This window comes from Leiobunum rupestre, chromosome 11, assembly GCF_980474605.1.
Source record: "Leiobunum rupestre chromosome 11, qqLeiRupe1.1.hap1, whole genome shotgun sequence".
Taxonomy (NCBI): Eukaryota; Metazoa; Arthropoda; class Arachnida; order Opiliones; family Sclerosomatidae; genus Leiobunum; species Leiobunum rupestre.
The window spans coordinates 13,491,696-13,780,053 of record NC_143394.1 but is presented as its reverse complement, the minus strand read 5'-3'; the positions used below and the strand labels follow the sequence as shown (position 1 = coordinate 13,780,053).

Sequence of the window (288,358 nt, the reverse complement as noted above, 5' to 3'; positions counted from 1 at the left end):
CGTTTTTTTACGATTTAAACTTTCTTTCTTTAGGGAAAAATGGTAAATCACGTGTAGCTCGGGTGGTAAGGGTGATTAAGTTATGCATTTTTTTTACGGTGATACGTGACATAGTACTTCTTAAAACCTGATATGGAACCCCATCGATATATTTTTTCTTTACGTTTTTTTACGATTTAAACTTTCTTTCTTTAGGGAAAAATGGTAAATCACGTGTAGCTCGGGTTGTAAGGGTGGTAAAGTTATGCATTTTTTTACGGTGATACGTGACATAGTACTTCTTAAAACCTGATATGGAACCCCATCGATATATTTTTTCTTTACGTTTTCTTACGATTTAAACTTTCTTTCTTTAGGGAAAAATGGTAAATCACGTGTAGCTCGGGTGGTAAGGGTGGTAAAGTTATGCATTTTTTTACGGTGATACGTGATATAGTACTTCTTAAAACCTGATATGGAACCCCATCGATATATTTTTTCTTTACGTTTTTTTACAATTTAAACTTTCTTTTTTAGGGAAAAATGGTAAATCACGTGTAGCTCGGGTGGTAAGGGTGGTAAAGTTATGCATTGTTTTACGGTGATACGTGACATAGTACTTCTTAAAACCTGATATGGAACCCCATCGATATATTTTTTCTTTACGTTTTTTTACGATTTAAACTTTCTTTCTTTAGGGAAAAATGGTAAATCACGTGTAGCTCGGGTGGTAAGGGTGGTAAAGTTATGAATTTTTTTATACGTGTCATAGTACTTCCTAAACGTCTTTAAATGTTTTTATTATTTACAAATGAAAGAACTTTATATTTTTATCAAATATGTAGCAGATAGCTGTTTGATTGGCGGTAGATCAGATCATTTATTATATTCAGAAAACGCTAAAAGATATCATCTATGAAAATCAATAAAAATTATAATTTCATCTGATCTGATCAGTTAAGATTAGTTGAGATTAACAACTTTTCACTACTGCGTTATCTGTATAAAATAAGAATATGATAAGCAAATACCAGATATTCTTTAAGAGTTAAAATTCTGAAACACATCTGTTACATACTGATGGCTCCTTTGGGGGTTTGCTTTCGCATTAAATAGACGGTAAAATAAATGGGGGTGTTTTTTTAACCGTCACTGCCCCTTAAAAACTGAACACTAGCGAAGGAGGGAACACTGGATTGGTTGGTATTTGAGTACAACTAAAATAAATGCTTTGACTACTAAAATTAATCGAAATCTGGGGGCTCACTAGTCAATTTGACTAGTGAAAAATTTACCTAAAATATTCATAAATAATGGCGAATATGGACTTATCATAAATTCATCATTCATCAAACCCATTTTTTAATAAAAAAATCACATCATGTAACTCAAGTGTTAATAAATTGCTATTTTAAATCGGACTGGTAAAGTAAAATGTTGGCTGTCCTTCTAATTTTTATACCTCCATTTTTACCCCCACTAGTCAGTGACTATTAAAATAAATTAAGATAGGAGGCTCACTAGTCAGGCTAGCTACTATAAGAAATATCCTTATGTATAACCCTGGTAACAAATAATTAAATCATGATTATTCGTCGAGCACGTGGCGCCATCTAAATAAACTGACCGTTATATTTCGGAAATAAAAGATTGGCAAAATGGTTGTTTAACTGTGAATTTACCTATAACTAGGATTTTTTTAAATTAAAATACCATTCATTAATTGAGATAAATCATAATAGACGTGGAAAACGGTAGAAATGACTTCAGTAACAATTAAAGTCGCGAAGCGGTGAGACTGGCAGCCACGCTGTCACGAAACGTTCCCCTTTTTATCTACCCCCATTTCAAAAACCTTCCGAGGCCGAAAAGCCGTTATAATTTATTTTACCCGGGTGCAGTCGGAATACTTCCGCCACGGGTGTCCCCACCCCTGTCCCCACGTATCCCCCCGTTGGCGTGGCCGTTACACATATCTCGCCCTGATTAATCAGATGGACGAGAGGACTGAACTGTCCCTCACGTTACAATCGAATAAAAAAATATTTTATCGTCTATTGTTTACTTAGTAAAATTAAGAAATAGATAATCGAATTTCAATAATCATCCCCCATCTATACAGGGTGTTACGGGTAAGAGTACCGAAACTTTCTATAGGCATTTTTTGGGTCTCTATGAGTAAAAAATATCTAATAAACATGGGTCCTAAAGGGCTTCGTTTCAGAGATATGGGCTCCCAAAAAAACTACCCCAAAAAACCAGACACAGCCTTAAATCTGGCAAACAATATTCTTCCTTGGACCAAATTGCTTTCATTAAACTATCAATTGTTTTTTATCAGTGAGGCGAGAAACTTTAATAACAAGTGGCAAAAGTTCATTAATGTCCTTTTAGACGGAAAATGAATTTGAAGACAAATCCATTTTAATTTAGTGAAACGATTTTAATTATTAAATTTTAAGATACATAAAAATTCTAAAGGAATGGTTTTAAAATTGTCTAATTCGTTCTGTAGCTAATATGGCACATTGGTCCAGGAACGCTAATTGCACGGACGGGCTCAAGAAAAATGGGTTAGAAGCTCAAAGATTCAGCCAGCAGTAGATTCCTAAAAGACTGGTGTCAGATCGACTGGCATTTGAGTCTGTAGTTAAGACGGGTAAGAGAAATACAAGACATCAAATGAACGTCCTGGATACGTCCCGATCAAGCTGAAATTTAAATCAGACATTTGCTCGTTCCTTAACCTCCGAGCTACGTCAATATCTCTATATCCATCCGGTTTTCGGGAAATCATACGGACAAAAATACCGGCTAACTGTCCATAGGACGCCGGAGGGTTGATGTTGGTTATACGAGGATAGTTGAAGCTTGTACGTGTTGTAGGTGGAATGGGTGGAAATGGTGTTTATGTAGAATTAACTTTAAACCTAAAAGTGTAAATAATCCATAAATCGTTGAGATTAATGATAACGCTAGCTTAACCTTATTCGGAAGTGATACGCAGAAACTAGTTACAAATAATTATTGTCTTTGAATAAATTGTAAAACATCACAATAACTGCTCAAAATGCCCACCTTGGCCTGCTATTCAAAAATGACAACGCCGTACAAATTATTGACGAATCTTTTTGAAGATTTTAGGCTTTTTCCGAATAGTCTCACATGATTCACATCCATCAATAATGCGGTGACGAAGGTCATTAATGTCACGGACATCTGTTTTATAAACAAGGTCCTTCAGATATCCCCAAAAAAAATCGCAAGGGTTTAAATCGGGCCACGAAATAGTTCCTCCTCGTCCTATCCACCTTAAGGGAAATGTTGCATCGAGGTGATATCGCACTGCGCGGCTGAAATGTGGTGGCGCTCCATCGTGCAAGAACCACATTCGCACTCTAGTTGCCAATAGCTCTGGTAACGATTCTTGAAAAAATCGTAGATATGACTCTCCATTTAACCTAGGTGGAAGAAAATATTGTCCAACTAGATAGTCTCCGACAATGCCGCACCAAACGTTGAGGCTAAAGTGCTCTTGGTGTGGGTTATTTTGGCTCCATTGATGATTATTAAGCAAATTGACTATGCTATTCCGGGAAAAATTGGCCTCATCGGCTGTTAGGATCAGGGCCGGCGGATAATGTGGGTATGGTGGGTAGAAGTACCCACCCGGGAAATTCCGGGTGGGTATTTTACCCACCCGGAATTGATGTCATCAAAGTCTGTACTGTGGGGATAGAGCCACGGCCATTGTCACAGAATAGCTATGTTTCCACTCTCCTCGAAAAGGTTTTACAAAGAATAATAGAGCCATGCCGCCTACAAAATAATTTGCACAATTTTCCCGGGACTACGTATTTTTCCTATCCCCTCCTTGATGAAGTTAGTACCGGCCACAATTAAAAATTCGTCCCTGAGAGAAGAACCGCTTTCCCGGTTTTTCCCCACTTTCTTCTTCGCCCGATTGTACGAGTGAGTCCGAGTAACGTTGTGCAGTGAAAATTCAGTTCCTGGTAAGTGGTCAGTGACACTTTTCAGTATAAAAACTGCAGAAGTAAATTTTGTAAAATAGGTTATTAAATATTAGTTTTTAATTCTAATGAGACAAGCATGAATAGTAAAACGCAGTCTTCGCAAAAGGGCAAATCACAACTTAAGCATAGACTTTTGACAAGTTTTTTCATTTCCTTCGCGTCAATCCCCTTTCTATTTCTGAAAATACGGTAAAGACTGACTTATATCGGGAAGTGATGCGGAAGTTAAATACAACACTATCTTTATCTCATGCTTTAAATATCGGTGCTGTTGAAAACTATGCACGCGGAACTGCCCCGATTGAAATAGATTGAAGTAAATCATCAAAATCAAAATTTAAAAATACATAAAATGACAAAAGCTTAATTTTCATAAGTGTATTTAAACGTTAATGTTTGTCGTCATTAGTATCTTTGTATCAAACATTTATATAAAATAGTTATTAGGTGTTACATTTCTACCTCGCGTTGTGAAGTAGGATTGATAATTGCATACACTATAACTTTTAGAAGGTAAACCATAGTAAATGTATATTACATATATGATATTGAGTTGATTATTCGGTTAGTAGTGGGCTCTAATGTAAGTGTTCAAATAATAAATAACTGATTCTCCCTAAACTGCTTATTTGACACCAAAGCCATAAAGTCTCCATTTATTTTTTAAATAATTGTAATTTAAATAATCGGTGCCTAGTTTCAACATCTTCTACCACAAGTTGGGGTAGGAAAAGTACCCACAGTTGTCAGTACTACGTTTTACGTGGTCTCTACCTTTCTATATAATTGAGTTTAAATATTAGTACCCAGATCCTTTAAACATCGTTACACGTAGCCATATGACTTTTAATAGCTACATGAAATCACCCGTCGAAATATTTGGAAAAATTGGTGAATCAGTTCATTTCCGAAAATGCAAAGCGCAGTACAGTTTTGGCATTGCGCAATTAATACTATGTAATAATAAATTTGAATAATACTAAACTTTTGTAGTTTTTACCTCTATCAATTTCTCTTAATTAGTATTATATAGGCCTATCTTTATATGTAGGATAACCCAATAACCCCCCCCCCCCCTTCGTCTGACTACCCACCCGAGATTAACACGATCCGCCGGCCCTGGTTAGGATAATGCTTGCGAACCGTGGGTCATTCAGTACTCTGTCCCCAAACCACTGACATAATTTGATATGTCTAGGTTAGTCGGCGTCGTTCCAGTATTGGACTTTTTGAAGATGGAAAGGGTGAAAACGATGACCACGTAGAATTCTCCAGACCATAACATGATTGACATCATCGAAAATTGTAAGTAAATAAACATTTTAACAGAAAAATGTTAAAAAATCATAACTAAAAAGTAGTTATAAATCGAGGTAGTTACTTGTTCTTCCATGTCAAGTGGAATGTTCGGCACTCTCTCTCTCTCGAGACGATTGCAGTTGCCCGCTCTCTCGTAGGCGCCTGTCTACAGCTTCAAAAGTTCGCCTATTCGGTACCCTTCTTAGTAAGTAGTGTTCTTGGTACAACCTCCAGGCCACATCAACTCTTCCTTCGGCTCGTCCGTACATCAAGTGCATATCCGCGTATTCAGCGTTAGAAAAATGTGCCATCAATTTCGCAATTGTGGTTACAAAGTAAAGAAGTTTCCCAAATAACCAGATATTCTGAACTGATTTATTTGAAAAAAGTTCAAAATACAAAGTTTAAACATTGTTTTTTTTTATGATTGGCATGTAACCTGGAGAGTTATACAAATAATATTTCGACTGGTATTACCAAATTGACGAACGATTGAATCTTTGAACTTCTAACCCAATAAGCGTTCTTGAACGAGCCATATTAACCAGAGAACGAATTAGACAAACTTAAAAGCATTCTTTTAGAAATCTTAGGACATTTGTATCTTTAATTTTGATTATTAAAATCGTTCGTAACGACCAAATGTTTTTTTTTTATTTGGAACCGTGTCAATAAAATTAAAATGGCTTTGTCTTCAAACTCATTTTACTTCTAAAAGGACATTAATGAACTTTTGCCACTTGTTATTAAAGTTTCTCGCCTCACGGATAAAAACAATTGATAGTTGAATGAAAACAATTTGGTTCAAGGAAGAATATTGTTTGCCAGATTTAAGGCTGTGTCCGGATTTATGGTGTAGTTTTTTGGCAGCCCATATCTCTGAAAAGAAGCACTTTAGGGCCCATGTTTATTAGACATTGTTTACTGATAGAGACCCATAGAATGCATATAAAAAGTGTCGGTACTCTTATACGTAACACCCTGTATAGGCTTTAAAAATAACTAATAGGATTACACTCGCCACAACAAAGGGAAGCCTAAGCTGACGTCATAGGTCACCGATGTAACACGGAGGTATGACGTCAAAGTAACATATTACTAAAACTCGCTCATTACGCAATGCTCGAAATTAAGTTACTACATTTGCCAACTAGGAGCAACAACACAAGGAGAACGCAACTAGCCTTTAAATACGCTAACGCCGTGTTGTGTACAAATTTCATTGGACGAACCTTTACGCTGAACGTTTTACGGGCAGGGGGGAAGGACAATTTCCGAATTTTCCCCTTCCGACGGCAGCAGGCGCTAAAGCGTCTAACCAATGAAAATTGTACACAAGAGAATCCACGACTTTTGACGGATTGCGTTCTCCTTGTGTGGGGTGCTGCGTTTGTTGCTCCTATATTTGTGAATAAATTCTTTGTATTTTACCATATTATAAAATTCGTAAGAACTATACAAAAACCCCAACTGTAAAACTAAATGACCTAAATCAGCGCAAATATTTATCAAGTTGAGTTTGTTAATGTTTTCTGAAATTACCGGACGTTTTTATTAATAATCAAGACTGCTTAATCAATTGACTGCTTTTATTGATTACTTTCTTTTTACAAAAGATAATTGCGGTAACAATGACAATTCGCACTTTTAGAGAGCTCAATTTGATTTCAAAACGCATCAATCGGAATGCGAGGACTCTAACGTGTCCGAAATGGCTGAAATCGGCACCACGACACTGGCAAGAAATAGTTCTTGGGTGGCGCACTTGTGGCGCTGAAGTGCCACGCTCGCAGCATGAGCTTTGGTTTCACGGCGCAGTTTTCCTAAATTCTGTCACTATGATTCATTTAAATCAAGGATTACTACTGCGTATTGTTCCATACCAGAGTGACTGAGAAAAATCATATCACCTCGGGCAGGAATCGAACCTACGACCTTTGGGTTACCGTCCCAACGCCACTACCATTGGACTACCGAGGCCACGAATAATCAGGCCTCGGACATCCAATTTAAGAATGACTCGATCTGGTTCACATTATTCCTGCGTAATAACGTAAATAAATTATCTCTGTCACTATGGTTAACCAAAGCCTCTGTTGTTGCCATTTAAAAAGATTTTTTAATAATTTCTTGCACAAAGAAAATGACGTAACTTGTCATTACAAAGTAGAGGCTGAATATCAGGGATTTAGTGACAGGCACGGTTTTGAAGAGGACGATTTGGTTGATGGACTTCCCTGAAGTTATCTTTTTTATCATAAACAGGTGCTTAGCTGTGTTTTCCGGAGTGTTTAGTAGGTCCTGGCTTATTTTTCGTTGAATGGCAGCTGTCATTAGGGTTTGGGAACATCCCATATTTGCCAGCGAAAAGGACACTACTATCGAGATGGACAGACTAGTGGACAAATAACTGGCATAGAAAATGGATACCGAGTACATTTCTATGCTTCGAGAAAAACAAATTGTAGAATGGAAGAATAATAACGTTATTGATAAACATACCGTTTTTGGTGAAGTTCACTATGCTTGGTAGATTGACGAGGAAAGATGACATCCAATCCACCAACCAAAGGCAATAAAACCAACTAAATAAGGTGTTGAAGTTGCGAATCACCGATAAGAGTTCGGTGTGTGTAACAATCACTTCAGATCCAATTTCGCCACTGGACGTCTCAAGTACTTTCGCAAAGCGATTTAAGGCTTCGGCAAGATCACACGCTAAATCAGCCACAAAAACTTGTACAAATACTACGAGCAATGAACAGAATGTGTAAAACGTTGCGTGCACAATGAGAATGGTTATGCCTACGCAAAAATACTTTTGGAAATACTCGATATTGAATGTAACGAGTTTTATTGCTAAAGATGTATTTTGATAATAGCAAGCGCCTTCAATTATGATATTGACAATTGTTATAATTATTACTAGAATTAACAGATGGCGTGATCGTTTCTGTCTTTCTATAGATTGTAGGGCTTTTAACGGATGATTTAACATTACAGTATTTTCGTAGCAGTTAAGGATTTCGTCGTTTCTGAAAAAGCATGTGACAACCGTGTACGTGGCAATGACACAACGAAATAAATAAGCAGAATTATACAGAGCGTCGGAGAGTTTCCCAGTGTCAATGGCGTATTTGATGGAGAAGGATTGAACGTGAATCATTACAGTGACTGTTATTACAGTAAGTAAAATGGTTTTGATTGTGGTTTTCTTTTTACTCTGAATATCCTTCAACAACCCAATGGCTTTAACTACTTTAAAGGTCAGATTCTCCATTTCCACTGTTTCTTCTGGGTGTCGTGATAGCTCCATTTGAAATTTATTTAGTACTCAATACGTTAGTGGAAGAATTTAAACGCAATCCTTGAGCTTTGTTATTGTTATATTTTCGACGTAAAACCGCGCCTTGTGAAAAATGCCAACTGTAACCTTTAACTACTTGTACCTAATAACAGGCTTATTTTGCGTGTTTTCAGAGAAATTCAATTCCTAACAATACAATAGACTGATAAATATTATAACCCAGTTTATTTAAGTATTTATTGAATAAAAAGTAAAATAAGTATGTTTAAATTTGGCTCGATAGCTGCATACTCAAATGAAAATATTCCTACTAAAATAACAGTATTTTTTTGATGGACGTCAAAACAAACGCAATATTTATATTAATAATGATTATGATATATCGTGAATTTATCCATTTTAAAAGTAAATATAGAATTGTTGATTGTCTGGCTGGTACCACCAAACGAATTTTAGACCAATGATACCGTCCAACAAGAATTTGAAGAGACCTTTATTTCTATACAAAAAATGAAAAAATACGAGAATAGGTAGAATAGTCCATTATGAAAAGGGACAAAAAAGTTAAACCCTAAACAAATTTGAAGAAGTTAAAATACTTAAAATAACCAATAGGTGCTCGCGTAAACTTAACTTAACTTTATTTCTATACTAAGAGCAAACAATTAACAGCCAAATTAAAAAAAAACTATCCTAAACGCCAAATAAAATCAAATAAAATGTTAAAAAACATTTAACATTGGTGATTTGTAGATACCCGACCTCAGAGACTCCAGATCATACCTACATATGGTTGACTTTACCTCGCCCTAAAAATGCAATCCAAGTCCTAACAAGACATTTCAAAAAGTAATCACCTATATTACCGCTGAGGAGAAAATGTTCGACAGCACGCACTGCTAATCAACAGTCCGTCCAAAATATATGTCATGTCTTACATCCGTAGAAATCGGTTTATAATATTGACATGTAACGTGAGAAAATCTGAATTTTTTTAACAAAAATACGTTTTTTAAACACGTCGGATGGGTGCCTTAAAAGATCTTTAAAATGTCTTATCTGTCTTCACAACAATAATGAAAACATTTCATTATGCGGATTCATTCACCAGCGAGTCACTCCCAGAGGGCCCCACGCATACAAACGATTACCACGCCAAATGCCAAACTTGCGGAATTCTGCTTTCTTAGATAGAAAGTCTTTGAAATTAACTCAACTGTCGAGTCACAAAACACCAAGTTACAGGCAAGACAACAACGTTTCTATTATTTTATCGATATACTACTAAACGTGTACCATTATATATCTGTTTCTTTGTGAGGAGTGTAAATTAGTTTTACATTTTTAAATTGGTGTGTGCTCGAAACAGAACGCGTAAAACCTTAACCGTATTTTTTGTAATTAAGTAAAGTCAGTGGATTAATGTCAATTTATCCGTTAAAAATATCTAATCTTAGTAAGAGGTGTCATGTATGGGACATTTCAAATATTGGAGACCTAAAATTAACCTAGATACCTTACCTAAGGTTATATTTGTCGTTAAAACGCAAAAAATGACTACTATATACAATAACTATATTTTAAATCGTCATCTATTGTTGAAATCAATTAATATTTCCAAATAAAATCTAGGTATCGAAGCATAAGCAAAAACCCTTCTTCTCCAAATTGCATCTTGCACCATTGCTCCTTCCGGGAAAATCGCGAAAAGTTTCTACCCAAATACGAATAACGTGCGTAAAAATAACCAGCCAAGGTTATCATTGACACGTGTTTTATTGCGCTCTGTGCTTTTACGCTTTCTTTTGTATTTTTAGTGCTTCCCAAATTGTTAATATTCCGGTTCCGGATAGTACCCATTTTCGGTTTCTGTTTCCCGATCGGCCTGATATCTTCGGTTTTGCGACCGTTTTTCGGCACCCCTAAGGGTCGATTTTTCGCCTTTTTAGGCCCGTTTTATTATTGAGGTTTTAATTTCACGCGCGCGTGTATAATTATACTTTCAAATCTCGTGTCGCGGTCCGTTGTTTTACCTCGCCTTCGCTCACGTGCACTGTTAGGAAAAATCGCACAAAGGTGGGGCAAATTTGCACAATATCTGCCCAGTGTGCACAAATTGAAAATCGGTATGGCAAGTTTGAGCGCAACCTACCAACTCCGCAGAAATCCATTTTTGACTTGACAAATCTGCACACTCGGTTTGAAATTTGCACAACTAATTATACGCCGTGCCAAATTTGCTCGCTTCTATCCAAATTTGTCCTATAAATATACCAAAGTTATTGGCAATTGACCAAAGTTGCACTACATATTCGAAATGGCAAATATGCCCGTTCCCAACCAGATTTGCCCATGTAAACGACCAAAGTTGCACACCATATTGGTCATGGCCAATTTGGACGTTCACAACCAAATTTGCCCAATAACAAAAACAACGTCTCGATTTCCGTCGTGCGAACGTTTGTATCTCATTTATTAACTACGTTTTTAAATGGAAATTGTTAATTTTTTATCTTAAATATTAAACGGTTAGTTATTTAATGAAATCGCCAAATTTATGAGAAGAAAATACAGTAAATTCCGGTAATGATTTTGTTAAAAGTTTCATTATATTATAATTTTATTAGTAATGTGTAAAACGGTTATGGTTGATGGATAAACAAGAACTGCAAATAGTTAATTTCACTTTTCCACTTACTACTCAGTCTTGCCTCGCCGCTAACATTTCAACAATTTGCCAGTTTCAATAGTCGCACCGCCATCTATCGTTAAAGTAGATAATTTATCGAGGACCACAGATGACTAGTACGGACAATTTTCAATTATTTTGAAGCGTGGTTGGCCCAGATGGTGATTTGCGCGAGACAAGACTTAAACACGTGCCAACTTTTATTTCGCTGCTCAGTTATGTTGATCTTGATTATTGAAACTCGCTTATTATCGGTATTTTGGTAAGGAAACGGAGGATTTTCAGCCGTTTTCATAAAAGGTGGGCTGGTAGCACTGCATATTATTTTGCAAGGCAACGAGATGGCGTTAGAACTTTCCCTTTGGTCAGCTCAAGTTAATATTGCGTTAGCCTACTGAATTTATTTAGCTCAGTAGGTCCCCTTGAAAAAAAAATAAAAAATTCTGAGCTCACGCTGTTCTCTTTCACAGTAAGTAGTTGCTCGCGCTCTTCTCTTTTTTTCCTCAGAGACTTAAACTCGCGCTCGCGCTCTTTTCTTTTACTCTCAGAGGCCACGGCCAACTTAGATCCACTGCTACTCGCACTAGAAGGCCGCCCAGCTTTATTTTCCTCCCATGTTAACGACCGTATGAGGAAAAGCCGATTTACGCGGGAAAATTCCGCTTGGCACGCTAGGAACCGGGACAACCCTTCTAATGTTATCCTAAGGGGAAAATTTTTCGAAACAGTCCCACTTTTAGGAACCTTTTCCCTTATCTTTGCAATATTGTTCAACGCTGAGATTTTAATATGATTTGAAGTAAGGTTTTAGCCTTATATTAAGACTATGTTTGTAATTTTCCGATCTTTGGTTCGCGTACAATCTTCTTTTAAAATCGACTAAAATTTTAAGGCGAGGAATTGACTCCGTATCGAAAATAAGCCTCGGCGTCCTCTTGCGCGGCGCGAGTTTAAAAAATGTAAAGCTAAGAACACAAAATGAAATATCTCAGATTATCTGATAATACAACTTGGGTTCTATTTTTTACTTTAGTTAATATTTTATTACTTAAATTTTTACGTTTTATTATTATTTAACTGATCAAAACATTATTTCAAATTGTTAAAGTTTGCTGTCTCTGATACAACCTAAGCTAATACAGTGTTTTGTATTAATTTGTGATTTTAACAATCAACAACACACTGAGAAATTGGATAAAACCATTATAAATCGCTTAGTTCCTCCTCTTCTGGACCATTTGATACACAATATTTCTCAAAAATTTTAAAAAGTTAAACACCTACAATACAAACCAGTTAGTCGAAAAGTTTTGAAACTTTAAATTTTATCTAAAACACTTTTATATTTCACGTTAAATTTGTTACAAGAAATTAGATTCAATTTGTAAAACTATGAAATTTAATATAAGACAAGTTTTTAAAATTTAATACAGAGTTTGAAATACTTACTAGTGGAATTTATGTTTAGTTTTCAATCAGGCGCGCAAGATGACACTGAGGCTTATTTTCGATACGGAGTTAATTCCTCGCCTTAAAATTTTGGTCGATTTTAAAAGAAAATTGTACGCGAACCAAAGATCGGAAAATTACAAAAATAGTCTTAAAATAAAGCTAAAACCTTACTTCAAATCATATTAAAATCTCAGCGTTGAACAATATTGCAAAGATAAGGGAAAAGGTTCTTAAAAGTGGGACTGTTTCGAAAAATTTTCCCCGTAGGATAACATTAGAAGGGTTGTCCCGGTTCCTAGCGTGCCAAGCGGAATTTTCCCGCGTAAATCGGCTTTTCCTCATACGGTCGTTAACATTGGAGGAAAATAAAGCTGGGGGGCCTTCTAGTGCGAGTAGCAGTGGATCTAAGTTGGCCGTGGCCTCTGAGAGTAAAAGAAAACTTATTTGATATAAGTTTGAGCTCGCGCTCTAAAATTCCCGCAGACTCTTTCAAGAGAAGAGCTCGGCCATCTCTGCTTTCTCCCTCATCTTGAAACTCCGGGTCTTGGCGACGTTATTATAATATTCAATAGTGTTAAATTTTGTAAGATTTCTGTCGTGACTTACGTTTCTAGCACTATTCGAGAGAATAGTAACAATAGTTTTTAAAATTATTGTACTCGTCGAGTGTCTATATTTTCCCGACGCTAAAGGAAATTAGACACTTCAGTCACTTGGCAAATTTTATTTTATAGTTAGCAAAATTAACTTACCTCCCCCCCTAAACTTGGTCTCTTTGGTACGCCCCTCATCAATTCTATCACAATTACCAGTGGCGTACCTAGGGTGGGGCGGAGGGGGCGGTCCGCCCCGGGCTGCATTTTCTAGGGGGCGGCATTTTTCATTCAAGAAAAAACATTGGTGTTTTTAGTAATGGCGTTTAGACGATTTAACCTTTTCTCGTATTGAGACCGTTGTTACTAGCTTTTTGTTCATTTGGACAAAATGAATGCGAATTCTTATTATTTTTCTACTTTTGCTGTAAAGCAGAACACATGAACATTTTGGAAATTGGAAGGGGCGACCAATCGACCATATTCCTATTTACGCCAAGCGGTGGAAAGGGGGAAGCTCATCGGGGGACAATGGAGTTTTTGTGCGGGCCTAATAGGTTCAGTGGGCTCTGACCGATTATTGAGTAGTCTCTGATCGTAGATTGTTAAAATGGCGGCGTAGTTACACTCGGCATTTGTTTTCACAGTTTTTTCGACTGCTTCCATTATACGAATGTTTGTCGTACGTTAAAGATAAGTTATATATTTTATTCTTTTATACTTGCACTTTACTTGGAAAAGATTATAGAGTAAAATTCGATTTCTATCGTTTTCCCCCCCGTGATTTTTCCCCTAAGCCTTTGCATATAATGCATGAAATAGAATTATTAAAGCCACTATAAAACCCTTTTCGTTTTATTCAAAATCGCACATCAAGTTTTTTTTTAAACTAAGCTGTTTTGGGCTTAAGATCTTTGAAATATTTAAATCTTAAGATATTTTGCTGAATAGTTAAAGTATGCTGTGTAACAAAATTATTAAATTTATTTCAGTTTCTAAGTGATGATGATGTTAGGATGAAATGGGCAAAAGCTGTTAAAAAACAGTCTTATGATATAAAGAACTACGAAATAGTTTGTTTGATACATTTTGAAGAAAACTCGTGTTTGAGATCATTTGGTGTTGGAAAGATACACATTCTGAAACACTATGCTGCGCTACCGATATTTCCCTGGTCAACTGAAAATACTGAAACTGCGCAACATTCAGACCACGCTTATTCTCTGACAGCCGAACACTACAGCAAAGCTTTGAAAGAACATTCTTATGTTTATACTAGCATGACCGATAAGTATATTTTACAAACAGGCAGTAATGATGATCAGGAAACATTTCTATCAAGGACTTGGAAAATCCCACCCCACAAGCTGAAGAACCAATTATTGATTCCCAATATGCCATTAAGTAGTATTGGATCTGACTATAGTACTATATCACTGGCAACTTAAAGTACCAAATTGTTTTTCAAACTGAGGCAAAAAGGGGAAATTGACTTAAAATAAATTTCTATGCAGCGATAAAACAATTACATTTTATACTGGATTTCCATCCTATGAAAAATTTTGTGCTTTCTACCAATTTTTGTTGCCCGAGGCAGTCTCCGTATCATACATTGGCCAGGAGGGTAAAACTAAAGAAGTGCTTGATGATAACTCCTATGGAGGAATTTTTCATTGTAATAGTGCACATCTGTAAAGTTATTAAAGTAAATATACATTTGGAAAACTAAATATTTTATTTTGCTTCATTTTGTACATAGTATCACAATATTTGAAAATAGAAAAACAATCGAAACTTAAATTCTGATTTCTCAAAATTTTTTAAATATCTCTCTACCACATTAGCTTTTTAATAAAATATGTATTGTGCAAAACACCAGTTGTTGTATGGCTACATTATCACGCTTCTGCTTATTTCATTCTAACATCTTCATCAGTTGGAAACTGAAAGAAATAATGATTTTGTGGACTGTTCCCTGGTGTCGCTATGACATCCTACCACACAGCATACTTTAACCATTCTGCAACATTGCAAAATACCTTAGACTTAAATATTAAAAGATCTTAAGCCAAAAACAGTTTAAAAAAATCTAAGTTTGCAATTTTTAATAAGACAAAAAGGGTTTTATAATAATAGTAGTCCTATTATTAATCCAAGCTTAAATAACCCTATAGTTCATGCAATATTTGCCTAGGCTTAAGGAAAATACCTTTGGGGGAAAACGATAGAAATCGAATTTCACCCTAGAATCTTATTCCAAGTAAAGTGCAAGTATAAAAGAATAAAATAAATAACTTATCTTTATCGTACGACAAAAATTTGTAATGAAAACAGTCGAAAAAACTGTCAAAACAAATGTCGAGTGTAACTACGCCGCCATTTTAACAATCTACGATCAGAGACTACTCAATAATCGGTCAGAGCCCTCTGAACCTATTAGGCCCGCACAAAAACTCCATTGTCCCCCGATGAGCTTCCCCCTTTTCACCGCTTGGCGTAAATAGGAATATGGTCGATTCGTGATCCGCCCTGGGCGTCAAAGGGTCTAGGTACGCCACTGACAATTACCCTTGATAAAAACCTAAGTATAACTCGATTTCTTCGTCATGGTAAGTGTAAAGTTCTTATACACGCACTTCCTTAGGAATCTGGGTTATTTTCCATTTCCAAACGTGAATTTCGCGGTAATAACAACGCGTAAAAATAATTACAACTATAGTACGGTATTTACTCTGGCACTAATCGGGATTCTGTGAAAAAATACTTTAAGCTGGTAACACTGCTTCGATATCAATAGCTCGGCGTATAACAGTCACGTCGAAAATTAATGAGACACTTATTTTAGATTTTGAAGTTTCACAAAATTGTGCTATTGCTAAATGATTGACGATTTAATAGGTAAATATAACATTTATTTAATTTCAAATTCGGAAAATAATATACAATTTTGGACGCGCCAAAATAATTTTGTTTAAAATTAAGTTGAGCCTTGGACATCATCAGAAGAAAATAGGGGGAAGTACGCTTCTAGTCAGCTTTAGCAAGGCGTCACTTTTCACGAATTTTCGCGCCATAACGGTTTGCCGGGAAATCGCGGATGAATACATCGTTTAAAAAAACAATTTTTCTTAAATCGAACAATTGTAACATATTTTCCTTTTCATTTTCTGCTAAATGAGCTAAGGTGTCTTTGCTTTCGACGTTTATCGCCGTGTTGAAATAAAACCAAAGTGGAACTACTTTTTCAGTTTGGTTTATTTTGCGTTAAAAGGCGTTTTCGTGGGTCACACGACGACTTCTACGGCTCAAAGCTACAGATACGTACTTCCCCTATTTTCTTCTGACATCATTCAATGAATCAATCTAGTGGGCGTCGGACTCTGAGGTAGGAAAACAAAATCGTCTCTGCCAAAGTCTACTTCACGGCCCTATTTCGTCGTATTAATTTTCATAAGGCAAGTATTTATTTCAAAGTAATCAGTGAATTGATATTAAACTCTAGCTTCGAATTATGTTCTTTTATTTATAAAAAAAAAACCCAAGCTTAGTGCTGCTGCTGCATACTATCTGAGCCAATGGAAATACTGCTTAAGTAGAACTCATGAAGATGAATTTTATTCAGTTGACAATACTACCAGAATTAAATGAACTAAAGTAATCAGTCCCCATATCGCGACCGAAATGGTTCTAGATGACGCTGCGGTGCTGAAGTTTTCTCGCCACTGCTTGGGTGTGTAGCGTCTGCTAGAGTCGAAAATACGTAAATCTGGAAGTCTGCTGTTCTGTATTGTATTCTAATACTAAAAAAAGTAACGCCAAAGGGGAATAACAACTTTTCATAATTTTCCTCGTCGGTTTTAAAACTTTGATTGTCAGTAACGTCTGCTTATACGCCACCTCTTACTGTTTTCGCTTGTCGCTAAAAGAGGGCGTACCCATAGTTTTCGGTCGCGAATATTCCCCACGCTTAGGGCGTTTTCCTTATGCACTCAATCTAAAAAAACCTTTTTTTGTGTATCGCGTATCCCACTAATTTCTTTGGAAATGTATAATTGAAACAAGCTGAGACGGGTAATGCATGTTTTTTTAAATGGCAACTAAGTGATTGTGCCTCTTAAAAAAAGGGCTATTTGAAAATGTAGTCGCTATTTCGCAGTATCGTGCGACTTAAAAGTGCGTGCTTATTCCAAATTAACCCATACCTCCATAGTGGTTTCTCTTAAGGAAATAATGCCACTGGACATAACCTAATAAATGAAGATAAATACGTAACGAAAATACCTCCCATTTTTCATGCTCATTTCAATAAACTTGTTTAATTTACTTCTGGTACTATGGTTACATGCAAAAAATTAGGCATGTAGCTTTTAATTCAATTTTTTTCGGTAGAAAAAGACGTTTTCGTCAGTTCTACGCCGATATTAAAGAGTTGTACGGTGTCATTTATTTAGTTATATAATAAATTATAATGTTTTTGGGGTTGAACTGTCATGTTTGAATCCTTTTGCGCACCCGCTATAGGGTAGAGGTAAGTTGGGTCTAGCTCGATGACAAGAATAATGAATCTCTCAATTCCTATGAAGCTTGGTATAACTAAAATGTCTGTCTTCTAATTGTAGTTTTGAAAGTAAATGCTGGTTTGCTCTTACTGCCGTGCCTATTTGGGGAGTCTCTGGACTGGTAGTTAACCACAGAAGTACGACTAACCGTCGTTTATTGTTGCAAATCTAATTTTTCTTTATTTAGAAGCCAAAATGCTCTACTCCAATAATTGTATTTTCGAATGAGGACGTTTTCGCCGGTCATGTCCACCTTGAAATTGAAAGAGTATATTTCGCCGTAAAAACTGTTGCGAACGCCGTCACTTCATTATTTGTTACATTTAATTGCTTTCAAATTAAATATCGTTCCAAAATGCAGGAAACCTTGGAATATATTCAAAAACGTATTTTCAAAATTGATGTGGTAAAAGTTAGAAGCGGTGTCACAAGTTTTGTCAATCAATTGTGTTAAATAATTGAAATAATTTCAGTAAATAGATCTTCTTTTGCAAGCATTGCGTTTCTGGTTTTTTTCCCAAATGAGGCTGTTGTCCAATAATTATGGAGTTTATCCGTGCAAATCTGATCGGATTGCCGTGCAGCTTTGAGCGGTTTTCTGTGCACCCATGGTCAGAATTCCGACGAGATGTGAACAGGTTTCCGTGCACCCATTTATATATATACCCATTTGGTATATATATATATATATATATATATATATATATATATATATATATATATATATATATATATATATATATATATATATATCAGATCAGATCAGATCACGATAGAAAATATTTTTTGCAGGTTGCAGGTTGGACAGGTGAAAAGAGTGGCAGATACAGGTTGGGAAGATCATATTATCGCAGATTTGCAGGTTTACCTGCCAGCCTGCCATATATATGAAAGGTCAGCTTTACCGCAACATAAAAGAGCTAGGAAAACGAGTATGCAATATGTATAATATGCTGTGACGAACTGGTGCCTGTCCTCGCTAAAATAACCGCGGGGAGAATTGAAATGTGTAGCTTTACTCTCTCCACGCCAGTTCCAGGCTCCGGCTTCTAACTCTCTCCATGCGGTGGCGCGCCTCGACTTAATATCAATTTTCGAAAGTAGGTTTGGTTTTAGTTTCTTTAGCATTTACCTCAATAAAATATTTATTAATACTTCTCTACATTTGTCTTTATTAGTATTTCTGCAGGTGATTTGCAGGTTACCTGCGCAGGTTGCAGTTTGAACAGGTGAAATAGCCTGCAGGTGCAGGTTGGGTAGATCATTGGTTTTAGGAAAAATTGCAGGTTGCAGGTGGTACAGGTTAGAAACTTGGCAGGTGCAGGTTGGACAGGTCGTCGCAAATTGCTGCCGGTCCCACCTTTGCTTCGCCAGCAGCGTTGGCCCAAAACAACGAGATAACTCTCTGAAGTAAAGGGAAAGACTGTTGGGGACAAAGCCTACATTTGCGGATGCAAATGTAGGCTTTACAAAACTTACTGAGCTTTGAAATATCTGTTCACAGTATAACATTGAACTTGCGGTATTAACTGAAATCTGGTTAACTAACGATGTTTTGGACTGTTAATTATCGCTGGTCAGTTCAAATATTTACCGTGGCGATCGTTGTTCACCATTGCACAGAGGTGATGTCGCTCTTTATGTGTCAAATCGCATACGCTGTCATGTACTTGAGTTTTAGCCAAAATCTATAACTAACATTTGGCCCTCGATTCTTGGTTTGGAGTTCCTTACTGCATCATGTGTGACTGCGTCTCAGTCATTTTTAATCCGCGTCGTTTACCGCTCGCCAACCTACGTTAACCATGTTCAGACTCTGGATCTAATCACTACCATGACCAATTACAGCGTCTCTAATGGTATTAATTTACTCATCCTCGGAGACCTAAACTATCCTCATAGTGACTGGTTGACTCTTAGTCCTTTACCTGGTGCGTTCCCTCCAGCCCGCACTTTTGTCGATACTCTATCTTCACTACATTTACATCAAATAGTTAAAGCAAGTGTCGGCTCTAGGTGAAGTAGCTCTTTTTTCAACAGATGTCGCTAGCATCGAAATCAAAACAAGATGCTGAAGCTACATTTTGGCCCAAAAGGCGGGACATAAAAGTATGCTTCGCGTTGATTGGCTCGTTTGAAAATTTGTCAATTACTTCAATTATAGTAATTGTTTACATTATATTTAATATGGGATATATAATTTAGGTTAAAGTTCACTAAATAGAGTAAAAGTGGTCTAATGGCTCTCTGACGACGTTATTGTTTCGCTATTTTGAATTTTAGCTTCCGTTCACATTAAGAGATGGCTCCACGCTCTCCACGAAAGTAATTTTTTTCGAAGATTCGGATAGATTCATGGCCAATTCTAATAACAGGGGTCTTTTCATAATACGGGTGGCAATGATAGAGCCGACAGTTGCTTTAAGACTCCGTCTCGGAATCGTGTGGATTCTGCCTCGAATATACTTGACATAATTATGACAACTGATCCTGACCTCGCACATGATCCTCTACATCTTTCACCTCTCGGGAAAAGTGACCATAGTGTTATTCTCTTTAGAACTGCTGTTCCGCTGGACTTCGACAAATCTGTAGAAATATTTTTAAAGGTGATTATGATACCTTCAATGTTTTTAAACGATGCACAATGGACCTAAAATTTTACAATAATATTGATGACTTATGGACAAACTTTATGGCGGTTTTGAATAAAGGTTCACATTTACCTCACGTTTCCCGTATTGATGTCCGATTCTCTAAATCCAGTATCTATAAATCTAAATGTTGGACTACTATATGAAGGAACGAGAGCCTTGTTACAGTAGATAATTATCCCCAGATGAAACACCATTTATTCGAAAGTGGTTCATTTTCACTTATTTCATTAAAAACGTGTCTGGGAAACCGTCGATTTTAGGAAGATATGAAATTTATCCTGTTTTGAAATAAGAATTTGAAAAAACTTAATCGTTAATGTCTAATAATCCTCTACTCTTCTTTCGTGTTCAGTTTCCATGTTTTGAGTTTTGACTAGGAGACGAAGTAAATGAGATTTGTATCTGCTCCTCAACGCTGTATTTAAAAGCAATAGGAAGTTTGTTAATTAATTATCTTATTATAGATTCACCAACCAAATGAACAGCTTTCGGATCATGGTTTTCTTCAATATTATGACTGGTTTCAGTTTTGAGATTGCTCCTTTCTTCTATCGTGACTTTTTTCAATGGCCAATTGTAGAATGAACTTCAGTATTCTAGTTCACATGGAATGAGATAGGTTGTAAAGTCCAGTACCACTTGCTATGAAAATAGTTTCAACTAAATCAATAGCACTTTTGATGTACGCATATCTGTGCCATCTAATGTGAAAATCTCATCGATAAAAATTAACTTTTCAGTAACGATGCGTTTATGTGTAAACAAAGTTAACATGAGGTTAACTAGGATTAACGTTTTAAAATTGAAATTTCAGAAAATAATGTATTAAAATCGATGTGTCTATGCAGTTATGGCCAAATAACTGGAAATTGCTCCTAAAGTAAAAATAGCACCCTCCTAAGAATTAGTACCCTTAATATGGCCACTTTATCCTACACAACTACGCAATTAAATTTAATATCAAATAAATAGTTATTTAAATATTAATTATTTAATTTAACTCTGTGATTAATCACATTTACCCCCAAAATGTGGGTCAAGTGTGATATGGGGTGGGGTAATTGTGATCACGTGAAATGCTTGACCAATCGCAATGAAATTACATACAGGGGTTAAATATGGTGTCCCAATAAAGCTATATTTTTTTCGTAACTCTAAAATAGTATCTTTTTAAACTTAAGTAGCCAGATGCCTAAAAGGCTAGCTAAAACTTAATCTTTCCTTTTTTTAGTAAATTTACATCAGGAAAATTATAAAAAGTTGTCTTATAAACCATAAATTATTTAACCAAAATTTAAGATTGATTAACTGATCACACCTATCCGACACTGCAAATTTAGAAAGAGTTTTTTCAGATAAAATTTTAAAAACTTCAAATTATTAGCGAAAATACAACATTTTCCCTGCAGGTAAAAACATAAGCAGACTACAAAATACCAAAATATGAATCCGGTTTGCCAGTTAGGAAATAAGTTACAGAACTTATATTTTGGGCATTACGTTTTTTCAACTAAAAGTGTTGCAAATTAGATTTAATTTATATTAATGTTGAAAATATACAAAATGTGTATAATTAAGTATATTTCAATATCCATTCATAAAATATTTTATAATAATATTTGGGGAAATAATAGGGGGTGATCACACTTACTCCCTGATCACACTTACCCCCCGATCACACTTACCTCCATTGGATTTACAAAGCTCCTTTAACAGACCCATCATAGAAAACTCGTTATAAGAAATTGAGACATCAAAGCGTTAAAAGAGACTAATTGTCTTATCATTGAAATATTAGACCTATTGAAAGAATATGTCCTGATTTGAAAGTCAATGGATAAATTGGAGGCGGATTTGACTCCAGCTTGTGGCACTGGTTGAAAACTCGGAACTAATCCTTCCGCATTGAGTTTGCAAGTTTCCTCCCCAAAGGGTTAAAGGGGTTTTCCCCCGAGTTGTTCAGTGTTCACTTTCTATAAAAACTAGTAAAGGTTAACGGGGATCTTTTGGCTAGTATGGAATGAAGGGCTTGCCACTACCTTCCTAGACATTTTAACTCGGCCATCTGTTTAAAGGCATTAAAAGTCGCTAGTTGACTTGAACCGAAGGTGGTGCTCAATTAAAAGAGACAAAAAATTAATCTCTAAACCAATTTAAATATATTAAAAAACTAACGATTTACTCGTACCAATAGGTCTTCGAGCACAAATTAAAGAAGCGAAATTCGGACCAAATAGATTTCCGAATCAAAAAACAAATTAAAAATTAAATAATGGTTTAGTTTTTTTGCGCCTCGTCGTTATGGACATTTCTACCTTTTCGCGTGTTTTACCATTTTTTGCATTGCAGGTGGTTGTTATTAACTAACAATGCTGGGATAGATCATTTTAGTGTTTCTTTTTGGTATTCTAGAAAATAAATAAGCGTTTTTCACTTTTCAAAACGTTTTTGGGGATAGAGGCATGAGATTTTTTAAGGAGGTAACTAAAATATTTCACGTGACACGTAAAGGCCAATAAAAGTTTTGTATAGATTTTATTAAACCAATAGAATGCCTGTTTTATATAATTTTGTTAATTATATTTTGGTCCAATTACCGTAAAAGACCTCTAGTCCAATCACGATGAGTGAAGAAATTGTCTAGTCGAACCGACAAGCAAAATAAAGCTTTGACATGTCTAAAATTGATTTTGTCATGTATAAAATTGATTTTACATGTATAAAATTGATTTTGCCATGTATAAAATTGTTTTGCCATGTATAAAATTGATTTTGACATGTATAAAATTGATTTTGACATGTATAAAATTGATTTTGACATGTAAAAAATTGATTTTGACATGTATAAAATTGATTTTGACATGTATAAAATTGATTTTTACATGTATAAAATTGATTTTGACATGAATAAAATTGATTTTGACATGTATAAAATTGATTTTGACATGAATAAAATTGATTTTGACATGAATAAAATTGATTTTGACATCTATAAAATTGATTTTGACATGTATAAAATTGATTTTGACATGTATAAAATTGATTTTGACATGTATAAAATTGATTTTGACATGTATAAAATTGATTTTGACATGTATAAAATTGATTTTGACATGTATAAAATTGATTTTGACATGAATAAAATTGATTTTGACATGTATAAAATTGATTTTGAATTAATAGCCAATGAATGGTAACGGAAAAGCACTAGTTAAACACTTTTGGCATGTCCAAAAAGTGTTGCTTGTGACACTTAAAATTGGCGTTCCATAGGCGCGGATAGTAAAACTCTAAGAAAGTCCATCAACGGCATATGTACATTATTATTACACGATTATTTACAGATTTATTTTGCACACGCCGCGCCGTTAGGATTTCCTAGACTTGATAGTTTTAATATCTCATATCTCAGATATACATTTTAAATTTATAGCTAAAGCTATAACCAGTTTAAAAGCCCCATAGCCCATGAAAAACTAAAATTTATGGCGAAAACCGCATCAAAAAATATTGAGTGGTTAATTTTTAAAAAAATAAAGATATTTCGGGAAATCGAAAAGCGCGCGTCCGCCGCGACACCTGGTGAGAAGTCGGTGAGACAGAAAAACAATGCAAAAGCGCGCGCTGCTGAAGACGCAAAAAATTTGTTTTGCACGCGCGGCGCGTTCTAGTTATAAAAGGCCTACATGTAAGCCTAAATTCCGCGATTTTAAAAGTTAGGATAGTTCGCAAATCGCTCATACGGGGTTAGGGGCGCTGGCGGCAGCCCCTAAGATAGCGGCGAAAATTCAAACCCAAACATCTGGCGTTATTTTTCGTTTCAACCTTTTGGGCCAAAAGCTATTTTTTCAAGACAAAAAAGGTGCGTGTTAGTATATTGACCGTCTTGTTAATCTTTTGATACGGAAATAAGGCCTATGACACAGTTTCTCATAGGGTTTAACCACTTCCTAAATGTCTGCAAACCTATCAAAGGACACTTCGACTGACATTTTGAGTTTAGGTACACCGGGCTATAAATTCTGACACACTGACATTGTGAGTTCCGGTGTGGGCTGGTAACTGGGCTTCGGCCCGGGCTAACGGAGAGGGGCCAGGCAAACTGGCCGTCTCGGCGGATTGAGTGGCTTGCTGTGGGGCTGCGGGCCTCCGTATGAGGGCACGGCGGCCCCATCTCCCGGCCTTTTGGAGTTCCGCCGGGATATCCGGTGCCAGCTGTGCCGGGTTATGCGGGCTGCCGTGTGCCCGCCGTTCCCCTTTAGGAGCTCTTTCCAAAGGGCGCGGCTCTCTACCTTCCTAGGTAGGGTGTCGGCCGGCGTTGCCAGAGCATCCGCTTTTATTCCCACTGCTGTGTGCGAAGTGGGGGCTGGTAGACCCATTGCTGCACCTTCTGCTGGGTTGAGTGGCTTGCGTCGAGGGTGCGACCCATGCTGGTTTTGTCACCTGTCCGGGCTTTCGGACGCTAGCGTAGGGCATTATTATGATGGACCTCCAGTGGTGTGGTTTCAATCTTACCGGTACACCGGGCTATAAATCTGATGCATGACATTGTGAGTTGTACTATATATCGCCATAGGTAATAATTGGCACGATTGCATTTCGAGCGCTTAAGGTAATGAAAATAAATTAGTGTACTTTGTTTGTATTTTCTCTCTTTTTTTCGTCTTTAGCTTATTTCCTACCCATTCGAAATTCTATCGCGCCCCTTCGATGGTTTTTCCCTGCTTCGTGGGTGCGTGCTAACGGCAGCCAACTTCCAGGGGCTAGTAGGCCAAACTTTGAAGCCCTCTAGCGCTCTTTAAACTCATCGCAAAGAATCGCGCCCAAAACAAACATACAGCTCATCCCCTACAACCACCAGAAATTGAATCACCCTGTATAATAGGTTCACTGTCTTAATTCTAGGGATGTTGTATATAGCCGTTTAAAGTTGCCTAATTGGTTATTATTTGTTTTGCATGGTTGAGAAATTGTTTCGTTGAGAGTTTATTGAGACTTATAGATATTCCTACATGTAAATGGTAACTCTTTTTATAGAAACTTCTCATTTTGGCAAAAAGCCCTAATTTCGTTTTCCTACATTTAGGTTTCTTAAGCTAATAGTGGTTTTGAAAGTAACTGCTTTCCTTAGCATTGTTTTCATTAGGTCAATAACCACTACTGTCGTATATAGTACTTAATAGATATATTACAGTTTCTAGTTAATACAATACACTAGTTTTAGTCGCGTGGTTTGATCGAAAGCCTGATTTTATTTCGTATAGATCATTATTTATCTCATAGATGTCGTATAAAAGACCATTGGTAAATCATGGTAAAACTGAAATGCGTCTATAATTCGCCATATTGATACGATCATCCTTGTTATAACCCGGTACAGCTGCTTTCACTCTCTTCTAATCAGTGGGGAAGTTTTCAGTGATAAAGGATATATGTTGATAATTTTAGTTAAGGTTGGCGATATTATTCCAGTTAGGGATCGTAAAATCTTTGGATAAATATTACATCTTGTGAGGCTTTTAAGGTATTTGACTACAAAATATTCCCAAACTGGTTGGGAATTTTTATCTTAAGGTTTCACTGGCTATTCTATAAGTGGTTATGATGTTTCCATTTGATTCAGTTATATTTATGTTTTACCATTGATTCTAAAATTGATATTTTTTTAAGTAATTTCTTTTTCGTCATTTGGTTCCTGTACATTTTAAATGTGTAATTTTTCCACTCTTTTAGGTTGTACAACTTAAACTCTGTCTTATTGAGAAACTCCATCGTTTCGGAGATTCAATGGACTATCCAAGAACTGCGAAAGTAAAGTCCATTGGGAATAATCAATCGAAAACCAAATCGGAGCAATCAATAAAGTAAGGACAATACGACCTATTCTTCTTTCCGTCTTAACAGACATTACCCGATTTCCGAGGATCTTTCAAAACAACCTACAGAACGAAAGGATTTTATTTAATGGCTGAGGCACTGCGAATTTTCAACACCGACCGTCGCCGAGCTGGACAAGTATCGGTTGCACCTAGCATGGTAATCGATTTCTTAAAAACATTCTTCTCTTTGGGTACGGTTTTGCCTGCCTTTGTCATTTCCTTCTTTCTCTAGTATTTTCAACAAAACACGGAAATTTTGGTCCTGTTAAAAATTCAAAAGAGATAAAATAGCAATTTTTAGAGAAGCCAGATGGCAAAAAACATGATAAATATTTTAAATTGGAAATTGGTTCCATTATTTTGAATTCTATAATAGACACCGTTTTTCCCAAATTTGATATATCTTCAAGTAGTACCAAGAATTTTCAACGTAGGCAGGCGTTTACTGGCTGGCGGAGCCCTTGGTGCCCAAATAATAAGCAATTTCAACCATCGAAACGTTTCTCTGAAATAAAAATTATCTAAAATCTACTACTATAAACATGGCGATCTCGACTTGGTGAAATGGGATCTTTAAAATCGGTCACCCTACTCTGTGTTAACTTAATCAAGCCTAGCTGATTATTATTATTATTTTCATTTTTAAGCGGTTTGGGGACGCTATTAATATATAACGTATAAGTATAACACTCAGAATCTTTAGCTTTTAATTGGCTTTTAAAAAAATTTTATTTTCTTTCAGCCATGGCGAAAATTAAACACCATAGACTACGCAAAACTTACCTTGAAGTTTTTGTGGGAAATTTTGCAAACTGTCAAAAAACCACAGGGATTGGTATAAAATTTTAGCTTCCACCTAGTTTAACTGTACTTTTGTCCAAGTAGTGTTATTTTACGTCGTGCACTTCACTTCATTCAAAAATAAGCAAGCTGAGCAAAATGCTGCAGATAGCTCTGCTTTAATAGGACGAGGAAAGTTTTCGTTCGTCTAACTATTAGTTTTATAATAAATAAGTAATTTGGATATGCAATATTAATAAAAAGTATGAAGCTTCAATGAACAGTTACACTGACCGGAAAAATAACTTTAGTCTTTAATAGACAAAAATAAATCAATAAGGAAATGTCTAGTATATGGTGAATGGAGGTCTAGTTGAAAGTTACAGTGGGCATTTAATATTTATTTGTTTATGCAATATGTATTAAACAATATCGAGCTGAAACCTAACTATTTTTTTCTAGATAATAACTTAATCAATAACAAGTCTCATAATGTGTTTTTATAATACTCACAGGAAAGTAGATAAAAGTTACGGTTGGTATTTTTCCCAAGAAGAAAATAACTCATGTAAAGGTTTTAGGTCGCGAATCGATTTTTCGTTGCAAAATAAATAAGTAAAATTTTTAAAAATATTATGTTTCGATACTTCTACTAACGCATTTTGTAGACAGTCAAATTTGAAATGAATACATTACGGAAAATCGAAAAAACATTTTAAATTGGGAGTCTGACCTATGAAGTAATTGAAGCCACAGGGGTTGTTGCGGGATATTCAAAGAGTAAAGAGAAAATCAGATTAAAAAATATTTTGCTTATATAATAGTGACTGTCGTTTTAACGTTTATCATACACCATCACAAACACCATCGAGACTGGAAAATTCTTCAAATGTTATATTTTGTTTCGTTATCGCTGTGTAAACAACCGTCAAATGCGAATGCAGAAACAACGATTTTGCAACATGTTACGCCGATACTCGTATTTTAATCTTAAATCATTCGTTGAAGGCACGACAAGCTAAAAAAAGCCAGCAATGATCACGTTTTTTGTTGATTCTGGTGGTAATTATAATAACGCCACCTTCTGTCAAGATTCATCTTCAGTAACACAAATTATAACATTAACATCGAAGTATTGCGAAATTACACGTGTCTACGAATAACCATAATTATTACGTACTTAAATTTATATATTAGTAAAAATATTTGTAAAAAAAATCTTTTGAAACACTAGTTTCGGCACAACATTGCGCCTTTGTCACACCTAGACAGTTTTTACTTACACGTGATTTATTCTCTATTTACAAATATTTCTGTCTGATTTAGCGTGTGATCTGGCAAAGGGCTTAAGTATTTGAGACGTCCAGTTGGAACTAAAAAGACTTCTAATCACACGGAACCTATCGTAAATTCAGCGCCTTATATAGTTGATTTTACGTCCTATGGTTGGCATAGTTAACTACAGCAATAACGAGAGTATGCTTAACAATAACTTAATTATTACTGATGGATCAATTCAGTAAACGAAGACAGTCCGATTATCTTCGAGAACTCAGAACCGCGCATCGAGTAAATATCACGAAGAAATCAACATTAAACCTAGTGATATGTGACATCGTCATGGTTTCTGATGACCATCAGGGTAGACAAATGTGTGAAACCGGCAGAGTTCAAGAAATATTTATTGGTAAAGATGATCAAGTACGATCTTGCGCATTCAAAATAGCGTCAGGAGTGTTACTTCTACGACCTCTTTTATTTACTTTGTCCACTTGAAATTAGTAACATGTTCATGGTGCAGAGAATGAAATGATTTACTATTTTTTTCAGTTTATGAAATTTACTAAATGGTCTTTGTAAATCTATTTATTTGAAGCGGGTTTAAGGATTACTTAACCCTATGATAAAGTATATATAAAATATTTTTCATAATGTTTTGTTGACGAACAACATCGCCTTTAAAGAAAAGTTGTAAAACAATATTAATTAAAATCATTATAGTTTTGTTAACTTCGCTTATAAAGCTAAGCAACGAAGTAAAAATATTTGACCGCATCTGATCTGTATATATCAGGCTATCTAATTCACAAGCGCTTTTTAAACCATAAATGTTTTTGTCTTAGTTGAATCAAATAGTAGAAATCAATTATTGACCTAACGAACGTGCTCACCGACTTTAAAGGTCAAAAGACAGCGAAACACTTATTTTGGTAATGTAATTGTACCAACAGATTCTTTATTGAAATTTATAACAGAAATAAATCAGGTTCTTGACACAAGTTTTAATTTGCTATCTTTCGTGACAAACGTAAGGGAATTGCAACGATTCATCAAGCGGTTAGTTGATAATGATTCTGAAACTGTCTTAGATACATTTCTTTATTGAGTTTTGCATACAAAGTGCCTTACAAAAACAAAATATAGACAACGATTCTACATTAAATCACAGAAAAAAATTGATCTGTAACTTTTTTCTTAATATTTATACATTGGATATTTATATTGCATAATTTATCCCCTCCAAATTTGAATTTATTTTACCAGAAGTCTACATCTGGTCTCTAGGCCTTGGTTTTTTAGGCTGATCTCCATAAAAGTCTTTAATTAATGAAACAAATTACATTCAATATTGGAATTTTAAAAACTATTAATTATTTTATAAACAAAATTCAACATCCTAAAATGATAGGAAACAATTTCCAGACGTTCAATGTTATGAAAAGTTACGATAAGCGACATCGAGTATAGGTATACTGAACTTCTCTTCAATTACCGTATGGTTCAAAAACTGTGTACGAAATTTTAATAATAACGGGAATAGGAAGACACGTCTCTCTATACTCTCTGGTTATATGAATTAAAAGACGAAGTTTCGAATCGTACAGGCTTTTACATTAAAAACGGTCGTCACACCGCCATATTAACCCCAGAAGCATTCAGTATTATCAAATTGGTTACCAAAAATCCAACAAAAGCCACCCGCGGTAAGTTAATTCCTGCCTTCCCTCAGACCTCTGCTCAACGTTTATTCAGGAGATGAAGTTCCAATTGCAAATGGTGGCACTGACACTTTCGAGCTTGTCCATTAGGGCGCAGCGGGTTTCTTCGGCCAGGAAGGTCAATCCAAGGACAGCCGCCGAAGACACGAATAAATTAAAAGTGGCGTAAATAGGACTGAAGGCTTCTAAAGGACCTTACATGAAGTACAGAATACCGTTGAAAAACGAGACCAGGGCCTCAAAGTACCACACAAACAGCAACGGCGAGAACAACATTCTGGTTCACCTGAATCGTACGCTGGGTACTTTTGAACGTGTCATGAAGTTCCTTGATAACGGCGTACGTGAGCAGCGGCACTCTGCCGATATCTTCTCGGAAGGACTTCAATCTGGTTCTGGTCGTCAAAACGAAGATGTCAAATAGAAGCCACAGCGCTACCATGTAACCACCGAAGCATGTGTCAACGAAATTGGCCCCATTAATTCGGCTTGGCCGATATAGCGACGAAGTTCAACATGGAGAAGGCGAAGTAGCACACATCCATAATCAGCCAAAATTTCAAGCATAAAATGATAAAATTCCACCATCTCGACTGAGGTACGTTCAAGATGTTGCTGATCAAGGGATACTCGTTAGTCATGGCTTGTTATATTCTCAGCAATCTGGCAACAACGGACATCGGCGAGAAATTACCCGGAGGGATCAAGCTTTCTAGTCCTATCTAAACAAACACAAATCTGAAACATCAATCTAAAATGTAACAAGCAATTTCAAGGGGTGTCGATTCAACACACTACAAAATAGCCAGATAAAAATGGCTATCAACAATGAATAACAAAGTATTTTGAGGTTCATCAAGAAGCAAGAAGTTACACACTTCGTAGACATGGATTTAGAATTATTTATTAAAATATAAGAGTTTACAATGTAATTGATTGAAATGCTACGATATGGCGACCTCGGTGACGAATGAGCCAATAAAGGCAATTAATCGTTACTCTATGGCCAAAACTTATATATAACATCATATATAGCTATAAAATGTACTACGCTCTTGAATTACAAGTATCGTAAGTGTAAGACACTATAAGACAGGTCACCAAAAAACCCGATGAATGACCAACAGGAAGAAGCCGGTAGCCGTTAGTCCATTTCGGTTCCTTTCGAGGTGCTTGTAGAACAGGAACAATTCCAAGTTAAAGTACGGAAATTTGGGTTTGAAAGCCTTGTCCTTCTAACCGCAATTCACGTCTTTAAAAATACAAAGATATTGGAGTGTGAATTTTAGAGTTTACCGGGCTTACTGGAATCCCAATACGGCAACAGTTCAAGGTGGCGTAGACTGAACTAAATGCACCCAGAGAGCCTTCCACGAAGTAGAGTATGTCGTTGAATGCCGAGACCAGACCGTCAAAGTAACAGAGAAACAGCAAGGGAGTGAATAAGTGGTCCACGCTCTGAATCGATCGTTGTATGGAGTCGAAAGCATCGTGTAGTTCATTGACGATGGCTACAGTCAAGAACGGGACAGAGTTGATCTTGTTCTTGAAGTTAGTGACGGCGTTACTCAACGTCAGTGAGAATAGCACCAACAAGAGCCACACGAAGGTCGCGTTGTAAAAGAAGCGGACAACTCGGAACTCAATGAGAGCCTCAAAAAGGTTCAAGGAAAAGAGGAACGTGGCGGCGAAGAGGACGGGTCGAAACCAAACCCAGCAGGACGGCGGAGGTGTTGGCCAAAAAGTAAGACAGGTAGCCAAGGTAATTCCAGCCTAGGGACTCGGATGGTCCTATCTGCACCTCCGACTTCGGTCCGGTGTGGGCTGGTAACTGGGCTTCGGCCCTGAAGAATTTTTAATGGTTGATATCTCGAAATGCCTAGTTCTTTTGATTCTATTTTGCTTGGGAGAGCTTTTATTTTAATTTTTTACACGCAGCTAACGGACTGAAACATTAACTGGGTTCTTATAATTTTAATTGAAGATTGAATTATCTAGTTAAGCTTATGATTTTGAATAAATTATCACAAGGTTATTTTAGACTAAATATTTTATTGATTGCTGCTTTAGCAGCCAAGACGCTGAGTTTGGCCTTTCTCTGACAAGGTTTGTTTTTAATCTGCCCCAACTTCTCTGTCTCCTTGCCGAAGAAAGCTCGGTTTTTTCGGTCGGACCCACTATCCTGCTCATTGTTCAGGTGGGGAGGACCAATAATCCCCTAGCGTCTTTTAGGCGACTATTAGACGTGCATTACTCTGGAAATTTTCCCTTTTTTCGGGCGAGGAGATAGAGAGTTGAAGGGTTTTCCCAGAACTGACCAAGTTATAATAGGTCGGAAAGTTTTTGGGTTTTTCTTTTCTTTTGAAGCAATGTCCCTTAAAAAAGGGCATTTTACAACGGTTTTTACATTTTGTCAAATTTCGAGTTTTAAATTATTTTATACAATTTTAGAAGTTATTTACTTTACGTTTAAGATTTTAGTTAGAATTAAATTTGAATTAAATATATTTTGAAGTTTTTAGGATTAATTTCTTAACAGGCCCAGGCTAACGGAGAGGGGCCGGGCAAACTGTCTCGGCGGATTGCGTTGCCTGCTGTGGGGCTGCGGGCCATCGTATGAGGGCACGGCGGACCGATCTCCCGGCCTTTTGGGGTTCCACCGGGATTTGGTGACAGCTGTGCCGGGTTATGCGGTTAGCCGTGTGCCCGCCGTTCCCCTTTAGGCGCTCTTTCCAAAGGGCCTGGCTCTCTACCTTTCTAGGTAGGGTGTCGGCTGGCGTTGCCAGAGCATCCGCTCTTATTCCCACTGCTGTGTGCGAAGTGGCGCATTGGTCGGCCCATTGCTGCACCTTCTGCTGGGTTGAGCGGCTTGCGTCAAACGGTGCGACCATCAGTAGTAGGGTTCTACTCCCCATGCTGGTTTTGTCACCTGTCCGGGCGTGTGGACGCTGGCGTAGGGAATTTGATGATGGACCTCCGGTGGTGTGGTTTCAATCTTACCGGTACACCGGGCTATAAATCTGATGCATGTCCAGCCTAGGGACTCGGAGATAACCAATACGGCGATCTCAACCTAGTCGATGAGTTTCTCTAATATTTAATAGTTTAATTAGGCTATATGATTTAAAAGACGACGTTTTGAATCGTACCGGCTTTTACTCGCCTTTGGTTATTTGAGCATTACTCTATCCCAGCGTTTAACAACGGAGAAAATCGTTGCTATAATAATGCTACTTTTGGCTTAGTAGCAATTCATAGCATTTCAAAGCAGCGCATACTTCATAATAAAAGCCAAGATAGCTAAACTATGTTCTAACATTATTCGTTTTAAAATCTTATTCGTTTTGGTTTACTATATCATATGACAATAAATAATCGAATTTGCTTTACCGTGTCTAGAATTTGAAGATCTTAGTACTTCAAGCTACTCATTTTAAAAAAGCTAAGTAAAGATAGCATTTAAGCCCTTCAAATTTAATCCAGCATAACAAAGTTAAGCATTTCTATCATTCTCGTTTCTAAGATGACGGTCATTTCATTTTTTAAAACGACGAGTTACAGTTTAGCACCCAAGGCATTTTCGTTTCCCATAGCTTATTATCTTTTTTAACAGCAGAGTACAGTTTCGCAAATCCGGTCTGTCTTTTTTTACCAGCATATAATAGTTTAGCATTTTATGTCATATCTTTTTATAATAGTATAGCATAATTAAGCAATTTAGCATTTTAAATTAGCAAAACATTTTAAACCTTAATCTATCTCTGGATTTTTTCGTTAAAGCAAGTGTCGGCTCTATCATTGCCACCTCTATTATGATAAAGCCTTTGTTATTAGATATATGAATTTATCTGATTCTTCGTAAAAACTAAAAACGACTTTACTGGAGAGCGGGGTGCCGAAGAAGCTAAAATTCCAAATATCGAAACAATAACGTCGTCAGAGAACCATTCTAGACTACTGATACTCTACTTAGTGGACTTTAATCTAAATTATATATCCCATATAAATTATATTGTTTAAATTAATATAATTTAAGGTATTGTGAAATTTACAAACGAATTATGGTCAAAATGTTGCTTAAGCATCTTGTTTTGATTTTAACGCTCGCGAAATCTGTTAAAAAAAGAGCTACTTCATGTGGAGCCGGCACTTGCTTTAAAAGAACATGGAAGTCTTTCGTGAGGTTCAAGCGTCAAAAATGTAAATGACGCATCAATCGAAAGGAAAAACAATTTAGGCTACTTGGGGTCATGTATGCCCGCAGGGAGGGGGGACAAACAGAGCAAATGCCTTCCCCCAGTTTATCAGCTATAAATGCAGTAATAAAAGTATGAAGTTCCTTTCCCCTATTGACTAGATATGAAGATTGCCCCCCTTCGAAAACTTTCTGCGGCGGCCCTGCCTGGGATTCATGTTTTGAGTATAACAATAGTATATCGGCGAATGTTCTATCCAAAATACTAAAAATCGAACTCATCAATCATCACAGTGACAAGTAATTACAAAGGGCGTTGATTCAACACAATACAAAATACCCAGAGAAAAAAAGGCGGGCAGTCATAAATTAAATAATATTTTTAAGTTTATAACATATTTAATTTCAAAAAAGCAAATTTACAGATAATATTAAGTAAAAACATTGTGTCTATATACTTTAAAACACATCAGACTTCAAATTTCGTAAAAATCTTATTATTGTTATAATTTAATACACGAATTAATTAATCTGAGGCTAATTGTGATTCAAATGGATCAATCAGAATAATCTCGATCGGTACTAAATGGACCTAATTGCTAGAAAATTTTAAAAATGATAGCAATTCGCATAAATCCTACGAAGTTAATGCACCCTTCGTAAACAAGGACTTCAAATATCATCCGAAAACAAAGTAAATTAAGAAAGAAGAGTTGTTACATTAAAAGAGTTCAAAGTGTAATTGACTACATTCAAATAAAATTTATATGGGAAAGTGACTAAACTGGGAATTATTATTTTTTTTTGCGCGTACTAGATCTAAGTATAATACCTTTCTAACAAAACACAAAACACATCCTTTTATTTTATGGCATTCTTTTTAAAAGGTGATATTAAAATCGAAAAAATAGAATTTTTGAGGGCTTGCATTTTTAAGGTATTAAAAAATGACTTAAGGGTTGTTTAAAAATCACCTTAAAATATACAATATATCCTTAATATTGTTACTGAAAATGACTTTCAACAATTCATATATGGGATATAAAGCTTAAACGTACATAAAAGTTCTTAACCGTTGTGTTACGAGTGCCGGAAGTGTAGCGCACAATAAGATAGGTCACCAAGAATCCGATGAAGGTTGATCAGGAAGGGTAATGGACCAATTGCGCAGTTCCCATTAGCGCAGTTCCCATTTCCGCAAATGCAATTTCGCGGTTTTCCATTTGCGCAGTTTTCATTTGTGCAGTATCCCATTTCCGCAGTTTTCCATTAGCGCGTTTTTCCGTAAGCGCATTTTTCCACTTGCGCAGATATTTTCCATTTGCGCGGTTTATCATTTGCGCAGGTTTATCATTTGCGCGGTTTATCATTTGCGCAGGTTTTCATTTGCGCAGGTTTGTCATTTGTGCAGGTTTTCCACTAGCGCAGATTTTCCATTTGCGCGGTTTCCCAATGGGGCTGTTTTCCATTTGCGCAGGTTTTTCTATTCCGCGGCTTCTCACGACCTGAATATTCTATATTAAGCAATTTTCCTGGAAATAAGATTTTTTTCAGGTAGTTTATTTTTAACGTAAGCTTGTTTACCATCCAACTGTGCTGCTGGCGTATTTTTAATTACCGGTTGCGCTGTCCATACCAATAATTTAAAGTTGTTTGAAGTTGACATATCGGTTGTTGAATTATTTTGTTGGGAATAAATCTTCGGTCGACAAGCGAATCATAGTTTCTCAACCTTTAGGCTAAAATAGAATGTAATATCTGTAACACTGAGGACAGTATATTGGCTGCTATTTAAATTTAGTGCATTCCACCAAAAATGCACCTTTTTAATTGCACTGCATGTTTCCTAGGTGTCAGAAGAATATGTTTTAACGGTTAGGTTAGCCGGGCGCGCCGCAGGCGCGTAGGCACCGTTTTCATATAGGAGGTGTTCTAACGAAATATCTTGGTATTGGCCTCTCACATAGGACGTAACTGTCCTATGACAGTGGCCATTCCTACGAAATACAGGACGCTTACTGTCCTATATTGGAGGCCATTTCAACGAAATAGTTTTTATATAGAGGTAGTTATATCAAGGCTAGCGCGCGAAGCGCGCAACGGTTAGGTGAGCTGGGCGCGCCGCAGGCGCGTAGGCACCGTTTTCATATAGGTGTTCTACTACAGAGGACGTATATTGTCCTACGACAGAAGCCATTTTAAAAGTGGTGTTAGCAGCATTTTTATCTGAAATTGAAACATTTTTTAATTCCTGTTTATCATTTTTTATTGTATCGTTTTTATTGTGCCGCCTACAATTGTTTAAGAGGTATGGCCATCACTAAAATCGTCCAACTACAAAGCAGCGTTGTAGATGACAATAGTGTACGTCAGGAGACAACCAACAAAAGATAAAAAGATGCTTTTTCGAATTTCGAAGAACCCTGCTGCGGTAACCGAGCTGGTCGGCGAAGTTAAGTCTTAAACAGGAAGAGCCCGTAAGAAAACTCCGTAGTGACGTAGTGGACTTGCAAGAAGCGTCGTCCAAGATGTTGCTCAAGGCCCGCACAGATGAAAGGACGTGAGCATCGGACAGAGTAAGAGCCAAAGAGAGGCAGGCGGGTTGCGAGTGAAGCAAGAAGATGAAGCAACCTATAGTGTTGGAGATGCCACTCCTCGTTATGACGTAGACAATCCCTTCGCAGGACGTCACCAAAGATTCGGAGTACCAAGATAAAAAGGGAACGGAGAACAGCACTTCCATTTTCAAATTTAGCCGTTGCACTGTTCGAAAACTCGTGAAAGGGAACCACAACCGGCGCCGTCAGTCGTTCCGTTTCTGAACATTGACGAAGACAAAATTTCAGATTCCTTTAACGGTGAAACTATCCTACGATAGTCTAGGAGATAGTGATAATATGTCTATCAATAATAAGTCCTCGGGACCGCTCCAAGTGCTTTCAAATTCTCAAAAATAATAAAGCTTTGGTTGTAAAGCACTTATAGGTAAAGTGATTTCGCTAAAGGTGGGGTGGCAGAGTGGTTAGCACTTTCACCTGGTTGCAAAACAAGTTGGGTTCGATCCCAGCTTGTGGCACTGGGTAAAAGCTCCGAACAACTCCTTCTGCATTGAGTTTATTATTTGATAATTGTTGAAGTTTTATAACAGCAGCGCTTCGCAGTGATGAACAAGAACTCGAGTAAACGATAAACTCGTTTTAATTTATTTAAATAATAAGAACAAGTTACATGATTGATAGCTGGTTAATTAGTGACACTCTGATACGCAATGACTAAAAATTAATTGAAATATCCGCAACGCAGCAATAAAAATATTAAATTTTGCAAAAAAATATCAATTTTGTTCCTTATTTTAATATCATTTTCTCGCAAATGTATTAAAAATCTTCGTTTGATACACGTGCGGAAATGTCATTGTCACTCGTCCCGAGTCTAGCCAGTACTTAAAATATGCGTTATTGCTAACCAAAAATTTCGCGCTCGCGATTTCATCTGGTTGTGTTATAACCCGTTCCTCCCCTTAGACTTTCTATATCTACGTGCTTAATTGAAGCCTTGGTCAAACTTTGACAGGAATAGCCAGCCCCAACGCTAGAGTGGGTTTTGGAAATATCAATTCCACATTTGCTTTCTATAATTATTTCCAAAAACCAGGTAACTCGGGAAAAATTCGGTTTGTCTAAAAATTAATATAAATTACGGTATTCGCTAACTCATTTCCAAAACCAGGTAACTTGGAAAATTTCGTTTTGTCTAAAATTGATTTAAATAAACGCGTTCGCTACCTTATTTAGAAATAAAATTCCTCTTGGGTTTATTAAGTACAAGATGATTGAAAATAGGTTCAAATCTAAATTTTATTTTATTATTTAAAATATATTTCATTCATCGGGGAATTTTGTGATATTTAAATGTCCGTAACATATGTTTTGCCTAGAAAGTATAAGAAACGCCACAATGCAAACTTACAAACTAAACGTACAGTGCTTTTATAGCTTAAGATTTATTTTCAAACCATCCCTACGGAATTTGTGTAATATTTTCAGGTATCATGTAACACAATGTAATTATTGTTTTAATCTAAAATTACTCGAGACTCGAGAAAATAGGAAGTTTGTCAAAACCTAACACAAAAGTTATTGTAATTTAATTTTGCCATTAAAAAATTAACTCGAGGTAATTGCATTTCAATATTTTTTCTTCATCCTAGCCATTTTACTTGTATTTACCCATAAAACCAAATATATTCGATTATAGCTACCCAAACTATCTTATATTTACCTATAACCCATTTACGTGTATTTACCCATATTATATTTACATATTTGGGTACTAGGGGGTCCACAAAAATGGGCATTCGATATCTCTGGAATTTCATCCCGTGTGGGTTCCCGCGAAACGTCGAATTCCCAAGGCATTTAAGATAATTACCAATGCGGCGTCGTTTAATTCATAACGCCAGTGCAGCCCCACAGTTATTAGAGAAAGGGGGTTTACATCAATCGATTGGAAATATTGTACTCTCGCGTTTGAAATATACATCTGGGTAATAGGGGTTCTACAACAAAAAAACCTCTCGCAACTAGGGCCAATAGAGGGCGAATAACCCAGAATTTACGTGCTATCTCGATGGGGAACTAATATTTCGGCTGGTCCGATTTCCGGAACAACCAGATCAAGGATTTGATTACAACTTTATTACAAATTGAAGAATGGCGATATTAAGAAAACATCACCATGCCCACGAGTGTGTCAGAATTTATAGCCTGGTTAACCTAGTAACAGAGACCATACCACCGGATGTTTATCATCATAGCGCCCTACGCCAGCGTCTACAAGCCCGGACAAGTGACAAATCCAGCATGGGTAGTAGTTACCTACTCCTGATGGTCCCACCTTTGACGCAAGCCACTCAGCCCAGGAGAAGGTGCAGCAATGGGCGGACCAATTCCCACTTCGCACACAGCAGTGGGATTATGAGTGGATGCTGTAGCAATTCCAGCCAACCCCCTCCCTACGCAGGTAAGGACTCAAACCCTTTGGAGAGAGCTCCTAAAGGGGAACGACTGGCATACAGCAGCCTAAGTAACCCGGCACAGCTCGCACCGGAGATCCCGGTGGGACCCCAAAAGGCCGGGAAATAGGACCGCCGTGCCCTCATACGGAGGCCCGCCGCCCCACAGCAGGCTACCCAATCCGCCGAGGCGGCCAGTTTGCCCCAACCCTCTCCGTTAGCCTGAGCCGAAGCTCAGTTTTCAGCCCAAACCTGACCGAAGTCGGAGGTGGAGATAGGACCATTTGATCAGAGCTAACATCTATCAGTGCGCCACCCCCTTATGGGTTACAAGAGCCAGACCCCGACTCCCCGGTAAAGCCACCCCCCTCCTACGCATTGTAACTCGGCCACCTGAACTAAAGACTTCAAAAGTCGGTTGATGACTTAGGCCTAAGGTGGTGCCTTGGGTATATTAGCCTGGCTGATTATTATTATTATTGCACCCATTTAGGGCCCCATGTACCAGAGTGCAAATGATATTCTTATTACGTTACTAAAGGTAACATAACAAAAAAAATATTTTTGTAGCAAACTAACGAAATGTAAGTCGATCCCACGCTGTCATGGAGAGTGGGAAAGTAGTGTGCGCAAACTGCTAACGTGGCGCCGTCTCCAGATTCCTTTCTGAACTGCCTTACCACGATTCCGCTAAGTACGTCTCCACTAATCCGTCTTATAATTAGCGAAGCTATCCTGCCGCTAGAAACGGGCGTCTACTAAATGGAGGTTTAGCAAAGAACCTTGAGATGGAGATCGAGTAACTACATCATTTCGCCTGCTTTAAATGTAAACGCGTTAAAAAGAACAAATCTACAAGAAAAAACTTTTATTTAAACTTATTAACATTAAAACTCAAACAATCTCCTTGAATTTAAAAACAATATCTGAAAGAGTTTATAAATGGAAAATACGTCTATGAATACGTCCACCAAATGAGCCGTTTTGAAGGCAATTTATAAGATTATGAAATGTTCTTTGAAAAGTTAATTACCTGGAAATAGATACAAGTAATTAAAACGAACAATGACTTTCGTTAGTTTTTTTCTTCGTGAGGGAACTCGATCTTGATCGGGGGGTCTAGGTTACTTGGGACAGCCTCGTTTTTGTCCCCAGTTGGGCGACAATCCAACTCTTCTCTCTTTAAGACTGACGAAATGGGAAATTGGTCGATGAAGTCATAGAAAGGCTCTCGTTTGACGCTGCTGCCATCGATGTTGAGGCATTCAAAGCCGAAAACCCTTTCTCTCTCGATGATTGCGGTGTCCGCGTCCGGTTCGTCTAATTCCGCTTTCAGGGTTAGGATGCACTGGGGCTTTTCAGTGAAAGACTCAGTCTGTTCCTTCGTCAAACGTCGTAGTTGCACCAAACAAGACCTAAGTCCCGTATGTCGACCAAAGGAGTCTAATTGACGTGGTTGTGCCTGGCGCGCTGGTTTTTGGTGGTGAGTGTTCAAAGCACCAATTTGGTTTCCAGAAGGACCATGAACTCGAAGGTGACCTTGGAGTTTTATATTGGTAGCGAAGTTTCGGCCACAACTTGGGCATTTGTGGGCCTTTTCCTCTTTAAAGTGACGTGCTCTTTCGTGGCGAGTCAAACAACCGTTCGTTGCACACGCGTACCTACACTGTTCGCACTGAAATGGTTTTTCGCCGGAGTGATATCTTCTATGGCGAATCAAAGCACTCTTATGTGCAGATGCATACGTACACTGGTCGCACTGAAATGGTTTTTCGCCGGAGTGTATTCTTCTGTGGATAATCAAATTATCCTTACGTGCAGATGCATACGTACACTGGTCGCACTGAAATGGTTTTTCGCCGGAGTGAGATCTTCTATGGCAAATCAAAGCATTCTTCTGTGCAGATGCATACGTACACTGGTCGCACTGAAATGGTTTTTCGCCGGAGTGTATTCTTCTGTGGATAATAAAATTATCCTTACGTGCAGATGCATACGTACACTGGTCGCACTGAAATGGTTTTTCGCCGGAGTGAATTCTTCCGTGTCTAATAAAATGACTCTTGCGGCTCGTTGCGTAAACGCATTCTGGGCACTTGAATTTATTTACTTCTCGGCTATTCATTTTGCCAAAATCACGCTTTACAAGTTTGGGTCGAAGTTTCTTTTAGAATAATAAATTTGTCTGGCAAATACGACTAGAAAGCCCTGTATTGTTTGTTATCGATTTTATAACTTCTAGAAAAGCCTTAAATAGAGCAAAATTTTAATAAGAAGGAATAATAAAGCATTTCATTATACACAGATTAAGAGTAAGTCGTCAATGAAAACATTTATATTTGACTCACACGAGCCAATATTTTTAATAATCAATGTTGGCTAACAAGAGTTAGAAACCGCATAGACGTAAAGGACATGGGCGGATTAACATGGGAAAATTCCCCATAACGATTTGGGCCGGGAGGAGTGGCTCACTCCTGTAATCCCAAGCGTCTGGGAGGCAAAGTTTGTGGAAGGCCGTGTGAGGACGACCACCAATCCCCCAACGAGTGGTCGGGATACTTCCGCCACGGGTGTCCCCACCCCTGTCCCCACGTATCCCCCCGTTGGCGTGGGCGTTACACATATCTGGTGTCTAAGGCCTAGGGTCGACACCGATGTGTGTGTATCTCAAAAAAAACAAGGCTCGTTATCATAGAGATAGAAAAGAAATAGAGGGAAGATTACTGCGTTAAGGCACCCCTGTTTGTGACCGGGAAAATTCATCCCCCCCACGCATGTATGAAAGCGGAGATGGGCAGAATTTGCAGCGCCATCTATCCTCCTTTGTTTGCATAAAATGACAATGATTTTCAAAAAGGCATAATGTATTTCATTTCACCGCGCGTCGATGGCGCCACGTAATCTGCCCATCTCATGGCTGCCTACATTGGCGAAAAGGGGGTCAGCACTCGCGGTCAACTTCGTCAGGTACAATCAGCGATGCCAGACGTACGATAATTATCGTACACGTACGCGAATTCCGTTTCAGGTACGATGTACGATGTAAAATGTATTATCGTACGCGAAAGTACGATAATTTTGTCTATATTTTCCAAATTATTTTTACGCTGTTACAACACCACATATGATAAAATTAGGAGTAGAAAAGGCTTGGGCATATAATCGTGTTTCTTCTGCCGTTGCCGTTATTTTCTACGCGCGCAGTGAAGGATGGAGCCTGGAGGGGAAAATTCCATATGTCTATCGCGAACTCTTTCCCCATCTAGAAGCCGAATGCCGAAGAACTCCCAGAATACCTAGCGCTTTAGCTGACCCCTATGAAACGGTAATGTACGGATATTTCCGAAACGGGGCGCCACTTACACGCGCCTACCGGATACCAAAGGCTTATGGGTAATGTTTTGGCTTACACATCGCCCCACCAAATTCCCCAACTTCCGTGCTTGGATCTTTATCCGGACTATTTTATTTGAGCAACGGTAAGTTAATCATATATAACGTCATAGAAGCCGTTTAAGAAGTAAAACATTTATTTATATAATTAAACCAATAAGATAAACGGTATATTATTAGTTATTTTAACAATAACATTAAAATATACATTTACAATGCAAATCTCGACGAGGCTACGCCTAGAACGTTAGGCCGGCTTTAGTGTTCGCTAGGCCACGTGCAAGTTACCCTATAGAGGTAGAAAGTTTTATTTTTTGTGTGATAAAATACACTGTATTTTATCACACCAAAAATAAAACATTCGTGTAATGTTTTTAACCATGAAATTAATTATTCAATTGAAATGTCTAAAAGCGTGTAACTTCCCTTTGTCGGTTTCTATTGACATTTTAAGCTATGAATATTTTTTACACGATCCGATTAGTTGGGCGAATGAAAAATTTAAAAATGTCACCCCAAAAATTTCGCACCTACTAATTTTCAATTTTTTTTCGTATAATTCCACTGGTCGTGAGTTTGAAACTTTCATACAAATCTGGTCTAGATGGAATCGAAACTCCAGTTCTATTATCTAATATTCGAGAGGGAACCTCTTCTAAATATTTTCCGTAATTTTTACTTGGCATGAGGTCGTCAGAGAACGTAGCGATTACTTTTTCTTAATGAAAAAAAATACAGTCATGATGGTCCTGTATGGGCAAACCTATGGAGTGGCGTCAACGTGGCCAGCCTCTTTGAGCACTTAGAGCACCAATCGAAACTCCTGGTAGTGCCTTTCCTTTTAACAATGTTGAACGTCGACCACATATTATAGGTTAATTTAAAGCCCACTTCACACTATAAACTTAATTTGGACACTTTCGAATAGGCCAAGCTTAAAGGGCTCCACTGGCGTTTGTATTTCGTCAGTTTCCCGCGAATTACGGACATAGGGAAAGCTTTCTGGGTGAATTTTTCAAACACCGGTCAGTGGGTGCCTGCACCAGTGTGAGAAATAAGGCACTATCACAGGCCAATCGCCCTGGTGACCACTTTATTAATTCAAAGTTTTTTCCCTTCAAGATTTTAGTTCATTATAAAAATTCTATATTAATCCCTAAAATTGTTTGGTCTTTGCTTCTATGCTGTGTGCTTGGCCTTATGTCAATTGTGTGTATGCATGGTTGACTAGGGGAGTCTGTCTACTCTACATTATAGAAGAAGCGAATGTAGCAGTAAGCAAAAAGAAATATAAACAGTCTCTCTCTCAGTAGGCTTGTTCGGGTCGGGTCTATAGCACATATTGTCAAGAATAGGTAATTTGACCATAAATTATGAAAGCCTGATTTTGCAAGGTTAAAAGTGGTAACTGGCCACAGGTCCAGTTTTAAAAAAATCGATATTTCTCACCCTGGCCTGCACGATTTTACTACGCATACGCCCTCTTTTAGCTACAGTAAGAGCTAGCGTATAAGCAGACGTTACTGACAATCAAAGTTTTAAAACTTTCGCGGAAATATATGAAAATATATTTTTATCCGTTGAAATAACTTACTTTATTATTACAATACAATAAAGAAAAGCATTCACTACCCGATTTACGCATTTTCCATTCTAGCAGACGCTACACACCCAAGAAGTGATATGAAACCTTCAGCGCCACCTAGAACCGTTTCGGTTGCGAGCTACGCCATATACCTAGTGTACGATAATTTATCATTATGTACGATATTTTTACAAAGTTCGTACGATAATTCATTTTGAGGCTTCTGGCAACGCTGGGTACAATAGGGCCTCTATTTCTTTTCTATCTCTATGCTCGTGATGGCTGGCAAATCAAAATAGTGAGACCGAGGGTTAGCTAAATTTTTTTTTAAATATAATAACTTTCACAATACACATCTTTTAGATTGATCCCAACAAATTGGAAATATTAATCTGGCTTACCTTTATTAAAATAAATTGATATACTTTGTATTAGTAGGGGTATTATTTTAGAATTATAAGTAATTCTCTTTGAAAGCTAACGTGCGTATCTCTTTGTTTTCGGTGAAGTTGTTTTTACTAGATAAATTTTACCGATAAGGTAGAAGTCGCGACGTATCAAAGAAGTGTCATCAAAGTGTAACACGTAACTAAAAGTCCAAATTATTTTGCTAATGATATTTTTAATTTTTTTTTACTTCATTTGGCCTTTTGTAAACATAGAACCACGAATAAACTGCTGGATTTTCGTCTAGTCAGAGGATTAGTTGTTTTAAAGGATAGTAAACTAGCATTGCAACCGTCAGCACGGGCCATTATTATTTTTTAATACAAAAATTCATAAACTTAAAACTTAAGCAAGGAAATGTATAGCTCTAAATTTTTATTATAATATATATATATATATATTTTTTAATATCTCATCCGTCAATGAATACATTGATAATAAAAGTTAAGTCGATGTCGTTAGAAAAATATCTGGGCACATGGCTAGGTAATTAAGCCCTTCTTGGCCACGAAGGTATTTTACGTAAAACAGGGTACACGACGTATCGATTTTCTGTTTAGACGAATCTATTGAAATCAATTTTACGGTTATATAATCTTAATGCTACTCGCATCTGCAATCTCAAAATAACTTCTGTAACAACACTGAATTCGACCCCAAATAAAGGCAGTGAGATTATAAATTTTTCCATGATTGCTATTTTTCCTCAATTTTATTTCGTTTCTTTTTCACTGTCGGGGCTCGCCGACACTGACAACCGTTTTCAAAAGATAGTTTTAAATTTTGTAAAGACCCGATTTCGTTGGCCATGTGACCGTGACTTTAAACTTTAGTGCTTTGCGGTTTTAACCGTTGTTGTAGAATCGCCCAATAACTATTTCTTCGTGTATCCTGCTTGATCACAAAATATAGCAAACGAATGATTTATCGCTAATAACATGTCCAACTTCGATCACGTTTCAAATGTAAATTAGCGTGAGTAAAATAGTTACATATTATCCTGCTAGAGCCGCCACTTAGAGACGAAAAATATCAACAACTTAGCACTAACGGTGTTTTCATAAACTTTGCAAGTAAAAGCTTTAGAATATTGAACATTTGGTTTACCTTGTACCGTATACCAAAGATAGAAAAACACTCGGAACTATGGCCAACAGAGCGCAAATTACACAGATTTTACCTGCTACCTCGACGTGGCACTAATATTTCGGGTGGTCCGACTTGCGGATCAAGGATTTGATTACAACTCTATTAGTAATTGAAGAAAGAGGATATTAAACATCACCATGGACAAGAGTGCAATGATATACTTATTACGTTATTTATGGTAGCATATAATTAATTTATTTTTGTGGAAAAGTACCGAAATGTAAGTCAATACCACGTGGTCATGGAGCAAACAAGTGCGTACAAGCTGCTAACGTGGTTCCATCTCTAGATTCCTTGCTGAACTCGCTCTAGAAAACAGTGGGGTAAACCGCCTTACCACAATTAAGCTACGTCTCCACTAATCCGTCTATTAATAAGAGAAGCTATCCTGCGTCTGCTAAATATAGGCGTTGCAAAGAATCTGGAGATGGATGTCGATTAACTACATAATTTCGTTTTCTTTAAATGTAAACGCTTTATAAAGAACAAATCTACAGGAAAAACCTTTATTTGGACATGAAAAACTCAAACAATCTCCTTCAATTTAACAAGATGTCACGGACATTTAACTACACACAATCCCCCGATGTATTAATATGTTTTAAATGTGAAATTTAAATTTGAATAATTTTTATAAAAAAATTATATATAAAAACAGTTACAGTAACCAGTACTCTGACACAGAGTTCAAAATAAAGTCGTTTTTTTTCTCATTAAAAATATGTTAAGAATATTAATTTTTTTATTTATTAACAACAGGATTAGAAAGAAACATTAATTTTAAAACTTGGGCAAATTAAGACTTTTACACTGAAGTGTCGAAAATAGCCAGAATTCCTGAGCCTTCAGTTACACAAATATTTTCTTTGGGATCCAAATCATTCAATCTGATAACAGCGAAGATAATATATTTAGGGCGGAGTCAATATCGTCTATTTTGTGTTTGAAATTATGGTGGAAGTAACTGAAAGAAAAATATTAATGGTTGAAAAGTCCAGTATCAGATTCCAATGTCTGAAGTAATTATTGAAGTAATAAACCTATGGACATATTTTGCATATATAACAAAATTAATATATATGACGTACTGTTTTATTACAAAACTTGGTTAAGATATATCATCACTTACCACATAAAGGACGACGATACAAGGATAACTATGAGTCTACGAGATGGTATTGTTCGTATTTTTAGTGGGTACTTATACAGGTAATTTTTAACCGAAAATTTAGCGTGCCACAGTTTATCGTATGGGCCCCCGTTTTGGAGTTAGTAAATAACTCAAGGAAGGGTGACTCCTATTTAATAACTAAAATTTCAAAACTTCAACCATTTTTTTACACATAAATTATTTATATTCACCGAAATTGTGGACCACACGACAAAATGTAATATAACATTTTAGGTACGGAATGACTCATAACAGCAATTGTACCACCATGTTAGGAACGCTCTCTATATTAAACTTAAAATTTTTCCAGGTCATAACGAAGACGAATTGGCTATTTTTGTAAGTCTGTTACTGTGGATTATGTCATTGGGTTTATAACATCGTTATCATTTTGTTTATAACAGTTGTTGCTTTTTGTATCCTATTCGTGGTTTTAATCTTCCGTTAGAGTATAATTTAATATTCCCTGAAGTCCTGTTAGTTCAACTTAGTTGAAATTCTTACCATATCGTGTAATATACTGTTATTTATTACAGGCTCTCGTAGTTCATATTTACTACCATGAGCCTGCACATAGAGTTTTTCGAGCACCCTTATTGCAAAAGAGCATTGTCTTCAGTTTTTCCTTTGTGCAGTGTACTTTATTATCAGTAAAAAATGTTCATAAAATATAAATTGTCAGTACCTCAATTAAACTAAATTTTCCCACTCCAAGAACAATAAAATTAAAATCGTTGATTAAATTTAACGAACATAATTTGGTATACAGTTTTTTAAATAATAGATTATCAGTCTAACCAGCAAAGTGATTTAAACGATAAATTATCTGTATAGTCATAGATTAAATACGATTAAATGATTTGTTCATAGTTAATTATTTTTTAAATTAAAATCGCCCTTTCACTTAAAACTACTTTTAACTCGATAAGTATATTAAGTTGGCAGTTGAGTTAGTATCAATAGAAACCCATCTATTGTTATTCCAAGAACTACATCTATTGTTATTCCAAGAACTAAAATTTTATTAAAAGCAACCATTTTAACGGCAACTAAAAGGACCAGTAAAAACCTAAGTACCAGACTCGGCTCAAACAGCGCCATGACACACTATATAGGACAACTATCGAAGGATCTAGTTCTTAAAGAGCCCACTCTTGGCGCTGGCATACCTCGCAGAAAGAATGAGCTACAGTCTAGCGGGGCAGTTTGAGCAGATTCTGCCCTACGTTTTTCAAATAACTCTGTGCTTGCCCTTTAAAAAGAGTGTTTAACTATTTCTTGCACCAGGAACACGACGTAACTAGTTGCCACAAAATAAAGACTGAATATCAGGGATTTAGTGACAGGCACAGTTTTGAAGAGGATGATTTGGTTGATGGACTTTCCTGAAGTTATCTTTTTCATCGTGAACAGGTGTTGAGCTGCGTATTCCGGAGTGCCTCGTAGGACCCCGCAAATTTTTTGCTGAATGGCAGCTGTCATTTTGGATTGGGAACTTCGCACCTTTGCCAACGAAAAGGACACTACTATCGAGATGGACAGATTATTGAACAGATAACTGACGTATACAATGGATAATAAGTACGCTTCTAAGTGTTACGAAAAAAAAATTATACAATTGAAATAAATTTACAATAATGATAAACATACCAGCGTTATTGCTGAAGTTCACTATGCTTGGTAGAGCGACGAGGAAAGATGACATCCAATCCACCAACCAAAGGAAATAAAACCAACTAAATAAGGTGTTGAAGTTGCGAATCACCGATAACAGTTTGGTGTGTTTAGCAATCACTTCAGCTCCAACTTCGCCAATGGCCGTTTGAAGCAGCTTCGCGAACTGATTCAGGGCTTTGGCAAGATCACATGCTAAATCAGCCACAAACATTTGTACAAATATCACGATCAGTGAGCAAAATAAATAAAACACAAGGTGCACAATGAGAAAGGTTTTTCCTAAGAAAGTATACTTTTGAAAAACCTCGATGTTTAATGTGACCAATTTTATTCCTAAAGATGAATTTTGGAAAAAGGACGCGCCCTCAATGGCGATATCGACAATTGACATAATAACTACCAGGATCAAGAGACAACGTGATCGTTTCATTCTTTTTATTGCTTGTTTGGCCTTCAACGGATGATTTAAGACAATATCTTTGTAGCAGTTGACAATGTCGTCGTTTCTGCAGACGCATTTGATGACCGTGTACGCGGCGAGGACACCACGAAACATGAAAGAAGAGTTAAACAGGAAGTCGGAGAGTTTCCAATTGTCAATGGCGTATTTGATGGACAATAACTGAACGTGAACCATTAAAATCACTGTTATTAAAGTAAGCAAAATAGTTTTGAATGTTATTTTATTTTTACTCCTTGTGTCCTTCAACAACCCAATGGCTTTAACTACTTTAAAGGTCAAACTCTCCATTTCAACTGTTATTTCTGGGTGTTGTGTTGGCTCCATTTGAAGTTTCCTTAGTACTTCTCACTTTCGTAAACTATTTCAAAATCACTACTTGAGTTCAGTTTCTGTCTTTCTTCCACACCAAAATTTTCGACGTTAAATCGTTTCTTGGTTTACATTCGTGGTACCACAGTTTCCAACTACAACTATTAACTACTTGTACCTAAGCACAGTTATTTTTCGCATGTTTTCGGAAAAATACAATGCAAGTGGATAATTATCATTACCTAGTTAATGGTTTTCTTGAAATAAAAGCTAAAACAGGTAAGTTGAAGTTGGGCTCGGTAGGTATTATAGCCATATTGCATAGTCAAATAAAAATGTTGCTACTAATATAACAGTAGTTCTTGATGATCAACAGAACCAATGCAATAATTATATTAATAATGTTAATGCTATATCATGAATGTATCCATTATGACATGAGAACATGTTCGACAGCATTCATTGCTTATTAACGGTTTAATATAAAAAATCATTTCCAGACGTATATCTTTGCCAATCAGTTTATAATAAAATTATCTTTGCAAGCTAACGGAAACTAATTTTATTACCTTAAATATATTGTTTAAGGCCACTAAGCCCAGGTTGAGAAACACGTCAACATCAATGGAAAACCAAAATAAGCTAATCTAGTACGTAAATGATTTAATTAATAACGTTGGATGATTTCACTGGATATGCATAATACAGATTATTTCGATAACCAGCGCTTGAATTGCCCAAATGTATCTGAAACACATTTTATCCGTTTTCGGAATAAGAACAATTCTTTAGTCATTGCCCATTGCCCATGAGTTTTCAGTTTTTACTTAAGAAAACGGAGTCATTCATTAGCGAGTCACTCCCAGAACGTATTGAAAGCTAATGCAAAACTTGGGAATACGAGGTCTCCGTTCTTAGATGGAAAGTCCTAAAAATAAACAAAACATGCCAAATTCATTTGCATTCTTAAATCGATACAATACTATACATCTACCAACACTTATCGCTTAAGTGAAGTGAAATAACAATGTAAATTATATTTAGATTTAGAAATTTGCACGCAGACTTAAGCAGAACGCGTAAAACCATGATTATTTATAATCATTTAATCAATAAATCAATTGTCAGTGAAATACACGAAAGCACCTTACTATTTTCTGATGTCTGCTGCCGGGAAGCAATATTATACAATCACAAGCCATAAGAAATTACTTTTATGGACACAAAAAATATGAGACAAAAAAATAATAAAGGGTTACACACGCCGTTTAAACACCAAAGTGATAAATAAGTGAAAAAAATACACAAAAGTTAAAGAAAATAACCTTACCGAAATTATGTAGTATTGGAAATTAAAAACTAGCATAAGACACTAGCATGTTAAATTTAAAATTGAACATATTTTCAACAACATTGTACACAAACTTAATTAACCTACTATCATAACCCAAGAGTAATTTGGTCGATAAAGAGCGTTTTCTCACCCACTTTGTATATTAAAATCAATATATCAATTACCCTGTTGTTTAACATAACTAACGCACTAAGCATTAACAAACAAAGAGTAATTTTAACTAGAAGAAAAAACCAGAACCACGCTTTATTAATCACCCTGTATATTAATGATAATAAATATTTCAGTCTTCTTGTACATTAATTAATACGCTCACTATAATAACCTAAGTGTATATAAGACAAAATATCAACCGACCAGTTCAATAACTCAATCACTTTGCACTAGTTTTTAACAAAAGAATAACTTTACAACAAAAAGATTAATTACAAAACTGTATCAAAAACTCTACTCATTAGGACCAATATTTAAATCACCCTGTACATATAACATATAACAAGCTAAAAGGAATTAAAAAAAAAGCAGCAATTTCTCCACAACCTAGTGCATTAACTACATTCGTTATCTTTATTTGTATACCACCGTACCGTAGTTTAATACATACCGGGGGTGTAGGATAGAAGGGATGATTTGCCAATGAAAGTTTTGAAAATAAAGGTAAAGCGAAAACACAGCCAATGGAACATACCAGCAACGACAACGAGGAAGGAGCACCCCGCCAAACCAAACCCCAACCCAACCCCACGAAAGGACAGGAGAGGCAAAGCGCAAGCGGGACGCCGCCCGAAGTCGCCGGTGAAGTTTATTAAGAACGCAGTAAGTAAAAGAGAGCGCATTAACTACAATCCAAATCACATGGTCATTCATCCAGTTAAAAATCCATTTTATTAAAACTTCAAAAGTATCAAATATAGCAAAGCCAAAACCCTGAATAGCAATACCCAAGATATCATAGCATAGCATAGTCAAACGTTATGTAACATAAGTCAGGATAGCATAACTACCATGATGACTAACAACCTGTATAAAAAACCTGCGGTTCCATAAAAATTGGGTGATAATTAGTTAAGTAAAAACGCAAGAGAGCATCCATAGCCCTGTAGAAGACAACGGACCCAGTTCGCGGATGTTTCCAATGTCGAAGATTAAATATTTGGAGACAGATGACGCTTGCATTCTAAATCTTGAATTGATACGAAATTTAAATATAAAAATAGTGCATACGGGTCGTGGGGTCCCGCGAATTGTGTAGAAACCACACTTCCAATTACAATTTATTAATGCAACCATAAAAATAGTTTGGAAATGATCAGCACTAAATAAAAAATATAATTTTCAACCAATGTAACATGAATTTAGCCGTAGCATAAAAAATTCTAAGCTTCGGTAATTATGTTTCAAAAACCCTATTATTTATTTCGTGGAATTCAGTTTATTTTTAACCAAGGAGTGGTTCCGCATGTGGGGTAGTTCACGAAGTTCGCGCGGGACGCGAGTGGAGTAATTCACTCGGTGTTCGCTTTCTTCGCACCGAAGTCGTCCACTGTTGTCTGCTTAAAGCGATAGCTGCTGCTGTCTTTGCCATTGTATCTCCAAAGTATTTCTAAAGTAAAATGAAGGTCACATGTGACCATCTCTTAATCTTTCCTTAACCCCGCGAATACTTGTTATTTCTTTAACTTTTCTGAATATGGTTTGCCGGCGGATTTATAAATATATCCCACATGTTGAAAGTGTCATGAATGTTTCCCAAATGTTGAAAGGGTCATGAATGTTTTCCAAATTTTTAAAGTGTCATGAATGTTTCCCAAATGTTGAAAGTGTCATGAATGTTTCCCAAATGTTGAAAGTGTCATGAATGTTTCCCAAATGTTGAAAGTGTCATGAATGTTTCCCAAATGTTGAAAGTGTCATGAATGTTTCCCAAATGTTGAAAGTGTCATGAATGTTTCCCAAATGTTGAAAGAGTCATGAATGTTTCCCAAATTTTTAAAGTGTCATGAATGTTTCCCAAATTTTTAAAGTGTCATGAATGTTTCCCAAATGTTGAAAGTGTCGTGAATGTTTCCTAAATGTTGAAAGTGTACCGATGGCACTGTATTCCCCATATGTCTTGAATTTCCAAAATTGGAATTCTGATGCATCCTAATCTCGTTAGAGAATGTCCACGTGTGTGTCCCAGGTGTAAGGGGTGTGACCCCTTCGCCAAATGGGTAATGAAAGTTCAGCCCCTTGCCGACGATTTCTTAATGAGAATAGTGACGCTCCGTTGATGGACAGCAGGCTCGAACAAACCTAAGCTACAGAGCCGGTAACAATAAGCTTTTCCTACGTTTTTGCTTGGAACTCAACTTCTACACGGAGCTGAATGCTTATTACGATTGTGTCAAACGAAATAAACTTTGGTCCTAAGTGGCTTATTCCACGTTGTGCTCGGTCTCCGCCTTAACTTAGTCTCGGACTAACACTCAAAAGCGAATTTGATGAGTGAGTCGAATACGACCTTGTGTTAATTCCAACCTATGTCTAAGCCTCTTTCAGTGCAATTAACCACCCTTATAAAATTAAATAACGAGCCTCTTTCGGTTCAATTAACCTCTCTGAGCAAGAACAATGCCGAGCCTCTTTCGGTTCAATTATTCACCCTAAGAAATATCAATACTGAACCTCTTTCGGATCAATTAACCACCTTTAGCAAGGTCAATATTGAGCAACGTTCGGTTCAATTAACCACAATTGTAGAGATAAATACCGAACCATAAAAACTTGTTAAAGTTAACGGTAATAGTTAGTATAGGGAGCTGTTGGCTCGCGTGGCATGCAGGGCTTGCCACCACCCTCCTTCGCATTGTAACCCGGCCACCTGAATTAATGAGTTGAAAAGTCGCTTGATGACTTAGGCCTAAGGTGGTGCCTGGGGTATTAGCCTAACTGATTATTATTATTATTTTTCTTACCTCTTTCACTTCAATTAACCACTCTTATCAAGATCAATACTGAGCCTCTTTCAGTTCAATTAACCACCCTTAGCTAGATCCATACCGAGCCTCTGTCGGTTCAATTAACTACCCTTAGCAAGATCAATACCGGATATAGTGAGAACAGTTCCTTAAAAGATTTCATTTGAAACTTTGATGCCTTCCATTTCAAGCTTGATAATGTCGTCTACTAAAGGTTGGTTCATTTTATGGTATCCTCCATGTTCATTAAAGGCTCTATTTGAAACAACGACTAAGAAGTAGATGCTTGAGAGTTGGCTGTGATCTTGGAAGGAATGTCCCCTAATATCATATACGTAATACTGAGCTTATGTATTCCTTTCTTAGCTCCTAACCGATTTTCATTTTCAAAAGAGCTCATCTATGTTAAGTAGCATGTAAGAAAATGTCATAAATAACCACTGTGGCGGTGTTTCCTTTTACTGGCGCACTAAACGTGGATAAATTTGGCTAGTGGGCCTTCTGTGCGGGTTTACGATAATATCTATCGGAGGGCGACACGAGAGAGAGAGATAGAGAGATAAATTGCTGTTAACACATAGCGAATGTACGTTTCTAACGTATAGGGAGCTAGTATTATAAACGTATGATGTCAGTAAGTGCACAAAAATTAACAATAAAACAATGCATGCTAAACAGACCTAGTGAATGATGAAGCAACACCCTACCCACACTTATGTCACTACTGTAAAGCCCGCATTGTCCCTAACAGTCTTTCCCTTTACTTCTGAGAGTTATCTCGTTGTTTTTGACCAACGCTGCTGGGGAAGGTAGGGATGACTCATCCTCGCTCGCATCGTCCACCTATGGAATTCTCCGAAAGTGGCGACCTCTGACCCGAAGGGTTAAGAGCGGGGTAAAGTTACCGGTGACGCTTACTATTGCACCACAGTGAGTCCGCAAATATTTCTTGGCGGGCTTTCTTCTCCCCCCTTACAAAAATTTAAACAACTAAAAGACTACCGTTGAGCTACCGTTAATTGACTTTTCTTAAAATCTACAACTTATTCTCAACTATAGACAACCAAGAAAATTGTCTAAGGAAAATCGTTCGACGCGAAACAACTTTTACCCGATTTACTGGTTGTTTGAAAGTTGAGAACAGCAAATAGACAATTTTTTAACTTCATTGAGTTGCTATGCCACTCTACCTAAAAAATGATTTTGACATTTAAACTCGAATCTAGTTGATATAATGCCAGTTGACAATTTATTGGTTGTTTTTAAGTTGAGAACAACAAATAGACAATTTGTTAACTTCATTGAGTTGCTATGCCACTCTACCTAAAAAACCATTTTGACATTTAAACTCTAATCTAGTTGATAAAATGCCAGTTGACAATTTATTGGTTGTTTATAAGTTGAGAACAGCAAATGGACATTTTTTTTACTTATTTAAGTTGTTATGACACTCTACCCCAAAATCCATGTTGACATATAAACTGTAATTTAGTTGATATATTATTGTTATCAGCTAGTTGACAATTTATAGGTTGAGAACAGCAAATAGACAATTTACTAACTTCTTTGAGTTACTATGACAATCTACCCAAAAAACCGTTTTGACATTTAAAGGCTTCTCTAGTTAATATATTATTGTTATCTCTAGTTCATATATTATTCTTATCATCCAGTTGACAACTTTTAGGTTGTTTACAGGAGCTGAGAACAAGGAAACCATATACTTACTTCTAGAAGCTGCTATAACACTCACCAGTGGCGTAGCTAAGAACTCCGAGGCCCCATCAAAGCAATGTTCGGGATTTTATCCGTTATTTAGCATATAATTTGATAAAAAATTACAGAGCCCCTGAAGCTCTGTGGCCCTCCCGTTTGCGGGGGCCTTATTTACGCTACTGACCCTAGTTAGTTAGTAGTTGACGCAATAACTGGTGCCAATTACTAACTCACCTAATAATTTAAAAATTACCTTACTTTTATTAAAAATATTTGAATAAAGTGTATGAAAATGTTTTTCGGGTGGTCGTAGAAATTAATTTATGAGTAGTATTCGTTTTATACTATCGTACAGCTAATCAGCTTCTTTGTCATTTGGCTAAGATCAATGTGTATTATCTTTTCGAATTGCTTCTCTCCAAAAATCAATGGAGTAACATTTTTTTCCCTGGAATCACATACTTGCATGGTTTAATCAGAGCCGTTGTTAGCTTTTCTAAAGTTATTTTAAATGCATGATAAGACTTGCCGAGGTTCCACACAGTTTAAAGGGACCCTTTTGGATATCCATTCTTAGAAGAAGCCTAAATTATTATTATTAATTATCTTATAGCAGCAATTGTAATAAAAAAATATTCTAATAGATATCAATGTTTAAAAAAGCAAGCGGTTTACTATGAAGCATTTTTTTTAAATTAATACCAAATGCTATTTGCTTTGTTATTTCAGACGACGATTATTAAACTCATCTAAAAGAATTATTATTGACATGTGCAATTTGACAACATATAGTCTACTTTCGGTTGGTATTACCCAGTTGAGTTATCTCTTTTTGAAATTTCTTAATGAATTATAATTTTTCCTTGATCTAATCCAAACATTTTACTTGTGGTAGGAACAATCAAATATTCGTTCAAAGAATATCAAAAATATCTCGCAGTAGTTTTAAAATAGCATGTGCTATTCTCATTTATAGGGTACTTCAGTTATTGTTCCGTTTCTTTTATATTCGTCCCCTTTCTCATTGTTTTGACTGTTTGGGCTCACTATCGAGAGTCAACGCGGGACCAATTTGCGGATCTGGTAACTCTAGGCCATTTCGTCTCTATGTTGGACGATTGACCTTTTTGTTCATGGGTCGTAATTTTGGCCATATTGCCGTTATGCTGACATTGGGGGTACCTTTGTTTCCCAGTGGGTTTTCCGGAGGGGTTTTTGGGTTAGGCGGCTCTAGGGTTTTTAGAGTGGCGGTTTAAGTCTTAAACATTAAAACCCGGTCCGGAATGGTTTTGGGAAATGAAGGGGGTACTGGTGCTGGAAACCCAGCCCAGTAGGATATGGCGCAAGTCATGGCTCGTGCTTTGCGCGAGGCCTTGGACAGTTATGCAACCAGCCGGGATGCGGGAGCACGCACTGCCCAAATCCCGAGGGTAAAGTTAAATGTAGAAGCGCCGATCTACATGGGTCCGGCCGACGAGAGGTCTCCGTTGGAGTTCCTGGAGGCTCTCGACCGGTATCAGGCGGTTACGGGGTACAGCGAAGGGGATATCCTCTTGCAGGTACTACCGTCGTGCATGCGGGGACCCGCTGCACTTTGGTGGTCGTTCCAAGGAGTGTTTCCCTCCTTGAACGGTTTTCGTCAGGCATTTCGCCACGAATATTTAGCCACCGATTACGGCAGGCGTATCCAAATTGAGTTGGATACCCGAACTCAAGGTGAGGATGAACCCCTGACGCAGTATATTCACTGTATAGCTGAATACTACCGGCGTATTGGGGGAAACGACACCGAGGCTGATAAGGTAGCTCGAGTGTTACGGCAATGTCACCCGACATACCGTCATCACTTAAGGGGAAAGGCATTCGGCACCCTGAAAGAGTTGTCGCAGGAGGCCAAGATTATTCAATCTGACCTTCTCGCGCAAACCATTTATCGCCCCATATCAAACGCCAATGTCCCGAGCAGGGAAACTGGCGAGTGAGGCCTTCCAATTAAATGGATGTACATCCAGGAAAGGGAGTGAGCCTCGGCAAAATTCTGACGTTTGGAAAGCCGGTAACGAGGGAGAGCTTCCGAATACTCAGAATTGCACTCCCTTGGTCAACCGGTGTGCTGACGGAACATTTGGCGGGAAAAATCCCCCATTGTTACGGTTCCGAGCTTTGGAACATTCGTTTCTAGGCTTGTTAGACTCTGGTTCCTCCGTCTCTCTCTTGGGTGATAATTTTATCCCCATTTTTGAGAAAAAATGTGGAAAATGAGCGAAAATAGCACTACAGTAAGATTTGGCCGTGGCACGTGTCGTGTCGCGGGCAGTATTAGGCTTTCCATAAAGTGGGCCGGCGGCATTCGCCGCCAGCGCTTTTTTGTAGTTCACGGTCTGACCCCCCCCCTGTTATCTTAGGTAGAGATTTTATTGGGGCGGAAAAAAATAGACCTAAGAATGAGCGAGGGAGGGTGGTCAATCGGCCCCCTACCTCAGCGCATCGTTCCCTTCGATTTCGAAGAGGAAGGCGAAAGGGTAAATTATTGTCAGGTAGACAATGAGAGTCCCGGCGCCAGTGGCGTAGCGTGGGCCATTGTCGCCCGGGGCGGAATCATAATTCCAAGGAGGATAGGAAGAGAGGCGAAGTAGAAGGAATAAACGCGCCAAAATCATCCTTGTAAAAAGGGGCAATTTTGCCGCCCTCCTAATGGTGGTGCCCGGGGCGGTCCACCGCTCCGCCCCCCCCTCGCTACGCCACTGCCCGGCGCAGTGGGAACCCCCGCAGCGTTGGAGACGTTAGTTTCAAAGTCTAAGTGCACGGATGGGGAGAGGGAACTTTTGTTAAAAACCATCTCGGATTTCCGAGAAGTGTTTACGAAACGGCCCGGCGAAACTTCTATCATTGAACACGCGATAGAAACGGGCGATGCCAAGCCTATTTTCGTTCACCCCCATCCAGCTAGTAAAAGAAAGCGAGAAGAGATTGACAAGGCGTTTGATGAGTTGTTAGATCTAGATTTGATAGAGCCCAGTGTCTCGCCTTGGGCTGCGCCTATTGTACTAGCGAGCAAGCTGGATGGTACCAAACGGCTTTGCATTAACTTTAAGAGAATAAACGGGGTAACGGAGTCTGACTGTTACCCAATGGCTTCGATCCCAAATATTTTGGCGTATTTGGGAAGCGCGAAGTATTTCACCACGTTTGACCTTTCGAAAGGCTTTTATCAAGTCAACGTTAGGAAGTGTGACAGGCCGAAGACCGCCTTCGTCTGTCATCGGGGGTACTGCAAGCCAAATCCGGATAAATTTAGGGCTATAGAGGATTTCCCTCAGCCCAAGAATGTAACGGAGATGCAGAGATTCCTCGGAATGATTGGGTATTATCGGCAGTTCATCCCGAATATGGCGGGAACTGCCAGGCCGTTGTATAACTTGCTGAAAAACGATGCAAAATGGCATTGGGAGGATTCCCATACAAATGCTATGCCAGAAAAGTAAGCCATCCCGCAGTTAACCCCCGGGTTACTTTCTAGCGTCCCCATTGAAAGGCCTTTTGAATTGGTAACCGCTGATTTAATGGGACCCTACACTCGAAGCGCCAAGGGAAATTAGTACCTACTCGTCATAGTAGATCATTTTACAAAGTGGGCAGAACTCTACCCACTTAGGAAAATGACTACTGAGAAAGTATGGGAGAAAATGTATGAAGTTTTCTGTCGATATGGATTTCCACGACAGGTGATAACTGAAAATGCATCCGTATTTTCTAGTAAAAAGTTCAAAAGGGCCTGTTCGGATTTCGGCATACGCACTAAGACGACGGCCCCTTATCACGCTCAGGCAAATCTGACTGAGCGGATGAATAGAACTATAAAGCCAATGATAATTTCTTATGTCGAACGACATAAGGACTGGGACGCCCATCTCCCAGAATTAGGCTTTGCTTTGCGTTCAGGCGAGAGCAAAGCGACAGGGTATTCACCTGCCGCTTTGAACTTTGAGCACACCCCTGTATTGGGAGTTGATACCAGGAAATACTTCCGGTTATCGAAGCGCAGGCACGTACGCCGAGAGTCTGAAAATTAGGCTCCATGATGCAATCGACCCTTCACGCTTGAATTTACAGGATTCGAAGCTCACGCAAAAACTGCACTACGACAAGCGTCATCGAGCTGTTTTCTACAAACGTGGAGACCTCATATTGCGCAACACTCATCTTCTTTCCGACGCGAGTCGTGGTATCACGGCTTCGTTGGGAGATAAGTTTGAGGGGCCGTTTGTAGTGCAAGAAAGGACCACTCCTTTGACATATCGGCTGGGGGACCCGAACTCCGGTGATTTCATCGGAGTAACGCACGTGTCCCAGTTGAAGACTTTCACCCCGCCGTAGCAAGGAGATGACCCTCCGTGTGACGAAACCGGTAGGGGGGCGGAAACGCCCGACGAGAAGAAGGAAACCCTCTCTCGTCCTAAGAGGAAGAGACGGCGTAGAAGGGGTGAGAGCACTGTAGACCCCCCTAAGCATCGCTACAATCTACGTTAAAAGGCAAACGCCTAGTAACACTTATTGCAGTGAATTTGAGATACCTTGAATTGTACGTAATTTTGGCTGAAGAGTGTTGCGCATTCGCGCCATCTTTTAGCAATTGTAACCAGGAACGGGGAGGTCGTTCTCGATCTCACCGGTCGGGGCGGGGACCAGCCACCTCCACCAGAGGCCTTGCGACTCGAGAGGAGGGCAACCAGCCCAAACCACAAGGCAGACATCCTTAGGAGGACCCTTAAGGCATACCGCCCAAGGATCAAGGGGGCAGGTCACCCACTCCGCAACAGCATCACCGGCGTCCTTTGAGGCGAGGCATACGCCCCCTCAACGGATGTCGAGGACCGTGGCTACTTGGGTGGCACCGATGGACGTTGGCCTGTTGACCCGGTGGCCCAAGCAGCAAATGTAGGCTTTGTCCCTAACAGTATTTCCCTTTACTTCAGAGAGTTATCTCGTTGTTTTGGGCCAACGCTGCTGGGGAAGACCCGGTTCAAGGTCATTGAAATTTTCATTTACATTTGTCCCCCTGCACCCTCTATGTAACCTGCAAATTTAAAATTCTTACTTAAAACACATGTTGAGTAATTAGCTCTGTATCGTTTTTTAGTTAACACCCTAAATATATTTTTTAAATTTCTATATATTTTTTAAGGAGGGGTATACAAAATAATTTATTTTATCGAAAACAAAAAATATTACCCTCACAGTTTTTTTACTGCAACTAAAGCGCGTATAGGGAATGCAGAAAAAAATTAAATTTTGAAAATTAAAAATGAGCTATTTTCAGGGTCAAAGGTCAACTATTTAAAACTTGATTTATTGTGTTTTATCTTATATATACGATGAACTTAAGTGCTTATTTACATTGCGCTCTTCAATTCCTTTAAAATAAGCTCTCTTTCGAATTTTTGGGTTAAGTAGAAGATGAGTTAAAAAATGGTTAATATGACTACACCGTATCTCAGCAACCGCTCAACCAATCTTCCTGCAAATTTCAGAATCAACTTCTACGGCCACAATAACCCAAAATACAAGTTTTTACGAAATTTGGCGATGGTCGGGTGAACAAGTGGGAAAATCTGTCCTGGAATGACCCCGGTAGACCCGAAGAATTTAAGTTACGCCACTAAAATTCACCAAGGGTTTTCCGATGGTACAAACGCACCCCTATAAAAATGCCTTAAAAACGCTCGAAAAACAGGCTTAAATATTGCCCTGTTAATGTTAATTTTGATACCATCAATTTAAAAGTTTCTTGAATAATTTAAATATTCCAAGAATAGCGTAGTTAAAAGTTAATTTCTTGCCTTTACAACACTATTTTTAAAATACATCCTGTTCTAGTTTAGTCTAAATTTGCTTGGTGCTCGTCGTGTATTTCGCCTTACTTACCTCGCTTAGATTTTGTGGTAGACTGTCGCAGATCTATCTGATTTTGCTTAACCGGCCTATCGCCGAGTGAAACATCAGCACCACTAAATGAAAAGATATTTTCGATTATTAATTGTTAAATGTATTTAAAAAAAATCAGGGGGCCCTTAAAATAAATCATTCGAAAGGTGGTTGCGGGACACCGGGGCCCCCAAATTTAATAAAAACCTATCTATATAACAATTTCCGGAAACAATTTTTTTACGCCGTCTCAGAAATGCTGTTTTCCTACCCTAGTCAAGGGCGAAATCTAGCGTTAAAGTTAACGTTTTAAAGTCAATAAATGTTTGCGTAATTAACTAATTTTTATTATCGTATTTTCTATCCCTATTTTAATTTTTTTTTTCATTTCAACCCCCCCCCCCCCTCTAGGCCAGTGGCCCTCAATAAAAATAAACTTAAGGGGGGCCGGGAGACCGTAGGGCCCCCGTTAAAAATATCACTATTTCCAAGTCTGTTTGAAATCAATACCCCTCTAGCCTCTAACGGTGCGTCGCTCGGTGTTCTAGTCATAACTTCAAATGAGGCTTAGAAGCTTAGAGCCTTAGCCCTGAAACCAATAATGATAATAGCAAATTCAAGACTGTAAACATGTTAAAAGTACGTATTTCTGTGAATTTTTATTTTTTATTTTACAAACAAATTAACCAAACTTCCATTTGTTACCTTTTTTTAAAAATCACTTTATTTTTGTACAATTATATAATTACGGTTAAAAAATATATTACAAAGATGTTCTGAGTAAACGCGACTGTTTTTTTAAATCGAAAATTCCATCATCAGTACGACGTCATTGACATCTAGAGAAATGTTACCAAAATGAAATACGTGGACATTCACAATGATGCACTTGATGTACAGACTAGCCGAAGGAAGAGGAGATCTGATGAAGCCAGTATATATTACCAAGAAACCTTAACTAATAGAAGAATACCGAATAGACGAACATTGACCGGCGCTTACGAGAAACTGATCATCTTGATGTTGAAGAACAGGTAATTACTTCAATTTCAAACTACGTTAAATTTTCGGTTTTAAAAAAACGATTTGTCGGGAAATTTCCACGTACTGGCAATTTTGGACGATAAGCCAAGTAGAAGTACTCGTTAAGTTGGAAGGCAGCTGGGCGTAAATCATGTCATCTAGGAGCAACAAAGACAAGAAGAACGCAGTTAGCCATTAAACATGCTAACGCAGTGTGGTGAACGATTTACGGGCGGGGGAAAGACAAATTCTGAATTTTCCCCTTCCGACGGCAGCAGGCGCTATAGCATCTAACCAATGAAAAATGTACCCAAGAAAATGCACGACTTTTGACGGGTTGCGTTATCCTCGTGTGGGGTGCTGTGTTTGTTGCTCCTATGGATGTGATAGACTCATGGTGTGGAGAATTCTACATGCTCATCGTTATCACCGTTACCACCTTCGAAAAGTCCAAGCCTTAAACGAATCCCACTATCCAAGCCGTATCAACTTCTGCCAGTGGTTTGTGTTCCCAAGTCCCATCCTAGCATGCGGTGAGGCCAATTTATCCCGAGATGGTATTCTCAATTTGCACAATAACTACCACTGGAGCCAAAACCCACCCTCACGGAGCTGTTGCCGCATCGCACCAAGAGAAATTGTCTCAACATCTGGTGTGGCATTGTTGAATACAATTTAGTGGGACCCTACTTCCTTCCGCCTAGGCTAAATGGAGAGTAGTACCTAGAATTTCTTCAATGAGCCTTACCAGAGCTACTGGAGGACGTTCCGTTAGCGACTACACAGCACGATGGAGCGCCACCACCTTTTAGCCGTGCCGTAAGAGATCATCTTGATGTGACCTTTCCTTTGAGGTGGGTAGGACGAAGAGGAGCCACTCCATGGCCGGCACGATCTCTCGATTTGAACCAAATGCGATTCTTAACTGTGGGGACATTTCAAAGACTTATTTTACAAAACTTCCGAGATGTCGATGACTTACGATAACGCGTAATTGATGTATGTGAGACTTTTCGTAATACACAACTTTATTGATAGGTCTCTTTACATCCGTTTTGGTTTTCGATTGAGTTTCCTCATGACAGCAACAATTAATCGACTTGACTGTAACAGTTCTTGGAGTACCCTTCTTTCGAATCTCTGAAAAGACCGGGTTCCATGGAAAAATTTAGTTGACCTTCGAAGAGGAGTGAAATTGCTTCTTCATTATTTTAGGGCATTCCATTTTCATCACAACCTCGAAGTCATCTGAGTAACCGTAACGTAGTCTCACTTAATACGTATAGTTCTATTTCGTTTTGTACTTTCGAACGAGATAGCTCTCAATTTTAAGTCTTTCCTTGTCAGTTATTTGTTTGTTTCTGGTAAAATATTTTTCCAAGAACTAACTATCCACGGCGCTTATTGAAATACAGACGTAGCTATAATATGCATTATTTGTGGATTTTTTAACAGCCTCATTCAAGGATTTGTTTTGTTATTTTTAATCATAAATTTCAAAAGCTAAAGATAAGTAGCAATTTTAATTGTTCTAATTGCAAATATTTTAAACAGCCTTTTAAGGGCTCTTAAAATTTCCTTTGCAATAAGGCTATTTGCAGTGGTGGCGTAATGGGTGGGGGCGAGGGGGCGGTCCGCCCAGGGTGCCAGGGTAGCTAGGGTTGCCATTTGCCTTTCAAAAAGTTCGGTAGGGTGGTGGACCATACCTAGGCAGGGGTGGGCGAGGAGGCCAACCCGCCGACGAAACATTGCCGCCCCGGGGATCCAGGCATCTTAAGCCGCCACTGGCTATTTGATGAAGTATATTTCTGATGTTGCCGAAATATTTTAGGCAGCAAAAATATGGGTTTTATTAATATTATTATTATTCGTAGTGTAAATCCTTTGATGTCAGGTTAATTAGTTCCCAGTTGGAATATCTACAAAGTTCTGAAGCGTTTGCTATTTTTAAGATACCGTTACTACCTTAGAAAAAGTTAAGAACACTGAACGTTTTATGAAATCGCTTTTAACGCTGTTGCGGATCGTAACAGCGAACCATAAGCCGAAACGTTACCTAAGAGAAGACCAAAACATGAGCAAACGCTATTAAACTAAAACAAAAACAAAAAGCATAATTAACCAGAAGAGATCCAAAGGTCTACTAATGGAAAACCAAGGTGTAAATGCGTATGACCCTCACTCGGAAAATGCTTCCTTTAAAATTTGCTATTAATGGTCTAGAAGCTCAAAGATTGTACCAGGAGCAGGATCCTCAATGACTAGTGCCAGATCAGTGGTCATTCGAGGTTGAAGATAGATGGCTAAAAGAGAGCTAACAAATGCAACCAGCTGATGCTCGGATAAGAGCATGAGGTGGTAAAGGAACAAGTACTCCAAACTAATTTACCACTTAAAGGCCGAGAACAGAGATTCCATATTTCTCGTGCGCGAATTTAGACCCCCACAAAACTGAGTGACAGCGTCGACAGCTTGACCGACGCCTCTGACTGTTTTTAAATAGAATATATACAATGAACATCACAGTAAGGTAAGCTACAATACATGTAATTGTCCAGGCGGTCACTCAAGCTGTCAGAGATGTTAATCAGCTGTCACTCTTCAAAAAATTAAGTACAGGATAAGAGGGGTGGAAATTCGCTCTGGTCTCGGTCTTTAGGGTGATTCCATGTCAAATCAACACACCCATTTTACTTGCCCTACTCGGATATGGATGAAATTTCGTATAGAGATAGTGCATATGGACAGAAAGAAAAATGCAAAGTTTTATTTAATTAACGCAAACGGTTTTCAAAATATAGCTACGTGAAATTTAAAAAAATTGCCAAAAACGCACCGTTCGTATATTTTCTAGATCCTTTCCAGAAGCACTTATAATTCAGCAAGAGAGTTGCTAATAGTGTCATTTTACTCAGTTTTCTATGCCCTTTTTTATGATATCCAACATGGTTAAAAGTTTCAAAAAATACTTTTTAAATTTTTTTTCAAAATTTTTAAATTTTATTTTCTAAAAAAGTGCATCATGAAATTGTTTTAAAAAAAATCCTGTGAATTAACTGTACTTGTGTTAAGCGATTGTCAAAATTTGAAAGTGGGAGGTTTATGGGTTCATAGTTAAAAAATATTTCAAAAAAGAGTGGTTTTTCAAGAGATTTGCCTTTAATTGTAATAAGAAAAGTAATATTTTGGGTGAGGGGGGGAAACGCCAGTCGATTAGAGGGGGAAAGACACGTGCTTTGAGGGAGAAAAACTGACCTTTGTATCTACAAGGTTTTAGTTTCAGTTTCACTTTCTTCACACTAATTCCCTCTCGCCAGTTGAAGACGGACTTTTATCGGTTTTATCGTAATACCGAGTTAGTATGTGTTGGATAGAATAGTTATTTTGTTTAAAACTAACTTATATGAAAACCAACTTTATAATGGAAAGCAAATTGAAATTTATTAAATTACAGTGTTTTAATCCATTAAATAAATGTAATCACACTATTAGGGACAAAAAGAAACTGAGAAATGTTACATCATGGATGTGTAATTTATTTCCTGAAATGCCTAAAGAAGCTAAAGTTTGTGATTTTTGTCGAAAAAAAATTGGAAGGTCTAAGGATAGTACTAATGCCAATCAGCCTGGACCTTCAATCAACATTAGTGAAGAATCCCGGAGTTCAGATTCGGATAAAGACCCAAGCTTTTCTTTACAATCAAATATTGTAGTTGATAGACTGAATACTTCTCTTTTGGAGCTAGAAGAGTCTCCAATTGTCAAAAAGAAAATTCTATCAAAGCCGTATGCTACGAAGAAATTGAAAAAAATTAACTCGGCAATGAAGCGTAAAATCTTCGTAGCAGCTGAAGATTCATCTGAAAGCGATGCTGAGGATCCAGATAAGTCAATTTTACAAAACCTCAAAGACACATTTTCTAGTTCTACAAGCAGAGCTAAAAAGGTAATGATACTTACCTGTCTACCAAAAAAATGGGGTATTAGGCAAATAATGCGGGAATTTAACGCGCCAAATTATATGGTAAGACAAGCCAAAAAAATTGTAAAAGAAAAGGGTATTTTAGAAAGTCCTAATCCAAAACCTGGTAAAAACCTTTCAAAAGATATTGTTGATACCATTCATTCATTTTATGAAAATGATGAAGTCAGCAGAGCAATGCCCGGTATTAAAGACTGTGTAACAGTAGCTGACTCAAATGGAATTAAAACCAAAATGTCGAAACGACTAATTTTGTGTAATCTCAAGGAGGCTTACGCATTGTTTAAGGCTAAGTTCCAAAATTTTAACATTGGTTTTTCGAAATTTGCTGAACTTAGACCAAAACAATGTATTTTAGCTGGTCAAAGTGGCACACATGCAGTTTGTGTATGCACAATTCACCAGAACGTAAAATTGATGATTGAAAATGCAAAATTAGGAGCTTTGACTAATGGTGAATTAAATACCTATAAACACTGCTTAGCAAAAATGCTGTGCAATCCATCCAATATTGATTGTAACATAGGCGAATGTGGAGAATGCCCTGGGGATGCCCCGATACGAACATTCCTTCAAGAGGCTTTTGAAGAAAACCTAATAGAAAATGTAACTTTTCGTCAATGGATAACGGTTGATCGTTGCAACCTTGAAACTTTTCAGAAATCTCCAGAAGATTTTATAAATCTTTTTTGTGATAAACTGTCTCGCCTAATGAAACATGATTTCATTGCAAAGCAGCAATCAGCATTCATTAGTGACCAAAAAGAGAACTTGAAAGAGTCAGAGTTTGTTGTAAATTTAGATTTTTCTGAAAATTACACAATTGTCGTTCAGGATGAAGCACAAAGTTACCATTGGGCAAGCGGGCACGTGACAATACACCCTTTTGTAGTTTATTACAAAAGTTATGATAAAGTTGAACATTTCAGTTTCGTTGTAATTTCTGACTGCTTAGAACATAACACTGTCTCTGTTTATACTTTCCAAAAGAAACTCATAGAATTCCTGAAAACTAAGTTTCAAACAATGCCAAAAAAGATTTATTATTACTCTGATGGTTCTGCTGCACAGTACAAGAACAAGAAAAATTTCATAAACTTGTGTTATCACAAGCAAGACTTTGGTGTTGAGGCAGAATGGCATTTTTCTGCTACAGCCCATGGAAAAGGTCCATGTGACGGGGTTGGCGGCACAGTCAAGAGGCTAGCCGCTCGAGCAAGCCTACAACGTCCTTATGACAACCAAATAATGACCGCCATCCAACTTTATGATTGGGCCGTAGAAAATGTATCTGGGATAGTTTTTACCTTTTCAACCCAAGAAGATTATATCGAATCTGAAAAATTTTTGAGCGACCGATTGAGGCAGGCAATGACCATTAAAGGGACACAAAGGTACCATGCCTATATACCTATTCCTTCAAGCGTATCAAAGATTTGTGTAAAATATTTTTCTGGAGAAACAACAGGAGTAACACTGTCCATACAGAAATCCCCAGATAAACTCCAAATGTCAGAAGTAAGCGCTTATATAACAGCTGTTTATGACCAAAAATGGTGGCTGGCTTATATTTTGGAGAAGAACGAAGAAGATGATGAAATAAAAGTAACATTTCTACATCCTGCTGGACCTTCACCATCATTTTCATACCCGAGAAAACCAGATGTTTTGTGGATATCATTGAAAGAAGTTCTTTGCAAAGTTGATCCTACTACTCGTACTAGAAGAATTTATGTAATAACACCTGATGAGACAACGAAAACAACTCAGGCCCTAACTAACTTTAAACTAATAACAACTTGAAATAAATTTTAAATAATACGATGAAGTCCATTTGATCAATAATACAGTGTAAAACGGTACTTTACTTCATAAAGGCTAAGTTTTTGAAAAACCACTTTGTTTTAAATTTTTTTTAACTATCAACCAATTAACCTCTCACTTTCAAATTTTGACAATCATTTAACAAAAGCATGCATTATTCACAGGATTTTTTTTTAAAATTGATGATGTAATTTTTTAGAAAATCAAATTTAAAAATTTTGAAAAAAATTTAAAAATGTTTTTTTTTGAAATTTTTAACCATGTTGTATATCATAAAAAAGGGCATAGAAAACCATGTAAAATGACACTATTAGCAACTCTCTTGCTGAATTATAAGTGCTTCTGGAAAGGATCTAGAAAATAAACGAACGGTGCGTTTTTGGCAATTTTTTGAAATTTCACGTAGCTATATTTTGAAAACCATTTGCGATAATTAAATAAAACTTTGCATTTTTCTTTCTGACCATGCAAACTATCTATATACGAAATTTCATCCAAATCTGCGATGTGCAGGTAAAAATTTGAACAAAAGTGTGTTGATTTGACATGGAATGACCCTTTAACCTTTTTTTCAATTTATCTAATAATCTTAACTTAAAGACCGAGACCAGAGTGAATTTCCACCCCTCTTATCCTGTACTTAATTTTTTGACGAGTGACAACTGATTGACATATCTGACAACTTAAGTGACAGCTCTGACAGCTTAAGTGACCGCGTGGACAATTCCATGTATTGTAGTTTACCTCTTTTTTTATGCTCATTGTATATATTCTATTCAAAAACAGTCAGAGCCGTCGGTCAAGCTGTCGACGCTGTCACTCAATTTTGCGGGGGTCTAAATTCGCGCACGAAAAATGGAATCTCTGTTCTCGGCCTTTAAAAGCTAATCACCATTTTTGAAGATGATCAGGGCACAAGTACCAAGCAAGGTGTTAATTACGTAATGGTATGGCGAATTCTACATGGAAATCAATGCCACCCATACCATCTTCAAAAAGTACAAGCTTAAAACGAAGCTCACAAATGGACTTTTATCAGTCGTATAAAAACAGAATAAGCGTTAGCCTCCAATGCATTCTGCAAACACCTGATTTGGCCATTTTTTCCCGTGACGGAATACTTAATTTACACAGCCATAATCAGTTGCTGTGTTTGGTCTCAGCAACAGCAGTTTAACCTTAACGGAAATAATTTATTTGTACCTCTTTCCTATCACCCAGGTTCAATGATGAGGCATACCTACATTTGTAGCGAGATACTTCAAACGAGTTACTCTATGACGTGCCATTAAAATCGAGACGACGTCTGTTGATCTTGCATGACTGAGATCTAGCTCAATTTAATCTTGAAGTTAGAGCTCATTTGGATGCTACGTTAACTTTAAGGTGTATAGGTCGGCACTAAGCGTTGAATGGCCAGCGCGATCTTGAGATTTAAACCCATGCCATTTTTTTTCCTCTGGGGTAATGTGAAGGATTTGGTGTACGAGATGAAGTACGTGACCTTGATGATTTGTGTCAACGCATATCCGTAACATGCCTGGAATTTTTAAACGACTCCTTGAATTATTTTTGCCACGGGTTCACGCCTGTCTGAGAGACTTATCGAGTGGTAGCTGGTTATTAACTTGTTTTATCAGATTTTTCTAGCCGTCTATCTTCAGCCATCGATCTGGCATCCGTCTTTAAGGAAATATGCCATATAAGCTAGAATTATATTTTTGCATTTGCATATTTAAATTTGATAGTTAAAAGCATTCGTGACGAACAAATTTTATTTTTAACTTTATTTAAAACCGAATCAATATTTTAAAATAGCGTATATCCCTTGCCAGATTTATTTTACTTCTAATGACAGTAATTAACTTTTTCCAAGTGTTTAAACGCGTCACTGTTAAAAACAACTGATTATATCATGAAAGCAAATTGGTTCAGGGAAGAATAGAGTTTATCAGTTTTAAAGCTGTGTACTGGTTTTTGGGGTAGTTTTGGGAAGCTTCTATATCACTGAAACGAAGCGCTATAGGACCCATGTTCATTGACATTTTTTACTCAGGTTTTTTTACATACCTATGCGTTACACCGTTCATTTGCAGCTCACAGAAAATGTAAATTTTTAAAATTCTTTGATGGGGCACTTTACGTCGATCGACGTGGTTCAAGCTTTACCGAATTACTTGGCTCACCAGTGGCGCCGGCTGGGATGAAAATTAATAAGTTAAAACAGTCTCTGTAAATCTGTTTTGGAGGGTACCATGGCCTTCTGTGAGACTGTGTCCCCGCCTGGGTGTGCCAGTGTTGCTCTCCTATAGCGTCATCTAATGGCTTCATTTCCAATTCCATGAGTTTTTTTAACGTTAAGGTTGCCTTGCATTATAATATAAATGTAGAATGACTCATTACCAAAACCTTAACGTCCAAGTAGTTTAGCACGTGGTAATTTCGACATTTCAAACTGAAGGACATCTTTTCAATCTAATGTTAGCGTGCGCTGTAGTTGAAAATTACCTTTAAAAGTCTGCTAGGCTTAATCTCTCGCTTCTAAAAACAAGGACAATAAATAAAATATCCCTTTCAGTTAAAACTGCTTATAACTCACCAAGTATATTAAGTAAGCGTTTCTGTTTTGTGTTAATAGAAAGCTACGAAACACATCTAAAGTACAATAGGCGAACATAAAAATTACGAAAACATTTATGGAAATGCTATTCCAAGAACTCCCATTTTATTAAGAGCAAAAAGAGTATTTTCCCAAGTTTAGTTAAGAACGAAAATATCTCACAAGATACAATATTTAAATAACTTTAGTATTTATCGAATAATCAAAATCCGATGAGCATATTCAAAGATATAAGCTTTTATCGAAAGATATCCGGTGACATTTTCAATGGCCCGCCATCTTAGACAGCTGGGCGATCCTGAAAGCTATGAGGGGTTTCAAGTTTAACCAAATGACCCTCAAACTAGAAATCATAAAAATTTCCGGTCATCCGAATTGATACATAAAATTAAGATTTCGGGGTCTGGAACACAGACTACAGCCGTATCAACAGCAACAAAATGACCAGGAAAAAACGACTTATTAAACATTGTTCAAACCGTATCATGACACTATATATAGTCGAAGGTTCGAGTTCTTAAAGAGCCGATTTCTGGCGCGGGCATATCTCGCAGAAAGTATGAGCTCCAGTCTCACGGGGCAGTTAGAGCAGATTATCTCTTACGTTATTAAATTGATTCTGTTGTTGGCTTTTAAAAAGATTGTTTCACTATTTCTTGCACCAAGAACACGACGTAACTAGCTGCTGCAAAGTAAAGTCTGAATATCAGTGATTTAGTGACCGGCAGAGTTTTGAAAAGGACGATTTGGTTGATGGACTTCCCTGAAGTTATCATTTTCATCGTGAACAGGTGTTGTGCTGCGTTTTCCGGAGTGTCTAGTAGGTCCTCGCATATTTTTCGTTGAATGGCAGCTATCATTTTGGTTTGGGAACTTCCCACCTTTGCCAAAGAAAATGATACGACTATCGAGATGTACATATTAGTGCACAGATCACTGGCGTATACAATGAAGAATAAGTACGTTTCTAAGTGTTGAGAAACAAAAACAAATTGTACAATTGAATTATAATTACGATAATGATAAACATACCATCAGCGTTATTGCTGAAGTTCACAATGCTTGGTAGTGCGACGAGGAAAGATGACATCCAATCCACCAACCAAAGGAAATAAAACCAACTAAATAAGGTGTTAAAGTTTCGAACCACCGATAACAGTTGGGTGTGTTTAGCAATCACTTCAGATCCAATTTCGCCACTGGTCGTCTCAAGTACTTTCGCAAAGCGATTCAAGGCTTCGGCAAGATCACACGCTAAATCAGCCACAACCATTTGTACAAATACCACAAGCAGTGAATAGAATGTGTAAAACGTTGCGTGCGCAATGATAATGGTTACGCCTAAGCAAGTATACTTTTGAAAAACCTGGATGTTGAATGTGGTAATTTTTATTGCTAAAGATGCATTTTGATAATAGCCAGCGCTTTCAATGGTGGTATCTACAATTGATATCATTACTACCAGGATCAACAGACAACGTGATCGTTTATTTCTTTTAATAGCTTGATAAGCCTTCAACGGATGATTTAAGATTAATATATCTCCGTAGCAGTTGACAATGTCGTCGTTTCTGCAGACACATTTGACGACCGTGTACGCGGCGATTATGCAACGAAATATGAAAGCAGAGTTAAATAGTATGTCGGAGACTTTGCAAGTGTCAATGGCGTATTTGATGGAGTATGATTGAACGTGAATCATTAAAGTGACTGATATTACAGTAAGCAAAATGGTTTTGAATGTGATTTTCTTTTTACTCCATTTGTCCTTGAACAATCCAAAGGCTTTAACGACTTGAAAAGTCAGACTCTCCATTTCAACTGTTATTTCTGGGTGTCGCGATGGCTCCATTGGAAGTTTACTTGGAATATTTCATAATCAATACTTTAGCTCTGTTTCTGAAGGGCTTGCCGCCACCCTCCTTCGCATTGTAACCCGGCCACCTGAATGAAATGCAATAAAAGTCGCTATATGACTTGGGCCTAAAGTGGTGACTTGTGTATTAGACTAGCTGATTATTACTATTATTAATAGAAGAATTGAAATGCAAAACTTGGGCCATGTATATGTCTTTCTTCCCCACCAAAAAATCAATTTTCGACGTCAAACCGTTTCGTGACTTACATTTGTCCAATCAAAAATGCCAACTGCAAATTTTATCTACTTGTACTTAATTACGGGTTCTTTTTGCATGTTTTCTGGAAACTAAAATACAACTTAATAATACTCATAACCCATTTTATTTATGTATTTCTTGAATGAAAAGGTAAAATAACTAAGTTTGGTTCGGTAGTTATTATATCCACATCACATAGTCAAATGAAAATATTGCTACAAGTTTTTTTTTAAATCGACAAAACAAACGCAATATTTATATTAATAATGATTATGTTATATCCTGAATGTATCCATTTTACTTGTAAATATATAATTTAGATTGTCTGGCTGATATCACTCGAAGATTCTGAGACCTATGACACCATCCAACGTTAATTTGAAAAAATAACAGCCAATTTCTAAATTTATTATCTTACACACAAAATGAAATGATGGAATCATTTAACATCAATTGGTGATTTGGAAATACCCAAAACCCCCTTAACATGCTTATACATGGTTGATTTAACTTAAAAATGGAATCCAAGCCCTATTTAGACAATTCTTCTATTATATTATGCTTCCCTAACCTAATGAGACATGTTCGACAGCAATTATTGATAATCAACGGTTTAATTCAAAATTAATTCCATGAAGTTGATCCTTGCAAATCAGTTGATAATATAATCGTCTTTAAAAATACAATATAAGTAAAAACAAGATAATATTGCGTAAGTAAACGGTTTATTAGGCTGACTAGTTTTGGCACAACTTTGTATCATCTAGGAGCAAAAAACACCATCCAAACCAAACCGCAAATGAATCCGTTAACGCTCACCGTCACACGGTGGTTTTGCCAACCCTTCGAGAAACTGCGAACGCAGAGATTTCGAGAAACTGCGTACGCAATGATTAACCTTTGCACGGAAAATGGGAACGTGTTCGCAGTGCCGACACACAGACAGACAGACACACAGACAGACACGGTGATTGTATAACCCCTCCTAGGGGACTTTGTCACCTCGGAGAGGTAAAAAGAACATATCTTTAGTCATTACCAAAACTTTTCCCGTTTTCAATTGAAAAAACTGATTCATTCATCAGCGAGCTACTCCCAGTTGGCCCTTGGCACAAAAATTATTCGAAGGCTTAAAGGACCCCCACTATTAGTCTAAAAACGTATTAAATGTTAAGAATTTATAAAAATTATCTTGCTTAAAAAAATGGTTATTTATTTTTAAATAAATTTCAAGTTTCAAAATTCCCGGCTCGTTACCGTAGTTGTCCCACCTGTCGCTACTTGCACGAAACCCAAAAACCTTGCACAAACACTCTCCGCTAATGTACACCTACCCTTTACTTTTGAAACTCAGACCCCCTACCCACTGCTATCTGTTAGCGCCATGTCGATTGCAGCCTATCTCCTGTGTTTTCACATGGAGGGAAAAAATACCTTTTTCGGGGAAAACTTACAGATAAAATTTAAACTTTCTTCTAGCCATCTTCACCTTAATGTTTTTATTTTCTGCTACTAATTTCTATTGACGATTCGACTTCTCTCTGTTTAGAGCACGCAGGTCACCTGACCTTTGTGAGTCTGCCTAATTTGACTTAAAGAGTAACCCACGTTTTGGTACGGAAATTTTTGGTAATTACTATTTACAAATAAATTTTAATTATAAGTATTATATAGGCTCAACAAATGAAAAATAAAATAATAATATAGGAACCCTAACTGATGTGTACACAAAACTAATTTTGTATATTTATTCAGTATATTTTATTCACAATAGGGGTTTTAAAACTATTTTAATTTGCTTTGTCAATCGTTTTTATAAAAGTCTGACCTTCCTCAGCAGGTTTATTTTAAATAAATTTAATTGCCCATTCTATATTAGGTTTAAAAATAAACGGGGAAAACGGATTTTGAAATGGGGAAATTATTTTTAACTACTAAAAAAGGGAGATACTGACTACCTCCCTCAATCTAAGATTGTTAGTTTATCACCTAGGCTTAGTTGTTAGTGATATTGTTGCTCCTTGAGTTAATAATTTAATTGTGGTTATTAATTATGGATTATACTACGCGTTGTGCGATTCTCGGTTGTAACAGTAACAGTGACGAACTGGATGTTACTTTCAACCTCTTTAGAAATGCGATGTGTTAGGAAGGTGGGTGTTTTCAAATGCTTTTTTTTCAGATGAAGTTGTGGGAAGCTTTTACAAGGAAGAAAAAGGCCCAATTTTAAAGTTTGACAATTTTCTAAAAGTCAGTGTAAGCCATTTAATAACCGATTGCCATTAACAAATTAGATCGTAACTTTAAAATTTTAATCCAGAAATGTTTCACGTCTTTGATGATTGGTACACCGATAAAGGTATAAACCTCTAATTTAATTAGGAAATAACAAATTTTTTATGAATAGTGTAACGTAAGCTGAAAGGTTCACTATATAGTGTATGTATGTGTCTGTTCGTGTTCCCTCGATAAGGAATGTTTACAGAACGGCGAGCATACACAGACAGACACACAAATACCGATATTGGGAAATTTTCAACTAGGCGAGATGGCAGCAAAACTCTACACTATTCATAGCAAAAAAATTAACTTTCAATCTTGTACGCATTTATTGGAAATTAGGCTTGAACTCTAAATTAAACACTTTTTGGAAGAAGAAAAAATTTTAAATACTAGGAAACTGGGCTAACAGAATCTCTAACCACATTTACTGGTTAGCCGCATCAAGTACCGGTGAAGAAGAATTAATAGCTTTAATGTGAAAGTCAATGCGACTTGCCTTTAATATTCATAAAGGTCATGAAGAATCCTTCTCGAGTAGCGCGCATGGCCTTTTGACCGGAAAGAAACGGAAGTGGATTGAAAAGAATAGTGATGCGTTTAAGGAACTCTAAATACAACATAGAAATTGTTGAGAAACATACGTTAATAATAATAATAATAATAATAATAAGCTAGGCCAATACCCAAGGCACCACCACGTTAGTTTTCTCCATTTGAGCAAACTGCTCAAAACTGCTCAAGTCTCAAGCTTAAAACCCAAAGAGATCGATGAGGTATTAAATAGTTTTTTCAAAAGCTAAGTTTGAAGTAAATTAAAGTTAATAGTACCTTCGGTAAATTTGAAAAGTTGTACTAATATTCAAAAGTTCTATACATCTATAACTGAAATGGAAAGTATTTTAAAGTATATATAGAAAATTTTATGATAGAAATTTTCAACAAGTTAGAAATAGAGCTCGGCGGAGCAGATAAATTATTAGAAGTAGTCATAAAAATTTCGGTTCATTGTTTATTTATGGATATTATTCGTGGTTATAAATCGATTCAATATATAAAAAATAACTTGGAATTTGGATAATTTTCGGTTATAGATAACAAATAAAACGGTTATTTTTTATCCAAACTCCTAGCTCTAGTTAGAAACTATTTGAAGTTATGACGAAGAAAGAAGTTTAAGTACATTTAAATCTGTAGCAAGTTTGGAACTGCAATATCAGAGACTAGCTTTATCGGAAGAAGCCATAGAAAATTTCCAATCTCGTTACTCCAAGCTGAAGGAATAATGATTAAAATAAAATAATCGAAAAACTTTCTCGTGAAGTGGTGATATTGCATAAGTCAATATTAAATGGTGATGCTTTAATGCCAAACTTGGGAATACGAGAAGATCGGCGTTCTTAGATGGAACGTCTTGGAAATTAACTCTACTAGGAATTGTCGAGTCACATAACACCCTTAAGCATAATATTATATTTCTTTCTTTAATCGATACACTAGTATTCGTCTACCAACATTGATCGGTTAAGAAAAGTGTTGTAACAATAGTGAATTGTATTTAGATTTGGAAATTTGCACGCACACTAAAGCGGAACGCGAAAAACCTTGGACACACTAAAGTGTAGTCTAGGAGCTTTCAGCGAAGCCAATCTTGAGGCTGGCGACCTCTATTAGACTAATTTGAAACTGCTTTTAATATTTTTTAAAGATTACTAGCAGTTTCAATTTAGTTCAATAGAGGTCGCCAGCCACTTGAATAGCTTCGCTGAAAATTAATTTGTATTATTATCGTTGTTGACTTTTCTTTAAAAATCAAAAGCCATTGTTTCAATAATTTCAGCAGGTAATTTCTAGAAAAATATGGCAGTGCCGCAGTGGATTAAAAGTTTGTTATTGTCTGTGCCTTTCGGGTGTCCTTCTTTACTGTATCCATAGACAGTAGATATCCTAATGTTTGGTGTTACTAGCAAAATATTTTAATATCTAATTAAACAATATATATTTACTATTATTTGCCTCTTTTTTTGCTTCTGGAAAAAACAGAATAGTTATGTTCTTGGAAAATTAAATTAAACGCTTTTCCTTGTTTCATTGAAAAAAAAAACTATAAAAATACGTGGCGTGCCAACAACTAGCAGACGAAAATATTTTATTAAGTTCAAACTATTTCCACTAGATGTATACATTGTGTTAAGTTCAATGGTTTAACATGGCCAGCCTACCTACCCAGTCTACCTCAAAATTTCCTCTCCATAATTTCCATGCACCTAGCTTAAAAAGTTCGCCAGAATCGCCAAATAAAAATCAGTTGATTAATTTGAAGATCAGCCAATAGCGGAAAACCGGATGTTGAGAGGAAAAAAAAAAATTAAAAAAAAAACGAGAAATCTAAAAATGTATAGCCGAAGCTGCAACCTTCGGCTCTTCCCCTTTCTAGTCTCTATGGTTGTTCCTAGGCGGCATTATGGGGGAAACCAACCATTTTCGGTGTTTAACAAAAGTGATTGACCAGAATATTTAATGTTTAAGGGACAAAATTACAGTGATTAATATATTGGTTACAATATGGGAAGGCCTTCGTTTTTATAACGTTCGTCAGGCGTGGCCAGGCCCAACTCTACCATTAAATTAAATATATGAAAGCTGTCTGCTTGTTCAAAATTCTCTCAGCAGAACAGCTGAAAGTTTCAGCCGAAATACATTGAAATTCATAAGTTGCTATTTCTTTACGTATTAAGTTGACGGATATTAAAGCAGATGGCGCTATATTTCCTAAGCTCGAAGCCTATTTAATTGTAAAGTATTCAATAGATACCAATCCATATGAAAAAGGCCCCTAATAGTATTAGCCCTGGGGCGCCTAAAAGCTAAAGACGGCCCTAATGACTAATGAGATTTTGATGGGCAACGTTTTGAAACTTATTTAAATTAGTTTAGTTTAAAACGTACTATATATTTATTTTCGGCGCGAGTCTAGTGTCACCTTATCGAAGAACTTTGTCTTTGAAAAACCATTTCGACACACTCAAGTGACGACTCAACGAAAAATACCTAGTTTTCAGCTCAAGCGTAAACTGGCGAAGAAAGTTACTAGTAATTATTTAATATATGCCTCCACAACTACATATTATGTTAATTTACATTAGTAAAGATAGGTAAGATTAACCTTATCAATTATATTAGTTCATTACACAAGATATGTACGAAAATTATTAGATTTAAATATTTTTAACTAAGCCTCGTTCATGAAAAAGGATGTTATTTAAAACGTCGCTAACAAAAGCGTGCGTATTAGGGCTGTGTGAGTAGTGGACTAGTGGTTTTGTGCAATCGAGTCGAGTATCGAGTACGAAATTTTTTTCTTAGAGTATTCGAGTCGAGTAATAATGAAGTCGAGTCGAGAAATCGAGTACTTGATTAGCAGGTGGTTTTATTATGATTATACACTAACTTTCTAGGCTGTAAAATATTCCTTTAATTTAAATGAACTACAGTTTCCACAACTTTGTAACCTTATTGTGACTAGTGTGATATAAAAGAAAAGCCTAATTACAGTAATTAATATATTAATAGTAAAATAACAATACAATATACATTTTTTTTAAATTATTAGTGTACCGTGTGTCCGTATATTGTTTAGGAAGTTAATACTTCTGAGTCCTATTGCCGGCCGACATCCGAACTCGTGAAGAGACATCAAAGGGACACTCCTAACCCCTCTTTCGCTGTTTATTTGGCGATCCTCGCAATCGAAATCGCGGTGCAGAGACGTTTTAGCGATACTGGTTAATCGGCGACGCTGTTATTTTTACGAATTTTTTTACCCAAGTCACGGACCAATAGGAGAGCTCGATTTTTTACGCAAAAAGCTATCACGTGGTTATGGTTGGCTTGCATTTGGACGATGAAAGCTTGGCTCTTCTAATTAACAATTTAATCTAATTTTATTATTATGTTTTAGAATTTTTATAGTTAAATACGTTATTTTATTATAATATATATAGCAAATCAGTTTCTGAAGAATGAGAGGTTATCTTTAAAATATTTTTTGTAGCAATAAAATAGTGCATGAAAATTAGTTTCTTCTGATTATATAATTTTCTTATTATTTATTAGATTGGTTGCATTTATTACACAGTTTAATGGTTTTGTTATTTTAAAAACCTATTTTTATAATATGGTTTGTACACCAATAAAATAACGAATGAAAATAAGATTCGTCATAATGAGCTAGAAACTCAAATTTTAATAATTTAAAAGATTCTGATATATCGTGTTATATTATTTATCTTATTAAAGTAGATAAAAAGCGTTTACTTCCTAATTTATTTCCCAAGCTCTTAGCGTACCGCAATCCGCCATTGTTTTTGCGAGATTTTCGGCGGCTAGCGATTGCCGTAGACCTCTCGCAAAATAAACAGTACGCTTTCCTGTTATTTTTGCGATCGAGATGTCTCTGCACACCGTTTTGGGCGCGAAGCTCGCGATTTTCCGAAACCACGCCCCCTTTCTGTTAATTTAGCGAGGGATCGCTATTTTGCGATACTTATAAACGTCTCTGCACCGGGCCCTTAGTCTTTGTCAATAAATATTATTTTTACCCAATTTCACGAAAATATATATTTATAAGCAAGATTTCATCGAAAATTAAAGGAAAAATCCAGGTTGGGTAAAACTTGGGTCTATTTGAAAAATCATGTTTCAATATACTCCAAAATATCAGTCGTAAAATTGTATCTTTTTTTAATGACAAGAAATTAATTTTTAAACGAGCCAAATTTACCCGCCAAGCGAGCTGCCATTTTCTTTCGCCTTCCCTCCGCAGACCGCACGCGGAGCAAGCGCACGCAGGGAACAGAGCGCTGTTACAGCACGAACAGCGCGTGATTAAAGTCCTAAAACGTCACCGCGAAACAAAATGGCAGATCGCTTGGCTGGTAAATTTGGCTCGTTTAAAAATTAATTTATCGTCATTAAAAAAAGATACAATTTTACGACTGATATTTTTGAGTATATTTAAACATGATCTTTCAAATAGACCCAAGTTTTACCCAACCTGGACTTTTCCTCTGAAATTCATTTTCGTTCACAAAAATATCATACTGGATATTTTGTTCAGCATTAATTAAACTGACTATAATATTAGCTGCCATTTTAATTTATAATTACCACCTGTTTTTGACCAAGTGAGAATGCTCGGAGGCATTTTCACTCTTCTCAAGAGAGCTCGTGGGAAGAGATCCCGTCACTTCCTACGAGAAAGACCGTCAACATTTTGAGAAGTGATAAACCTCACTATCAACGTCAGAATTCTTAGAATTTTGACGTAGCTTGAATGACCAAACTTTTTATAAAAAATTTCGTTATTTGTTAATATTGGAATTTTACTTTTAGACTTTTCTAGAAGTGGTTCTGTAAATCTAAAAGAGCCTTTGAACCGATTTTTTGAAGGGTGAAACTGCCGAAATGAGTAGCCGAGGAGAGAAGAAGCACAGGTGCACCGAGTGCCATTACGCCACCAACGATACAAGTAGTTTCATTCGCCACGGTAGAAGACACACCGGCGACAAACCCTTTAAATGTAATCAGTGTAGTTACACATGCGCGCGGAAGGATAATTTGTTGAGGCACCAAAAAGCGCATTCGGGGGAAAAACCTTTTAAATGTAATCAGTGTAGTTACGCATGCGCACGTAAGGGTCATTTGTTGATGCACCAAAAAACGCATTCGGGGGAAAAACCATTTCAATGTAATCAGTGCCGTTTCCAATCCAAATATAAGACCAGTTTAGTTAGGCACGAAAAAGCGCGTCACACTCAGGGAGCGAAGGCGCATAAATTCCAAAGTTTCAACAAGATTTTCGTTTCGAAACAAAACCCGCAAGCTCACCTTCCAATTCACAATATTCCCCGGAACCAAAGTGACTCTTCCACAACTGATAACCGAGAACAAGTACACCAAACACCGTCACAACCACACTTTTTTGACAACATTCGCCGTCAGACTGTAGTTAAATCCTGTTCTGTGCAACTACAACGCATGACGATTGCTCAAATTAAATCTTTGACCGTAAAACCCGAACCTGTTGAAACTGACACGGATACCACTGAGTACCTAAACATTAAGAGATAAATGTATTTCAGCTTCGAATACCAAGAAGAATATATCAACTCTATAAAAAAATAGCCCATTTGGAACTACAGGGACGCAGTACCGATTCCGGCAGTCGTCAAACGAGAAGAGCTGGAATATGGACAATAACGTCACAGTCTGAAAGAACCTAGACCTTCTTATCAAATTCTAGTTCGGTACAAAAAACACACTTGTTAATTTTAGGGCGTAGTTTATTTCATAGCTTTCTTTTTCCCAGCGACTCGTCTAAAATGTCTTGTAACACGGCCTTATCAGTGTATTTTTATAAGCACGGCACATTGTTCGTGTCGTTGGCAAATGCCTTGGAAAAGGCTTCCTTGATATTTTGCCGCTTATAACTGTTTTTATTGCAAAAGTTTGTAATTTAATTTCTAACTAATTAAAGGGTTTTTTTTTAAAGATTTATCCTCGTATAACACAATTTCTGTCAGAGCAGACGAACTTTCGTAATGACACTACCGCCATCTGGAGATGCGTTTCCGAGTCATTATTCAGCAGACGAGTGTTTTGTCTCCCGAGTTTAGCAATTTATTAGCCCGGACCCTCTCCGTTTGCCTGAACAGAATTTCAGTTACCAGCCCACACCTGACCGAATTCGGAGGTGGAGATAGGAGCATCTGCTCGGAGCTAACATCTCAAAGTGCGCCACCACCCTTATGGGTTACAAGAGCCGGACCCCGACTCCCCGGTAAAGCCACCAGTTATTGCACACTCCGGTACCATGACGGCTGCCATTATTTGCCAGTCCGCTCCGAGCGGCACTTTTCATATGAGCCATCCCTGGAAATAGGTAGAGGAGATAAAGACTTAAATTTTGTTTATATCAAGTGCAGCTGCAAACTCTGGAAACACCCCGAGTGGCCAAAGGTCTAGCTAGCCTGCTGTTGAGCCACAATTGTGTAATGGATGTGCACGAGCATTATGGATTTAAACATTTTTTGTTTGCTTAACAGACGCTTTGCTGTTAGAAACAACAAAGCTTAAGTTCATTAAACGAAAATTGAGCAGTTTATGAGCTTCTCGCTTTAACACTTCGTGGCTCTAAGTAATCTGAAAAGGCTAATTAGGGTATTCAATGAAATAATTCTGACGAATAAACTGGGAAAATAATCCATTACGATTAACTATTTCTGGGTTGCCAGATTGGTCTATATTGACGGGAGAAGGGCCAGAAGCGGAAAAATAAAAAAATATCTATTTTAGCCCGTGCTTTACTAGGCTGTGTCCGAAATGAGTCTAAAATTAAGTTCGAGATTTCTATTAGGTAAAATTTGAAAGCGAGGTTATAAGGTGTGATGGTCGACTATAAATAGACTGGTTATTTATATGGTTATATTGAACGATGAAATTAGACATATGTTGGATACATCTATGCATAAATAGATTTTACGTAGTCTCCGTGAATGACTCCCCGAAATTGGCCGCAAAAATGTTAACTAATTTTTTTTACGATGAGGGTTTTGGTTAGGTATAGATTTTTTGCGGTTGTATAACTTTAAGTAGTAACATTGCCATAGTTAAATTCACCTTATTTACCTTTAAAGGCCTAGGTTTTCTTCTGCCTGTTTTCCTTTAAGTTTACTTCCGGCCGCGCAAATATCCTGGTGGTAGGCCAACGTGTTCTGCGGTTGGCCTACCACCAGGATATTTGCGCGGCGGGGAGTAAACTTAAAGGAAAACAGGTAAAAGAAAACCCAGGCCAACTATAAATGGCTGCACCTCTTTCCGATTGTTTCATATACGTTGTCTAAGATATCTATTGGCGCACATGACATAGCTAGAAGGGTACCTGTTAATTCTGAAACACCTACCACGTGGCACATGCTTTCTTTTTACGAGCTATAGCGTGGAACTGGAACATCGGTAGAGCACACGACTTTGAAGGCCCAAGACTCTTGGCTATATTGTAGACAGCAAAATATCTAATGTTCTTGGCCGTACCGAATTTCACCCAAAGCTCGACTGATTGTGAGAGTTAATTGGAAGCATTCACCGCTAAAACAATAACGTCTGTATCCACAATACGAATAAGAATCTGGTAGTGGTCCGTTTTTACCCTTTATTTACCAGAACACTATTGATAAAATCTGTACAGCTTAAATTATATATTATAGGAAAAAGCTCAGCTACGCTGAGAAAAAAGGGCATATATAGGTAAATCTTGGTATTTTAATGCGGCTAAGATGGGAAGGTTGTTGAGAGATACTAGCGGGGGTAATCCTTCGGAGCTTAACTAATTAACTAAAATTAAAGGGTACGCTTAATTTCTAATTGTTTGTCGTTTTAAGTTGGATTAAATAACTTTAGACAACACCGGATTGTCTGCTCAAACTTATGGTTTAACTATTTCTCTAACTGGAGAAATTATCTCTTCTGGAGAGAATTTCAAATCTCAACCTTATGGGTTGCCGCTAAAATTGTAACTGAGGAGAAAATTAACCTTTCCTTTCCTGGTTTTTTGTTCTCAATTTTTAGAACTCTTACTTTTATGGTTTTGCACCGATCGCTTTTCCTCGCCTTTAACGCTAATAGGCTTCAATCGGTGCGCGGGCGCTGTCGTGACAAAGAGATAACACGGCCCTTTCTTTAATTCAACGACAGCTATCCGAAACTTGCGCTTAAGTGCTCATAAATCGCGAGTTTCCGAAGCGTCATAAAAACCCCTTTGACAGGCAATATCCGGGGGGAAAGATGCTTCGCAAGCTCATTTGGTGGGTTATTATAACAAATTGAAATATTTACACTGATAATTAATTTCGAGATATATACAAAGCAATATAGTATTTACAAAACAATAATGTTATTTTACACAGGTATTAGAGAAGATAGTACCAATTAAAAACGCCCTAACTGGCATCGTACCTAATGACATCCTATTAAGTGGCATCGGAAAAATAGACATCGTCCTAAGTGGAATCGTACCTAGTGACCTCGCCCTAAATGGCATAGTACATAGTGACATCGCACTAACAAGGAAACATCCCGAAGTGTAACCGACCGATTTTGTTCAAACTCGGGGGATTGGTAGACCTTCATGTATCATGAAAAATCCTAAAGAGAATTTATTCAATGGGCAACCGTTTTGCCATGGCAAAGAAAAACAGACAATTGTAATAAGGAATTATCACAAAATGTTCAAGATAGGTTTTTCTCACCGGGAATAGTGTAACAATTTCGTAAGCTCATTTGAATTCTAATTTATGCAATCGCTCAATTCTATATACCTTTTTTCTTTTGCATATCCAACTGTTGTATAGTAGACGAATATTTGGCAGTATTTTCTAAGTGAATTATTAACGACTGATTAAGTTCAAATAAATCGCTCTCTGCAGCCAATTGGTATCATCAAACAATCGAAGGAATTAGACGAATATACGGCGCTAGTCCAATGACTACTGCTTTTCATTGTATATCCATTCCATTTATGTCGCAGTACGAAACTTTTATCTGTCTTGATTTTGCGAATAGTATAAAGTAGATGAATATTTGGCAGTATTTGGACAGTGAATTATCGAGAACTGGTCTCCAGCCACTTGATATCAAAGAAGTACGCCACCACTCCGACCAAGAGAATGTTTTTACAATGTATCTTTTATTCTCCAGTCCGTACAGTCGCGTGGGTTAGACAAATATATGCCACTAGTCCAATGACAGCCGCTTTTCATTGTAAATCCAGTAATGTCGCAGTACGAAACCTTTCTCTTTCTTGATTGTTACAGTAGCATAGAGTAGACTAATATTTGGCAGTATTTGTGAAGTGAAATATCGTTGTGTAGTCAAAGAAAGCCAAACGTTTGATCAGCATCTCACAGTCCTACAGACTAGTTGTAAACTTTCAACATAATTTAAGATAATTTAAAACTAATACATTATTAAAAACTGCTATTATAAGAAACTACAATATAGGGGGTAAGGGGGCTCCTATAAAAAATATTTAAAGTAAAAAATTATACGTGAAACATAAGCCTAATACTCTAGTACTTAATTTAGGTCATTAAATTACCAATTTTGATAAATTCTTCCAAAATGATAAATTTTATTTTTTAAAAAGAATAAATGATTGCGAGGTTTGTCTCATGCAAACCGTAATAGTTAGCGTGGCATGAAGGGCTTGTCATCACCTTCCTACGCATTGTAACCCAGCCACCTGGATTAATGGCTTTAAAAGTCGCTTGATGACTTAGGCCTAAGGTAGTGCCTTGGGTATTAGCCTAGCTGATTATCGCTCATATTCCAGTTCATAACTTAAAAAACAGCTCTATCTATAAGACTACAAACTATTGTGAGCTATATATTACTTACACAATTGTGCACACTATTTTTAGAAATTAACTAATACCACCAATGAATTTCATTTAATTTTATGTTAATTCTACTTTACCATCAGCAACTTCTGAATGTCAAGGAAATTTAACTTTTTGATCCAAGTTTTTAGGCCACACGGAAATTCCTCGACCAAGAGTAATTTGAATTACATGCAGCCATTTATGAAATTATAGTTTCTCTAAAAATAAACAATAGACATCAGTCAAATTGTTAAAAAAAAACCTTTTTCTTTGACTTATTTCGCTGTCATTGCAAAGTGTCCACCCTGTTGCAGAACCAGGATTCTTTAGAGCAGCTATGTAATGCCCCGCTGCGCAGTCTTTTCCAATGTGAACTATCGCAGCTTTCTTTTTGAACAAGAAATCATTAATTTTTACTCTATCAGTATTAAACTCTTTAATTGGAGTTTGAATTTTAATTCGTTCAGCCCCTCGGTAAGTAAACCTGGCCAAATTCATAATTAGATATTTACTAGAAGAATACAAAATCGTTCGACGTTCCTTCATTTCATTTTAGCACTGAACGCGAGGGTTTTCAAATAGCGCCCAGTAGTCCAACAATTCATTAAAACTTAATTTTTTTCAGCCAGTACATTAACGATAAAAACATTACCATCTTGAGGTTGCAGATTATAAACTCTCTCATTACGACAATTTGATAAGAAAATTTTCACCTTCAAATTTTTGAAACAGATTCATAAAAAATTCCACTGGATCTTGTTGATCATTTCCATGAAATCGTACGTCAAGCGTACCTCTAACAGTAGAGGTTTTCAAAAGTGAAATATTAGGATCTTCCCTCTGAAGCCGCAGTTGTGGCAATGCAACAGTTGCTGGTCCTGGATAAATAACTTTTTCTCGAATGCTTCTGACAAATTCTGGAATTTGGAAAAGAGCTTGCAAAATGGAAATAGCATAGCAGGAATTATCATTATTCAAAAATCCTTTGATTACCAAAGGTGAATTATCTTTAGGAATATTACCACTTACAGATTGTTTTGGTACTCTAGCCTTGGAAGGACCAGCTTCATTACCGGAACTAGCTTTTACACCCATATCGATTTCCTACGCATTGTAACCCGGCCACCTGAATTAATGGCTTTAAAAGTCGCTTTATGACTTAGGCCTAAGGTAGTGCCTTGGGTATTAGCCTAGCTGATTATTATTATTATTTATTTCATCCCCTGTTTGCTCAAATTGCATTAGCAACACTGTAGAAGTTGTTTTGGTTGTTTTTTTTTTGGAAAAAGGGCAAATCAGGCCTAAATTATTTTCTTAGTCGATTATACTCTAATATCGCTTTGCAATCTGCACATATTTTCGACGCATCAAAATCAAGCAAATGAAGGCCATCCAAAGATGTCACTCTCGAAAGAGCAACGACTAGCAATGTATGCCATCCCACTTTGAAAGACGCTTGGTCCTATATTTATCAAAGCACATTCCAACTCATACCTTGACACTTACGTATAGTAACCCCATAAGCCAAAACCACTGGAAATTGACTTCTTGAAACCTAAATATTGGCCACAATTTCAAACTTGATTGTAACTCTTTCAATTTTTCTTCAGTGGTATGATTATCAAATAAAACCAATAACTGTGAACCAATACCATTTACGTTCTTTTGAAACCTTTTCACAGTACCCATGGCTAAATTTACAAGTCCTTTATCCATATCAAGATTTCTTCTCAGCATAATACGAGCATTTATGCAAAGCAATAGTCTAGATTCTAATCCTGCTGTCACTCATATATTGCTTTCGAGTTTTCCGAGCTGCTCTTTAACTGTTTTTTGCATTTCCTGCTGCCCATGGGCCTTATCCTCACTTAATGTTTCCAAAATAGGATTACCACATAAACATAAAACATAGAAAACTGATTGATTGCGTTGCCTGAACTAATGGCTTTAAAAGTCGCTCGATGACTTAGGCCTAAGGTGGTGCCTTGGGTATTAGCCTAGCTGATTATTATTATTATTATTATTATTATTATTATTATTTTTATTATTGTAACGTTTTATTTACATTTGGGGGGTTTACATGTATTCTAAGTTAGAGAGGAGCATATTTACATATTAGTATCATTTAGATTAAGAGTTTGGCACTTTTAACTTTACAATTTTACTTTTTCTTTTTTTTTTCTTTTTTTTTAACCAGGATCAATTTCTGTTATATTTAAAGTTCTAAGCTCGTGGTAACAATTTTTAAGATTGCACTTTCGTTTCTGTTTTTCAATGTTTACAAAGTTTTTTAATTTTTGCTGAAACCGGTTTTTAAGAGATACTGAGGGATCAGTTAGGGTGTTGTTACACAATGACATGGAGTATATTGTTAATTTTATAATGCTTAAGATTAAATATTTAGTTGACAAATACGGTTCACTTATATCGCATAACAGCCAGTAATTTTTTGTGTTTAACTCAAAAATTGGGTCAAAGGATTTTATAAATAAATTTATGTAACGTAAAAAGACTACAGTAATAGAGGGAAAGTTGGGTCTGTGGCATGACAAAAAGGACAGCGGCGGGGAAAGTCTGGTATAAAATGGCTCGCGATGTCTGGAGTCAGTATTTTTCCGTAAACCAGTCGGTATAGAAGATTGTTTTCCTGGGCGTTAAAAGAATTGGACCAGCCATAAGACCAATTAATTCGGTTTCCAATACTCGCTCGGATCAATCCGATAGTCGTTTCACGTTGCATTCACTCGCCGATTTCCAATCCGAGGAAGATCCGCGCGTCCCATTCATAGGAATAATAAAATTAATAGTACCATAGACATGTGACTAGACAAAGAAACACCGAACTCGAAGCCTGGGAGGCTGTTATTAAAATTTCATCCCCCCAGCGGTATGTAACAACTAGAATATTCACCGTGCTGATTAACCGTAGGGAGCTTCTTTACCCTACGACCTAACAAACAGTGTGAAATCTAATTAATAGTAGTATTCAATCTCAGGGTTATTCTTAGGGGGAATATTTAATATATCCAAAATCTTTTCCATATTATTATTTAATTTGAGTAATTAAATCAAGGTTCATTTATAACATAAACGTTATCGAACTGAAAACCATCCCAAAAAATGCATCCGTAATAGATTCGAACCAAAAGAGGTTAGCGCAACAACGTCAATTTTTCTGACAATCAGCAAAATCCTTTCAACATTATTTATAACCTTTCTTTTCAAATTTAATAGAAATAATATGGCTAGGAAATTAATTTAAACTATAAACGCAAATCCTTTTAAAAAAGATTAATCACAAACCAAGCCGTTTTACCTGTACAAGTGTCTAAAAGTTACTTCTACTTATGGGTACCTCAGCACCAAAATGTCTACTTTTTAAATTAACTTGCGTGAAGGCATCGAGTTTAATCGATTTTAATGTTAAAACGCTAGTTACCTATATATTCCTTTGGGACGATATAATTATTAAAAAAAATGCTTACCCGGTTTCCAAAGTTGTGCCGAAACTAGTCAGCCTAATGAACCATTTACTTACGCAATATTATCGTGTTTTTACTCATATTGTATTTTTAATTCACTAGCGTAAGTTGTTTTTAACTTATTTCATAGTTAATGATCTGACTCGAAACAATCTTTTTCATAGTAACAGATATCTTGCAGTGTTTTACGTTATGTTTGAAGTTCCTTCGTGGTATTGCTGATGAATGGCATCCTTTGCTTTGCTTTGGGACAGTTACAGTAACCTAGCTTTGTCAAAGAAATCGATACTTGATGACACCTAGGAGCAGCATACACAACACCCCACACAAGGAGAACGCAACCCATCAAAAGTCGTAGATTTTCTTGTGTACAGTTTTCATTGGCTAGACGCTTTAGCGCCTGATGCCGTCGGAAGGAAAAATTTCAGAAATTGTCTTCCCCCCCGCCCGTAAAACGTTCAGCGTAAAGGCTCGTCCAATGAAATTCGTACACAACACTGCGTTAGCGGGTTTAAAGGCTAGTTGCGTTCTCCTTGTGTTTGTTGCTCCGAGATGACACTATTATCAAATTGTCTTAATTCTGAGTTGTTACATCCACAATGAATTATGATATCCAATTCTCAGCCAAGGAAATAAAGGCAACTTTGAAATTTCGAACCACTGGTTAGAGCTTTGAGCATTGATTACCAAGTTGATTTCACTTATCACCGTTCCAAGTAGTTTCGCAAAACTGATTCAGCGCTTCACTAATGTCGTACGTTAAATCCACTACCAAATATTTACTAATAAAATGAGCAACAGGCGGAATAAGTACCGACACTTGTGAGTGAAGTGCATAGTGACCGCTGTTAAGTCTCTGAAAGTATACTTAAGGAATGAAACAATGTTGAATAATATTAGTTTCCGAAGCAAATATTTCCATCTATGGTCTCAGATGTTAACGACGTGTACCAGTGAAGAGGAACTTCATTTTTAAAATTCGTCCGATCAGTGATAATTTTTTAAGCGATATGGCTGGTATTGTTGTTTATCGGGTCGCTAGAGACAATCTAATATCCAAAATAATATTTATCCTTCTTTTGTATTGCCTCACTACTATTTCATTACAGATCTCTTTAAAAATCACTAACTAATAGGACTAACTAATCCTGTGTCCGACCACCTTTGAATGAAATGAACACTTCTTTAGCCAAAATTTCCGTCATGAAATAGCTCATACAGCTTGGGCTTTAGAGGATTCCGAGAGGCAAGAATCGGTGCACTTTTAAATCTTATTATAGCCACTGTTGGATGACCAACTAAATAAATTCAATAATACATTTAGAACTAGCAACTAAAATCTGTTTCAATACTATTTTATACTAAGTAGTTCACGGGTGGCTTGGAAAACCATTGAATTGCAGATTTACGGAACATTAAATCAGGGTTCGAAAACAAAAAACCCGAACCAAAAAACCCAGTGGGTTTTTTTGGACCCACCCACCCCAAAAAACCCACTTTAAAAACCCACCCGAGAAAAACCCACTTTGAAATTTCATATTTTAATGAAAAGGCATTTTTTCAAGGTGCAATGACCACTTTAATATATATATTTAGTAATTTACAAAGTTCACCGGCTTGTTAACTTAATAGGTGAGACTTGAGACTTATGACTTCAGATTTCAACCAGTCCTCTGGTTCAGCTTTGCTGCCTTTGCAGTATCTGTACACTTTTACAAGCTTTTCAGCTTTTTCTGACACAAAAAAAGTGAAGCAGTCTACCTAGCAGACGATATCTAGTCCCTACTATATTTTTTAACAGGGCTCGACATAAGACATTTCTAATTTCTCTTGATTTGGGTTTTTTTTGACATATCATGTAATACAAATATGGAAATAGTATACTAAAATAAAAAACCCACCCGAATAAAAAAAACAATACAAAACCCACAGGGTTGGGCTTTTTGGAAAAAACCCGGGTTTTTTCGAACCCTGGAACATTTACCATTGATGAGGTATCGTCCAATCGCTTTTTCGTCTTCATGTACCCCGGTTTATTGCAAAATGATTTTTCACAACTTGTTGTTTTTATATAGTAATTCAAATAAGTAAATAACACGTTATTTGTTGGTTTTTATCTGTCGCATGACAGTATGGATTGTAATAGCTTCGTCCATCCGTCGAAAATAAATGGATTTAAACAAAAATAATGTCCTTTGATATAGAATAAAAATATTGAAGCGTGATTTTTACCAACTGGTTCCTCGCTTTTCCGAGGATTTTAAGCGCGTTTATGTAAAACGACGTCGGCAACCGTAAACGATTTGTTTAAAAGGGTGGCCCTCCCCGACCCCCGTTTTAACAAATCAGCCCACCCCTCTCTTCGATTCTCCTAATTTAAAAAAATCGAATCCAAAAAGCCAAATAATTTATTCATTTTTTCTACTCTCTGTATTCGGATTTCGCGCTGGTTTTTTGGTTTTCGTTTCTTTCGGGTAGTGAAGAGAGGGGGGAATTCACGGGGGAAAGGATAGGGGAAGGAAATCGGAGAAGAAGAGACGAATAAAGATGCGCTCGCCAGAAGAGAAAAAATAAGGAAATCAAAAAAGGAAATTAGATAAATCTTGCCCTTTATCTACAAAATGCATTTATCGGCGCGGCAAAAATAATATTTTGATATCAGATGAAAAGAACGGCGCGGTGCTATCCGGAGGTTGGGACGTCGTATTGACCTTTTTGATTCGACGCGAATTTGTTTAAATGCATCTCGCCTGTTACGTATGTAGATATCGAATCAATGAACGCGCGTATTTTTACAGATATTAGGTTTAAGATAGCGAGTTCTTGTGTATATAAATTAATACTAACCTGTACTAATATTTCAGCTAGTTATTTATTAAAAAGGTAACTTCTAAAGCTACTTTAGTTGGATCATGTAGTAAGATTCCTTAATAATGGTGGAGATACGTTTAAAATAGTATATTTTGATCTTTGCCAAGAGACGAAAAGCGTACTATTATTCAATTTTAAAAAAATACTAAATTATCTACTTTGTTATGATGAAAAGAAACTACACTTTGATCTAAGTGAAACGATGAAGAAGTTTATTATTAAATTTGAAAGAACTGTTTTTAAGAAATCTTCTAGTTTGTTAAGGTGATAAGAAATTACACTTTGATCTTAGTGAAACGACCAAGAAGTTTATTATTAAATTTAAAAAATATTTTAAACGAAGTCTTATATATTGTTTTGATCTTACTCAAAAGACAAAGAAGCTAGGTTATAGAGAAAGCAACAATTTTTAAAGCTGATAAGAAACTATAATTTGATCTTCGTCAAAAGTTTTTTTACCTTTTTCAAAAGTAACTTAGAGAATTACAAAGTTTACGAATAATACTAGCTCATTTCTCTCTCTTGATTTATCGATTATATTTTATTTACAAAATCGTAATTAAAGTATACGCAAATAAAATAATGATCGGAATATTTAATTTTAGTGTGAATTAGGTGATATTTGATATAATATCGGTATTGGCATACCAATTTTCATTTTTTAATTATATCTTTGAATAAAAACGTTATGAATAAGTGGAAAACTAAGAAAAAACAGATAAAATTGTTAAAACTTTTGACTTTGCGGAAGAGGTTATAACCAACACCTAATTTAACATAGTTTTAAATATCGCTATGGGTTAATATCGTTTAAAATATCGACATTATGTAGAATTGTAAGTCGAAAAATTACCATATATTTTTCCTAAAAAATAAAAAAAGTTTTAATTCCATGAATAGCTTAATATTGTTCGCTAATTGGAATTTCACGACATTTTTGCCCCATTTTGTTGAATACAAAAGTAAAACTAAACACTATAGACTAATCTAGAATAAAAACCCTTAAAAAGTATTACATGTTTAAATTTTTTATTTTTCCGATTGAAGGAAATTTTTCTGCAATAAATTTTTTCCGAAAATTAACAACTCTATGGTTATTGTCAGTTATTTGAAGCCCGAGTTTACTTTTATTTTGTAATTTTATATTACATTTAACTATCAGCTGGGCTAAAATCCAAGGCACCAGCTTAGGCTATTTCTACGATATTATCCTTTCTCAATTCTTTACTGAAACTAGTTTCATTTTTAATGAAAAAAATACTGTATAACATGTCTTTAAGACATAAATATTAATCTGCCCATACCACTAATTTTATTCGCTTGAAACATATACTCACTCAGATTGCCATTTTTTCGGAAGAAATTTCTTTTTGAAATTAAGTCCTAAATCTATTACACCGTTTCGAAGGAGTGGTGTGAACCATGCTAAATCTTTTTAAACCGTTTTCTACCCCTATCGTATGAACGTAGCTTTAGTAATTATCTTAATTCGTTATATTTTTACATTACAGGGAACTAAATAAACTTTACCAATAGCGATTTTTACCGATTAATTTAGACTATTTAATATTAATTTTGAAAAGTTACCGATTAATTTCGAATATTTAACTATTCATTTAGAATATTTACCTATTAATTTAGAAAAGTTACCGATTAATTTGAATATTAGCGATTCATTTGGAATATTGGACAATTAATTTGTAATATTATCCTATTCAATTTTAATATATACGGATTAATATGGAACTTTTTTCGATAAATTCGAATATAAATTAATTATTTAATATTAATTAATATTAATTTAGAATATTTACCGATTAATTTGTAATATTTACCGATTAATTTGTAATATTTACAGTTTAATTTGTAATATTTACCGATTACTTTGTAATATTTACTTATTACTGTGTAATATTAACCAATTATGTTATGTTTACCGATAAATTGGGAATATTTACCGATTAATTTGGAATATTTACCGATTAATTTGGAATATTTACCGATAAATTTGGAATATTTATCGATTAATTTTAAATATTTACCGATTAATTTGGAATATTTACCGATTAGTTTGGAATGTGTACCGATTAATTTGAAATATTTACCGATTAATTTGGAATATTTACCGATTAATTTGGAATTTTTACCGATTAATTTGGAATATTTACCGATTAATTTGGAATATTTACCGATTAATTTGGAATATTTACCGATTAGTTTGGAATGTGTACCGATTAATTTTAAATATTTACCGATTAATTTGGAATGTTAACCAATTAATTAGGAATATTTGCTAATTAATTATTAATGTTTACCGATTAATTTGGAATATTTACCGATTAATTTGGAATATTTATCGATTAATTTTAAATATTTACCGATTAATTTGGAATATTTACCGATTAGTTTGGAATGTGTACCGATTAATTTGAAATATTTACCGATTAATTTGGAATATTTACCGATTAATTTCGAATTTTTACCGATTAATTTGGAATATTTACCGATTAATTTGGAATTTTTACCGATTAATTTGGAATATTTACCGATTAATTTGGAATATTTACCGATTAGTTTGGAATGTGTACCGATTAATTTTAAATATTTACCGATTAATTTGGAATATTTACCGATTAATTTGGAATATTTACCGATTGATTTGGATTATTTTATTTTTAATTTGGAATATTTTTTTTAATTTGGAATATTTAATTTTTAATTTGGAATATTTTATTTTTAATTTGGAATATCTAATTTTTAATTTGGAATATCTAATTTTTAATTTGGAATATTTAATTTTTAATTTGGAATATTTCCCAATTATTTTGTAATATTTATCGATACCAGCTCAAAGTATTTATAACCGATTATTGAAAGTGACGTTTCTCGATAGACGGTAAAATTCGGTATCGGTTAAAGCTCAAAATCGGCATCGGTAGAACATCAAAATCGGTATGAATACTCGTTGTTGAATAATGATTGTATATGTAATCATTCATTGATGTTCGGCCAATTTTATATTTGTTCAACTTTTCGGTTAATCTAATTTTTTGCGATGCGGAAAAACGTCTGTGCACGGAGGCAACCCTTGCAGTGCATAGTTGCCAGCCTAGCTACGACAAAAAAGTTCGGTCATTACCGTTGAGAAATGGTACAGGGAATCAGGCCTATAGTTTCGACTAATGGAAGAAAGAAATCGAAATGGGGGGGGCTCCTTTTCTCGACGCTACCCTCCCCCCGACGCGTGATATACTTCGCAGTTGTAAGAATATATATATATATATATATATATATATATATATATATATATATATATATATATATATATATATATATATATATATATATATATATATATATATATATATATATATATATATATATATATATATAGCTTCTTCGATGGAATCGGTGCAAGAAATAAGCGGAGAAAGGACAGGAGGAGATAGCGTAGCCATGGACTAACTATACCAGAATGGACTATATATAACTTAGTTTTATACATCGTAACTTCAGTGGATAAATGTAGTAACTCGATTATGTTAGTTTGTCGAGAATATTGCCAAGTGAATGTTCTCGATGCTATGGGAAATCAATTACTAGGAAAGATTGATAATCTCAATTAATCTAGGATAACACATTAATTATCAAAAGAGTTACGATAATGCCTTTAATTAATCAATATGCAAATTGAAATATTCGACTTAATAAACAATGCAAATAATGCCAAAATATTTTCGATGCAAAGGTATCTAAATTTAAAAAAATAAATTTAATAAATTAATAATTATTTTCATATAAAATTAGTATGTTCAATGTGATATACCTATGTTTATTCTAAAAGTTGTGTGATATTATCTAAAAGTGCATTAAAGTTGCTGATTTAATAAACCTTTCATTTGATTAAAATCTGATTCCACTTTTACATATTTGAATAATTAAAATTACTATTAGTTTAGTAACTACTGGTAATTTGGCATTTATATTCAATAAAATACTTAATTACTAATAATTTGGAATTAATTTTAATTTATTCCTAGTAATATAAGTTTAACATTATTTAAATTAAATTAAATTAAATTACAACTCTTATTTTTCGATTAATCCTAACAACTACTAGTAGTAGATTTCGGTTAATCTTAAATAAAATCATTATTAGTAATCTTAATCAAATTGAGCTACTTCTAGTAATTTAAGTCTAATTAATTACATTAACTTAATACTAGTAATTTGTTACTATTCTTAAACAAAAGGTATCTGAGCAATTTAAATCAAATCTTAAGTACATTAGTTAATTATTACCAATTTGATGATAGTCTTTAAGGTATTTTTAATTAGGTAAAATTATTACTAGTTATCTTACCTTAATTACATAACTCTTATTTAAGTAATTTGGTGTTATTTTCAAAGTAAATTTCTATAAGAAATTTGAGATTAATGTAATTAAATTAAGTTAGTACTAGAAATTTGGTGTCATCTTAGTTAAAATACAAAGGCAATCTTCGTTTTTTACAATTATTTTAGTAAAAATTAGTTTTTAGGGGAATTTATTATTATGTATAATTTCTTTGAATAACATTATTTAAAAATTTATTTACAAATTTAAATTTGGAGTTAAATAGGGTTTATAAATTTTATAAACTTAAAAAATTGATAAGCAAGGTATGGATCCCCGATCTCAGTCGTTTTTACCTTAGGGTCAAACATTAAATTACTTCTACAAATTTACTATCTTAATTTAAGTAAATTACTAATAATATCACTTGAATATTAATTAAAGAGTTATTTGGTATTTTGCTTCACTTTGCTAGTAACTTTAAGTTAAATAAATGAAATGAAATTAATTCTGAATTTGAGTTAAATTGGCGTTGAATTGTTTGTTATTATAAATTTTATAACGTTAACTATAATAATTTAAACCACGATTTTGTTTCATTTCAAATAAAATAATATATTTTAATAGAACAGCCCTTGGGAATCAATATTAATTTTATAATATTAAATAAAATATTTCATATCTTTAAGGTCCATGATAACTTTAAAATAGGTAGTACTAATAGTTAAGTACTTAAAACGAAAAAGTACATGAATTGCCAAATTTAATTAGGGTGGGGTTGAAAGACGAACCAGGCTCAAGCCCAGCTTGGGGCATGGTGTGAAAACTCTGAACAAATCTTTCCTCGTTGAGTTTGCAACTCCACTGGTTAAAGGAGTTTTCTTCCGAGTTATTCGGTTTCCCATTTCCACAAAAACGTGTTGAGGCTTTCCACCGCCATCCTACGCCGAAATTTAAAAGTCGCTAGCTGTCTTCGGCCTATGTTGGTGTCTTAAATTAAATATTAATCTCAATATTTATCTTTTTATCGCAAAAAGCGAGTTACCGTGATTTCGCATTAAGACATGGATATAGAAAGAGAAAAGCAGCGTGTCCAGGGGTTTCGTGGGAAAGCGGAGGGTTGTGTAAGACGTCAGATTTCCTATTTACCAGCAGTAAATCTGCCCCCCAGGCAAGTGTTGAAAATCACAGTCGTTCTCGGTTGTCAGCTCGTTCGTTTCCCGGGGACCGATCACCTTTTTTCGGGGATGGAAGTTCGATCTACGGGCCAGCCGCGCTCATGATTACAGGGTAGGCCTTCCGAAGAGGAATATACACCAAAAAAAGCGTCCAGAGTATCGCCTAGTCTCCAATAATATCCAGAGCGAATTTCTATAGTCTCTCTAACCCCCTAATGGTTTTTTCTAGTCCAGAAGACGCCAATAACACGCTATTAAAGGGTGATCCCAGGGGTGCTATCAAAATTGAAAGATGTTCGACTTCGCGCACTACGATTATAGATTGGGAACTTTTTCAAAATGACTCAATTACCGGACGGTCCCCCGAATCACGGACGGACCCCCAATTCGTCCTTTCTATCTATATAGACTGTTTGCAGATTGTCCTCAATTGGAACGTAGAGCCTACTTGACTTATACTGACAAAGCTTCGAAACCAATTTGAAGTTGACCGCTGACCAGAAAAATGTCGTAGCCTTTGTCAGTGCTCAAAACAATATGGTAGTTTTCTTTCGATAAAGTAGCGTGATTTCTTATTTAAGAGTTAAGACAAGTGTGGTTGCTCTTTATACATTTAACGTCCGTGGTTAAATAAAGTGGTGTAGTAAAGGCGCCAGTTCAAAACGATTTAATATCTACGGTGGGGTTTAATCAGGATTTTACTGTAGATGGTTGGTTCGTTACCGGTTTTTCTTCATCGTGGTCGTCAGTTTTCAGGTTGAGAAAACCGCCACTGTTTGGTTTTGCGCCAATGATATCGGTGGCCCAAACTAAATAAGAAATTTTATAAAAAAGTATTTGTATGATAGACATATAATTATTTTCCTTAATATTATAATATTTACACATAAGTTATGTAATGTATTAAAATACCTATATTAAGTTGCAATTGATGGCGCATCCTTCATTCAGTTACAATTAACGTTTTATTTTTCCTTCTATATAAAATATTAGGAGTAGTTACATTTGTGACGAACTTCATACTGTGACCAGTTTTCTGACCTCTCCATGTAAAAATCCTGTTTTATTCGTCAAAAGCGCCAAAGCATCATTTCAAAAATTCATATCGAGTTTAACGTAGTTCTTCAGCTTTCACATTTCGTTATGGTTGGTTCGACTATCAAGCGTTCCTTTAATTTTTTTTTGAATTTGTATCAAGAATGGTGTCAACTTAATAAAAATTATATTTTTTAGATTACTATTAAGTTAGATATATTTTCTAAAATATTTATTAAAAGGCCGTTAAAGAAATTGATTATATTTTAAATTTTATTTTATTTAAATTGCAATTTCAATTTCCTACATGTACCATTGTCTGTGGCTTCTACGATACGTATGTGGAAATATATTTTTTCAAAAATATCTAGATCAATCCCACAATTAAACAGAAATAGACCTTTTTACATTTGACAAGAGATTAGATGCTTTCCCAGAGGTCAATATTTAAAAACCCGTAATACCACCAGACGGCATCACTTATACTAACTGAAAACGAGGGAAAAATATTATTTTTTTCGTCTTTCAATTTACGCCTAATTTTTCTGAGATAACATCAAAGTTTAAAACAGCTAGAGCAAAAACACGAGAACCACCAATGGTCTAGAGAGTGAGGAGTAAAAACGCGAACAAGTAAAGAGACCAAGAAGTGGGGGAGAAAACTAAGCTTTATTGGGGGAAAATATGCGGTACTTTCGCATCAAAGTTTAAAATAGTGTGATACGCAGTTTTAATTTTTAATAAATAAGTAAGTATTTATACCCTTTCCACCAATAATTTAAAATGGGGAAATTTAGTTGCTAAAGGAATTAAATCAATTTAATGAAGGGCTTCATTCTAAATGTTTGTTTGACTCTAAGCAATTAGTAAATAAGTTTCTATCAATAATTTGCTTTGCAAGTTTAAGGGCAGTTTTTGAGTTGTGAGATAATTGGAAGATTTTGGTTTTTAAACTAAGGCCATCTACTGACAATAATGAAGGTTCTCTACTGAAAGATAAATGTTGGCCATTGTTAGTTTAGATAACATTTATTTAGAGTATCACCACTATTCTCGGTATAAATATTACCTGGCATAGCTAAAGTATTCAACATTTATCATTAATAATCACCCAAAGATCTTCATTAGTTGATCAGTAGAGGGCGTTACACGTCTGCCGTGGTTTCCGTGGTACTATCTAATAAACTCCAGAAAGTTTTCGGTCTGTCTGTCTGTCTGTCTGTCTCACTTTAGGCGTCCACTCTCTTTGCCTCAGAGCGCCCAAACTTTACAAAGAACATGGAACACACTAGTTTCTACGTTCACACTATTAGCCTGTAATCCCCGGGCCCCAATTTTTTTATTTATTTTAATGGCTTTCGTGGAAAACGAATACTAGCTGAGTCTTTCGTTAGGCCCCAATGTATTTTAGCTGATCAAGTTTAAGACATTAAGACTAAGAAACAAACGACATTAAAAGTAAAGTTTTAATTGACACGCGGAAATAAACTAGGCATGATCCTAAAACATTTCTTATATCATCGCTTGTCTTTTAACAACTAACAACAGATTTCAATGTTTACCAATTTCTTAAATTAAAATTGGAGGTCCGTAAACGGGATATTTAATATAATGCAAAAAAGGCTTTTCATTAAGAACAAAGTTTTGAATTAAGAAGAAAAACTCTAAGTGAGAAGTTACAAGAATATTAATTTTAATGTTTTCTAAATATTAATATTTAACTAAAATATTTTTAAAATTCACGTATTTTATTAGCTATATTTCACTAATCCATTTCGAAAAACCTTTTAAAATTCTTAAATTGTTTTGTACTTCATTTCTAATTCAATAACCGTTGGTGGCTTATTCTCGTTAATAATTCATTTCTAAAGCTATATTATTTCATTTTGAAATTTATAAGATTATTAATTGAAATATATTCTTGAACTTTGACGCTCCGATGTCGTACAATTTACCAAAATAAGGGAGCAAATTGAAATCTATAAGTAGGCTGTAATAGGGTGCCATGACCTTAATTTGGGAGAGTGGACATAAATAGCGGTAGTCGCTTACTTTGAGAATAGTTGTGCAAAATGAGCGGTTTATGTCCTACAGCGCGACAGACAGATCAGATAGACAGAGAAGACAGACAGACATATAGACAGAGCAGATAGACAGAGAAGACAGACAGACAGACAGACAGACATACAGACATATAGACAGAGCAGATAGACAGAGAAGACAGACAGACAGACATACAGACAGAGCAGATAGACAGAGAAGACAGACAGACATACAGACAGAGCAGATAGACAGAGAAGACAGACAGACATACAGACATACAGGCAGAGCAGATAGACAGAGAAGACAGACAGACATACAGACAGAGCAGATAGACAGAGAAGACAGACAGAAAACAGAGAGACAGACAAACTGAGCACACAGACAAACAGACAGACAGACCAACAGAGCACACAGACCCACAGACAGAACACACAGACAAACCGAAAAACAAACAGAGCACACAGACAGACAGAGCAGACAGACAGATACACAGACACATAATATTTTGTAAATATACATGGAAATGAGGAAAACTAATTTAAACTAAATACGTTTAATTTGGTAACCATATAATCGCTTTTACATTTTGTAATCGATACACTTGGGATTTATCAATATTGTTTGATCGTAACTTACAATTGTTAGAGTCCTTAATTTTCTTTTCTTATTGTAATAAACTATATTTTCTGAATCTTAAGTTTAGTTTCCACTAGAGACTGTAACGGCGCGTGACTTAGTTTTGGCTCGTATTCGAAGGTTTTTACGCGCACAAATAAATTACATTATTAATTGTGTTAGTGAAAACTAAGCTTTAGCATATCAATTTCTCTGACTTGCGGGTCTTGCGTTGCACTTTAATAGCTTGGCTCCATCTACTTGGCGTTTACTCTCACAACTTAGGACGTACTTAACGCGTTAATTAACGTAGAAAAATCTTTACTTTTTAACGCAAATACGAATAGCAATGGTTTAAATTTGAATTTGAATTTCAAATATTTATGTTTTACTATTTATTACATTTTTGCTTCAAAAAAATTTAATATTTTTTCCACTCTACTTATCTTGCAGTCGCAGGTAATAGTGGTTAGATTTAGAAATTTGAGTAGTAAATATACAAAGACTACAATAAATAATCCCCATTTTTTATTAAAACGAAGGACCTTTTTAAGTATAGAAATGGATTTAACCGCCAAAATTTCAATTAATCATAAAAAAATCGATTAACTGTTTATTTATGGATATTAGTCACGACTATTTTTCGATTTAATATGCAACAAATAAGTTTTTATTCGGATACTTTTTGGATATGGATAAGAAAGAAATGAACGGAAAATTTCCCATCTGAACGCCGAGCCCTAATTAAGTATTCAAATTAAGGATGTATATGCATGAGGTAGGCTGGGAGCACAATTCGTATTAACTTCAAGATAATAGTTGAATGGATAGAAATTTCTAAATTATAATATTTTAGTTTTAAAATACTAGAAATCAGTTGTGCAAAATTAAATTAATAATTCAATAAATAAATCAGTTAAACCATAAAAAGTAGTTTTAAGATTTAATTTTTGATCATTAATTTTCGTGATCTAAATTTTTTCGTGAAACTTTTATTAAACCTCATATCAATGATTAATAAAGTTGATCATAAAAAGCAAAATAGTTTCAATTTGAATTGCATTTTTTTAGTCTTGCCTTTGTAGATCTTGCTTCTCCAAACGGGGTGACTCGTACCTTCGTAGTAAACTAAATACGTACCTACTAGATCTCATACAATTCGTGTATCAAGTTAATAACATTAGCAAGATAGGTAGATGAATACTTTTATCGTGAAATATATATTATATACTTCTGATATAAGACAAATGAAATTTATTTCATATTATCAAGTACTAACTGTTGCACTCGCGCCATCTAGGAAGATAGTAATTAAATTGATGAAACTTTATTGATTTTACCTAGCTTTAATTATATTTACTGTAGGTACATTTACTCGAGTGGACAACGTGTGGTATTATTGAAATAACTTAGAAATAATGAAAAATATTCCGCGAATGACGCTAGTAGCAGAATCCGTGGTACAATGAATCGATATATCGATTAGTTTACAGAACCATAACATTATTATCGATTGAAAAAGGTTTTCGTTTAAGTTACTAGAGGGCGCTTTACGATAAGTTAGTTTGGTTAGCATTAATTTAACTACTTTTTATTTATTTTTTTATCTTTAATGTTGCGTTTAAAATAAATTAAAGTATTTACGTATTTTATATTATAGCAAATTTTTCTGTTTGATATTGATTTTTCAAGCAATTCTAGGATCAATGTCGCTTGTGAGAACATATCGAAGCCTCTGAGAACAAACAAACTAAGCTTTGAATTATAGTAGCAAGATTTACTAATTTCCCCCCCGAGCTCTTCAGTTTCCTCTTCCATAAAAACTTGTTGAGGTTAACGGTAATAGTTAGTGTAGGGAGCCTTTCGCTCACGTGGCATGAAGGGCTTGCCACCACCCTCCTACGCATTGTAGCCTAGCCACCTGAATTAATGGCTTTAAACGTCGCATGATGACTTAGGCCTAAAGTGGTGCCTTGGGTATTAGCCTAGCTGATTATTATTATTATTTTTATTATTTACCTCCTACTGACACGAAAAATGCCAAATTGCAGCTTCACTAAATATTTACTTGCAACTATTATAAGGAGTGCAATTCTTAACGCGAGTTTCAATTAACCCAATGACATTTTTTATTATTTTGTTAAAATATTTATGGTTTAGAGTAGCTTTTTAGTTGATTTAGTTATTCAATTCCCAAATTAATACATAAATAATGAAAGTTTGTGGAAGCTTTTAACCACAGTTATATTTTTAATTTCAATTTTTAATTATTTAAAAATTATGTGTACCACTGTAAGTAGTGCTCATTGCTTAAGTTGATTCACGAAATCCATGTTAAATAACATGACTAAAGTGTTCATAATCATCAAAAGAGCTTCATTAAATAATCAGTACAAGGAGTTAGATGTCCGCCGATATAATATATTCTTAACTCTGTTAGAGGTAAAAAAATAATATGAAAGAAGCAGGAGAAACTACTAGTGTTGTATAGCGCCATCTTGTTGGAGTAAAAATTTGGTCATTGTATTTACTAAAATTGTAAAAAAACTGTGTAACCTAGGAGCAACAAACACAGCACCCCCCACAAGGAGAAAGCAACCCGTCAAAAGTCTTGCGTATATTTTTCATTGGTTAGTCGCTTTAGCGCCTCCGTCGGAAGGGGAAAATTTTGAAATTGTCTTCCCCCCCCGCCCGTAAAACGTTCAGCGTTAAGGTTCGTCCAATGAAATTTGTACACAACTCTGCGTTAGCGTGTTTGAAGGTGAGCTGCGTTCTCCTTGTGTAAGTTTTGTTTGTTGCAACTAGCTGAAACTCCATATACCTCGTAGCAAAACCTTGGTTTTGAACCAAAATATCTCTGTTATTATAGCCAAAGCTTAACTAGTCCTTATGTCTATCACCTTTAAATAAAATGTCTATCAAAATAAAATTAGTTCTGAAAGAAGGATAACAAATCTATTTACCTTTGTGGTTCATAAATAGTCTAGACAGTTTTAATATGAGGAAATTCCCTACCTTTCCGCAACGACAGCTGTCACTTTCGGCAGTAAAATAAAAAGTAGTCTTACCCAACTTGTTAAAATGTTGCTTTTACGTCATAAGACACAGTTTTATTTGTATATTCTTCGCGCGAGCCATTTGCACGAGCACTAGAAAATGCTACATTCCTCTGGCGATTGTAGCGCGTGCTAGACGCTAGTAGACTTGTTAAAGTAAGAGACTGTGACGTAAGAGCCACATTAAAACAAGAAGGCCGCGTTACCGTATAAAAAGAACTATTTCACATCATCGTAAAAGCAGAATTTCTGGTTTAGTTTCGGGCTCTTTAAAGCAACTGTCGGCTCTGTCATTGCCACCTGTATTACGAAAAGACCCCTGTTATTAGAGATGGCCATGAATCTATCCGAATCTCCGAAAAAAAATTATTCGTGGAGAACGTGGAGCCATTTATTAATGGGAACGGAAGCTAAAATTGAAAATAGCGAAACAATAACGTCGTCAGAGAGCCATTATAGAATTATAGAGTATTATATTTAGACCACTTTTACTCTACTTAGTGAACTTCAACGTAAATTATATATCCCATATTAAATATATTGTAAACAATTACAATAATTGAAGTAATTGACAAATTTACAAACGAGCCAATCAACGCGAAGCATACTTTTATGTCCCGCCTTTTGGGTCAAAATGTAGCTTCAGTATTTTGTTTTGATTTCGACGCTAGCGAAATCTGTTGAAAAAAGAGCTACTTCACCTAGAGCCGACACTTGCTTTAAGCAAATAAACAAAATATATCCCTGCGCAACCATTGCCTTTCTGAAGCTTCAAATGCTTTTTGCTGAGAATTTTTGGAAAACGCTTATAGTTTCACATTTTCTACGTCTGTTTTAGAACAAACACAATTTCCCTTTAAGGGGAAAGGTGTCTTAATAAATAAATGAAACATTGTCTAAAAAAATCTTGTTTTAGCACCACACAAATAAAGAAATGGTTAATTAATATCATTTAGAGGTTAAATTTTAGTGAGATTTTTCATCAAGTTTCTAATAAGGTTATAAAAATAACATATTCACAACCGATACACAGAATAATTCATAAAAAAATGTAAACTTAAATAATCGAGAATAGTGATATTTTAAAACCTTGTAAAACCAAACGAAACACTTCGATGTAGCTTGAAAAATGGCTAGAACTTAATTTTGTATTAACTTTTTTAAATATAAAGCAAAATCAAAAAGAACAAATAACAAACCAAAAAATTAATAAAAATTGTTTACATAAAATACGAAATATAATTTATAGTTTCAAAATTTTGTGATTGTCGATGAGTAAATTATATGAGTAGTTAAATTTAAAAACTAGGATATCCAATTAAAAATTAATCTCAGCTTGGCTAATATCCATGGAGGGGGGTGGCCATCCCTTCATGCCACCCGAGTCAACAGCTCCATACTTACTTCTACAATTCACCTCTACAAGTTTATATGGAAGGGGTAATCGAAGAACTCGGTGGAAAACCCCTTTAAGCAGTTGAGAGAGAACTTGCATAATCAACGTGGAAAAAGTGGCTCCGAGTTTTAACCCAGTGCCATAAGCTGGGACGGTGTAGGTACATTTCTTCGAATTTCATTCGTCCGAACCGCCGAAATAACAAATGTTTCAATTGTTCGAATTAGACATCTTGTTTGTTTCATTCGTCCGAATCGGTAGCATCACTTGTCCGAATTCTGTCGCTAAATTAGTATTTCTTATTGCTGTTTTTTTATAATGGCTAATCATTTTATTTTATTATATCCATTTTTCCTTTGGCAAATATAATAAGTGGGAATTGCGTTGAATGTTGTTGATATTTTAGGATAGGTTAGGTTAGGTTAGGTTCACGTTAATGTTACTATTTTCTTATATTAACAATATTTAAAAAAAACCCAACCAATTCCTAATGTTTGAAAAAACGGACATACGATTATTTGAACAAATGAAATTCGCCAGTAAAGTTAACATAAATTGAACGACTAAATCACCAACAAAAGCTGTGATAAATTTTTCGGGCAAATGAAATACGTTTTCGGACATAGGATCCTGTTTTTCGGCATTCGAAAAAATGATCATTCGGACATTTGTACCACTGTTCAGACGAATGAAATTCGAACAAATGTACCCAAATTGCTGGGACTGAACCTAGCTCCTCTAACCACTACACCATCCCATTTTGCGGATAGTGATAATTCTGCGAAAATTTTAAATTTTCCAAAACAAAATCCGAAACAAAAGACCTTGTAAGCTGTTCACTAAATTTCGCGAGGAGAATAATCCACTGTTAAGTTACAAAGAGAAATCCAGAGTCGCTCTTGTCGATAGTAGATTTTATATTAACATATGTTTTTCTTTTTAGCTCCAAGAATGAATTTATTTATATTAAAAAATTATGATTATGTTTAGACGATCCGCGGCCATTATTGACGACTTTCCTCCCGGCCTGAGAAATGGAGGGGGGGGGGGGACAAAACGTGCTTCAAAGACGTCACTTTTAGGGAACCAATGAGGCACTAGTCGTATTTTAATACTATAAATAAATATATTATTTGTAGCACGAATAAAATTGGACCCGAAAAGCACGTTTTTTAATGAAAATTATAACGGGGTTTTTTTCTCGTGAGCTTTCGTGTTAAGTCCATACCTGGGGAGATAAAAAATAAAACTATATGCGTAGAGATTTATGTACTAACGGAAGTAGCAAAACGAACAACAAATATCCTATTTTCATTTTCTTTGATATAAAAATAAAAAAAATACCTATTATGAAATAATACAGAAAATAGGTGTTACGATATATACAGGGTGTCTAATAAATAACGAAAAATTATAAATAACTGATTTTTTAATTTATTTTTTTAATTTAAAATTTACTAGTGTAAAATTTAATAACCTTGAACCATGTCATCAAGGTTATTCAAAAACTATCTCGATTTGACCAATCAGAAGCCGCTAAATTGAAGGTTAATGAATTCAGTGTTTGCAGTGGCGGATTATCCAATAGGCTGAGTAGGCTTAAGCCTACGGTCCCGGAGGATAAATGGGCCCGGTAGGATTTTTCTAGAAGGGCCCTCGAGAATAAATAATCCACAGTTAACGCAAAATATAAAAATATTTAAGCTTTTAGTTGGAAAAAATTGTTGGAAAATTGTCCAAACACAAATTTTTGAAATCGCGTTGCCTACTGATTGTCGGATTTCATTTCAACAACCGTCGCTAAGATCGTCTGTATTATCTTCGTTTTGTAGTAAAGCCGGATACATGAAAACGTTATTTTTTTTGATAATACTACTCTGCTTATTGATTTTATCTATACAGGGTGTTAACTAAAAAATGGACCAGGACGAATATCTCAAAATGTGTTTTTGCTTCGATTTTGAAATCTTAGGTTGTTATAGAGCGCTCAGGGGATCAACCAACTATGAAAATTTCAATGACCTTGAACCATGTCTTCAAGGTCGTTTGCAAATTAACCTGAGAACCGTAAGAGTTACGAAGTTGGTTCCAATTAGAAAGGTGTTCCCCGTCACATTTTATGGCTAACTAGCTTTGACTCGATCTGATTTGCGAAATAGGAAGTTGATAAATGTTAGGCCATAAACAAGAAGGTCGTTAAGTTGATAACGTGTGTAAAACGAGTTTTGGGAGCTGAAATTTTCAAACTATAGACCCTTAACCACAATGAGGTTGTCTTACAAATTTCAGTACTCTAACAAGAGTACTTTTAAAGTTATCAGTTGAACATCGTCTTTAACACGTTATCAACTTAACGACCTTCTTGATTTTGGCCTAACATTGCTCAACTTTCTATTTCGCAAATCAGATCGAGTCAAAGCTAGTTAGCCATAAAATGAGACGGGGAACACTTTTCTAATTGGAACCAACTTTGTAACTCTTACGGTTCTCAGGTTAATTTTCTAACGACCTTGAAGACATGGTTCAAGGTCATTGAAATTTTCATAGTTGGTTGATCCCCTGAGCTATATAACAACCTAAGATTTCAAAATCGTAGCTAAAACACATTTTGAGATATTCGCCCTGGTCCATTTTTTAGTTAACACCCTGTATAGTATAATCAAAGCCTTTATTTTATGTATCCTGTTGTCCTCAAAATTAAATTAAATAATACTTTGCGAGTAGCCACGAAATAATAAAAGACCTGGACAGTACGGATCGGAGTCCGAGTCCGAGTCCATCACCAATGAGGCGGTTATTTTCTTGACCAATTTTGATATATTATAATATTTGATTAATTGAATGACTGATTAACTGTGATAAACTGTGCGCTGTTCATAAAACTTAAGGCAAGTGCCAATTGAGGCTGGATTAGAAATTTTAATTTCTGACTCGAGTTATCTGTGCGACCCAAAGAGCAAGAAAAATAATTTCGCGGCTTCTGAGACGAATTCAGTTAAGGTGTGCTTTGTCAATGGTCAGTTCTTCATCTTGTATCATAAGATTTTTTTAGTTATATATATTTCATAAGAAAGTTTAGTATCGTACAAAGTACAGTCTGTTACCAAAGTCTTCGACAAAAGGAGTTTTTGCATTTACCTTAAATTTTCTCGAAACGTGTAAACGATAGAAAAATGAAACCATAAGCAATTTTAATACTTTTTTTTATTATAATAGTTACGGCGGAAACGCCAAATGTCGTTTTTGACCACTTTTCAAATAATGGAGTTACGCCCCTTTCGGATTCAGAGTAGTTGATTCATATTTCGAAAGTGTCACTACCATTGCTCTACCACCAACGGTTGAGGAGCTATAGCCGGTGGCAATTTTCGATTCCATTTGGGAAAAACTAAAAGACGTCAAATATGACTTGTGGCATTCCCCCGATAATGCAGAGCGTTTCAACAACAATTAATATTGTATATGAAAAGAGACGAGAATGGAGGCAATGAAAGTAGAAAATTGTAATTACTGGTTTAGCGAATGGCTTTTTTACAATATTTTGATAGACACAGTGACTAAAAGTTATAACATTGAAACAATGGCAAGTGTCATACTAATAGAGATTACGTTACTTGTGGTAAAAACGAATTTGGCAGAATCGGTTGAGGGGTTAAAAGGCGGAAACCTTTTGCTACACCAGTGGTTACAGTTTTCTTCACCTACTTTCTAATTTCATTGCTTCCATTCCATTGAAAAGCTCTGCATTATCGGGGGAATGCCACAGGTGATATTTGACGTCTTTTAGTTTTTCCCAAATTGAGTCGAAAATTGCAACCGGCTATAGCTCCTTAACCGTTGGTGGTAGAGCAATGACAGTGACCCTTTCTAAATATGAATTAACCTTCCTAAATCCGAAAATGCCAGTTTCAGGGGCGTAACTCCATTATTTGAAAAGTGGTCAAAAACGTAATCTAGCGTTTCCGCCGTAACTATTATCGCTTTGCAAAATACGACAACTCCACGTGAAAGGAAATAAAAAAGTAATAAAAATTCTTTCCGGTTTAATTTTTCTATCGTTTACACGTTTCGAGAAAATTTAAAATAATTGCAAAAAGTCCCTTTGTCGAAGACTTTTATAACAGACGAATAATATCAAAACCGCCACGGCAAGTTTCCCAAGGTCAAGGGGCCCCTAAACAAAGCTAAGCCTAGGGGCCCAAGTGGTAGTTAATCCGCCACTGAGTGTTTGATAATAAAATAATCTGATTAGTTTTAATATTACTAAACCAAATAAATACTGAATAGTTTACAACGGTTCATTTGTGCCACCGTCGGCTACAATACATGATTGAGTTCGTATAACGACGAAGTTCAAACTGTTGTTCAATATTTCAATTCTCGCAAAACTTAAAGGAAAAGTCCAGGTTGGGTAAAACTTGGGTCTATTTGAAAGATCATGTTTAAATAAACTCAAAAATATCAGTCGTAAAATTGTATATTTTTTTAATGACGTGAAAATAATTTTTAAACGAGCCAAATTTACCAGCCAAGCGAGTTGCCATTTTCTTTCGCGGTGACGTTTTAGGACTTTGATCACGCGCTGTTCGCGCTATAACAGCTCTCTGTTCCCCGCGCGTGCTTGTTCCACGTGCGGTCTGTCTGAGGGAAGGCGAAAGAAAATGGCAGCTCGCTTGGAGGGTAAATTTGGCTCGTTTAAAAATTAATTTATCGTCATTAAAAAAAGATACAATTTTACGACTGATTTTTTTGAGTTTATTTAAACTTGATCTTTCAAACAGACCATAGTTTTACCCAACCTGGACTTTTCCTTTAAATTTCTCGGCTTTTGATTGGTCAAATATAGGTTATATGAACTAAAAGTATGACCAGCAACAATTTCTAATTGGAACCAAATTCGTAAACTCAACGGTTCTCGAGATTGAATGACCTTGATTACATATAGTTCAAGGTCAGTCAATTTTACACTAGTAAATGTCCGCCTGCACGAGGAATGTTCCATAGAAATTTGAAATTTAAAAAAAAAACGTTTTTCAGTTATTTACCATTTTTAGTGGACACCCTGTATAGTCCGTGTTTTTCAACGGTGTCAAGCAATTTTACTTACGGAAAATATTTTACCTCATACGATGATTTTAATCTGCAAAAAATGGTTAGCACTATTATGAAACTACCCATAAATGGTTTAAAATACTTATTCTTTATTCTACTCCTCAAAGGCTTGTACTGAAAGAACAACTTTTTATTAAATCTTTTTCTATTAAAAAGTACAAGCTTTTTTTTTTCGTCATTAAAAAAGTTAGTTTCGGAGCATCGATTTATCTACTAATTATTATATTATTTTTGTTTATAACTATTAACACAGGATACTCCACCTTCAACTTATATTAGAATCTATTACGTTTTATTTTTCTGAACATACTTTGTATTTACTTTGTAATATCTTACATCACGGTAAAGTTTTGTTTATTTTCATTTGCTTGTTCGCGAATACAGTTTTAGCATTTTTTTTTAAATTTTTTTTCGTTTTGCGAAGTATCCAATTTTCTTGCAGCAAACAAAAACCAAGTTTAAACTTTGAAATATTTTTCTTTTCGCACCATATTTTTGTGTTAATTTTTTTTTCTAATGAAGCTAAATAATTTGTTCGAATAACTTAACAAAAAAGATAAATTGTTTTTTCGCGTTTTTTTTATACACATACATAAATTTTTGGCCACGAGCTTTTTCGTTTTTTTAAGAGTTCGAAAAAAGTAAAGTGTTTATGTGGGAGGAATTTCTTTATTATTTGGCAATTGTTTTTTTTGTTTTGTATATCTTGGAATGTTTTATTTTTCTTGGGTAAGTATTGCTTTTTTCCCGCCGTTGTCTCGACTACATTCTATATTATTTACAGTTTTTTTTATATAATAATGTTTTTTTCTTCACTTTTTTTACACAATTAATGATATCGCCACTATTACGATGATATACCCGATAGATATGGAAATAACGTTTGAGGCTAGAATAAAAAAATAAATAAATTAGTGCATTTTTGAGTTTAGAGAAGAATAAAATCACACAATAATTTTCATATCGAAGAAATATAGATAGCTAAGGTGACCTATATTAATATTGTATTTATTAAACTATAGCAACAATCTAAGTACAATATTAACAGAACTTGGAAATATCGTTATTTCACTGTATTCTATGGTTTGATTTTAAAATTTAAACGTTTAAAATATCTACATATCAACAAAAATACATATTTTAAATATGGCTAAAATTATGTCGAAGCCTTTAGAATGATTGTGGAGACTTGTGAGGAATTTTCATAATAACCAGCTAATGGCGGACATGGTGAGGGGAATTGGTGGCGATGACACGAAACAGTCTATACATTTCCAAGGCTAGCTCGAAGCAGACTTCATTAGGCCAGAATTACAAAGCTTAATACTTACTGTCTACCCTTATTAATGTCAAATGTGAAAATGAGATTTTTTTAGGGTATTTAAGAAATTTAATGTAGCTTCCAGGAGCGATTTGGAAACTATTACTTTCGCGTGATGTATTTCCGGTTGATAATTATGCTATAGATGAGAAATACGGCAGATCATTTCCGGAAATAGGTAAACGTTATATTGAAAATTAAATTTCAAATGTAAACGATCTTACTGTAGAGAAATTGGCAAATTTTAATGGAGTTGGCAAAAATTAAATTTCAAATGTAAACGATCTAACTGTAGAGAAATTGGCCAATTTTAGTGGAGTTGGCAAAAATTAAATTTCAAATGTAAACAATCTAACTTTAGCAGAATTGGCAAATTTAAATGGAGTTGGCAAAAATTAAATTTCAAATGTAAACGATCTAACTGTAGAGAAATTGGCCAATTTTAGTGGAGTTGGCAAAAATTAAATTTCAAATGTAAACGATCTAACTTTTGCAGAATTGGCAAATTTTAATGGAGTTGGCAAAAATTAAATTTCAGATGTAAACGATCTAACTGTAGAGAAATTACCAAATTTAAGTGGAGTTGGCAAAAATTAAATTTCAAATGTAAATGATCTTACTGTAGAGAAATTGGCAAATTTTAATGGAGTTGGCAAAAATTAAATTTCATTTGTAAACGATCTAACTGTAGAGAGATTGGCCAATTTTAATGGAGTTGGCAAAAATTAAATTTCAAATGTAAACGACCTTATTGTAGTAGGTCGGAATCGTTCCGCCAGCACCCATTCCTTGACTCGAGTTGGCGAAAATGTAATTACCCCCTAAAAAAGGTCCTAGAACACCCTGGCTAGGGGCTGTTCACAAATTACGTAACGCAGAAAAACAACTTTTTTGACTCCCCCCCTCCCCCTCGTAACAAATGGAAAGACCCCTCTTCTTAAATTACGTCACAAATATCGACCCCCCCCCTTATATTATTATAGTACGTAACAACTAATATGCTGGTAATAAAGTACAATAAGACCAGGTACTACATTTTGTTGTTTGTAATTTACATTTGAAATTACAACTGTATTTTTATGTAAACCAATGAAAATTTAATAATTGCGACTGTTTCTGAAAGTGATGAAAATTTTATTCTACGATATTAAAAATAAGATGTGTTACGTAACATTTTAGTGAACCTTCCCTCCCCCCCCCCCCCAGGTAACAATTCGTAACGCTTGCCAAAACCCCCTCCCCCTACCACGTTACGTAATTTGTGAACAGCCCCCTAGATGGTACGCGTTTTTAATTTTAAAGTCATCTAGAAACATATTAGTTGCTATCCAACTGAAATGACTTCATTCATTCAATTACCTCGTCCTGGTATAAAGAAAGCAAAACATTAGTGGGTCCTAGAACCGCGAATCGGGTTAAGCGTTTTTCGAAAGCTTAGCCAGGTTTTCGTGATCGGAGTGACGAAGGGATCCAGGCAGGGAATGAGTTGTTTAAGCCGCGCGACCCTAAATGTCGTTCGCTCATCATTCTTTTTTCGCGTCCTCTCTCTCCCTGTCGGGGTCATCGAGCGCCGTGTGCCTCCGGCTGCCGATGCTAGTATCTCTCAATTGCGTACGACCAGAGTACACTAACAAATTGTTAAGTGGCTTGTTGGTGGAGAGCTTCCAGGACCTTACCAGAATCGCTTTCGGTGGAGCGTTGAACCGGGTTCACGGTGTCTCCGTGAATATGGATTTGTACGTTCGTTTGTCTTCGGCCTTTGTCTACAAGAAAGCCGGAGAACAAGTTATTAGTGATCAGTGCGATATAAAAACGTTTCGAGAAAGATGAATGACATATCTTAACATCTCGTGCATTTTTATGATAGAAAATAGTACTAGGTTATATTAAGAAAAATAAAAAGACGCTCGGTAACGTAATTAACAGAGAGTTATTTGCTTGCTCTATATTTTTTATCAATTGTAACGTTTTCTATGGAAAAATTTATAATAATATAATACCCAAGGCACCACCTTAGGCCTAAGTCATCAAGCGACTTTTGATGCCATTAATTCAGGTGGCCGGTAACTGGAACGATTTCATTACCAGACGCGGAATTACTGATTAGTCAGTAAATTGTTAAGAGAAACCCGAGGAACTCGATAAAATAAAGTCCTTTAACCCAGGGCCGTCTTAAGACCTTTTGGGGCCAGGGGCTAAATTATTTCTTAAGACCTTTGCGATCCTCAACGGTCAGCCTTTGTATGTCCGTTGTCTAAATTCAACTACACAAAAATCAAACCAAAGCTTTTAATTTCAAAAGTATAACATAGTCCTACTGAAAATAAGATTTTTACTGACAGTGACTCGCTGTTAGGTTTTAGAAATTGTTGGTACCGTATGATGCGCGATGTGGCGATGAGTCAAATTACTTTAGACGTTACTAAAAGATACCTAATGTTAAATGAGTATAAATAATATTTAATTAACTAATCCCTTATCCCTAGAGTAGAGGCGGTATGGATGGCCTTTCCAGGGCCCCCACACTGGCTGGAGGCCCTGGGCTGTAGCCCACTTAGCCCATGCCTTAAGACGGCCCTGCTTTAACCAAAAAGGAGAATCACAATGGAGTTTGATTGAACCCAGCTACTCTGGCGGTGTTGTTCTATTTGATCGAAAAATATGTGATCGACAGTCGATCATTATACGTTGCAATTGATCGAAATCCCATTTGTCATTTGTTTCATAAGATCGAACCTTCAAATGATCGAAATCCCATTTGTCATTTGTTTCATAAGATCGAACCTTCAAATGATCGAAATCCCATTTGATCGAATCCCATTTGTCATTTGTTTCATAAGATCGAACCTTCAAATGAACGAAATCCCATTTGATCGAATCCCATTTGTCATTTGTTTCATAAGATCGAACCTTCAAATGATCGAATACTATTTGATCGAATTCAAAAGTATTTATAGTACCAGTTGGTATGTTTTTATTTTACCGAATGTCAATATGAAGTGCAGAAGGAATAATGATGGAATAATTCATTGCTTTAACTGTATTAAGCCACAAAGATGAAGATATTTTTACTTTATACACTATATGATGGAATTTTTTATGACATCGACGATAACGGCCCGTTGTTTTTGATAAATATAAATAGGTTAGGTTAGGTTAGATTAGGTTAGGTAAGGTAAGGTTAGGTTGATGTACGCGCGCCGTAGGCGCGTAAGCACCGTTGCCTTTTCGATTTACTCCCAAAAACTAGTAGTTTTACCCTACAGTAGCTTTCGATCAAATTTCGTTCGATCAAATGCAATTCGATCAAATGGGACCCGTTTGATAATTTGGGAATCGATCAAATAGACTCAAACCACTCTGGCTGCGAGGCGTGAATGCTAAAAAATTCTGTCTTTTGGGCATTTATTTCATAAACTAGCCATGTATATGGTTCGTGTCCACATCTTGAATTCTACTTAATCTCATTTAAAAATCCACGTAAACTACTTTCTCTTGGAAAGATACCGTTATTTAATTTAATTTAGTTTATCACTCGAAGATCTATTTGGTCCGAGTTTCGCGTCTTTTTTGTTTGCTCGAAGACCTATCGGTACGAACTATTTGTAAGTATTTAAATTTCTTCAAATTTGTTTAGGGTTTAGCTTTTTTATCCCTTTTCTTAATGGACTAATCTACTTTTTCGCTACTTTTATCATCCTCAAGATACCTAAATAACTAAACTTAACCAAACCCCCTTACGTTACCCAACCTACCTCAACCCACTTTACCTAACCTAACCACTAAAATCTAACCTAACCTCCCAACTTCATTTTAACGCAGTTGACTCTTATTTTATAGCTACCATAAAAATACGAACGCTGTTCTCGATTTCGATACAAACCATACCAAAACCAATGACCATTATCTCAAAGCAGATAGGCAAATATGACATTTATAACATCTTTAAATCTTTCATCGTACGGTTCTAATATTTAAATATGTAAATCTGAAATCATACAACTAAGATCATGATTTGGTCCTTTTCCAGACAATTAAACTCTAAATCTTTCCAAATAAGTTTTAATAGCTCCTTGATCTCCTAGTCTGGTTTCTAGAGAGCTTGGCGTCTCCAAATAACGGGGATTATGTCAGTAGCCCCAAGACGAGTCGTCGTTTTCCAAAACTATTTCGAGGGTATATAGGGACGGTTTTTGACGAGATCCTTTAACGTTTCACTTCTGAGGGGAGGCAAAACAAGGCCGCTGGTGTCTGGAGGAGTCGCTTCTGTCGGAGGGATGTTTTCGAAGATGCTTCTCGCGAGTCCAAACGAGTTCGCCAAGCGACGAACCGTTAACTGGCGCCAGATTACGGACCACCCCTCGGACTTTTCCTCTTTTCTCGCGGAGGTCGCGCGCCTTCTGAACTTCCCCGCTCGCGAGATCGAGGCCTTAAGACTTTAAGGTTCCAAGGCCCGGTATTTCCAGACGCGAGCCGCGAGTTTTAAATGAAAATCTATCGAGGTGATTAGGCAGCTGATGTAGCGTATCAAATGTGTTTTTGGCCTACGCGGCGAATTTCGCACCCGCGAACCTCTATTTCGCGGATTCTCCGCCAACTTTAGCCGAGCGAAAGCGTTTAAAATTTCGAATCACGCCTCCGACCTAAGTATGAAAATGTTCCTCGACACCGAATACGGCGCACCGTGTTTGTAAATTCCTTTTGCGGAAAGAGCTCCATTTACCCAAATCTCGGTTTAATTACAACGTGAAAGAGCTTCCGCGGAATCTGGACGTTTTAACGTCTTTCCCCCCGCTATATACTGTTTGACTTCGAAGCTCGAATGTTTTGGAATTTCCTGAGCGAGTTCGCTCGAATTTCAATCTCTTACTTTTATCAGTCTTCTTATTGAATGGGGCGGTTGGATGCCCCTTTGTTTATCGAAAGCGGTGCTTTGAATCGGTGGTTTGCTAATGTCCGATCTAAACGCGCTAGCTTCTGGGATGATCCAATCTAAGCAACGTTCTATGATCTACTTAATGAAAGCTTTGTAACGACCCTTCAGTATTTATTGTATTGTCATCGGTAACATTAACACGGTGGCGAGAGTTGGCGAGAGTTGGCGAAATGTTGGAATAATTAAAGAATATAATTGGTTATAGCCAAGGGGCCAAACTCTTAATAAGTCTGGTGTACATTAAGAAAGATATCAGTTACTTTTTTTCTTAAAATCAAAAATCTAAAAAATTTCCGAAATTATTACTAAATCTGACGAAACTATTGAAATTAAAAAAAATAATCGAAAATAATATTGGAATTTAAAAAATAATCGAAAATAATATTGGACTTTAAAAAATAATCGAAAATAATATTTGAATTTAAAAAATAATCGAAATTAATATTGGAATTTAAAATTAATCGAAATTAATATTGGAATTTAAAAAATAATCGAAATAAATATTGCAAATTAAAAAAAAAATCGAAAATAATATTAAAAATTAAAATTTTTTCGAAAATAATTTTTTAGATTGAAAAATAATCGAAAATAATCTTTTAAATTAAAAAATAATCGAAAATAATCTTTTAAATTAAAAATAATTGAAAATATCCTAGGAAAATAAAAAATAACCAAAAAAAATCTTGGATATTAAAAAAGAATCAAATATAATCTTTCAATTTAAAAGAATCAAAAATAATCTTTCAAATTAAAAAAAATCGAAAATAATCTTTCAAATTAAAAAAATCGAAAATAATCTTGGAAATTAAAAAAATAATTCATAATAATCTTGGAAATTAAAAAAATAATTCATAATAATCGGAAAAATGTTTAATGAAAAATTTTAAAATCCGTGATATTTTCAAAATCATAAAATCATTGTAAATCGAAAAAATCTTAAGAAATCTTAAAATTAAAAAATTGTTAAATTTAATTTGCTTTTCACAAGATTATATGGTAACGGTTCAGTAAACTCAATTTGATGTGATGAATCTTAGCAGATCAGTTCAGATCGTTTAATCAGATGGCTGGGGAGATCAAAATAGAAGATGGACCTGGTCTGACTGACTACCTGAATAACCTGAACCGCTAGCTGTTGCACGCACTATTGACAAGTTATTGACAGCAATTAGCAGACGTTTTAGTTTATTTAATTCTTTTGACTTCATCTACTTCAGAGACACTGAGCCAAATATTTTCATTTGGTTATCAGATTAGCTTGGGTAGCGAATGAATCGAACCAAATCTACCCTTATAACAGAACCAGTCAGTTGAGATCGACGTTCATTTTATAAAAGATATTATATTCCTTAAAGGAGAACTGTCACCACCCTAAAATTGGTTAAAAACCATTTAAATGAACAGAGGACGTCCGAAAATGGTTATACAAAACATTTCATGTTAATATTGCCAGTATTTGATTTATTATAAGCAACCAAATTTCGTGTTTTATCCCCCTCCCCCCGACTCGAGAATCTCAGAACCGCTTGGTTGAACCTACCTGCAGCGCCATCTCGTGAACGAAATATTTTTCCCCCGGTTTTATCGTTTTTCGGTCCGAACTGTGGTCTCCTACCATATTATCCTAGGCTTTTTAACCTAGTTATATTGGTAGATTGAAGTTAATCGTGTTTTTAATATGCCTTACACGCCGCCCTTTGTCAAATTTTTGCCGCTTCATTCTTTTGGCGCTGCACGTAGGTTCAACCGCGATTTCTGAAATTTTTGGAGCCGTTTGATGTAGGTTGCGGGAAAAGTAGCGTAACTTTTTAAATACTTTTCCAATAACTATAAAATTTCAGGGACATAATTATTAATATATTTTATATCTGTCTGTAAAAAAACCTCGTAAATTTTGGTTTTGGTGACTGTTCTCCCCTAAGGTTGGTTTTCGTTTGTCAAACGATGAGCAAAAACAAAATTGTATTAGGACTGGTTTTCACTATAGCATAAACAGCCGAAAAGTATTGTTTTAGACCAAACGTGTATTTTTCGGTCGTAACGCGTTTGCCCTAGTGAAAACCAGCCATTATGCTTACTTTCCATTATCATAATTTCGTCTACTTTCAGTTTCTAACCTTTGAAAAATAAACAAAATTTTGCCCAGATTTGAGTTACTTGTTCAAATAGTTTTAACAAATTGAAAAATCCGTTTCACTAAATTTTTAAAGTCTGCAAATTTATTTCAGACTTAATTGTATACTTATCAAACCGAAATAAGGGACAAAATTGACTTGCGGGGTTTTTGAGTAAATACGAATTAAAGATGGCTGATTTTGTGATAATTTAAGCTATTTTTTATACATTTTTGATAAATATTAAGAATTATATTATTTAAACATTTCGGAACTCAAAACGGTAGAAAGTAATACAAGACTAGCTTTGCCGCTGGGGACGTATTTTAAACGTTTAATATTTAAAAACTAAATAATTCTGGAGAATCTAAATATTTATAAATATTTGATCAATCTGGAATTTAATAAACTGTGGAACGGCGTACCTAAGAAATTAATATTAGTATTGTCCAACCACGTGTTTCGTGTATCCTACCGTACCAAATTCAGTGGACAACCGAATGTGTATATTCCACAAATGTACATCACATATCTTTATCCCTTGAAACCATAACATTATTTTTAAATTTTTATCAAGGGGTCGGACACTGGCCATTGTTTCCGTATTAGATCTTTTATCTTTTTTTAGAGGATTTTTTTACATGTAAGCAGGGGTGTCCAAATTTCCAAATCATTAGAACAAACTTGGTGCAGTACCTAAAACGAGTCCTTGTGTCTCTTCCAGCAAAGAATTGGTACCTGAGACTCCGAAATCTAATTTTGAGCTATTTCTCCAGCTGCCAACATCTGAAAAATAAACAAACAAAAAACAGTTTCTCATTGTTGCGTACAAAATTGGATTTAAAAATGTAATTATTAATCTACTCTAATCAAAATCTAATATTTGTAATCGAATATAATACTTCGTGAAGACAGACGTATTGGAACAGTTCTACGGGGTTTTTTACATACCATGCATGTGCTGTGTGCTATATCACTTTTAATATAAATACATTTTGAGTTTGAGTTTAGGATTTTTATTAATTACACCATCATAGTTAAACTGGGAAAGAAAATGGTGGCCTGGTAAAATAATCTAGGCAAGATATAGTTTCAAAAAATTTAAATGATAATAATCAGCCAGGCTAATACCAAAGGCACCACCTTAGGCCTAATTCATCAAGCGAATTTAATGCCTTTAAACCGGTGGCCGGGTTTAAAAGTGTATTAAAATATTTAGAATTTTAACTCTTTTTATTTTTAGAAATTTTATTAGAACCTGCTAATATTACGAAAAGATATTTAAATATTATTGAAATTTTGTGCAAAAGGGAAATATTTATGGAATAAATTGTTCTAAGTTTAGAAAATGTCTTTTTTAGAATGTCCTCTATAGCGGTAATTTTATTTTCTTATAATTATCTATTTTTTAAATTTATATTTTAGTTTTCTTTTGGGAAAACAAATCACATTAAAAAATAGTCATATATAAGTTCATTAGAATTTATAAGTTTTTCTATTCCCTATTTTCCGCGTGTTAGACGTACGGTTCTGGTGATAGTTTTTGAAAGACGTATATTTTGCCTGGATTGTATTTTTGGTACCAGACGGGGGGGATTTATGGTGCTGGAGGTAACTGGTAAAACGGAATTTCCAAAATCAGCGACCAAACGGATAGAGACAGACAAACATGGTTTTTTGAAACAGTGTTACCCACCACCAATCTTCAAGACGAAAGGATCGTAAGCTAACGTTGGTTTCGGATTTATGGTTGGAGGAGAAAGTTCTGAAATTACATGAAAGAAATGAAAAATAAGAGGGGGCTGCTTCCCCTCGTCGCGTCGCGTTGAGATGACGAGTGACGGCTATCGCGCCTTAAGCCCGAAATTGACGTCGAAATCGATACCGTCATATCCTTCCTGCTCCCCCCCCCCCGAAGTGCAAAGATCACCAATGTAGTTGTCAAAACCGATAAAGCTCAACTTTAGCGAAACGACGCGAATCGGGAGCCCCTCCTAATTGCAATTCGATTCTCGCCTTGTCCAACTATAGATTGGCCACGGTATATCTTAAAGAGGGGAGATGTTGGCGAAGAGATCGGACGAAGCGAGCGTGTCCCGCTAGAAACGCGATCTTTAATGGGCCCAACTAGGAAGTTCGCTTTAAAGGCGAAATGCCTGTACGCTATCTTCCTTGTTGCATTGTTATCCGCGGCGTTCTCTCTTTCGACGTTCGGTATTGTAGTTGTTAATCATGGCTCGGTGGTTTCCTCGTTACAAATCATCGTAACCGTAGTGGCGATAAGGAGTGCGAGCCAGTTCCTGCCGGAGCGTGGTCGTCCTCTTTGGCCGTCGTGTCCTTTTCTCTTATCCGCCTCGCTCTCGCTTCAACTACGACAACGTGCTCCTTTCATTCAAGACTCGACGACAATTCCTTTCGAAAATTTTCTCTTTTATATAACCTAGTCGGTCATTAATTCGACTTACCTAGTTGCCCGTTCGAGCGGCAGATATTTAATCCGGGTTTATTTCGCGGGGACTTCGAACTCTATCGATAGGGACTTTACGACTAAAGGAGGAGACGGGTAAAGAAAAGCGACCGTGGCGCGCCCGTCCTGAACCGCCCCGTTCCGCCCCGTCTTGCCCCGGCGTGCTTAGACTGGGATCTCTTTTGTAACCCAGATTTGTTCCATGACGCGCGATACGAATGAATCCCTTGTTTAAACGAACACGAGCGTGTCCATCAATTTAGGTACTTTTGTTGTTACGAAATGACCCTTGCTCGACAATCTTCTCTCTCTCTCTATCTCTCTCTCTCTCTCTCTCTCGATTCTCTGAGCGTTGTATAAGTATTTTATACTGTTGAGCGGTACTGATCTAAGGTTTTAAAATTAATGGCTTTACTTTTCTTGTTGCTGCACTAAGAAAGATTTGGAGATCGACAAATATAACCTCCCGCTAAGCCTTCTTCGAAGACTAAATTGGATAAAAGTGGAGGCAATTAGATCGACTTTAAGTGCATTTCGCATTTCGATAAAATATCTTCGTCTATAGTTTAATATAACTTATTTTTTCTAACTTTTTTAAAGATAATAGAAACTAAACTAATTTTTATGGCAAAAAAACTGTTTTTTTAACGTAACTAGCTTTTGATAAACCTTATGGCAATAATGCGAAATTCGTTGACTGACCGTAAATATGAAAGTTCACACTCCCTTTAAAGAAACCTTTTTTCTACGAGTACAATTACGATTTCGGAAATAAAAGGTATTCCTTTATTATCTGAAATAATATATTATCTAGTTTTATTTTTCCCTTTAAAAGAATACACAACCATGGTAAGTGAAATTTGGGTTATTTTATAGTCATTCTTTTCATTTAACCTTTGAAGTATACCTGAAATCACTGTTGACCCCTAGAAAAAGAGAGGTATAAATTAGGTTTTTTGCCGAACGTATTACCAGATTAGTGTGGTGACGATAAATACGTGTGTATTCAATAATCAACTTAAATTTTCGATTAAGTAATTTATCATTATTTGGCCAAAGTTAACGTTATTTTACCGTTTAAAGTGTTGATATTTTTAAGAGCATTGTCTGTTCCTTCAAATAGATTTCTTAAGCTCCATAACCAAAACTAACCACTGGCGGAGAGTAATCAGTCCTAACTTAATAAGATTTATATGGTCAATGGTGAAATTGACTATCATTAGAAAATTAGTATATTATGATACTTATGCTGCCATTAATGTGGAAAAAAAATTAAAAGACTGTAATAAATATATTATCTGCCACTAATATACGCTTCGAGTTTACGAAATATAGCGCCATCTGCCGTAATATCCATCAACTAAATAGCAGGCGACTTTTTAATTTTAATTATTTTCTGTTGCCAATAATACGTCTCCACAGGCTAACGATTGGACAGAAAACTATTAATTTATATATAAAATAACTGTGTCTTTGTAAGATTAAATGCAAAGTCCGTAAGTTGAGAGATTTATGTTTATCTGCGCTTGATCTTATTAAATAAGAAAACCTATAACGCCATCTACCGAACATATAATGAAACTAGGTGGAGCATTTATTTCAAGTATATAATGTTATTCGAATTTTTAAGCTGAGCAATGTCTCATGGCTAGGAAGAAATTGCAGTAGATTCCACCTCAAAATGCCAATAAAAAGAGGGTTTACATTTTTCATACCCACCCGTGTGTCGGTGGATTTTTGGGGTAAACCCTTTATTTTGCCTGCAGGGTCCCACCTCTATCACAGAGATAAAATAAAGTAACTCTCAGACTATGTTAATTTACTTTTGCTAGATTAGTGGTTCAAATCCGATGTACCAATTAATTCGGCACCATACGCATCTCACACCTTTCCGCTAAAATCGAGGGGTAAGTCATTCTCGGATGACCAGTACACCGAGTTCGCGTACTTAGTATTGTTAAAGGTACGGATTTTAAAGAGTTCACGAACTCTTATTAGCCCAGTCAGAGGTACGACAGTGTACACCGAGTTCGCGGAGTGAACAACCTCTCGGCTAAAATAGGGATTATATCCCATTGTTGTGGGTTGCGAATGTATGATAATTGTTCACAGGAAGGTGAATGGAATTTTTTGTATTTTTTAATATCGTCTGCTATACTGTTTCCTGCATAAAATGTAAATATTAGTAAGCAGATGACGGGTCAAAGGTTTCCGAAGTTAGAGACGTTACGTATTAGTATAATTTCACCTAATTGAATTTAAAATAGTTGGATATCTCGAACAAATTGTACTCCTAAATGTGTTCCAAAGTTTGATGTTCACTCTGGTTATTTCACTGCCAATAAGTTGAAAACTAGATGGCGTTTAAAAGCTGTACAGTCTAAACGCCCCTTATCTTTTTAAAGGGAGTTTTCTCTGAGCTTAGTGCAAACATGCGAAAGACCTATCACTCCTCGTTATACCTGTGGCTCTGACTGTACGTAATTTGCATGACCAAAAGCTGTACTTAGCAACACAATGAGCTTACTTTGGGGGGTAATCCTATCGTAATATAGCCCAAGTGCAAATTTGCCTGTTTGAAATTGGGGTATCAAAATAAAACATTTCCCTCCCCTCCAAATTATCACCAGCTATTTTCAACAAACATTAATACGCATGCACGCTTAATTAAACTCAACCTAATTTAATGTTTATTGTTATATGCCAGTAAAATTTGAATTTAATTATAGGAATAAACGCCAGTGATTAATAATGGCGGAAAATAAATAATGAATAGTTGGGAAATGATATTCAAAGGGCATTGAAATTTATTGTAGGCTCCAATGCTTCACAATTCGGGTTTTAAAAGTCCACTCTCCGAGCCAATTGAAGTTGAGTTTCTAGGTTGACGATGTCATAAAAGGGCCCGCCACTCTCGCGGGACTACACCCTTCACAGAAACCTTAAATCGCTCCCCCAACATTCGAGTCTGAATGGCCCAAGTATTGTCCGCAAAATCGAAAATTCTCTTCTATCCCTTGTTCGGAATCTCAATTTTATTCGCCTATATAGGGTTTGCCGGAGCGAAATAAGTTTTGGGGAAAAGCTTCGTTTATATTTTAAATATAAACAAGATGGGCCAGACAAAATAAAACTTTGTAATCGACGATCTCTTTTATGAGGAAAATACCTGGTTAAACTAATATTACATTTGGCGCCATCTATTTGGACCCTCTAAACATAATTAAAAATAAAATTAACTATACCTATAGATGGGATGGCTTATTTAAATAACAATTAAGCTTTAACTAAAGATTAAATTAAGAGATCCAAAATCGATTATTTCATTTCAAAACAAAATATTAATATTAATAATAATAATTAGCTAGGCTAATACCCAAGGCACCACCTGAGGCCTAAGTCATCAAGCGACTTTTGAAGCCATTAATTCAGGTAAATGTATTTAAAACTAATGTAAGTTTATTTAAAATTAATGTAAATTTATTGAAAATTAATGTAAATTTATTGAAAATTAATGTAAATTTATGGAAAATAAATGTTAATTTATTGAAAATTAATGTTAATTTATTGAAAATTAATGTTAATTTATTGAAAATTAATGTTAATTTATTGAAAATTAATGTAAATTTATTGAAAATTAATGTAAATTTATTGAAAATTAATGTAACTTTTATTAATTTATATTAAAATATTAAGTCAAAAGCTATATTAAAACTTTATTTAAAAATATATAATTGGAATAAATCAAGAACCATGTTAGTCCTGCCAGCGTACCCTTATCAGCATATAAATTTGTAAGAACAAGTTTAGATTTCAAAGTAAAAAGGTCGGTTTCTCTGTATCTTTATCTCTGAAAATTTTGAGTTTTTATGTAAATTATAAAGGTTTGTGAAAAAAATACGCGGAAGATAAAGTTCTATAAATGTATCGTCGGCTGAGTAAAAAAATATCGATAGCCTGGGCAATAAATCTTCTGATCTTTTCCTTTTTCTGGATACACTTCGCTGTGTTGGTGGGCCGAGGAAATCTCTTTATTTTGCAATTCATCATGGCTTTGTTTACCGGGAGCTCCTTGATCTCGGGTATACGGGGTGGCACCTTTCGGACCCCCTCGTTCACGAATAAATAAAACGATTTCTCGAAGGTATAAAGTGAGATGAAACGGTTATGACGCCTATTCTGTCGTAAATTATTAGTCTAGTGCGGACTCGGAAATATTATACGCTGCTCGATATTGCCCATTTCAATGATAATTAGATTTTTATATTGAATTAAGGATGGGTTAAAATAAACCCTATAGTGACCCCTTGACCTCTAGCCATAATCTGCCGCGAACTTTAAAGGGATATTCAGATTATAGAACTTTCAAAGTAAAATAGGTGTTTCCATAAAATAAAACCATAAAAAATTAAAGTATTTAAAGAGGAATGGTCAAGTTTTAACCAGTTAGATAGCCCTATAGCCCATTAAAAACTAAAATTTATGGCAAAAACCGCATATTGAGTGGTTAATTTTTAATAAAATAAAGAAATTTAGGGAAATCAAAAAGCGCGCGTCCGCCGCGACACCTGTTGAGAAATCGGTGAGATAGAAAAACAACGTAAAAGCGTGCGCTGCTGAAGACGCAAAATATTTGTTTTGCACGCGCGGCTCGTTCCAGTTAAAAGAGACCTAAGCCTAAATTGCGCGATTTTAAAAGTTAGGATAGTTCGCAAATCGCTCATACGGGGTTAGGAGTGCGGGCGGCAGCCCCTAAGATGGCGGCGAAAATTCAAACCGAAACACCTGGCGTTATTTTTCGTTTCAACTTTTTGGGCCAAAAGCTATTTTTTCAAGACAAAAAAGGTACGTCTTAGTATATTGAACGTCTCGTTAATCTTTTGATACGGAAATAAGGCCATATTTAGAAAAGCTTGGCCGTTCCCCTTTAATGTTTTTCTCCGCGTCAAAATTATTAATGTCGATAATAGCAATGTTAGATAGTAAGCAAATAACGGGTAAAAGGTTTCAAAGCTCCCGCGTTAATTTCATTAGTTGAATTTGAAATAGTTGTATATTTCGAACCAATTGTCAACACCAAAATCGGTCACCTACCCGAAAACATGCGCCTGTTGGTCCCCTAAAACGTCTACCAACGTTTTATGTTCACACTTCTTAATTCATTGCCAATTAGCGGGACTAATTGACTTTTGAAGCTATATAGTATGAACGCACCTTGGACAGCAAATGTTAGCCCACTTTTCGAGGGACCAATTTTTTTCATATATCCAACAAATTTTGATTTCAACTAATGCTATTCTGCTTCTAAGAAAAAATGTATCGTGTATACATGCAGTTTGTAACTTTGAGTTGAAATAGCATAGCATTTGCAAATGGCAAGTACCGTTAGTACCTCGGGTGGACATATTTTTAACTATAGCGAACCATCAAAGTTAAATTTACAACCATTTATCTGCAGAGGTATGAATAGAAAAGTGAACACCACTAGTTGGTACAACGGATGTTTACAACTAGTTGGTACAACGGATGTTTACAACTAGTTGGTACAACGGATGTTTACAACTAGTTGGTACAACTGATGTTTACAACTAGTTGGTACAACTGATGTTTACAACTAGTTGGTACAACTGATGTTTACAACTAGTTGGTACAACTGATGTTTACAACTAGTTGGTACAACTGATGTTTACAACTAGTTGGTACAACTGATGTTTACAACTAGTTGGTACAACTGATGTTTACAACTAGTTGGTACAACTGATGTTTACAACTAGTTGATACAACGGTCGTTCACAACTAGTTGATACAACGGTCGGTTGCAACTAGTTGATACAACGGTCGGTTGCAACTAGTTGATACAACGGTCGGTTGCAACTAGTTGATACAACGGACGTTCAAAACTAGTTGGCTGTAATAAAATTTTAAAGTCTGAGCACCTCTTTAAGGGAATATAACCTGCAAAGCAATTTTTATGGAAGACCCCTTTAATTTTACAAATTTCCTTGCACAGTGGCGCCAAACATTTTCAAAGCCAAAGGCAAGCGCGGCCAGAGCTGCAAACGTTGGTGTTCCTCACCAATTACCTAAGGTTATATTGCCTTTAATGTTTATAATGGAAAAAAATGCTCCAACTATTTTAAATGAAATACAAGCAAAAGAAAATATGAGACTTTACACCCTTACGAAAATTGTATCAAAATTGGGCAGATGCAAATTTTACTTCCAAATTTCAATCCAAAATCATGATTATCTTTAACCCATGAATATTTAACTGGTATACCCTAAGTCACCTCCGGCGACGCCTGGGGCGTAACCAATTTAAAGTGACGTAGTCGAAGTACAACTTGACTGTTATTTATAAGCAGTTAGTTATGATTAGGTTTCCTTGTTGCATTATATATAGATTCAGGTATTTATTTAATAATATTAGAATAGTTATTATTATAATAAAATTATTATTATTTAATACTAATAATATTCCAAACACTGACTCAGGTTTTCTTCTTAATTATCATCGAGGCTTAGCTTTGCAGAGAAAGTTTGTATGTTTAATTTGTTAAAAACCTCACAGGCACTCGATAGAATCGCTTTCAAAGGACTGGAGTTACATTAATTTCTTTTGTATTTTGTTCTAGAAATATTTATAACTTCAAATATTAAAAAAAAGGCTCCACCGCCCGTTCTCTCGGAGTATACCGTGGCTAATGATAGAGTTGAATATTCATGGCTTAAATAGATTCCTGCCAAAATGTACTATATTTGATCCCATAACAATGTATGAAATTCCAATTATAGGTGAATTGATTTATTTGATAGAAACCGAATTGTCTTGATTGCAGTGGGATCCAAATTTGGACAGTGGGCCGATTTATTTTCGTATGGGTTTTGGACTTGGTTAGGCAAGCGTGGCGACCTATTTGAGGGTTTTTAACTATTTTGCTTCATTCTTGCCCTACCGATTTACAGAGATTTCATCCAAATTTGTAGCTCTCTGCTTTTTTTAGGCTTTAATAAGGTAACCAAAATTATTATCTACAATTTCTTTCTATAGCTATATTATGTATCAAATTTTAGTATAATTGTTGCTAGTTTGTCCATTAGAATTTCAGCAATTCTATTGCCTTTTTGTCTTTGAGTCACGTGGTCTGAAGGGCATTTATAGCATGTCCACCACACTCGATGCTAGAAGTTATTGCTATTTTGTAGGTACCCTTTATTATTGCCACCTCAAAAAGTTGCAAAAACCCCTCTTTGAGCAGCTTATTCGAGTAATCGGGTACCCGACTATGCAATTTTTTGGTACTCGATAATCGACGAGTATTTTCCAATTACTTATTCGACGTCGAGTTCAAGTATTCGACTAAAAAAATGACGAGTAATCGATTAGGTTCAAGTACTCGCGCAGCCCTAAAAATGTAGCATTTTAATAAATATTTCAAGCTGTGCAACACTGGTTTATTATAACCAAGCATGAACCTACTTTTACGGGAGGGAGACTAGATTGAGATTATTTTCGACGTTGCTTTCAATCCAACTTATGCTCGAAAAGAAAGCTCGTTCTGTTAAAAATATCAAATCAGAGCGGAATCTCGTCGGTTCTCTAATACTGACGTCTTCGGATCTGAAGCACGCTTACTGGTGCATACTCATTATCCCTAATCATAAAGAAATACATTCTAACACAGGATAAGACCGTGTTAAATAAATGTAGTGCATATGCATTTTATAACGCTACTTAGTCATTAAATTCAAGGCGAGTGTCTACGAATCCAGTTAGTCTGACTTATTTGCCTCGGGGATGTGATCTGTTGCATGTGGACTTCATAATGTTCAAAGCGCTAGAACAGAATCTAGTCTCGGCTTTAGAATTAATTTTCACCTTTTACACCCCAAACTAAAAGCGTTGCTTTGGAAGAACATTTCTAAAAGGTAAAGGAAATTTTACCTTTTCTATTTAAATTCCTCTAACTTTCGCAAATTATACCAATTATAGTTATATAAAGCAATAATTTAAATAATGCATCTATTTTGGCCTTTCACTATAGAGTCGTTAAAATGTTAATATTTCCAATTCTTATTACATTTAGTTGTCGTACATTATTTAGATTATTGAGAACGTATAAGTCGACCCGTTTACAGGAGCAAGTACTTAGTTGCAAACTTACAAAGATAAATATTTTAATAGAATTTGATCAAAGATATTTTACTGCTCGAAGTTTCAATTTATCAGTGTCTCTGCTAGTGTTAATTCAATTCAACGTTTTAGTTTAAAAGCGATTTAAATATGATTATTGTTTCATATTTTGAAATTTATGATTAAAAATTTAATTGAATAGTAAATATTAGCTTTAATTAAAGTTGCACGAAATACATTAATAGTTTAATTGAATTTCTGAAGTTCTAAGTGATTAATTGTAATCATTTTCTCTAAGGAAAAAATCCTTACGGCCGATTTTAGACGACGCTTTACAATTGAGAAAATGCTTCCGTTTGAGATAAAATAAGTGTTGAGTAGAAGATCATACTAACGGACCTCGAACATTCTCAGTACCTAATTATGTTATTGATCGTGTATCGTTTAGCCAATGGCGTAAGTGTTTTAGAATTTAAATGAATTTGTTTAAAAGTGACCTAAGTTTAATTCCCTATAGCGAAAGGTTTATTTCTCTTTGATGTTAGTTATAATACATTCACTATTCCTGGTCCTTTTGAAATATGGTAATAATTAATTCCATATCAACAGGCTTAAGACCGTCTTTACTTAGTTTCTATAATCTCAAATCTGAATATATAACTAACGTCGTAAGTACATAATAATAAAGGTTTGTACCAGCTATAAAGACGGATTAGTATTTAAAGGGGAACAGCCAAGATTTTCCAAATATGGCCTTATTTCTGTATCAAGATATTCAATATACTAACACGTACCTTTTTTTGTCTCGAAAAAATAGCTTTTGGCCCAAAAGGCTGAAACGAAAAATAACGCCGGGTGTTTGGGTTTGAATTTTCGCCACCATCTTAGGGGCTGCCGCCAGCGCCCCTAACCCCGTATGAGCGATTTGCGAACTATCCTAACTTTTAAAATCGCGTAATTTAGGCTTAGGTCTCTTATAACTGGAACGCGCCGCGCGTGCAAAACAAATTTTTCGCGTCTTCAGCGGCGCACGCTTTTACGTGGTTTTTCTGTCTCACCGACCTCTCAGCAGGTGTCGCGGCGGACGCGCGCTTTTCGATTTCCCGAAATGTCTTTATTTTATTAAAAATTAACCACTCAATATTTTTTGATGCGGTTTTCGCCATAAATTTTGGTTTGTAATGGGCTATAGGGCTATCTAACTGGTTAAAGCTTGACCGTTCCCCTTTAAGTAAACGTTTCTAGTTTGCATTTAAAATATACAGAAAGAAGTCTTAAAGTCTTGACGAACCTCCTCATTCTCGGAATTCCGGTTATTTCTAGACAAAAAAAAGGTGTTTTCGAAAGCGTAAATTGCGTTCACATAGAGAGTAGGAAGACCGATATTTGGGAAGGTCTGAAACGGCCCAGTTTACTAAAAGTAATATCCTAGGTGAATAAAAAAACGCCGTCTAATAAACAACTAAGTATATACTAGGTATGTGGACATTTATGTAAAACGAGCGATAAATTTCCGGCGAAAATAATTAGGGAAAAAGTGGTCCACTCTTGAAAGCGCCCTTTCCCATTTTTGAACGGCCGTTATTAAGGACGGCGTTAAAGATAATCGTTTAAAAATCTGCAAAAGCGCCGTTGTGGAACGTCGCGAGTTCGGAGTTACCTAGGACGGGTACTTAATCCTAGTTTACAAGCACCGGCAAGTACTACCAAGTTACCGAGAGCGCCCACCTTAGTGTATTTTTTAAGTGCCTAAATGGACTTATTCTGTTATGTTTAAGGTTCAGGATTGAATTAAAGGAAGCGTTTTTGAAAACGGCCGTTTTGAAAGATGACGTACTTTTGCTAATGAGACCATTCGGGTAACGCGGAGAGAAAGAGAGTTCGCGGATACAACGGCGGAGGTCGCTTTCATTTACCCACGGGACTTTAGATACGAACGGCGTTGCGTAAGAGACGGGAGTGATTATTACCGTATAGGCGAATGTAGCCTTCCTTTTCGCCGAGTAAATTTTTGCCGACGCACTTGTACGAGCCGAAATCCTTCTGCGTCAAGTCGGTGATGCGAAGACGCATAATGATCTTGTACGAATCTTCGGTTTCTGTCAGATGAAACTTTTTGCTGTTGAGGAGCAGAGCGCCGTCGCTTCGGATCCAAGACGTCAGCGGTCTCGGCGACGCCTCCAAAATGCATTCCAGAGTGACGTCCGTGTTCAAGGCAGATCCCACCAGTTGATTTGGGACCCGAATTTTCGGTCTAACTGTGACAGGGAGAAAAGGGAAGAAGTCGGAACATTATATAACTTCTATATACCCTCGAAGTTAAGATGGATAGATCCTAAAACGAAGGAAGACTTTTAACGTTTTGCTAGAGTGGTTTCGTTACGACGTCGTTCGACCACCCTCGAGACGTCAAAAATAAATAAGAAGATCAAGCTAAATTTTTGGTGCTATGGTTCCGAATTCCGGGACATCTAGTTGATTCAAATCGAAAGTGTGGATTTCAACATACTTATCTTCGCTTTTCTAAGACGTTACATTTGTCAATCTTTTACAAATATCGCTTGATTTTTCTCTTTGAACGTTGGCCAAGGCTCTAATTAGGATTTTCCGCGGAAAATTTTCTGTTCGGAAATTTTTTGGGAAAATGACCGAGGCTTTTTTTCCGGAAAAGTTTCCGTATTTTTCCAAAAAAAAAGTTTTCATTCCATGATTAGTCTAATATATTATTTGCAAATTTAAATAAAGGGGCATTTTCAACTCATCTTTTCAAATCTAAAAGTAAATTTAAACCTCTAGCCTAGCTTTAAACTGATTACCAATGTAACACTATTAATGTTTTGTAGTATGTTTACTGTTATTAGACATTTCATATCGATAAAATGTTAAAAACATTAAAAACCCTTAAAAAATTATTTATGTTTCAATTTATCATTTTTTCGGAAACTTTTCTGGAAATTTTTCCGCATTTTATTTTTCCGGAAATTAAACAACACTTATTAAAATCATTAAAAGTCAACGAAATTTATGAAGAAAATACCTCAAGCTAGAGCTATACTTACGATATTAATTCATAAAAAATAGTATCGATAAATTTACCATTGAAACATATTCCTAAATAAAATATGCAAGTACCCACACAATCAAATATCTACGTCAGTCTACAGAAAATCTTTCGCCGTATCATGATCCCCACATGAAAAATCATATCATCCCCAATCCCAAAAAATAATAGGTTTCCACTAATACATATTCAAGGCCTTCAAAATCCTGTCTGACCAAGTAAATACATTTTATCAAAGCTACAGAGGTTATAATGATAATTTAATCATATGGACGAAATTTTTAAGTAAAAAGTAGACATTTATTAAACAGTAATATCAATATTTCATACGATAAAAAATAAAAAATGTATACAGTCATCCCATACATAAAAAAAGTTTCTGAAAAAGGCGGTAATATACTAAGCAATTGTAATGTCAAATCTGTTTTAAAACATTGTAATAAAATAATTAAATCATTAGCCTCTATAAAAGAGAAAAGTCCCAGATCTGAAAGTTATGTTGTATATAAAATTACATGTACATGTAAAGGTATTTATATTGGCCAAACAAAACGAAATTTTAAATTCCGCTTAAATGAGGACAAAAATTATGTAAAAACTTATAAAACCTACTCCTCCTAGCCACTCTATACTGTTTGACGCATGTAAAATAATCTGCAAAAAAGACAATTATATAAAACTTAACCAAAGAGAATCATTGGAAATTTTGGACTATTAAAAAACTAAAATTGTGAAAATTATAAACAAGCTTCTTAATCTCACAACTAGTCGTGTGTAATTATTTTTATTAAAATATTTTAAAATCTCATTATGCAATAGTGGTCTTTTCTTTAATTTTTCAATATTAAATTGCATAGGGTTAGTTAAACCATATTTCAAAAACCCACTGAACATAATAATTTATTAAAATATAATATACATAACTTATTATAAAAACGTATTCCTAAATTAATACGCAAATACCTCAAGCTATTCCGGCTTAATGTAATATTTCATTAAAATATAAAATCCATAAATTTGGTGAAACGTATCATGAAAACGTATTCCTAATCAAGTATGCGAATTAGCTTTACCTACTTAAAATAATAATTCATTTAAATAAAGTTCTTCAACCATAATTAGTAGCTTCCAAAAAAACAGATCAAATAAAATTCAAATAAAAAAGCAACTTTTCAATCTTTCTTTTCATGTTCTTAAACTGAAAGCGAAAGGATTATAAGGCTCCCTTTCCTGAGGCTTCAAAACCATTTTCTCCCAAGAAAGAGGAAGCAGGCAAGCCTATTACTAATCTCCACCTCTCTTAATTGTCTCAAGAACCTTCTCTCGATTGAGTCTCAAAAAGCGCTGACATCTTACTCGGTTTGCCGCGATTGCCGCACGAGCGCCCTCTGTTGCCCGCCACTTTAACCATCTTTTAATTCCTTTAAAAGTAGCTTCGTCGGCTGCAATTGCTGGTTTTAAACGAAAGGGGGAAAGAGAGATCGGTAATTATACCAAGAGCGCTATCTTTGCCACCGTTTGTTTGCTCGCCTCTTCGCCTGTTTGCTGCCAGAGCCGACTTAAGCGCGGACTTATCCTCTTCAACCTTTTCGTGAAGGACCATGGAATTTGCCCTAAGCAATATACGGGGATATTTTTTTGGGATCTTTGGAAAGATTTTGCTCGAGGATCTTAAGTCTAAAGCCTGGTTCACACGGGCAGTGTTTTCCTGGTTTTCTATATTTTCTTGTTTTACCGCCTTTTCCCGTGGTTCTGGCGCGCAGGAACACGACTGTACACACGGACCAAATTTGCCGGATTTTATAACAGCGGGCGCTGTCGGGGAACGAGGAAACGCATAACCTTTTTTTGAGGGGCGTTGGGCTCGTCCAGTCAGCGAGCGTTATGCCGTCACGTGGTAGACGCAATAATTCTTAAGCCTACTTTTAAAGACTTTTAAAATCGCTCCTTATATCACGTGACAGCGAAACGCTCGCTGATTAGTCGAACTCAAAGAGATTCAAAAACCGGGAAAATAAAGTAGAGATATTTCAACATTTTTTTCTCCGTTTTCTCGTTTACCGGCAGCGCTGACGGCGGAAAAATCCGGGCAATGTTGTCCGTGTGTACAGTCGTTTTCCCGTGCGCCAGAACACCGGGAGAAGGTGGTAAAACGAGAAAAGAGAGAAAATCAGGAAAACACTGCCCGTGTGAACCAGCCTTTAGACTATGGTGAAAAAGGAGGGATTTTGAAGGTATTATTCGACGCTTTCGCCTGGTTTTTCTACAGATTTATACAAAATTATTCACGTCGCGCTTGAAAGGTTACACGTAAAATATATTTAACGTATTCTATTTAGAATGAAAGGTTAAAAGCTATCTCGATTTAAAAGTAAACAGCCGTTTAAGTTATTTTATTCGAATTCAATTCCAACGGCTCTTACCACGTTAGTATTGTAGTTTTTCTGATCTTTTCAAAGTTGTAACTCATGAAAATGTATGAACGTTAAATTCACAGATTTTTCTGGCGTCTAAGCCTTGGGATTTTGTCGTTAACAATAAGCCTTTGAGATTTATTTGGAGTATAGATGATTTTAAAAGGTTAGATTGTTCAAATTTACATAACTGATTCGTAAATATAAAACTTTTGTCGAAAATAAATGCTTAACTTTGAACGAAATTACGCAAAATGGACTTCAAAATTATCAATCATTGTATGAAGCCTTAAGCCTTGGCTGTGGTTAAAGAGCTTAAGCGAATTATTCAACTCTGTGAAGTTGTTTTGTATTCCGATTACATTGAAGTTATAACCATTTTAAAGAGTTGTTTTCACTGTAGTAGTTTGAAATAACTATTAAAATAAACCTTTGAAGCAAAAATGTATTAATTTATACTGTCGGGAGAGTAACTACTTTGAGACGAAGTCATGAGAGAGGGAGGAATGAAATATGTCATTGCGTGTGTTCCAAGACGTCTGAAGACGAAAGGGTTTAGGGAACGGATGAGATAAAGGGCTTATTAGATTGACTCTTAAGGGTAGGAGCATATTAGTCGACCGTCAGCTGGATTGGGAAAAACGATAAAAATGAGCTCAACATATCCATTCTTTCTTACAAGGAGAGTACCCGAGGTGTTTATTGCCGATTTTGTTCAAAGTCGGCCGTAATGTACACTGAGAGAAAAAAACCCTAGTTTTAACAGGATAATTTTACATGAACCGTCTGTATATCACTTGCACAGAATAATCCTGTGATAATTACTGTTATCCTTTAATTTAACAGAAGATATGAACATGAAACGTGTGTGTACAACTAGTACAGAATAATACTGTACAAATTACACGTATACTTTTTTTTATACAGGAACATAAGTACATAAATGGCCTGTATTCTATAAAAATGGGTTGGTCTTGCAAAATGTACAGAAGGACATTGTAAAAATGTTCAGGAATATTTGCAGCTGTATTTATTACCCACATCGAGAGTGTAAAATTAACAGTTCATTATGTAAAATTTACTTGAATAACAGATATGTACTTAAACGGCTAGCTTCAGTAAGATTAACATTGAAGTTCTTTAAAAACATTGAGCATATCTGACACTGTAGATATACTGGAATCCATTAATTTCAATTTAAAAACTCAAACGTATAATTCATCGGAGAGCCAGTATTTTTGAAAAACTGGTTATTTCAGCACACAGATTTATTAAACAGTTTTATTTATTGTTTCATTGCTGTGGGGGTGCGCCCCGTACGACCACCCTTCATCTACTTAGTTAATAGCATCTGAACCCCGTCAATTTAATTACGCATAATGCATGGTAATTTCTTTGATAATCCTTCACCCTGCAGACCAAGAAGTTATTTAGAAATGTTTTCGATTCCCACATTGCCCAAAATTATATTTTTGGGTGCACTGCCCAAGGCAGGGATTGACTAAACTCTATTTTGAAATCTTTTAATGATAGAGTCATGATATGTTTTGTGGTTATAGTCATCCATTATCGGCCTCAAATGGTTTTAATTAAATTTTAATTAAAACGTCATACAAATTGTAAGAAATAAATAAGAAAGATTAATAAATATAAAAACCGTGAGATATTTTTTACAACCTAAGCTAGTGTTTCTTTCGGAAAAGAGCGTTTTAATATTTAGTCGTTTGTCGAATTGATTTACAGCAATAATTCGGTAAAATACTACTTACGTGATTATTTACTTTGGTTTATAGAGAGGCTAAAGGCTCTGCCAGTGCCCGATTTCTCTTGAACCAGAGAGGCTCACAATTAGATTAGTACCTATCTGGCAAACCTGAAAACCCAGTTGCCTCGTAAAACATGTAAAATTTTGTACCAAAGTCTTCAGACATTATTGTTATTTTTTAAACAAAATCATTTTTACTAGTGAAATAGCTGTGTATCAGTAATTACGTAAACATGTAAATTAAAATCGTGCTATATTTTGAAATATAGTCTCTTTACGTAGGCTACCTTAGCTATATACTAGAAATCAACCTTACGCGTGAAACTTTAAAAAATACTAACCAAAAAGAACTGAACATAAGGCTAATTTCTAAAAACCCAAGAAGAAATTGTGCAAATGTGCATTATTGGGTCTCTCTGAGAGATTTGACCCGTTTAGCCCCGGATTTCAATGAATTGTCTGTGCGCATAACCTTTTAATTATATATATTATTAGAAAATGTGAGATCGGCCCTGCATATTAGCTGGTTTTTCTCTAGCTACCACGTCAAAAATTCAGTTTCATATTCGTAAATTTGACTAAAAGTGTTAGTGTATTTTCTACAATAATGTTTGTTGATTTAATTATTTGCTACTTATCGAATTTACTGAGATGTAAAAAGTAATTTCTACCGACGGATGTGTAAAACCAACTTGAATATGCCAATTAAATTACGTATAAGGTTCACGTACTCCAGACTGTTATTCATGTTGATTTGACAGACTTTATTACTGTGTTATTTACAGCTATTTCATCATGTTAAATTAACATAAAATTACTTGTAAAATTATAATAGGGAATAAGCTGTTATATTTACAGAAACGTCTTGGCATCCCCTGCTTCCAACACTTTCATGTAATTTGAACAGGGCTTTTTTCTCTCCTTGTAGACCTATATGAAATATGAAATTTCCCAAAAGGAGACGTTGCACTACCCATTCGATTTGCTATGGCAACCGAAAATGTTTTTGATCACTTAAAACAATAAAATCTCCATTTAAAAATGCATGGGATTTTCTCGGTTTCACAGGGTCCTAGCTACGAAAATTTTGAAAATTTTTGAAAATCATGAAATGGGTAATTTGGACCACATTTAGGTAAATTTCATCAAGTTTGGGTAAATTGAAACATTTTTAGGGTAAATTTGTAACAAATTTTGGGTAAAATAAGGAAAAAATTTTATTTTGTTTGTAAGTGGTCAAAAACATTTTCGGTTGCCATGGCAAATCGAATGGGTAGTGCAACGTCTCCTTTTGGGAAATTGCATATCTCATATAGGTCTACATTACGCCCGACCTTGAACTAAATCGGCAATAAACACCTCGGGTACTCTCCTTGTTAGTGTAAATAAACACTTTCTCGGACTTAGCAAGTGTATCAACTCCAACGTCTAAGCGGAATTCATAGATTTTTCTGGCTTCTGAAACTCTAGTTTATTTGATTAGTTGGTTAACAATCTTCCGTTTTTGCGCAGCATACAGATAATATTCTTGATTTTTGGTTCAAAGGTCTATTGCAGACGATCTTCTCATAACTCAGATTTTCAGACTAATATTTATTTCTCTACGGAAGAGCTCACGACGACGAAATCTGTGTTTGGACACTAGTGCATCAGATAAAAGGTGGGGTGACTTTTTGCCATTGTTGTCGTAGCGTCTAATCATTTTACTTTCGAAGGCTTTGACAAACGTAACCTTATAAGGTATTTAAACTAATATCAATACCTTAAATCAAAAATGCGTATAAATAGTTTGCATCCCTACGTCATCAATAACGCAGTTCCAAGTAAAGATATATGTACCAAGAATAAATATGTAATATTTGTAATTTGAGCAAGAATGAACCGTACAATAACGCCATTTTGCTGGTGTAGAGTTCTTACTAATACGCGAGGGCAGAAGAAAATAGGGGAAGTACGTATCTGTAGCTTTGAGCCATAGAAGTCGTCGTGTGACCCACGAAAATGCCTTTTTACGCATAATAAACCAAACTGAAAAAGTAGTTCCACTTTTGTTTTGATTCAACTCGGCTATAAACGACGAAAGCAAATACGCCTTAGCTCAGTTAGCAGAGAATGAGAAGGACATTATGTTACAATTGTTCTATTTAAGAAAAATTGATTTTTTAAACGATGTATTCATCCGCGATTTCCCGCCAAACCGTTTTGGCGCGAAAATTCGTGAAAAGTGACGCCTTTCCAAAGCTGACTAGAAGCGTACTTCCCCCTAATTTCTTCTGGCGAGGGTTAACAGTTTCAATCGTCTGTTTGCGGATTTTAATTATTTTAAAATGATTAAGAATTTAGTTTCACGTTAAAAATGGTTACCTGTCTTGTTAAAAATTGTTCGATTAGTTCAATTAGAAATAGAGACCGAATATTGTCTTTTTATTCGATACCGAAGGTAATTGTAAAAGGGAACACCACAAAGGCCTAATTTGATAAACTTTGCCAACCTCTTTTCGTAGATATTCCTGTCGTCATTTGCTATTTATGTAAATAACCTGGGTTTAAAATCTTATCTGGTTTTGCTTAAGGCCCATAACGATATTATTTTTTTTTAAACTTTAAAGCAAATAAATCTAATTTTCGTCAGTTTTGTCGCTTCAACAAAATGGATACCTATATAGTAGCTATCGGCGAAATGTTTTGAGTTTTTGACTCCCCACCCGGTTTCCATGGAGGGGACATACTAATTTTCGCAAGCAAACTCTTTTTGCAAACTTTGCGCAAGTTTTGATATTTACAGAAATAGCCAATAGTTCGCAAATCAAATACTAATTTGCGAAAGATTTTTGCAAAATTTTATCAGACATTGATATTTTCAATTCTAATTACCTCAGATATCATAGTTTGCTAAAATATACTATTTTGCGCAAGGTTGTTGCAAACGTTTCCCTATTATTGGTATTTTCAATAAAATATACCTCAGATATCATAGTTTGCAAAAACCTTGCGAAAAATAGTATATTTTGGCAAACTGTGATATCTGTGGTTTATATTAGAATTGAAAATATCAATATCGATGAAAAGTTTGCAAAAACCTTGCGCAAAATAGTATATTTTTGCAAACTATGATATCTGAGGTAAATAGAATAGAATTTATCAATATCTGAAAAATTTTGCCAAAATCTTGTGCAAATTAGTATTTGATTGGCGAACTATTGGCTATTTCTGAAAATATCAAAACTTGCGCAAAGTTTGCAAAAAGAGTTTGTTTGCGAAAATTAGTGTCTCCCAAAAGTATTTTGAAAAATTAGATATGAATTCCAGCAAATAACATGATCAATATAGAAATATGGATAATTATCTCGTCACAGATATAAAATCTACTTTTGGTCACACGAACTCAAGCCAAATAATATGACTTAACTTAATGCAAAGGTATTACCAATTTACAGTTTCCTTGGTTAGTCACACCAGAAGTTTTTAGCATACTCTTACGTGAGGGAATCTAAAATTAAACATGTACTTCGAGGCAATTCGCGACCGAAACGAGTCTATGTGGCGTAACGGCTCTAGCTTCTCCTAGGTAGCGCCTATTATCTAGCGTCTGCTACTGACAAATTAAAAACTCATAAGAACGTTAAATCTTAAATAAACTTATCAAAATATAATTAAATAATGGAAGATTTTTATTAAAATGAAAGTATCATTACTTATAAAATCAAATTTACAAATAACGATTAGGAAAAGCTAATAGTGTCTAGCTGCTTTACCCATTACGTATCTAGGTTTCAATGGCGAACCAAAGGGGGCGTAGCGATAGTTTTCGGTCGCGAGTAGTAATTTTTATAAAGTAACGTGGCCTTATTTTTTTAATGTAGCTCTTTCGTCACAGTCTCTTACTTTTAGAAGTCTACAAGCGCGCGCTACAGTCGCCAGAGGAATCTAGATTTTTCTAGTGCACGTGCTAATCGCTCGTGCGGAAAAAAATAAAGCTGTGTCTTGTGACGTAAGAGCAACATTTCCACAAGTTGGGCAAGACCACTTTCAATTTTTTTAAATCATTTATTTTCAATGAGAGTGAAGAACCCTAGTAAAGTATGGTTGAACACGTGGAAAAATTAGAAAATAAATTCGACTTTTACGCAATAAAATCTTTTATTCTTTTTTATTCTTTTTATTTATTGTGTTAAAGTCCAATTATTTTCTAATTTTTCCAACTATAATATACACAAGCCAAAAACGCACGTAAATTTCAATTTATGATTAAACAGTAAAGAAAACAGAATGTATCTATACTTACAATTTACTTGCAGCAAAATTCTCTTGCTAACTGAATTTGGAATGCCATTAGACGCTATGCACAAATAAGCGCCCATGTCTTCGCGTGTTGCTTGACTTATGTTCAGATAATCACCTTCAACGGTTTTAACTGGAAAAACATTAAAACGAAAATATTAGCTCAACTAGCATAAACAAGTCGTTAAAGTCTGAAAACTAGTGCCACCCCCCCCCCCCCCGCTTTTGCCTCCCCTTCTTGAAAGTGTCTAGACATTATAAAGCTAATTTAATTTGGTTACAAAAATAATTTATCTCCAAAGACGGGGGATTGGGTGGGTGCTACTTTATCAGGCGTCGCGTTGATGAGCAATCAATAACGGGTAACCCCTAATGATGTCCCTCTTCCCGACGGCTCTGCACCCTGGCGGTGAAAAAGAAACCCTTGTTCATTTTGCGACAGGTACAATTTTCTTTTAAAGATTCAAGAAATTCTATTCACAATATAAAACAAGATGCGTCAGCCAATAATAAACTTTTGAAATCAAATTGTTTATACGATTTTTGCGTAATGGTTTTGAACAATTTTCATTCTATTAAAATATTTTAAATCGTATTACAAATATTAAAATTATTACTGTCCGTGGATTTCAAATATATGATAAAATAATTATATACAAAATACAAAAATCCCACATTGATTCTGTTTTATAAAATAGAATATATATTTACCGACAGTAAAAATATAGTAATTTAAGCACTTACTTAAAATATTTGGGCTGATTTCATTTCACCATATGAACAATAAATTGTGTTTTAAATTGAAAAAATTTAGATGATAGTTTCTAAAACTTAAATTTTCGAGATACGGTGTAATTATTCAAAAGTAAGTACCTAACTCCTAATTTAAAGTTATGTTATTAAAATAGAAGTTCGAGTAATTAAATAAAATTTTAAAATTCGCGCCATCTGTTCTAGGATGAACTCGAGCGATTAAATTACTTTCTAAAAGAGGAGACTAATATTAACAAAAGTCAACCGTCCGTCCATCTTGCCAAATTGTACTAAACGATAAATTTCAAAACCAATTTGATATTAAAGTAAAAATTAACCAATAGCGGGGCTGGCAGGGTAACTCGATCGGGCTCTGGGGTCCGCCAAAGCCACTTCCGTCGATTAAGGTGGTTTTTTTTTCATTCCCCATTCTTACTCCGACGGCTAAAACGGCGAGGATTGTTATGGCGAGGATAGCGCCCTCTGGCTGTGGAGAGTTTTTTATACCCGCCTTTCCGAGTCGGTGAAGCTCATTTGGGCGATCTGGGCGAGCGCAATCGAGACTTTTATTTGGTTGGAACCTTATACGACGGACTATATCGGCTGACTCTTTCTTCCCAGGGCGGCGCTACGGGGCGCTGGGGTGGTTTATTGGCGCGCCTCGACAAACAGGATAGAGGCGCGACACCTAGCGGTAATTGAGGGAAACTGGTGTTGGATTCCTGTTGACATTACCGGGCTTCCGGCGGCCTGAGAGAGACCCGGAATTGATTTCTTTGCCGTCTTCTCTCCTCCAGACGATGGAAGGTGTCGGGTAACCTTTGGCTTCGCATTTCAGGCTGACCCGAGCCATTTCGTCCACCACGACGTCCGAACTGGTCTCTTCGTCCACGAAACTCGGAGGCACTTGAAACGGACACGAGGAAAAACATTACGTTAAAAGATTATATCTTGGATGTCTCTAATCTCTCCTACTTTAATAAAACTTTCTGGGACATATGTTAAGCTTACCACATCATTTATGAACTAGAAAACTTGGTGTTCTAGCATATAACCGAATTCCTATTAGACCGAATCAATATATAGCCAATATATGTATGAAAATAGCACCAAGTTGGCGGGGTCCCATTCAACCGAATGAATAAATATACAATATTTTCAAAGAAATATATCCCTATGAGTTAGGGTTAGGGTTTGGTTTGGTTTAGGGTATAAGTTTGGTTTAGGGTATGGGTTTGGTTTAGGGTATAAGTTTGGTTTAGGGTATGGTTTTGGTTTAGTGTATGAGTTTGGTTTAGGGTATAAGTTTGGTTTAGGGTATGAGTTTGGTTTAGGGTATAAGTTTGGTTTAGGGTATGGGTTTGGTTTAGTGTATGAGTTTGGTTTAGGGTAGAAGTTTGGTTTAGGGTATGGTTTTGGTTTAGTGTATGAGTTTGGTTTAGGGTATAAGTTTGGTTTAGGGTATAAGTTTGGTTTAGGGTATGAGTTTGGTTTAGGGTATAAGTTTGGTTTAGGGTATGGGTTTGGTTTAGTCTATGAGTTTGGTTTAGGGTATGGTTTTGGTTTAGTGTATGAGTTTGGTTTAGGGTATAAGTTTGGTTTAGGGTATAAGTTTGGTTTAGGGTATGAGTTTGGTTTAGGGTATAAGTTTGGTTTAGGGTATGGGTTTGGTTTAGTGTATGAGTTTGGTTTAGGGTATAAAATTGGTTTGGGGTATGGGTTTGGTTATATGTTACGTTAGGTTAGATTAGGTTGCGTTAGGTTGGGTTAGTTTGGGTTGCGTTAGGTTAGGTTAGCTTGAATAAAATGATATTTAATTATTGCATATGAAAAGTTCCTCGTAAATTTATTTGAAATCCACCAAATTGGTAGGATTCGGTCCAATGGGAATTCAGTTGAATGGGAGACAAGCAGAAAACTTTATAAGATTTCTGACCAGTATGGAATAACAGAGAAAATACAGAAGACAATGCGTCCATTTGAAATTACGGGGTACTTTGGAATAATAAGCCTCTGGTTATATTTTGTTAGCCATTTCTGAAAATATAGAGCCACGTAGTGGCGAACTTGGGAAATTCATAAGCTGATTAAATTTGTTCTGCTAAGCAGATGATTGGCTATCACCTAAAAGTAAGAAATCTGCTTAGCAAACAAATTACCTGACCTTTTGAGAAAAATGGTGGCTATTAAACCAATAGAAAGACCCTACTCTATATTACTTAAAAAAAATAATAATAATAATCATAATAATAATAATAATAATAATAATAATAATAATAATAATAATAATAATCAGTTAGGGTAATACCCAAGGCACCACCCTAGTCCCAAGTCATCTTACCACCTTTTAATTTAAATAGTACAATAAACATTCAAATTTTTTAAACACATTCAAAAGTAAGCCTACTTATTTTTATTTTACCGTATAAATCTAATCATAGGGAAAAATGTTTTTGATAACAACAAATGGAAATTTTCCCATTGAAAATAACATGCGATTCTGACCGATTCCTAGCCCCCCCCCCCCCCCTGTGAAAAATTTGAACAAATTTCAAAATTTCGAAAATGCCAAAAAAGAAAAAATAAATAAAAATTGACAATAACAACATCAAAATTGACCATTGAATAAATTCCCTTTAGGATTTTTCATCATACATGAACGTCTACCAATCCCCCGAGTTTGAACAAAATCGGTGGGTTACACTTCGGGATGTCTCCTTGTTAGCAGACGAAAGCCAGCAGCTAACTGAGGTTTTCTAGTTTGCCACTAGGTGACTCTATGTTAACTAAAAAGGCTAAGTCGTCTCTTATTTATTTGACAATAGATAATTTCTTTTCGCTTGTTCCGCGATTACGGAGTAGGGTAAGAAAGGTCAGGCTATGACGTCATTTTACTCCTATTCTCTGGTGGCGAATAGTTTGAGTTGGAGTAAAACCGTTTTTCGAAAATGACTGCCTGGGGTCTCTTAAGCAGATAAATTCTGGCTAGCAGACGACAAAATCCGATTTACTCTCTTTACTTCTCATTTTCAGAAGGAGTAAAAAGAGTAGCCCTAAAACACCGGAACAAGCGAATAGTTCATGCGCCGGAGTAATTCTCATCCCCGGAACAGGCGAATGAAACGTTTTAGAGTACACTTTTAGTCCGAGAACAGGTGAAAAGAGACCACCTAATAAAAACGTGCACTTCTGGTAACACGCAGCGCCACTTTTACCGGTTGTAAGAGAAGAAAGTAAGAAAAAGAAAAGGCTCAACCCTTCCCGTCATGCTCAGAGGAAAATAAAAACAAGAGGGGAAGGAAGAAGGGACGAAAAAAAAGCGGGAAAAAAATGACGCGATAAAAACCTATGAGACATTTTTTATCGGTAAAAGAGAGTCGTGGTGGGGAAAGACTCGCGAATGATGAAGAAGGGAGAAAAAAAACGTAGAACTATCCATACAAATGCCTCAACTTTGGGGGCTTTGCGTTTCCTTCCCCCACTCTCAGACGGGCGAGTCTCGGCCTGCTTAGGATCGAAATGGGGGACGGGACGCCGAGGGACAAAAAATCAATTGACTTTGAACTCTGAAAAATGACTAGCTCACTCTCTCAGGTCTCGCCTCAATAGGTTTGGTCTGGGCTAGAAAAGACGCAAAAAACGAGAGGAAACGCATTCTGCCTCCCCCTTCCCCCGTTATTTCCTATTTCCCAATGTACTTTGGCAGCCTCCGTTTCCCCTTCCTGACGAATTTCCCTCTTCGGCAAGGTGACAGTCCATTATACCTGTAGGAATATGATCCGCCAGCGCCCCCTATTCCCAGCGACAACGCCAATCTAAAACCCGACGCCTTTTATTTTTAGCTTTTCTTAAATCACGGATGCCTCTCTAAAAAACACAACCTTTTTTGCGGTTAAATTTGAATAGTTCCTTTCTCTTTCTTTGGCTCACCATCTCAAGTTTTGGCTCTTTTTTCATCCATTTCTTGAGCCCTTTGGAGAATAGAAGAATTGGGAGCCAAATGCGGAGGTAGAAAACGAAGGCTTTTAGTTGGGAGGCGCGAGATAAGGCTTTTAGATTTTTCCCCCCGATTTTGAGTTTACGCGCCGACCCGGATTGCGTCCTCTCTTTTGGTGGCTAAAACAAATGTTTTTGGGAAACAGGTCTAAACCTGTTTTTGTTTCAGATTGAAAACGAAGTTTAAATTTTGTGTTTTTTTTTTCTGAAATTTGTTTAATGGCGCTTATTGGTTCGTTAATATAAATATTTCATCATGTTTTACGTTGGAAATTTACATATATTTCAGTGCTTTTTACGTAGAAAGTTTAAGAATAAGTTAATGCATATTTTACGTGGTTATTTTAAGAACATTTAAATGCATGTTTTACGTGGATATTTTAAGAACATTTAAATGCATGTTTTACGTGGATGTTTTAAGAACATTGAAATGCATGTTTTACGTGGATGTTTTAAGAATATTGAAATGCATGTTTTACGGGGATGTTTTAAGAATATTGAAATGCATGTTTTACGGGGATGTTTTAATAATAATTAAAACCATCTTTTAAGTGGATGTTTTAATAATATTTAAATGCATGTTTTACTTGGATATTTTAAGAATATTAAATGTATCTTTTACCTAGATGTTTTAATAATAATTAAAACCATCTTTTACGTGGATATTTTAAGAATATTTCAAGGGACACACCGGCGTTTGAATTTAACCAGTTTCACGCGCTTGTTTCCAGAATATGATGGGTCGTATCTGCTACCAAGTGGTAAATTTTTTCAAACTCGAATTCGGCCCTTTAGATGATTTTCTAACGCAGATATTTTAAGAATATTTTAATGCATTTTGCGTAGATGCATACCATATTTCAATGCATGTTTTACATAGATATTTAATTTTTCTAATGCATTTCGTACGTAGTCAGTTTAATCATATTTACGCAGATAATTTAAGCAGACATCAACGCATTTCTTACGTAGTCAGTTTAATCATATTTACGCAGATAATTTAACCAGACATCAATGCATTTCTTATGTAGATAATTTAACCAGACATCAATGCATTTCTTATGTAGATAATTTAAGCGGACATAAATGCATTTTTTATGTAGATAATTTAAGCAGACATCAATGCATTTCTTATATGCAAAAAGGGGCGAAATCCACCCGAGGTACCTTCCTATTTAATAATGTTAAAGGTAGATGGCGACACTATAAAGTTTATGAAAAATAAACTTTTTTTAAAAAGTTATTAATTTATTACTAAATTATATTACTTTAAATTCTTTTTAAAAATATATAATTTTTGTAATTTAAATTAACAATTAATTTTAACAGAAGTTAACATTCTCCGCCATAGATGGCACTATAATACGATTTTAAACTATCCAATCAGGGAAGATAATTTTGTATTTTTAATCTCGACAAAACCGTTCTCCACTAAAAACTCAAAACTTTCAACCAATCGTTGAAAATCAAAATTATGACGTCATGCTGCTATCAGAGCGCCATCTACTAACAAATAACGCCCTCACCACGTTACCTCGGATGAATATTACCCGTTTAAAGTCGTATTTGCCCCTTAAAAATTGTAAATCGATCTATAAAGTCATTTTCCGTAAGTAGAGATAAACATATTCTTAATATTAGTAAAACTTGAATTTTGTAAGTGAAGATGCTTCAGGTTTGCTCTCAGCTGGGGACTTAAGACGTTTCGGGAAAAGGATAACGGTCACTTTTATTTAAAACCACGCAGCGCCCTCTGTTATTTAAATCTTGAGGCTTACGGGGGTGTCTACTAATCCATGACGCCTTTAATCGAGTTTATTTGGAATACACTGCTCGTCTTAAGATCGGGTCGATCTCCAACTAATGAGCCTTTAATTAGAATATCTATCGTTCCACTCCAAACTCGGACGTGCGTAAGGATTACCATACATTGGCTCCATTTAATCCGGTTCCGGAAGAGCGGATATTTCACGAAAGACCCTCGATTATTGCGCTCTTCATTTATTATACAGATAGCTTTCGAGTTACGTCACCGACGCGCCCCGCCTTCAGCTGCGCGTAATATTGAAGCAAATATGGAAGAGGACTAGACAATCTTAAAGCAAGTGTCGGCTCTAGGTGAAGTAGCTCTTTTTTCAACAGATGTCGCCAGCGTCGAAATCAAAATAAGATGCTGAAGCTACATTTTGACCCAAAAGGCGGGACATAAAAGTATGCTTCGCGTTGATTGGCTCGTTTGTAAATTTGTCAATTACTTCAATTATAGTAATTGCTTACAATATATTTAATATGGGATATATAATTTACGTTAAAGTTCACTAATTAGAGTAAAAGTGGTTTAAATATAATACTCTATAATGGCTCTCTGACGACGTTATTGTTTCGCTATTTTGAATTTTAGCTTCCGTTCCCATTAATAGATGGCTCCACGCTCTCCACGAAAGTCATTTTTTTCGAAGATTCGGATAGATTCATGGCCATCTCTAATAACAGGGGTCTTTTCATAATACAGGTGGCAATGATAGAGCTGACAGTTGTTTTAAGGCTGGTTCTCTATTGTCTCGTTTTACCGCCTTTTCCCGTTGTTCTGGTGTACCGCCGCGACAAAATAGGACCTGTTTTTCAGCGAGTGTTACGCCGTCACGTGATAGACGCAAAAATTCGTAAGCCTACTCACGGCCAACTTTGATCTCGCGCTATAGCAGCCAGCCCTGTCATTAAAGTTTCTATGTTAATCTATGTAGAAAATATAAATTATGTGTAGAATTTAAGTTAAATAAAAATTAGAACTTTAGTCCATCAATAAAATTTAAATGTAACAAAAGGGTAAAAATCTATTTTGTTGTAATCTAAATATGTGTTTCAATTTGTGACGGAATTTCCCGCACAATATTTGTATTGTATATTTTGTTTCGGTCGAAAAATGTATTTCAACAGCGGTAAAAGCCACTCCTAAGGAATGTAAGCCAACGGATATTGGCAGTGATTATAAAGCGAAGAAGCGTCAAGAAACGCAGCGGGAGTAAAGACTCAAAAGTCAGATCGTCTTAAAACCTTGTACGGGACACTCTGAACGGCCCAACCCAAATCATAGGGCTAAAATAAGTTAGCCAACTGTTCAAAATAAAATAGCCATTTTTGTCGTAAAAACTTGTAGTTTATTATAGTACGGTGCGCGAATAATGGTTTAGATTTCCCGATACACTTATAAAACTATAGTCAGTCTAATCGAAATAGGTAGCGAGCTAAAATTATTATATTCTATCCGTGGTCTGGTTGGATTCCGCTAAGTTAAATTCATCAACCTACGAGCAAAGATATCCGTATGAGTTGAGCGCCCCTAGCGGAATATTAATTTAGAATAGTTTGTGCCATAGACTAATAAAGCTACATAGACAGGAACGTCAATGTTAAAAAAGTGTTGATCGTTTTGGGCGGTGGCGCCATCTAGTGGTCAGACCTGGACAACTTTTATAGAGCTTGTCACTGCTTTCAGATCAGAGTATTTTTATATTTTAGAAATTTTATAGTCACATAATGGATTTAACATTTTTATTTCTACTTATTTTAAAAAAAATTATCATTTTAAAACCTTAAAAGGACCTAATTATTTTATTTACACATTTTAAATTAAAGAAGGATAAATCTAGGATAGTCTTACATTTTTATTTATTAATTGCCTAAACAATTAATCCCTTTTTTTAAATTCAACATTTATAACCAAAAAAATTCTTTATTTGTACTTTAGGCAGGTACACACTCTCCGAACGAGAAAAAACTAATAATGTCCAGGTCTACACACTAGGAGCGCTGCCGTCGCGGCGAACGATTCGCCGTATTCGACGTTCCTATCTATATAGCGTAGCTTTATTAGTCTATGGTTTGTGCATTGAAGTCAATATCCAAAACTGTATGAGTTGAGCGCCAATGTCTGCAAATGGGTTGGCCGCTATAGCGTGCGATTAAAGCTGGCCTACTTTTAAAGACTTTCAAAATCGCTCCTTATATCACGTGGCAGCGTAACGCTCGTTGATTGGTCAAGCTCAAAGTGCTTCAAAAAACGGCAAAATATAGTAGAGATATTTTTATCTTCATTTTCTCGTTTACCGGCAGCGCTGGCGGCGGTAAAATCCGATACATTTTGTCCGTGTGTACAGTAACTTTCCCGTGCTCCAGAACAACAAGAAAATAGGGAAAATCAGGAACAACACTGCCCGTGACAAACATTGAAACTACTTGGCCAGAAACTAGATTTACCGCATTGGTTATTTTAGAGAAAAGCCGTTTGTAGCGAAGCGGTGTCCGATATTGGAAAGATTTCCCCTCAAACACGATCACCTGAACAATATAAGCGAACGATGTTATAATATATTTAGATCTAGCAAGAACTAATTTATGTATAAGAACGATCTACTGTAGCTTTGAAGCCTGCTGCACTCATGTACACTCTGTTTGAAAAGTCTTCGACAGCTGAAATTTTTGCCCTCTTTTTAATTCTGCTAGAAAACTATAATAGATAGCTCGATGAAACCAATTGCAACTTTCATTTATTTTCCAATATCTTTCGTTATTTATCGGTTTCGTCCGCCAAAAATTAATAGTTTGGCGGGAACCGTCGAAACTCATTTTTGACAACTGTTTAAATATTGGTTCTACGGCACTGACTCGCGCGTTTTTGAATTCACAATGGTCGGTTCATATTTAGAAAGTGGAAAAATTATCCCTCTACAACCAACGGTTGAGAAGTTATCGCGTTTCCAAATTGTCATCGAAGTTGCGTTATTTATAATCGCTTGATGAATTTTAGGTGTTTCCTAGTTTCGAGGAAAGTTTGGAAACGCTATAACTTCTCAACCGTTGGTTGTAGAGGGATAATTTTTCCACTTTCTAAATATGAATCGACCATTGTGAATTCAAAAACGCGCGAGTCAGTGCCGTAGAACCAATATTTAAACAGTTGTCAAAAATGAGTTTCGACGGTTCCCGCCAAACTATTAATTTTTGGCGGACGAAACCGATAAATAACGAAAGATATTGGAAAATAAATAAAAGTTGCAATTGGTTTCATCGAGCTATCTATTATAGTTTTTTAACAGAATTAAAAAGAGGGCAAAAATTTCAGCTGTCGAAGACTTTTCAAACAGAGTGTACGTTGTAGTTCCACCCCTTTTTTGAATTTTAAGTACAGACCGCCATCTGCCGAGCCACTGTGAAACTATTAAACAAGATTTAACATGGAGGGATCCGTAGATCCTTAATTCCGTTAACTCCAGCTTTATCGTTTCTTTTTATAAAAGGTGATATATTTAATGTTGAGTTAATTCTTAATAGTGAAATTCCAAACAGTTTCGCGATAATAATAACAACTCGGTGTCATTTTCACTTCCCTATGGAAATCAGAATATCGTGGGTTCGCGCCCGGCTCCCGACCGAACAGTTTTTACTATAGAGTTTTATTAATTTATATTTTATAAAACAAATTTAACATTTATTAAAAATTATATATTTTAGAAAATTATAATAATGAATTATTTAGAAGAGTTAAATTTCAATTTTGTAAAATTTAATTTTAAAAACTCTATAGTGAAAACCGTTCCGTCCGGAGTCGGGCGCGAACTCACGATCTTCAGATTTCCATAGGGAAGTGACTCATTTTTTCGAATCTGAAAGTAAAACTAAACCTCTAGACTAGCTTTAAAATGATTTACAATGTAACACTATTAATGTTTTGTATTATGTTTACTGTTATTAGACATTATATATCAATAACAAGTTAAAAAAGAAGTAATTTGTTTCAATTTCTAATTTTTCCGATTTGCGGAATATTTTCTGGAAATGTTTCCGGAAAATTAACTACACTATTTAGATCCACATCTAACGTTTTTACGCAATTGCTTTGTAAATGGCTAAAATGTTTCGCGATTCTCTCGCTAGGTAATTTGAAGAATTGAGTTTTGACTTATGATAGTAATAATAATCAGCTGGGCTAATACCCAAGGCACCACCTTAGGCCTAAGTCATCAAGCGACTTTTGAAGCCATTAATTCAGGGGGCCGGGTTACAATGCGTAGGAGGGTGGTGGCAAGCCCTGCATGCCACGCGAGCCAACAGCTCCGTACACTAACTAGTATAATCTTTATTAGTATACTTTTGCATTACGTTAAACGTGAAAAAGTAGGATGATAATAACATTTAGGGTACACTAAGCTTTATTAGGGAAACAAGCTCGGCTGTCCCATGGCAAAACGAAATATCCAACTTTTTTGAAAAAATATAGATGACACTAAATTTTGATTACTTAAGTGGTTAGCTATGTCTGGTAAAAGATTAAACACCGAAAGTTAAATAATAAGCTAATTATAATTAAAAAGCGTTTTGCCATTTTGCATTTCTGGTAAAATTCCCGTAGCAAAACAATCTATCTACAATTTTTGGTTCGTTTTGACATGGGATTTTAAAATCCCATACCAAAACGATATAAGTGCTGTAGATGGTGCGTTTTGTCATAGTTTTTTTAAGCTTATATCCGAGGCTACCGTTTTGCTCAACGCTTATAATTTTATCTGCTAGGTATTCTATCTAAATAGCTTACGGTTTTTTGAACGTGTCTATTACAAACTTGATTTCTCATTAGAGTACTTATTTATAAATGTAAATTTTAGTAACCAATTATGTATATGTCGAGAGGCAAACGGATTTTGGAGAACTCAAAGAAAACTACAAAAATCGTAAGTAGTTTCATTTTGTGATATATGTTTATGATAATGTATTATAAATCAATTATGGTGGTAGGTTGAGTAACATAAGTTATCTATTTGTTTAAATAGCAAAGGACAAAATGTTCAATGTATGCTCGGTACTTCGGCCTATAGGCCCGAGGGGCGAATACAACACTTAGGACTCCTCTTAGTTTTTCGCATTTAACTTACAAGGAGACATCCCGAAGTGTAACCCACCGATTTTGTTCCACCTCGGGGGATAGGTAGACCTTCATGCAACTTGAAAAATCCTAAAGGGAAATAATTCATAGGGCAACCGTTTTGCCATGGCAACGAAAAATATTTTTGACAACAAAAAATGGAAATTTTCTCTCAAACATTTGAACAAATTTCAACATTTTTATGGCAAAAATAAACAAAATAGAAAATAATTGACGAAAAAATTTATCAACTTTTGATCAATTTGAACAAAATGGGTGAAAATTATCCAAAATGGCTAAAATTGGAAAAATGTGAGAGAAAATTTAAAATTGTACAAACATTGAAAAAATATTTCGAAATTTTTTGAAATATTTTATTTTTTCAAAATTGAAAAAAATAATTAATTTAAATTTTTTTTATCAAAAGCAGTAAATTTGATCAAAAACGATTATAATTGATTGAAATATATTATTTGTGAAATATCGGAATAATATATAGATAAATTGGTGTATTTGAAAAATAATATAATTTTGGTCAATTTGGTCAAAAATGATCAAAATTCTAATTAATAGATCAAAATGGGCAAATTTTAATATCCCCGTGTTAATTAATCCAAGGTGTTAGACAGGTTTCAGAATATTGCTGCGCTCCCACCTTTGACGTAATTTGTCAAACGGTCTATTTTAGATTTGAATAATTTTGAAACCAAACCTAATTTGGTGATTTAATATTTTTATAAAAAAAAGGGCGTCATGCTTACCCATAACGTCCAGGAATCCAAGTTGACTGACCATAGGTTCTGTGTTTATTTGGCACATGTAGTAGCCCCTGTCATCGGGCTTCACCTTATTTACGTGTAGGAACCACTGCTTAAAATTATTGTGCGTTATTTTAATTCGGGGGTCTTTGATGATGACGCGCGTGTGTATCGTCAACAGTGTCTGGCTGTCCACCTTGATCCACGCCACCTATCGGACCAAAAAGGATCGATAAAAAGATTATATTAAACACTCATCCAATATCATCAGTGTCATTACGAAGTTTTTTGGGTTATTTAGAACCTACGAGTCTACTATCTAAGTTACTCTCACAAACAGTTTTAAAAACATAAATAATTTTCAAGTTTGTGGTACGTAGGAGCAACAAACACAATTAAGGAGAATGCAGCTAGCCTTTAAACACGCTTATGCCGTGTTGAGTACAAATTTCATTGGACGAGCCTTTACGCTGGACGTTTCACGGAGAGGGGGAAGACAATTTCCGAATTTTCACCATCCGACGGCAGCAGGAGCTAAAGCGTCTAACCAATGGAAACTGTACGCAAGAAAATCCACGACTTTTGACGGGTTGCGTTCTCCTTGTGTGGGGTGCTGTGTTTGTTGCTCCTAGCTGGTACAATCTCCTCCAGTGCTTAAGAACGTTTTGGCGATATAAAATAAATAGTTAATAAGGTACAGGGTGTTCACTAAAAACAAAAAAATGATAAATAACTGAATTTTTTTATTTAAAAATTTCTATGGAACATTCCTCGTACATTTACTACTGAAAAATTGAATGACCTTGAACCATGTGTTCAAGGTCATTCAAAAACTATCTCGAGAACCGTTGGGTTTACGGATTTGGTTCCAATTAGAAAGTTGTTGCTCGCCATAATGTTAGTTCATAAAACTTAGCTTTGACCAAATTTGACCAATCCGAAGCCAATAAATTGAAGTTTTGAGAGAAAGAATAATTAATGCCTTCCGTGACATTTCAATTGAAATGTTGAACAACATTATGAACTCCGTCGTTAAACGAGCTCAAGCATGTATCGTAGCCGACGGTGGCATAATTGAACCGTTGTCAACTATTCAGTAATTATTTGTTTAAGTCACATTAAAACTAATCAGATTATTTTATTATCAACACTGAATTCATTAACCTTCTATTTATCTGCACGAGGAATGTTCCATAGAAATTTGAAATTCTTAAAAAAAAAGTTTTTCAGTTATTTATAATTTTTCGTATTTTAGTGGACATCCTGTATAACCCATAGATAAGCGCTACTCTAGCTTTGTGTCATGTCGTTATACCTTACTAATATCAACACCATGCATTCTATGCATTAGAAGAACGATATAGTTTTCTACTGGATGTGTTCAACCAACCCACAAAATTTCAACCAAATCGGCTACCAATTACTCGGGTTAAAATTAATGGAATCCACCATTTACCAAGATGGCGTTGAATTTTAAATCAGCCCCACGTGTCTAGTCTAACGCGTGTGACGAACTAGAAAATGTACTGTGGCGCAATTTACACGCACTACATGTTTTAAGCGCGCGTTCCATTGTAGAGCTTAATTTCTGTATGTCTCTTTTTGTTAAATAATTATTGTAATCATGTGTAAACTCAATTAAAATTAGAAAATCAAATTAATGTCGGTATATCGCGTATAAATTTAAATAAAATCAATAAGTTAAAAGTGTTTAAAAATTGTAAAATTAACGAGAATATTGTGTAAATGTATATATATTTTCCATTGCATTGTAAAATATGTGTTTCATTGTGAAACCAAGGATGGTTCATTTCGAAAATCCCACCGGATATTGGCCGGATATTGGCGATTCCGGCATCAAGCTTAAACAGATCGAACGGACCGGAATCGGGCTCACAACAAAACGAGCATTCTTCAGACCCACATTATAAAGGGTATTGTAAATAAAGTGTTTTATAGACTTAGAAACTTTGCATTTCTTTAACTAAACATCACATTCGCCGAGCATTCAGTTTTCCGAAGAGGCCTGTTTGTTATTTTTTCAGTCAGTTAAGCCCCGTTTTCAATTACGATAAATTTCAGGCTTTTCGCTTTTGCTTTTTTTAACGCGCTTTTATTTAAAAATAAGCCTATATCCAATCCATTTAGATATCTGCTTCTCGTGACAAAAAGTCGATAGAAAAGCTTCTTGCGGTTGGTTTTGACGCAAAAGCTGGATTTTTGTTCGGAAAAATCGTGATTGAAAATGGGGATTAACGAACATAGGCATAGCTCTCCCAACCCCGGTAGAAACAGTCAAAATTCTATACTTTTGAAGCCGTCAATATATTCGATTTCGAGCACGACCCGGTCCAGATAATCCACCCTTGTTAATTCAATTGCCGCGTGATTTCTTCTGTATGAGCGCCGTCCTAAGTACGGTCATGACTTTGCTCTAAAAGCATTTACCGCGATCCATAAGAGAGCGACCGAACTGGAGCTACTTAACCTTAATACGAAGAAGCCGCTCGCTTCCATCACTTACTGCCCTGCTGTACGAACAGACTTCGGCGCTCTGCCCTAAATATAGTAACATTCGCGACCGGTGGCCCGCAATCTATGGCCAGGGAAAACCGTGCCGTAAATTACAATTAATCATAACGTAATACCTCGTAGGACATCCCCGTAAAGTGTCCTTTGTTCTAACACCCCAATATATCACCAATAAGGGCCGCTTTCTTGGCACATTTTTTTTGCCTTATTACGGACATCTTACGCTGGTTTTTCTTCGGTTCCGATATCCATTACCAGTATATTTCGCTAATTAAGACGATTTATTGCGACCAATCATTTGAGTTTCTCTGCCTTTGAACTTTTAACTACAAGTGATAAGCATTTAAAATTAACATACATCCGCGGAACTTCGCTAATTGGTCAGCAGATGGCGTTGGTCGTCTGTCGTTGTTGTAACGGCAAACAACCGTACGGCCGGGGCCTCGCAACAAAACGAACTTTGCACACAAGCTCCCCTATAGCAAAATTACATGTATTATTTAAAAAAAACGTTTTCAATTAGAAAAGTATATTGTGACGATGACAGGGGCCCCACTCAAATCTTAAATTTTTTTACAGGAAAAATAGGATTAGATTTCTAAAAACATAGGACTTTATAGGCCTATTTTCCCAAAATTATACGATTTAATAGGATTATTTTTCAAAAATTATAGGATTTTATAGGCCTATTTTTCCAAAAAATATAAGATTTTATAGGCCTATTTTTCCAAAATTATAGGATTTTATAGGACTATATGCTATTTCATTTACTAACTTTACGCATTTAAAAACAAATCTATATTTAGTGAAGTAAATCTTTGATTTTCACTTAAAAAATTGAAACTATGACTTTGTATAGAACTTTATCCTATAGCTAAATCTAGCAATTTCACCGACATTGTGAGTGGCGGGATTTGAAATGGGCAAAATATCCAAATTATAGGATTTTATATGACTTTTTGGGGGTCATGCATTTAAAACTACTGCTGTTTGTACGCGTCTGTTTAATGTCTACCCACACCTTTTAATTTATGTGTATCAAAGTTCTCAAAAATGACGTGCAATACTCTAAAGACTCTTGAAGAAAAATCACCAGGACATTTTTACATTATGTTTCAATTTTGGCTGCCTTACATGAGAAACTGGATTAAAAAATCTAAACTCTATAAACTGCAAGAACGGCTCTAAACTGAAACTGCAAATATCCGTTTTATCTTTGCAAATTAACATTCGTGTAAATTTCGAGGTCGTTGTTTCGCATATTTCAAATTTTATCACAATTGAAGGGAGACTTTTGGATAAATATTTATGTTTAGTTGAGATCTGAAAAATACCTAGTAATTTTTTTAAATTTACACACATTTCAAACAACATAATTTCAGAATTTAAATATAATAATTAATTCAATTTCTATCATTTCAATTAATGCTGTTTATTACATTTCCAACTTAAAAAAAAACAAAATGTTTTGTTAATCAACAATTATTTCACTGAAATAAAGGCTTTCTGAAACATAACCAACAAACAACAAAACATTGAGGATTTGGTACCGTGATCTACTGCTTTTGTATCAGGCCCCGCCTTAGACCGCCCAGAGTACCCGAGGTGTTTATTGCCGATTTTGTTCAAAGTCGGGCGTAATGTAGACCTATATGAGACATGAATTTTCCTAAAAGGAGACGTTGCACTACCCATTCGATTTGCCATGGCAACCGAAAAGGTTTTTGACCACTTTCAACAAAAATAAGATTTTTTCCTTATTTTGCCGAAATGTTTTTACAAATTTACCTCAAAAATGTTAAAATTTACCCACACTCAATGAAATTAACCTTAATGTGGGCCAAATTACACTTTTTGTGATTTTCAAAATTTTAAAAATTTTCGTAGCTATATAGGACCCTGTGAAACCGAGAAAATCCTATGCTTTTTTAAATAGATATTTTTTGGTTGTAAGTGATCAAAAACATTTTTGGTTGCCATAGAAAATCGAATGTGTAGTGCAACTTCTCCTTTTGGGAAATTTCATATATCATATAGTTCTAAATTACGCCCGACTTTGAACAAAATTGGCAATAAACACCTCGGGTACTCTCCTTGTAAGTATACCACGACGCGTTTCGTTGACTGAAAACCGAACTACTTTTTAAATGTTTTTACCATTTGAAATACTAAATATTATTTCTAAACTCGATTATTTATGTTTAGCTAGTGCACCTCTTTCTAAAGTATCAAGGTATAACTCGCATCTGATGACCCATATTATTCTTAATTTGTTACCTCGATAATCAGGATATATATATATATATATATATATATATATATATATATATATTATATATATATATATATCTTTTATCAGCGCCATCTACGAGACAATATCGAAGAGGTAGAATCGGTCGCGTGTCTCGAGGCCTCTTAATAGACGACCGGGACACAAGACATTAACCACACCATTCTTCTCCTTTATCGCGGCTATATGCCCACCTACCGTCTCTCGAAACGGAGGCGTTTCATCCTTAGATTGAGAGGCTTCTCTATGGCTAGATTCCTATGAGAATAACTCAGGTATCACGGGACAGAAGGGGGGCTTTTTATTTTGTCCTCAATTCCCTTAAGGACGAGTATTCTATATATATCCAAACGATAGGTCAATTAAGAAGAATTTATAAAGCTAAGGAAAGAGTATTATATGGTTTTTTTTTGTTAGGTTTTCCGCGTATCGTGGTTTGAAAACGTTTTATATTTCAACGAATTCCGGTTCCTTAGAATCCCAAAGAAAAAGCTCTTAGAAAAGAAAATGAAACGGAAGATATCTTAACTCCCGATTTGCACTGCCCCAACTCATTTCCTAAGTGAAATATATCTTAATGTTCTTGTAGATTAAAACGAGGACACTCTTTATTATCTAAACCTCTTTTGCCGGATTTTTTTAGAAGCGTTTTAGTACGCCCGAAATCTTTAGGCTTCCCGTCAGAGTTACTCCTTGATCCACTAATATCCACTTTGGGATAAATACTATATTAATACTACGTTAGCAAATTATCACTTCTACCCGAGACAAAGATAAATTGGGTTTCTTTTTAAGATTGCCAGATATTACTGGCAAAGGAATAACTGAATTTAGAATACAGATAATGCGACAGGCGCCCATTTATTGGTTAAAGTTTAGCACTAACCAGTGTAATATTTCGAATAATTCAAGCAATTCAAGATGATTTTTGAAAGAAATTGAAATTAACAATTCTTCTTTTCATGAAGTTTAATTTTCACTTTTCTATTGTCCTAGTTGTAGATTTAAAGGGGAACGGCCAAGCTTTTCCAAATATCGCCTTATTTGCATATCAAAACATCAACAAGACGTTCTTACACGTACCTTATTTTGTTTTGAAAAAAATAGTTTTTGGCCTAAAAAGTTGAACGCAAAATAACGCCAAGTATTTGGGTTTGAATTTTCGCCGCCATCTTAAGGGGAATTGCCAGCGCCAGCAGCACCTTAGTGGGCGATTTGCGAACTATCCTAACTTTTAAAATCGCGCAATTTAGGCTTAGGTCTCGTATAACTTGAACGCGCCGCGCCTGCAAAACAAATTTTCGCGTCTTCAGCAGCGCGCCCTTTTATGTTGTTTTTCTGTCTCACCGATTTCTCAACAGGTGTCGCGGCGGACGCGCGCTTTTCAATTTCCCGAAATTTCTTTATTTTATTAAAAAATAACCACTCAATATTTTTTAATGCGGTTTTCACCATAAATTTTAGTTTTTAACGGGCTATAGGGCTATCTAACTGGTTAAAGCTTAACCGTTCCCCTTTAAGATAAAAACTCCTCTGACTAAAATTGGGGTTGCTGGCCTTTAGCTCTCAGGTAGCGAAATAGCCTTTGTCAGTACAAAATTAGACAAAATATATAAGTAATAACAAGGTTAGAGTATCTATGCCAACGAGCTACGTCATTCAAATTATTACGTTTGTTGAAATAATGGCCAATCTAACAATCAATTAAAAATCTACCCTTTTCCATTGCAGCTAATGAACATTAATTTAAGTATGAAAAATAAACATATAATACTTAAAACATTGCATCAATGACCTGTATGTCATGTAAAATTTTTATAAATGATGTCTCCCATAGACGCTGTTCAAAGATGAATACATTGATAAACGTTTGGTGTTATACAAAGTTAGTACAAGTTAACAGGCCTTATATGTCCTTCCAATACAAAACTAGTACGAAACTTGTTATTACTTTCTATGTAATCGACAACAATCTGAGGTATGTCAGAATTCCTACACAGTAATCAACGGCGTAAACTAGTGTTTAAACGGTGTTGGTCCATTTGATCGAAAAATATGTGATCGACAGTCGATCATTTTACGTTGCAATTGATCGAAAAATATGTGATCGACCGTCGATCATTATACGTTGCAATTGATCGAAATTCCATTTGATCGAATCCCATTTGTCATTTGATCGAATTCCAAAGTATTTATAGTACCAGTTGGTATGTTTTTATTTTACCGAATTTCAATATGAAGTGCAGAAGGAATAATGATGGAATAATTCATTGCTTTAACTGTATTAAGCCACAAAGATGAAGATATTTTTACTTTATACACTATATGATGGAATTTTTTATGACATCGACGATAACGGCCCGTTGTTTTTAATATATATAAATAGGGTCAGGTTAGGTTAGGTTGATGTACGCGCGTATGCACCGTTGCCTTTTCGATTTACTCCCAAAAACTAGTAGTTTTACCCTACAATAGCTTTCGATCAAATTTCGTTCGATCAAATGCCATTCGATCAAATGCAATCCGATCAAATGGAAATTCGATCAAATGGGACCCGTTCGATCATTTGGGAATCGATCAAATCGACTCAAACCGTTTAAACTGTGCACTCTCCTTTTAGACCTATAAGCCAATAACGTTTTGAGACTTAAAATTAATGTTCCGTTACCTCGAGCCATGCCCATTGAGTTGGGAATATTAATCTAGAGATCCAATCAAATCTGCTCCCCGCGAAACAAGTTTTTGAAAAATACGAATGTGCCGTCTGCTCTAAAATGACGAGCAAACGTTATCATATGACCCGTGGCGCCATCCATTATTTTGAAGAAAAAAAATCTTTTTGCTTGAAAACGCGTCTTATTTGAACGAATCATTGAGAAATAGACGGCGCCACGGGTAGAATGATAACGTTTTCTCGTCATTTGGGACGCTGATGGGAGCAGACGACAGTATTCTTATTTTTAAAAACTTGTTTCGCGAAATACTGAAATCCGACGTTTCGATTGGACCTCTAGATTAATATTCCCAACTCAATGGGCATGGCGAGGGATTTGAACCCCAAAAAACCCCTCAAATACGCCTGTGGCAGAGTACTGATGAGCTCTAAGAGGGAGAAACCAATCTTTAGAGATAGTCAGGAAATCTATATTTTTGTCTTGCCCGAACTTATTTCGTTTCGTTTCATTTTTTTCCTCCAGTGATGGGTCCCGTAATGTCGGTTCTAATTAGTTTGGGCAGGCGTATTGGCCCGTTTACCATCATTAATTTCCTCCTGTGTTTCTGTTGGTCTTTCTTGTCTTTGTATAAACCTCGCTTCGCGCCCCGATGAATTCGTACCAGACAAAAATCGACGGAGGTATCGCGGTAAGGCTAAAAACAAAAGCGTATATGGTATAGCGAGAAATGAGACGAAGAATGGTTTTCTTGAGGCCTACGCCGCGCCGCTTTGACTCTCTTATGGTTTTGATATAATTAATAGCCTTCAATTAGAGGCTGCCAACCCAAAAACAACTAAAAAGGGAACGATCTCAGTCGCGTTATAAATTGGAAATTAAGTGTTTCACTGACGTCTATTCGTGTAATAATCGTTAAGGGACTTCACGTAATTTGTTACGCTTAGCTGCGCGGCTCACATTTACCCAGCTTTTAAGGCATCGCCACAAGGAAATGATGATTCATTTTTAAGACATAAAGGTTCCTTTGAATTGAGCTACGAGTAACAATTAATCAATATTATAAATAGGGATGCACCGATATATCGGCCTATATTTCTAATAGACCAATATCGGCTTCGTTTAAGCCGATATTAGAAAAATATTTTCAGGAAAAACTTTAAAAATAAGAAAATTCTCGATTGACAAATTAATGATAATATTTTATTTGACTGACCGCGCCACTTACGACAGACTTCAGAAGCTAGATCACAGCTTTTTTAGAAACTGGTTTCGAGTGATAACCAATAAGAAACAACGATATTCGATTTGAGACAGAAAATATGTATCAAGCAAAACGAAAAGAAATATATTCGTATATGCTCTTTCTGCAATTTGTTTTAATGAAAAATTAGATTAAAATGGTATGACAGTGCACTGAACAGTCTTTTACAATGATTTTATCATATACTCTACGGTTATGATAGATATTTTTAATATCGTCCGATATCACCGTCGATATATCGACTGAAACCATATCGGTGCATCCCTAATTATAAATTAAGGTGGTGCATATCAGAAATATCAGAAACAGTGGGTCACAGAGGGCATGTACCTCCCACCAAAATGTTTCGTCGTAACTATAATTCATTGGGTATTTTAGTTTCTAATTTTTGACTCCCCCTATCCACAGCAAAATCTGGGCTAAGCCATTGATCAGAAGTATAAAAAATATTTGAGAGATCATAGATATATTCATATATAATATTAATAATAATAATCAGCTAGGCTAATACCCAAGGCAACACCTTAGGCCCAAGTCATCTAGCAACTTATAATGCCTTTAAACAGGTGGCTGGGTTACAATGCGTAGGAGAGTGGTGGCAAGCCCTTCATGCCACGCGAGCCAACAGCTCCCTACACTAACTATTACCGTTAATCTCGACAAGTTTTTATGGAAGGGGAAACCAAAGAACTCCGGGGATAACCCCATAAACCAGCGGGGAGAGAACTTGCAAACTCAAGGCAGAAGCAGTTTCACCCAGTGCCACAAGTTGGGATCGAACCCGGCTCCTCTTGCTGCGAGGCGAAAGCGCTAATCACTCCGCCACCCCACTTCCACAGCTTGTTCCTTGGATCGCCCACACTATGAACAATTGTTCTCAATTTAAAAAAGCTTATCCCGCAATTTTGTTGACTATTACTACTTGGGGTTCTCGGGTCCCTCAGGTTTTCATTTGTTTTTTTCGAGAAGAGACCATCGTTACCTTAGCTTTAAAAGGTCGTAACTCTAGTTTTAATGTAGAAAACGTTAACACCTTTTTAAACTAAGGTAACGCGATATAAAATAAATTAATCATGTGAAATTGTTAAAGTGGAACATTTAAGCTTTTCCAAATATGGCCTTATTTCAGTATCAAAAGATTAACAAGACGTTCAATATACTAACACGTACCTTTTTCTGTCTTGAAAAAATAGCTTTTTCCCCAAAAAGTTGAAACGAAAAATAACGCCAGGTGTTTGGGTTTGAATTTTCGCCGCCATCTTAGGGGCTGCCGCCAGCGCCCCTAACCCCGTATGACCGATTTGCGAACTATCCTAACTTTTAAAATCGCGCAATTTAGGCTTAGGTCTCTTATAACTGGAACGCGCCGCGCGTGCAAAACATTTTTTTTGCGTCTTCAGCAGCGCGCGCTATTAGGTGGTTTTTCTATCTCACCGATTTCTCACCAGGTGTCGCGGCGGACGCGCACTTTTCGATTTCCCGAAATTTCTTTATTTTAGTAAAAATTAACCACTCAATATTTTTTCATGCGGTTTTCGCCTTAAATTTTAGATTTTAATGGGCTATAGGGCTATATAACTGGTTAAAGCTTGACCGTTCATCTTTAACTATAGAGATCTATGTTGGTAACGTTTAGATTTTTAAATCAAGATACATGATTTCTACTATTTTCTTCATTTAGATTTACTAAATTTAAAACTGAGCTATCGTCGTCCAAATCACTTTAAATTGTTCCGATTTCTACTTTTTTAATTACTTGATTAATACTAGCATAAGTGTATAATATTGTTACATAAGTGTAAAACTCACTTATCTTGATTTTTAAATTACTTGATTAATACTAGCATAAGTGCATAATATTGTTACATAAGTGTGACACTTCCTATTCTTCACATGGAAAACAAAATGCTTTACGGGCTTCGTCACCGTTTTGCGTCCGCTTGCTAACGCGTCACACGTAGCCTTTGACAGCGCCTCGCTATGGGGAGATTTTCTTCTTGTGATGACGTCACTCCGTTACTAGCTCTCAGTAAAATATTCCCCAAAGTGACAAACTTATGGAACAATATCATAGACTTATGATACTAGTTTCCCTAAATGTTGAGAAGCTCAAAATCGAATAACCCCAGCTAAATTCTATAAGAATTTTATGAGCTAACCTCCAATGTTCAAATTTATTTTTATGTCCGCGTTACCTGCGACTAAACGTAAAAAAAACATTAGGGTCATCTAGCCTCTTATATTGGTAGTAGGTAAGGCTATTTCGAGCTTACAGATAGATGGCGCCAGCTCCCAATGGTAAAGTTGTTCCTTCGTCCTGACAGAGCTTTTGTTTGTTTGATGCATATTTTAGTTATATTTCTAGTTTATATTTTACCTAATTCAAGAAGATTCAATTCCGGCCAAGGAACAACAAACACATTTCACACAAGGAGAACGCAACAGTGGCGTAGCCAGAATTTCGACAAGGGGGGTCGAAGTACGTTAATTTTAAGGGGGGGTTGAAAAGGGGGTGGAAATTTAGCACAGTCAAAGGTAGACCCAAAGGTGGGGTCTGGACCCGGAAACCCCCCCTTGTCTACGCCACTGGAACGCAACGCATTTACAGACGCGCATTTCAGTGTACATTTTTCAATGGCTAGAAGCTTTAGATCCGTCGGTAGGGATAGTGCAGAATATGCCCCCCCCCCCCCTCCGGGGCCTGTAAAATGCTTTGCGAAAAGGCGCGTCCAATGAAAATTGTACACAAGAAAGGCGTTGAAAGGCTGCGTTCTCTTTGTGTGTTTGTTGCTCCTAGATCTGCGGAAGCACGAACCAAAGAATATAAAGTCCCATGAATGGAAGGATTGATATTATTGGCCGCGTGTTTTGGCTGTGCTAGAAACTTCCGGCAAACCAAATCAGAGTAACCGGAAACGGTTAACGCAACCCGGTCTCTCTTTAAAAACGAGAGGCGCAAAAGTTCCACTAGAAGGAGCTACACCTTCCATTCCTGGGGATTTACATTCTTTGCACGAACTTCATCACGGCTGGTACTGCATTTTTTCGATGTCATAGTTTTAGTCCGAAATGTATTTTGAAGATCTCTCCAAAATATGTAATTTACACTTCTACGTAAAATATTACGTAGTAAAGCTTCTGTGTATAACTGAAAGTAAATTCTAACTCCCAAATGCATTTAAAACATTAAAGGTTCGACATAGAGGTCGGGAACGGTTAATCATTATCCATGTTTAAATTGATTTTTTCGGGAAAAAAATTTAAACAAATAAATTTACCGGTTAATATTTCGGAAAATGATGAAAAAACAAGTATTATTCGTAAAATTTTAGGTTTTTATCGAAAAAAACGTCGTTTTTCCGATTAATTTAACAAATTTATAAAAAAATTATTCGGATAATACAGAAATATAAATTGCTTGATCAAAACATTTTTAGAATAATTTTGAGAGCTTTATCTATTGAATAAAAGTTAACCATCCCCGAACTCTAGTTCGACATCAAGTGTAAATATCGTTATTTAGAAATTTATTTCCCAATGGAGGCAGACTACAATTGACCTAGTTTAACTTCCTGATATATAGGTCAATTGATAGAAAATACGCCCAAAAGTCGATACACAATTCTCCTTTAAAATGGTCTACCAGTTTGAACGACGTCAACCCTGGATAATTGACTTCTCACTGTTCCCAATTCTAACTCGTTAAAATGAGCCTATAAACAAATTTCTAATTTCTTATTCGCCACGAGCCCGACAAAACGACCAGCGTGAATATCAATCAGGCGGGCTTAAGACTCGACTTCTCAATGACCCTTGAAAGAAATAAAATCACGACTTTCCGAGTCGTCTCGCTTCCCGGGAAAACTTTTATGTAGGTCACTGTTTTCCACTAAGTAAAACAAGGCGTCTCTTTCCGGGTCATATATCTTTTAGAAGCTGATATCGACCCGCTGTTAACTGGCTCTTTAGAAGCCGTTTAGACGCGCCGAACTCGAGATCGAGTCAGCTAGAGCGTATTTTAGCGACTACCTCGGCCGACGGACATTTTATCGTCGTTAAGTGTCAATCAGGATCGAAGTTGATCACCTTGTGGTTGTCTAGATTCCTGACTGTGCATTGCAGGGTGACGTCACGGCCCGTGGACGCGGTGACGTTGGGGATGGCCTCGACGAAGTATTTCTTGATGAATTCTGTAAAGAGATTAAATACGTCTTTGAGTTCATTTCCAGTAAACCTCATTTCTAATTTATATTTCATACAATTATAGTTAATTAAGTTTTCGCCAAGAAGATATTTAATCGAGGTAATGATTTAAATAATAATATTATGCTGTTACGATCGGCAGCTATCCCGGACAAATTGTATTGCTGTACGAGTATTCGAACATCATCGAATACTCGGCCTTTTTTGAGGTCGAGTACTCGAACTCAACCTAGAACAAGTAAATGGAGAATACTCGTCGATAAACGACTACCAAAAATTGCATATTCGGTTACCGGACAGTGTTGTTCTGAGCGGTACATTTCTACTTTTTTAATACGTTTTAAAATTTTTAGTACGATTCATTTAATCGTATTAAGTACGTTTGGAAAATTTATGACACGAAAATAAGTTTTGATATTTTTGGCATATATTTAGTACGTTTTAACTTTTTGGAGTTCGTTGAAAATTTTATAAATAGTATGACTGTATGTGGTCTAATTTCACTGCCAAAGCAGCTTACTTTATCCGAATTCCTCTTGTATGGCCCTTTATTGAAAGCGAAATTCACGCTGTTTTCAAGGGCATTGTAATTGTTGACAGCAGTTACAATGCCGGATTCAATCTTTTGACATTTGAAAAAGGAAGAAAATTTGTTTCATAGATGGCGTACTAAGTGGAAAATCGGAAAGTAAGTTTTTCACTAAAAATGCTTCGAAAATACGTTCTGTGATTGGAACCACACTGGTACCCGATTACTCGAATAAGCTGCTCTCTAAACTCGTCGAATATTTGTTTTTCTCTATCCTCGTTGCTTCAAAATTCAAAGAGGAGTTTTTACAACTTTTTGGGGGCCAATAAACGAAACCTACAAAGTTGTGGAAACTGTGGTTCATTTAAATTAAAGGAATATTTTTCAGCATTGAAAGTTACTTTATACTCATTTTAAATTCAATTTCAAAACTTCTTGAATGAAAGCAGCTTCTAATGAAGTACTCGATAACGCGCGACTCGTCACAAATATTACTAGAGGTTTTTTTTAGTTACTCGACTCGAATAAGCTATTAAACTTTGCTGTACACAATATTAATATCACTATGAAAGGACCAGGGTTTAAAAAGAAACTAAAAGTTCTAATTTTTAACAATTAATTATAGTTATGTACTGTAATTTAAAAATGTTATTTTATTCCTTTTTTTGTTCTCTTTCACCTAAGTTATAAAAATATCAGGGCTCACACGTCACAGAGTTGACTTAGCCCCTAATTCCATGTACTACGTCTAATTGTAACAACATTAAAAATTTGAATTTGAAGATAAAATTTCCCCTTAATCAAGTACTCGATAACTCGACTCAACTTCAATATTACTCGACTCATCTATAGTAGATTTTAGAGGATCGTTAAAAACCTGGTTTTTAGCCCTCGTAAACCAATCACACTAAGGGAGTCAGCCAAAGTTATTTGAAAAAAACAAGTATCGCTAAGAGTGGACGATACTGTTCGAAAAAAGGAAAAAGATAAACACGAAGTACATTTTTACGCCAAAAGGTTTTTTACCACGTTTTTACAGATTAAATATGATATACTAAATATCAGTTGATAGTTTTTATTTAATTCAAATACCAAAATTAAAAATTACTAAAATATAAAGCGCAAAAAAATTACGTAACAATATCAACCTTATTAGATTGCCTTTTTGAAATTTTAAGATCACGTGGTACAAACGACCTTGCAAGACTCCCTCGGAGTCTCTCGAGCTGATTGATACGCGTGGAGAAATAAAATGCACTGTGGAAGGGTATCGAAAACTTGTCCTCTTAATTTGCTGTCCATGCTCGACTCAAATACTCGATGAAAAAAATTTGATACTCGATAACCGACTCGATTGCCTAAAACCACTAATCGCACAGCCCTTAATTCAAATTGTCGATAGTTTCGGAATAGTTACTGTTTTAGGGATCCAATGAGATATCGAAATTATAAAAAAAAATGTGGGAACGAGCTAAAGTCGGTTTTATAGTTATCACCATGAGTTTATAATAAGGTTCGATAAGTATAGAGTTTGAGGATTGTTTTTACTGAGAAACCGTCGCAGAGTGTCGTCATGAGAGAATGGTAATTACGACGCGTTAAAGAAAATGTCATACTAAAGAACAGTCTATAAGATTGAGTTGAATCTAACAATTGTAAGATAAAATTACATGGGCTATAGCCAGATTGTCAATTCAATTCAATTAATTATTTATTTAGTAGGTAGTTTTTACAAGGGAGGTTAGAGCATAGACAGTATATACTGTCTATGGTTAGAGGTCGGCTGGCGATTTGTAAGCCCTCTTTATATATTATAATATGTATATAAATATTGTACAATTAGTATAAAGTCAGTTAATAAACAATGTAGACTATAAAATATTAAAAAGAGAAAAATAGAAAAAAAGTCCAAACAAACTTTTTAACAGAAGTACAACAAATGCAATAGATTAAAATTATAGATAATATAAAGAGATAAAAAACCAAAAAAGTTAAATAAAGCTAGGATTGACAACAATAGTGAAGTTAGGTATCATTTTTAAAAAATTTTGACTTAATAATTTCTTAAATTTGACTACACGTATCACATTTTGTGTGTCAGAAAATAATTAATTGCACATTTTTGCACCTTGGTAAAAAATCGAGTTTAACTTTTTAGCTGTTAGACATTTAGGAATTTTTAATATATTTTTCGAACTCGTATTTAAACAAAGGGATTCTTTCCTTGAAATTTCAATCGTGAGTTTGTAATAATACAAGGCTGGAAAATATGAATTGTTGTGTTACGTTTAATATATTACTAATAGAGGAAGTGGCAAGATTAAGAATTTATAGGGAAATATACTATACTTAGATTTTAGGCAAACGACAAATAAGCTTATTATTAAATTTCAAAAATATTGTATTTACGAAGTCATCTATTTTAATGAAGCGAAAATATTCTCTATTTAGATCTAAGCCAAAGGAGTTAAAAGCTTGATTATTATTTAATTTCTAAAATTATATACAACTGTGTTTAATTGTATATTAGTATTATTATTTAATTTCTTAAATAATATACAAACAATAATATGCATACAATATCAAAAAGGATATTAAAGATTTACACCAAAATAAATAGCGAAAAATGCATGTCGATTGAAAAATTAATGTACTTCTAGGGATATTTTTATTGAGTCAAAGCATGGACAGTAAATTAAGAGGACAGGTTTTCGATACCCTTCCACAGTGCATTTTATTTCTCCCCGCGTATCAATCAGCTCGAGAGACTCCGAGGGAGTCTTGCAAGGTCGTTTGTACCACGTGATCTTAAAATTTCAAAATGGCAATCTAATGCGGTTGATATTGTTACGTAATTTTTTGTGCTTTATATTTTAGTAATTTGCAATTTTGGTTTTTTAATTAAATAAAAACTATCAACTGATATTTAGTATATCATATTTAATCTATAAAAACGTGAAAAAATACCGTTTGGCGTAAAAATGTACTTCGTGTTTATCTTTTTTCTTTTTTCGAACAGTATCGTCCACTTTTAGCGATACTTGTTTTTTTTTTTCAAATAACCTTGGCCGACTCGATTAGTGTGATTGGTTTACGGGGGCTAAATACCAGGCTTTTTACCAATCCTCTAAAATCTACTATCCATGGTCAAAGCCAAGAAGCGCAACTTCACGAAAAAAATTTTAATTTAATAAATTTTAATATACATAAAATATGTTCAAACATATTCAACAAATATGTCTGGCAGAAGGACGTAATTACTACGCCCCTGAATGTACCTAACAACGACTAACTAAAATTTTCCTCAAAATAGCTACGGCAATAGTCCCCACAACCTTAAAACATTTAACGACACGAAACCTAGTCTAATCCCAAAATTGACCCAACCTTTAGAGTTCCCAAGACTGCAAGACGACGTTTTACTGGGAAACACGCGAGGCTAGCACGCGGCCGGTGAAAAATGGGCCGAAAAACAACGCTTTACGATGTAGTTAATCGTTTCGAATTTAAGAAGCTGGTCGAAACTATTTCGAAGCGTTTAATTAAACGGTTCATTTAGCAGGGTACAGTCGCGCGTGCGATCCTCGCACTGGCGTCGACCCAAGAAAAGCCGGCTCGCATGCTCCATTAAGCGAACTACTTCGATATTCCTGAGAATTCTTGCAAAATAGACAAGTCTCTAGCTGCAGCGGGAAGGCTCTAGCCCTTGTATTCCGGGATTTTCTGTAGAGTTGGATAACCTCGAACATCTCCGCGAATATTTCCGTTTCCGGTCCAGAAGAGAGTGCATACTTATTTAGTTCCGAACTAACTGGTTTTTATGTGGGCCTCGCACGATTCCTTTGCGGCGCTTTGAGGGGACCATGGACACTTTATCTCTAACCAGTGTCCATGAGTGGATGTTCTTAAATAGAGATATTACAGACTTGGTCATTTACTGATAAAGACGGTAGATATATTTTTATTTAGGGCGTGAATAATTAGAATTAAAGAATTCCAGTGACAAGGGGAATATTATTAAAACAATAAATTTCAGGTTGGAATCGAACCTGGAGCCTTTTCGTTCATGTACCAATTTACCCGATGGGATAAGAGGGTAAACTGGGAGTTACTGGTACCCAAGCATCTTAAATCCCCAGGATTTTAATGGGTCCTTCTAAGCTTGTAGTCATGTTACACGACATGAGTACTTAAATAGCTTATAGGTGTAATTTAAACTGGATTATTTATTATAATCGTCGATTACATTTTCGTACTTTATAGAGATAAATATGCTTTTGTAAAATGTGGGAATATTCAACTTGGGTTTATATAGGCCATGTTTTATACGATTTTCTATTTATATACACGATTTGTATCTTAAACAAGTTTCATTTTGTTGATATCTTTAATATGTTCTATTTTTTACATTTGAAATGTTTCAAACATGATTGGTATTTTAAATAAGTTTCATATGATTTGATGTCTTAAACACGTTTCATATTATAGGATATCTTAAACACGTTTCATATTATAGGATATCTTAAATAAGTTTCATATTATTGGATATCTTAAACACGTTTCATATTATAGGATATCTTAAACACGTTTCATATTATAGGATATCTTAAACACGTTTCATATTATAGGATATCTTAAACACGTTTCATATTATAGGATATTTTTAAACACGTTTCATATTATAGGATATCTTAAACACGTTTGAAATTATAGGATATCTTAAACATGTTTGATATTATTGGATATCTTAAACACGTTTCATATTATTTGATATCTTAAAGACGTTTAATATTATAGGATATCTTAAACACATTTCATATTATTTGATATCTTAAACACGTTTCATATTATAGGATATCTTAAACACGTTTAATATTATAGGATATCTTAAACACGTTTCATATTATAGGATATCTTAAACACGTTTCATATTATTTGATATCTTAAACACGTTTAATATTTAAGGATATCTTAAACACGTTTCATATTATTTGATATCTTAAACACGTTTCATATTATTTGATATCTTAAACACGTTTAATATTATAGGATATCTTAAACACGTTTCATATTATTTGATATCTTAAACACGTTTCATATTATTTGATATCTTAAACACGTTTCATATTATTTGATATCTTAAACACGTTTCATATTATTTGATCATTAACATGCTCTATATTTGCTTTAGTCCCATTCGACCGAAATCCCATTCGACCGAAGGCGGTTTTTGAGGTGTCCCATTCGACCGAATTCCGCCGAAACGTGCGGTTTTTATGTGTCCCATTCGACCGAACGCTGCTATATAAATTGGCTTTTGCTATGTTTTTAATTTAATTACTGAAGTCGTTTGCAATGGAGCGGATAGCTAATAAAGGAGGGTATTTATACATCAATAATAATTATTTATTCCGTCTTAATCTCAAAATGAAGTAGCACTCTCCCTACTAGATGCAGTAGCTATGAATTTAGCTATGCCATTTTAATATCTTTCTACTATTCATTTATTTGAAAATAAAATGGAATGAGCATGAATTATATTTTTATCTTCACCTAGTCAAGAAAAGTAACTGAACCAAAACTGAAATAGTAAACTTAACCAACTCTAACCTATCCTAACCTCACCTAACCTAACCTAACCTTACCTAACCTAAACATGGATCTTCGATAGTACATACCTTATAAATAAAATACCAAATCACCCCGCCAATTGGGCTACATTTTAAAATTCTTTCGGTCGAATGGGATTTCGGTCGAATGGGAATAAACGCTATATTTACGCTATATTTAACATGTTTTATATTTTTTCTATATTTTTATATTTTAAATGTTTTATTTTTTAAAGAATTTCATAAAATATTTTTAATAATTTTGTTAACTATTTTAAATTTTTTCGCAAAATATTTTTAATAATATCGCCAAATACTGTTAATTATTTAACAAAATATTTTTAATCATTTTGTTAACTATTTTAATCATTTGGTTAATTATTTTTAATCATTTTGTAAACCTTTTTTAATAATTTTGTAAAATATCTTTAATCATTTCATAAAATATTTTTAATTATTGTGTAAAATACATTCTATACTTTCATATCTTTTGGTGAAGTCCAATTTTGACAATATTAAAGAGATTAACTAACAACGTAATTAGTATCTCAAGACATATTGGAAGAAGGCGTGATTTTTGGTCATTGTATTAAAGTAGTATTGTCTTTGAAATAACCTAAATGAATTCGTGATAAGTTCTATCTACACACAGGCTATAAAGTTTTCTCTCTGAGAAAAAGCATGTGTGACGTTGCGTGACGTCGCACGAACACTACTCTATTATCCAGCAAACGTAAGTCCAATATAATGCTCTAAATATCCGATTTGGTTTCATTTATTCCGTACGAAAGAAATCAAATAAAAGAAGATGCTGTATAAATTTGCATATTGAACATTTTGAATGGGAGACATCAAAGCAGCGAAACAAGTATATAAAAAATAAAATTATCTTTCCGGCACTGCACATACTGGTATTCCCCTAAGCCTAATAAGCGGATATATATATATATATATAGCTTTCGGTAAGGTTTTTCTTTAATTTTGGTTCCAGTCTCTTGTAAACCGATAGATTTTGGGCTAGGTACCAATTCCTATAGACGGCCCGGACCGGGCGAGAACTGGTTCTGCAGGTATACGTGCCTGATCACGCCCACTGAGCTGGGAAAGGAACTTTCACGGTTGGCAAGATCGAAATGGAAGTGCCAACAATAATCTCGTGTAAAAATTTCTCTTCCTCATGCCCCCGTCCGTTCGTCCCCCCAATTTCCAGCAGGCTCCAAAACTTTCACCGTCAAAAAATTCGACCCGAAAAGCGCGCCCGAACAAAACCAAGGGCTAAGACCTCACTCTGATGGGGGTAGAGAAAATGAAAGTTAGGGAGGGGTGATTTCGAGCTAGAATATATGTACAAACAAGGCGCCAAAAAAGGCAAATGATTGTTCGGTGCTTGAAGTCGCCATCTACATTCGTGAAACTAATATAATATTTCAAAATTAATTTAATTATAATTAGTCATTTCATTAATTAATCAATTTAACTTAATATTAATCAATCATTTTAATTTAATAATAATTAAGCATATTAATTTAATATTAATTAATTATTTTAATAGAATATTAATTAATTATTTAAATTTATTATTAATTATTTAGTTTAGTTTAATATTAACTAATCATTTAAATTAAATATTATTTGGTCATTTTAATTCATTATTAATTTAATACTAATTAGTCGTTTTAATTTAAAATTAATTAGTCACTTTATTTTAATATTAATTTAACATTATTAGATATTTTAATTCGATATTAATAAGTCATTTTAGTTCAATATTAATTTAATATTAAGCAGTCATTTTAATTTAATATTAAGTAGTCATTTTAATTCAATATCAATTTAATTTAATATTAAGTAGTCATTTTAATTCAATATCAATTTAATTTAATATTAAGTAGTCATTTTAATTCAATATTAATTTAATTAATTTTTTTAATTTATTATTAATTTAATTCGTCTTTTTAAATTAAAATTTATATAATTCGTGATTTTAAATTGTTTTTTATTTAATTCGTCATTTTAATTTAATTTATTTCGTCATTTTAAATTAATATTTATTTATTTCGTCATATTAAATTAATATTTATTTAATTAATGATTTTAATTTATTATTAATTGCATTCACAATTTTAATTTATTATTAATTTAATTCGTCATTTGAATATTAAAGTAATTCTCAGTTTTAATTTATTATTAAATAATTCTTAGTTTTAATTTATTAAAGTAATTCTTAGGTTTAATTTATTAAAGTAATTCTTAGTTTTAATTTATTAAAGTAATTCTTAGTTTTAATTTATTAAAGTAATTCTTGGTTTTAATTTATTAAAGTAATTCTTTGTTTTAATTTATTAAAGTAATTCTTAGTTTTAATTTATTAAAGTAATTCTTAATTTTAATTTATTAAAGTAATTCTTAGTTTTAAATTATTAAAGTAATTCTTAGTTTTAATTTATTAAAGTAATTCTTAGTTTTAATTTATGAAAGTAATTCTTAGTTTTAAATTAATAAAGTAATTCTTAGTTTTAATTTATTAAAGTAATTCTTAGTTTTAATTTATTAAAGTAATTCTTAGTTTTAATTTATTAAAGTAATTCTTAGTTTTAATTTATTAATATAATTCTTAGTTTTAATTTATTAATATAATTCTTTGTTTTAATTTATTAAAGTAATTCTTAGTTTTAATTTATCCAAGTAATTCTTAGTTTTAATTTATTAAAGTAATTCTTAGTTTTAATTTATTAAAGTAATTCTCAGTTTTAATTTATTAAAGTAATTCTTAGTTTTAATTTATTAAAGTAATTCTTAGTTTTAATTTATTAAAGTAATTCTTAATTTTAATTTATTAAAGTAATTCTTAGCTTTAATTTATTAAAGTAATTCTTAGTTTTATTTAATAAAGTAATTCTTAGTTTTAATTTATTAAAGTAATTCTTAGTTTTATTTAATAAAGTAATTCTTAGTTTCAAACTAAGTTCCTCTACTTTCGTCAATGCTGTCAACCAAAAGTAAATTTATGAAATGCGTCCCTTTATCAGAGTATAGCTCAGGCTCCATCTATGACCACAAAAAAAACCGTATCTGCTACTCTCGCCTATTCGATGAACAATGCTTCCCGGGTTTTCGCTGCCACGACGTTTCGGGCCAAGAATGATGAAGAAGCCAGTCGAGAAAAAGAGCGGGAAAATGTCGGGACGCCATAGCGCGTTCGTACTCAGAGTTTCAGCGAATCTTTGTTTCCGATACAAAAAGGTGAAAAAGTCACGCGCTGTGGTATAGTTCGCGCTCGCGCCACCGGGCAGCGCGTCGCTAAAAAGTGATTACCTTTTTATCGGTAATATTTTTCTCTCTTTTAAAAACGACGCGTTTTTATTGACGTCTGAGATTAGAGTTTACGCGAGTCTGTTTATGGAAAAAATGTTCCAGTAAAATTTATTCTCGCTTCTTTGCAAAGGCTGTTTTTACGAGTAGGGGCAGTCCATTGTATCGAAAAGCGATAATTCGTGGTACGTTGTATTAAATTCACCTGTATTTTTTTTTAAGAGTGGTAATTTTTTGTTCGTTTAATTTCGTTATAGTATTCGGGTTCTTAAGTAATTTACTACAGTTGATAAAATTTTATTTAATTTTTTAAATTTGGTTATAAACTTGAATAATGTTTTCAAAAATGTTTTTACCTGAAATTCATTTAAGGGAAATTTCGATTTGAGAAGTTTATTTGGTTTTTGACCAATGTGGAGTCCACTCGCGGAAAAACATTAAATGGAGCTATGTTCTCAACTACTTGACCAAATTTGATATATTTTTAATGGTTTAGTCTTAAGAATCAACCAGGCTTCAATGTGTAACACATTTCTTAAATTAGAACATGAAAAATATTTCCACAAATTTCAACATCAACGACAATATCCTGAACATTTTTTTATGAAATTTAGTATAGAGGTAGAACAGAATTTTCCGCGTAAAATTTCATATTTGAGCTTCCACCCGCGATAAGAACACAATCTACCTTAAGAGTTTTTGATTATTTTATATCATTTGAAATTAATTCACGTGCAAAGGTAACATCACGAGTTTCAAAACATAAACACGTAAATTAAAAATATTTATTTCCCAAAAATTATCACCTGTTTCTGGTTGGTTTTACTCCTTTCCACTAGATGGCGCCAAGATATGGGCCACCCGAAAAACTTGCAAGTCGACTTATCCCAGGACTTTATTATCTGATTGGAATTAAACTTTGTCCATTTTACATTTCGTGACGAGGGGCGACCACCCTCTGAAAATCTGTACAACGATTTCATAAATGTGAAAATGAGTACAGCCTTTGGTAGTGCTAAATCTGTACTCACTTACGTACTCATTTTAGTGCAGTCAAAGCTACAGGTTTGTACACCGATACGGGGAGTGATCAGCTCCTCGTTTCGTGACCAACCACGCACGACTTTTAGTATTTCATTTATGATCGTTTGAAGTCAAGGGGCGAGCAATTCTAAATCTATAAACGTTAATAGTTAGTGTAGGGAGCTGTTGGCTCGAACGCGTGGCATGCAGGGCTTGCCACCACCCTCCTACGCATTGTAACCCGGCCACCTGAATTAATGGCTATCTTACTGGTTAAAGCATGACCGTTCTCCTTTAATTGATAAATAATACCCTTCCCTTTGACCTTTTTTCAGAGTCTTTAGTTGACGAAATGATCTCTTCGATAGCTTTCACGATTTCAGGGTATTGCTCTCTGGCGGCGCGGCAGCTTCAGCGTAGTAAGACCATCTGTTGGTCGATAAAGATTTAAAACATTTTAAGTTAATGTTAACTTCATTTCTATACAGTTGTGAATCATTTGGAGCCTACCAAAAAATTGAACATGACACAATTCTCCTTCCGAGATATGCACGTGGACACAGGAACTAAGATGAGACAATGGGCATAGATAATCTTTTCATTCTTTTCTTTGCCTCGCTATTGAGCAACACTAACTTCTCCTGCCATAGCTGAAGCGTCGTCGAAACATACGGGCGTAACATTATTCCACTTTATTCCCAGTCTACGAACTATTTCATCAATAGCATCGAATATGGATTGAGCATTAGTGGATAAAGAGTCTTAATTTCCATCGAGGCAAAGATTTCTACAAGCCTGTTATCTCGATCATTGAAAATTCGAACCACAAAAGCCATTTGTTCGTGATGTCCGCAGTCGCTGGTTTCGTCACACATAAATGAGATGACTTGGGCCTAAGGTTGCGCCTTGGGTATCCTAGCTGATTATTATTATTATTATTAGATTTTTTTTGGGCCGCTTTGTAAGTGAGATTTTGATAAGGGATCATATCTAGAAACTAATTGCACTATCTCAACGAAGAGACCGCCATCTGCACTTGATTTTGATTCCCAGTGTCCTCTAAAAGGGTTACCTCATTTGGCTAGTAAAATCGTGACATCAATGAAACAACGCATTAAATCACGATTTTGTAGCCTCTTGGTCTCCCTCATACTGAGCCACTTTGAATTTTGATCATTTAATTGAGCTTCAAGATGTAATCCGGTTTGATACGACTTAAATGAATCTTCGCTTTCTAAATAGGAGACACGTGTTTGATGGGAAACCAAACGGCTCTTTGCGTTTTTCTAATTTTCAAACCCCGTTTTCAGGAAAGACACATTAATTAAATGGGGTAGGTACATTTGTTCGAATTTCAATCTTACGAACGGTGAAACAAATGTTCGAATTTCATTCGTCTGAACCACCGAAATAACAAATGTTTCAATTGTTCGAATTGCACAACTTGTTTGTTTCATTCGTCCGAATCGGTACCATCACTTGTCCGAATTCTGTCGCTAAATTAGTATTTCTTATTGCTGTTTATTTTGGTCCGGATTTTTTTTAGTGCAAGAATTAAAAATAAAAACTACATTGTAAATATCGTTGTTTGTTAGTAAGTGGGAATTGCGTTGAATGTTTCTTATATTAACAATGTTTAAAAAAAAACAACCAATTCCTAATGTTCGAAAAAACAGACAAACGATTATTCGAACAAATGAAATTAACAAGTAAAATTAATATAAATTGAACGACTATATCACCAACAAAAGTTTTGATTAATTTTTCGAGCAAATGGAATACGTTTTCGGACATACGATCCTGTTTTCCGGCATTCGGACAAATGATCATTCGGACATTTGTACCACCGTTAGGACGAATGAAATTCGAACAAATGTACCCAAATCAATTAAATTTGAGTGCTTGGATGGAAAACATTGGCACACGAAACAGAAAACCGCGTAATTCGCTTGACTATACTTAAGCCAAGTAAATCTATCATACCAAGAAGGATTGAAATTTCTTGAACGGGAGCCGAATAATTTTCTTGGAAAATATGGTCATTTTTTATAATATTTAACGTTCTAAAGGTAGACCAATGAGTCCAGACTTGTAAAGCTCTTAATTCCGTACGCAAATCATCATGTTCTTGAGATTCGCGCACCTCTTGAACACTGGATTGAGTCTCGCAATTTTACAATATCTTTCGTTCGATTCACGTTTTGCTCTTCACTGTTACGTTTTACATTTGGCTTTTCGATAGTAATGTTTAAATTGGGTGCTTCATTACGATCTATGCAATTTTCAGTTTCTAAATGGCAAGGGGTTTCTTAGCTCGTCATTGTTATTAGTCCAACGGTCAAAATTTGGGCATGGGATAGCCAGGCAACTGCATAGGACTCCATATCAGCTTGAAAAAGCGTTCTTAAGATGAAAAATAATACTTTCTTTTTACTTTTGTCTAAATTATTTTTCTCTCGTGATATATCCTACGTTATCCCAAAAAGGATTGATGTAGATTTATGCAGTACTCTAGTCTCTTACTGCAGTGCCTAAGATTATAGCCTATTCTTTTTCAATTGGTCAAAATTTTTATTTCAATTTAAAGGTCATTACACCTGGCCGTTTTTTTCACGCTCCTTTCCTATATTCAGCACCAGTTTTACGTTTTGAAATTTTGAAATTATATTACAATTGGTTTGGAAATAAAAATGTGCTTTGCAAAAATGAATGATTGTAGACGTTACGAAATCCCACTACCCTATATATTTCCAAGTAACAAAGTTAACGTTGCAATACTCTGAAGAAACAATCGTCTCATATCGTCTACATTTTCGTCTTATCCAGATACATTGTACGTGTATTTTAAGTTCTGAGCTAAACTCAAATATTGGACACGCGTATTTTAAGTTCTGAGTTAAACTGAAAAGTTGGGCTCGCGTATTTTAAGTTCTGAGTTGGTATGAAATGTTTGACACGCGTGTTTCAAATTCTGAGTTAAACTAAAAAGTTGGGTTCGCGTATTTTAAGTTCTGAGCTAAACTGAAATATTGGACACGCGTATTTTAAGTTCTGAGTTAAACTAAAAAGTTGGGCTCGCGTATTTTAAGTTCTGAGTTGGTATGAAATGTTTGACACGCGTGTTTCAAATTCTGAGTTAAACTAAAAAGTTGGGCTCGCGTATTTTAAGTTCTGAGCTAGACTGAAATAATGGACACGTGTATTTTAAGTTCTGAGCTAAACTGAAATATTGGACACGCGTATTTTAAGTTCTGAGTGAAACTAAAAAGTTGGGCTTGCGTATTTTAAGTTCTGAGCTAGACTGAAATAATGGACACTTGTATTTTAAGTTCTGAGTGAAACTAAAAAGTTGGGCTCGTGTATTTTAAAGAACAGAGCTAGAATAGAGTGTTGGGGGCTCGTATTTTAATTTCTGAAGTAATTGAAGTGTTTCAAAGTAAACGAGAAATGCATTTCCATTAATATATATCTTACCTACTAAGGTAATTTGAAAAGCGACAAAGTTCTACCACTTTCCGGAACCTAAGACGCATTCTTTTCCATAAGATTATTGCCACACGTCATTGATAACGGAACAGAAACTTATATACCCACTGAACAAAAAATATAGAATGGTATCCGCCATCCATTGCTTATTTCTATACAGGCAAAGAGGGACAGGGACCGGGACTAGTAGAGAGATAGAGAAGTGGGTATAAAAAGGGACACGGAAGAAGGAAACGAAATCGAAAGATATTCTTTGGCAAATATATTTCCACGCATACTAAAATAAGGCATCTCCCGCGTATGAGAACGAATACGGAAGGTAAGGCGAGCTGACACCTTGCGTGATTGTATCATTTACGGTGAATCCGTAACATAACGGACCCGGTGTGGCACTCTAGCTCGATGGGAAAACCATCCGTAGCCTCCAGGGGATGAGGGGCCCGTGATATATACGACGGGGTCCTCCCCGAAACCGCAAAATCGCGGGGGAATGGTGCTAGGAAAGAAGTCGGAAAATCATTGGGGATGGCATTGGAAACTGTCCATTTTTTGCCAGCCGTTTCTTCCAACCTTCGAACCACCTTTAGTGAAGTTGGGGCGAAATACGCGGAGATAATAGAACCGGGCGATCGGTTTGTCAAGAAAGCTCATATTGGATCGGAAAGGTAGCGAATGAAACAAAAGTGGCCAGACGAATTCGGTCCTCTATGACGCGTGACAGGCCCGGGCTTGCCAGGATTAACCTACTTTATCGCATGATTGCTTTGAGCCGTACCCGCCAGAAAAAGGTGACATATTTCGGATAAAAGCTCCCTTACCGCTCGTAATATTCCAACTGCCCATCTCCAGATGGATTCTTTTTAAGCGATACCGTTGACTGTGAAATTAGTTTCGAAGATAAACTTCTTTCGCCACTAATTACTTTTAAGAAAGTTCGTTCCATAACGATCGATTCTAAGCCACGGATGGAAGTGCTATATCGCGTTTTGAAGTTTTATTACGCCGTAGAAACCTCTAACGTTTATAAGGTTTATTCACACTCGACGGAAACTTTAAAACTAAATTTTAGACGTGGCGTTTACCGTAACATTTTCCATCCAGTGTGAATGCAACCTAAGGCATGAGCTTGATTTTCGGTGTAGCACTCTTGACATCTAAAGCAGTTTTGAACCCGATTCACGCTTTACAGTTCTTAATAGCTGTTTACAAAAAATGAAACAATCAAAAATTAAAGGGGAACGGCCAAGCTTTGCCAAATATGGCCTTATTTCCGTATCAAAAGATTAGCAAGACGTTCAATATACTAACACGTACCTTTTTCTGTCTTGAAAAAATAGCTTTTTCCCCAAAAAGTTGAAAAGAAAAATAACGCCAGGTGTTTGGGTTTGAATTTTCGGCGCCATCTTAGGGGCTGCCGCCAGCGCCCCTAACCCCGTATGAGCGATTTGCGAACTATCCTAACTTTTGAAATCGCGCAATTTAGGCTTATAACTGGAACGCGCCGCGCGTGCAAAACAAATTTTTTGCGTCTTCATCAGCGCGCGCTTTGACGTTGTTTTTCTGTCTCACCGACTTCTTACCAGGTGTCGCGGTGGACGCGCGCTTTTCGATTTCCCGAAATTTCTTTATTTTATTAAACATTAACCACCCAATATTTTTTGATGCGGTTTTCGCCGTAAATTTTAGTTTTTCATGGTTTATAGGGCTATCTAAATGGTTAAAGCTTGACCGTTCCCCTTTAAGCGTTTTACTACTTTATTGGTACGCGCGTTTTGCACGCGGGTTTCAAATTGCGAAAGGTCTCGCGACTTAAGTGCGTGCTCTCTAACTTCAAGAGCTACAGCTAAGTGACGTAGACAAAACATGACCTCCCGTATTTTTTGTAAACACCTATTCACTTCTTTCACGGAACATGTTGTAATTAACTAAGGGTGCTATAGGGTAATAACTGATTAGGAAAATATATCTACGTCTTTTACAGTTTTCATCGTAGGGCGCAGTTATTAACGCGGTAAATGTTAATCCGGGATGCATGTATGCAACCGCGGTTGGGCAGAAATGTCTTGCCATTGGAAACTGCTTGAGATTTTCAAAATTTTGTAAAGGAAGCAATTATTAGTGTAAATTCTAACTTAGCAAAATCAAGTTAAATCAAGCTATTTGCACACAATCCAGCATTTTTGCAAAATATTGTTAATCAACAAGAGTGATAAACACAGCTACTCCGTGATAACGAAGGAAATATTTTAACAACTTGTGGGTCACAAAAAACGATTTTGTTCGTTTTAATGACCAAAGCTTTGCTCCAAATATTTTGTAGTCGAAGAGGTATTTGTTTAACAATCACACGTAATTTTCTACGACAGTTAATGACTGAAATCTCAACAACCTTTGGTCGAACGTGTGAACGAAAATACCAAATGTTTTGCGAAACAAGAGTCAAAAACTGTGCCCATCAACAAAATTAGTCAAATATCTTAGCTCGTGTGAATAGGCATTTAGTTATTATATGATAAGTTAAATATAAGCAACGAATTCTGTCGAAAAATAAGGTTGACTGAAGATCAATAAATTCAATTTTTATTTTAAATTATAATAATAATAATGTAATATATAATATAATAATTTAAAAAAACCATATTTATTACATTTTATATAAGTATAAAATTTAAACTTCAAAGGAATCACAAATATTATTTAATGTAGATTTGTTTTAAATATTTAACAGAAATAACAGCATTGAAAATTAGAAGGGAAAACTAAGAATGAGGAAAATAATATTAAGGCTTGGGGAAGATTTTCCCTTAACACCGAGATAAAAACCTTAAAAGAGTGTATTGGCTGCACGTCGCAGCCTGTTTAAAAAATTTAGTTTACACATGAATGATAAATTCGGTTAGGATCTGAGATGGAAAAGAATGTTTTTTTTTTTAAACTGGAAGAGTCGGAGAAGTAAGAGAGAGATGTGGGCGTGCGGGGAATCAGATTGGGAAGACAGAAGTCCCGGAATGGTTTGAGCCTGCCCTGACCTGTCAGTGACGGCAACGAACACAACTAATAAATGCCCTCGGGGAGAAAATCCTTTCGAAATAGGGAATATTAAAAAACCAGGGTTAGCAAAATATAATCTAAAATACTCCGGGAAAAATCTCGGAGTTTGAACATGTTGATTTTCCACAGGATTGTCGTCGTGGACGTCTCAGGCTTCAACCCAACTTAATTTTTATTTTTCGCGTATTTGATGATAGCTGACAAACAAAAATATTCCAATGGGATTTTACTATATTACGTTTTGAAATGAATTTCCTACATTAGGACATTATTGAAACTGTGTCTAAAGGTTTTGGGTATATTTCTTTAATTATGAAGTGAAGCCTCTAGCAACTTTGTTATTTCAATTTAATACACTAGTCTCAGAACTGCGAAGTTTGCGACTTGACATATTTGGGATTGCAATTGTTACTTAGTTATTATTATTAGTTATTCTTAGTATTTGTTATTAAAAGAAGCTTTAGAATGGCGAAGTACTTGCCAATGCAATATTAATTTTATTTTAAAGAACATTTGGAAAATTACGCGAAAAGGTAAAAAAGTCCTTCGAAATGCAGTCCATAGGTGGCTCTTTTTAACTTACTTTCGTAAAAGTCGTGTGAGCTAAGCCACGGAGAAAAGATTCTTGCTTACATAGAACAAATGCTATGTATTGGGTTGAAAAAAACTGTTTTACGTTCGAACTGTTAATTTTCTCGAAATTATCATCTTTAAATTTTCACCCAATTGGTCAAGAGGAATTTTTTGGATCAAAGGATAAAATGAAGTAAATGTGCCCAAATTCTAACACGTAAGCTCCGGTGTTTCAACATTATCATTATCTCATTAGTTCAAAACAAATAAGAAAAATGCGGTGCTAAGCTGATTTTGTAAAAGCGCTTTTTGTAACGTTTAGCTTGATAGGCCGTGAGCTATTTTGTTGATCAAAAATTAGGCTTAGCTAAGCGCTTAGTTTCTATCTGTACTGTAAGAGTTAAAATCACCCCATTATCTGTAAAACGTGGATCTGAGGTATTAACGAAACTTGTTACCTACTAAAGGCCGGGTGCTATTTTTTTTAAACTATCCTATTAGCGTCTTCAAAGAGGGTTTGCTTAGTCACCCAAATTCTTTGTTAATCTATTTTGGCTCCCTCTCGTGGGATTTAAAGTCGACCCTTCTCAAAATTTTCAATCGCTTATTTTTTAATACTTTCACGCCCTCTACCGACCGCACGGAGCTCCAAAGTTTCCGGAAATCATTCCTTGGGCATAGTTTTCAGGCGTCGTATAAGTTATTCAAATGGTTTTTGCCGTTAAACGAATGCTAATGTAATTCAATACCGCAACTCTGGCGGTTTGAAATATTAGGCGGGTTGCCATTAAAAAATGCCTTACCAATTTTTTTGCGTGGACGGTGGAGCCCTCTCTCGGCCATTATCGAAGCAAATTTCACTTTTTTCTTCTACTTTCCTGTCCCTTCGCGAGTCGATATCAGAGCTTTATTTTTAGAATGAGAATAGTTAAACTCGTTACAATTATACTTCCATTGTCAAAATCGACAAACGAATGCGCGAATTTTAAAAATATTCATTAAACTATTAATTTACTGATGACACTATGAATCTTTAAATTTGAAAACCTTATTCTTTTCTACACACCGCGAAACATAAGCTAAAATGTCTTCATACGTTTCTGTTCTAATTGGAAATTTTTAAAAAAAATATTTCCTAATTTAAGGACTGTTCATTAAAAACCGTTAATTTACATAAACAATTTAAAGTCGATTATGTAGTTTTTAGAATTTAGGTTGCTTATCCTGTTTTGTTTAGAAATAATATATACCACAGTTTTCAATTTAACCGAAATCCACGTTTCTTTATGTAAATTTACATTGTTATTTTTATTATTGACCTTTCGTACAAATTAGTCGGTATTTCCCCGAGATAATTGTTTACCTGCTATACAAATAAACTTAGAAGATTTTTTTTACGTAAAAAATATACCAGCGTAATAGCAAAATATGGTTATTAATAAGGATATATTATTGCATGCCAATAATATATCATTATTAATACTTTAATGTAATATTTAAATTATTTCATTTTAATAAGTAAAATTACTGAGGTTAATTTTTAACTGGAATATTGAGAGTCAAGTAACTAAATCAATAATAAATTCAGGTTACAAAGAATATAGAACTAATAAGATTCTAAGCGTATTCTTATAGTGAAAGTTCGACTGCTTTAAATTTTCCGTTTACACTCTTTAGTCATTCGATTATTATTAACACCGCAAGGAAGTTATTAAATTAGTTGTTCACATCCAATGTATCAATTAAATGGTTGATACCTTTTGGACAATAATGGGTTTTTATTGTGGGTTGCGATTGTAAGACAATGGTCCATACGAGGGCTTAGGTTTTAGATTCCTCTAATCTGATTATTCGTGTTTTTTATTATCGTCTACTATGCTGCTCCCTGTGTAAAATTTCGAAATTAGGTTTAGCCTATCCAAACATAATTATGACTGCTATTTCGAAAATAGCAATATTATATAGTAAATTAATAAATAATAAGCTAGGCTAATACCCAAGGCACCACCTTAAGTCAAAGTCAGCGAGCGACCTCAATGTTTTAAATTAAGATGGCCGGGTTACAGTTTGTAGGAATGGCATGCCTCGCGGTGAGTTGGTTCCCGGTTTCTATTGCTGCTAGGAGAAAGTGCTAGCCACTCCGCCACCCCACGTCAATAACGTAATGGAATAGTTTAATTTCATTGGTAGAATTTAAAATAGCTATTATATCTCAGACAAATTGTACACCCAAATAATTGTCACCTAGCGAAAAAATGTTTGCGAGTTGGTCCCCTAAAATGTGTACCAATTTTTGCTATTTACACTACTTAATTAATTGCCAGATAGTTGAAAAAATTTGGTGGCTAAGAATATTGACTTTTGTAACGTAAACTAATTGACTTTTTTATGATAGACTAACTGGCTTTTTTAAGATAATCTAATTGGCCTATTTTATGGTAAACTTATTTACCTTTTGTAGGATAAGATAATTTGCCTTTTGTATGGTAAACTAGTTCACGAATTACGGCTTGAGATAGAAAAAGTTCCACAATGAGAACAGAAAAAGAATCTAATGTTAGATACGTTTCTTCCTTACCAAATACGCACAGGAAGTCCGTTGGGTTTTAAAGAGTCAGCGCGGTGGTGCGCCGTTTCTTAGTGAAAGTAGAGAAGGTTTTTGTGGAATGGTTGGCCGAAGTAGATTGCGGGACAGGTCAAGATGAAAGGCTTAAACTGCTTAAGATGACAGCCGGCAATATTAAAGGCCCGGGGCCGGTGGCTAAAAGTTAAAGTCCCAGCATCGTCTCGCGTGGTCCCTTTGAGAACCAACCCCGAGAGTCAAAGGTATTAGAGAATCCCGGCATCTACGAGCATAGTCCAAAGACCCGAAATCCCTCGATGAATCCGGATTTTTGTAATCAATCAACAAGTCGTTTAGCCGAGGCCCGACCCTCGCCCGTTACCTTACCAATGTCCAGCAGGACATACCAAGAGGAAGCTCGTGCTTTAGTATTTGGAACCCACCCCTGAGATTTGGGAGAAGCTTAAGAGAGCTAAGCGTCTCTCCTACCAACGCATCCTATAGTTATTTCCCCCTCGTTGGAAGGGAGTGCGTTGAGCTTTTGTCTTCGATTGCTCCGTGAGAAATTGGTCTTGGAAACTTGGAGAGTCGCGAATAACCCTCGCCAACCCTTAGGCTCGAACTGGGACAAAAAATAAATTTATAGAATCTAGTAGCGTCTTGGACTTGCGGTGTATTTGGACTTAAAATGACTGTCTACACAACCGGAATTTTTTTCTTAACCCTATACTCTTTAAAAAAACCTTTTTTGGAAAAAGCTACTTCAAAAAATGGATATAGGCCCCGACTTGAGCTTACCCTCACCTCCACGGCTTTTTTTTAATGCCAACATCGATTTTTCATTTTTCTCTTCCGCAATTCTTTGGATATAAGAGGAATGGGGAATATAAAAATATTGTGAGACCGAAAAGTGACAAAACCCTATAATTTTATATAGGGTTTTTTCACGGTTTTTTTTAATCATCTGTATAAAAGTTTCGAGATATCTCCACCAGGGGGTGTCTTTTTTATTGGTTAAAGGAGAAAGGAATACTTTCCTTTTCGGTTGTTATTTCGAAACAGAAAATATCAATCTCTCGAATTAAGAGATCGACGCGTATCGGAAAGCACTTTTCAAATTCCCGATTATTCTGTAGTTACGAACTACCATGCATTGCCATTAAACTTTCTTGAAAGATAATGCTAGGTTTAAATATTATATTTTATTTGAAAAATTGTTAAAATGTTCTGTATAGTTCGATGGGCTTAACTGTCGATAACGGCTTCTCATCGTTAATTTGGGACATCGAATCTTATATCGATAACGCTTTATTATCAGATATTATAGTTTCAATTATCGATATCGGTTAAATATTGGTAAAAATAGTTATTTCTAGTTTTGATAGGACTAATTTCGTGATATTAAATTATTTATCGTTTAATAACGATTGCGGTTAATTAGAGCTAGGAGCAACAAACACAGCACCCCACACAAGGAGAACGCAACCCGTCAAAAGTCGTGAATTTTCTGTCGTATATTTTTCATCAGTTAGATGCTTTAGCGCCTGCTGCCGTCGGAAGGGGAAAATTCGGAGATTGTCTTCCCCCTTTCCGAAAACGCTCAGCTTAAAGGCTCGTCCAATGAAATTTGTACGCAACACTGCGTTAGCGTGCTTAAAGGCCTTCTGTTTGTTGAATAGAGTTAAAATCCTAATATCGGATGAAAATATTAGTATTTGTTATCGGTTAAATATAGGAAAAATAAAGCTTTATTAAGGATAGTAAATTGTAGTAATTTATAACACTTTTTAGTAATTTTAAATAAATTTATATTAATTTATTGCAATTTAAAAAAAATATTTATTAATGTAAATTAAATTATATGAATTTTTAGCAATTTTAAAGTAATCTTTATTCATTTAAAGTAAATTATATTAATTTATAGACATTTTAAAGCAATATTTTTTAATTTAAAGTAATTTATAGTAATTATAGTAATTTATAATAATTATAGTAATTTATAGTAATTATTATAATTAATAGTAATTATAAATATCAGTAGACGGTGTTAAATCGACCACATTTTAACGTAGCTAAATTAAAGGTGTAACGATAACGATTAAGTTTCATAAAACTCCTAATATCGATTCCAATATCGATCACCAATTAATATAGGTGAAAAGTGATATTAGTTAAAATATCGTTAGGCGTTAAATATCGATTTAATATAGATATTAATTGTTTGGATCATAAATCGGCTTAACTATCGATAAATAAACCAAAATTAACGATTTAAGTTTAACGATTTTATAAAGATGACGGTTATGTATCGTTACCATATTAATATCGTTTGTACGTAAATTGGTTTAAATCGAATATCCAATTTCTTTAACTTCCTCTATAATCATTTCAATCAATAATATGAAATCTCAATTTTCCGACAAGTTCTCCAAAATATCGTTTGATAAATTTGACATATTGAATCTCAATTTCGGACGCTACAGCGTACAATAACGACCGTATATATTCATTTCCGAGAAATAAAGGCGTTGAATTTCGTGCTTATGAGAACGTAAAATTCGAAATGATGGAAGGCTGTTGGCCGGTGTGGCCTCCTGGTTTCGCGTAACAGATTATTATTCTCTTCAATCACTGGCCTTTCATTCTATTAAAACCGAGAAATTTGAATTGTGGAAAGAGGCGCGAGGGAGGCTGGAGTGAGGCGAGCGAAAGAGGTTTTTCCGGTAGGAATCACCTCGTTCATTACTCACCCTCTCCATCAAGGCGTCAAAATAAAAGGAAAATAAGAAAAAATAATATCAAAAACCCTTTCGTTACGGTATAGCTATACGCTGTAGAAACTCCAAGAAGCGAAGATCAAGTAGAAACGCGCTCGCGACGACAAAGGAAGAACAGAAACATTGGCGTCTACCCAAGAATGTATTCGGGCTTCAACTTTGCTGTTGAGAGAGAAAGCCTACGATCGTAACGGAGTTTCTTCCCCCCTTACTCGAAAAAGGGCCAATCATACACGAAGAAATGCTTACGGGCGTGGTTTTTCTTTGGGGCATCAAGAAGCGAACACATATTCTCTGTTCAGCCATATACATTTTTGGTGACGCGTAAGGCATTCTTTCTCTTTAGCTTTTTGACGTTGCGTTTTTGACGAACATTGACACTTATAAATATCAAAGACCGAGCGTATGGTGGCGCCATCTTACGCGCGTTAGGGAATATAAAATAATCCACCCCTTCCCTCAGAGAGGTGTCGGCCTTTTTAAAATTAAATAGTGGTGTTGGACATTTAGCGACCGATCGCCGGTAAAATTTTTCCTTAAAGAATTTCGCGGCGTTTCAAACCCCTGGGGAGTGATTCTTTACGATTCAAAGTAAAATTCCGATTCCCAATATCGTACAGGAACTATGGAAAGGGTGGAATTACCGTGGCGCCATCTCTTGGAATGTCACCGAAGCTTTTCCTTATAAAAGTCAAGCGACTGGGATGGGAGGGTATTTTGAATTTATCGTTTCGTATGGTACTAAAAATGGACGTCTAGAAGTAATCTTTGTTTGGGCGTCTGTCCAAACGCTGATAGCGTATTTTTATTTATTTTTTTCTCCGAATTTCGCTTTTACATGTAAGACCCCGATAATGCGCTGTATAATCACCTTCGAAGAAATAGAAAAGAATTGGTCGACTCTAGCTGGCAACATTCGCTGATGATTGCTTATATCAAGCCCGTGCTAAATTGTGCGGCAAACTCCTTTTCGGAAACAGCATTCAGATACGAGTCATTGGTTTTTCGTAAATATAAATTTACTTTTTTTTAGGGATCTCTTCGAGTGAAAAAAATACTGAAATAAAAATATATACCTCCCGATATTTCGATAAGATAAATCAATGTATTATTTTTGTTTGTTTCAAATGGGGCTTTCTGTAATTCGTTGTAAGTCTTTATGGTAATATACGTGTCCTTGTTGGGAATTGTTTAAGGTTTATGTGCTTTATAATTATGAAGGGTTGACTAAAGCTATATTTTGTTGAAACTCTGTCAGTATATATAATCTTTCGGCAATTTCAATGACTAACTATGAACTAAAAATACAAATAAATAATTATCGAAAATTCGTTGATATTTGTAAAAAAAATATAATTCTTTAACCAAATAAAAAGAGACTTAAAACCGTTTTAAGTCTCTTTTCATTTAGTTTTTCACAATGTGCTTCTCTTCACTTCTATTCTGTAACCAGTTAAAACCTCAGAATAATCTAATATATACAATTATTACAAAACTCTCAATACCTATTACTGATATTTCAGAAATGAAGTTTAAGTAATTCGGAAAATAAAGTCAACTACACATTATTTAAAAGCTATTTCTTTATTAGAATATTTTCTTATTGACTTGGCAACTGAGTATAAGAAAATAAAATGATTTAAAAGCGACCGCTATATTCAATCTGTATTTCAACGTCTTGTGTTACATCAAACCACTCTTAACAATTGTATAATAATCCTATTCTTTTGAAACGTAGCTATGATAAAAAAAACGTTTTTATTTAAATGGACCATTTCCAAGTATGAATTTATTTATTCTTAGAGAGACTGAATGTGTTTTTTTTAAATGACTTTTAGCGTTTACCCCAGTCCACCTCACGGTGTACCAGAATGCTCCTCACATTCAATTCTAATCAAACCTCCCACATATCTCATTGTTTCCGTAAGACTTGCATCTTGCACACGATTGAAACACCAACTGGTGACGTTTTCACTCACCCTTCTCGTGCCGGGGGAACTTGACCATGGCGGCCACGGCAAATTTCAAAAAATATTAATTATCCATAAGTAGAAATAAACCAATTCTTTCTGAGTGCTGGCGCTAGCTCTCAAACACTTCAGAGCGACCACGAAAAAATATCAAATCTTCAATATGAGTCCAAAAGGCTCAAAATAACACATTTCTAAAATATTCTAAATGTTAAATGTCGAATATCAAGATTCTATAAATAATATTTTATGGTTTCCGAATATTAAAAAATATATCCATTACGTTTTTGCTAATTAGAGAGACAATTAATTGCGATTATACGGTATGAATTTAAGCAAATTGTAAATTGGTTTAAAATCTGCATTCAGCTAGATGTATTAGATAGGTTAAAATGGTAAATGGAATAAGGTATAGTATGTTCACCATATGGGAAACAGTTCTTAGTGTTTTAATTAAAATTAGAGTTCAACTTGCGCAAGGAAATTAATTACACGTTTCAAATGATAAAAATACAAGGGAATTTTCTAGTGCACAAGCTTTGAAACGTTTTTCGTAATCAGTTTATGGATTTTAAAGAAGTGGATGATAATATTAAAATTAAAATTTCACCAAGAGTAAAGCAGTATAACTAAGCACTGTACAACCATCGTAAGTAAATAAGCATCAGTAATAAAGAGTAAAAATGTGAAATTCTGTTGTGATTGCAAATGATAACACCATAACCGTATACCTCGTGCTGAGACGAAACGCTGTAAGAAAGCATAACCTGGAAAGCTATTCTGTAAAAATCATAAAGGACCAAAAAATATCGATTCGTCAAAAATGGCTTTTCGCATGTGGAGAAGGGGCGGATATTGAAATATTAAACTATCGATTGTGTAAGTTAAATTTTAAGTAATGGCAGTTTGTTACGCTACATCCGGTTTTTTAGTTAAATAATAAACTTAAATACCTGTTTATTTGTGGTGCCCAAGACTTAAATTGGCACCATCGACAGTACGTAGAAGCATTTCATTAAAATTACAGACTGCCACGATGTTGAATTTGACCAATACTATCGATAGCTAGATATTTCGATAGCAGCCTCTTCTGCATACGTGCATTGTCATTTTCAATGGATCATGATTTTTTTGTCATTTTTACCTCTCCGAGGGGACTATGTCTCTCAGGAGGGGTTTGACAATCACCGTGTCTGTCTGTCTGTCTGTCTGTCTGTTGGTTTGGGCTGCGAACGCGTACGCATTTTCGGGGCCACGTGTAATCACTGCGTTCGCAGTTTCTTCAAATTAGGGAAAAGCTTTTTCCCAAAGAGCCCTCTTTTTGTCATTGGGTGAAGTATAAATTTTCTTCAATTTGCGAAAGTATCGGGTGGAATTTGAACCCGAGCCCTCCTGCACGACAGGTCAGCGTTCTACCACAGAAACACGGATAAATGTTACGCTTCACTGAAAATTAGAAACTCTTCCAAGGAGTGGTATATTTCGGCTTGTCAACTTGTTGATTTTTACAGAACAGCCTCCCTGTATGGTGGGACAGTGATGACCATAAACTCTGTCCTTTTAACCTTAGATATAAAAAATAAACTCTTATGCCAGCAATCAGCTAGAGGGAACTTTGACCACTGGCCACCAGCGAAAGTAATGCAGTGCCGAAGATGACCTTCAGCAACCGACAATGACTTAGGAAGGTATAACTTAAATTTACGATGAAGCTCTCGATGCTACAAATAAACTACGAGTAAAAATGATGCAGCTTAACCTCCTTCGGTAACGGTGAATAATTGAAGATTAAGAATTCCCGTGTCATGATACCTCCAAAGGGGTCTCTTTAAACCTTGCCTTGGGTTCCTACGAATTGAAGCTTAGGGTATGTTCAGTAACGCCCATCAAAAACATCGATGAGTAATCGATGCCAACATTTTGTTACTCTCCGACTTTTCGCGTTTCCGATGGGACGTCGCGATGGGCATCCGATACTCATCCAAAAACCATCTCGGAGAGAAGGTTTTCTTTTGTCTTGACGTCAAACGCGTCGGTGTTTACAGTTTAGCTGGTGGATAAGTCAAAATTATACAACCGTAGTTTAAATCAACAATTCTACTGGTTTGGTCAAAGGCCTATCATTTAATTGGAATTCCTTAGCTACGGCAATACCCGTTTTCGCTTTTTTAATAAAAGACTGATCGTTGCGACAACAAAGAATATTGTCGTCAACAATTTCGTCATTTACCAACTCATTAATTATTGAAAATAATATTTTCGTTTCCTCTGATTTTCGGGCCCCGTAACATTTATAGCCACCATTTTTAAAAACAGCGCAGACTAGAAATAACACCGTTCAGTAACTTCCTACGTCACTATGACGTCAAGAGCTCATCAAACAAACATCAAGTAAAAACCGAATGAAAAGAGACTTAAAACGGTTTTAAAATTCACAATTTACTTATTAAAAAATCGGAACTGTTCCTCCTTCTTCAGGGATTTTTACAAGTCTGAAGAAGGAGGAACAGTTCCTCCGAAACGTTGGATTTTTAAATAAATAAATTGTGAATTTTAAAACCGTTTTAAGTCTCTTTTCATTTAGTTTTTCACAATGTGCTTCTCTTCACTTCTAAGTAAAAACAGGTTGTTTACGTTACTTACAAACAAACCAACAAACAAACAGGAAACCAAAAGAGTTTATTTATGTACAATTACATTCGTTGAATTCTGAAATTCCTAGTATCAAAACGATTTTTATAGACAGAATTACAATGTTTCCTAAATTAAATTTTTAAACTGCAATAAAAACAACCGCTTTCTAGATTAAAGAACCGAAAACAAAAGACTACTTCTTTTGGGATGGCCCATGAAGAAAGCCGCCCCGAAATTCTCCGTTTTGTGATGCGTAAAAAAAACAAACAAGCGATGCTTATATTTTGGGTGCGGACGCTATTGAGGTTTCGAATTGGATTACTATAGATTCGACCGTGCAACTGAGCTTATCAATTGCGAAGGAAATTTCGTCAGGAATACCAAGAGGTTTTTTTTATCGAACCATCTGCGCGAAAAAAGAGAGAGGATGGATAGGGGAGCTCGATTCCGAGTGCTGAACTGGGAAAGCGAGCGAAGAGAACAGTCTTTCTCCTAATAGCGCGCGAGCGCCCAATGCGTGTCAAGTACGGGCACCATGAATTTTAAGTCGACCTCGTCTTTATGATCTACGATTCGAGAAACCCGGGGTGAATTATTCAACAAAGTCGTCTTTTTTACTTTCGATTTCGAAACGTCGATTTTCGAAAGTTATAATCTGATAATGTGACGCGGGATGGGTTGGCGGGCGGCTTCGAGGTTTTTCCCCCTATTCTTAACGCGTTGATCATTGGAAATATAAAGAATTAATCAACTAGTTTGGCATTAAAGATATTCAGTTCTGGTAAACCTTCAAGCATCCGTAAGGTTGGATTTTTATGGATATCCTTGAGGCGTTTCTTACAAATATTAGCCGAAAAATTTCTTTGAATAGTCTTAAAATATTTCACGGTTTCTATTGACCAACTGTTTTTCTTAAAATAACTTTAGAACAATTAAACTTAAGTTTTATCTAGCAGAGCCATAGCTAGGGTCTTACAAGCGGGGCACTTTTCCAGGGCGCAAAACTCTGAGGGGCGCAAAATCTGTGAATTATGGTTATCTAAAATTTTCCTGTGACTTTCTTGAAATGATTAAGGTCAAATGCCAATTATGGACCACTTGTTTAGATGACAGGCCAAATGCAGAATCTGAAACCCTTAAACGGCCAGAAAGGTTCATACAATCATACGCTTATTAATGGCTTTAAAAGTCGCTTGATGACAGATGACTTAGCCCTAAGGTGGTGCCTTTGGTATTAACCTAGCTGAATATTATTAAAAAGTAACCTATTCTGGCTAATTGAAAAAATACGGGTAGCTAAAGTAGAACTCGTGACTAACAGAATATAATCATATATTCAATTAAGACTACACTATTTCAAAACCAAAAATGCCTTTCAATAGCTGTACACCGTTGCTTACCAATAAACGGATGATCATATATTCAAGTAACCGAAATTGAAAGCTTCAAATATTTGTTAACACCAAATAATTCGAGCAAATATGATATCAAATATTCGATTTAGCTTCAAAATATTCGACAATTCACCAAATATCAAATAATTTGCAAAATATCAATTAGTTTACCTAAGTATCTGGAGTTAATTCTTTAAAATCGGAGGTTTTCAACCTAAACATTAAATTTATGACGTCACAGTGTTAATCTGTACTCCTATTGGTTATATTACGGTGATATTCATTGACGTCCAGAATATATATACCTAAGAAAAAAAAGTAAAAACAAAAGTAAAATTTTAAATTTGAATTTATTTTAAAAATTTTAATTAATCTTAGTTAACGTTTTAAAGGTTTTTCAACCTTTATTTGAAAACTCAATGTTTCAAATCATTTGATATTTCATTGTTATTTTGATTGTTATCAAACGATTTGGTATTTTATCATAAAACCAGTCCAGAATTTAGCCCTCCAAGGTCTCAGATATTCAATTTGGTATTTGATGAGCTAATTTAGAAATATTTGTTATTCGATCTGGTACCCCCCAAAAAATGGTATTCGTGCAGCCCTATTTTTTTAAAAAGCATTTTAGTTTTGGCGTTTTCCCCCGGGTGTTAAGCTGGCTAGCTACGGCTCTATTATCAAGAACTGTTATATAAATATATTAGAGCTCAATATGGTTTTTACTACAGTGTACGCTCCGTAGCCACCCTGTAATCACTCCGTAACTGCCCTGTAATAACTTAGTTACCACCCTGAAATATCTGCGTAACTACCCTGTAATAACTTCGTAACCACCCTGAAATTTCTCAGTAACCACCCTGTAATCATTCCATATCCACCCTGTATTATATCAGTAACCACCCTGTAATCATTCCGTAACAACCCTGTAATATATCCGTAACCACCCTGTAATCATTCCGTAACAACCCTGTAATATATCCGTAACCACCCTGTAATCACTCCGTAACAACCCTGTAATCATTCCGTAACAACCCTGTAATATATCCGTAAGCACCCTGTTATCATTCCGTAACAACCCTGTAATATATCCGTAACCACCCTGTAATCATTCCTTAACCACCCTGTAATCATTCCGTAACAACCCTGTTATCATTCCGTAACAACCCTGTAATATATCCGTATCCACCCTGTAATATATCCGTAACCACCCTGTAATCATTCCGTAACCACCCTGTAATCATTCCGTAACAACCCTGTTATCATTCCGTAACAACCCTGTAATATATCCGTATCCACCCTGTAATATATCCGTAACCACACTGTAATCATTCCGTAATAACCCTGTAATATATCCGTAACCACCCTGTAATCATTCCGTAACAACCCTGCAATCATTCCGTAACAACCCTGCAATCATTCCGTAACAACCCTGTAATCACTTCGTAACCACCCTGTAATCATTCCGTAACAACCCTGTAATATATCCGTAACAACCCTGCAATCATTCCGTAACAACCCTGTAATCACTCCATAACCACCCTGTAATCATTCCGTAACCACCCTGTAATCATTCCGTAACCACCCTGTAATCATTCCGTAACAACCCTGCAATCATTCCGTAACAACCCTGTAATCACTCCGTAACCACCCTGTAATCATTCCGTAACAACCCTGTAATCATTCCGTAACCACCCTGCAATCATTCCGTAACAACCCTGTAATCATTCCGTAACCACCCTGTAATCATTCCGTAACAACCCTGCAATCATTCCGTAACAGCCCTGTAATCACTCCATAACCACCCTGTAATCATTCCGTAACAACCCTGTAATCATTCCGTAACAACCCTGCAATCATTCCGTAACAACCCTGTAATATATCCGTAACAACCCTGCAATCATTCCGTAACAACCCTGTAATATATCCGTAACAACCCTGCAATCATTCCGTAACAACCCTGTAATCACTCCATAACCACCCTGTAATCATTCCGTAACAACCCTGTAATCATTCCGTAACAACCCTGCAATCATTCCGTAACAACCCTGTAATATATCCGTAACAACCCTGCAATCATTCCGTAACAACCCTGTAATCACTCCATAACCACCCTGTAATCATTCCGTAACCACCCTGTAATCATTCCGTAACAACCCTGCAATCATTCCGTAACAACCCTGTAATCACTCCGTAACCACCCTGCAATCACTCCATAACCACCCTGTAATCATTCCGTAACCACCCTGTAATCATTCCGTAACAACCCTGCAATCATTCCGTAACAACCCTGTAATTATTCCGTAACCACCCTGTAATCATTCCGTAACAACCCTGTAATCATTCCGTAACCACCCTGTAATCATTCCGTAACAACCCTGTAATCATTCCGTAACAACCCTGCAATCATTCCGTAACAACCCTGTAATATATCCGTAACAACCCTGCAATCATTCCGTAACAACCCTGTAATCACTCCATAACCACCCTGTAATCATTCCGTAACAACCCTGTAATCATTCCGTAACAACCCTGCAATCATTCCGTAACAACCCTGTAATATATCCGTAACAACCCTGCAATCATTCCGTAACAACCCTGTAATCACTCCATAACCACCCTGTAATCATTCCGTAACCACCCTGTAATCATTCCGTAACCACCCTGTAATCATTCCGTAACAACCCTGCAATCATTCCGTAACAACCCTGTAATTATTCCGTAACCACCCTGTAATCATTCCGTAACAACCCTGTAATCATTCCGTAACCACCCTGTAATCATTCCGTAACCACCCTGCAATCATTCCGTAACAACCCTGTAATATATCCGTAACAACCCTGCAATCATTCCGTAACAACCCTGTAATCCCTCCATAACCACCCTGTAATCATTCCGTAACCACCCTGTAATATATCCGTAACAACCCTGCAATCATTCCGTAACAACCCTGTAATCACTCCATAACCACCCTGCAATCATTCCGTAACAACCCTGTAATCACTCCATAACCACCCTGTAATCATTCCGTAACCACCCTGTAATCATTCCGTAACAACCCTGCAATCATTCCGTAACAACCCTGTAATCATTCCGTAACAACCCTGCAATCATTCCGTAACAACCCTGTAATCACTCCGTAACCACCCTGTAATCACTCCGTAACCACCCTGTAATCATTCCGTAACAACCCTGTAATCATTCCGTAACCACCCTGTAATCATTCCGTAACAACCCTGCAATCATTCCGTAACAACCCTGTAATCACTCCATAACCACCCTGTAATCATTCCGTAACAACCCTGTAATCATTCCGTAACAACCCTGCAATCATTCCGTAACAACCCTGTAATATATCCGTAACAACCCTGCAATCATTCCGTAACAACCCTGTAATCACTCCATAACCACCCTGTAATCATTCCGTAACCACCCTGTAATCATTCCGTAACAACCCTGCAATTATTCCGTAACAACCCTGTAATCATTCCGTAACAACCCTGCAATCATTCCGTAACAACCCTGTAATCACTCCGTAACCACCCTGTAATCAATCCGTAACAACCCTGTAATCATTCCGTAACCAGCCTGTAATCATTCCGTAACAACCCTGCAATCATTCCGTAACAACCCTGTAATTATTCCGTAACCACCCTGTAATCATTCCGTAACAACCCTGTAATCATTCCGTAACCACCCTGTAATCATTCCGTAACAACCCTGCAATCATTCCGTAACAACCCTGTAATCATTCCGTAACAACCCTGTAATCATTCCGTAACCACCCTGTAATCATTCCGTAACAACCCTGTAATATATCCGTAACATCCCTGTAATCATTCCGTAACAACCCTGTAATCACTCCATAACCACCCTGTAATCATTCCGTAACAACCCTGTAATCATTCCGTAACAACCCTGTAATATATCCGTAACAACCCTGCAATCATTCCGTAACAACCCTGTAAACACTCCATAACCACCCTGTAATCATTCCGTAACCACCCTGTAATCATTCCGTAACAACCCTGCAATCATTCCGTAACAACCCTGCAATCACTCCGTAACAACCCTGTAATCACTCCGTAACAACCCTGTAATCATTCCGTAACAACCCTGTAATATATCCGTAACAACCCTGCAATCATTCCGTAACAACCCTGTAAACACTCCATAACCACCCTGTAATCATTCCGTAACCACCCTGTAATCATTCCGTAACAACCCTGCAATCATTCCGTAACAACCCTGCAATCACTCCGTAACAACCCTGTAATCACTCCGTAACAACCCTGTAATCATTCCGTAACAACCCTGTAATCATTCCGTAACCACCCTGTAATCATTCCGTAACAACCCTGCAATCATTCCGTAACAACCCTGTAATCATTCCGTAACAACCCTGTTATCATTCCGTAACAACCCTGTAATATATCCGTAACCACCCTGTTTTCATTCCGTAACAACCCTGTAATATATCCGTAACCACCCTGTAATCATTCCGTAACAACCCTGTAATATATCCGTAACAACCCTGCAATCATTCCGTAACAACCCTGTAATCCCTCCATAACCACCCTGTAATCATTCCGTAACCACCCTGTAATCATTCCGTAACAACCCTGTAATCATTCCGTAACAACCCTGTAATCATTCCGTAACAACCCTGTAATCATTCCGTAACCACCCTGTAATCATTCCGTAACAACCCTGTAATATATCCGTAACAACCCTGTAATCCCTCCATAACCACCCTGTAATCATTCCGTAACCACCCTGTAATCATTCCGTAACAACCCTGTAATCATTCCGTAACAACCCTGCAATCATTCCGTAACAACCCTGTAATCCCTCCATAACCACCCTGTAATCATTCCGTAACCACCCTGTAATCATTCCGTAACAACCCTGTAATCATTCCGTAACCACCCTGTAATCATTCCGTAACCACCCTGTAATCATTCCGTAACAACCCTGTAATCCCTCCATAACCACCCTGTAATCATTCCGTAACCACCCTGTAATCATTCCGTAACCACCCTGTAATCATTCCGTAACAACCCTGTAATCATTCCGTAACCACCCTGTAATCATTCCGTAACCACCCTGTAATCATTCCGTAACAACCCTGTAATCCCTCCATAACCACCCTGTAATCATTCCGTAACCACCCTGTAATCATTCCGTAACAACCCTGTAATCATTCCGTAACAACCCTGCAATCATTCCGTAACAACCCTGTAATCCCTCCATAACCACCCTGTAATCATTCCGTAACAACCCTGTAATCATTCCGTAACAACCCTGTAATCATTCCGTAACAACCCTGTAATCATTCCGTAACCACCCTGTAATCATTCCGTAACAACCCTGTAATATATCCGTAACAACCCTGCAATCATTCCGTAACAACCCTGTAAACACTCCATAACCACCCTGTAATCATTCCGTAACCACCCTGTAATCATTCCGTAACAACCCTGCAATCATTCCGTAACAACCCTGCAATCACTCCGTAACAACCCTGTAATCACTCCGTAACAACCCTGCAATCATTCCGTAACAACCCTGTAATCATTCCGTAACCACCCTGTAATCATTCCGTAACAACCCTGCAATCATTCCGTAACAACCCTGTAATCATTCCGTAACAACCCTGTAATATATCCGTAACCACCCTGTTTTCATTCCGTAACAACCCTGTAAACACTCCATAACCACCCTGTAATCATTCCGTAACCACCCTGTAATCATTCCGTAACAACCCTGCAATCATTCCGTAACAACCCTGCAATCACTCCGTAACAACCCTGTAATCATTCCGTAACAACCCTGCAATCATTCCGTAACAACCCTGTAATCATTCCGTAACCACCCTGTAATCATTCCGTAACAACCCTGCAATCATTCCGTAACAACCCTGTAATCATTCCGTAACAACCCTGTTATCATTCCGTAACAACCCTGTAATATATCCGTAACCACCCTGTTTTCATTCCGTAACAACCCTGTAATATATCCGTAACAACCCTGTAATCATTCCGTAACCACCCTGTAATCATTCCGTAACAACCCTGTAATATATCCGTAACAACCCTGTAATCCCTCCATAACCACCCTGTAATCATTCCGTAACCACCCTGTAATCATTCCGTAACAACCCTGTAATCATTCCGTAACAACCCTGCAATCATTCCGTAACAACCCTGTAATCCCTCCATAACCACCCTGTAATCATTCCGTAACCACCCTGTAATCATTCCGTAACAACCCTGTAATCATTCCGTAACCACCCTGTAATCATTCCGTAACCACCCTGTAATCATTCCGTAACAACCCTGTAATCCCTCCATAACCACCCTGTAATCATTCCGTAACCACCCTGTAATCATTCCGTAACAACCCTGTAATCATTCCGTAACCACCCTGTAATCATTCCGTAACCACCCTGTAATCATTCCGTAACAACCCTGTAATCCCTCCATAACCACCCTGTAATCATTCCGTAACCACCCTGTAATCATTCCGTAACAACCCTGTAATCATTCCGTAACAACCCTGCAATCATTCCGTAACAACCCTGTAATCCCTCCATAACCACCCTGTAATCATTCCGTAACAACCCTGTAATCATTCCGTAACAACCCTGTAATCATTCCGTAACAACCCTGTAATCATTCCGTAACCACCCTGTAATCATTCCGTAACAACCCTGTAATATATCCGTAACAACCCTGCAATCATTCCGTAACAACCCTGTAAACACTCCATAACCACCCTGTAATCATTCCGTAACCACCCTGTAATCATTCCGTAACAACCCTGCAATCATTCCGTAACAACCCTGCAATCACTCCGTAACAACCCTGTAATCACTCCGTAACAACCCTGCAATCATTCCGTAACAACCCTGTAATCATTCCGTAACCACCCTGTAATCATTCCGTAACAACCCTGCAATCATTCCGTAACAACCCTGTAATCATTCCGTAACAACCCTGTAATATATCCGTAACCACCCTGTTTTCATTCCGTAACAACCCTGTAAACACTCCATAACCACCCTGTAATCATTCCGTAACCACCCTGTAATCATTCCGTAACAACCCTGCAATCATTCCGTAACAACCCTGCAATCACTCCGTAACAACCCTGTAATCATTCCGTAACAACCCTGCAATCATTCCGTAACAACCCTGTAATCATTCCGTAACCACCCTGTAATCATTCCGTAACAACCCTGCAATCATTCCGTAACAACCCTGTAATCATTCCGTAACAACCCTGTTATCATTCCGTAACAACCCTGTAATATATCCGTAACCACCCTGTTTTCATTCCGTAACAACCCTGTAATATATCCGTAACCACCCTGTAATCATTCCGTAACAACCCTGTAATATATCCGTAACAACCCTGCAATCATTCCGTAACAACCCTGTAATCCCTCCATAACCACCCTGTAATCATTCCGTAACCACCCTGTAATCATTCCGTAACAACCCTGTAATCATTCCGTAACAACCCTGTAATATATCCGTAACCACCCTTTTATCATTCCGTAACAATCCTGTAATATATCCGTAACCACCCTGTAATCATTCCGTAACAACCCTGTAATATATCCGTAACAACCCTGCAATCATTCCGTAACAACCCTGTAATCCCTCCATAACCACCCTGTAATATCACTGTATCCACCCTCTAATCACTGCGTAACAACCCTGTAATGCACGTGAATTTTGTGAATATTGGTCATTTTAAAACGTGTGGAACGAGTATTTTTGAACTTAAATAAAGTAAACTTTAATTAAATAAATATATATATAGATGTCTATATATATGTGTGTAATAGAGTCAAAGATAATATCTATATTGTTTATTTAAAATTTATTTATTTATCGAAATATTAAATTTTTAATCAAAATCAAAATATTGTTATTATTGGCTGCGTCTATAATTTCATTACAGAATATAGAAATGGTGTCCGTAATTTCTGGTATTGGTAGCGAGAATACCGCGTCTAGTAGTACTAACTGGTTTCAAAAGCTGCTTACGAAAGAGTGTAAGCAAAATTTAGATTTCAAAGTAAATATACAAAGCTTAACCGGCTTGTTTCTAATTTACGTAAGATCTCTCCGAGATTTTTTTTCATTTCCTCTGATTTTACTATCAGTTATTCTGTACAGATTGTTATTTAAATGCTCAACCAATGGGAACACTTAACATTCATAAATTAGATTACGACGTTGAGTATGTTAGATTAATTAATGGATTACAGTAAATCTCTCAGATTTTTGAAAATATAAAATTCTAGAAGATAAAATAGTTCTGATATCCAATCCTATGATGTGCAGGGTGTTTATTTTTGTTCGGACGAAAACTACTTAAGGTATAAATTTGAAATATTTATGGTTAAGTAAATACACCGGAGGACATTGATTAGTGAAATTTCATAGTTTTCTGAAACTTTTTTCGAGAAAAATTGTTTTTACTACACTGGATCAACCTGGTTTGCCTCGAATTCATTTTAAAGTAATCAAAAGAATAAATGAAATATAATTTATTTTAAGTTAGTCTCTTTTGTAAATAATAGAGTTATCTAAAGTAATAATTAAATATACTTAATTGACCTAGCTAGACTTTAATTCTTGCGTATGAGAGTTTTTAAGATAACTAGGTTGGTAGGTTTTGTCATTTTTTCTTAACGTGACTTGACCCAAAAGTTGTATAGTAGATTCTTGTAGTAGTCCTTGTAAATAATTAAGGGCCATTAACTAGAGCTGTGTGAGTAGTGGTTTAAGGCATTCGAGTCGGGTATCGAGTACCAATTTTTTCTGCATCGAGTATTTGAATCGACAATCAAGTAATATTGAAGTCGAGTCGAAGCAATGATGATAAAAAAAACCCAATACTCGTCGAGTTTCGAGAGCAGCTTATTCGAGTAATCGGGTACCCGACTATGCAATTTTTTGGTACTCGGTAATCAAACCAAAATTTTCTAATTACTTATTCAAGGTCTAGGTCGAGTACTCGACCTCAAAAAATGTTGAGTAATTGATGATGTTCTAGTACTCTCACAGCCCTACCATTAACCCTTAATAGTTAAAATCTTTACAAGGTTACGCTTGAATGCCCAAAATTTTATTGACCTGAAAATTTACTCTATATTTACTATATTTAATCCCAGAAATTATTTTTTTAAATGATTAACATAGAATTAACTAAAACACAATTTTATACAAAGAATATAAAAGGTTTAATATTTAACCACTTCATTTGAAATTGAAGCAAAATTATCAACTACGATGACAAGGCTATACATTGAATGGAACTTCCAACAAACCTTCTGTGGTGTAGAATAAATTTTTTATGTCAATTTTAGGAACAGTCTTACTGGAAACTATCAATAAAGCTTAATAATTTTTGTGATTCTTCAGAAGCTCTTCATTAAAATCTTTTCAAACATATAGCTTTAAACCAAATATATTAGCCACAACACAGTCACTTAATTATATAAAATCCATCCTAGATACATCTAAATAGTTGTCAAAATTCAGGTCTCACTCAACAGCTGAGATTTACTCTCTATGCAAAAATCAGTTGCTTATAAATACTGTGGGAAGACCGCAGATGGAATTTCATTCTGATCCATAAAACGGCAATCTTAAACATCCCAAATAAACCCTATAATCACTCTTAAATTAAATTTAACCAATTAACCTCCAGTAAGCTGTACAAGAAATAATTAGTTTCCTAGAAATTTAAATACGTAGAGTCAGTGAACCTAGAATGTATGAATTAATAGAATTTTATGGGCTAATTGTTTCTAAGAAAGCAGAGACTTAAAGGTTTAAGATGGATTACAATTAAATTATTAACGGTGATGATAATCTTGATCTAAAAATATTTAATTAGGTAAAAATAAAGAAATTTCAACCAAAATTACCCATAAAAAAGGTTAATTCCTTCTGTAAAGTGCGACAAACGAGGTGCACTCGTTAAAGTGGAATCGGGCCCAATTCTATTTTTGAATTTTTCGGCGGAATCAACTGCGCAGGCGCGAGATTAAAGCCTTCCATGTAAAAAATGTTACACTATGGCAATTTATAGTCAAAGCCATTTTCAACTGTCAACTTATCTTGGTTAAATAATGCAATTCTATTGCGTTTTCCGTTGAAGTCCAAAGTACTTACAAGGAGACTACCCGAGGTGTTACACACCGATTTTGTTCAAACTCGGGGGATTGGTAGACCTTCATGTAACTTGAAAAATCCTAAAGGGATTTTATTCAATTAGCAACGGGTTTGCCATGACAACGAAAAATGTTTTGGACAACATAAAATAACATGGGATTTTGACCGATTTCCCTGTGAAATGTTTTTAAAAAATTGATTAAAAAATGACAAATTTTGATTTTTTTCGTCACTTTTTATCAATTTTTTTATAATTTTGGTATTTTATTTTTTTTTCAATTATGTAAAATGTTTCACAGGGGGAATCGGTCAAAATCCCATGTTATTTTCAATGGGAAAATTTCCATTTTAAGTTTTCAAAAACTTTTTCGTTGCCATGGCAAAACCGTTGCCCATTGAATAAAATCCCTTTTAGGATTTTTCAAGTTACATGAAGGTCAACCAATGCCCCGAGTTTGAACAAAATCGGTGTGTAACACCTCGGGTAGTCTCCTTGTTAGTAATTAAGGTCGACTATGAATTTTCGTACATTTGGTTGTACTAATTTTCCACATTAAAAAGTTCGCTGAAGATCGGGCAGAGTTATTAAATGAAATTTTGCTTTTAACCAATGTAGAAACAGTAAAATAGTTTGTGCTTCTGGCATTTCGCATTTCTTAACCTAACACGACAAAGAGACAGGTGAATAGTATATCGTGTGTTATGACCAGGGCTTCGTTACGTAGGGGCATTCCTATTTCTAAGACGTAGTTTCTGCTTTAGTCCCATTCAACCGAAATCTCATTCGATCGAAAGCGAGCAACATTGAATCCCATTCGATCAAAAGCGAGCAACATTGGATCTCATTCGATCGAAAGCGAGCAACATTAAATCCCATTCGATCAAAAGCGAGCAACCTTGGATCCCATTCGATCGAAAGTGAGCAACATTGAATCCCATTCGATCAAAAGCGAGCAACCTTGGATCCCATTCTATCGAAAGCGAGCAACATTGAATCCCATTCGATCGAAAATAGTCTAATTGTGTGGTTTAAATTCAAATGATTTTTTACCTGTTTCTTATAATATATAATACATCGAATTTAGACGGTTTCGTATAAAAATGGTATTGTACGCTAACAAGGAGAGTAGCCGAGGTGTTTATTGCCAATTTTGTTCAAAGTCGGGCGTAATGTAGACCTATATGAGATATGAATTTTCCCAAAAGGAGACGTTGCACTACCCATTCGTTTTTCCATGGCAACCGAAAATGTTTTTGACCACTTAAAACAAAAATAAGATTTTTTCCTTATTTTACCCAAACGTTTTTAAAATTTTACCCCCAAAATTTTCCAATTTACCCAAAGTTGCTGAAATTTACCTAAATGTGGTCCAAATTACCCATTTCGTGATTTTCAAAATTGTAAAAATTTTCGTAGGTAAAATTTTTTTAAATGGAGTTTATTTTTTGTTTTAAGTGGTAAAGAACATTTTCGGTTTCCATTGCAAATCGAATGGGTAGTGCAACGTCTCCTTTTGGGGAATTTCATATCTCATATGGGTCTACATTACGCCCGACTTTGAACAAAATCGGCAATAAATAGCTCGGGTACTCTCCTTGTAAGTACTACACTCTCGTGCTGCATGGGGGCGTGCGGTTCCACCCCATCCCATTCTTGCTAATCAAGCTGGGCCGTCTACAACGCGACCGACATCACAGTACTTAGCCATATCGTACCGAGTATTGTCCAACCCAATATTAACCCAACCTTAATATTGTCTCTATACAGAAAAACTATTTAAAAATTTATTTACAATTTAAAATCCCAATGAACCGGAACCAGCCAAATGGGCTATATTTTGAAATTATTTCGGTCGAATGGGATTTCGGCCGAATCGGAATATACCGTTGTGTCTATACATGTATAAAATAAACATAATCATTTTATCCAACAAAGGTATAAAAAATATCTATTTGCTCATCGTATTTATAGAAAAGCGGCGCCTGCGCTATCTGGGTGCTCAGTATATTTCTCATAGATCCTAATCTATCCACCAATATTATAGTGATTGGAGCCAAAAGGGCATCGGCTGAGAATAAAAGAGGCAAGATATATATTACACTTTTTACCCTTCATCAGTCTTTCTCTTATTGCAAGGGTACACCGCCCAAGGATGGCCCGATTTCGCTTCAAACCGTCTCGGGCAAGATTGGGCAGGCCTCCAATTCATTCTTTCGTATGCAAAATATTTTATTTTATATGGGGACGTGATTTGGAAGAAAAAATTTATGAAACCCGAAGAATATATATATTTGTTAAAAATCCATCTTTCGTATAGGCTGTCGCTAATGCTTTTCTTAAACTGCATTCTCCGTCAAAACAATAAGTGTCTTCTAAACTTACGCAATTGAAGTTGATAAAGAATAATCACGAAAATTATATTCAGTTGACTCGATTTTAGGCGATTCACAAGAGCCAATAATTTTGCCTAACTTTGAGTATTCGATTAATATGTAATCCGACGGTTTTTAAGAATATCAGTTTAATATAAAATAAATATATAATTTATTGATCTTTGGCGATTAACACGGTGTTGACCAACAATTTTGGGTGATTAGTGTTGACCAACAACGTTTGGTGATTCGTGTTGACCAACAACGTTTGGTGATTCGTGTTGACCAACAACGTTTGGCGATTCGTGTTGACCAGCAACGTTTGGCGATTCGTGTTGACCAGCAACGTTTGGTGATTCGTGTTGACCAACAACGTTTGGCGATTCGTGTTGACCAACAAAGTTTGGTGATTCGTGTTGACCAACAACGTTTTGTGATTCGTGTTGACCAACAACGTTTGGTAATTCGTGTTGACCAACAAAGTTTGGTGATTCGTGTTGACCAACAATGTTTTGCCAAAATATCGGTTCATTTTAAAAGACCCGAAGACTATGTTAACTAAAGTTTACTCTTTCTGAGATTGTAAGGCTAGTCGTTCATATATTGTCTGGGCACGAATACAAATTTATTGAACACGCAGACATCTCAAATTGGTTACAATACTATCACGAAGATATAGGTGCACCTACGATTCAACTATTATGTCGCTTAAGACTCAAGGAGTTTTGTTATTCTTGACTTTCTGGGAATTGAAAACAAATCGGATAAAAATGTAGCACAGCTATTTCACATGAGATCGCCGTTTACAAAGATGCCACCTGATCACATCTGTCTAAACAGCCCCGAAAATATCTGCAAAATCGGCAGTCATCGCTTAAGGGGTAAATCTTTAATCTGCTATTTTCCAAGATGGCATCGGATTTCAGCCAATGATCTCATCTACCGAGAGTGCCCAAACAGCAAGGGAAATCTTTTTCAAATCGGCTTTATAAACAACTGCAGACATCACTTAAGAGGTAAAATTTTCTATCAGCCATTTTACGATATAGCATTTAACCAAACGGCACAGAACATTTCTCAAGAACAATATGATTATTAATTACAGAGAAAATTTATTTTAAAGCTGTTTACTAGTCGAGTTTTTATATTTTCATAATATGATAATAATAAATCTTTAAAGAATTTATTACTTAGTTAATAAAAAATCAAAATTAAAAAAATATAGTTCTCAGCCACTAGGTGCTAGATCGAAGTGTTAGTGCATTTTTCAGCGGTGCAGTTAAAAACCTAAACATACGTTTTTTCTAATACCATATTTAGGTATAAAGGGGTAATTTTTCGCCTAAACGCGATTTTTCAACTAACGAACAAGGCCATAACGGGAAAATGTTCATATTATACCCGCTAGATGGCGTGGAACAAGTAACAACGTCATCCAGACGTCGCATTAAGGTCACGACCGGTCGTAAACGGCGTTCGTTCAATTAAATTTGCAATGGCCTACATTTTACGTAAAGTTTCTTGGCGTCGTTTAAAGTTTCTCGAAATATGAACCGATCGCGATGTAGATGGACTCGCGACGGGGGTAAAAGTACGCTATATTGCTCGCGAAGCAAGGAAAATAATAATCCATTTACTTTGCTGGTATAGTCCAAGAAAGCAGGAAAATTTCTCCTTATAATACCTTGAGTGCTTGCTGAAGGGTGAGCTCCCGTAGGTGACTTTTAGCCCCCCCCCCCCCCCCCTGAGTAGAAACTCTCCCACAAAAAAAGAAAAACTGAAAGTTTGGAAGATCGATTTTTCTCCTCGACATATTATAAAAGCTAAGACGATCGCGGGTCCTCCTTTACCCCTGGCTTTACGTATCCGCGATCTCCCAAAAATTCTAAAGGAGTCTGCATGGAAGAATGACTTTGGCGGAGGGAAAAAATAAAACTTTCGTTCCAGCCTTCCCTCTCTGAACTCTCCCTTTTCTGGAAGTTTTTCCACAACGTGCTTCCTTCCTCTCTTCCGAGCATACGTCAAAGGGGAACCAAACATTAAGATCTTTTCAGTCAGCTTCCCCCAGGCTACGCGGCAATTGTAGCTTGAAAGGCCTATTTCCTTCTTGAAGATGCAGGCATCATGATTAATAGGCCTACCGTGGTTAGTAGTACTGCGTTTTTAAAAACAATGGTGTTGCTAAAGAACATTTGTAGATGGCACTACCAAAGATCAAAACCTAAAAGTTTTGTCTCTTTCCATAAGTAGATAAATTCAAAGTTAATGTAAATGTATCAATTGTTTATGTTATTCCTAATGATATTTGAAAGTTTCAATCGTGGGATTAAAATGAAATTATGATGCTAGTAAGTTCAAAAAAGGAAATAAATCGGTATGTTTTCTAAAATCAAGCTACTCATTTTACCGCACTGCAACGAAGATTTTTACGGTAGTTTATTTATATTTAAGAAGTCTGTTTACAATTTCTTCGAAATAAGAGAAAATTGAAAAGATCAATCTAAACATTTTGAGGCGTTACAAAAAGTATAACTTTAACTGTGGTTCGAATTATTATCAATAGACTCTGCTACAGCTTCGAAATAACATAAAGCTATTGCAATTCAAGCAAGGAATCACAGCGGAATACGTTTCTAAGAGATAATTCGCATACAAAAAATTTGTGTTATTGAATGACTCAGCTCAAATTCCAAATGCTAGAGATGTGCAAGATATTTGATTACACAAATAAATTCTATCGAATTACTGAATCGAATATTCGAGTAGACTTAGTAAATATTCGAGAATGCTCATTTTTCCTGATCGAATAGTCGGATATTCCAAAAGAACGCTAGTAAATATTTGGTACATCAAAATCTTTACCAATCTGGTCGACTAACCGTTGGTTTTATTTTGTTGTGTTTCAAGGCCATCAAAAGAGAATGCGATGGATAGTGACTCTTGGTGTTGTGCTGCTCAGTACGCTTCCAGGTCAGTTAAGCCAGGTTCACACTTACGTTTTAAATAACTAGTTTTCAAAACCAGTGTGAGAAATAACTTCATGTTGGTTCAGAATCGCTTTCAAAACGACAAGGCGGGGAATTAAAATTGCTCGTATTTTCCAAAAGTAATGGGAATAAAATTCTAAATAATGGGAATAAAATTCTAAATGATGGTAATAAAATTCTAAATAATGGGAATAAAATTCTAAATAATGGGAATAAAATTCTAAACAATGGGGAAAATTCTAAGTAATGGGAATAAAATTCTAAACAATGGGGAAAAATTCTAAATAATGAGAATCAAATTCTAAATAATGGAAATCAAATTCTAAATAATGGGAATAAAATTTAAACAAAGAGAATAAAATTCTAAATAATGGAAATAAAATCTAAATAATGGGAATAAAATTCTAAAGAAAGGGAATAAAATTCTAAATAATGGGGGAAAATTCTAAATAATGGTAATAAAAGGCTAAATAATGGTAATAAAAGGCTAAATAATGGGAATACAATTCTAAATAAAGGGAATTAAATTCTAAATAAGGGGAATAAAAGGATAAATAAACGGAATTAAATTCAAAATAATGTAAAATAAAATTACTGTTTGTATAGTAAACATTTTTAACTAAATGTTTTATGGTACATTTTAGTATTTTCTAAATTATGATCATAATTTAAAATGGCGTTAAGCCTTGGCTATAAGCGAACCGGGGTGAAGTGATTTCGCACGTGCGAACCAAGAATTATCGTTGGTGGTCAAAACTGGCATTGAAACCGACCTAAACTGGGTTTTAAGCTATAGTGTGACAGGGGCTTTATTGGCTAGATTATATAGAGCCTAGTAATTAATGTTTTTGGGACTTGCTAAAACAGCAAAGAAAAACCAAAACTAAAACTGCAAAGCTAAATACGTCAAATTATTTGGTATTCGAAATATTTTTTCGGATTTGATCAATTAATTGGCCCTGTTATTTCCCACAAAAACATTTATAGTATTTATTGATTTGGTATTTGAAATGTATATGAACACAAATGTTTCTGTTGAAATTTCTTAAAAGCCTAACTTCTTTTTAGATTTAAATGATACAATTTGTCCATAGATGTGAAAATTAATGGCTACTTTATTTTTTCATAAATTTCGTAAATTTATTATATCGTAATTTTAGGAAGAAATGTTTCTGATTTTTATTATTTTATTAGAGAGAATCGGCCAGAATCATTTTAATGGAACGAGTTTATTTTGCTAAGACACGAAACTCGAGCACGTCCAATTTTCCAGAACTCCGACTTCGCCTGGAAACCCTAAAAACAAATCTGGTACAGACCTAAATCTATTTCTCTAAAAATGTAGCGCAAGAGCCATAAAAAACTGCGTTCTATTTGAAGAAATTAAAGTGATGAAATTGCCCGTGAAATAGTGTACGAGGCTTTTTCGATAGAGCCCATTTGAAAAAGACAAGTGACGTCTCCCAGCGCCCGCCAGGATCGGGGTTAAATATTGTAAACAAAACAAAGGGTGGGTAATTATCCGTGTACTAATACAAACGGCAGCTTCCTTTCGACCTAGGACGTACGTCTCTGCTCTCGGAAGGTCAAAGAGACTGGCTCGTTCCCTTCTCGGGGTTTATCTGCCCCAAGAGGGCCTGGATAGAGCCGACTCCGGGGGGCCCCGCGATGTGTTTTATTGGAAATTTTCTTATCCAATTAAGTTTCTCGATGCGTGTCCATACTTGAAAAATTGTAATTACGGGCCTCAAACCCCGGACCCCTATTTGGCCCCGCTGCATTCCACGAACGCCCGCCTCTTCCAAATTTGAACGCGTTGGAGTGTAGGGGTCCCATCAAACCCCTTGGGCTCAATAATTTTTGCGCAGTTTTGGTGGTTTGAAGGTCCTTCGCTTTAAGGTCGCGAACTTTCGCGAAATCTAGTCCAAAAACAAACTGGAAATGTAACGGATGACCAAAATAGTAACATATTACTAAAGACGTAAAAAATTATTAATTAAGCTTCGCAAATTGTAGCTAAGTCGAATAGTTATGAACTTAATTTATTCAAACCATGAATAAGTTTCCTAATTTACGTTTATACGTAAGGCAAATTTTGGTAACAAATTAACGGTATTTTGCAGCAACATCGAAGTACTTTGGAACTATAAAACTTATAAATATCTTCTGTGGCACTGCAAATTTATATTGTTTCATTTGTTAATTCGAATCTTTTTATTGTAATATCACTAAAAGGTTTCTGAAGTCACATACGTTATGTTTTATATTTATCTAAAGCTTAATTTGGCCCATGATTAAAAGTCGAATAAACAGGGTGGTCCAAATATCAAACCGATGCGACGTGTGTGTATTCAAATGACTTTTCCAAAGCTTTTAAATAATACGCCTTTTTGATAAAATTATAAATATAGAAATAGTCCGGACTAACAAGGTAGCTTGTAGCATAAATAATAGCTGGTAAATAATTAGCTTAATATACTCCCACACTCCGTTTTTCTCCTTGACTTAGCTCATTTCCATATTCGCTTTCATTAACTGTTGACCTACTTCGTTAAATTATTTCTAAAAAAAGCTGCGCCAACCACATAATACTTTGAAATTCCATATTGTTTCCTAAGTATTCGTTTTCTCCCTGATAACCTTCTTTCTATAACATGATTTTTGTATCTACAATAACGGTTATACACTAACTATTTTTATTGAAAGGGGAAACCAAAGAACTCGGGGGAAAACCGCTTTAACAAGTGGCGATAGAACTTGCAAACTTAACGTAGAAGGAGTTGTTACGAGTTTTCACCCAGTGCCACAAGCTGGAATAGATATATCGAAACAGTTCCGAAATTCTTCACAGAACCCTCTAGATGATAAAGAAGGGTTTGAAGCAATTCTATTGGCTTTTTAAGCCAGTAAAGCTGGTGGCCACCATTTTGTAGGTTTTGCATATACCTTCTGTCGTTTTGAACAAACTATAAACAAAGCTCTTGGAATTTTTTTAGTATAAGGCGAGGCTAATTTTTAACAATTACCTAATTTAACACAAAGAAAATAATAACAATAAGACAATTTTTATTGTGTTAATTAAAATTTTCTTACACTGACACTGTCGTCCAGATCCGATTTACACTCGCAACCCAACTGGGTAGCAGTTGTCTCCTTGGGTATATTCAGATACTTTAGGTTACTCTGTGCTGAACTAAACCTTGATTGCGAAATAATCCCTGAAAATACGTTCAGTGATAGTTTTTACTAATAGTTGTTTTCAAAAATTGTGGTTTTTCCCCTCGACAAAAATTGCCCCCTCAGTCTTTAATGCGAGGGGTCGGACATTTGTACAAAATCCCGTACAATTCGCAAGAAATCTTCGACGAAATCGCGAAATCCCTGACGAAATCGCAAAATCTCTGACCAAATTTCAAAATCTCTGACGAAATCGCAAAATCTTATGAAATCCCGAAATCTTTGACGAAATCGCGAAATCTCTGATGAAATCGCGAAATCTTTGACGAAATCGTGAAATCTCAGACGAAATCGCGAAATCTTTGACGAAATCGCAAAATCTCTGACAAAGTCGCGAAATCTTATAAAATCGCGAAATCTTTGACGAAATTGCGAAATCCTAATAAAATCACGAGATCTGGGACGAAATCGCGAAATCTTTGTTCGTTACTTGTCCCTTCCTAGAGTATACCACCTCCTAGGCAGTTCTTTGATGGGGATTTTATGAAAACAACTATTGCTATACTTATTGTTATTTTATTAATAATGAATCTACTTATTAAAAATAATTGTAGAAAGATAAAACATAATTGGTTATATTAATAATAATAATAATCAGCTAATACCTTATGTACCACATTATAGTTTCCAAGCAGCTAGCCACTTTAATTAAGAAGGCCGGGTTATACAAACAGTCCGTCCATCCCATTTCTACCAGACTAGAGCTTTGGGAAAATCACGTTTTTCTATCGAAGTAAAAAAGAGGGTAGCTGCGCTGGAAACGTGCTACAATTTATTTTGATTACCCGAGAGTTGGGTCTACTTCATTTTGTAGCTCCGAAGACCATGCTCTAGAAAATCGGGTTGGAAAATTAGAAAACAGGGAAAGAGGTTTTGAAAGAAAATGGAGGCGGACAAAGAACATCAATAGTTCAATTATGCGTAAAACACCCTCTGTCTTGTTTTATCTTTGTTTTTGGTTCAGCCGCGCTTTGAAGAAAATCGTGGGGAAGAAAATTAAATCTGCGGGAACATCGAACGTTTGCCTTTACACCCCCGCGGTACTATCGAACCGAAAATTCCTCTACCACGTTTAAAGGGAGTATAAAATTAGTAGAAATTATGTTTAATTCAGAGAAAACGGCATGGTATTAGAAGATAAAACTTATTTTATACAAGACGTTTCGAGCCGAGGCTCTTCTTCAGTCGTTCGTTAGTTTTAATTTGATTTAAAATTTTACCACGCGCCATATTATTATTTAGTAAAGATGATGTTGTGGTATTTTGCCGCGTGATTAGAGTGTAAAATATGAAAGCGGGGCTTAAAAACGACGTACGACTACGTCGCTACGAGCAAGCACAGAATCGATGTACGCCTACGACGCTAGGAGCAAGCACAGAATCGATGTACGCCTTCGACGCTACGAGCAAGCACAGAATCGATGTACGCCTACGACGCTAGGAGCAAGCACAGAATCGATGTACGCCTTCGACGCTACGAGCAAGCACAGAATCTTTGTACGCCTACGACGCTACGAGCAAGCACAGAATCTTTGTATGCCTACGACGCTACGAGCAAGCACAGAATCGATGTACTCCTACGACGCTAGGAGCAAGCACATAATCTTTGTATGCCTACGACGCTACGATCAAGCACAGAATCGATGTACGCCTTCGACGCTACGAGCAAGCACAGAATCTTTGTACGCCTACGACGCTACGAGCAAGCACATAATCGATGTACGCCTACGACGCTAGGAGCAAGCACATAATCTTTGTATGCCTACGACGCTACGAGCAAGCACAGAATTGATGTACGCCTACGACGCTACGAACAAGCACAGAATAGAAGTTACCACTAAAGGTCAATCAACAGCGCTTCTAGCGGCAAAAACATGAAATTCCGTTTGATACTTTCTACTTCCTATACGATTATTTTGCCACGAAACCTTTCGAATAAAATAAAATACGGAGCTATATTGAACTTGTATTGTATATATTTGCACGCATGGCCACTAAGAAGAGCTCGTGTTTGTATTCTAAAGAGAAAAAAGAAACTACATAGTATTTCTTTCGGTATCAAAAATCGTTCCCCGAGAAATGACGATCCAATTCACGGATGACTACCTTTAAATGAAGCTTGTCTTTGTATGTCGGCGCGCCGGGATGGCCCTCTCAGTCTCCTTATAATATTTTTGAATAGGATAGTTTGCTAGGGTGACGCGGATAACGCGAAGAATGGACAAACTAGAGCGAGAACTGAAACGATGTCATTTACGCTTTTAAAGCCTTTCGCCTCTGTACTCCTCCATTTTAGGGATATGCAAAAAAATTGGAGAAATGCGAAACCCAATTTTTATCGCCTCTCCGATAGAAATAAGAAATCGCCTTCCCCGCCCTCTGGTGGTACGACTCGACATTTTCTATTTTATTTTTTAGAGAAGCGAATTTTTGTCGCATTATGTATACGTATCTTCTTTATTGAGCTTTGTGTAAAGTCTGGATTCCTTTCTGACGTTTTACTATCTCTTCGTGACATAGATTTCTATCTTTTTTTGTTTGCACTAAGAAATGTATCCAGCGTTATCACTTAACGAATAATGTGCCTTTGGTAAAATGACGTTTTTATGTAGGCTGGATAAGAAAGGTCAAAATGAAACATTTATTCTAAAATGAAAAATTAAGAAATCAGTCGTAATATGTCTTTTGCTACTTTATGACATTTGTCTAGGGTGATAAGTTAGACCCAAGTTGCTTGTTGAGTTCAAATGCGTCAAAAATATATCATAGAGTGTAAATTTTTTAAATATTCTACCATTGGCAAATGAGAATGTGAAGTTAAGATTAGAGTGGATAATTCTTGGATGTGTTTTAGGGTTGTTAATTTTCCGGAAAAATAAAATACGGAAAAATTTCCAAACTTTTTTCGGAATTGCGGAAACTTTTCCGCAAATCGGAAAAATAAAAATTTGAAACATAAATTACTTTTTAGTGTTTTAAATGATTTTAACTTTTTATCGATATAAAATGTCTAATAACAGTAAACATACTAGAAAATATTAATAGTGTTACATTGTTAATCAGTTTAAACTAGTCTAGATGTTTGATTTTACTTTTAGATTGGAAAAATGAGGTGAAAATTCCGCTTCATTTAAATTTGCAAACAATATATTAGACTAATCATGGAATTAAAACTTTTTTTCTTTTTTTCGGAAAAATACGAAAATACACGTCGGTACGAAAGAATAAATATTTAAGACATAGTTTAGTCCAAATTACATATAATATCGTCACGTAACCTACGATATATAAATATGTATCACTAACGGTATATTGAATGAAAACCGCGCAAAACGCGGTTTTCGGTCGATTGGAATTCGGTTGAATGGTACATTCGGACGAATGGGATTTCGGTCCAATGGTCTACAATCATATTAGACTAATCATGGAATGATAATTTTTTTACTTTTTTTTTAAATTATGCAAAATTTTCCTGAAAAAAGGCTTTGATCATTTTCCTGAAAATTTTCCGACTTATAACTCTAGTGTGTTTCATTAATTTAATTCCTAATATTAGTCAGACGTATTACTATCATTTGGCTTGATTACTCACTTCAATTTTTAAAATACAAAAAACGTCACTGGGCGATTTTCTTGGCGAATATAATTTTGCAAAAAGACCGGAAAACGTAAAATCCGTTTTCCTAATTTTTTTTTCGCTTGCGAGTATTCACTGGGCGAAACGAATTTTTTTAATTTGGAATACGGAAACGGAACAGAACTGACTCGTGTTAAAAAAAATCAATAAAAATGATCTCGTCTGTAAACAAACATGGAGGACGACGTAGTTGTCGAAGTTATTAATACCCTTTAAGTTTACTTATTGTATAGAAGTTGGACCAAAAACAATACACTAGACGATTCTGGGTGCGTGATTTGTATCTTAGAAGGTTTCGCGAAGGAGACTTTGCAAATCTTGTACAGGAAATGAGAATTAATCCGAATTAATATTTGTCATTTTAACTTAATACACTGCAGACTATAGGTCTTATCTCGAAATTTCAAAATGGCTACTTGAAAAAGGTAAACACACGTGCTCCTTCGGTTTCCTAAATCACGTGAATTAAAGACTGGATATGATTGTTCTATGTCTACGGGGGGAAAACGCAGTAAAATATATATCACAAAAATAGAAATAGGACCCCGACGCAAAAACACGAATTTCGCCAAAATAACAGGAAATATTTTTCTTTTCCGCAAAACAATACGACAATCGCACAAAAATCACCCAGTGAAAACCGGGTGTAAGGCCTTGGCTCTAGAGCACAATTTTGATTAGGTACTAATATAATTTGTTTCTGGATCGTATAGTGTCGCATCAATATCAGCAGCACTACACCCCGCCATTTGGACTTTTATCGGCAAGGTACCTCGAAACTATTCTGACTATTTGGCTCAGAATGGTCTATTTCCGGTGGGAAGAATTGTCTAGTTTCTCATCATGAAAATTTTCTGAGCTTCTAAGTTATAATTCTGACAAACTAGACGTACCCATGGTTAAACATGGAATAATAGATACATCAGCGTTTCAGATATTTTTACAAGCAGAGTAGAACCTTATCGTTATTTAAGATTACAATATTTTGTTGAATATCATACTTATAGTCTTGCAGTGCTATAATACCTAAAGATTTAAAAAATATATATAAGAATTTCTTTAGTGTATTTTTGAAATGATGTTTCCTAAAGTTATAACAAGGAGAGTACCAGAGGTGTTTATTTCCGATATTGTTCAAAGTCGGGCGTAATGTAGACGTATATGAGATATGAAATTTCCCAAAAGGAGACGTTGCACTACCCATTCGATTTGCCATGGCAACCGAAAATGTTTTTGACCACTTACAAACAAAATAAGATTTTTTCCTTATTTTACCCAAAATTTGTTACAAATTTACCCTAAAAATGTTTCAATTTACCCAAACTTGATGAAATTTAACTAAATGTTGTCCAAACTACCCATTTCGTGATTTTAAATTTTTTTAAAAAATCCCATGCTTTTTTAAAGGGAGATGTTATTTTATTTTAAGTGATCAAAAACATTTTCGGTTGCCATGACAAATCGAATGGATAGTGTAACTTCTCCTTTTGAGAAATTTCATATCTCATATAGGTCTACATTACGCCCGACTTTGAACAAAATATAGTAATTTTGTTTCTGTCATAAGATCATATTTGAAGGTGGTCGTTTTAAAGCGGCACCCAGCGGCGAAAGCGGGTTCTGATTTTGTTTTTATTGCCCGATTATACGCTCGGAAGGAGCACTTGAGAAAGGGTTTCCGTTCACGCCGGAAGTAGACGTCGTGTAAAAAAAGGCGAGACCGGAAGTCAGCATAAGCCGGCTGCTACCAGGAATCGATGGCATCGATTAATCGGGGATAGTTCGGGGCGGGCGCTGCGATGATAGCGTCAGCCGAGGTTTTATCCAAAGTATCGGAGGTTTCGCCGTATCTATCTTCGCTTAAAGCGAGCTTCTTATCTATTTGCCACCTCGTTCTCCACTTTCTAGCAGACGACCCTTTAAGGCTTAAACTATCCAACGCCGTTGGTAGGTGGCGCATTTATGACGCGTATCCTCTCCCGGGACGACCTATAACGTAAAGGCGCGCTATAACCCAGCGCCATCTATCGAAAAAACTATAAAAGATTGTTCGTTCAATATTGGCGGACACGAATCGCGACTTTCCGACGTCGATACGACTGTAATCTTACTGTCACGCCGTTCAATGCTTCAAAAATTGCAAACGTAAAGAATGATTTCCTCCTTCTTTTATTTATCCCTGCCCCCCCCCCCGCGTGGTCCACCCCTGGTCCACCCCTAAGAGAACAGAATCCATAGCAAACATGTATGAAGAACTATCGTACTGGGATGGGAACTTCGATTTCGATTGAGTCAAGCATAATATTTTCGAGGAAGAAACTGAATTGTGTTACTCTTTTCACCATCGTGGAAGATATTTCAGACTACCCATTTTGAACCCAGAATTAGCAAGACTCTAAATTGTGAGGACCATAATGTATTTATCCCCAATTAAAAAACCAAATGAATAATATTTCGGTACTAGTGGGTATAAAAATCTTACAACACGCTCGACGCCGCGGCGCTAGATTAATGGATTTAAGAAGTAGTAAGATTTTATAAGGAAAAGAATGTCATTAGTAAGACTTTATAAGGAAAAGAATGTCGTAAGTAAGACTTTATAAGGAAAAGAATGTCGTTAGTAAGACTTTATAAGGGAAAGAATGTCATCAGTAAGACTTTATAAGGAAAAAATGTCATTAGTAAGACTTTATAAGGAAAATAATGTCATTAGTAAGACTCAATAAGGAAAATAATGTCATTAAAAAAGGCTCAATAAGGAATTTAATCATTAATAAGACTTAAAGTAACCTAAAACAAATCCGTCCAGGGTAAGTATAGAACGGGTAATTCAGAGATTACCACGTTGACGTACAGAAACGTGCGATTTGATTTTTTAATAGCATAATACTAAAATAAGCAATAATGAAGCTTAATAATAAAAATATACATGAAATATTTATTAATCAACAGAAAATAGGCGAAATTCGAAATTCTCGCAGCCGATGTACCTGAAATTGGTTCTAGTGTCTCTCCGCCAAATGTACTAGATGTTTTGACTTTCTTAACTTGCAACTGAGTATAGTAAGACTCTTTTGTAAAGAAAAGAATGTCTTTAACCAAATTAAATATCCGGATGAATGATCTTTGAAAATTAGCAAGAGCAAAAGTATTACATTGCATTCTACGCCGCGGTGCTGGTTTCGGGAGGAAATGACCTCGACAATCCACAATTTAAAAATACGAATGTGTCTCGGAATTGCGTCAAAAGATGGGGCAAGATACGCTTGAGCGGAGAAGCGGCTTTCCACTCAGTAAAAAGTGGGATTTCGGGGCTAACTTTTGTTACTGGAGCGCTTTCGCTTCGGCCGAGAAGGGTAGCTGCCACAGTCTATAATATGACGTCTTTGACAGATTGCGGGGGTCTGCCCAAACTTCGCGAATGAGAAACGCGTCCGAGACAGCTATGAAAGCTCTATATTTCGTTGCAAGAGCCACGTCCACTCCTTCGTTACGTTGTCCGAAACCTTTTTTGGAGAAATACCGTAGTCATGACATCAAAGTTTCAGTTTGTTAAAGTTATGATTATTTCGCGAAATAATTAGCACTAAAGTACCTTAATTGGGTAAAACAATGTATCTATGTTCTGCTAAATTTTATATGAATGCTATTAACGTAGTTTGGATAGCTGCCTTAAAACATTCACGTTGATTAAAATGATCTAAATTTCGTGATAACGATATCTGCTAAAACCTAAAATTCTGTAATTTATATAAAATTAAGGATATTTCAGTGTTGTTTTTGTAAAATTATACAGTCACTATGACTGTATCTCAAAAACTAGAGCTAACCAACATTTTTTATTGTCATATTCGTGTTCAGCAGATAAAAATACAATAATATCACCTAATTTTGAGCACGAAACATTTTCTTTGTTGTTCAGTGAATTGATTTAATTAATTTAATCAAGATTGTTCAAAGAAAGCGAAACCACAAAGGGGGATTTCGGTTAAGAACTAAGGAACCATTGATATGCAGTCGAATGCTCTACTACTGACCTATTTCCCCTTGCGTGCGGCTGCTTCGTTTCATACCGATTATCATTTTACTTCGAAACATTAGAAACAGCCCATAATATATTTAAAAAAATTCATTGCCATATTCGTTTTTCTTGACCCAAAAATAGTCAGAAATAGTTCAATTTGGTTAGGAAACATTCCAAAACATTTTGTTTGTTGTTCAATATCTGTTCATTTAAAACACAAAATCTTTTAAAAGATTAGAATTTGGTAATTTTCAAATCGATTTCTTTGTACGAGAAGACATTATCACTCAGAAATCATTGATTCGTTTCCTACACAATTCCTTCATATAATTTATATTTTATCATTCAATTTTTTATAAATTGTTGATTGACTATCCATTATTGATATCCGTTAGTATCCATTTATTTTCATTATCGGTACCGCCCAAATATCGATATACTGATAAGAATATACTATCGGTTATCGCTAACCATTTAGTCCGTGGAGATTACAAAAAGCAGGTCGAAGGACGATTGTAATTTAATCCAGCTCAACTTGTTTTCGTTCTCTAGCAGCCGAGAGCCGTGGCTGCCGACTACCCACTTGTTTTTCTTTCTATTCGAGACTATCGACTAGATCTTCGTGTCTGGCAGAGCAGGGTGACTTAAACTGATGATCCAACCGTATAACCCCCGCAGAAACGGTAATGTCAACTATTAGCGCGCCATCCAACGGAAAGTCTGGGCGAATTTCGGGCTCTTTGATTGGCGAGGAGGTTCCGTCGCTGGATCCCCGGACTGAAGAAAAGATTCTTTCTGGCTTTTTTCTTTCGGCCCCTTTCAGTGGTGTCCCTACAATCTAACTTTCTTCTCGATCTCTCGACTGTTACTTTAGTTGTAAGCCGCTTCGAGACCGGACTCTAGCTGTCCTGGCTAAGTGCTCCGCGCTATTTTACAGCAGTTTTTCTCGGACGCGGAAAGAAAAAATACCTTTCGAAATAGTATAAACAACGGACCGTGGAAACTGCGCTTTATCTATTTCCGAGAAATCACTCTCCTGGATGCAACTCTTGATCCTAAAAACAAGCTGCGGACGCCCGTAAAATCTCCCGGCGCTCGCGGATCCTCGCATTAGATATTATTATTATTGAGTGGGGTGGCAAGCCAAGCACTTCGACCTAAGGTCCATTGTGCATACCCAAACTGGGTGACTTAAATAAGTCCTATTGTTGACACAACCCCTGTAGCACATGAAGTCGTTTTAGGGTTGGGGTACGGTCGAAAAGTTGCTTTATAGTCGACGACCATATGCCGACCTAAAAATGTCCGAAGGTTTTTCGACACTAAAACCGTAAATCCTTTTTTGGGACTATTTATGGTCGGTATGCCGACCATTATCCGACTTAAAATAGACCTTACATTTAATTATTACCCCTGTGGCACAAAGAGTCGATTTAAGGTCGCGCTTTGCCAATTAATCGCTCAAAACTGTGAAACTTTGGCGATTTAATAAAACAAATTGAAATATTTTTAAAATAACTTCCTTTGTGAATTATATTTTTTCGAAAAAGATTATAAATTCAATCTGAGAATGTTTCCTTATTAAAAATCTCTCAGCTGAAGTAGGTTACATTCGTATAGCTAAATATGTTAGGCTAAGATATTATTAATGAAGATTCATTCGTCACTTTTACTAAGCCCCAAGAATTTCTAGAACTCTATACTCTATATTCAAGAGCTTTCCGGTTGACGGAAATAAACTCATTATTTCACTCCCGTTCATGGGACTTGACCAACTACATGCATGTATATAGCTATTTATATAGCTATATTTACGGTTTTATTTGCTCATTTTCAGTCACTTAATATATCAAAAAGTAAGTCGTTTCGACGTATTGATACAGTACATTCTAAGTCGGGATGAAGTCGTTTCGGAGTCGGTTCTTTGGTCTATTAAAAGGAGGTAAAGAGTCGACGTTTTGTAGGCCTTTTACCCCTAGGACATTTCGACTCTAAATCCAAAGGTCGGCCAACCGTCGGCCGACTTTAGTGTTTAGTGTCTTTTGCCGAAGTCGGCCCGACTCTAATTTGCTACAGGGGAAAGCTTAAAATCTGCCTGGCCGTGATGTTAGAGACGTCATACGTCTCCAACCGATGCATACCCAAATGCTCAAACCTCTGGGCTGCATAGTAATCGCAGCTACATGTGAGGCAGTTTCCTCCTCAGCTAGACAAGCTCTGCAAATCGGGTCATAACTGACCCCAATAAGATTTAAATGTCTGTTTAGATGGCAGTGGCCTGTAAGTAGGCCAATAACAATCCTAATACTAGCCCTAGAGAGCGAGAGTAAATCTCTGGCTCTCTCCCTAGAAGGGCCCAGAGTAAACTCTTGGGCCTGCCTTTGACCCTCAATCTCAGACCATTAGCTAAATATGGAAGTCAATTATGTATCAAGCAAGGTGCTGATTATCAAACGCAAATTGTCATTAATTTCTAATTTAAAACGGTTTCAATCGTGACAGGGCTTAAAATAATCAGTTAGGCCAGCGCTTGCAATTTTTGTTTTGCTATGGAACCTTAAATTTTCCATCTAATTCTAGCAGAACCCCAACTTATTATTTTTACCTACCTTAAAAGACTCTTGACGCAGATTGTGGGTCGCAATATCTAATCTAGGAGAAATAATTAAAAGGTATAATCTTCTCTGTTAATAGCATGTAAGCAAAGTGATCAAGTCATGAACCAAGTACCAGGCCTTCGGACGTTAACGAAAAAGTACATCTAAGGAATCTGGATCCTTTTTGTGGGTTTACCCCCATTTCACCCAAAATAGTTCTCCCAATTCCAATTTCTCCCAATCCCATTTCTCCCAATTCCCATTTCTCCCAATCCCATTTCCCCCAATCCTATTCGTCCCAATCCCATTTGTCCCAAAATAGTTATCCCAAATCCCATTTGTCCCAAAATAGTTATCCCAAATCCCATTTGTCCCAAAATAGTTATCCCAAATCCCATTTGTCCCAAAATAGTTATCCCAAATCCCATTTGTCCCAAAATAGTTATCCCAAATCCCATTTGTCCCAAAATAGTTATCCCAAATCCCATTTGTCCCAAAATAGTTATCCCAAATCCTATTTGTCCCAAAATAGTTATCCCAAATCCCATTTGTTCCAAAATAGTTATCCCAAATCCCATTTGTCCCAAAATAGTTATCCCAAATCCCATTTGTCCCAAAATAGTTATCCCAAATCCCATTTGTCCCAAAATAGTTATCCCGAATCCCATTTGTTCCAAAATAGTTATCCCAAATCCCATTTGTCCCAAAATAGTTATCCCAAATCCCATTTGTCCCAAAATAGTTATCCCAAATCCCATTTGTCCCAAAATTACACTTGGTATAAACATGAATCTAAGTTTTATTTTAATATGCAAGTACATCAAATTTTGCCCATATGAATATGGTAAACCTAACCTAAACTAACCTAACCTAACCTAACCTAACCTAACCTAAGTCAATTCACATATGGGCCCTTCCTATTTTATTAGACAATGTCGTCAAAAAATATAATGCCGTCAAAATGTTACGCTGTATTTTTTTCGACATATCGACTCGTACCGATGAGATCTAAAACCGCGCAATTACCATATATTTGGAAAATAATGATTGGGAGAAAGGGGAATCCATATTTTTGGGAATATTGATCGTTGGGAGAAATGGGAATCAATTTTTTTGGGAAACTTGATCGTTGGGAAAAATGGGAATACATATTTTTGGGTTAAATGAACTCCGGTTCGGAGAAATGGAATTGGGACAAATGGGACACCATGTTTTTGGGAGAACTGATAACTTTGGGATAAGGTAAAATTGGGTTAAATGGGAACATACCTTTTTGGGTGCCAAAAAGTTAAATACAAAACCGTTCTATAAATTATCTATAACATTGTCCCAGCGCAAAATGGCATCATGCGTAAAAAGGGAATCTTATTTTCGGTCGTTTGAAGGAGGAACTGTTTTTGGCTATGGCCCTCTCGGTTTAAATAGCCCACAGGCTCTTATATGGGACCCATTGAATGCCTCCGTCTCTGCTGTTTGATATTTCCTTTCCATTTGAAGAGAGCCACGGAGGAAACCTGTCCCAGGGGGAAAATAAATCAATGCCATTATGAATAAGGAATCGCATTTCTAATGCCCCCCCCCCCCCCCGCCGTTGAAAAACAAAAATAAACTGAAGGGGTTCTATATTTTTGGGCCTTTTCACGTCCTACTCCCTGCCTTTAAAAGGTTTTTCAATTTAAATTGCATCATGATACGGACTGCCGAATTTGATATTTATCTATTTTTTTCCTTAATATAAATATAAATGAAATGAGCCGTGCTAGAAATTGTGTTTCGTAGGCCACGTTTTGCTCAAAAACAATATCAGTACATTATGGAAATAGAATCCTTTCCAAAAATGGTAATTTCTTGCTTTTCAATAGCATACACTGTAACCATAAGTCTATAATTCTGTTCCACAAGTATGGCTTTTGGGACATATACTCGCAATTGTCAAAGCTATTCAACATCCTCACCCCATCAGTCAAATCTCCACTGCGATATATTATTGTAGCAGTGGCGGACTGCCCATAAAGTGACCTGCCCGATGGAAATTGGGCTCCATGGACCGTTCATGAAGTGGGCCCCCTTAAACATCATAACGTTAAAGTTGTTAATAATAAAATACACTAATATATATATTAAGGGTGAAGAATACAGTAAAAGCGTTTTTTTCGTTCAAGCTGAACGTTTCTGTTTTAACAATTACATAATTGAATTATGTTTTTCTTATTAGGCTGAACCTTCCTCTAGTGCTTAAAATCATTTTGATAATTTTAATATTAATAGTTAAGGTGGGGTGGCGGAGTGGTTAGCACTTTCGCCTCACAGCAAGAAGAGCCGGATTCGATCCCACCTTGTTTGATCGGAACAACAACTCCTTCCGCGTTGAGTTTGCAAGTTCTCTCCCCACTGGTTTAAGGGGTTTACCCCCGAGCTCTTCAGTTTCCCCTTCCATAAAATTTTTTTGAGGTTAACGGCAATAGTTAATGTAGGGAGCTGTTGGCTCGCGTGGCATGCAGGGCTTGCCACCACCCTCCTTCGCATTGTAACCCGGCCACCTGAATTAAAGGCTTTAAAAGTCGCTCGATGACTTAGGCCTAAGCTGGTGCCTTGGGTATTAGCCTAACTAAAGGGTAGTTTGGGCCCTTGCCCAACTTGTTTAGCTCCGGGGGTCCGAATTAAAACGTAATAACTTAATTACTTTTAAATTTAAAATTGCCAAAATTATTTTAGTCACTAAATAAGAGGCTGTTCTACACTTAAATATTAAATTTATAAGTTAAAATACAAAATTAAATGAGTTCACCTTGAAATAACGTTAAAGTAGACAATGGCCACTGTAGTCTTCCCCCTTAATATTGACCTTTTAAGGTGTTTCTTTAAAAATATCTCTATAGTACTCTAAAGACTATATAGCAACGTAAAGTTACAAGAGATCTTTAATCAGCTAAGCTAATACCCAAGGCACCACCCTAGGCCTTAGTCATCGAGCGACTTTTAATGCCTTTAAACAGGTGGCCGGGTTACAATGCTTTGGAGGATGGTGGCCAGTTATTCACGCCACGCGAGCAAACAGCTCCCTACACTCACTATTGTTAAGGCTGAGGCCTTTTGTCTCCTGGCAACCAATAATATTAGACCCAGTTTACAGCTGTATTGTAGTAATTTCACCAAGTTTACGCTGTGAGTTGTTGAGACAGGGGCGTAGGAACGTTCTAGAAGTTGGAGGGGGCAAAGAGAAACCAAAAGGGGTCTGGAGAATGGTTTTGAATTTTTAAACGAGTGTAGCTTCTCCGAATGTACTTTTACTACTATGTAAATTGGCGGGGAAAGACTGAAATTTAAACACAGTTGAGGTTCTATAAGCTTTTTATGCTTTTGAAATGAGAATTTGAGGTTGGAGGGGGCAATAACATTAGTTGCCCCTCCCAGCAAAATTCTAGGGAGAGGCATTGCCCCCCTTGCCCTAATGGTTCCTACGCCCCTGTGTTGAGAAAAATCTTCTTTCCCACTAACATAATATAATTATTTATACCAGAAGCCTATAATAAAAGAAGCCTCTAATTTGCCTAAAATCGTGAAACGTCTCATTTTCGAACTAGAGGTATTCGGATGGATACAGATTTGGTAAGGTGATATGTGGCCATAAAATATAGTCCTCTCAATATATTCATACCGAGGGACTTCAGGTGTACAAATCAGCAGTGAAATCACTTGCAATCACGTAAATTTAGTAGCTTTAATAACTTTAATCAATTAAATATTGAAATCACTTGAAATCTGAAATCATATATACAAAATTTCTAACATTGGAATGATTGGATGGACCCTCGATTCATACGCGAGCAGTAGCGGAGAAAACATTTGAAAAATGCAGACGATTCTTTACATTTTAGCTTGTAGAATTCCCGGAATCCCGTAGGATTTTGCTGGGGATTTTAAATTTTGAGAGACTCGCCTCGTTTTGATTGAACTTCGTAATTTCTACATTATTAAGGTAATAAATGTTAAAACTATTATTTGCTATCATAAAAATACATACTAATGAACAATAATCGTGATTCTGAAGGCAATATCTCCGTATAATTTGCTCAATACGCTTTGAAAAACCTTAAGCCTTGCCTTCCTTTCGCGTTTAAAGATTAAAACCAAGGATGATCTATACCTACGTTTCAGGTTTGCCAACCAACGTTTTGGAGAGTAAACTACTTTTTCGCTACAAAGACTAAATATAGCGCTCATGAGATTCGCTAGTCCTATTTCTTCTTTGCTCCGTGTCGAAAACAAGACGTTTCAAAAGTTTTAAGTTGGCGGTATAGGGAGTTAGAGGATTCTCTTATTATAGGCTTCTGTTTATGTTGAGACATCATAGTCGAGTCAACGGCGCGTGTTTCTTCGGAAGACGTCAGTTTCAGGGAACCATTGAGATACAGAGCTGATTTGATTATTGTTAGGGGGAAGGAGCTCACTCTTCCAGCATGAGGGGGATTGTAAACAACGATATAACTCGTCTAAACATAGTCAATCTTCTTAAGTATAAATAAATACACTCTTGATAATATGACCACTTGTCCGAAAACGAGCGACCTACAGCCTTTTCAACCGCAGCAGCGTTGAAAAGCTAAGCACGTGTTTATATTTATAAGTTTCAATTTATTTAGCTCTAGAGTTTAAAGAGTAAGTTGCAAATAGATTTTCGGGATGGAAACTTAACTACTTTATATTTTTATCGTTCATTTGATGATGGGTTTTCCTAAAATGTAACTCACTTGAAGAAATACCGTCGTTAAGTTTATTTAATATTAAAATAAAATTTACGTGCAGCGCCCCGCTGCTGCTTTTATTATTTAGCATAATTTTATCACGCCAAGTTTTTACTACGATTCTCTCTGAATTTTACCCACTGCATCGGGTATATTCGAGGGTATAATATATAGTTCCCACTATCCTACCAAGATGATTCTTGTAATATCCTTGCTAGATAATATGGCGATGAGAATTTAGCGCGTGCTCTAAGGAATAAGGGTGAGCGCTTGTTTTTAAAACTGGTTCATGTAAGCACAAGCGTACAAAAATTCAGTAGTAGAATCCCCTAATTCTTTAGATTTTTCAGATTTGAGCACCGAATCAGTAGCATCTACATTTTGTATCTAAGCCTGAACTGCATGTTGGGGATAGCGGCCAAAAAGAAATAACGTGTAGTCAATGACGTCAATCACCACGCTAAAATTCAAATTGTTTTGGCATTCTTCTAATTATTTCTAATTAACTTCGAAACGGAAAGCAACGAAACTTTATATTTGGGTACTTTAAACGTAAAAATTAAGGCGGTAACGAATAATTTACAACTTACTCTTTAATTAACGGCCAACAAATAATCGACTCCGATACCATGGCAACTCGAACCGCTAGTATTAACAAGTATTAATTTGCGATATTAAATTGGCTCTTAATATCTTCGTGTAGGATTGACACATAATCTAAAATATGTACGAGTTTGTATTTGTTAGTTTAGTGTAAGAGTTGTATATACAGTCTTGATAAATATTAATGAAATTTTTGATCAATTTTATTGAAACACAAATTCCTCTTTGAACGGCCCATTTTTTCCCCTTTTTCTTATTTAATGATGAAATAAATAATTAGCTTATTAGAATTGAATTCCCTTAAATAATTGAATTTTGTTTTAATACGCACCTAGAATCATAATTTGAATTCGCAAAATAAATGGTCTAACATTATCCAATAAGTTATTTTTTTAAAATTGCCCAATTTGATGTTGAAAATGAAGAAATTATTGTTACTTGAGTGTAGTTTTTGAATAGCAGACAAACTAGTTTTTTTGTGTAAGTGCAATTTTGATGTTTGGAACCAGCAGTGGTGCTAAAAGTATTTAATTTTCATTTTCTTAAGGAAATTGGGTTCAAAGTAGTGGCACACACAGGAAACCATTCGGGCCCCCAGGGAGAAGAAAATAGGCGTGACCGAAGCCTTCATAAACGTTTTTTGCTTATCATTACAAACTAAAGCAGTCGAAAAAATAGTAGTGGTTAATACTTCAAAATAATAACTTGGACCTACATTAGGACTCGCGAAACTATATTCTAGATTGAACTAAATTATTATATATATCATTTCGGTGACGGACGGATGGACTTCGAAGCTGTCGCATGTTTAGTCGGTGGTTATATCTCCAATGCATTATGGTTTCTATTTATCAACATTTTCCGTACACCGCCTATATTCCGGGGAACTTGATTCGATGTTAGACATTTATTTATTTACACCCATTCTAGTGATATTTTTTCTTTAAATAAACCTTTTTACTATACTTAGGGATTCCATTAAATTTTACATACATTTCACTGGTTTTTTTTAATTATAGATGTTCCTCCTCCAAAAGGTCCGCTCCTCTTCCTAAAAATGTTTTGGGACTAATCGGGACTCCCCAGAAAAAAATCTTGGTTCAAAGTAAAATAAATTAGCCATAAATACATAAATTGCAAAGTTAAGCTGTTATACCTATTCAAATAGATTTTGCAACAGTGTCTTAACCTAATATTATTATGGGCTGAATAAGATTCTTTAGTATAATTTTCACAAACGTAACGTTGTGTTTCTCAACTTTGGCACGTACCAATTTTTCCGTGCGTAAAAATAATTATAACGAGCGTTAATGGAATTGAACTGTACACGCAATTTGGGATTTGACCCGCAACAAATAGTTATCTGGTTTTTGATTGCGCTTGAGCTGCAATTTTCCTCAATCAGTCACCTGGGAAAAAACGCCATCTTGGAAAGTTGTGGCCCAATTAGGCTGAAATGCGCCTAATTAATAGAATTATCATCCAATTTTCACTACTTGTATCTGAAAATGGTTGATGGTTTATTATCTTAAAAGGTATTCTAAGGTATTTTGTCATAATATAACCTTTTTGAAATTAAAAATATATGATTTTAAAAAAGCAAATCCCCTTTCTTGAAATACCAGTATTATAATAATTAGTACAGTCTTTCAATCTCAAATTTCATATTAAATCATGTTTAGAGCGATTTGATTAAAAAATAACCATTATCAATTTAATAAACTAGCATTAGCAATTTACTAAAAAATAAACAATTTGTTAATGGTAATGGTTTGTTATTTACTGTTTATTAAATTTTTTAATAAATCATTTAACATATTGAGCTATAAATCGTAAAATTTCAACTATTCAGTCATTAGTTAGGAATCTTTGCATCATCATTTTCCAATTTTCTTTTGGTTTAGAACTTTTTGGGGAGATTTGACCATCCCTTAGAGCGGTATAGGTTCTACAAAGAATACAATTTTCGGGGTTAGACACTTCTTTTGAGCAAGTATCGTTGTATTATTAAGTTCAAGAACCATATGGTAAAAAATATCATTTATCGTTGTAAACATTTATACAACAAAATAACATTTTCTTATATTAATCTTTAGCTTAACTGTTTCGCAAAGTATTACAACACCTATTAAATGTACTTAAGTTTAACCAAACAATTAACGGTAATTAAGTTTTAAAAAGGCCACTAAATTTGGCGAAATTGTCAGATCAGAAGTGCTAACGGAACTATCGAATATAAACGAGCCCTCTTTGGATTTAACAAGGCGTACCGATTGACTAGCAACGCCACCTATTACAAATATTTCCGAAACGAGCATCCTAAAATATGAAATCTCGCCTTGTCGCTTTATTTTAATATTTCTTTAAATTGTCGATTGTTAGCAATAGAGGGCAGCGATATCGCGCCAGTCAATCGACCGCTAATTTAATCCAACATTGTTCTGTTAAATAGGCAAATAGTGGCGCCGCTTATACAGGCGCTTTCTATCGAGTTGAGAGAGGGGCAGAGGGGCCAGAAAGCCGGCCCCGTTAAGGCTTTGGAGAGACAGAGGGGGTAGGTCAATTTATGATTTATCTAGTAACCGATTGCTATTAGACCTAAATATATAATGTTTATCGCTCGACTTAATGTGAGCCCCTTATTGGCGGGTTGGGCAAGTAAATTTAATCGCGAAAATGGGGGCCCCTCTTCGATACATAATGAATACGAGCAACCACGCTCTGCTACCACCTTTACCTCCAACCACGCTCTGCTACCATCTTCTCCGTATACCACGCTCTGCTACCACGTTGCTTCCGCTTTGCGAGGAGAGAGAGAGAGAGAGAGAGTTATAGATTAGTAAGTATAGTCTCCGCTAATGCGCGCGGTCCGAGGGCAGCACGCTTCCCGTGTCATTGTGTAATCTGCAGCCAGATAAGGAAATAGTGTAGAGGGACGGCCTTTACAGAAACGTCCGAATTGAACTGTGATCCGAGAGGGGGTTGGCCGGGATTAATCCCCTAACTCCAGTCTAAATTCAGCCCTTAGAGCGCCTCCCAACGAATGCCAACTTCCAAAGTTCGTGCCCTCACCACCCCTTTTAGTACACGCGATTGGCAATTTGTGGAGAACTTTGAAGAAAGGAGTTCCAAGTTTTGAGACACGTAAAAGGTCGAAAGTTAAATTAGCGAGTTCGATTTAAAGGTAATATATTCTTAACGTTTATGAGCCTTTAGATTAATTTATGGACGAGCCGTTTGATTTATTTGTCAGTCATTTAATAAAATAAAATAAAAAGTTGGAATCTAAGTGCCCGCTCTACCAGAAACGATGGTTATAATATAATGAATGCACAGTCCTTTCTATAAATTCCTAATCACACCAACCAAACAGTTCGCGAAAACTAGAGCTGATTCTCTAAGCAGCCTTTAACTTCTCGATTCTCTATTACTCGACGCTAGGGCCAACTTCAAACCCCTTTAGGCCTCAAAGGGGGTAAGTACTCAAAGAGGTGGTAGATTATTCGATATTTTTGTATAGTTAAACTTTAAATATATAATTTGCGTAGTTTTCTCTTAGCTTCGTGAAAACTGTGAACAAAATAATTTGACATTCACAAAGTATTCAAACCCTGAATTTTTGAAGTTATATTAGCACTACAAAAAAGAAAGACTTTCATTTGATAGCAAAAACTATTTAAAATTACAAAAATATTACCTCCGCATATTTAGGCGCTTACTTTCACCAATCGCCTGTGGGTTTTATTTAAGAGGTAACTAAAGGTAGATTCGTTCTAGAACCTTTAACAGAGATCAAAAGATGTAAAGTACAATTCTGTTTATTTTTGGTGTTGTTCTAAAATGAAGTTTTTGTACTACTTTAAAATTTAAACAGCAGTTTGAAATCACATGCACGTGAATCACTCGGCTGTAAAGAATTTTGTTCATTCTAAAACGTGTGCAACGAATTTTTATGAACTTAAATAAAATAAAATTTAATTATACATATATATATATACCAACAAGTTATAACACATTATATAATATACACTTTAGAAATGAAAAATAACATTAAAATTAAAGTTACGAATTATTTTTCACCAAGTCATTAAAAATATTAAGTGTTTAAAATAATAATAATAATAATACAGTATTTGCGGAACAATATATGTACACAATTTTAAAACTGTAAATATCATTTGAGTTGTATATACTTGTTTTTTAAACTATCTTTTGAGAACCGGTCGACGTTTTGTTGATGTTTATTAAAGTTTTCCATAATACGGGTAAAAATGGCACTTTTATGTTTTGTCAAATAAAATAGATGATGATGGCTAGTTGATTTTGTTGTACCATTAAAATCTATATTTCCTAATAATTCTGAGGAATCGATCCTTTTCTTAATAATGCGGTGTAAAAATTTAATATCATTTTTCACTAAACAAGATATAACGGTGTCTAAATTTAAGGCCTTCAAAGCTTCTTCTTAACTAAAATTTTTAAAACAAGTGTTTAGACTTTTAAAAAGGTAGACAATTTTTTTTGCGTAGACTCTTACGTTGACAAATTAGACAAACTGGCACTGGAGTACAACAAGGCACCATATAAAAAATACAGTGGGGAATTCAATTGCCGAGAAATACGATAAGCGGCTCCAAGTAGTTTGTTGGCTTTTGTTTTAGAGTGCTGTATATGGTTTGTATAATGTAATATACTATCCATGTTCATACCTAGATCATTAACATTTATGGTGTAAGGGTAATATATAGGATTTGACTTACAAGTATAAGAAAGCACTACGGTTTTATCTTCGTTAATGGGTATGCTATTATCGCTACACCAATGATTTAACTTAATAAGGTCATTTTGTAAATAATGCCAATTTATGGTTGTCTGCCAACTGGAAAATCTTGGAATATTTAATCAGGGGTGGTATATCGACTATTTATATATTAAATAATAAAGGGCCTAAAGATGAACCCTGAGGTACCCCGCATTGAACCGTATAAGTGACGTCAGTTATTTTACCATTGATTTTGATATAATTGACTGTTACTCAAGTAATCTCGATACCAATCTATTAGCTTACCAGAAAGACCATGCTATTCTAATTTTTTTAATAAACGAGGATGAGAAACTCTATATCAGGCCTTTGAAAGATCAATGTAAATCGTGCCTACTTGGCCACGGTTGTTGATTATGGGATCAATTGTAATTAACGAAGGAAACTAAATTAGTATCGACAGCACGACCTTTCACAAAGCCGTGCTGTGTTTCAGGGATATATCTTTTAAACCAATTATAGAAGTGCTTTTGTGTAACAAAGTCAAATATCATACCAAGTCCATTTAGGACAGAAATGGGTCTATAATTACAGGGGTCGCCTCTAAAGCCTTTTTTGAAAATTGGGGAAATAACAGCGGATTTCCACTCATTAAGAAAAATACCAGTAGATAAGGACAAATAAAAATATATGCAAGCGGTTCAGTCAGTATATTTTGGCACCCCTTCAATACAAAGTTCGGAATTCCATCGGTTCCCGAGGTAGATGTTGGTTTAAGTTTATTTATATCTTCAGTTAATATCTGCTTCTGTTATTATTAATTTAAAGAAGTTGTCCACTGCCACAGTTTCTTGCTGAAGATTAACATTGGGATCAGATGTGTCATGAGCCACATTAGCAAAGTGCGAGTAAATTAACCTGGCAATTTCGTTGTTTGCTGTTACAAAGTTATTTTTTTCCAAATGAGTAACCGAGGAACGTTTGTCACTTATTTTATTATTTACAAAAGACGGTTCGGCTTGAGGAGCTGATATATTTTGTATACACAGATTTATCGCGTTTAATGAGACTTTTAGTTAGTGCACGTTGATTATTAAAACTTTGGTAATTCTTATCAGAATAAATTCTTTTATATTTTCTATGAAGACCCTTTTTTTGGACTTAGCGCTTTTTTTTTCGGAAAAGAAACAGTCAGGATATTTGATTTTTTTTATTTAAATTACGATTATTATTATTATCTAGAGACCTCTTTGGTTTCAAGAAGCAATTGTAGAGCATACTCGAAAACCTATAATGGAATTGCTATGGTGGACATCGGACATTTCGTCACTTAAATAATTGCTCGTGAAAAACCGATTAAATTTAAACTTTTCGTCTGCCACGTAGCGTTCCAAAACTAACACTTCTAAAACCGTGAACAATTTGACGAGTTTTCAGAAATTTACAAATAACAACGATCTCCCCCGAGAGAGTACATACTGAAAATTTCACATTTCTAGAAAGTATAGTTTTTGAGAAAAATGCCTGGGCCGATCTAACTCGCTCGGTTCAAGAGTTATCCTAGATTCAACTGAATTCTTGTATATTACTACAAGCAACCTACGCTTTTACTTGAAATACTAACTTACCGAGTGTGGCTAATGTATATGGTCGGTATTAATCAAATATGTCGACATATTGAACGGGTTCTCTCTCGAGCCAATCTCATCATCGCAATATGGCAGCGGCCTTTAACTTTGTCTTTGACTTATTAGCCAGACCTTTATGCCCGTACGTCTTAAGGCGTCAAAATGTAAAATATGAAATCAAGGAGTGGTATAGGTCATCCTAAACCCGTCGACCTTTTCCGTAAGGTCAATGGTCAGTTTATTTCACTTTAGACAAATCGATGACAAATGGTCGCAGGTAACGCCTAAGATAATAGATCACGTCGGATCTTCGAGAGGTCTGCGGCCCCCAAAAAGAGCATTTTCCCTCCGGGTTCTTTCTGGGAAGGACACGGAAAGCGAAACCGGAGTGGCAATCTGCTTGTCCGATCTTTATCCCGAGGCTTAATTCTTAAAGCCCTTTTCGGCTTTTCTTTCCCGAGAGATACGCTAATCCTAAGCGCTCCCGCTATGACGGTGATTTCGGATCTTCCACGCGGCTAAGAGTCGGCCCCAAACAGGGCCGAAAACAAAGCCAAACCCACCCACTCCGCGAAAGACAAACATCTTTAGCCATTATAGGCATCTAGACAAAAGGATCGGTATCCTCCCCTCTCGGACAATCCCTCCAAACGGCTATTGACCGTTGATGCGCAGTTTACTAACAAGACAAGGAGGCCCCCCAAACGAAACGCGAACTATCAAAGAGTCTCTAAGAAATAGAACAAAGAAATCCGTAAGGGTAACGTTACGACGTTATACGCCTAAAAGATAATGCTTTTGTTGCAGCGAAGGGAGATTGTAAGACTACTGGCAACCGGCGCTCGGAGGATACCTTAGGAAAGATTTCATTAGGCAAAGCGTTTGCTTGATTTAATTCGGACCCCAAGAAAAATATTTGTTCTTCATTACGGGCCCGAATCTCGCGCCCTCTCGTAATACGTTTCCCATTAGACTCGGTTAATTCGACTTCATTGCTCCCTCCGCTCGGGTTTTGCAAATTAAATTGCGGTATAATAGAAGTGGATCCTATTATCTTTGTTTTGTCTCGAGGACAATTTCACGTTTCGCGATTTGAGCAAGGAATATCACTTTTTTTTCTTTCTTTCAAAGAACGGGTTTGTTTGAGTTTTTGTAACAAGTTGCGTTTGTTTTGGGAAAATAAACAGAAATTTCGAAATTAAATTTTAGAATAATTTACAGTGGTGATATAATTTAGTAAACAAGTATGGACGAAATACCCCAACAGAAAAGTTCTAGAGATATATAAATGAAGTCTAAAGTTTACTTTATCTTATAACGACGTGCTCTATAAATATTTCTATTGACATGTTATTATCAATAGCTACAAAAAAACGAAGTTTCTTAAGATACTTAAGAAAAATAAATCTTTTTATCTAGGATTGCAATTACAGTTCTAGGATTTAGTTGAGTCTACGAAACAATTATTGTAAGTATTTGTCACGTAGGTTACATAAAAAATACATTCTAACTGCTGATTTTGAAAAAACCAAACGTAACTTAGTAAAATAAACGATATCTAATTAATGAACAACCATAAAATCAGGGTTTCCAGTCATGATATATTCAAAATCACGCGTATCCATGTTATATTTTAAAATATATTAAGATAAAGTTGACGAAGTACTTTATAGAAAATCTAATTGTGACAAGACTCGATGATTGTAGATAAACATTTGTACCGTTACCTCTTGTAAAACTAAAGTGATGTTTTAACGTTCACCCTAACATGACAAAAATTAACCCCATTGCTGTTAATTACTTTCATAACTAGAAAAGATATGCCAATAAAAAGCTCCCAATAAGAACCGTTAGAATCAGAATTTACATCAAACATTCAAACAATATAGATTGTCATTTAGTTAAAACGAAACAATAAAAATATTCTATTTTTAAGTGTAAAACTAATTCGTTTTTCTCATAACTTTATAACAAGACGAATCTCCTAATGTTTAGTGAAGAGCGAGGATTCGGCACTATACCATAGCGGTACTTAAAACGCACTCCGCTAGATGAGGTTGTATAAAAGGAGGCTAAGAGAAAGTATCCCGGGGTTTGAAATAAGATTAAGAGGTACAGTAGGGAACGTGAAACACCCTTACATGGAATGTCTCTCGCGGACTATACTATAGATCCTTCTTCGAGAAGGGGTCCCTCCCTCTCCCACTCGTTCCGCTGGGATTTATCAATTAAAGTAGAGCTAATGTAGCGGTGCGGGACCGCCTTGGAAGGGACACATAGGGACATCACTCGACTCGGGGTTTATGACGTGTTATTGCCAGTGTCTTTCTCCGCTTCTAGGGGACCCCGAGGGAAATGTGCCGCGATAGCTCTAGTCAGAGGAATGCTCGACGAAAATGTACGCTTGAAAGTTAAAGTCGCCAACGCTTAGGATGTCGCGTGGATTTAAGCTAAGAGAGGGTTATCACGTAAATGAGTGACGTCCCGAAAACCCTTGGAGACAGAGCCCGTCTCCTTAAGGAGATTTTATCGAAACTAGATTTAAAATAGCTTAGAAACCCGGGCTTTAACCATATCCTGTCGATTTATTGTTAAGTCCGAACTCACTTACAGAAAACTCTTTTTGCTTCCGCTTCCTATTTGATACTCCAGTTGTCCGTGGAAATCCCAAATACTTAGACCACATCTAGCCCTCTCGAAAGGACCTCCGTGTAAGAGCGGTAGCTAAACCTTTTTAATTTAATTGGGTTTTGACGTTCTATGTCTGGGATATATATATATTTTTGTTACTTTTCCCCAGTGTTTAAGGTTTCTTTCCGTCTCTTATACGTGCCGCAATTAGGTGTATTGGGCTGGTCTAGACTTGGCCGAATAAAGATTTTTAAAAGTTTTGGTTTCTTCCGGTAAGTTCCTTGTATCTATATAAAGTTTGGTCCTAATTGAAAACGAAAAACGAGAGTTTCAGAGTTTTAAGTCAATTATAAAAGTAAATTGAACAGCAACTTCCTTGTTTTCTGTTCGAAATTCAAAGGCGTTTAAAAACATTAAAATTTAACAAAATACGGAACTGCTTTAAATTGCGTCAAACTAGAACCAGCTTTTCGAATATTTTTTAAGAGAAAAGTTTAAACAATTGTAACTTTGTGAAAATATTACTTCCAGAACTCATCGACCTAAATTAAATGTCTTTGAAATTATGCTATGCTTTTATAGATTTATCGATGGTTAAATTCGGTCAAATCGAACATTAATGTCAATAAAATAGCAATAATCTATGCTACAAAGTTTGATAATTATTGCAATGAACTGGTGAAAAACCCTTAGATTTTATAGAAGACTTCTACCCTTTTAACCATTTTAAAGAAATTTTAAGGTTTTCTATATTTGTGTGTCTGTCTATTTCGCTATAGACGTCCACACTTTTTGTCTTAGAGCGCCCAATCTTTGCACAATTGTGTCAATATATTTATATTTTAAGTTCTATTCTTAGTGGCTTAAACTTGCAAAATTGTTTCCAAGCACGATGCCTCTACGATTTTTAAATGACTCAATTGCCACCACCTTGAAAGATTCATGGCAATCAGTCTTTCCACAATTAGGAAACAACGATCCTCAGCTGCAATCTCATTTGCCGACAACTCAGACAAGCCATTAAAGAAACCCCAATCTGGACAAGTTCAATCTTTCAGCACGTCGGACCTCATCCGCTGGTCGTCTCGTGGAAGTTTCACTTTTTAAACACTTCTCGTTATCGTTTTTCTAGTTTGTGTTACTCGGAATGTTTTAAGTGTCATCGTCAAAAGCTTGCGGGTAATTGGTACGGACTTAAGATGATGGCGTATAACATTTAAGATCATTAAAGCGCGGCCATTGAAAGCCTCAGCCGAGTCTTGGCACTCCGTTTTTGTTTTTCTGATTTCATCCGCGACGCGGCGCTGTTTTGGGCGTAAAGCAAATCGATTGGTCCAAGGCCTAACTTTTCTTGCGTCCGTATACCGTAAGCGGGCACGTTTTTCCTAATCTTTCGAGAAGATTTAGCTTAAATTTTTAATGGAAACAGCCCGCCTATTAGTTGGGATTAAATATCAACCCTCTCTCTCTACAATACCCCTCGAAAAGGAAAACGATGTTATTAAAAGAAAATTGCTTTTTTTTAGCCAAACCGAACGAACGAGGTAAAGCGGGAATCACGAAGAAGAAACTAATCGAATTAAAATATACACAATCGAAATCTTTCTTGTCAATCTTCAAAATTAAGTTTATGGCTCGAATAAGAAACAAAATGGGAAAAAATAGAAAATTATCTCCGCTTTTAAGCTCCGGATTTAATTATTTATTTTTATCCTATCGAAAATGGGGAAATAAATTGTGTTTAGATTTTAAGAAACAATCTGGTTAATGCACTATACTTTATCCCAATCTGCCCATTTGCCAGCAAATTGGAATTGATGAGGTTTGTACGAGAGTTATTGGAGTTTTTAGATGAAATCCAATTCAATATTATAATCACGTTATTTCATTTTAAAATATATTTGGATGAGTCCGTTTACTCAAACGGGGCAGATTTTATCTTAAAAACTATAATACGTTTTTTTTAAGGTTTTCAGGTGGAATAATTAACTGAGAGGAAACAATTTTTTTTTTTAAATTTTCCCACCGTTGTTGATCGCAAATGGACTGAAGATCTAAAGAATGGTTTTTAGAACATCATTCTGAGACAATTTTTAGCGTTGCAAAAATCCCCATCCAATCAGCCAATAGTAATTCTTTATAAGTCTAAATATTAACATTCTTTCCAATAATAAGTAGAGTTTTAAGATTTTCAGATGCCTTTATTAAATGAGATCAATATAATTTTGTAAAATATTCGCGCTCTGAAAAATACAGTCGCTTCTCGAAAATCTAAGAAAAGCATCTCTATACTTTAAAAATAGACTTAATCTTCACCAATTTTGGGAAACCAAAAATGGTACTTTTTCTGGGAAATTACCGGTAACTTTCCAAACCGTAAAGAACAGTTTCAACACTGAAATATAAAAAAAATTAAATCTAAAGAAGTGAGACCATGAAAGTTTATATCTCTTAGATTTACTTCAATAAGAGTGCATTTTAATTAGTTAAGAAACCTGACAATGACGATCAAATACCCGTTATTAAGAGGTAGGTATTCAAAATCTGCACCTCCTAGTGGCTACGTCCTCAACTATGCATTCATGAAATAAATTTCGAGAAATGCATTATGAATGCGCTTAAGCCGTGCGCGAACGTTTTTAAACTTAGAACCACACGGGATAAATCTCCGCCGCGAGCCCTAAGCACCGTAGCAAAGGCTTATTCACAATTTTATCGCTTCAAAACTTAAAATTAATACTTATCTTTGCAAAAAGAAATAAGAATTATGTTCCTTAATGTACTTATTTTTCAATTTGAGATTTAGACGCGTTTTGCGTGGCATTTATCAACCCGAGCGTGGCTGCTCTACCAAGTAAGACAGTGTGTCAGAATTTATAGCCCGGTGTACCTAGTAACAGAGACCATACCACCGGAGGTATATCATCATAGTGCCCTACGCCAGCGTACGCCTAGCCGGGACATGGGTAGTAGTACCCTACTACTGGTGGTCGCACCTTTGACGCAAGCCACTCAACCCAGCAGAAGGTGCAGCAATGGGTGGACATTTTCCACTTCGCACACAGCAGTGGGATTAAGAGTGGATGCTATAGCAACTCCAGCCGACACTCCAAGTAAGACAATATTTTGGATGTAGAAATTTTGAAAAAGAAGATGTCGCTACTACCCTATCGTCATACGTTCATTTTCCTCTCTTCAGGACAACGCCGTTAACATGGGTGCCTATGGTAGACCTTTACTTATGGGGACCTAATGATAGGCTTATGGTCTTACCTTAGCGTGAGGTTTTCTTGCATAATACTGTTTTTTTGAAAGAGATGTAGACCGTTGTCTCGTGGTTTTCTTGGCGCCGTGATGTCCGTCTCGCGGTTCTTAAAGACCCAAATAATTCTCCCATCTTCTCCCTCCCTGCACTGCCGCGTAAAAGTCGATTCCGCCATTCCCGAAATGCCATTAAAAGCGAGGAGAGCTTCGTTGCTCATTTTTGGGAGACCCTCAGGGAGATCTTAATTAATCTGTTCGCAAACAAGGATGAGTGGAATTAAATTTAAGCCTTCTTTTGGAATAATCAATTTTCTATCGGGAATTTGCCCTTACCTATACGCTTTGATTTTCCCTGATATTAATTAAGAGCTGCTTGTAGAAGCCTTGTTTTCCTCAACTTTAAATTGTTCGCTACACCGACGAAGAAAATCCTGCGAGGTTGTTCCTAGGAGCCACCAAGGGCATCTACCCAATTTTCATTGGCTAGAGCCCGTGACGCCGCAACCCTTAAAAGGGAAAACCCTGTCCTCCTGGTACGAAAAAGCTCTGTAAATACATTCGGAGCAGCGCTCCATTCTCTTATAACTGTTCGATTTGTGACTGCAGAATCCGCCGAGTTCCATTTAAAAATTCCACAGGGGGTTAGGTTTATTTGATCAGTATTAAAAACTTTTAACCGAATCTGTAACTATCCTAATTTCAAAAACATTAAAATTTCCCATTGATGTTCAAAGGATTTAGAATCGACCTAGTTGGAATGTTTGTGGCTGTGATCAATTTAATTTTGGAAATCGCGTAGCGAGTTGGTCAGAATCGTGTCCTCCTCCCTACGCTCGATTAAAGAAGCTTGTTTAGTTTGCTTATTGAAGCCACTTAAACTGGGCGTGTGTTGGCGATGCACGGCTAGGTTGCTTCCTCTTACAGGGTGTTGCGCTGTACCTTTTCGATCAGCCTGTACTTCCCCGTCACGCTCTCAGGTCTAATAGTGTAACCCAGCCACCTGAATTAATGGCTTCAAAAGTCGCTTGATGACTTAGGCCTAAGGTGGTGCCTTGGGTATTAGCCTAGCTGATTATTATTATTATAATTTTACATTTTTTAAGTCACCAAATTTGCAATCTGATAACTTTAAAAAAAATTTAGTCTGATATTTGTAGAAATTTCCTAGTCTGGTAAATCATTAAAATTTTCAGTTTGATAATTGTGTTAAAACTTTGAGTTTGATAATTTTGTTAAAACTTTGAGTTTGATAATTTTATTAAAACTTTGAGTTTTATAATTTTGTTAAAACTTTGAGTTTGATAATTTTGTTAAAACTTTGAGTTTGATAATTTTGACAAATTCCAAAACATGATTATTTTTTTTAAATTTCGAAGTATGATAATTTTATCAAAATTTCGAAGTATGATAATCTTACCAAAATTTCGAAGTATGTTATTTTTTCCAAAATTTCGAAGTATGATAATTTAAAAAAAATTCGAAGTATGACAATTTTACCAAAATTTAGATTTAGATAATTTTCGCAAAAGAATTTCGAACTAGATAATTTTCGCCTAATTTTTGATATAGATATATTTTTTAAAATATCCATTAAAATAATATTAGGCAAACATTAAATTCTGGTAATTTTTGCAAGACTTTAAAATCTGACAATATTTTTAAAATTTCCATTAAGATAATTTTAGTCAAAAATTAAATAATGGTCATTTTGGCAAAATTTTAAAATCTGACAATATTTTTTAAAATTTCCATTAAGATAATTTTAGCCAAAAATTAAATTATGGTCATTTTTGCAAAATTTAAAAATTGACAATATTTTTTAAAAATTTCCATTAAGATAATTTTAGTCAAAAAATAAATTGTTGTAATTTTTGCAAAATTTTAAAATCTGACAATATTTTTTTTAAATTTTCATGAGATAATTTTAGTCAAAAATTAAATTATGGTCATTTTTGGAAAATGTTTAAATGATAATTTTCCCCTGGAAGTAGGTAGTAGGTGGATAAATGCAACACCCGGTATGAAAAGGCATGACTGAACTCCTCGCGAAGAGAGAAGAGAGACCCTAGTACTCTCGGCGAAGGAGAGTAATTAGTGTTAAGTGGGGTGTATGATATTGGGTTACGTTACGTGTGCCCCTAGCGGCGATTCTCATTAGTCGACGGCTCGTGTCGATTCCATTGAGGCTCTTCGCGGTCCGATCTCTCGATGGTGGTTAAGGCCTCTTCTGATCGCGGTCTCATTGGGCCTTTTTTCATCCTTTTGCCAATCAGCTTCTGATACCGCCATTTTCTTCTTCATTATTTGCTAATGATAAGGGGAGGGAAAAATGACTTTCTTCGCCCCCCCCCCACACTCGACGCTATCAATGTCACCTCCGCTATTCCTTCACTCTTTCAATAAATGTTTCTGTGGCTTAAGATAAATTGATTTATTCAGATTTGGAGGTAGTATTAGCGTTTGGGTTTGTCAATTTCTATGACGTTTATTCAAATGTTATTCACTGATATTTATCGTTAAGGGGGAAGACTACAGTGGTCATTGTCTACTTTCACTTTATTTCAAGCTGAACTCTTGTAATTTTGTATTTTAACATATAAAATTAATATTTAAGTGTAGAACAGCCTCTTGTTTAGTGCTTAAAATAATTTTGACAATTTTAAATTTAAAAATAATTAAGTTATTACGTTTTAATTCGGACCCCCGGAGCTAAACAAGTTGGGCAAGCGCCCAAAGTACCCTTATATCTCGTTAACTATTAATATTAGAATTATCAAAATTATTTTAAGCACTAGAGGAAGGTTCAGCCTAATAAGAAAAAGATAATTCAATTATGTAATTGTTAAAACAGAAACGTTCAGCTTGAACGAAAAAGAGGCTTTTACTGTATTCTTAACCCTTAAATGGAAAGAAAAGTTAATTAAACGTTTGCCATGTTATTGCTTGTTAAGTGAAAATAAACTTTTGTGAAACGTTGCAATTATATTTGTCGATTAATTAAAATAAACTTTTATTAAACGTTGGCAATGTTATTGGTCGATTAATTAAAATAGTCGTTTGAAATGTTTTTATTTGTTACGTGAAAATAAACGTGTATTAAAGGTTTGTTGTGAAATAAAAATAAGCCATATAATTCGTATTATTATTTAAAATATTATTGGTATTAAGTAGAAATAAACGAATTTTTTATAATCGAAATAATATTCAACGGCATTTGGCTTAATTAATGAAAACATACGTTAATACAAATCGAGGGGCTAGTCATTTCACGTAATCGGTGTACAAGCCCTACCTTTGACTGTATTAATGAGAGTACGCGTACTCTTTTAAGTCTGTACCTTTATCAGTGTTGAGTACGCGTAATCAATGTACAGTCTATTTGACTGAGGCTGGCCCCTCGATAAAAATGTATATTCCTTTAGATACAAAAAGTGTTTCCGTAGTGGTATTTTGCATTTTGAGAAAATTTATATTTACCGTAGCTAATTGCAACGATATTTGGAGAAGGTAATATGTGAACAGTTCTTACATAAGTTTGTAATTACCTTTCACATACTGGTTTCAGTGTCCTTATCTTCTGTTTGAAATGTTTTTACTGAGAGCCATTTAAGTCATTAGGCTTAATAATTGCTTTTCGTGCCTAGGAAAGACGTGTCGATGCGCAGATTATTTTTTTGAACTTTCGTGTTTTAGACGCTAGTTGCGCTAAACGTTTTGAATATGACGTCTATTCTACGTCACTCCACAGATAGATATTTATTATTTCGACTAACTGAAATATGGAAGTGAGCTTATGGTCAGGGCCATAGATAAAAAACTTCGTATATCGATAGGGGTATAGTGGGGTGGCGGAGTGGTTAGCACTTTCGCCTCGCAGCAAGAGGAACCGGGTTCGATCCCAACTTGTGGCACTGGGTGAAAACTCGGAACAACTCCTTTTGCGTTGAGTTTGCAAGCTCTCTCCCCACTGGTTTAATGGGTTTTCCCCCGAGTTCTTCGGTTTCCCCTTCCCATAAAAACTTGTAGAGGTTAACGGTAATAGTTAGTGTAGGGAGCTGTTGGCTCGATCTCGTGGCATGCAGGGCTTGCCACCACCCTCCTACGCATTGTAACCCGGCCACCTGAATTAAGGGCTTCAAAAGTCGCATGATGACTTAGGCCTAAGGTGGTGCTTTGGGTATTAGCCTAGCTGATTATTATTATTATTATTACTTCAATGGGGAAAACTGACTCTCACGATATTGCCCTGACATCTAGTGACTGCGCCAGTTGGCTGTGTTCTCAAGAGCGTAGAACGTATTGAGGAATTTGAGGTCGGAGTTTTGGGAATAAACCAGAAATTGCGTTTAAAACAAACTTGAAATCTTTACTGAATGCTATTTCTTTAGTGCTATTTTTTAAATTTGCTCTCAGTTCAAGAAAAAGTACTTTTAATACATATAGCTCCCTTAAGCCTTTGCAATTGGGATTGCGTTACACCAAGGTTCTAGTACGGACTTCGAGTAGTGCGAACTTCACCAAATAATATTATTCGGGTGCCGCCACCAGATGTCGGCCAAAACTCTGGCGTCACTTCTACAACATGAAGTTTCCTATCTATATACGAAATTATTTAATCTATGGTCAGGGCAGAGGGGGCAGAAGACGTTAAATCCCTGAGGCCAGATGGAAAAGGGCCTACAAGCACGCTTTATAATGACCCCGGTACGATAGGGCCCATCGTCTTTCGGTTTGAAGGGCCCGTGATCTTCCATATTGCTCTTGGGCCCGAAATCTCTGCACGGTCCTGCTTATGGTATTTGACGATTCGTTGAAAACTCAGACGTTGTAATTAGACTTTACGTGAAAACTATTATTAGACTCTCGTGAAAACGATTAAAAATATTTTACGATGCGCTATTAAAGGGGAATTGTCACCATAATCAAAATTTACGAGGTTTTTTTACAGATTGATAGAAAATATATTAATGATTATGTCCCTGAAATTTTATAGTTATTGGAAAAGTATTTAAAAAGTGAGGCTACATTTTCCGCAACCTACATCAAACGGCAACCAAAATTTCAGAAATCGTGGTTGAACCTACGTGCAGCGCCAAAAGAATGAAGCGGCAAAAATTTGAGAAAGTACGGCGTGTAAGGCATTTTAAAACACGATAAACTACAATCTACGAGTATAACTCGGTTGAAAAGTTAAGGAGAATGTCGTAGCAGACGACAGTTCCGACCGAAAAACGAAAAAACCGGGGAAAATAATATTTTGCTCACGAGATGGCGACAAGCGGTTCTGAGATTCTCGAGTCGGGTTGATAAAACACGAAATTTGGTTGCTATAGTGAGTTGCAGGCTAAGAAAGACAAAATATATAGTACAATTGGCGCAAGGATGCCTCAGATTGTTTCCGGTCATTCCGCCGCGCGAAATTTGAATTTGGCCATTTTACGGTCAAATTCGAATTTTGCTCTTTTTGTCGTCTTTTAGCGCCATCTAGAGACCGAAATTGGAATCTTTATTTTTTAATTTCATAATTGTGGTGGCGAGAAAATTTAAAAGATAAGGCATTCCTATCATTCTTAAATATAAAATAGTATGTATAATTATTTATTTTTGTAAATTTATTTCTACGTCTTACCAGTTAAATCGGCAGTTTCTTTTAAAATAGTTACCACGCTTTTTTGGGGGTAACGTTGTCTCAATGAGCTATAGACGTTTAAAATTATATTTTTATCTTTACCTGTTAACAATAAACCTTTATCATGCTTTTTATAGAAACCTCTTGGGCTATTTAAAATATTTGGAGCTTCAATTATCGAACCTTCTTTAGTTGCATTCAGTAATGAAACTCATGACAACATGAAATTAAAAAATAGATTCCTATTTCGGTTCCTAGATGGCGCGAAAAAACGATGAAACTCACGAAATTTGAAATTGACCGTAAAGTGGTCAAATTTAAATTACGCGCGGTCAACTGGCCGGAAATGGTCTGAGGTATCCTTGCGCCGACTGTACTTTATATTTTGTTTTTCTTAGCCTGCAACTGACTATAATAATAAATCAAATACTGGAAATATTAACATGAAATTATTTGTATAACCATTTTCGGACGTCCTCTATCCATTTAAATGGTTTTAAACCAATTTTAGGGTGGTGACAATTCTCCTTTAACGATTCTCAAGCATTCGACTTTTAGCGGGGTTAATTCATCAAAAGCCCGTATTAGTAAGAGGCAGAGTTGTACGACAAACCCTCGCGGCTAAAATCCTACTTATCTCACCCAATACATCACTTCTTATAGACAATCCCCGCTAAAAGATCCAAAAAAAAACAGCCTAACGCTTAAATCTATTTTATCTACCCTGGATTTTACGTTTGGTGAAAAACACGCCAAAGAAACACTCTTGCCTTAATCCATTTGAGTAGAAGAAAAACTCGGCAGACTAAGCCTCGCGATAACTCGAGACGCTTTGAAACTCCACCCGCTTTAGTATGCTCTGTACATAGAGGACTTTATTTTTATCTATAAAGCGAGACTCTCGCCCGTCGTGTTTGTTTCTTTGCCGAATATATAGACCGAGGCGCGTTGCACGCCGCGGCGCCACGGTTTTAAAACGTTATACCTTTCTCCTTTCTTTTGACGTAAATTGAGACTGATACCGCCAGGTCTGCTCCCTGGGAAACGAATACATTAAGAATATTACCTAGGCCAGTTCTTCCCTCACACGTGTCTGTAAAAAAATATCCTTGAAATTCCTCCCTTTTTTCAACCCTAGAGCTGCAGCGCCATTTTCGTACGTGCCTGATTTTGAAACTATGAATTGTATACTCTTATTATAACATTTTATAGCGTAGCAAACAACGTGTTTAGTATCATTCAAATGCAAGTGGAATCATTTCTGAAGTACATGCTCGTAATTAATAATTATTTTCATTTCTGAAGTACATGCTCATAATTAAGAATTATTTTAAAGATACAATAGCTTTTTTACCTTTTCAACGCTTAAGTAAGTTTTAGGTCACGTTTCTCGTAGTCTTTTAAACCTTTTCACGTGTAGACCACAATATTTGTGGACGTTTATGAATTAACTAGTTTTTAATGTTAATTAACATTTTGAAGCGACAGAAATAAAAATAAATCCTTGTTGTTGTACGAGAGTAATGTGACCCCCATTTTAAAAATATAAGGCTCTTTTGGGAAATTCAAGTAGGTTTTAGCTTACTCCAGACTACCCTTAGGGCCAATACTCCGAAACACATTTGTCAAGTAAAAATATCTTTCTGCAGAGGTAATCGCGATTAAATATATAGTTTTATATTTATTTATCACCATATTGTGCTAATAGTCCGAAACCAAAAAAAATTAAATGATCTAAATTCTGGAAAAAAAAATGTATTTAACAGATTTGAAATTTTGTTTACAAATTCTATATATAGCATCGTTTAAAATAGTACTTGGTAATAAATCAGCAAGAATTTTTATCCTTTCCCCCAAAAAATATAAAATTACGCCATCTATTATAAATTAAAGCATTGAAATATAACCTATAACGGCTTCGCTCTAAATGTATATTTCCCTGTAGACAATTTGTGAATCGTAATATTGTGATTTATTAGACTAGAGAAGTGAATTTTCCAGAATTATCTTTTTTGAAACAAATTTTTCAAATTTTACTGTGGAATCGTTAAAATAATCTTTCGGAAAGCAAATATTTAAAATTTTATTGTGGAATCGTTAATATGATCTTTCTTAAAGCAAATTATCTGAATTTTAATATCGAATAGTTTTTTATTATTGCTCTAGATCTTTGTTTTTTTAATCATTGAGTGTTTCCCCAACTAAGTAAACATCCCCAAAGAGAGTTTTAATTAAACTCAATGTTTCCTTTCAAAAAAAATAGTGACTTCGCATCTTATATGATTTTTGCTTCGTAAGATAAAAACGTCTTGTTTAGTGTTTACGTACATAGAAACCTTTAGTTTCTTAAAACTTAATATTTTTAACTTAATGGAATCCATTTCCTATTTTAGGCACTATAGAACCTGAAAAAACTCGAAGAAAAAATGCTCCATCGCTCTAGAATAGCCAAGGCTTAAAAATCTCATTTAGTGACCCAGTTTTTTTTAGTTCATATAGATTTCGACGAAATGAAAAAAAAAAGAGGTTTCCTTAGGCTCAAAGATAAAAAAAACACCAACTCTTATTAAAACACTCGCCCTCGCTGCGTTGAAGCCCCTTATGAAATTCCAAGATCTTATTTTTAACCCTTCTTATATACGATAGACTACCTTTTACCATAAGCTTCGGTTTCTCCGATTAAATTCAGACCCGGGCTTATGGTCTGAAATATAAACGGAACTAACTTCTTTACATATATTATACTTTCAGGGATATTTTATATTGGTATCTGTTAGTATCTAATATCGATTGTAAATTTATTACGTTTGACTGTTAGTAATCTTCAAGGTCAAAGACTATGAAAAATTCTTATATCATGGGAGTTTTAGTCAATATATAAAAATATTTTGGCCATATTTTATAGAGTTAAAATCAATTAGATTCCTCCAGCTTAATAAATTTTGATATTTTTTAGCCAAGTGGCTGAAAAAATCTCTAGCCTTACCAGAAGTAAATAAACTATTTAAGTGATTGAGCTGCCCCCTAAAATAGGAACGCAATTTCGTTAAAAGATTCTAACCACTTCTTTTTCGGCGTAAAATATGCTACGACCTGCGAAATATAGATTTATAGCAGTTTTTTGATTTTATTTATCGAAGAAATCGAATTATTTGATTTCAATCGCATTTTTATTGATTTTACGTTGTTATGAAAGTTTTTCTTGACAAATTTATTAATAATGTCAGTGCAGAGGTAATGTAAACTAAATATTAAATCCCTATTAAATTAAATTATAAATACAAATTTTAATTTAATGGAGTTTGCTCTGAGAACCTAGGTTCGTATATTTTTCATAAAAATTATTTGAGTTAACTCGCGATTTAAATCACTGACTTAACACAAATTAATTTAAATAAGACAACTTTTTATTTATGGTAACTTAAGTTTATTTACTAAAATTTAGCGTTGTTTTATTTGGATTCGATATAAAATTAAATGGTGTAGCGCTACGAATTATGGAAGAACTTGACTAATACACTCTTTTTCGCGGTCTTTTCGACCCCTCTTTTTGGCCGCCTGCTAGTCGGCCATTACCTGGAACCACCGGTGGGGGGTCTAGGCTCGGGTCTTTGGTCCCAGGATATGGAGAATGGGGGTTAAGGGGGGTAAACTCAACATGAACGCGCCCAGCAAAACTCCCAAAAAAGACTGTATAGATTCGAATTATTTTAGTCTGTTGCGTTTTAGTGGGATGATAACTAACGCTAAATAAATAAAAAAATTACCAATATGTTATACCTTTTTTGATGCATAGTTGTTGTAATTCTATACGACACTTTTTGAAAAACTTGTGTAAAACATTTATGTGCATATACGCACCTCTAAACTCTATTTTGATTTCTGAAACATAAATTATTTCGTATAGGAGGTACCTTTTTTAATGGAACAATTCAGTTTTTTGGCTAAAATCAGAGTGTAGAATATCTCGTTACGTTTTCTAATAAAATAACATATTTCCGTCTACACATTATTTCAATAGATGTTTCTATAAAATAAAATGTATAAAAAGTAAAAAAAAACACATTTTGCTCTTACGTCACAGCTTTATTAGTATATTCTACCCACGCACGCTATAAAAACCTATATTCCTCTGGCGACTGTAGCGCGTGCTCGTAGCATTGTAAAAGTAAGAGACTCTGACGTAAGAGCCACAATAAAACAAGGCCATGTTTTTTAAGAAAAGAACCATTGTATTTTACCTACGATTTTTTTTTCTCAATACTAACAAGGAGACGACCCGAGGTGTAACGCACCGATTTGGTTCAAACTCGGGGGTTTGGTAGACCTTCATGTAACTTGAAACACCCCAAGGGGAAATGTCTCCATAGACAACCGTTTTGCCATGGCAACCAAAAATATTTTTGAAAACACGAAATGGAAATTTTCCCATTTAATATAACATGGGAATCTGACCAATTTTAAGGATTCGAAATATTTTAATCAATTTCGAACTTTTTCATTATTTTTTTAATATATTTTCTATTTTTAGCATTTTCAATATTTGTTTTTTAATTTTTCAGATTCCCATTTAATTTTCGGGAAAATTTCCATTTTTGTTGTGAAAAACATTTTTGGTTGCCATGGCCAAACGGTTGCCTATGGAGACATTTCCCTTCAGGGTTTTTCAAGTAACATGAAGGTCTACCAAACCCCCTAGTTTGAAAAAAATCGGTGCGTTACACCTCGACTCGTCTCCTTGTAAGTTTGTTAATGCTAACTGAAAAAAAAAATATATATATATATATATATATTATCAGAGGGAAATTTAAAATATTCTAAAATAGCCATTTTAATACGCCATCAATTCGGAACTTTAAAATATCGTGATAGTTTGGTTTTTAGCCTCCCCAAAACATTAGAGAGGTCATCGAAGCCGTTAAAATCCACAAAACTTCGGATATATATTTCGTCCAATGTTTTTCAAAGTCGCTCCCTCCAGCGGCAGCTTTTCCTATCGTAATTAAAGTGGCGACACGTACGTTCTGCATTAGAAAATGTGTAGCGGTAGCGATGCGGAATTTCCCCCGATTATTCCGCATCTACAGAGACGCGAAAAGAGCCAAGGCCTAAGCAAAGGCCTAAACGAAATTGTTCCCCTTCTTTCTCCCGACTCATTATAGCGTACGGACTACGAGCAATAAAGCGTATGGCGTTTAAACACTTTTCTGGCGCTATTCTCCCAGTGCATATTTCGGTTCCCGCTCTTTTTCGCGTCTCTTTTCCGCCCCCTTTCCACCCCCTTCGCTTTATTTATCACGAGCAAACACTCCGCGCGGGGGAGCTGGTGTTGAATCCGTTTAACACCGTTATACTGTTTAGAAATCTCTTTTCGGCGGTTGGCGAGTGAGGAGGACGTTTCTAGCCATTGAAACCGAGGAGAGCCCGGGTTGCTGGTACCGCTTTTAGCTCCATCTCTCCCTACTTGTTGAAGAGACGGAGTGGGATGCAAATTTGGGATAATGAAAGAGTTTTGCTTTTGCCCTATTCCTTTCGTATCACCTCGGCTTTCGCGTGTCTCCACGCGCCGTCCTTGTTTTTAAAAAGTTCGATGTCCAAGATTTATTGTGTTCTACAACGAAATGCTCTTTAGGACGGTGTAAAATTAAAGCCGATTTTATTTAATAAATTTTTGATTGCCCGTGATTTATTTAGCCTCGCACCTCATCCCCGAAATTAATATTTATAAAATCAAAATAAATTAATTGAACATAGTTTGTATTAAATTAAGATCGAAATAAATTTATTGATTTAAAATTTCCGCCTATTATTTGATGGATATAATTTTGCACCCTAAACAGATTTAAATATTTTTAAAACGTATTTTAATATTATTAAAGGGTATTGTTGAAATTAAAATTGGTTTTCAGTATTTGTATGCCTTATTTCGAAATCTATATGCCTTATTATCATAGTATTATAATTAAATCTAGATTGATATACCGTATTTCGCGAGATAAGTTTTACTTAAAATTTTATGTATCTTATTTCGAGATGGTTATGCCAAATTTCGAGATTTGAAATGCCTTATTTCGAGATTTGAAATGCCTTATTTCGAGAGTGATATCAGTGGTGGCTTAAATTTTATCTCAGAAATGGGACTTCTTTAATTCTGCTACTAGCTTGGGGCCCCAAATGAATTTAAAAGTCAGCTTTTCGAGATTTATATGCCGTATATCGAGATTGTTAACCACTACTTATATAGTATTGAGTGTGGGGTGGCGGAGTGGTTAGCACTTTCGCCTCGCAGCAAGAGGAGCCGGGTTCGATCCCAGCTTGTGGCACTGGGTGAAAACTCGGAACAACTCCTTCTGCGTAGAGTTTGCCAGTTCTCTCCCCACTGGTTTAAGGGGTTTTCCCCCGAGATCTTCGGTTTCCCCATCCATAAAAACTTGTTGAGGTTAACGGTAATAGTTAGTGTAGGGAGCTGTTGGCTCGAACGCGTGGCATGCAGGGCTTGTCACCACCCTCCTACGCATTGTAACCCGGCCACCTGAACTAATGGCTTCAAAAGTCGCATGATGACTTAGGCCTAAGGTGGTGCCTTGGGTATTAGCTTAGCTGATGATGATTATCTTTAAAAAATTAACGTAAGATTTCAACACTTTAACGTCATTTCGTTAGCGCAGAAACTTGAGATGGCTTTAATCAGTCTTTATTCAAGTTCCAATTTCCATTTTGGATTAAAATTTCAAAACCACCGTAATTTAAACTAGAAGTTCAGTTCGTGTTCGATGAATTCTAACGTAACTTCGAAAACGTTAATCTCCCAATTGTAAAATCCCGGTCAGCGAAGCGGTTTTTGTTCAAACTCGGACCCGCTATTATGAGCCTTTAAAACTTCGGTAAATAAGCGCTTCTCGACAAAGAACAAGACTAAGCCCAATCGTAATATCGCGTTTCAAACGACAGACTTTCATTTCCCCGTAGGTACGGCGGACCCGGGCTGACACCGTACCCCGGCTTACGCGGATATTTCAAAACAACGACGCGCTCATCAAAGGAGGCGAAATAGCGGTCTATACTGGCGTGACAATAGAACTCCCATCATCGGGTAGAACTAGAAATCCCCAGGTAAACGAACACCTTTACATTTAATTCCCTTTTGAAATGAACTGTTTACGGATGTAGTTCGGCTCGTGATTAAATGGTCTAGAGCCAGTCTTATATTAGCATATTCGAAAGGTGAAGCGAACAGAGTCAAGGGGGGGGGGGCTTAACTAATTCCACAAAACGCCGTAGAGATACTAAGACGAACAGGGGGGGTTAGCAACACGTCCAACGCCTTCGGTGACGTATATGCTTAGCGGCTGGCTAATATCCCACAGCCTTTCCAGAGAATATATTGTATAATTGTTTTGCCTATAGCCAATTCCGTTGGCTGGCCACCTCGCGTTAATACAATATTCTAATACGAGGAGCTCATTGAATATATTTGGCTATAGGAGTTGAGATTCATAGAAGAGTCGTCCCATCAACGTATTCAATGCCGTCCGCGTTTCGATTGAACCAAATATAGCGATATAAATAAGTTTAACCTAATTGAAACTCCCTTTCGCATCGAAAGGGAGAGAAGTTTAGCCGTAAGATGGCGAGAACAAAGCTTAACGCGTGCTTTTTTTTCATTTCTACTCCTTTGGGATAGTCTCAGAGGCCATTCGGTTTGATGTGAATTAATTATTAGGGTCGAAAATTTATTCCCGGGTTCTCTATTGAGGAATTTCGGGCCACGTTCAGAATCGCGCGAAGGATCACGACGCGATGGCCCCTCGCGCCGACCTCCCTTTTACATATTTGCTATTGTATCAAAGCCATAATTACCGCCATCTCGCCCTAAATATTTTGCTAAACGGGAAACCAGAAGGTGGGATAAAATATTCATGGTGGCTAGCTTCTCCGCGTTCCTCATTAGCGATTCTATTGAGTCGCTCCCGGTAGCGAAGGCTTAGCGCTACTAATTCTATTGATCTCGTACGTAGCCTTATTAATTATCTATGGACTACCATTTTACCCCTCTTTACACAGGCGCCACTGAGGAACTTCAATTCGCTCACGCGTGTGTAATACGTAAAAAGTTATGCCTAATGAAATCTTTATAGCTTTATTTGGAGTGGCTATGATCCGTCTATGATCGTAAAGATGTCTTCTAATTTGGAACTCTGAAGTTGCTCGTCCGCCAAGACCGTATTTAACGCGCAGCCATCTACGGCATATTTTCGACTGACGATGCTAGTTACGTAACTTCGGGGTGATGAGTGCGTAATCTCGGCGAAGTACGCGTAATCTTTGTATCCCGCGTTATTTTTAAATACTCTAGGCAAAGAATATAAAGCCCCTGGAATGGAAGGATTGATATAATTTTGTTTTCGTTTTGGTTGCGGTAGAAACTTCCGGCAAAGCAAATCAGAGTAACCGGAAACGGTTATCGCAACCTGGCCTCTCTTTAAAAACGGGAGGCGCAAAAGTTCCACTAGACGGAGCTACACCTTCCATTCCTGGGACTTTATATTCTTTGCTCTAGGTGGTCTCTTTTCGCTTAATCTGGGATTTCGGAGTAGGGTAAGAAGAGTAACGCTATGACGTCATTTTACTCCGATTTCGTGATGGGGAATAGTTCGAGTCGGAGTAAAAACGTTTTTACAAAATGACTGGCTATGGCCTTTTTAGCAGTTAAATTCTGGCTAGCAGGCGACCAAATCCGATTTATTCCCTTACTACTTCTTTTCAGAAGGAGTGAAAAGAGTAGCCCTAATACTCCGTAATAAGCGAAAAGTTTCTGGGGCGGAGTAATTCTCATCCCCGGAACAGGCGAATAAAACGTTTTAGGGTAAAAAGAGTACACTTTTAGTCCGAGAACAGGATAAAAAGAAACCATCTTCTATGTGCTTTGCGTAGTGAGCTTCGATTACTCTACGTACTCAGCGTACTCCGAATTGTTACGCTATACTCTATCCGCTTTGAGTATTAAGCGTACTCCGCATTACTTAAAAATACTCTGTCAGCTATGAGTACTACGCGTACTCCGCATTATTTCGCTATACTCTATCCGCTTTGAGTATTAAGCGTACTCCGCATTATTTAACAATACTCTGTCAGATATGAGTACTACGCGTACTCCGCATTATTGCGCTATACTCTATCCGCTTTGAGTATTAAGCGTACTCCGCATTATTTAACAATACTCTGTCAGCTATGAGTACTCCGCATTATTTCGCTATACTTTGTGCACTTTGAATACTACGCGTACTCAGCGCTAAATGTACACTCCACGTATTTTTGGTGTACTCTTTTACGCCAATTAACTTTGGCGCATTATCGTCGCATAATCCACGTAATTTTCACGTAATCTTAGCGTACTCCCTGATAACGTTAGCTGAGTACAGGCAAACTCGTAAGATATCAACCTCTCGGTGGAAGCTGATCAAAAAGGAATTTCTGAGAATTTATTTCGTTTGATAATAGCTGGCGCCTCAGTCCCTGTGCTTGTGCAGGACCGCATTTCTGAAGTGATGAATGAACGGTTATGAAGATTTACCAGTAGCTAGGGTTAACTGGTGCTATTTACGTAATGAAAGTGTTTTAGCTCATGTTAACAGACAATTTTAGATTTAAGAAAGTAACGTTTTCCTATCCTAAATATTTCATTTTCTTATATCGTAAATAGGTTTAAGATTTATAACAATAAAAATATCATAACATTACATTTACTTTTTCAGTTTTGGGTCAATATATATCCATGAGTTTAGTTTCCTTTGCATCGATGTAAATCCTTGTGCGTAAGAAATATTCAAAGGTATAAAAATGACTGAAATAACGTGGGCGAGTTGTGTTTTATGAAGCGTTTAACTTAAAATCGAAACTGCAAAGGAATTACTTCCTCGTAAATTTCCAAAGCGCCTTAAATTGTTAATAGGAAATTATTACTAATTTGATTCTGTCTTTAAGCTAAAGTGTGTATCGAGAAAACTTTGAAGAGACTCAATTCTTTCCGTAAGAAAACCAGTGCAGACTAATTCTTTAAGGACCAAGGACTTCATTGCTCAAAGAGACTAAATTAGCTTCTTAACGTTTTAATTTTTTCGATTATTGGCATATCAAGCGTGAAACAGTTAACATTGCCCTGTAATCGAGGACTAGCTATAAATATTCTGAGTACACTAAATTTACGCGGAATACTCTAAGATTACTCATACTAGTAATCCCGTCGAGATTTCACTAAGTGTACCAGGAGTAGGCAGAGTATATCGAGATTATGCGGAGTATTCAGATGGCGCTGAGTGTGCCAAGATTGCGTGGAGTACGCAGATTGCGCTGAGTAATCTAAGATTATGCGGAGTACGCAGATTGCGCTGAGTACTCGAAGATTATGTGGAGTACGCACATTACGCAGATAATATCGAGATTATGCGGAGTACGCAGATAACGCAGAGAATGCCGAGATTATGCGGAGTAGGCAGATAACGCAGAAAATGCCGAGATTATGCGGAGTAGGCAGATAACGCAAATAATGTCTATATTATGAGAAGAGTACTCGTAGTACGCAGATAACGTCTAGATTACCCGAAGAGTATGCGTAGTACGCATATAACGTCTAGATTACCCGAAGAGTATGCGTAGTACGCAGATTACGTCTAGATTACGCGAAGAGTATTCGTAGTACGCAGATAACGTCTAGATTAAGCGGATAGTACGCGTAGTACGCAGATACCGTCTAGATTACGTGGAGAGGACGCGTAGTACGCAGATAACGTCTAGATTACGCGAAGAGTACGCGTAGTACGCAGATCACGTCTAGATTACCCAAAGAGTATTCGTAGTACGCAGATCACGTCTAGATTACCCAAAGAGTATTCGTAGTACGCAGATAACGTCTAGATTAAGCGGATAGTACGCATAGTACGCAGATACCGTCTCGATTACGTGGAGAGGACGCGTAGTACGCAGATAACGTCTAGATTACGCGAAGAGTACGCGTAGTAATCAGATTACGTCTATATTACGCGAAGAGTACGCGTAGTACGCAGATCACGTCTAGATTACCCAAAGAGTATTCGTAGTACGCAGATACCGTCTAGATTACGTGGAGAGGACGCGTAGTACGCAGATAACGTCTAGATTACGCGAAGAGTACACGTAGTACGCAGATCACGTCTAGATTACCCAAAGAGTATTCGTAGTACGCAGATAACGTCTAGATTAAGCGGATAGTACGCGTAGTACGCAGATAAAGTCTAGATTACGCGAAGAGTACGCAGATAACAACTAGAAAACGTCTAGATTACGCGAAGAGTACGCAGATAACACCTATATTACGCAGAGAGAACGCGTAATACGCAGATTACGTCTAGATTACGTACTCATTACGGGAATAATTACACCGATTACGTGGTGTGAGCAGCTTCTTGGTTATAAATGACGTAATCACTTCAGCGCAGTCAAAGCTTTAGGCTCACGCACGTATTATGATCAGCCCCTCGAGTTACCCATCTTTAAAAAACGGAATTTATTTCGCGGGTTTACAAGAGCTACTTGTGTTTCTTTGACTCCCAACTTCTTAAGGTACAAACACTAAGAAAGGAGAGAAAAGCGAGCGTATACGCCTTCATCCTTTCAGTCGAGCGTATCTCGAGTCGTTAGGGGCGGTATAAGGTTGAACTTTTGGGCCCATTAACAAGGCGGCCGCCTTTTTTACTCCGCGGCGCCGTCGTGATTGAAAGGAATAATAGCGGCCTCCTTTCACTTTTCAAAGCGAACTTTTCATTGTCTAGAATTTTATTATATGAAAAAAGGGGAATGTTTCTAGTCCCCTCCATACACGATCCTTTACGCGGGAAGCTTGAATTTGCATTTGGCAACGATCCTAATCACCTTGCCACGGTGTATTCGCTTCTCCTTTCTTTCTAAGAGATGGCGCTGAGGTAGGGCGGTGGGGGGCAAAATGACTGAAGGGGAAAAAACCCGGGCATTGTTCATCCGTCTTGTAATGGCGATATTTTTATGCGCGGTAACGCATCCTTTGAGATAAAAACCGAAAAAGGTTGAGATGCAAAAATTGCGTAATCGGAAATGTAATCCGAAAAGTTTCGAGCCGTGCAACGACTTCGTGTCTTCTTGCTTAAAACCATCCACTGTTTTTTCAGTACATCGCGAGTATCGAAGCTAAGCCTCGGTTTTTATTTTATTTTTTATTTTTGTTCTCCAATTTTCTTCTATTTGTTTGTAAGGACGTACAACTTGTAATAAGGGCCCCCCCCCCTCAATTCTCGTTCTTGATAAAAATCATTCCACCCTCACGTATATGGTAAACAAGACTGCGTGTTTTCCCGCTTATTTCGCTTCGTTTTATTCCACGACCGAAGTTTATGAGCCGAGTATAGTTGATTTTTTCTTGGCCCTTTTCAAGCTGAAGTTGAAGGAACCTTGCCTTTTATTATTCACAGGACGATCGTTAGTTTCAAATTGTCTCTTTTCTCGTGTCGAGGTTTACTTGATTCGCCCTTACCCCTTCTTCATTTCTTTCATTCTGCTCCCTAAAATAAAAATAAATGTCCCTCGTTATTTATCGTTGTCCGCTTAAGCTATTTGCGCTTGCTCGTAGTTTTTTCGATATTGCCTGTTAAAAGAGTATGATTTTCCCAGCGGGATCGAAAACGATGTATCACAATTTCGGGCACATCATCATAAGTGTCGGCTTTCGTGTCGGACAAAATGTTTTTTAATGATTGCGGGCGTTTGAGTATCGTTTTAGTTTGGTAGAACATAATCTGGTTTTCGGTAAGATACTATTAAAGACTGACCTATTTTTACGTGATAATAGAGGTTATCGTGTAGAATCATTTAGCCGGAGACGCTGGTTGTTATTTATCAAAATAACATGGGCAGGGGTGGATTAGCACCCCTAAGCACATAAAAATTTGGGCATGACCTTACGATGCTTGAAGGGTCAGTCAGCTAAGTAAGGGAAAGTAAAAAAAAACTTGCACTGTGGTGCTTTATTCGAATTTTGGCGCCCCTAGGAAAATGCCGCCCTAGGCACGTGCCTACTCTGCCTAATGGTTAATACGCCCCTGAACATGGGTTTTTATTTAAAACAACCTCATTTAACCGTTGATGCTAGATAGGATATTGTAAGAACCTCATTTAACCATTCACGCTTGATGGGCTATTATCAGAACTTTATTTAATCATTGAGATTAGATGGGTTATGATCAGGACCTCATTTAGTCCATGAAACCATGTGTTTTATAAGAATCACATGCATATGGTCACGAGTTTCTCTTAATAAGAACGCCGATTAAACATTAACGCTAGATTAAGCCCATGACGCTCTGATATTTTTATTCCTATCTCATTCAACCATGGCACATTGAGTTTTTTTTATTAGAATCACTTAAAGCCCATGACGCTCTAATATTTTTATTCCAATCTCATTCAGCCATGGCGCATTGAGTTTTTTATTAGAAGCACATTAAGCCAATGACGCTCTAATATTTATATTCCAATCTCATTAACCCATGGCGCATTGAGTTTTTTATTAGAAGCATATTAAGCCCATGACGCTCTAATATTTTTATTCCAATCTGATTCACCCATGGCGCATTGAGTTTTTTATTAGAATCACTTAAAGCCCATGACGCTCTAATATTTTTATTCCAATCTCATTCACCCATGGCGCATTGAGTTTTTTATTAGAAGCATATTAAGCCAATGGCGCTCTTATATTTTTATTCCAATCTCATTCAGCCATGGCGCATTGAGTTTTTTATTAGAAGCACATTGAGCCAATGACGCTCTAATATTTATATTCCAATCTCATTCACCCATGGCGCATTAAGGTTTTTATTAGAAGCATATTAAGCCCATGACGCTCTATTATTTTTATTCCAATCTGATTCACCCATGGCGCATTGAGTTTTTTATTAGAATCACTTAAAGCCCATGACGCTCTAATATTTTTATTCCAATCTCATTCACCCATGGCGCATTGAGTTTTTTATTAGAATCACTTAAAGCCCATTACGCTCTAATATTTTTATTCCAATCTCATTCACCCATGGCGCATTGAGTTTTTTTATTAGAAGCACATTAAGCCAATGGCGCTCTTATATTTTTATTCCAATCTCATTCACCCATGGCGCATTGAGTTTTTTATTAGAAGCACATTAAGCCAATGACGCTCTAATATTTTTTCCAATCTCATTCAGCCATGGCGCATTGAGTTTTATATTAGAAGCACATTAAGCCAATGACGCTCTAATATTTATATTCCAATCTCATTCACCCATGGCACATTGAGTTTTTTATTAGAAGCACATTACGCCAATGACGCTCTAATATTTTAATTCCAATCTCATTCAGCCATGGCGCATTGAGTTTTTTATTAGAAGCACATTAAGCCAATGACGCTCTAATATTTATATTCCAATTTCATTCACCCATGGCGCATTGAGTTTTTTAATAGAAGCACACTAAGCCAATGACGCTCTAATATTTTTATTCCAATCTCATTCACCCATGGCGCATTGAGTTTTTATTAGTTTTTTTTATTAGATTAATATATATGCACCGAAGGTTTGCGTTAAATTTTAATGTTAATTACATTTAGGCATCGGAAGATTTTCATTAGAACTTTATTTATTATGTTACATTGTATGTGTAATTTTTATCAGAACATTATGAGTTTTTATTGGTATATTTTACCACTAGGGGTAAATTAGCTGCGTAAAGTTCGAAGTCAGCGGTAAGTAGAATGAAAACCATAGTTCTTGTGAAAACCAGCCTTAATGTGAATTTTTAGCGTCGACGCTCACCGTCGCCGCGTTTTGCCATACTGAATAACAGCCATTATAAACGCATTAAGGCACGCAAGCTTTGTGATTTTTTTCAATTTTAAAAACACACCTCGCGAATATTTGGTTGCACTTCGCGAAAATGAGGTTCGTATACTCGCGAAGAGTTAATTATTTTCCCGAAACGCATAATGAAACGCCTTGTTATCGTGATATATTTTGCGGCCCGCTGTGTTTAAGCGTCAGTGCATTATTTATCGCGAAAGCGCTCAATTTTAAGCTTCCTCAGACTGTCGTCTCGCCAGTGGGCGGCTAAAACGTCTCGTCTCTTTCAAGTGTACCTGAAACTCTCTTAAGGCTTCTATCGTAGATGGAATTAAACGCTTACGCGATGTACTGGTAGGGGTCGGGCTTAACTAAACAGAGTTTTAAGAGTCTATTAAGGAGAATAAAATCCTCGTCTGCCAATCATTTACAAAAAGGGGACGCTACGTGCGTCTTGAAAACATCTCCCCACCCCTGACGCTAGCGCCATCCAACGACGTTTCCGTTTCTTCCTAACAAGCTTATCGTTTTAACGTTACAAGGCCAAATTCTAATCGTTAAAAGCTAGAGAAAACTGCTCAGAATTTCGGAGCCTCTTCGATGGAGCATTCTTTCAAAAATGGTAGGAGCGTCTTTCGGAGTCGGGGGCGTGCGGAACCCCAACCCCTCTCTCAAATTCTAAGCTTGTCATGTTCGATAGCCCCCTTTTCTCAAACGAGGCTTTAATACTTTCTCGATACTACCCCCCTTGGCTAGACCCGTCTACGTTAGCAGCGCCTTCTCCGAAGACTGATTGCGACTTTATAGAGCAATTTAGCGAGTTTTTTTCCATTCTTAAATTATCTTTTATATTTCTGCCTTTTGAGTCCTTTACGGCTCACCCTTCGGTATATATTACACTAGGGTGACTTTGAACAGTCCCATTTCGCGCGGGACTTTTGGGGTGTCACGAGTCCCGCTATATTTCCGATACGCGGGTTACGCTCGGAAGCTAAAGCTTGATAGATGGGCCGTATACCCCCGTCGCGTACCCTACTACACTTAGAAATGATATTTTTACAACCGGACTTTTTATATATGTGGCTTCTCTTTTTTTTGCTCTCTCTCTCTCTCTCTCTCTCTCTCTCTCTCTCTCTCTCTCTCTCTCTCTCTCTCTCTCTCTCTCTGTAGGTTTGTGCCTCCATCTAGCGGATCTATAGCGTGGTGGAGAGTGGGGGAGTAGTTTTTGGACGGTGGGGGTTCGACGTCTCTATTTCCGGTTCCACATCTCATTCGCGTTTGCTTTTGTCAGCGACGGTATTTGGCTCCCTCTACCCTTTTCGCCTTATATTATTTTTTTACGCGCCATTTTTCTACCATTATTAGTAATTCGAAGCCGCCAGGGTTATCTCTTTTTCATCTCAGGGTTTTGGACCGTTTTTGGACCCCCCTTGACTTGCCCTCTGGCTTATTCTAAGTTTGTTGACCTTCGATGAAGGGTTTTATATATATTTTATTATATATGAAAAATATGACAAAGTTTTGGGGGATGACTAAAAAATTGGGTGGGTGGCCAACTTTTGCGTAAACATTCTTGAGGAGTGAGGCAATGAGGGAAGGGGATTTTAACACTTCAAACCCCATCAAACCCTCTTCGCCTCTGCTATCAACGAATTCATTAAAAATCGGAGTCAGCTTTAATCGTTTACTTACGCGTGTTGTTAAAAGGCTGAATTTGATAGGTCACGTTTAAAGCGAGTATAACCTTTTCAGGCATTTGGGGCAATACATAATTCCCTCCCCTCATTTTGCTAACCACGTGTTATACGTAGTGTGAAATACAGTGGTTTTTTAGGAATTCTCCCACTAAAAGTATCCTCACTTTGGTAGTGCTTTAATTTCTCATATCTACTAGAACGCCTTTCGTGAATCTAAAACCACGTACCTCATTATTAAGAAATTATATTTGAATAAATATCCAAACTATAATGAAAATAATTAATTTATAGCTTGGATATTGTTGTTTATATGTTAATTAAGGGTGTATTTAAAAAAATGAACACTAAAATATGAAATAATAAAGGTTTCAAGTGAGAAAACCACTTCAGGGCGGGCACGCTTCCTCTAATAAAAGAATTGGGTGTTTCTACTATCGTTCTAGACTAGCACCATGAGCGAGAAAAGAGAGAAGCTATGGCGCACCCGACCAAACAAGGAGGGTTCGACTCCCTTTAAAGGCAAATTTTACATGGCAGACATATGTATTGTCAGAAGTATATACAATCTTTTAGATATAAATGTGTATCTCCTCATACTATTAAAGGGGCTGGAAAGTGGGGTTTTGAAAAACGTCATTCGTGACGTCATTAACGAAATTTGGCGCGTAGAACTACTTTTACTCAAGTTCGCGAAGACGTAAACAGGCATCGCTGTGTTGGGATTTTTGTATGACGAAATCCAGCGTGGTCTTGGTTAGGGTTAGCTGAGCTCGTAGGAAGTTTTAATTATTCGTTAATCTTTAATGAGATTTAGTTTAGTGAACAACAAATGTTTAACGAAAAATTCATTTGAGCGATAAGGTCTTTTGATAGTAATGTGTTCGTAATTTTTTAAATTATTATTTGCGAGTTTCATCGAATTTTGTAAAAAAACGCTAGATGAATAGAAGCCAATTTCTATGGGCCTTGGTTTCACTGGAGCATTTTGACAAACCTTAGAACTCAACCACAGTTCTTTTGCCTTTTCCCATTTATCTAATTCACCAACAAGAGATATTTTCGTATCATCACGTTTCCGTTTTTTATTTGAATTAAACTCGTTCATTGTAATTAAATAAATATGAAAATACTAGAACCAAAACCACGTCTACGAATGCCCGAATATCTTAGTTCGCGTATGAATACCTCTCACTAGTCTCTCTCTCGCGGGTCGCTCCTCACTATTTTCAAAACATCTCCGTCAGAGCCAAATTCCTCAAGCGGGGAATAAAGAAAATAAAGCAGGGTCCGGATTTTTTTGGAGATACTACGTCACTGGACGATTTCAAAACCCCACTTTCCAGCCCCTTTAATGTTAATCGCTTGAAACACGTACCTTCAGAGGCTCCAGCCGGATGAATTTAGTGGTCATATTAACTTAGTAAAAAGATTGTAATATTGACTAGCTGTGAAAGGACTGAGGTAAATAAAGTGTTTTTAACTCTATGAAGTATCAGTATGCTTCACTAACGGTGAAAGACGTCAGTTTAAAGAGCCAATGAGATTGGTTTACGCCTAAGTACATTTTTTTTCTACATTTCTCATCTTTAGTTGGTGTAATGCTCGTGGTAAATGTTCATTCGCTAGGAAATTGAGGTCGTTGAAAACTGGTTAAACCTACTAAGGTAAGTGTTTCATTAAAATTGTTTGAGTCCTAGATGGATACTTGTCTTGTAAGATAAATATGCTATATACTTCTGATACAGCCTATCACGCTATCTCGAGAAATTTCTTAACGGCCTCTATGGCTCCAGTATTAAGTTAAAGAAATTATAGAAATAATCTACACGTAGGTAGCACTTTCTCAACTTGACAGTAAGTACATAAATTAATTAATAAATTAATTAATTAAATGTGTACTTTTACACCGCTAACGGTGACCTAGGTTAATGAAGATTTTTTTATAAATGGTATTAGGAATTTATAGCCCCTACTAAGAATAAATATGCACCATTACAAACCCATATTATTATGAGGAATAAAAACGACTAAAAACCCTGAGGATGTTTTGCTAAACGAAACGAAACTAGTAGGACCCATTGTAAATATCATCAATTGTGTTATTAAATATGCAAATATAACGAAGTCGTTTTTATTCCTCATAATCATCAACGCATATTTCACTTGCAACATCCTAACTACTTAAGCCTTAAACCCATATTAAGGTTACCCTACAAGCATAGCTTTCTATCAAACGAAATCTCCATTTTCTCCAGAACGTCATCTGCTATTGGTCGTAACAATATATTTTTTACCTTTTATATGGAAAGGTGCGTATGACGTAGGAGCAACAAACATAAGGAGAACGTAGCTAGCTTTTAAACACTCTGAACGTTTTACGGGCGGGGGGGGGGGGGAGACAATTTACGAATTTTCCCCTTCCGACGTCAGCACGCCCTAAAGCGTCTAACCAATGAATACTGTACACAAGAAAATCCCCGACTTTTGACAGGTTGCGGTGTTTGTTGCTTCTAGGTATGACAGTTTTCATGAAATTCATGAAACTTAAAAAAACTGAATTTGCTATTTAATTTTATTGGTAGATTCTTATTTATCTCGTTAAATAATTTCAAATTATAAAAACCGGGTCAAATCATACGTTCTCTTGAACCTAAATACGTTTTCACCAATTTTGTAGACTGTTTTAAGCCGTTATTGTTTTATGGTTGGTATTGGCTTATTAGGTTGGTCAGGGTTTGTGGATTGGGCAATATAGTTTGGGTTAGAGCCTAGCCGATCCAATGGCGCCGTCGCCCATATTTTCTCGGGCGCCCAACCGCCGCCACCGCCGAGTCATTTACTTTTCAGCGCGCCGCCGATATATTTTGATCCCGCCGCCCAATTTGTTTTTTGATATTTTCTTAGTAACTTTATTTTATTTTCTTCAAAAACATTTTGGATTTTTTGTTGTCCAAATATTCAAAACAGGGAAAAAAAATTCCCCTTCACGCCGCCGCTGTAAAAATTCAACGCCGCCGGGAATTTTTGAAAAATCGGTGCGCCGCGCTGTCGCCGGGGGATTTTCGTGAAACGCCGCCGCCGACCCAAATCAAATCCGAGCTATCAGCTATGCTCTAGTTTGGGTTAATATTTTGTGGGCTAAAGGGCCACAGAAGGGACAAAATCATTGAAATTATTGTGGATTAGGCTATTCTTTGATTGTATTACCAATCAGAAGACTGCAATAACGCTAGTAAAGAGATATAATTATCAAAGAATACTTTAAAATGATCCGGTAGTTTTTTTTTGAAAGAACCCAATGGGTGTCAGCACGAATCCTTAGACACCACCGATCCGGTAGATACTTAAGTTAATAATATGGAATGAGTTACAGTAGGAACCAAATATAAATATAATCTGCTAACACCTGCTGTACGCAACTATAGTAAAATTATTAAATTAAATAATAAATTCATTAAAAAAATAAACCTAAAAAGGACAAGACATTTCTCCCAAAAATGACAACCAATTTTCATAGTTCATTTTACAGAGAGATTATCAAAAAAAAAATTAAACTTACAACAATTTAGGAACAAACAATAAATCTAAATTTCTTTAAATACCCCCATAAAATTATAACTCTTTTCCATGACTCATTTTACACCGAAATCATCATCAATTTTTACTTTTTGGTGCGTTTATAATAATTTATTTTAAAATATCATAAACCTAAAAAGTTCGATAAATTTCTAAAAGTAACAACAAAGAAAATATATAGCTCCTTTTTCTATGGTTCAGTTTACACCGAAATTCACAAAGTAGAACTCGCGTTGATAAGATGGTTCGCGGAGGCTTGTCAGTTTCGTGATCACCGAAGCACGCTTAATTTGATCGCCTATAATAGGTTTTTTTTGTAATATCTCACAAGCCGTGGACGGCCCATCTGATTAGTTCTCGGTGTGCGTTCGCCAAACCAAGATCCTCTGGAATTGTATAAAACCGAGGGGGGAGGGGGGTGAACAGGGGAGGGGCCCGGGAATTGTCTTCCCCCAATATACGCCTCCCCCCTTATTTGGTGGCAGCCCAGAAAAGAAATTCTTTTGTGAAGTTACCACCAGTACGTGATGAGCTTCTTTAAACGGCTCATAGAAGCGAAGTACCGTAGCGCGATGCGAGCGCGAGAGGGCGCTGGAGACGTCGGGTGACAGAGGGGGGGGGGGGGGCGAAGTGACTCGGTCCTTAAAAGAAGAAAACTTTGCATATCTTAGAAAGAGAGACTGTATAGTATATTTTCTTTATAAAAGTTCCCTCCGTTACGGGCCCTATAAAGACGCTCCGCAAAGAGGGAAGCGAGAAGGTACGAACTATAAAATAACTTTAGGAAATGAGGATAGAGCGGCTTGCCTAAAAAGGGGGTGGCCATTATCGTTATTAAGAAATTTCAGAACGTAAAATTTCGGGACGCGACGGTTGCTTCTTGTTTATACTTCCAATTACGATTATATTGCAGTTTTGTACGGAGTATCGTTTGTTACTTTAATTAGTGGTTAAGCCTTACGAGAGAGTTTGATTTGTGGAGATGGCGCTTCATTTTAAGCTATACGCGCGTAGATTGAAGGGTGCCCTCTCGTTTTAGAAACTTGAACAAGTGGCTCTTCGTGCAAGGCGTAACCAACATGCGTTTTGTTATAAACAAGCGCCTGCAAACGCGTTACGTTATATAAATTATAGAGTCCGTAGTTCCATCGGTTGATTTTTCCGGGAAATCATAATAAAAGTTGAAATCCTCCTTATAAATGCTATCCCTTTATTTCGCCGGAACATTTGATATTTGTGCACCTTTAAGAAATGTTTACTTCGAAATGACGCATTAATTCTTCAGCTTTTGAAATTATTTTAACGCCATTCTGTTTTATTTATTTTCCTTATTATAGAGTAGTAGCACTTTTAATTTTTTATGTTCAGGAAAAATCATGGGTGACGTCGTGTGACGTAGCACTGCCATTACTCTATCGAAATTTCTGTTTTCGCGGTGAACCGTATCAATTGCTTCATTTGAATATGAAGTATTAAAGTGCCTCTATAGTCAAATACAATTCTTTCTACCTACGAAAACTATAAAAAATTTCAATAATCCAGCTTAACCAGAAAATTGATTCCATTTCACGCTTTTGGTTACTGCACATTTCACTCGTGCTTTTAGGCACGAACTTTTACTTTATTATTTTAGAGATAAATTTAGAAGGAAGCTTTTTTGTTAGTCGATACTTGACGCAGATTCTCCAGCCCGCAACCAGACAGTCATAAAACGAAACCCATAAAAAACGATCCCGGACGAACCCCCAAAATTTGATACGTTTTTATCTAAAGGCCACTAAAACCATCTGTGTTAGTGCATGAAACATAGACATTTTAATAATGTTTGTAATAGAAAAATAATACTAATTTTCATAATGATAAATATACGATAAAATTGCTAATTTTAATTTTGATTTTTATACGTATATAATACAAATAATAAGAAAAACATTTAAATAGCTTAAATACATTACAGTTAAGCCAGAAAATTTAAACATTATATTACAAACATCATCCATGGAACATAGAATGTAATACTTTTGGTAATTTTCAAATTTAATTTTATATATAGGTTTCAAATGAAAAGAAGCTTCAAATCAAAGTGAGATTTCAAAATGTCGTTATAATTCGTGCAGATTGTTTGCGAAATATAATGTGGACCATACTTCACAAAGAGAGTTTTTATTGATTTTCCATTGTTGGAAACATGTTCCAAATGCACTAATTGCACAAGAACACACTCTTTAAAAACATGTCCCAGATATTGAAGATATCATTTCAGATATCCGAGTACGTTTCTTGTGGCAAATCTCATCAGTCATTGAAAAAATATAAAATTAAAAGAATGGCTCAGGTTAATGTCACTTATAGTGTTTTAAAAATTATTTGACGTAAAGTTTTGATGACCGTATTGACAAGGCGAGTGACACTTTGTCGTGCTTTTGAAAATTTTGAGTAAAGGAATTATAAATAAAATACGATTTTAGAAAGTTCAAACTGATGTTGGTATTTGTAGTATGATTTTCGCGTTGATTTCCGATTCTGATTTATTCATTAGACATTTTTAGAATGTTTTTCGACCAGATTTCAGAATTTATAAAACCGTTTTTCCAAAACAATTTTACTGATTTTGAGGATAAGAACGATTGTTATTCGACAAAACGATGCTGTGCCGTAAAAAGGGCAAAACGGCCTTATCAGTTGTAAGATTAACATCAAATGTATCATAATCACTCATAAACATGCCTCTGTTTAACATTGCGATATAAAACTTGAATATGATCTTGTCACAAGGAACATAGAATTAGTGGACTGTTAATGGAAAACTCTTGTCTCCCTTGAGCTATGGTAAAGGTTACCATGGAAACCAAATCTCGTTATCGTGAGGCACGAGCTAAACTACAGATTGTTAAAGCTAGAAACGAGAGAGTAATTCCGCGCGCTAACTTCCGTTTTCCATCAATAAATTTGATGAGGCATTTTTCGTAACGGAGTTGGCAGTGACGTAATTTATGACGTATCCTGTAAACAAGGTTTTTGTCAAGAATTTAATTACTTCTTCTTAGAAAGAATGAGTATGTGGCGTCATTGTACATTTTTACCTCCGCCAGGAGAGAGCTTTATTTAAAACGTAATCAGTGTGTTCCAAGGGGGTCGGAACCAATGAAATACCACTTGTACCTCCGCCTTGAACCGTGTATCGGTTTATTTTCATAAATAAATATATTTTAGTTTCCCCAAACATTGTTGGTCTCTTTTATCTCTTCAACGGTGTTCATTGATACCACGGAGTTTTTTTATTATGGGGCAGGAGCTTACTCTTCGAGCCTGAGTGGGATCGTCATAAGTATAAATAAATTCATTCTTGGTTTCATTAAAGAAGATATTTTTATGGCATAATTACGAGTGATTATGTAACTTACGTTAAAGGCCTAGGTTGGCTTCTGCCTGTCCCCCTTTCAAATAACTTACCTGAAAAGCATATACCCTGGTGGTGGGCCAGCATGTTCAGCGGTTGGCCTACCACCAATTTAAGGGGGACAGGAAGAAGCAAAACTAGGCCTTTAACATTCGTAAGATCTTAATATAAATATAATTAAAACCACGACATCTTGTTTGGATCTAGCAAATACGTCAATGACTTTGCGAGGAAATAAACGAACCCAAGCTTTCGTCTCAATTAACTCGTAACTGGTCGTTCAAAAGAGCCGAAAGAGGCGAGAGAAAACCAGAGGAAGTCAAATTTGTACACGTATAAAAATATACCCTAATGACTTCTTCAATAAACCGCGAAAAGCTTCCTTGTTCGATAAAGTACGAAACAATAAATCCACTTTGCCCATTACAGAGAGGCTCAACTTTTCTCTCTTTTGTTCTTTAGCCGCCTTTTTTAAAAGGGCCTTAACAGTCCCTATAAGTCCTCTTTTTCAAAGCCGTACCGAAAAAAATGAGAAAAAAATTTATTGCGTTGTAGAAATCATCTATCAATATTATAGGGGAAAAATAAAAGAAATGGATTAGAAATAAAATTGTGGAGAAAAAGAAAACACGCTTTCTATAAAAATGGGGAATTTCCTATCTTTCGAATTCTTCAATTTTCGTCCCTAAGAAGATGTCGAGATTGCTCGGAACATACTTTTTCAAACCAACGCCTAATTTTTTAAAAGCTATACCGCAAAATCTCTTTAAATTCTTTTTTAGTCGAATTGGTAAGTTTAGAGGGGTTTTACCAATTCTATAGGGGGATTTTAAGGTCCTTTATACTGCACGAATCATTTCTCTTTTTCTTTTCGGTATTTTTACACTCGTAAAACAACTGTTTCGTCGCCTTCCTCGGGCGGCGATTTTAATGGAAGCAAACCCGAAAAGCTTTCGCTCTTCTCCTGTAAGTCATTCTTCTGCTATAAGCCTATCTTCTCCGTTCCTTTTCTTTGCCGAATAATGAACTAAATTGACTTCATTGGAAAAGCAATTTAAAAGTTCGCTTTTGTGATTTCTATACTCATTATTTCGGTAGCGGGTCTCCTCTCTTTGTTTCGTTTTCCAGACGACGATGACTTGCCGGCGAAAGCGAAACAATTTAAGGAAAATAGAGAGAACGCAACGCGTGAGACCATCTCTGCTTTATATAGGAACCTATTTCACTGTTTTCGTTCATTTTTAGCGCAAGATTCGAAAGCGAAAACCTTCGATATTTTAGGCGCTTACTATATTTTCATTCGAAGTTATTTAAAGTGAATAATTTAGCAGTAATACTAGGTTACTTAAGAATATTTAAATGGGCTATTTCGTAGTATAATTGTTAAATCGAGAAAGGATCTTAGATGGCGTGAGAAAACGTTCCATATTTAACTTTCCACATTTAACAATATAAGTTAAAATTAATTATGTAGCAGCGACATTTTGTTATTTATAAGTCAATTGGGATATTTTTGTAGTATGTCTTCTCCAACGGAAATGGTTGAAATTTGAACCTTTTACAATAAATAATTAGTCTGGAAAATTTATTGCGTAAAGATGTGAAGTAATAATATTTCTAATAGCCGAGATAAATTATAGTTATTTTCAAAAATTTATGTTATTTAGAATTAAATAAATTTGAAGGTGTTAGCGTATCAGCGAAAAAGGGTTCTAAGTCAATTACAAAAGTATATTTCAGCGTACGTTAAATTTGATGAACTGTGGAATATGTCAGTAAGTTTCGTGATATAAAATGAAATAATTGGCAATGTGTAAAAGGTACTATTAGGGTATTAGCGTCTCAAAGAAGTATTAAGAAGTAACGGGAAAGTCCCATTCCGTATGAAGCGTGACAGCAGTCTTACCTGGGGAGGCGGATTGGGTCTCCAGAACGATGGTGGCCCAAATGAGAACCATGAGGCAACTCTTGCTGGGGTGTTTTCGACCTTGTAATCGTTTCAGCGACGTCATTGAGGGCGGTAAGTGTCCGATTTCGCGATACTGCGGTGGCGGCCCGATAAGGCCAACAACTGGTGTCCGTAACTGTCCTTCGTCCCGGGTGGGCCTGGACCTCCTCTTTCGGGACGACGATTCGATCATGCCACTTCGCGACAGACTGTACGGTGTCTTCTTACGGGAGCTGTTGGTCGGTGGTAGCGTCCGATACGCGATGTCCGATTCGAGGTTCGAGTCCATGTGACGTCTCTCTCCAAATCCGAACTTTTTCGATTTGATCTTTGCTCATTTTCCGATGGGATTGACGATTTCGCTCAACGCGTTCTGTTTGCTCGGTTCGCGCGCGCGACCTCTGGACCCGCGAGATGCAACGTCGGAAGCGCGTTGTACGCTAAGCGGAGTTTCTCGAAAGTCTAAGCTCCGATTCCCCGTTGCTTCGGCTTTTCCTGAAAGCGGAATAGTTTCGACGGAGGGGGGGGGGGCGTAAGCCGCGTTCCCTCTTTCCGTTCGTTAATGCCTCTGTTCCTTCGGCGCATGCGTCGATTCCCCGAGCTTTGACTTTCGTACTTCTTTTCCGACGCAATAATTTCTATCAACGAAATGTTGTTAGATAAAAAGGAGCCGAGACGAACGTTGAGGCTCGGCAAGTTTACTTTTCGCAATAGGTCCAAGTGGAAAGAGGTTCGCTAATTCATGGTCACTTTCTTCCACGACGTTAAGATAAATTTAAGTTCATACATGCTTGTAATTATTAACTTTTTAAATAAATCTACTGTATTTATTTTCATGTTTCACGTTTATATGCACAGTGTCTGTTAAACGGAGAATGAATAATACGCTGTACTACTTTTTTAAACGAAAATGGCGCCAATCACCCCGAGCTTCTGTTAAACAAGGTGGCAGTAATGTGAAATTCGTGGAAATTCGAGTATGTAAGCTCATATACCTTTCAACTAGGAGCAACAAACACAGCACCCCACGCAAGGAGAACGCGACCCGTCAAAAATCGTGAATTTTCTTGTGTACAGTTTTCATTGGTTAGGGGAAAATTCGGAAATTGTCTTCCCCCTTTCCCCAAATGTCCAATAAAATTTGTACGCAACACTGCGTTAGCGTGTTTAAAGGCTAGCTGAGTTATCCTTGTGTTTGTTGCTCCTAGCTCTCAATGACGAAGAGTTTTCGGCGTTATTATCACAAGGTTCTGAAATCGTTATTTATCTATGTAAACATAAAATTAATTTCGTTCTTGCTTGTGTTTTATCTATTTATAAATAGTAATATTTAAATTTTTAATATTGATATTGTTAAAGGTTAACGATTCTTTGTCGATAAAAGTGTTAACGATGGCGAATATGCCTATCTATAAAATAAGCTACGCTTGCTGAACTATTTTTTGTTCAGTTCATACTTAAAAACAGGGTGCCTCGTTGAATTTTCCCTTATGTCCATGGCAACATCTAAACAAAATGCCTATTTCCAACGCTAATATCAAAAGGGGTTTTAAATCGTTATTTTGTCGTCTATAACAGAAAACTCAGACAGAAAATTTTATTCCTTATAGGAAAAATGGGATTATTATTTTTTAATGCGTTGTACAGGACATAAAATTTAGTCTGCTTATATACGTCGGCAACCCAAAGAGGACGTAGCAATAGTTTTAGGTATCAAATAATGAAGCTAATTAAATAAATATTTCGGAAACGTACAGTAAATAAAACGTACAAGAATATATAGCTTTCCAAGAATATCTAAAATTTAAATATTTTCACAAATCGCCAATTTTATTATAAACATTCATTTAAAATCTAATTTAACTAGCTTTCGAGCTCGTGGCAGAGTATCCGATTATCTAGAAACCGAAATGAACATGCCATTAAGGTCGATGGTCTATTTATAAATGTGGGCTAAATCATTGATCTCTTTACAGAACTTAAAAAAAATAGCGGATCGAATCGTTGTTTGTCAAAGGATTTTTTACTTTCTTAATTATGTTTTGCTTCCACGATAAATAAACCGTATTCCCAATGGCCATAAATATTTTTCTTTAAAAAATCTATAGGACGACATTGAATGATATACACATTTTTGCTTTTAACGTTTTTCGTCTTTATACGAAGCCAAATCCTATATTGGGCTTAGGCTATTTTCGAAAAGCAATTCCAAATTTCAATTTTGTTTTGGAGATTTACTGAGATTTATGTATTTTAAAGATTAAAATGAATAATTTCTTATTATTAGATAAAAGAGATAAAATGTGAACTTATATTACGGTAATATTTGGTATATTGGTGCATTGGCCTAATATCAAAGGTGAATTATAATTAATGCGAATAAGATCATTTTTATTTTACTGTTTACTTAAATAATTAATTAGGCATAAATAAATGTGTTTCTATTAAAATCTTAAGAAAAAGTTTAGTTCTAGTGTAAGACTTTTGTAAATGGGCGGCTCACGAACTTCAAATTGCTGTTGCTTTCTCTCTCTCTCTTTACACTGATTAAACAAAGTTGGTATTATATTATAAAAATTATAATAATAATTATAGTAATAAAAATCAGCTAGGCTAATACTTCAGGCTCCAGCATAGGCCCAATTACGGTTTGACAATTATTGTTGACAGTAAGAATAATGTCACTGCACTTGCTTAGGCTGACTTACGCTTGACAAGTGGGTAATAAAGATTCTTGTTTTATAAAGTGATCAAACAGTGTATGGATTTATTAACGTTTTTCTGTGCTTTATTTTATTTACTTATTGAAAAGCATTTTGATTCTTGTTTTATAAAGTGAACAAACAGAGTATTGATTTATTAACGTTTTTCTGTGCTTTATTTTATTTACTTATTGAAAAGCATTTTGAGGTTTTAATAAGGAAATTCAATTCGGCATGCTTATTGCTTAATAACTTATAGATTTTTAATCAATATCTTAAATAAGGGCGTTTAAAGAGTTGTAATGGTAACTTTTTTAAGATCACCAGTTAGAGTTGCGAAATTTTGGTGAACTGATAAACGCCATCTGTTGGAAGTGCTGGGGTGGTAGGTACCTCTTTATTACGTGACACATTTTCCCAGCACGCAATATCAAGAAAAATGGGAGCTCAGATCGAAGTGGCTCAGAAGGAGCGGCCATGTTTAAAAAGGGCGTAAGCTTTACCACCTTAAAAGGAATATAACCTCAGGTACTTGGTGTGGAATACCAACGTTTGCAGCTCTGGCCGCTTCTGCCTTTGGCTTCAGAAATGTTTGGCGCCACTATGCATGGAAATTCGTTAAATTGAAGGGGCCTTCCATAAAGATTGCTTTGCAGGTTATATTCCCTTTAATCAAAAAGTAGGATGTTGTGCAAAATGCCAACAGAAGACGTTACCTAACAGGATCGGTCCTTCGCACATGCGCAGAGTAAGTTACGCATATTTTCGCACGTAGAGGGATGTGAATAAATGTTTGTACGAAATTAGTTTAAGAAATTAGTTAAAGATAAACTAAAGACTCAGAATTTCAGAAAGAAAAAATAAATATAAAAAATCTTGAATTTAACATTAAAATCATTAAATCAGTGGCATATTAACTACCACACGGGCTCCTAGGCTGGAGCTTTATAACGACCCAACTTGACCTTGCTCTAGCTTCTTTGCAGGCCTACCCTACCTCGTGGAAAGTCCCGGGCCCCTAAGCTAAAGCCTAGTCAGGCTATTCATAGGCTGTTCGTAGGTGTGGCTAGTATTCGTTGCCATGATTAATCAGTCACTACTTGAAATCTGGATCAAAATTTTCCACGATATCACCATGAAAATAACACTCAAAAACCATCTCAAAATCCTTTTCAGATTACCAAATATAACTTGCTACTCTGTACACGAAAAAAGTACATGTCCTTCAGTGGAAAATATTTGGTGAGGTACACAAATAAAAATTCGGAGCAGCCCAAAGCGCTCCGAGTAGATTATGTTTTTTTTTACAGCCAAAAACTGATTTTTGCTTGTTTTTCTAAATTTGTATGGCATATTTGCTAGTGATTTTCACGACAACTAGAGTAGTGTTTAGCAAATTACAAGTCTAATTCAGTATTCAATTAAATCCCTTTTTTATTTTATTCAGGGGGTTTCAAAAGGTTACGCAAAAATTTTAAGGAGTTGTAGGGGGTGAGTTGAGAAGTATGCCTGTTTTTTCCCATTTTACTACGATGAGTGAAAAGAGCGCCAGAGAGCTTCAAAGTGTGGCTTACTAGTCCCTGGAAGTAGGCTGCAACAAGCGCAAAACCAAGCAGCTGGGAAATGCGAACATTAAGGTTTGGGCTCGTGTGATAGGTACAAAAGGATTTTGTAAACAAATCGAGGTAACCAGCGTAAAAAAGTAAACCTAAACAGTATTTAAAGTCCCTGCTGCTTGGATTTGCGCTTGTTGCAGCCTACTTCCAGGGGCTAGTAGGCCACTCTTTGAAGCTCTCTGGCGCTCTTTTAACTCATCGAACGAAAATGGGAAAAAACAGGCATACTTCTCAACTCACCCCCTACAACTCCTTAAAATTTTTGCATAACCTTTTGAAACACCCTGTATAATTATATTAATATATTATTACGTTATGTATAATATTATAATTTTTTTCTGATGGGGTTTGGAAAATTATAGACTAAAATGTAATTTATGAAGTATTTGGAAGGAAAATTTGGGGGTGTACAAATACATTAATTGTACCCCCGCGTGAAATCTAGGAGAGTACAATGTAATCCTGTACCACCCTATTCCGCCGTCACTGATGTCCTTCCGAATAATTATAACAGAAATATAGCGATAGTGTTGAGAGACGGGTTCCACCAAAACAAAGAATTGATGCACTTCTTAATGCTCTTTTGGCCTTCTGCGCGCTTTCGTTTTTAGAGACAGCGGATTGTGCGTGAAAAAACAACGCTCTTTGCGTGTCGTTGCTTCTCCTTTTTTCTTACCTCCTTCTTTTCCGCTCGTTCGTGTTTTTCTATTGGATGTTGTGCTTCTGTCTTTGTTTTGGGGACGAATGCTGCCTTCGGCCAAAGTCTCTTTCGTATTCCCAGAATTGTCTAACTGAGCAGCCTCATCTTTTTCTATCTCAATTTTAAGAAAAAACCTTTTCGAGGAACTTAGAATAGCTCTAAAACAAAAAGTGGGTCCGTATTCCCTATTGTAAATTTCTACGCTTTTTTGCAACAATATTTTTAGTTTCACTCTACCAAATATTTCTCGACTTTGAGTCACTTCGAAGGAATTTTTTTACTTGATCCCCTGTGGAATTAAATTTATTTACGTACTTAAAATTTGGTATATTTTAAAGTAAATTTACTTATTTACTTAATCTTATAAGTAAAATTTATTGACCATGGTTAAAATTTATAATAATACGAATTAAAACAAACGAATGATACTACATGGTTCATATGATATTTATTTGAATTTAGAAATCCCTTTCTTAAGTGTTTAAACACAGGTGATAAAAACGTGTCACGTGTGCAATGCGAAAGGTCACAAAATAGACCGGGTTAACGGAGACATTGTTGAAAGATAACGAAATTATTTTAAAAGACAATTTAAGGAGGCTGTAGTTATTAAAGAAGAAGTGAAATTAAATTAGATAGTGGTCAAATCTGTATACAACATTGGGGGAGTTTTAAAAAGTTAAAAATACACGAAGATATGAAAGGCATTTGTATAATTTTAGATTATGGAACAAAATCCCCCCGCTGCCGGACAAAAGCTCCCCGCTGCCGGACAATATCCCCCCCAAAACTAAGAAAACACGAAAGTGTAGTATCTGCTCTCGGCATTTTGGTTAAATCAAAGTGTAGTATCTGTTCACATTTTAGAAAAATTTAAAAATATAAGAAAAACCGAATATAGGGAAAAATATTCAAATCAAACAGATACTACACTTTGATCTTGATGGGGGATTTTGTCAAGGGGGATTTTGTCTCATTAATATTTTCTTCGGATAACCCATGAAACCGGTGCCTACGCGCCTGGCTAACCTAACCGTTGCGCGCTCCGTGCGCTAGCCTTGATATAACTACCTTATATAAAATCGTTTTCCCTATGAGAATTCGAGTATTTTGTCCGGCAACGGGGAGATTCTGTCCGGCAGCGGGGGGATTTTGTCCGGGGGGATTTTTTGGGGGGGATTTTGTCTCATTACCATAATTTTAAGAACGACAGTAGCTTGAGAAGGGGTCTTGAACCCGAAATTTTATAGATTTTTCAATTCAAATAAATATCTTATGTAGTATCAGCCGTTTGTTTTATTTAATATTATTACTTATTTAAAACGTATTGTATTCTGCAATTATATATGGTAATTAAGTAAAGTAAATAAACTATCAAAATTTATGTTGGAAAAAATAATTTAATAAATATAAAAGCCTTTTTATTATATTTAATTAACTGCTCAATGACTTTGAATTTCTTTTTTAAAATTTTCTATAAAAATCAAGTGCTAGTTTATACCGATTTGAAATTCCAATTTCTATTTTTTGATATGAGTTTCTAAGACAGTTAAAAAGTTTGATCTCAAAAATGAATCTAGTAACCCTTTTCAGACGAGGCGAATAAATCTGAGCTTAGACTCCGTATGGCAAAACACAGTAAACTTCTTTCACTAAGATGATCAGTAAAAATATGACACTTCCTATTCGCTAGCGAAACGGGTATAGGCGGCGCCACAGTCGCTACCCCTGCAGCTTGATTTGTCTGCGTACTTTGTTGCCTTTTTGTAGTAATACTGCCTTTAAAAATATTACAATTCGAGTAGATGGTGAGAAAAGAACGTTGGAGTTATCGTTTCACAATTTTCCGAAATGCAAAAATCTTTTTAATGTGTGGTTAACTAATATAAAATCAGGGAAGATTAGTTAGTGGGCACAGATTTGCAGCGCCCATTTTAAAGATAAAGATCTGGGCTTGTTCTAATGTGGAGATAATAATAAATTTCCTACATACCTTTAAAACTTTCAAACTGATCCCGTGTATGAATTCTCCAAGGCCTACTCATAGTGTTATTAAACTCGAATATTTATACTTATATTTACGAATTCAATACCTATTGACAGCTCAAAATTAATAAATAAATGTCGTTTGTTAATACAAAACATTCGAACACGCTTTAAAAAATATGCTAAAATCGTTAGTAAAATGTTTTAATTGATGTTATAAAACGCGCATTTTCGCATAACGCCATTACCCGTATCACCCAAATATAGTTCTAGGCAGTGTGACTAGGTGGCGCAGCTGTAGTTTTCGGTGGCGAATTGTTTCAATGCTAATTTTACTAGCCAACCTTTTCTGGACTCTCTTAGACAGTCGCGACTTGTTACAGAACTGAGCAGTATATTATCGTCCTTGCCAGTAGTATATTTTGCTTTCACACGGCAATAACTAATAAACGTAATATAAATATTTTTTTCGGTTTTCTATAGACAAACTCTACGAAAATAATTATTTTATGATAAAAACAATTGTGCTGACTCTTTAAAGTATCCTTTAAAACTATATTTAGATCAACATAAAGTCTTTATAAGCTTTAAATGTTATTCTTTAGAAATATCTCTGGGGTTATCTAAAGGCTATAGAGTCCCATAAGGATAATTTTTGTTAATATGAAATATATTTAAAATAAATGAAAAATTAAACTAAGACGAAAACGTAATAAAATCAGTCATAAAATATTTATCTTAAGACGTAAATATGAAACTCGTGCCTTTGCAAGTTTGAGGCAGTTTACAATGCTATTCTCCCAACATCACATGAGCGTTGTAATTTTGAGGGTGGGCTTAGGGTATGTATGCCTGAGTCACGTGAAATTGGGACTCCATTTTTCAAACGATTCAGCAGCCCTTTAAACTTAAGCCACATATTTTTCAAATGAAATAGTTTTAGAAAGTAGTAAAGGACAATTTTTTCTAACTCAAAATATTTTGAAAAATCAAAGTTAGCCCGCGAAATTACTTCTACTAAAATAATTGCGTATTTAATTAAAAAATAATATTAAGAACTTATTCAGCTGTGAGAACTAACAACTATGTTATATATATATATTTTCTTTATCACAACCATACTCAATTAGCCGTGAAGTGAGACCAAATATCGACCAATGGGGGACATTTCTAGAAGGCGTTGGACATTTATATTTTTCATCTACGAAATCGGATTACGAATCTGCGCTTTTATTTGGTATTACTTCAGGCGGAATATACAAAGATAAGAAGAACCTTCGATTTACATTCAGATAAATATATGAAATAAATAAAGGAGTCATACGTGAATTAAATTTCTATAAGGACGCGATACAAATTAGGCAAATTTTTCATTTCACCAAATTATTCTCGTCCTTTTCGTATACGGTAGAGCTCGCGACGAAGCTGAAAAAGAAAGGACCTAGTTTAGGAAATTTAACGAATTAAACATTTCCTTTGTTCACATTGAGGTCTTTCTTTGCCGTCAATTTTCGACCATATAGAGAATATAAATTTACATAATCCCGTTAAGGGGGGGGGGTTTCGGCGAAGAGGGGGAAGAAGGCAGGGGCTAATCTTTCGATGCGTGTGAACGCCTGAGCTAGAATACCAAAATTTCAAGCATAAGATACAAAATAACGTAACTCAGATTTTAATGTAATTCACATCAAAATAACTCCTGATTGAATTCAGCGTATCAGAGCATTACAGCGAAAATGTATTTATTTAAACGTAATGTAAATAAGTACATTCTTGGTCAAATTAATTATATTACTAATTAAATTAATAACGGTGCTATTATAGAGTTTTAAATTGATAAAAATAGAGTACTTAAGTACAGTAATAAATTTCAATTCAATTGTTTTCTCTAAATAAACTGATAACTTACAAAACATTTTTTTCAATTTCGTGTTCAAATATAAAGTAATTCTGTTAAATCGAGAAAATTATTTAAATTTTAATCAAAAGTTATTTGCAATAGTACATGTCTTTATGTAACTATTAGTTAAAAATCAATATCGCTAAACCCAAGATTTTTTACTTAAAAGTGAGTGTTCGAAAAAATTGAGAAACTTATCTTTTACCGTAGCAAATAACTCGTAAAATATAAACCATTTTGTGACTTTTTAAGAACCAAAAGAGGGTTTTTAAACTCCACTAAAATAAGTTGAATTCTAAAAATAATTTAATAATAATGTTTACAATCCAAATTCACCTAATGCTTAAATTTTTATTTATTTTTAATTATTAATTTAATTCCAAATCTAATACGCAAAGAAAGCACACAAAAGTCGTGACAAATTCAAATTGCAATCGCAAAGTCCAATTGTGAAAAATTCAACCATCGCCTTCAAGTCCAATTTGATGAAAAATCGACACTGTTCGTGTTACCTTATTTTTGCTCTGAGTGGTCGAATTGCCGATTCTATTATATCAGGACGCATCTAACAGGCACCCCCGTAAAGAGGCCAAGATATAATGGTTTTTAAAACAAAAGTCCCTTATATTCGCGTATCTTTTGAAGTCGAAATGGTAATGTTTAGAGGGAGGAGGACGTGGAGTCTTTTCTTTCGCTGGGACACTCGCGGGCGTCTTTGTCCTGGACTCGAAAGGGGATAAGAAGAGCCGACAGCTCCATGACTGGGGATAAATGAGATTTGTTTACTGGCAGACCCCGCTACAGCACTCTTCCCAGAGCGCGTCAGTAACAAGACGGACATACCTTTATTCTTTTAGCTACTAGCTTCTCTTCAGATATTTTTATATAAAAGCTCATGCCATACAGGGTGTCCGTAAACATTTTCTCAAAGCGAATTGTAGTGGCAAAACTATACACGTGAAGTTTCGGGAATGTTTCAGAATAGAGGATTAAGTAAGAACCATTCATTATTTGCAAGGACTTATTGGGCCTGGACGTGCAAGGTACTCTTTATATGGTCCTTGTAATGGTTGCTTTCGACTCGAAAACTTATGGTAGGTTTAATACTTGGTTTCCATTAGAGCGCTTCGTAATGCATTTTTGTTTACAAACGTTTTGACGCGCGTAAGGAAAAATTGCATTATGGCGCGCGCTCCAAAAATATTTTTTCATTTTTCTATAGACAAACTCTACGAAAAGTATTATTCTATGATAAAAAAATTGTGATGACTCTCTAAAGGTATCCTTTAAAAATATATTTAGATCAATATTAAGTCTTTATAAGCTTTAAATATTATTCTTTAGAAATATCTCTGGGGTAATCTAAAGGCTATAGAGTCCTGTAATTTTCAAAAAGACCCTATAGAGCTTTAAAGGCGTTTCTTTAGAAATAGCTCTAGAGTACTCTAAGATTATAGAGCAATGTAAAGTCCCTATGGATATTGAAATGTGGTTCTTAGAAATATCTTTAGAATACTCAAAAGGCTATAGCGCCCTGTAATGTCCATAAAGACCCTTAATATCTATAGAATGCGCTGTAGTCTATAGATACCATAAAGTCCAACGACCATTCTCTTAACTTTCTACCCAGTTCATTATATTGCAAATGTAGGATGATCAATTTAATTCTTTTAGTTTCCGCTCTACTTAAGCGCTATTTAGAGTTTTTGATCTCGTACGTTAAATAATTGTATCTTCCCTAAGCCTTGGCAAGACTTTTTCGTGCCAATTTTTTGCTTGCGGTAATATTTTTGGTAGATATTACATTTTTTTCAGACAGTTCAACTTCATCTACCATTTTATGTGGCCAACCCATTATATATCCACTAACGAAAACTCTTTTTAAAGGCCGCTCTCAAGGGTAAAATTTAAGACACGCGACGTCACGAACTATCCAGTAACTTAAAATTGGTAACTCACTATTGGTCCCTTATAATAATAATATTATATGTTCCTTAATTTGTTATTTGAAATTGATTTTGGAAAATTGAAAATATTCAAGACATTCGTAATACAATTTTCAATTTCAATAGAGACTTGGCACTCCGTAGCTTTGGTCATGGCCGCCATTGTGGTCATATTTTTCTCCCCACGATAAAAACTATTGAAAAAAACTGTGACGTAGCACTGCCAAGTCCCTATTGATATTCGTATTTAAAAATTAATTTAATTGATGTTCGTTTTACAATTTAATTTTTATTGATATTCTTAATACAAAATTTAATTTTAATTGGTAGTAGTATTTCAAAATTTAATTTTAGTCGATATTCTTTTTAAAAATTTAATTTTAAATGTTATTCGAATTAAAAAATTCAATTCAATTTAATATTAATTGTTATTCAAATTACAAAATTTAATGGTTATCGAATTACAAAATTTAATGGTTATTGGAATTACAAAATTTAATGCTTATTTGAATTACAATATTCAATTCAGTTTAATTTTAATTGTCATTCGAATTACAAAATTGAATGGTTATTGGAATTACAAAATTTAAAGCTTATTTGAATTACAATATTCAATTCAGTTTAATTTTAATTGTCATTCGAATTACAATATTCAATTTAGTTTAATTTTAATTGTTATTTGAATTACAAAATTCCATTAAGTTTAATTTTAATTGTTATTCGAATTACAAAATTCAATTCTGTTTATGTTAATTGTTATTCAAATTACAAAATTCAATTTAATTTTAATTGATATTCCTAATACAAAATAAAATATTAATTGATGTTCGTATTACAAAATTTAATTTTAATTGATTTTATATTAATAAAATTAGTTTTAATTGATATGCGTATGACAAAACTTAATTTTAATTGATATTCGTAATACCAATAGGCAATATCTACATTAGCCCTCCCCCCCGCTCGGTATGCTATTGTATAGGAGCAATTTATAGAGGCTAGCGACCGGTGGTAATTTCCCTCTGTCCCCCACTGACAGTTGATATTCGTTGTTTATAAAGTTTAGAGCAACATTAGTAGCAGACGATGGCAGGCGTTGTCTAAGTGATAAAACAAGTTTGCCCGGAACGTGCAAATTTTTGACTGCGCAATGGAGTAAAAAAATGAGCTAAAATTATTGGTGGTGTTATTGAAATATAAAAAGCGAGTTTCAATAACCGCACAGCCATCTATTGACTTTAAATATTACTATTAAGATATTACCTTTCACAACAAAAGGTAACCTAAGTTGACGTCATAGGTCATAGAGGTTACGTTAAGGCGTAAAGTCAAAGTACCATCCTGCCATCATGGTCTGCTTTTTCGCTTCACATTATTAAAACTCACTAATTTCTTATGCCATTTAATAATAGGTTCAAGTAGATTATAATAGAGATAAAAAAACTGCATTGTTTATTTTACGATTATTATTTCCGAATCAAATTTTAACGAAATTATTTCTATAGCCAATTATCGGTTCAATAAACATAACGGTAAACATAAAGATAAAAAACCACCTAATATGTTTAACGATAATTTTTTTGAAATCAAATTATAATGAAATTATTTATAAAAACTATTATCTGTTCTCAAAACATAACGGTAAATATTGGGTTAAAAAACCGCATAATATAATTAGAAGTGTCATTTAAACCAAGGAATACCTCTGCGTGTGGTGCCATACCAGAGTGATTGAGAAAAATCAAATCACCGTATTATATCTTTAACTATTATTTTTTCAATAAAATATTTATTAAATTATTTATTAAAACAATTACGTTTTCGCTACACAAAACGGTTAAATATAAGATAAGCAACCGCATATTATCTTAAACAATTATTTTTTTCTAATCAAATTGCAATGATATTATTTATAAAAACCAATAACCATTCCCTAAGCAAAACGATGAAAATGCGCTTAAAACGAAGATATTTTTCGGTTAGCCACAAATAACCGCGAATATAACGGATAACGGTTGGATAATGCCGAGCCCTACACCCGGTACAGGGTAGCGCCCGTTTCCCCAAGAGCCCTCGGAATTTCGTAGAATTTCCCGGTGTATGTTTTCTTTTCCCCGGTATGCTTGATATTATAAAAATCGATTTAGTCAATGTGACTGTTTTCACGCTCTTGAAGGCATCCCAAGAAAAAAGGGATTTCCAACGTCAAGAACTGTAAAAGTTAAAACCTAACCTTTAACGGGACTTAGCTAGTCAGCCGTTGTTTGTAGTTCACGCGTTAACAGCGCCCATCCCGAAATCGAAACTGGGATAGCGTTTCCCCTTGACAACTTCGAAATTAGCGTTTCTCTTATTTTCGTTCCCGGAAATTTTCATCTTAGTAATTAGGATTGTTTCAGTCCAATAGAAACATATAAGGATAGATACGTTAATAATTTATTTATTTATTTCTTCTACGGGAGAATGATGATTTATAGCGGTGTCTCCAATATACTTCATGTTCGAAGAGTAATTTCTAGTGTGGTAAGTCGGAAATGTTTCCGGAAAATGACCGACGCCTTTTTTTCCGGAAATTTTCCGTATTATCCGAAAAAAAAAGTTTTCATTCCATGATTAGTCAAATATTGTTTGCAAATTTAAATAAAACGGTATTTTGCCCTAATTTTTTCGAATCTAAAAGTAAAACTAAACCTCTAGACTAGCTTTAAACTATGGACAGTAAATTAAGAGGACAGGTTTTCGATACCCTTCCACAGTGCATTTTATTTCTCCACGCGTATCAATCAGCTCGAGAGACTCCGAGGGAGTCTTGCAAGGTCGTTTGTACCACGTGATCTTAAAATTTCAAAATGGCAATCTAATGCGGTTGATATTGTTACGTAATTTTTTGCGCTTTATATTTTAGTAATTTTTAAGTTTGGTTTTTTAATTCAATAAAAACTATCAACTGATATTTAGTATATCATATTTTATCTATAAAAACGTGAAAAAATACCTTTTGGCGTAAAAATGTACTTTTTCGAACAGTATCGTCCACTCTTAGCGATACTTGTTTTTTTTTTCAAATAACCTTGGCCGACTCCCTTACAATTGTTAGTGTGATTGGTTTACGGGGGCTAAAAACCAGGCTTTTTACCGATCCTCTAAAATCTACTATCCATGTTTAAACTGATTAAGAATGTAACACTATTATTTTTTTGTAGTATGTTTACTGTTATTAGACATTTTATATCGATAAAAAGTTAAATAAACTAAATACCCTTAAAAAGTAATTTACGTTTCAATTTTTTATTATTCCGATTTGCGGAATATTTTCTGAAATTTTTTCCGCATTTCATTTTTCCGGAAAATTAACAACACCAGTAAATTCCTCCCCCTAAAAAATTCAAATAATCCCCTATCTTATTGGTTTCCTAAATCTGACAACTCCCGTCGTGATTGAAGCCTACGCCAGTGGGGGGAATTAGACCGTTATGTATATTGTTGATACATATTGACATATATGCATATATTTGTACTAGGCCTTCTGCAACAACGTATAACTACGCGGACAAATGAGTAGGGAGAAGTAAAGCCTAATGGAGCAGGGAAGGCATGAGGGCGAGAGGTAGACGGGGAGTGGGCTTATGTGAACCAATTGTATTCCCCCCGAATTAACACGGGAGGGAGAGCTTCCCAGTCCAGCATATAGATATAAATACATATCAGCTAGGCAAATACCCAAGGCACCCTATTGGGCCTAAGTCATCGAGCGACTTTTGAAGCCTTTTTAATTCAGGTGGCCGGGTTATAATGCGTAGGAGGGTGGTGGCAAGCCCTGCAAGCCACGCGAGCCAACAGCTCCCTACACTATATATATATATAGTATATATATAGTCTCTCAAAACAATACAATTGTACAAG

The 288,358-nt window shown here is 35.8% G+C and overlaps 1 protein-coding gene and 1 non-coding gene across 3 annotated transcripts; both read right to left on the bottom strand.

Moving 5' to 3' along the window:
- Nucleotides 1-7,219: 7,219 nt before the first annotated feature.
- Nucleotides 7,220-7,292, bottom strand: TRNAT-GGU (transfer RNA threonine (anticodon GGU)). The gene has a single exon. It is a non-coding gene; the product is annotated as a tRNA-Thr (tRNA).
- A 104,365-nt stretch (nt 7,293-111,657) lies between these two features.
- Nucleotides 111,658-274,053, bottom strand: LOC149921395 (lachesin-like). Of its 2 annotated transcripts, XM_090163215.1 has the most exons (10): nt 273,564-274,053; nt 166,761-166,864; nt 153,920-154,127; nt 142,979-143,149; nt 141,495-141,623; nt 131,940-132,227; nt 121,065-121,133; nt 120,065-120,154; nt 113,995-114,081; nt 111,658-111,886 (listed from the first exon to the last, which is right to left on the bottom strand). In XM_090163215.1, the coding sequence occupies exons 1-10, from the start codon at nt 273,892-273,894 to the stop codon at nt 111,819-111,821; spliced, it is 1,545 nt and encodes a 514-aa protein (XP_090019341.1). In that variant the 5' UTR covers nt 273,895-274,053; the 3' UTR covers nt 111,658-111,818. The 2 variants fall into 2 exon arrangements, with proteins under 2 accessions (XP_090019341.1, XP_090019342.1); XM_090163216.1 differs by lacking the exon at nt 121,065-121,133.
- Between the last annotated feature and the right edge of the window lie 14,305 nt (nt 274,054-288,358).

Coding starts and splice junctions, on each gene's coding strand:
- LOC149921395 (XM_090163215.1), bottom strand. CDS start 273,894: ATGGACTCGAACCTCGAATCGGACATCGCGTATCGGACGCTACCACCG. Junction 120,155..121,064: donor TTTCGTCTTGAAGATTGGTG/GTGGGTAACACT, acceptor TTTATTTTTCAG/ATGTTGGCAGCTGGAGAAAT. Junction 111,887..113,994: donor CTCCACCGAAAGCGATTCTG/GTAAGGTCCTGG, acceptor TTTTTATTCTAG/CCTCAAACGTTATTTCCATA.